Raw genomic sequence first — 288358 nt, 5'->3', positions numbered from 1 at the left:
CTCCCAAAGTCAGGGGCACTTTTTCCCAGTTCAGGTTTGTGGTGCAGGGAACTGTCCCGACTCTTCCCTCCCATTCTGGGAGCGCAAATCCCAGCCCTGGGTTTCCAAGGGAAATTACAGGTGGGCAATAAATGGTGGCCTAGCCAGCGACACCCACATCTCATAAATGAAGAATAAAAAACATGAGGTCCTATTAGTAGACAGTTAATGACTGGAAAAAATATACAAATCAAATTTAAAGTAACAAAGAACTTGGATTTATAAAGTAGCATCTTTCACAAAATCACACTGTCCTGAAGCACTTTACAACCAATGAACAACGTTTAAAGTGTAGTCACTGTTGTAATGTAGGGAAATGCAGAAGCTAGCAAACCATCATTAAACCATGATTAAATAATCTATTGTTTAATGATGTTGATTGAGGAATAAGTATTATCCCTCAATCAACTTCACCACCACCTGGAAGTCCCCCTCCAAGTCACTCACCACCCTGACTTGGAAATATATCATTCTTCCTTCACTGTCGTTGGGTGGAAATCCTGGAACTCCCTCCCTAACAGCACTGTGGGTGTACCTACACCACATGGACTGCAGCAGTTCAAGAAGGCAGCTCACACCACCTTCTCAAGGGCAACTAGAGATGGGCAATAAATGCTGGCCCAACCTGCGAAGCCCACATTCCATGAATGAATAAAAAAAAAGTCAGCATATCAGACAGAACTCCCCTGCTCGTCTTCAAAATAGTGCCAGCAAAAGAGGACATATAGGGTCTCGATGTTATCTCTCCCCTGAAAGACATTACTTCTGAGGCTGCAGCAGTCTTCCCTCAGTTATTGCACTGAAGTGCCAGGCTGGTCTCTGGAGTGGGACTTGAATCCACAACTTTCTGACTCAGAAGCTCTACCACTGAGCCAAGGCTGACATGACTGTGAAAGGCACAGAAATAATTTACACACAAGATATTAACTATTTTCCCTAGAAAAGAGAAAGCCAACAGGATATAATAATGTAGGGTTGCAATAAGCTTGATGTGAACAAATAGTTTCCATTTGTGGGTGAACCCAGAACAAGTGGACATAATTACAAGATAGGCACTAACATCAAATAAAAAAATTACAAGGATTTTTTAAAAAAAATTAGTGGTGAGAATGTGGAATTCGTACCTGTGTGGAGTGTTTGAAGTACATAGCATTGATGCACTTAATTTTTTTAATGGGCAGGCACGATGCTCACATGTGATAGAAGGAAATGATGCAGGGACAGAGCACAAAGAAATGATTAGAGTGGGAGGAATATCGGCTTAGAACAGTTGGGACAAATGGCCTGGTTGCGGATTCTATGGGCAGCATTTTATGTTGGGTGTGGAGGCGCGTGCCCGACATGCCTGAGCATAATACAACGCGCAGTGACATCAGGCATGCGTCCCAATGTCACCGCGCACCGTCATGATATTTCAGTAGGCAGGCGCACGATGAAGACAGATGCGCACCCGCTATTAATTAATGGGCCAGTTAAGGCCCGTAAGACACCAATTGTCTCAGAGTTTATGCAGCCCATGCGATTTTCAGGGCATCGCAGGGGCACAACGGGCAAGCAGACCTGCCACATTTTCAAAAACCCCATCCACGGGTGGGGTAAGAGAGGTGAGTGGGCTCACTAATGCGAGTTGTTTGCACTTTAGCTTATAACTTACTGCTTGCTTGTGTGAACAGGACAACTTCATTTCGCTTCAGAGCTGCTATGACAGAAGTAACAGGCTTTAGTCCAGGACTCTGGAGGATTCATACCACTTGGGTCCTTCCAGGTATCAGAGAGCCTTCCCTTACCCTGGGAATAGGGATTGTGGTCTCTGCTGGAGGCAGCTCCTTTAAGAAGAAACAGAGGGCTAGAAGGGGTGGAGGAGGTCCCTTTTCAGCCTCCAGGGGAGTGACTTGTGGGAGGAGAGGCGCAGGCACAAGGGGCTCAGGGCCAACAGGAAGTCCAAGGTGGAAGGGGCCGCAGAAGACACCACTATCCTGCTGCCGGGGTTTACAGGCGGTGATGCAGCTACTTCAATATGTCTGAGGTGCAGTGCCGAAGGAGGCTCCGTCTCCCAAGGGAGACAGTGACCTCCATCTGTCAGAGGATCGGCACTGAGATCAGCTCCAACTGTTTGGGTGGTCACCCCATGCCATTGGTGCTGAAGGTCACAGTGGCCCTCATACTTAAGCCTCCGGCTCTTTCCAGGGGTCGGTGAGTGAACTTTGTGGAGTCTCCCAATCAGCTGTCCACAGTTGTGTCAAGCTGGTGACAGAAGCTCTGTTCAGGTGTGCATTGATATCATTCACTACCACACGGATGAGGCCAGAGGCTTTGCAGCGATTGCTGGCTTCCCCCGCATCCAGGGTGCAATAGACTGCACACATGTGGCCATCAAGGTGCCAGCAGGTGAGCCCGGTGCCTTCGCCAACAGGAAGGGCTTCCACTCCATGAACATGCAGATAGTGTGTGATCACAGGATGCTGATTCTACAAGTCTGTGCAAGGTACCCAGGCATCTCCCATGACGCCTACATCCTCAGACACTCCCAGGTGCCGGGGTTCTTCAGTGCTCCAGCCCAGCTGGATGGATGGCTGCCGGGTGACAAAGGCTATCCCCTCAGAAGGTGGCTCATGACGCCTCTCTGCCATCCAAGAACAGAAGCTGAGCAGCGGTACAATAGGAGCCATGGCACCACTAGGTCGGTGGAAGAGAGAGCCTTAGGTTTGCTCAAGATGTGCTTCCGATGCCTGGACGGCTCAGGTCGGCCCACTCCAATACATTCCTGACCATGTGTCACTGATAGTGGTTGCATGCTGCGCTCTTCACAATCTGGCGCTGGAAAGGGGGTCGCAGTGGAGGGAGAAGATGTTGACGCAGATGCTCTGCAGCAGACGATGAGTCCTGTAGTCAGTCCGAGGACGAGCACGCTCAGGAGAACGCTGAGGGGGTAGATGCTGACCTGGGCAACCTCCAGGGAGGCAGGGACATCTGGGATGCTTTGATCCAATGCTCCTTCAGCTAGCCTACCAAAGATGAACCACCACCACATGCCAAACTCGATACCTGACAGGAAAATTTGCTTGGTGAACAACATGCACTATGCGCCATTTCAATAAAGTTCAATGACAAACAAGTCAGTCATAACATCACGGGTTACCCTGCACCTCCAGAACTAATGAAGCACCCAGAGGCTTGTTGAACAGAAACACATTTAATGATGTGGTGCCTGACATACATAATACAAATAAAATTGTTAGGTGTTATCCATCACACCAACGAACATTTAATGTTCAGAGATATTCAGGTTACGGTGAGAAGGAAAAGAGAGGCTTTTAGCAGGTACAAGGGGAGCAAATCAGCAGAGGCATTAGTGGAGTACAGACAGTGCAGGGTGGAGCTTAAGAAAGCAATTAGGAGAGCAAAGAGGGGATATGAGAAAGCTCTGGCTGGTAAAAGTAGGGAAAATCCCAAAATATTCTATAAGTATATCAATGGGAAGAGGATAACCAGGGAAAGAGTAGGGACCAAGGGGAAAATCTATGGTTGGAGCCAGAGGACATCACTAGAGTGTTGAATGAATATTTCACATCCATCTTCACTCAAGAGAATGAGGATGAAGGTATTGAACTCGGGGAGAGGGACTGCGAGGTTCTTAAGCAAATTGATATAGGGAGTGGCAAGGTTTTGGAGTTTCGGCAGGCTTAAAAGTGGACAAATCTCCAGGTCCGGATGATTTGTGTCCCAGACTGCTGAGGGAGGCAAGGGAGGAGATCACAGGGGCTCTGGCCCAAATTTTTAATTCCCCTCTGGCCATGGGGGAGGTGCCAGAGGACTGGAGAACAGCTAATGAGGTTCTGCTATTTAAAAAGGGTTATAGAGATAAGCCAGGGAACTACAGGCCAGTGAGTCTCACATCAGTGGTAGGGAAACTATTGGAGAAATTTCTGAAGGAGAGTATCTATCTCCACTTGGAGAGGCAAGGTTTGATCAGGGATAGTCAGCATGGCTTTGTCAGAGGGAGGTCATGCCTAACAAATTTGAATTTTTTGAGGAGGTGACCAGGTGTGTAGATGAGGATAGTGCAGTTAATGTAGTTTATATGGATTTCAGCAAAGCCTTTGACAAGGTCCCACATGGGAGACTTATAAAGAAGGCAAAGGCACATGGGATACAAGATAATTTGATAAGATGGATTCAAAATTGACTTAGTTGTAGGAGGCAGAGGGTGATGACAGAAGGAAGCTTTAGTGACTGGAAGCCAGTGTCCAGTGGCGTATCACAGGGATCTGTGCTGGATCCCCTATTATTTGTCATTTATATAAATGACTATGTGGGGGGTAGGATTAGTAAGATTGCGGATGACACAAAGATTGGCCGGGTGATTAACAGTGAGGTTGAGTGCCTTGGGCTACAGGAAGATATAGACAGGAAGGTCAAACAGGCAAATAAGTGACAGATGGAATTTAACCCTGAAAAGTGTGAGGTAATACACTTTGGAAAAAGTAATTTGACAAGGAAGTATTCAATGAACAGCATGACACTAGGAAGTTCTGAGGAACAAAGGGACCTTGGTGTGTGTGTCCATAGATCTCTGAAGGCGGAGGGGCATGTTAGTGGGTGGTGAAAAAGGCATATGGGACACCTGCCTTTATCAATCAAGGCATAGATTACAAAAGTAGGGAGGTCATGTTGGAGTTGTATAGAACCTTGGTGAGGCCACAGCTGGAGTACTGTGTGCAGTTCTGTTCGCCACATTATACGAAGGATGTGATTGCACTGGAGGGGGTGCAGAGGAGATTCATCAGGATGTTGCCTGGGATGAAACATTTAAGTTATGAAGAGAGGCTGGATAGACTTGGGTTGTTTTTGTTAGAGCAGAGAAGACTGAGGGGTGACCTGATTGAGGTGTACAAGATTATGAGGGGCACGGACAGGGTGGATAGAGAGCAGCTGTTCCCCTTAGTTGAAGGGTCAGTCACAAGGGGGCATAAGTTCAAGGTGAGGGGCAGGAGGTTTAGGGGGGATGTGAGGAAAAACTTTTTTTATCCAGAGGGTGGTGATGGTCTGGAATGCACTGCCTGGGAGGGTGGTGGAGGCGGGTTGCCTCACATCCTTTAAAAAGTACCTGGATGAACACTTGGCATGTCATAACATTCAAGGCTATGGGCCACGTGCTGGTAAATGGGATTAGGTAGGTAAGTCAGGTGTTTCTCATGTGTCGGTGCAGACTCGATGGGTCGAAGGGTCTCTTCTGCATTGTGATTCTGTGATTAGAAGTAAGGTAAAAAAAAATCACCAGTGGTAAGCCCGTGTTGTGCTTACAGTACTTTAAATTTTTGCTTGCGGTTGCTACGTCTAGGTGCTACCCCTCGCTGGCACCAGCATTGGAGACAGCCTGCTCACTCTGCTGTCCTCTTGGCCTTGATGACCTTGGCGGGTGTCCTCTGGCCCGTGGAGCCTGTGCTGACCCCGCCTGAGACGGAGCGGCCAGTGCCGTGGCTGGCATCACCCAGTCGCTGCATCCTCATCAGATGCCACGGTCATTGGCAGAGGGGCGGAAAAGTTGCTGCCCTCATCCAGAGCGCCCTGAGAGGAGCCCGTAGAGATGACAAGCAGTTTATGCGCCAACTTGAGGTTGCTTTGGATCTCTCTGCTCAGCATTGATGGACGGACACCTAGCTGAAATACTGGATGCCCAATCCATCTCCCACACTGACCACCTGAGGTCATTGCCAGTGTGAAGGCTGCAGGCCTGAGCACAACCCCAGGAATCCCTGATTGTTGTCCTGGAGCAGCCTCTCCATGAGAGTCGCCACTCTCTCCATGGAGGAGGCATTGCGCTCGGTCATGAGATCATTACATCATTCATGCTCCACATGGACTTCTCGACAATGGAGACCATGGCATGCATTCTCTCATGTATCTTCACCAGATCCTCCCGCACACCCTGCTGGGCTTTCAGCATCTGCTGCCTCAGGGACGACTCCAGAGGCTCATCAGCCACCAACTGAGCATGTTCCTGGTCCCCAGCCGTCCTCTGACTGCTGGCAGCCTGGGCACCCTCTGTCTCCACTGGCATCTCAAGCGAGTGTGAATTGCCCTCACCAATGTGCACCGAGATACTAGCCGCTGATCTTATGCCCACCGAGGTGCTGGTATCTGCGCTGGTGCCTGTTTGCCTGAGACGGTGTGATGCAGGTGCATTGTGATGGTTGCTGTTCTCTGGAGTCAGTAGCGGACCTTCAGGCTCCTCACTCCAATGGGCTGCTGGTAGGCCTGAAAGGAAGAACAAGGACATATCATTAGTTGAAGTCATTACACTGTTACTGTGCATGCCTGGCACCCGGATCAGGGTGCCCTCGTCTTTCCATTATCAATGGGGATTCCATGTTCGAGTCTCACGTCAATATAGAGACAACAGTGGAATGGTTGCTGTGACAGACATTCTGGCCTCAGTGCACTGCACACTTACCTCCATGTGGTTGACCTAGGCACATGGCACCTATCCAGCTCCAGGGCCTCCTGCTCATATCGAGTGAGGATGAGTAGGTGGGGTGGTCCTCCACCAGTCCACATCCTCTTGACATTATTGTGGGATGTCTTCTCCTGAAAGGAGAGAGGAGCATTGATGAGTCCACCCTGTACCTGCATTGCTATTGCAGCCTGGCCAACCCCACCTGAGGAACACCTCACAGGGCTCAGCCGATTTGTGACCCTGGAGCTGCAAGACACTCATTCCAAACAGCCAGGGCTCCCCCTCTTGCCTGGATGCTGCCTTCTTGACATTTGCCACTCACACTCTAAGAGCTCTGAGGCAGCTCCTAACTGCTGTGCTAAGTGATGCATGCCAACACGGTACTCACCCTTCCTGATCGCAGAAGGTTATTGAAGTGTTTAAGGCACTGCACCCATGTGCACCTCACCACATCATGGCAGCTGACCCTGGATGCCACCTCCTCCCAGGCAATTTTGCTGAGGCAGGTGGTGGGGGGGGGGGGTGCTCCTCCTCCTCCCGTCCCTGGGGATAAGTATATCCCGGCGTCCTGCCACCTCCTCCAGGAGGGCAGCGGGACACTCATCAGAGAAATGCGGAGCCATCTACCTCGCCGACCTGCCCTGCCGCCTGCCGTGTTCACCCGCTACGATCTCCATCACAAGGCCCAAGTGCTTCACTAGCAGCCTTCGAATGGCTGCCACGGCCGCTTCTGAATCGGCCGCCGGGTCGCCATTGGACCCGGCGGACATTAAGCATCGGCCCACGCCCTCTCCTTCACACTCATTCAGCAGCCATGTCTCACGCTGTCGGGCCTTAATTGGCCCGATCGCAGGTGGCGGTCGCTTTCCCAACCAGCCCCACCAGCTCTCGCCGATGAGGGAAAAATTCTGGCCTATCTAATTCCATGTCCTTAGCTTTACATTAATTATAAATTACAATAATGTCTATAATGAATATTTTTTAATAATATACTTCTGCCAATGGTGATTCTGCAGCTCCTTCTCTGGACAGGGGGTGTCATTAGAAGTTTGCATTGGCAATCTCTATTATAAATGTGGAATTTATAATGGTGAAAGATGACAGGAAGCATGGTCAAACTTAAGAGTTTTAATTGATTGCAATCTTTTCAAGACAGTGCTGGAAGGGTAAGTATTCCATTAGACAGCCTCATGGTGGAGTAATACTGCCTGAGGATACTGCTTAATGGTTGTTTTTGTGGTGCAGATTTGCTCCTGTTGGCTTTGATAGACTTAACCCCCAAACCTGCCAATTATTACCTCCATCCCTATGTCAATTTAGAGAGTCACAAAATACCACAAGCAATTCTCTTGCTTAATTAATTAGCTGGTCATGAAAATACAAGCACCAAAAATATGCATTAATCAATGAACACATTTCAAAGAATTTAAGTACTAATGAAAGGCCCTTCATTAAACAGCGAATGGGCAAGAAAGCAGCTCTGATACCAACTGAGAGCTCGCATGTGCCTCTTAAATATAAGTAACATGTAAAAATGGAAAACACTCAAGTCCCACCAATATTAAAGTGCCATCTTGGGGCCTTGTGTCTAATATTAGAAAACAGAAACACAGCTGTGATTTTCATTTCTGGTCAAACAGTCAACCCAAGTGGCTCAATGTTTCCTTTGCATGTTGACTTGAAAAACAGTTGTCTATAAATGTACAACAAAAGCAGCACAATGTGGATTTCTGAGTACATCAGCTAAAAGCCCATTTTCAAGAAGAAAAACCTACAGTATGTTTTTTAAAAGTCCCATTTCTGTTTAATTAGAAGATACATTTCTCACTAAACACTCTTTGTTCAGATATTTGCAAGTGAGTCCTGTGTGTTCTATGGAAATGACAGTGTGAAATCTTCCATTGTCCTTTCAAATAAGATGGTCACTAATAAATCCAATATGGAGTTCAGGGCAAACTTCTTTAGCCAGAGAGTAGTTAGAATGTAAAACTTGCAAAGACATGGAGTAGCTGCGGTGAATAACATTTAAAGGCAGCTAGATAAGCATATTAGGGAGAAAGGAATATAAGAGATGCTGATAGGGTTAGAGGAATTATGTTGTGAAGAGGTTGTGTGGACCATAAACACTGGCATAGAGCAGTTCGTCCAAATAACCCATTTTTGTGCTGTACATTCTATGCAATTCTATGTAATAATGTTCGACAACATCCTTCCACATTCCTAGAGTCATTAGAGAAAAGCTTTTCTGCTTCAATGCTCCTGGATTGAGAAATTGTGGACCTGAGAGCTCAGTGATTTTCATCCAATTATATGGCGACAGTCGAATGCCTTATCAGATGCTGTCACGTTTACAGGGCGGGTATAACAATACAGCCTTGCACAGTTGTTCCTGATATTCCAGGTATTGTTTGTGTGTTACTTTTAGTGCAACTCACTACTCAGGAACCACACAGAAGCCCTATCCCCAGATAGATTTTCCCCTGTTAGGTGCTTTTTTCCTGATCAGCATTGGCACAACCCAAAGTCAGTTTTTAAAGTTATTCCTTTCAATGTGCTGTGGACGTCATTCCCAACCCAGCAGCATAATTAACTGTGCTTGGTGTTGGCACAAACCTACAGCTAGAGGTCTACCACAGGGGCAGAAGTTCAAAATTAAGAAAGTTGGAGCCATTAGGTCTGCAGGAAAGCCTGAAATTTTGACCATAATTTCAATTTGGGCATTTATATGTGGGGTGGTTAAAACTTTAGCCAGGTCATACCATTTAAAAGAGCACTTAATGTGTAATTGCTAGGGTTAATTGTAGACTATCTCATGGTTTGGCTTGTGAAGTTTGTCCGTTCTGTTAACTTGCTGAAATTGGTGAGATTCCATGAGTTTGACTGAATAGCTATCCTGCTGATTATCTCCTTAACTTGTTGGATGGTTTTGCTGGGGATTAGTCTCTTAGCAATTAGTCCAAGAACATTGGGTTCCACAGTTAGTGATCAAACCCGAGCAGGAACAGGCAGGGAATAGGGGAAAAGAAATTAGGGGGGAAGAACTGAATCCAAAGGTTAAGTGGCTTTGGATGCAGAGGAAGACTGAAGCAAGACATAGAGTTTTGGAGGAAGAAGTTTTGAAAGGGGCAGCAACAACATGGCCGAAGGCTCTGTGACAGATGGTAGCCCGGGGGTGGAGATACCAGCATTCAGAAGGGCAGAAGAGGGACATAGGGCTAAAGGAAATAGCAAATTGGGGAAGAAGTGAGGTAGTTTAGAAATTATACATAATACAGGAATTTTGAAGTAATTGCAGGAATCAATGGGGAGCCAATGGAGAGTGTGACACAAATAGAGAAATGAAAGGCAGCAATAGTAGGGAACTTTGCAGAGAGTAGGAAGTGAGCAGTTCTGGGTGAGTTGAGCTGAATTTTACTTGGCAACATGTTCCCTGCCCTCCCCCCATCCCACCAGCTAAAAAGCCAGGGTGGGGGGAGTAGTCTGCCCACAACCTTGATGGCTACGCTGCAGCAATTTAACAATAGGATCTGCTTAATTGCTTTAAGGCGAGACTTCTGCCCCAATCTTAGAAGGGTGTTCCACCTCAGAGAGCTGCCAGCCCAGAGGCACCAGACAGGCACATTGACCACTGCTGGGACAACAGGCATTCCCACTGTGCTGGGGAGCCCAGGGGAGTTCAGGGTCAGGGGTCTCGGCGAGGGGTGGCAGGCCTGGTCCAAGAGGCTGGGGGGAAAGGTTTAAATGGGGGAAGACTTGAAGGGGTGTGCCTCTGATGGGCCTCAAGGCCTGCAAAGGAGGTTAAAGCTGCCAGGCTTCTCGCATGACATGGGCCTTATCTCTCCGTGGGTAAAATACTGGTGGATGCATGTTGAGGCCCTTAGGTGGCATTAATCAGGACTTAGAGGCCTTAATAGGCCCAAGAACAGGTAGGCTGGCCAACACCTCACACTTGCCCCATAAAATTTCAGACGTGTCGGGGCAAATAAGTAGGCAGCGAGAGGGCCAGCCTCTGGATTTTTCAAACTCCTGCCCCCATTCCCCTCCCTCCCACCCGCCTTCAAACCCACTGGCCTGGGAGGGTAAAATCCAGCCCTTGGAGTTTATGTTGGATGGAGCTTGGACAGCCAGTGATAAGAAAATTGGAAATGTCAAGTCTAGAGTTGACAAAGGAATGGACGAAATGAGAGGCTTTAGATGCAGAGGAAGATTGAAGCAAGACATAGAGGTTTGGAGGAAGAAGTTTTGAAAGGGGCTGCAGCAACATTGCTGAAGGCTCTGTGACAGATGGTAGCCCGGGGTGGAGATACCAGCATTCAGAAGGGCAGAAGAGGGACGTAGGGCTAAAGGAAATAGCAAAGTGGGGAAGAAGTGAGGTAGTTTAGAAATTATACATAATACAGGAATTTTGAAGTAATTGCAGGAATCAATGGGGAGCCAATGGAAAGTGTGACACAAATGGAGGAGAAATGAAAAGCAGCAATAGTAGCATCTGAGATAGTAATGGAGAGGAATGACATTTTGAAGGTGGATCTAAATTATCTTGGCATTAGACTAGACTCGAAATTTGAAGCTAAACTCATGGTTGAATACTGGAATATCAGCAGATTGCACTTCAGCTTGTACCATGGAAGGTGATGGAAATGGGGATTATGATCCAGAGTTTCTGGTGATGACCAAAAGGTGGCTTCAATCTTACTGATGCTGAATTGCAGAATATTGTAATTCATCTGTGACTTAACCTTCAACTCGCAAACGGATATCGCAGCTACAGACAAGAAATCAAAGGTGACTGTGAAAAGGCGAAGCTGATGAGTTTCAGTTTCCGTTTATCACTAAGGAGCGATGCACACATAAGAAGTGGAAAAAGGCAAAGACTAGGACTTTGAGAGGTGGATATGTGAGCACGGGAGGAGAAATAATTGCAGGTAACGCGCCAGCTCAAGTTGGACATTAGACCAAAGGAGGTAAATACCAGAGGAAAGATGCTGGAGGAGGATGATATGATCAATAGTGTCAAATGATGCAGAAATGTTGACAAGGATAAGGAAGGATAATGTGCCATGGTCACAGTCACCCAGAATGTTGTTGGTGTTGTTGGAGGTGCAGAAAGCAAACTGAAAAAATTGGGATAGACATATTCAGAACTTGAAGCAATTTATTAAAATGACAAATGTTACAGAGAGATGTACCCGGTAAGGACTGAGCAGTCAAATGGAAAGAAATAAATACATTCTGGCCAGGCATTCAATAGAAACAGGACGCAACTGAAGGCTAGTTTCAAAATTTGTCTGTTTAATTAGACATTTGACTTCGTAGAATCGCACAGCATAGAAGAATGGAATAGAATTACACAGTACAGAAGGGGAGTTCTTATGGTGCAGTGGGCCAGAAACTCCAGGTTCAAGTCCCACTTCAGGACTTGATGGTGGTAGAAAGTGCGTTCATAATGTGACCAAACAGGTTGATTATCAGCCTGTAAATCCTTCCAGTATGGCAGGTGGTAAGAGCGGGAGAGTTTCCTGGTCAGCCATACTGCAGAACGCTACGACAAACCACTGCAGTACTTTGCCAAGCATAATCATGGACCAATCCGATCGAGGTCTTTGATCACCAAAACCCCCTCTTTGGGCATGGTACCTGAAGGAGAAGGAGTACAAAAGGAGACTATTCAGCCCATCATGCCTTTGCCAGTTCTTCAAAAGAACTGTTCAATTATCCACTTCCCTACACTTTTCCTTAGTTGTATCCCATACCCTATGTTCATTCTCCAAGACCACCTTATCCCCATCTTTACTCTAATTCCTACACTTCTGTCCTCTCACACCACCTGTCTCCATCATAGAATGGGCACGCTGAAGAAGGCCATGCAGCCTATCATGCCTGTACTGCCTCCATTATGGCACATACAGTGCTATTCAGGAGTTTTTAAAAAACTATCTTGTCCATTAGTTTAGGCCTCTCTAATGACTTCACTCTGTCAAGCACAGTGGGTAGAATCATACAACACAGGCATCAATATGGAAGGTTCAAAAGAGATGAGTCAATATTACTCTAACAGTTTCACTTTTACTTCAGCCTTGAACTCTTGGTTACATATAATTAGAGATATTTAACTACCAGATAACAGGTAATCCAGATTAAATGTGTAACTAATTTACCAAGAAATGTCAAAGCTTTCTGAATAATAGTAGTAAATAGAAAAAAAATTGCTGAACAGCACTTTGATCAAATTCATCGACACTCCATCTGGTATCTGACTGACATCAATTATTAGTAGGTAGATTAAGGAAATAAATAGTCCATTGACCATAGAACTGGGAATGGATCCATTAAAGATCCCACACATTCTTAAATTTAGCAAAAAAGCTGAAAGGCCATTCTGCATGTGGTTTCATAAATTGTTCACTCATTTCCCATTTCAGAACTAATTTAAAAAATGGCCCTATCTACTAATGGTAATAATGAACATCTCAACAAACTTAATGTTGTGATAGAACAGAAAATGATCTGATTAAAGCACCAGACTACATGTCATGTTCTAATCAGCTCTCTGGCTCTTTCTGATTCAGAATAAAACATACTCAAGTGTTCATGAGAACCACTTTAGAAAAGCTGACACACCAATTACCCTCTGCTGAGTTCAGCTTTTGAAATATATCTATACATCTTTCCTTTCATCCAAAATCGTCAAAACAAGTAAGTCTGTAAATTTTCTGCAACCCTACATCTTGAGTCAGTCTAGGCAAAATGTCGCTTTTCCTGCCTGGTTACCTTATCTAATGCACAAGTTACGTGAGATGGACACCCCTCTGTCCATACCGCTTGTATGCCAATGACAGACAGCTCTACCTTTCCACCACATTTCTCAAACTCTTCACTGCCTCTATTTTCCCTGAAATCAAATCTGGATGAGCTGCAATTCCTTCCAGCCCATGCTATTGGTTTAGGCCCCTGCCACAAGCTCTGTACTCTCACCAGCAATTTCATTTCCCTCAGTATGTCAGGCTAAACCAGATATTTCACAACCTCAGTGTCAAGTCCTACTTGGCCCTGAATTGAGCTTACCTCCTTCACAAAAACCAATTACTTCCATTTCTGTAATATCATGGCCCGAATTTTCAGCTCGACAGGCAGACATGATCGGCGGGCCCGGAAGCCATTGGGAAATGGACCGCCTACTGCGATCGGCCTCTGGCCGCAATTTCATGCTGGCTGGCCAACTAACGGCCAAACAGCATGAAGCGCCTGCTAATACGATCAGCGCTGCCTGGGTTGGGGGAGGGAGGAATGCGAGTGCTGAAGTCAGCGCAGGGGCGGGGCGAGCGTGGAATGAACGCTCCCTGAAGGCAGAGAGCTGCCTCAGGGAGCTGAAGAATTTAAATTAAAAAAAGATTTTAAAAACCGGGAAAAGTGCCCACACATCAGAATCAGTCACCGGAACATGTGGACGATGAAAATTCTGCCCAAACATTTTAATTTTTTTAAATTAATATCGGTAACCTCATCCCGCCCTCGGATGAGGGTCCCTATAAAATACAAAGGCCGCCCGGCCGCATTGGTCACCCGCCAACCGTAATGTTGGACGGGCAGCAAAAAATCCGAGTTAATTGTGCCATTAATGGGCTTAACAGCCCTCTTAATTGTCAGCGGGTGCACTTCCGGGTTTAGCATGCACCGCTGACCAAAATAGCGCACAAGTGTGCAATGATGACGGGACACTCGCCCGACGTCATCAAGTACTATTTTACGCCCCATGTCTCCAGCCCCACCTCCAGCCCCCTTGTTGTGGAAACCCTCATCTCTGCTTTTGTGAGCTACACACTTGTCTTATTCCAATGCTTTCCTGGTTGACCTCCTTTCCACCACCTGCTTCCATAAGCTTCAGCCCATCTAAATCTTTGCTGCCTGCAACCTATTCCAAACCAAGTTCCGTTCACCCATCACCACAATGTGTGCTCCCAACCCCCCAAACCTTCAATTTAAAATTCTCATCTTTCTGTTTAAATCCATTTCATGGATGCACCACACAATATCTCCGTAACTTTCCCCAGCCCTACAACCCTCCAACAACTTGGTGTTCCTCCAATTCTGGCCTTTTATGCATTCCTTAATCTTTTCATTGCAACTATGCCTTCAGCTGCATAATCCCTAAACTCTGGAATTCCCTCCCTTAATCTCTCCACCTCCCTCTTCTCACCTCTTTCTGATCCTAATAGTTTCTCTTTTGCTTTGCATGGATTTTTATCTATCTAAATGTGCGATACAAACAGAAGTTAAATTACATAGACTCAACTTTTGTTGTCAGTGGCAAAGGAACAGTTACCTCACTGACAACAGAGTTTTTGCTGGCTTCTCAGCATAGATTTCCTCTAATCCAACATCTTTTCCAGCTGCTACAAGGAACCTGTGTCATCTGTGAGCAGGAGAAGAAACTGCAAGGCTCTTTAACCAACCAGTTTCAAGAATCCTCACTGAGCCATGCAGGATGCAAATCGGAAAGTATAAAGCTGGAAATATAAACTCAACTAAATTATGTACAGAAAGCGTAATCAAGATTGAGAAATACAGATGTCTTTTCAAGAGAAAAGATATAGGATACAGACAGAGAAAGCAAAACAATTATTTTAATTTCTTTTTTTTTAAAACCTCCAGCACCAATTTTCTTCTGAGGGAATGAGAATCCACATTTGTAAAATTATTTTTTCAGAGTCAGAGATTGTTTGACAGTAATTACTACTTATCATGACATTAAAAAATCACTGACTCATGAATTAACCAGCCTTAACCTTTCTCATCCATCTTTAGTGTGGATCCAGTAGATAAGTATGGCAAATTCACATCATTACAGTCATTTCAAAGCTGAGTCTATTAGCAAGGACTGCAACAGCACACTGTGTGGAAGAGCAGGATATCTTTTTTGTCTTTCATGGGATGTGGGCATCACTGGGAAGGCCAGAATTTACCAGCATTCCTAATTGATTTTGAACTGAGTGGCTTGCTAGGCCATGTCAGAGGGTAATGTAGGTCTGGAGTCACATGTAGGCCAGACCCAATAAAAACAGTGAATTTTCTTCCCTAAAAAACATTAGTGAACCAGATGGGTCTCTATGACAATCAATAATAGCTTCACAATTACTGAGATTGGTTAACATTCCAGATTTATTAATTAATTCATTAAATGAATTTAAATTCCACCAGCTGCTGTGGTGGAAATTAAACCTGTGCACCCAGAGCATTAGCCTGGGCCTCTGGATTACTACTCTAGTGATATTACCACTATACCACCACCTCCCCTTAATCACTAACAGCAACTTCCAGATTTCTGTGTTTAATTGCGCAGGTGAGAACATCAAAAATTGCTATCCATTGATAGCCTCATTTATTATTAGCCACAAAACTATAACATTGCATAATATTTGCAGCACAGAAACAGGCCTTATGGCACAACAGGTTCATACCACATAAGTCTCATCTCACCCTACTTCATTTTCCTCTTCCTAGCAGCAGTGACTGCCAAAGATCTTGCCCATACAACACCAATATTAATGTCAGTCAAGACCCAGATTCAGTTTGCGGTCTCCTGGCTGAGAGGCTCTAGTGTTGAAGCTGGCAAGCTATCTGCCCCTTAATGATAAACGTCTGGCATGGCCTAATTTTGCCTGGTGAACTGACATGCACATCCTGCCTGGATATTTAAATGACTGATTACTGCTCAGTTAATGACCAAGTTTCAAACTTAACAGATTCCAATGAGGTCAGGGAGGGCAAGAAAAATTGGGGCCTCTAATCAGACAATACAAGTGGGAACTGCAGAGAACCAAATTAATCTCAGTGTCTAATTAACGCATGGAGATTGGAACTCTTATCATTACAGGATTACCTCTTGGAAGTTTTGCTCACCGTACAAATAGGCATGGTATCATAAAGCTGAACAAATTCATCAACTATGACATTTCCTGTTGCTACCTCCTCCTAATGAAATTTCTTAAATGTTCCCGTAACTCCAGTATCACTCATTAAGTAGACAAGATTACCATACGATGAGACATGATTGCCGCTGGATAGGATAGTGATATGATTAACTGCTATTGCCATGAGACAATGATACTTTACTTGATATCACAAACAAAATACATTGAAAATGGTGAAATGGATCAAGGGCCAGGTAGCAATGGCAGACTTGTGAGAAGTTATCTTCTTTTCTTCACTGCCTTTCTGCCGTTAGCTTTTCTTTTGTGAAGTGACACAATGGTTCCACATTCTCAGACCTTCATGTAACAAACCAAAGGGCCGTTCCTCATGTGCCAACCTGCTGGTGAGCTTTAGTGGGCCAGTCTGCAGGTTCATCACAAACAGCAATGACTTAACAATCTGGCTTTTGAACAGGGTTTTAAAAGCTACGTCTATTTTGCCCACACAGTTTTATGAATTGGAGGCATTGGTTATTAAGGTTTTCAGTCAACTCTCTTCACCAACAAAGCATGTATCAGAACTCCAGCTTTGGTCCCACCCTCAACCTAGTCAGTTTCTTTCCCTGATGCAAACTTAATACAAGGTGACAACTGCCCCTCTGCCCACCCTCCCCCCCACATCCCTTACAGTAAAGAACAGAAGTGTTCCAAGAATCAGGAAGCATTTCTATTATAAAAATGTGGGTGCACTGAAGTTTACCTTCTCCCTAACAGTTAGGATTTAAAGCTTGAACTGACTCTGAAATGAAGTGAGACTCCCTCTACACCTGGGGCTCTCACACCATTTCATTCCAGTGTTTGATTGAGCCCTGATTCTAGATTCAGGCTGCATTTATGCTATCACCAAGAAGAAAGAGATTTTTTAAATTGCCATTAAAGAAACATCATCTCCAAGTTCCCTTCCAAGTCGCACACCATCCTGGATTGGACATGTATCTCCATTCCTCTGTCAATATCATACAATTTCCTACCTAACGTCATTGTGGGAGCACCAACACCACAAGGACTGCAGCAGTTCAAGGAGAAGTCCCATTAACCAGCACCACCATGGCCTACTCAGGGGAAACTAGGAATAGGCAATAAATGTGGCCTTGCCAGCAAAGCTCACACTGTGACAAGAAATGGAAAGAAAATTTATTAGCAATCTCCTTAAATGTAACAAAAAATAGAGAACGGCGAATGATGTATATTTTCAGGTGGGAGTCATGTGTTTTTTTCTGCCTTTTGAGGTTATATAAAGTAGACAAAAAGGCCTGTGGAAAATCTGGCAAAAGATTTGTGCTGAAACATTTGGCTGTCCAGGGCAAACCAGTGCAGATTTGAATTCATATCAGGCAAATTTACACTGAGTGATGTCGATTTTACAGCACAATTACAGGCCACTCGGCCCAATAGATTTTTCCAGCAGTTATGCTCCACATGAGTCTTCTCCAACCTCATTTCATCTAATCTGATCAGCATATACTTCTATCCCCTTCTCCCTACTGTGTTTATCTAGATTCCACTTAAATGCATCTTTGCTATTCACCTGAACTATTTCTTCTGGCAGCACATTCCTCATTTTTACCATTCTTTGGGGAAAAATATTTCTCCTGAATTTCCTATTGGAATTGTAAATGACTTTATTATATTTATGATCCCTAGTTCTGGTCTCACCCATTGATAGTTCACTCTACTTCTGCCCTATCACTGTCTTTCATTACCTTAAAGATTTCTGTCAGGTCACCACCTTAGGCCCAAAGCCTAACAAATTATTCCTATCAACTAGGGTTTTCAGGAGTTGATGAAGCAGAAAATCCCCATGCAGTTTCTATCTTTCAAAATGAATGGAGAATGAATTCAGACTGAGAAAGCATCCCTTTAATTGGCATTTGGAGTGTATTTGTAATTAAAAAGGGAATAACACATACTGCTTTCCTAGTCCTTAGCAGAAGGTTTGGGTACCAGAGAGACAATATTTCTACTGAATATATGCAAAGCAATTAGTTTTCCTCCACTAAAAGCAACACACTGAGACCAGGCTATGACCTTACTGATAAACAGTTACAAATGAAGATAGACAAGGATTCCTTCAGAATTTCATTAAATTATGGGATTAACTTTCATAAAGCATGATTTCTCTCAATACAGAGAAGAATGAAAGGAACTAACTTCTCCTTGTCTGCTTCATGCAAGAGCACCAATAATGATGAAACTGTCAGCTTTTCCTTCCACCCTTTTTCTATACAATTGCCAGAACAATGAGTGGAAGAAAGGGCAAATGGCTTGAATTTAATGAAAAGTGCCGTTTTCTAGGAAAGTACAAGATGACATTCTGCTTCAAGCATGTCTTCACAATCTTAATTTGATATAAAAACAAACAATAGCTTGCTTCAATACTTGAGGGCAGGAAAAAGGTCAAGGTTTACTTCAATAAAGCAGACAGCGGTTCCCCAACTCGCTATTTTGAAACCAGTCTGGCTGCTAACAACTCCTGATGCCTGTTTTCCAGATTCCATTTGGAGGCCTCAAGATCAAACAAATATCAGGATACAGAGAGAAAGCCAAGTGTTGTTTTATTCGCTTACACAAGAGTTTCAAAGTCAAATAACACCCTTAGTTAATGAGAAAGGGTCTACTTACAATTCTGTGTGTTTCGTAAAGAAAACCTATTTGACGAAATTCAATTTTCACAGCTCTACCTTTTCTGAAAAAACAATCCTTTTCTTTTAATTACAGCTGTATTGTACTAAGAAAACAAAGGAACAGACAAAAACTGTTTTCCACTGTTTTAGAAGTCTACGCACAACAGTATGAACATGTGTGTTACAGAATCAAAAAAGACACTGGAGACTTGATTTTTGTGCGGGGCTGGGGAACTTGGGCCACTTCCGAGTTTGGAAACCCAAACCTGTCACCTCTGCCCATACACATCCTATTTTCATCTCCTGCAGGGGAATCTTCGACTTGACAAATGGGCCCCGCCCTCGCTCGCCGGGCCGTAAAATGGCACGGGGTGACGTCTCGGCTGCGCGCCCGCCAAACTGTCAAAGGCCTATTAAAGCCATTTAACTAACAATTAAAATAATTAACAGAGCTGCCCATCCAACCTTAAGGTTGACGGGCAGGCGAAGAGCCCAGGCGGCCTTCACATTTTTCATGGAACCTCATCCACGGGTGAGATGAGGTTCCATGAATGATTTTCCATTTTCTCAAAAACTTTTATTGAAATTAATGCACATGTCCCAGCTCATGTGGCAGTTTCACATGAGGGGACATGCCATAAGAATTTTTTCAACACTTCATTGAATTGGTAAAACTTAAAACTAATCTCCCTGAGGCACCGAGATGCCTCAGGGAGATTTCTGCCTTCTTTCGCGTGCATGTGCGAAAGAGCGCACTCCCGACTCAGGGAAACCCCCCTGCCAGCCTGCACAGGGTGCGCACGGCACTTCTGGGTGCACGTCATGCTGGGTGGGCCTTAATTGGCCCATCCAAGTAAAATGGTGGCGCAGACCCAACCAGGGGCACCGATCAGGTCCGCGTCCACCTCCGCTCAACCCCTTCCCGACAGTGGGAAAATTCTACCCCTGACCATATGGGTGGGCATGGTATTTTTTCCTGATTCCTGAGGTGGCATTCGAAGAGTGCAGCTGGTGAGGTGGGCTGGGTGGAAAGCCCGCCTCAGTTCACTGGAACCTCAACCCGGCTCTCCAACATACCTCATATGCCCCCTAACCCTCACCTGTCGATCCCATATCCACTCCCAATGGCCCCTCCATGACCCCTCATATTCCCATACCACCCTATGCCCACTTGTATCCCCATGCCCACTCCATGCCCCCACATACGCCATGCCTCCTCCATGCCCCTCATATTCTCCGTGCCCTTCCATGGCCCCATGTATTCTCTTTATCTACTCATCCAGTATCCAGTATGGACAGACCTCAGGATACCTTTGAAATGGACATTAAAAAAAAAATCTAATAGAGCTGTCATATTCAAAGACTCTTCATACTGAAAAAACCCTCCATAAAACCAAACCAAAAAATTGTAAATCCATTCAAGTGGTCAATCTATTCTAAAAACCAACAAACACGTTTCCACTTAGAACATCAAAGACAAATAATCCTTTCATAACCACTTAAAATTATCAATCAAAATGTTAACATAGCCCCCTGCTAAAAAATAATTGCTCTGAACCTTTTGAAACTCATCCAAGCATTCATAATAGCCTCAGCTGCCAAAACAAGCCCTGGAAAATGTCAGCAATGTGGTCCATTGAAACGGAAACACCAGATGGCCTTTTCTTTAAGCTGTAGTTGCTATTTGATTTCTATTCCAAAGCAAATTGCCTATTAATCAATGGAGTGTAGCAGGTGCTTAGATTTGTTTTACTCTCAACAGTGGGACCATTTTTTTTTCAAAGCTAAAGATCATTGGACATTTAACTCTCAGTCCAAAATTTGACAGGAGAGTTTCCCAGCACATTTTTCTATGGTTTTGAATGCACTTTCTCCATTGAGAAGAGTACTGTAATGCATGTCAACACTTATATAACGGTGGTCAATGTAATGGTCAACTTACCTTTGTAGGACAGAGAGCTTCGATCAATCACTGCATTAAAAACACATCTACTTTACAGTACAGCATCTAAAAGTGGCACTTAAAGGTGTTAAAACATTTAACATTTATCTGTCAGAATATTCCAGACTCCTCAGCAGGTTTCCCTCAGTTGTCACGAACTCTCAAACATGGCGGTTTCTTCAGGGTTCCCAAAACCCATACCAGCACACAAAAATAGCATGGTGAAGGAAATTGAAATTTCCTATGATTCTCACAATGGTAGTCCTGATCTCAGAAAAGTTTCATGGGTTAGCATTCAAGGCCTTCCCAGCTCACGAAACAGCCACATTAATATATTGCAATGTCAAGAAGGAACTGCAAATTGTAATTTGTACTCAAAGATCCTAATTTTTTTGCTCTCCTGACCCCATTCACAAGAAGAACTTGCATCTATATAGTGCATTCCACAACCTCAGAACACCCCAACAAACTTTGCAGCTACTACTGATATAATGCTACCACCGAGAGTAACTGAGGTGAATAGCATAGATGCGTTTAAGGGGATGCTAGGTAAGCGTATGAGGGGGAAGAGAATAGAGGGTTATGCTGATGGTTAGCAGGTTGGGAGGAAGCTCGAATGGAGCATGAACACCTAGCATAGACTTGTCAGGCCAAATGACTTCTTTCTGTGCTGTATGTTCTATGTACTTCGATGTAATGTAGGAAATGTGCATTGTCTTATACATAGCAGTATGTGTGGAATAATCTGGAGGAGAAAGAAGTTCAATGGAAGAGCTCTCACATCAAACGCCACCAATGACAAAGCCAAATGCTATAAGAAGCACCACCTCTCATCCTCCATCTTGGTTCTGACCACCCGTGAGTGTAGGGTTCAGCCATGCCTGCATAGACTGGTAATACACCTCTATGATTATTGGTATGCACACATCTCTTCCTCCCATCAGACAGTGCCAGAGGAATGACAACAGTTGCATCTGAGCATATGTTTTAAGCTTAACACAATTATCATCAACAACAGGGATGGATATATTCACAGAATATCACTTCAGGAACATAAAAGGAGAATAAATCAGCTTGAATGTATTAAATATATTTCCCACACATCACTGCGTCGGCTGTAGTAAGTCCTTGCAGGCCATCATATCCCTTTTCTTCCCACTGCCTCTCTTCCTACCTACCAACCATATCACCCCACCCCCCAACCCCCCACCTCACCCCTCCACCTCCCCGAGTCCCTGCCCCTCCAAATGCAGACATGAGAAGGGAGTGTCTTCAATTAAAGGAAAATGATCAGGCATCGTTTACATCTGTGTGAACAGTGGCATTTGCAATTCTGAATCTGGCAAATGTCATTTCCATCTATTTACATGCAATCATTGCAAATACCTTGTTTGCATAAAGCATCTGCACTATGGAATACACTTCTGCTTGTATAGAAAGGCAATAAGCATAGGGCAAATGTAAATGAATAAAATTAATTTTTACATCTCCTTATGCATTTCTGTTTTTGTTTTTCCTTTTGAAACTATTTCTTTAGACAGTGAAAGCTGAACATGGAGAACAGTATACTGGGCAAAATTATTCAGATCTTGAACATCAGATTGGCAAGCTCTGATTGCAGATACACTACTATTGACTCAGTGTGTTTCAGTGATTTATTCAATGTTATTTCAGCTTCCTTTACTACAACCCCCTTGCACCCGCACCCTCCCCCACCCCTGCCGCACTGACCAAGTGCCTTCTACAATTACATTGCTTTCATTGCTTAAACAAAACCATTTAAAAAATTCACCAGGCTGTCAAAATGAATTGTAATGTTGCAAAGTGACTTCATTTATAAATAGGTACTAGGGCGCCAAGACTCTGCCTCTAAGTGGCACCAGCTTCATGAAAACATGTTTAACACACAGTTGTTCATTTAGCTACAAAGATTAAGATACAACACTTCAGAGGTCCTTTTGACACAAAAAAATGACTGCAGGCTCCCTTCTGGTTCAATTACCTTCCCAAATGCAGAAACCAGTTTACTAAGCAAACCTACCTGAAGACAGGGCCCCTTTAACAATGGACGTGACTTTATCTCAGTGGGGTGAGCCAATATCAGATTATTTTCTCTCCTGCTAGCCAAAATTTAACTGCACTTTTCAGATAAAGATCTAGTTTCACCCTGGTCTTGCCTGTGTGCTTACAGCCACATTAAGCTATTTATGGACAAATTTAAAGAGCTGGTACTTATCTGCATCAGCACAGGAATCCAGAAGGAAGCAGCGCCTCAGCACCAAAAAGCAGAAGTTTTGAAAATTTAATGAACAAAAGGAATGGCAGCCTTTAATATCAGTCACGGATCACAAAGCGGTCACTGTCCATTCACATGTATGCACTCAACCCACTTATATATTTTGACAATATGTCAATGTGTGCCAAATCACATTAAAACCCTTTAAAAGGCTTTAAAATCGCAATTAAATTCCCATTTAGCTTTTTCTACAGGAATGGGAAATTGGAATAGTCCCATTATTTTAGGTCTCTCCTCATAACTCAACAAGAGTTCAGACACAATGATTTCTGGACCCCACTGGGGCAGGTGTGGGGACAACAGGCACTAAAAATAGTGCTGCCCACCGGCATGCTGATTCCCCAGCCCCATTCCGCCCCTGGGCCATATTCCCAGAGGCAGAATTGGGGCGATGGCAGGAATACTCACCCAGGAGCAGCAGATAGCCAATCAAACTAATTAAGAACATACTGAGGCCCGTTGTCGGAGGCCTACTGGGGTTTTCCAGTGAGACTCCAGGTCCTCACAAGCAAATGGGGGACATTGCAATTGTCTTGAGGTGGCCTCCCTGAGGCAGGCTGCGGGGTCAGCATCCCAGGCAGGCTCAGAAGCCCTCCCTGCCTGATTGGATTCAGCTGCTGGTGCATGCTGCCCTGTGGGGGTGACTCTCCCCCACCCCCCCCCCCTTAACAGCCTCCCCACATCCCCTCCTCCCCCCAACACCTTTATTTGTGGCCAGCTGTAAAAGCCATTTTTTATTTGAAATTTGAAATGGTTGAAGAGGGAGGATGCCTCCATTTTTGGGCACCCTCTCCCACCTGGTAAGGCATCCTGCTGCTGCTTTCAAGCTGGAAGACCTCCTATTGGCCGTAGAGCTTCAAGAACCCATTTGCTCTCCTTAATTGAATGCCAAACACATCCTGTAGCCATTAATTGGCCAGTTCAGGCAAAATCACAGAGTGCAGGCTCCTGATCACCATTTGAGCCTGATGGCAGGGACCTGATGCTGGCAGGAAAATCCTGCCCTTGGAGATAGAAAGAGAGGAAAGAGATGAATGAGGTGACTCATACGTTATGGAAAAGCTAAGTTTAGACAGATAGAAGCAAAGGAAATCAAGACAGAGTCAAACAAACACAGAAACTATCTTCAAACAGGAGATACACATCTTCTTTAATGTTTATATGAATTTTAAATCTATAACTACTTTAGGATTGGGGAGCAGAAGTGTGTATCATTAAAAACAAAATACTGCAGAAGCTGGAAATCTGAAATAAAAACAGAAAGTACAGGAAAACCTCAGCGGGTCTGGCAGCACCTGCGGAGAAAGAATCCAAGGCCGGGATCATCCCAGAATTGCACAAAGTGTGGTAGCGGGCAGGTAAACGGACATTTTACCCGTCAGCCCCTATGGCATTTCGCGCCTTTTCATCCTAATCCCGTCCTGCCTCATTAATTATGCATTCACAGGGAACATGCCAGATTGCTGGCGGGCAGGCTCGGATTTGCCTGCCTTGCTGTGACCTCGGTACTTCCTCACTCCGATCACCATATTTAAAGCACAGCCTACTTCATGCTTCAGACCAGAACTGCTCCAGGTGACAGATGGTCCCGAAAGCAAAGAAGACGGCAGCCCCCAAATTTAGTGATGCCTCTCTGGGGCACTAGCTGGACACTGTGGAAGGGCAACGCAATGTCCTTTAGCCCCGCTCTGGCCGCAGAAGGTTCACCAGAGTCACCAATCCAGCCTGGGAGGCAGTGGCAGCAGCGGTCGGTGCCACTGGAGCACAGGGGAGGTCAGCCATCCAGTAGAGGAAGAGGGTGAATGCTCTCATCCGTTCCATCAGGGTAAGTTAACACCTCATCATGCTCAACTCTCACACTCACAAACCCATCACACAACACTGCTCTCTGATGAAGTGGTGTCCACATGTGCCCATATGGTGGTGTCCATGGGAAGGATGGCGGACGCCATGGAGACCCTGGTCCAGCAGAACACGGAGATGCGCGCACACCTGCACTCCATCGCGGTGGCTATGGGCGAGTTCCTGTCATGGCAATGTGAGAGGGAAATGGGGCACCTCGATGTCCCTCCAGGTACTCCTTCCCCTCAAGGAGTCAGGCCGGGGCCTTCAGGCACACGAAGGGAGGAGGAGCGGCAGCTGGACACACTCAGCAATCTGAGAGGCTGTCCTTTCCTACCAAGCCCCCTTTTCCTGTGACACCCTTAACCTTGTCCTCTGTCACCACAGAGGGAGCAGCCAGACCACAGGAGGACAGCCAGAGCAAGCTGGGGCCCTTACAGCCTCAGCTATCCAGAGGACGAAGACTGAAGTTATCAGAGGCCAACAATTGTACAGGCTGTCTCCACCCCTCCAGCCGATGTCAGGGCAGAACCTGGAAGATGTGGTGGGCCTAGAAAAGTTAAGAAATTCTGATCACAAGTGGTTGCATTTTGTCACCTCACATTCTGAAAATATATTAACTTTCACTGAATAATGTGTAATGATGTCTTTCACCTTCATTTACAGGCTTCGTGGGTCCTCCCACTGCATTCGACCCCTCCCACCACAACTAGCAGTTCAGCTACATGCAGCCGGGTCACGAGTGATTCTGGAGAGAGAAGTGTGCATGCGGCAGGGTCTTTCGGATCCTCATACATGCACCCTCCCACGCACAGAGGGCCTTCCTCCATCACACTCATCTCACTGTCCTGAGTATTTTCAGTGCTGCCTGCTGAGGTTCTCTTTCAGTTGTCCACGTGAGCTGACCTGCATCTCCGCCCACCCACTGATCACACTCACATGCAGCACCTGTGCCCGTCCAAGAGGCTCCGCTCACTTTTGATTTGAAAAACATGGTCATAGTCAAGTTTCTCATAAACTCCCCCATCCTTTCTCCTCCTCCGGTCATGCATGTCCTTTCCCCCATCACTGTTGAACCCCCCTGGCATCACCTTCTATCTCCCCACTGTCACCTACTAGCTAGAACTCTTTTCTTTCCAGACCTGCTGAGTTTTTCCAGGTATTTTTATTTTTGTTTTGGATTTCCAGCATCCGCAGTTTTTTGTTTTTATCTTTTCTTTCCAGGATGTCCAGGTGAATGTGCACATTCCCTATCTTCCCAAGAATCCTACCCCCATCCACATTGACCTCCCTGACCTCCCCCTTCCCACCTCCAGGGTCCGTGTCTGCCTCCAAGTCCCCACCAACCACCCTCGCCATCCTTTCTACTGCTACCATTGCACCATCACACTCCCATCCTTCTGACTCGCTCTGCCCCTCCTTATACTCATTCCTTGCTACCACGCCCACCCTCAATTCACTCCCCAGGAGGCAGTCATTGTCTCCACAGACCCCTCCCTTGCACATTCATTTGGACATCCCCTCCCTTACTCCCTCTCTACCCTTACTCCCTCCAACTTTATTCCCTCCTCCACTCTTACTCCTTGTCCCCTCCAAACTCCCACCACCTCCCACCCACCACCCCCCGCCGGACTCCTTCCACCTTCTGAACTCCTTCCTCCCCGGACTCCGTTACCCCATCCAAACACCATCCTCGGCCCGGACTCCTTCCTCACCCTTGACTCCTTCCCCCCATCCGAACTCCTTTCCCCCCTCAGTCTCCTTCCTCCCTCTAGACTCCTTCCCCCCTCCAAACTACTTCCTCTCCCAGGGCCCTATCTTCCCCCGCACCTCCTCCTCCCCCCTCCTAACCTCACCCCCATAACAACTTCGTCTCCCCTCTCCCAACCTCATCCCGTGACACCTTCGTCCCCCAACCCCACAACCTCACCAACCCTCCCCCTCCCCCCAGAGGTACACTTTCCTCTCCCAGTCAAATCTAGACTTTCCTTTCCTACCAAAACCCCCCTCTCCAGGTACACCTTCCTCTCCCACTCACAGCTGGATCTTCCCCTCCCCTCCTTCGCCGATCATCTGTAGCAGCCCATGGCCAAGACCTTGACATTCCAAGGCAGACCCGAAGCATCAACGGAGACCTCCCACCTTCCAAGAGCTGCTTTGCGATGGAGCCAGGTCCATGAGGATCCACCCAGCGTGGGATGCATGTGTTCCTCCAGGGTCCGGTAGCTGTAGGTCTCCATGTCAGTAATCTGCTCAAGTCTCTAACAGTAAGTCCCAAATTCTGCACATCACACTTCTCCAGACGTGTTTCAGGCCAGTGTGTTTCCTGATTCCGGTCAGGCCTTACTTTGCATTCCATTAGCAGAATGCAAAGCAGGTTCACACCGGCCTCCAGCAGGATTGGCGTTCTGCCATGGCGGACACCATCGGATGATCCTGCTGTGCTTTTACGCTGGCGTGAAACCGATTCTTGGCTTCTTGCCATATTGTGTCATCCCCCCCACCCCACCCCCCCCACCCCGCACTCCCCCAACCCCACCATGCTGCTTGACGCCAAAGCAGCCAGAAAATTCTGGCCAAAGTGCTTATTAGCTAGGGTTGCTCCCATCTTTTTCAAATCCCAAAAGTCAATGGCAGAATATCAGTACACCTCAAAATACTGGAGCCGATATCAAAAGTGTGTCAAAAATCAAGACTGCCTGTAAAGGGATGATGAGTCTGGCTTCAGGCCCTCATAAGAATAAATTTTGCATCATTGAAGCACACTTCTTCCTTCAAAAATTTATAAATTCACTACTACAAAAAATGCACTACCATTTTAACAAAAAGAGGATTACAAGGCATAAGTGACAAAGTACCTTTGAATTGGCATTACCTATCCAGTTATGTTAAGGTCTCATTAGACCACCAGATTTTAAAGTGCAGTCTGGAACAGTAAATTACAAGAGGCCCCAGACGGGCATTTGGTCATCATGTTTGCAGTCTGCTGTTCAATCGTTCTGTGAGAGAGACTTAATCAGTGTCAAAACAGGCTGCAGTGTTACAGCAATTTAACTCCAGATGACAGATGAATTGCCCTGGCTCTTTAGCGAAAAATACCTGTACACAGTTCTTTAAGATTGGACTAGCAAGTCTGCATTTACATTTCACTCAACAAACAGCAATTAAGGAGGACATTTTCATTAAGTGTCTGTTGTAAAGGAACCCAGGTAGAAGGATTTATGCTGCAGGGATACTATGGTCAATATGATAGCTTCATGATCAATTCATCGGCAAAATTTCTAATGCTATTAATACTCATTGTTTACTTACACACTCCCAGTTCCCATTTTCTCCCTTTCTCATCACTCCTTTTCCATCAGATGGTGATTTGTGTGACTTAACAGTCTCCCAAGGGTAGCAGTAGGCCAGGGATTTCATTCTCAATGATCAATGTCATCAGGCAGTTCGACCATGACAAGCATCATATTGAAGCCTGATTCTGTCTTCCCTCAACATCCACACGTCCACATTTTTGCAGTTTGGAGGGCTGGAGTGTCACTGAATTGCAAGGAGGACAGGGCTGCAGGATGGAATTTGCTTGTCCCAGTCCAGGGGCTTATGGTCAGTTACAGTGACCTCCTCTCTCCTCCCTGTCCTGGTTGAAGTCATCCACAAATATATTTGATTTACATTACTGAGCTAGACAGCTACCCTTAGCCCACTTGGTGCCATTTGAGTCTACTGACCTCCCTCCTGAAGCCAAATTAAATTAGTTTTGTGGAAGACTGATACAGACAGATCACACTCGTCCTTTGCTATTTCATTGCAGTGCTCATTCTTCATTGTGTCCACGTTATGATCAATACTGTGCCGAGTAATGGGATAGATTTGTTTTAAATGTTTCTTGGCTTCTAGCACTGTCTTGATCCCCTCCTCCAGTTTTGTCTATTGTAGTTCTGAATGAAGCAATTGAATCAACGTCCCACATTCTGCGGCCCCGCTTAACCCAAAATACCACTGGACCATACAGCTCATTCATTGCACCGAGCCTCATTAAAGGCACTTTTGACCTTTGACCAGTATTGAACCCTTGATTCGCTTGCAAGTAACTTCCTAATAGTTCACCCCTTTCATTGTAGCTAACAGAAACTCATTGTGGTAGCTTTACCCAGTAGATGTATCTCTCCACATGCTACTTTGTAAATGAAGCACGCTGGAAATATACCACCGATTACACATCCCATTGGTTCCAAAGCCTTTAAAGCCTATCATAATTCACCTTAAATTCGGTTGAGAAAGAGCCTCTAGTTTTCACAAGCCAGCTTTAGCATCCTGCACCATTTTAGTCACGCTGACGTCATGCATTTCAAGGGTGTCTGGACAGTATTGATTTCTGTTCTTTGTAATAAAATGACCTTGCAGTAACTCGTCATTAAATCTGCCCACCCATGCAATCAAGTACTTACTGTCTCTGAGCTCCTAATGAAATTTGTTTAGTACAAATAGCATGATCATAATTGGCGCAGTCTAGTGCTGCTATTTCTGCAATTTTTGACTGAAGATAGAGCTGTAGGGTGTAGATGTGGATCTCGGAAGTTTCCGATCTCAGTCAACCCTTCAGGTGGAAGTGCCAAACCAAGGCTGTGCATTTACCTAAAGGGCATGGGAGAGTAAAATAATACCCAAGCCTGCTCTCATTAATCATACACCTCCAGTTCAAGACCCAGTAGCATGCGTTCATAATTGATGCAAAGTGTGTGATGGGTTGGAGAGATAAAAAGGAGAAAAGGATGGATTTAAGGGGAAGCCAGAATACTAGAATACTAATCACGTGGAATAACAGTTGTTGGGAAGTGCAGGGTAAATGTAGGTTATAAAATTGCTGAAAAACAATTGTAACTGCCATTAATTAAACATTGAAACAAATGGGGAGGATTGTTCAGTTTATGAAAATGTTGCTTTAAGAATGGTCTGCACTTCTTCTGTAACTGCTGTGAGGGTAAACAACAGGAGCCATGATTAAAAGGTATGGGATAAAACTGGTTGCAGAGGCAATACCGGAAAGGAAGAATAAAAGGTCCAGCCTCTACTTCTTGCACCTCCGCTATGTTTTGCTAACTAAGACTCTGTAAATGTTACATCTGCACATGCATAACACATGGGGCCCAAACAGCTTTAAATCTAAGATTACACTTAATTGCATGATGCCGATGGTGTTAAACAGATAAAACCAGGGCAAGAAAATATTTTGGATGAAAGTCAAACTGATGTACGTCCAATTCATTCAGGAAAATGTGGTAGTTTGCCCAGTGCAGGTCAGGTCAGGTAAATGCTAAAGGCCAACCTATCTCTACAGCAAAAAATACCAGCTTGCATGTTCTGGCAAGCAATTTTTTTTGGTTCTTCCAGAGCATGCAAAAAGTTGTTTGCATGCCAAAATTTTTGTACCTCATTTGTGGCCACTGACAGTGCATTTTTCAATCTCTGTATTCCACTTGTGGCATCCACTGTTCAGGGTGGTCCTATTTTAATTTAGCATGCAGATTCAGTGGTAATCTGAATCTGATTCCATGGATCTGGTATTCAATTCCCTAGCTGGCTGGTTTCAAGGTGGACAGCAAGGAGGCATGACATCTCTCAAGCTGCTACTGGCACATTCAAAATATGAGCATCGGTGAGCTCTTGTTCATTGGAAGGGGCTGCACAGAGCTCCCTATCAGTCAAGTAAGACAGTGATGTGTCCACGTTTGCTACAATTTAGTGAAAAGAGGGTGTACTAAAAATTCGATAAGGCCCGATAACGAGTACAGGGCTCGCACTGCGCGATATTTGCACCTGTTGAAAAAACTGTAGCCAGCTTTCTAACTTTGTGCTGCCTGCTCATTTCCATAGAAACATGGAAACACTAAAAATTTATACACAGAAGACCATTCGGTCCATCATGCCTGTGATGGCCGAAAATGAGTTATCTAGCCTAATCCCACTTTCCAGCTCTTGTTCTGTAGGCCTGTAGATTATAGCACTTAATCATAAAATCACAAGCAATAGGAGCAGGGTTAAATCATTTGGCCCATTGAGCCTACTCCACTACTCATTAAGTTCATGGCTGATCCGCTTGTGGCCATAACTCCACTTTCCTGTCTGGCCGCCATAAACATTGGCCCTGTCTAACACTTCAGGTACACATCCAAGTGATTTTAAACACAATGAGAGTCCCTGCCTGGATTATCCTTTTGGTCAGTAAGTTCGAGATCCTCACCAACAACTGAGCGAAAGAAAATTACCTTGAAGGCCTTTGGGGGGGGGGAGGGGGGGTTGCATGAATAGGGGGGGTTTTGGGGTCACGGGGGAGAGGCCAGGGTGGAGGGAGGTCCGCAGGCTACCAGACCTTAAGGAGGGAGGGCCCAACTTCAGAAGGGACCTTCTGATGGTAGCGCACCCCGCCCCTCTCCCGCCACCCCCACCACCTGCACCCGCTTCCCACCTGAGATATAACTTTGATGTATTTCAGGCTTCCCATACCAAGATTCACTCTTCCCACTAGCTTAAAAATTGAGGCCGGATGGGAAATAGCCCTTAAGAGGCCATTAATTAAGGGCCTCAACTGGGGCAAAGGTGGGTTCTAGCTTCTTTAGCCAGAGAGTGGTGAATCTATGGAATTCATTGCCACAGAAGGCTGTGGAGGCCAGGTCATTGAGTGTATTTAAAACCGAGATAGATAGGTTCTTGATTGGTAAGGGGATCAAAGGTTGTGGGGAGAAGGCGGGAGAATGGGGTTGAGAAACTTATCAGCCATGATTGAATAGCGGAGCAGACTCGATGGGCCGAATGGCCTAATTTCTGCTCCTTTGTCTTATGGTCTTATGGTCTTACGGCTTCTCATCCAAGACCTTGACAATCCCAGCGTAAAATCGCTGTACAGTCAGGCAGGTGGGGAACCCAGAGGGAATCCCATCCCTTCAATTTCACGGTACCCCCTGCCTAAAAACCCGCCAGCGGGGGAATGTAAAATTCTGCTCCTGCGGGTTTGTTCAGAGGAACTGGAGTCTGATAACATGCTCACAGACAACCTGTCTGGTCTATTATTCATTTACAGGATGTGGGCATCACTGACTAGGCCAGCATTTATTAGCCATCCCTAAATGCCCCTTAAGAAGGTGGTGGTGAGCTGCCTTCTTGAACCACTGCAGTCTATATGGTGTAGATACACCCAAAGAGCATTTACGAAGGGAGTTCCAGGAATTGGACCCAGCGACACTGAAGGAATGGTGATATATTTCCAAGTTAGGATGATGAGTGGCTTGGAGGGGAACTTCCATGTGGTGGTGTTCCCACGCACCTGCTGACCTTGTCCTTCTAGATGGGAGCAGTCATGGGTTTGGAAGGTGCTGCCTAAGGAGCCTTGGTGAGTTCCTGCAGTGCATCTTGTAGATGGTACACACTGCTGCCACTGTTTGTCAGTGGTGGAGAGAGTGAATGTTTGTGGATGTGGTGCCAGCCAAGTGGCTGTTTTGCCCTGAGTGGTGTTAAGCTTCTTGAATGTTGTTGGAGCTGCACCCATCCAGACAAGTGGAGAGCATTCCATCACACTCCTGACTTGTGCCTTGTAGATGGTGGACAGGCTTTAGGGAGTGAGAGAGTTAGTTACTCACCACAGGATTCCTAGCCTCTGACCTGCTATTGTAGCCACAGTATTTATATGGCTAGTCCGGTTCAATTTCTGGTCAATGATAACCCAAGGATGTTGAAAGTAGGGGATTCAGTGATGTTAATGCCATTGAATGTCAAGGATTGATAGTTAGATTCTCTCTTGTTGGAGATGGTCATTATCTGGTACTTATGTGGGCATGAATGCTACTTGCCATTTGTCAGCCCAAGCCTGGATATTGTCCAGATCTTGCTGCATTTGGACATGGACTACTTCAGTATCTGAGGAGTCACGAATGATGCTGAACATTATGCAATCTTCAGCAAACAGCCCCATTTCTGACCTTATGATGGAAGGAAGGTCATTGATGAAGCAGCTGAAGGTGGTTGGGACTAGGACACTACCCTGAGGAACTCCCGCAGTGATATAGATGATTGAGCTCCAGCAACCACAGCCATCTTCCTTTGTGCTAGGTATGACTCCAACCAGTGGAGAGTTTTCCCCCTGATTCCCATTGACTCCAGTTTTGCTCGGGGTCCTTGATGCCACACTATAGACATGCTGGCTACCAGCTCCTTTTCTCCTCCTCTTCCTCCTCCCCCTGAGGTGGTTGTCAAAGATCTGGTGGCAAGGGTTATGGCCTCATGATTGCCAAGTTGTGGAGAACAGAGCAGTCCACCACAACTTTGGAGGCAGACTCCAGTGAGTACTGGAGTGCAGACATCCTCACCACCCTCCAACTCAACCCGTAAAACAGTCCAGGTAGCAGAACCATTCCTTCACCGCATCGATGATCTGCTCTACAGCAGTCCTAGTTGCAGCATAGGCCTTGTTGTATGAGTGCTGGCTATGTGTGCTCAGGTTACATAGGGGATTCAATAGCCACATTTCCAGTGTACAGCCCTTGTCAGTAGAGGGACCCATCCTCTGGTTCAACATAGTAAGTAAAGATGGCTGGTCACATGTTTGCAGTCAATGGTTTTCTGCACCATGGGGAAGCCCACCATCCTAGCAAAGCCACATATCTGCTCCTCCTGCTTCTCTCTGTTTAGAGAAATGATAATGAAGTCCGCTCCTCTAGCATCCAGAGCCTCTGTGACTTTCCTGGTGCAGCAGTAGTCAGCGAACTGTGGTATGCTTGTGATGTCACCTGTTCCACTCTGAAATCATCCACAGTAACATTGATGGCCACTGACAGCACTGTCCTGCCCCTGTTCAGAGGCTGCAGGTTCAGTGTAACAGGTGGCAGGGTTCCATGACTATAATATTCCTCATCTTGCTGTGCTAATACAGAATATTTACAGAGTCTGCTGAGGTAAGGAAAACATCAACTTTATTGGGACATCTCTTACTGTGGCTTCATCTTGCCATGAGGTCCACAAGAGACAGAAATTATTATATGATATGGCATCACTTCCTGTGATGATGTATAGTGCCTCATTAGCAAATTATACAGTTAGAATTAACCCCTTATACTACAATGACAGCTTCCTTGGAGAAGCGTAGTCACTAAACACACTGCTTCTGGCTGAGGTGTGTAAAGCCTCCTATTATCTCTCCTCCTCCTCCTCCCTCCAAGTAGCTTGTCTTCCCAGCCTCTGCTCCAGCTTCCTCTGATACTGCTGCCCAGGCGTAACTGCAACTATAGCCCCATGACTGGGGGTAAGTGGTATACTCAGAGACCTTCCAAAAGGGCATGACTTCTCCTAAGCATCCAGCATCACTCCCTTCAGATTTAAACTAGCTCTGCAGCCACAGCTGGATAGTTAAAGCACCTTATCTGCATGTTGAATGATGTTGCCTTCAAATAGTGGCAGTGAGGGTTTCCCTCATGCAAGCGAACGCACGTTCAGCTATGCATGTTTAATAGAAGGCATTGCAGAAGTGGCAAAGTCCAAAATGACAAGTTGGACATCAAATCAGCATTACACACTGACTAACACCACAAGCTGCCTACTCTGCATACTTCTGTTGCATGCATGGGACACATGCAATTGCCCTCCATGACTTGGCGACTAAGGCAGAACACATTGGAAGTGGTTGGAGCAGACAAGCACCACCCCCACCCCTCAGCCATTTTTTTCCTCGTCTGGTTCCTGTAGCATTGGATCTATCAATGCCACCGAGTGGAATTTTTACAGCTGATGTAGCCAAACTCCCTATTGGTTAAGTGGAAAAGAAAGAAATACTTGCATTTATATAGCATCTTTGATTAACTTAGGATGTCCCAAAGTGCTTTCCAACCAAATAAGCATTTACAAAGTGTAGTTACTGTTGTAATACTGGAAAAGCAGAGGTTAATTTCCATGCAGCAAGGTCCCACAAACAGCAATGTGATAATGACCAGATAATCTCTTTCTTAATGATGTTGGTTGAGGGATAAGTATAAGCCAGAACACAAAGAAGGACACCCCCACTCTTCTTTGGAATAGTGCCGTGGAATCTTTTATAAGCCCTTGAAAGAGCAGATAGTGCCTTGGTTTAACATCTCACATGAAACAGGCTGCAGTTCCTCAGTACTGCACTTGAGTGTTGGCCTAAATCACATCTTTGAGTCTCTGGAATGGGGCTTGAATCGACAACCTTCAGACTCAGAGGTGAGAGTGCTACCAATGAGCCAAGGCTGAAATCTTGGATGGGGCCATTGAGAAGATTTCAGTCAACATATTATAAGCAGTCAACTCTGATGAAAAGACTTTTGAATTCCCCAACAGCATTAGGGAGCCTGCATTCTTATACTTATGGACTAGTCTCAGCTTTTGGACCAGGACTTCAGAAAGCTTTAAATCCAGGCACTTATCCTTAATCCATCTTATTCAATGGAATTTCAGCCTAATATATAAATAAGTCAAGTTTCATGTTAGCTGGGCTTTGCTGTATGCATCGTTCATAGGTAGAGAAGGGCCTTTCCCCACGGGGGTGTCATAGTTAATTACCAATTACATACTACAATTAGGCAGTGGATTGAAATTTGCTTTTCTTCTGTAGCTCCACGCTATAATCTTACACAGCCAAATGACCAATTCGCTTCTGGAAAAACAAGCACAAGAGAAATCAGACATAAACAGGAAGTTACAAATGAAACCACAATTAGTACAAGATTGTCCTTAAAGGAAATCCAATCAGTGGACTTGAAAATGTCCAGATATGCAACAACCTATCTTGGACTTTGCATATCCTGTGGAGGCATAGAAACATTTTATGGTACTGGGGCTTCCAAGTCATTTTGTTCATTTTTGAATAGAATGGGAGCTAGGTGGCACCCATGGTCTGAAGCATAGCAGTGCACGTAAGAGTTGAAACTATTCACCCGAGAAGAGTTTGAGGTTACAAGTCTGTCCCCGTATCATACATCAATCCCACCTACTCACTACATTGTTTCAATCCTTCATTCTTCACAAAATCATTTAATCCTCCTAAGAATCCATTTAAACTGCTCAGCTCAAAGTTCTGTTGTGTCTACTGCTTATGTCAGCTGTGGCTAAGTTAGTAGCACTCTTGTTTCTGAGTCAGACGGTCCCTCTAGGGTCCTGAGCATAAAACCTAGACTGCCACAGCAGTGCTATTGGAGATGTCAACTTTCAATGAAACATTAAACTGAGGTCCCTTCTGCCCTTTCATGTCAATGTACAAGTTTCCATAGCACTCTTTGAAGAAGAGAAGCGGAGTTCTACCCAGTGTCCTGGCTAACACTTATCTGTCAACCAAGGCTGAAAATCAATTTATAGGGTCATTTATCACATTGCTGTTTGTGGGACCTTACTATGTAAAATTTGGCTGCTGTGTTTCTCACAATCGAAGGATGACTACACTTCAAAAGTACTTCATTAGCTATAAAGCACTTTAAGATGTCCTGAGGCCATGAAACCTTTTTTTCCAACGATATATTTTATTCACAAAATTTGTAAAAGTACATTCCAAAATATTTTGAATTGAATATTACAGGAAGTGCAATAGAATTCAACTTTCCTCCATGCAGCATGTTCCACTCTGAGGTCCCTGAATAAAATTTCAATACTTCCAATATTGTATTGAGTAATATACATTCCATGTCAGGCCGAGTGGTTCTACACAGTTTGCAGTCCCTCGGTGTACTATGGCTGAAAGGCCTTCGATGTTGGCCTTTTCCTATTGCACCTCTGTGGTGGCTGCCCCAAGCTTTAGTGCATCCCTCAGCACATACACTTGGAATATGCTAGTCAGCAACACTTGGACTTGTACAACTCTTTGCACTGGAAGACCAACAAATTTCAGACAGACCAAAGAGAGTCCTTCATCTGAGGTCATGGAACTGCTTTATAAATGCAAATATTAAACTTGTTTCATTCAAGAGACAGAGTATCTGATAGTGCAGGCCTCTGCCAGTGCTGCATTGTAATGTCAGCCTAGATTTTGTGCTCAAGTCCCTGGAGTGGGGCTATTTAGTTTCTTACAAGTCAGATTTGTTATTGAGCTGCTTATGATTCAGGCTTACCTATTTATAAATCAGGTTTATGGTGCTTTAGAATTATGTGATGTTATGCCATACATCAGTTTGTGACCCTTAGTGTATCCTCCTTGCACAGTGACAGATTGTTTCTTTTATTCATTGTTTTCAACCCTTGGCGCTTTGGGCTATGGTGAATGTTTTCCAGCCAGCAGTAAGACAGTCTGCACAAAAAGAGACAGCAAGCAACTCTGAATTACATTATTAGCAACAATATTTACAGATAATACCCTAAACTTAGCCTTGAAGAGACAACATTAAAATATCCAAATGCGACTCCAGGACCTCTCTGTAGTCAATTGGACTAATTCTACACAAATTCCTTTTAATCCAAAATATGTAAAGCTTTAAATACCAAATAATTACTATTAGTTTATTGTGAATAATCACATTATAGGTTTTATTAATTTTCCAAATTAAGATTGATGTTCAAAGGGAACAAAAGCAAGAAATGCATCAATTCTCATTTACCTCCCACCAGCTGCAGAACCAGCCCAGGAAGGGTTCTATCATTTCATGAACAAGCAGACTTAAGCAATGTTTGAGCAAGAAACCCTAACATTCTGGGGTGACTTATCTCACAACAGAGATATATTTTGGTGTGAAAATGAGACACACAAACATGCTGTTGAAGTGAAATTGGCTGTTCACGTGAACGGCAGACTGGTGCACCCATACAATCTCCGCATTCGACTGGCATCAGGTCATTGATGAGTTTAACAATGGAAGCTGTGATCTTAACATCATTGATCCAGGCTGACTAGTGATCGGACTAATCAACCTTTCAACATTCTTGCAACTACCGTAATGTTACCATATATATAGAAAATTAAAAAAAAGTCTTGCACCTCATGCACATTCACTTCCTGGGTCGTCAAAGTTATCGTGTGTATGTGTGTGTGTGTGGAGGCCAGGTCATTAAGTATATTTAAGACCGAGGTAGATAGGTTCTTGATTGGTAAGGGGAACAAAGGTTATGAGGAGAAGGCGGGAGAATGGGGTTGAGAAACTTATCAGCCATGATTGAATGGCGGAGCAGACTCAATGGGCCGAATAGCCTAATTTCTGCTCCTATGTCTTATGGTCTTATGCCTGTGTTATACCTAGGTCACATGTGGGTATCATTAGTATACTTATCATTATATCTACCTTTCAATCCTCCCAAAGCTAGGTAGTGCTACCCCTCCTACAAGCTTCATGATTCTAGATGGCATTTCAGGTGTGCAAGTTTGATTTGAATTTAGACTTAGTTGTGAAACAATTCTGTATAAAAATGATGTAAAAGGCTTGCACCTTGAGTAGATTGACTGCATTCCTGACATCACATTTTGTCACTAATGAAAGCCAATTTAAAAAAATAAAATTCCAGCAGAATTGCTGGGTTCTTCTGCCTGAAATTGACCAATAAAACCCAATTTTCAAAGAATCCCCCAGCAAAAAAATTAACTTTGATTGGCCGGAGGCCGTGTGCATTCAACAATTAGGCTCTGTGGACTTCGATGGCCAATGTTCCACCTTGGCAGCAAAATAATACAATGTGCATTACTAAGTACAGCATTCTTGTTGGATGTATCTGCTAAGTTATAGTAAGGAAAGCCATACATTCCCTTTGAGCTTCAAGAAACTATTGAAACATTCTTGTTCTAATAAAGACTGCTAAATGTTGTAACATAATCCTGTGGGTCCTGCCATACCATCCATACAATTACAGAACTCTGCTCAATTTTCACAAGTAACGGGATGGGGGAAGGGGTGAGCAGTGGCAGGGGGGGTGGTGGGCAGAGGTAGCACATGGACCAGAGTTAATGGAAATATTCCAATCTGCAATACAGCTATTAACCTATGGGTACTACACAGCCTTTGGACACCTCTGGTCCTGGATGACAAAACCACCTTTCCTGTAACAGCCACACTGAGGTCTTTAGGAAAGGCATTGGAACTCGTCATTAATTTACAGCTTCTCTGGTTTACCTCTTGGTGCAGCACATCTTTTTTAGCTTGCACAATGAAATGTTATTTTTGTCAGAGGATTACAGCAACTAATGTGTTTGGCCCACTCTCCCTCACTTTCAAATGGTTTTGAAGAGGGTAATGGCAGGGAAAGCAGTTGAGGTGAAGGGTCCAAATTCCTCACAAAATCACATATGATCACCACAACCACTGATAATGACCAATTATTAATGACAAGCACTGGAAGTGGAAGGCAATGTTAATTTGGCATGGTGGATTCATGTTTTGTTTCTGAAAATACTCATGCTCCATATGTGTTCAAGCACTTGAAAACAGATTTGATCTTGTTTCTGCATTCCATAGGATTTTGCCTTGGCAGTCACCAGCAACTAATTTGTAATACACGACTAGTTTCTCTGTTATACTATAGAATTGATACCACAGTGCTGGCTCCATATGAGCAGTTTGAGGAATTGGATGAGCAAGGCTTGCCTCAGTAACACCGGATGCTTTCAGCAGCCTCACACAACACCAAACTATTCACAACTCTCCCACACGTGGATAGCAAATGCCTTCATAGAGTTATGAAAGGATTAAAATAGAAATCAAATCGACAGGACATGGCAATCTTTGCCTGATTTTTAAGCAAGTGTAAATGGGCTGTTGCTTATTTGTCCTGCTGTCCTGCTAATCATTATTACCCCAACAACTTGCATTTATATAGTGCCTTGAATGTCACAAAGTGACCCAAGGCACATTACAATAGTCTCTAGTGGCGAGTGAACAGCATGTGGCAAATGGAACTTATCATACTGCCTTGTGCCTGAATTGGGATCACTGTGGAACTAATTCCATCCACAGCAGCACCACTCCAGGTGGGTCTGCTTTTCTCTGGCACTGCTTCACCATGTAGATCTGAGTTGGGACTGTGATTTGACTTCTAACTTCCATTATAATCGGGCATGAATGGCATCATCGCCAGACTTTTCCCCAAAACCATGAAATTAAGTTGCTAAACTTGAAACTTACCCAGATGTTTAACTAAGGGGCAGGAATGACTACGTCAGAGTACAAGAGGTTTCAGGTTTGAAAGAATAGGTAAGGATTAACCTACCATTGAACCTCATGTATTTCTAGGTTTTCCTCTCCGAAAAGACTATCTAAACATCAGTAGATTTTAAGGAATTATCTGCAGAGCCCTATTAAACTGACCAACTTCCTCAGTCAAACAGCAGAGTGGACATTAGCCAGAGGGATCCCCTTGGACTGTATCCACATCCCAAGATTTCTCTCAGTGTGTTTGGCCCCAGTACAGCTTGAATGTGAGAACATACTCAATCTCTGCCAAGTGCTTTCGCTGTTTTAGCAAAAGTTTTGCTCAGCCTTAGGCAAAATGATATGTGCAATGAATCCAGGAACATGTACATCTACAATATTTACTGTAAGGGTTACCATTTGTCTTTAACTAGAAATCTCTGTTTCTCCAGTTCCTTTCCTCCCAGAGTTTTCTCCTTCTTACGCCTGGGAGATGCTGGTTCTAGCTGGGATGTAGTTCCACCTAGTCCTCTAATACTAAGCCAACTGAGCCCCATCTTCAGACACAGTAAGTGTTGGCAAGCGTGTTGACAAATCTGTGGCATGGCAACTCAGGTCCAACCATCAGGCTAACCTCCCTCACATTCACCCATTTTCAGAAGCAGTCAATGAATTGCAATCAAGTAAGGAAGTCCTATCCAATTTTCCACTCTCCAATCCAGAGGTCTATTGCAGTCGTCACATTGCAATTAGGGTTTCCAACCCACCATGATTCTCCAGGAATTGAAGAGTAATCTCCAGGAGAAAAATCAGAGATACATTTTTTTTTAAATCTTTCAAAACTTTTCATTATTGATTGTAAAAAGGCTGTTTGGCTGACTGTCAAGAATCATCCAATCATGTAATGAAGAGCCTAATCGCTTTTCAATTGGGAAAGCATGTTGTATATTGGGGTGGCCAATAATGGGGATGTGGGGGTGGGACATTTGGAGGGAGATCATCATGTGGTGAAACCTCCTGGAATACATCCAAACAGAATCAGCAACCATACTAATTGCAATCCTGGCTGAGATTAGCAGCAATCAGGAATTGCAGTTAAGGCCTTCTTAATCTGAATTGTCCAATTCAAAATAGACAGTTACTAATCAAGTCATCATAGGATGCCCCATGCTCTCATTTAATTTCTGCTTCTATTAGGGCTCCACAGATCCATACATCTTTCTCCAATCTACTACTGAAATTCTGGCAATATTGTTCTTAATCTTAGCATCAAAAGGGGTAATGGATTAGTCCAGAGGCATTGATCAATTCATTGTGGCTCCATCCCCTCGGAAAAACACACTGTGCTCAACACTTTCCTTGATGGCATGGGTAACACTGCAGTGAACAAAAGATCAGGATCTGTGTTACATTACGCAGTGGAACAGGCTGAACCTTATCCATATGCACCAGATATCCATTGTTATTTACGTATTATCTGCACTTTCAGGCAGTATGCGCATTTGAAACTTTTAAACATATTTATAAATATTTGCAGTATGTCCCAATCACTCATCACCACGATAACCCTGACCTACATTTGCTCTCAGTCCAGTGCAGCTCAATTTTAAAATTCTCATCTTTATTTTCAAATCCCTCCATTGCCTCGCTCTTACTATCTAAGTAACACTTTTTGCCTTGCAATCCTCTTAGAACTCTGCATTCTCCCAATTCTGGCCTTGTGTGCATCCTAGATTTTAATCTATTGGTAGCCATTCCTTCGGCTGCCTAAGCCCTAAGCTCAGGTATTCCTTCCCTGAACCTCTACGCCTCTATCTCTATCTCTCTTTCTCCCACTCCTTGAACCCACTCCTTAAAACTTACTTCTTTGACCACCTTTTGGTCACATATCCCAATATTTCCTTATGTGGCTCAATGTCAAATTTTGTTTGATAAGCCTCCTGTGAAGCATCTTGGGACAATTTGCTATATACAAGTGCTATATAAATGCAAGTTGCTGCATTAATACTTGTTAAGGAATCTTTTCACCCAGTTTGAACAATACAATCTTAATAAGGAGAGAATACTTCATGGAGGTCTGTCGGATCTGATTCTTACTTCCACCACAGTGATGTGGCCAGCCCCATGAGTGGAAATAATTATGTCACACAGACCTCCATGAAGAATGTTGGAAATATTACCCATGCAATGTGTTTCATTAAATACATACACAAACACAGAGATACATGAAAAATCTTTTTATTTAGAACCTGGGCAACAGGAACATTTGTACCACTGCGTCACATTGCAAATGCTGAAACAGACCACACAAGTTCTTGACCTATCTCTGCAGTAATAACATTATCCATCATTCCATTTTCTAGATATCATGCTGTTGCAGTATTCCTTTTCTAAGACCAATTGTATTTTAAAGATGTTTACACTTAAAGATAAGCAAAAAATAAATATGTACAATGACTTTATTTTTCTTTCTCTCCCCTTCCCATTTTCGCAAAAGTCATTCAGCATTCTTGACTGGCAATGTAGATAATACTCCCAGATTTCTATCAGAGCCTTTCCTTCCCTTCACCAGCTGAATGAGGAGGTGTACGGGAAGGTCTAAAAAATGGGGAAGAGTTGGGTGGTGGACCACTTACTGGTTAGACTTCTTGCTGTGGGGTTGGTTCCCTTTTCTCCCCATTGTTTCTATCTGCTGTGGAGTAGGGAGTAGGTTACCAACCTGACACTCAGCCCCCTGCCTTCAACTACCCCACCCCTATGCCTCTGGCATTTGTCACCCAGCGGTCCACCCTCATAGTGCACTGCCTGCCCATGCTAACCTGAAAGCCAATTGGATAGTTCTCGACTGTCAAAAGAACCTTTTATCCACCTTCAATATTTTTGTAACTAATAAATCAATGTCTTCAAAGAAAATGAGAAATATATATTTTTTAATGCCTTTACGGTTATTTTTGCTTAGTTGCTCACAGCAGAGGTTTGTAGATTAATCTTCAATTCCTGGAGATTCCAGGACATTCTTGGAGGGTTGGCAACCTTACCTAGGAGTATGTTGAAGAGACAGGAAGAGGAGACAAGAGTCTTCAGGGACATTGTTCCAGAGAAAAGAGATTAACACATGGTTGGAGGTGCAGCGTCTGTGGAGGACTGAATCAAATAAATAAATACACACCATTACTATCCAGTACTGTGGAACAAATTAACTGCCTGGGTGAAGTCATTGATATGTTGAGAGCTGCAGACCTTTTTACTGCCTGTAGGCACTTGCAGCTGTCCGGGTGAAGTCATCCCTTCATCCCAGCAAAGGTTTGATTGTGATCTGCACCATTCCTGCAGTAGCAACTCTCCTACGAGGAACAGCTTTTGTTTCCCCACACCCCTGTCCTTGTGGGAAACTGTCAGATCTTTGCATGGCACCTCCCACTGAGAGCACACACAGGATCAGGACCTCACCACATGGGCACAGAACATTGGGCCAACAGCAGAAGTGCCTGTGCCAGCAGAGAAAATGCTAATATTCATAACACATGTTATCTTAAAGGTGAACAATATTCATGAGAAAGCATCTGGCAGACTTTTTATTTACTGGTTGATAAACATACAAGATTATAAAATAATCATATCAATATATGCCATCACAACACTTGTATTTGACACATAAATAGCCTTTACTGTATTTTTTCCCTCACTGAATGTAAATGCAAAGCACCTTTTCATGAGGTCAGTGCCCCTTACAGCTCAATGCTGATGTTACATGATAATATTGTAGAATGAAATGTGCTTAACAAACTATAAGTGCGAAATTAAGTCTCCTGCTGAGAAACCACTTTTGAGAATGAACGATCTCTCATCCCCATTCATTAGCTACCCTTCACCTTCTAAGTGATGGAGATCACAGATTTGGGAGGTGCTGCAGTGCATCCTGTAGAAAATATCCACTGCAGCTATGGTGTGCTGGAGGGAGTGAATGTTTAAACTGGTGGGTGAGCTGCCAATCAAATGGATTGCTTTGTCCTGGAATAGGTTGGTTCAAAATAAATAAATCGGAGCAGTTTATATTCATTAAGATTTTTCCAAATTGTTCCCATTGAGATTGTTCTGCAGGTACCACCGCCTTGGCCAGCATTTATTGCCCATCTCTAGTTGCACTTGAGAAGCTGGTGATAAGCCACCTTGTTGAACCACTTCAGTCCATGTGGTGTAGGTACATCTGCAGTGCTGTTAGGAAAGGAGTTCCAGGATTTTGACCCAGCCACAGTGAAGGAATATTTCCAAGTCAGGATGATGAGTGACTTGGAGGGGAACTCGAGGTGGTGATGTTCCCATGCATCTGCTGCCCTCGTCCTTCTTTAAACCCAATTTAAATGGACCACAAAATCATTTGAGGAAAGCTCAGTTCCACATTTCTGAACTACAGATTTGGCTTGGAGCGGTATCTCAGTCGGATCGGGGAGGTGCAGACAACAGACCATAATCCACGTGTAGCCTTCAAGCCAAGGCAACCTGTCATTCAAAACTCAGGTAACCCCGTTCTATTTCCACATAAGTTACTTGTTGATGTGACTGGTTTGGATTTCATAGGCCTCCAGGGTCACTAACATTCTTGATGGATAAATCCCAAATGAGAGCTCCAAAATTTTAGCAGCTGAAGCTTGAGAAAGAGAGAGTTTTAGTTTAGTGAGAATATTGATTTGAACTTTACATACAGCCCTCCAGGCTCCATCATAAGCAGGAAGCTTAGATACTCCTGCTCTCAGTTAAAAGCAGAACTAAGATCTCCAAGCATTCTGCAAATATATCAAAGTTGCTTTGGGATCAGTCAGGGAGTTTCTGAAAGATAATGCGATGCTCAGGCCACTGAGGGAACTGCATTTCAAGACACAGCTTGTGAGGTTTCTAAAAGCTTCACGTATCAGATTGGATTAAAGTCCATCGACATCTGGCAAAAGCGAGTTGAAGATTTGGATTTGGATTTGGATCCACATTTACAATGTAACCCTCAGATGTCCAAAGTTGAAAGAATCAGAGTATCAAATTGAAGTACTGAGATCTGAAAAATGGAGTTTGTTTCTCAGGATTGGTTTTCAATATCCTATTTCATTCAAACCCATTGAGCCTTGCTGGTTTAACCTTACTGGCTGAGGCATTTCCAGATTGTGTTGGCCTTTAGGAAGTGTAACAAGCAAGAGTTTGCTTCCTGGGATGATCACACTGAACCTGTGGTTAGTCACATTAAAGTAGCAGCCATGTTTGATTTTTTAAATCTCGAAGCTTTTCTCCACACTGATTCACAATTGAGGCAGCCTGTACAGGAGCCCATGTCATTTGCATAATCATTTGTTTAAATATATTCTTGTCTTCCAAGTAATATGAGCACCATTTAACACCTATACAATTCATTCATTACTACTCCATCCCATGGATATTGATGCCTTTGACTGTTTATATCTTGCTTAGTTAGTGACATACAGATGGAAAATGGGTGGCTGGGCAGTCACATAGCTTCTCTGACCCAGCTGCCTTCCTGCCATGTCCCGATGTTATCTGCTCTTTTGAGCAGGTGAGCAGGACATACAACCCAAGCTGAAACAGCAGGCAGGGCCCAATGATGGAACTCAATCTGCTATTTTCACTGGAGGCCTGAGCAGGTAGAGCACTGACAGCTTCCTGGTCTAGCCCTGAAGGCCTGTCAGGCTGGAGATCGTGGATCAGAAGCGGCTCAGGAGGTAAGTTCTGTTCAATTCATTTCAGGTGTCCTTGTGGGCCAGGAGGAGCTGAAACCTTGGGCCTTCTTGTCCCCACACCCACACCCTCCACCACCCGCCATCCTCCCTTCATACCCCAATCACATTCTGTGCCTGACCCGAATGCCAGGGACTGATCCTGCAAATGGCCTCCTGCCATCCAAATTCCCCTTCCTGCCCATCAGCCACCTCGTGAGGCTGGAGCCTGGCCTGGCTCAGGTAGGAGTCAGAAAACTTTGATGAAAATGATACTGACTGATCGTACAAGCCAGGCCTTCAAGTCCTCATAGTCCCAGGTGTGCTGCTCACTTTGGGGTTCATGTTCACCATAGCTATAAACCAAACCCCCATTTAAAATGCATATTAAAAATACAAGCTCTTGTCAGCCTTGCCTGTCTTGGACATGCATTCGTAGAGAAGTTAGGGTATTCCCATCAGGAGTGAGAAAGAACCATCACAGAATTTAGCCTAATCAGTCTCATCTACCTCCTCCAAACAGTGCTGACAGAGTCTGATCCAGTTGTCTGCTTCTAGTCTGGCTCAGGGGACAGTACAGGATATGTAAGGACCAAAATTCAGCAAGGGTTAAAATAACTTTAAAATAGTTTAAAGGAAATATTCAGTCTTTGCTGACAACCTTCCTCACCACTGTCAACAGATTGAGTTCCAGTTAGAAACTAAGAAATTTCCCCACTCACTAACATGAAGAGCAGCAGCAAGTGCATTGGCACGGAGTGGGAAATTGGGGGAATGCTAAGAACGATGACATTGGGCCTGGAGATTAATTTTGACTTTGGTTAATTGAATAAAATGGGTAATAATGGCCCAGATCTTCTGGTAAGTAGCAAATGTACGTGAATGCCACTGCCCTGTTTCAAACTGAGGCCTTCTCTTTTTACACTGGAGCCTGAGGAGTTTCCTGTCGCAGCTCCAACTTAGATCCAGCAATGAGGAGAGTCAAAAGGTCGTGTAGCAAAGTGCAATAGAAATGAGGCTGCACCCACTTTTTCCTCGGGATCTGAAGACACATTCAGTAAGGTCAGTCTTCAAATCATTGAATGTCAGTGTTTTTAAATGTTCCTGTCACCTGCTTTCAATTCTAGGATCTCCGCAAATCTAGACCCCTGACACCGCTCCCCACCACTCTCAATACTGCTCACCTACCCCCACACACTGCTCACCAACCCTCACACACTGCTCATCATTTCCATACACTGCTCAACCCCCAACACTGCTCAACCCCCCCAACACACTACCCACCCTCACTCCCCGACACTGCTCACCCACTCCACACACCATTCACCCCTCCCACACACACTGCTCACCACCCCCGACACTGCTCACCACCCCCGACACTGCTCACCCCCCAACACAGCTCACCCCCCCGACACTGCTCACCACCCCCGACACTGATCACCACCCCCGACACTGCTCACCCCTCAACACAGTTCACCCCCCCGACACTGCTCACCTCCCCCACACACTGCTCACCATCCCCCAAACACACTGCTCACTCCCCCGACACTGCTCACCACCCCCGACACGGCTCACCCCCCGACACTGCTCACCCCCCCGACACGGCTCACCCCCCCGACACTGCTCACCCCGCCGACACTGCTCACCCCCCCAACACTGCTCACCCCCCCCCGACACTGCTTACCCCCCGACACTACTCACCCCCCCGACACTGCTCACCCTCCCTGACACTACTCACCCCCCCCGACACTACTCACCCCCCGACACTGCTCACCCTCCCTGATACTACTCACCCCCCCCGACACTGCTCACCACCCCGACACTGATCACCACCCCTGACACTGCTCTCCACTCCGGCACTGCTCACCCCCTCCACACACCGTTCACCCCTCCCACACACACTGCTCACCAACCCCTACACTGATCACCACCCCTGACACTGCTCTCCACCCCGACACTGCTCACCCCCTCCACACACCGTTCACCCCTCCCACACACACTGCTCACCAACCCCAACACTGATCACCACCCCTGACACTACTCTCCACCCCGACACTGCTCACCCCCTCCACACACCGTTCACCCCTCCCACACACACAGCTCACTACCCCCGACACTGATCACCCCCCCCCGAACAGTGATCACCACCCCCGACACTGCTCACCCCACTGACACTGCTCGCCCCCCACACACCCACTGCTCACCGCCCCCCCACACTGCTCACCCCCTGACACTACTCACCCTCCCGACACTGATCACCCCCCCCGACACTGCTCACCCCCCCGACACTGCTCACCCTCCCCCCGACACTACTCACCCCCCGACACTGCTCACCACCCCGACACTGCTCACCCCCCCGACACTGCTCACCCCCCCCGACTCAGCTCACCCCCCCGACACTGCTCAGCCCCCGACACTACTCACCCCCCCGACACGGCTCACCCCCCCGACACTGCTCACCCCCCCGACACGGCTCAACCCCCCGACACTGCTCACCCCGCCAACACTGCTCACCCTCCCTGACACTACTCACCCCCCCCGACACAGCTCACCCCCCCGACACAGCTCACCACCCCAACACTGCTCACCTCCCCCCCGACACAGCTCACCCCCCTGACACTGCTCACCACCCCCAACACTGATCACCACCCCCGACACTGCTCACCCCCCCCCGACACTGATCACCACCCCGACACTGCTCACCACCCCCAACACTGATCACCACCCCCGACACTGCTCACCCACCTCCGACACAGCTCCACCCCAACACTACTCACCCCCCAACACTGCTCACCCCCCCGACACTGCTCACTCCCCCCAACACTACTCACCCCTCGACACTGCTCATCACCCCCGACACTGATCACCACCCCCGACACTGCTCACTCCCCCCGACACTGCTCACCCCCCCGACACTACTCACCTCCAGACACAGCTCACATCCCTACACTGCTCACCCCCTCAACACAGCTCACCACCCCCGACATTGCTCGCCGCCCCGACACAGCTTACCCCCCCGACACTGCTCACCCCCCCCAACACAGCTCACCCCCCCTACACTACTCACCCCGCCGACACTGCTCACCCCCCTGACACTACTCACCCCCCGACACAGCTCACTCCCCCGACATTACTCACCCCCCCGACACTGCTCACTCCCCCCGACACTGCTCACCACCTCCACACACCGTTCACCCCTCCCACACACACTGCTCACCAACCCCGACACTGATCACCACCCCTGACACTGCTCTCCACCCTGGCACTGCTCACCCCCTCCACACACCGTTCACCCCTCCCACACACACTGCTCACCAACCCCGACACTGATCACCACCCCTGACACTGCTCTCCACCCCGACACTGCTCACCCCCTCCACACACCGTTCACCCCTCCCACACACACTGCTCACCAACCCCAACACTGATCACCACCCCTGACACTGCTCTCCACCCCGACACTGCTCACCCCCTCCACACACCGTTCACCCCTCCCACACACACTGCTCACTACCCCCGACACTGATCACCCCCCCCGAACAGTGATCACCACCCCCGACACTGCTCACCCCACTGACACTGCTCGCCCCCTCCACACCCACTGCTCACTGCCCCCCCGACACTGCTCACATCCACCGAACACTGCTCACTCCCTCCACACACAGTTCACCGCCCCCCCATACAAACTGCTCACTGCCCACACACACACTGCTCACCGCCCCCCAACACTGCTCACCACACCGACACTGCTCACCACCCCGATACAGCTCACCACCCCCAACACTGCTCACCACCCCCCCCACACTGCTCACCCCCTGACACTACTCACCCCCCCGACACTGCTCACCCTCCCCCCGACACTACTCACCCCCCGACACTGCTCACCCCCCCGACACTGCTCACCCCCCCCCGACACAGCTCACCCCCCCAACGCTGCTCACCACCCCGACACAGCTCACCCCCCCCGACACTGCTCAGCCCCCGACACTACTCACCCCCCCAACACTGCTCACCCCCCCCGACACTGCTCACGCCCCGACACTGCTCACCCCCCCGACACGGCTCACCCCCCCGACACTGCTCACCCCGCCAACACTGCTCACCCCTCCAACACTGCTCACCCCCCCCGACACTGATCACCCCCCCGACACTGCTTACCCCCCGACACTACTCACCCCCCCGACACTGCTCACCCTCCCTGACACTACTCACCCCCCCCGACACAGCTCACCCCCCCGACACTGCTTACCCCCCGACACTACTCACCCCCCCGACACTGCTCACCTTCCCTGACACTACTCACCCCCCCGACTCAGCTCACCCCCCCGACACTGCTCACCACCCCGACACTGCTCACCTCCCCCCCCCCGACACAGCTCCCCCACCCGACACTGCTCACCACCCCCAACACTGATCACCACCCCCGACACTGCTCAACCCCCTCCGACACAGCTCCACCCCAACACTGCTCACCACCCCAACACTGATCACCACTCCGGACACTGATCACCACCCCCGACACTGCTCCCCCCACCACCACCCCCCCGACACTTCTCACCCCCCCCCCCCCGACACTGCTCACCCCCCCCGACACTGTTCACCCCCCCACACACTGCACACCCACTCTCCCACACACTGCTCACCCACTCTCCCACACACTGCTCACCCCACCCACACACACTGCACACCCACCCCCCCACACACTGCTCACCCCCCCCCACACCCTGCTCACCACCCCCCCACAAACTGCACACCCACTCTCCCACACACTGCTCACCACCCCCCCACACACTGCTCACCACCCCCCCACGCACTGCTCACCCACTCTCCCACACACTGCTCACCACCTCCCCCACAAACTGCTCACCCCACCCACACACACTGCACACCCACCCCCCCACACACTGCTCACCCCACCCACACACACTGCACACCCACCCCCCCACACACTGCTCACCACCCCCCCAAACACTGCTCACCCCACCCACACACACTGCACACCCAGCCCCCCACACACTGCACACCCACACCCCCACACACTGCTCACCACCCCCCCAAACACTGTTCACCCCACCCACATACACTGCTCACCACCTCCCCCACACACTGCATACCCACCCCCCCACACACTGCTCACCACCCCCCCCAAACACTGCTCACCCCACCCACACACACTGCACACACACCCCCCCACACACTGCACACCCACCCCCCCACACACTGCTCACCACCCCCCTAAACACTGCTCACCCCACCCACACACACTGCACACCCACCCCCCCACACACTGCTCACCCCCCACACACACAGAGTACCGCTCCACATAAACTGCTCACCCTCCCACACACACACACTGCTCACCCACCCCCCCACACTCTGCTCACCCCTCCCACACACACTGCTCACCCACCCCCCCACACTCTGCTCACCCTTCCCACACACACTGCACACCCATCCCCCACACACGCTGCTCACCCCCCACGTAAACTGCTCACCACCCCACACACACTGATCACCCCCTCGAAACTGCTCACCCCTCCCAACACTGCTTACTGCCTCCAACACTGCTCACACCCACCCCGACATGGCTCACCCACCCCCACACACACGGCTCACCCCCCAGACACACTGCTCACCCACCCAACACAGCCTTCTCACCCTCTCGACACTGCTCGCCCCCTCCACACACCGTTCATCCCCCACACACACACACACTGCTCACCACCCCCGACACTGCTCACCACACCCGACACTGCTCAACACCTCGACACTGCTCACCGCCCCCCCACAAACCGTTCAACACCCCCCCCCACACACCGTTCACCCCCCCGACACTGCTCACCCCCCCACACACTGCTTACCACCCCCCCGACACTGCTCACCCCCCCACACACTGCTTACCACCCCCTCGACACTGCTCACCCCCTCCACTCACTGTTCACAACCCCCCAAACACACTGCTCACCCCCCCGACACTGCTCACTCCCCCCACACATCGTTCACCCCCCCACTCACGCACTGCTCACCACCCCCGACACTGCTCACCCCCCGACACTGCTCACCCCCCCCACACACTGCTCACCACCCCCTCGACACTGCTCACCCCCCCACACACACTGCTCACCCCCCGACACACACTGCTCATCCCCCCGACACTGCTCACCCCCCACACATCGTTCATCCCCCCCCGGCACTGCTCACTACCCCCGACACTGCTCACCTTCCTGACACTGCTCACCACCCCCCACACACCTTTCCCCCACCAACACTGCTCACACCCCCAAACACACTGCTCATCACCCCAACATTGCTCACACCCCCCACACACCGTTCACCCCCCCCCGACACTGCTCACACCCACACACACTGCTCATCACCCTGACACTGCTCACCCCCCCCACACACCGTTCACCCACCCGACACTGTTCACCCCCCCAACACTGTTCACCCACCCCGACACTGATCACCCCCACACACACACTGCTCACCCCTCCCACACACACACTGATCACCCCACACACACACTGATCACCCCTCCCACACACAAACTGATCACCCCCACACACACACTGATCAGCCCCCACACACACTGCTCACCCCTCCCGACACTGCTCACCCCCCGACACTGCTCACCCCCCGACACTGCTCACCCCCCCCACACACCGTTCACCCCTCCCAACACTGCTCACCCCCCGACACTGCTCACCTCCCCACACACACACTGCTCACCCCCCCGACACTGTTCACTCCCCCCACACACCATTCACCCCCCCCCACACACACACTGCTCACCAGCCCCGACACTGCTCACTCCCCCAACACACCGTTCACCCCCCTACACACGCACTGCTCACCACCCCCGACACTGCTCACCCCCCCCAACACTGCTCACGCCCCCAACACTGCTCACCACCCCCGAAACTGCTCACCCCCCCGACATTGCTCACGCCCCCAACACTGCTCACCCCCCCGACACTGCTCACCCCGCAACATGCTAACCCCCCAACACACACACTGCTCACCCCCCCAACACTGCTCACCCCCCACACACACACTGCTCACCCCCCCAACACTGCTCACCCACCCGACACTGCTCACCACCCCCGACACTGCTCACCCCCCCGACACTGCTCAGCCCCCCACACACACACTGCTCACCCCCACCCCCGACATTGCTCAGCCCCCCCCCAATGCTGTAATATTCTGCATTGTTATATATGGTAATCTTCACTGAAGCACTTGCTTATTGTGAGTCAGGAGATGCTTTATTTTATAACAAGTGAGGTGATATCAACTAAGTGACAGTGAAGTGTTACTGCAAATAACTGTGGCACTTACAGGATTTGCACAGCACGTATAACACGCCATGGGAAATCATGAATAAGTTAACTCTGTTTCTCTCTCCACAGGTGCTGCCTGACGGGCTGAGTATTTCCAGCATTTTTTGAATGTATTTTAATAAATACTATCTTCACCTAAAGCGAAATTGGAGAGCAGCAGATAATTGGATCGGGCGCAATGGGTACAATTTTAAAGTCATGTATTGTGTCCTGATTTTTACATGATACTTCATTTGTAGATGATATTGCAATTAGGGAAGAAGTTCTAATTGGATGATCAGATTTCTAATTTCTTATAGGTAGAGGTTGTGAGTGTTTTTTTTTCACTTGTTAGTATCGCGACTTCGTACAGTGACATGAATTAAAAGAAAATCCTGTATAAAAATTACATTCACTGACTTGTATCACACAGAGAGTTCCTTTGATTAAAGAATGTAAAATCGCGAATTCCTGAAAAATTTACCCAAACTGTGCCTTGTCCTTGGCAGGAAGCTTTTGTTCTCCTGAGCTGCTTGTTTCCACTAAAACTATGCTATCTCCTTAGACAGAAACTGGGGAGTTTATTGCCTTATCACAGCCATTGTGCACAGCTGCATCAATGTTTTTACTAACAGAATTATAGCCCTGACTCTGGGCTACTCTTACGTTCGTTCTCTGCCTAGCTTTAGACGTCATTACTTCCCCATGCCAGGTTTCACCCTTTGTCTCACACTCCCAACCTTACATATGCTATAATGATTCTCACATCGACTGGCAGACATGGTCCAGTGGTAGTACTTTTGCCTCTGAGTCAGAAGGTTTTAGGACGAGCTCCGCTCCAAAGACATTTTGCTGAATTTTCATCTTCGAGGTGGAAAAGCAGAGGTTGGGAAATTTCCCAGCTCGTTGTGCCTGCCTCGGGGGAAAATGCCAGGAAAGACAGGATTTCATTCTAGCATTCTAGGGTTGAGAGTGGGGGGTGGTGTGGGGGGGGGGGGGGGGGGCGGCTAGAGTTTGGGGGGTGGGGGGGTGGAGTGGGTCAGGCCAGCCAACCTGGGTAAAAGTTCAGAGGCAGCCACAGGGGTTGTCGAGTGCCAATGTGGGCTTTTGAAAGGCCCACCTTGGTACTGTGGGACTTCATCCTAATGATAATAAAAACCCAGCAGCCCTCACTCCTGACATCCCCCTACCCACCACACACTCCCCATGTCCCATTCATGCCACTTCATGTCCCCCACCAAACTCTTATGGCCCCTTCATGTCCCCCTTGCCAAGGTATGCCTCCACTCACCCACCCACTATGGTTCCTCGTGCTCCCCATGTCAAGGTATTCCTCCACCCACCCACCCCCATTGGTCTCTCATGTCCCCATGCCAAGGTATTCTCCCCGCCAACCCCCTATGGCCCCTCATGCCTACCATGACAAGGTATGTCCCCCACTCACCATTGGGCTCCTCATACTCCCATGCCAAGATATGCACCCAACACCCCCCAATGGATCCTCATGCCCTCCCCCCATGACACGGTATGCCCCACTCACCTCCACCCTATGGCTAAGAATGCATATTGAGGCTTGGCTGAGATCCCAGAAATCTATTAGACTGTTGAAACAGCTGAGTGCCAGAGAAAACATTGTTTGACTGACAGCTCTGGCTCTCTGATCTCTTCTGTCAATTCCACAATGTTTGTTTACACAAGATAAAGAAATTTCAAGTACTTGCAGTCTCTGCTCATGGTACTTGAAAGGGCTGGATGTCTGACACTTTTATTTGGCCTGTGGTCAAAACAAGTTTTGTTTAAGAAAGTGGAAAATGATTAATATATGACTGCCTTTCCTTAAAGTTTTCTTTTAACTCATCCTATTGTCACTATCGGGTTCATTAGTTCTATACAGTGTCTTGTGGGTGAATGGGAATGAAAATACCATAGTTTGACATGGGGGCATGAGGAGGACCTTTAGAACTTACCTTTCAAAGGGTTCCCTCATGCAGATGATGGATCACAACACCTCTGACATGCAGTGAACCCTGACTGTTTGAAAAGCTGGTTCGACTCCATGAAAATTGCAGAGGACTAGGGCATGCCTATCCCTGCAATAGAGCTGGCCCGGTCAGGGGTGCAGGGTGTGTGCTTGCAACCTGAACCAGTCCGCACCCTTAAAAGGCACAAGTGAAAATCGAAATCCTGGAAATGTGGTCAAGAATCGCAGGATCAAGTCCTGACCACCATTTTCACTCCTCCACAGTCTTCCTTACTGCATGAAGATCTAGCCTATTAGCACAAAATCTAGGCAGATGCTCCAGTGTAATAGTAAGGGATGCATGGAATGGTTGAGGTGAATAGCATCGTTGTATTTAAGGGGAAGCTAGATAGTACATGAAAAAGACATAAAAGCATATGCTTGAGACAATGGGCTATGTAGACTTATACAACACAAAGATGGCCATTGGGCCCATTTTGCATGTGCTAGAACAATTAGACCCACTCTAATGCTCTTTCCCCAAAGTCCTGCAACTTTATTTTCTTCTTCAAATATATATCCAATTTCCTTTTGGAAGTTGCTATTGAATTTGCTTGATCCACCCTTTCAGGCATTACATTTCAGATCATAACAGCTCATGAGCAGGAAAAGGCTCGACTTACACAATATTTTAAACTGACTGAAAAATAGTGAAATGGCCAAAATCCTGGGGCCCATTTTAATTTTTTTTAATGGAGCCTGTCAGATTTAACTGAATCCGATGCAGAGACATTCTTCCCATAGAGTTCTGTCTCATTACCCTGACATGAAAATAATTGGAACAAGGGAACTACAAAATAGGGAGAGCCAGCATGAGTTATTCTAATCTGTCCAGGCTTTAACCACCCTGGTCTCCACAGGTATGTAACATTTTAATTCAGCTGACGTTTGCATGGATTTCATTGCCTTCTAACCCCTGACTTACACTTCAAACAGCTGGGCCTGAGAACCACTTTTAGAGACCATCAAATGTTCGTAAGCTTTCTAATGGTTTCAACGACGAGAGGATTTCTGATGCAATCATCTCTCTCTGACAGTCCAGCTGGCCAGATAGGCTCCAGAAAAATGTTTATATTTCTAGACAGCATTTATCTGCTTCAAGGACCTCCTTTATATGGACAGCAACATATCATTTAACATTCACAATATACCAACATATCCAAAATGTAATTTTTAAGAGATATATTGATAAATTTTATGACTTTAAACAATGTAGAAGTGGAATCAAGTTCCATCACAGTTATAATAATCAACCAAAAACTGCGCAGAAGAAGCAAACTACAGCATATGCAGCACGTCCTAGACAGCACCAACTTTCAGCCTCTCCTTTGCATGAGGCTGATTACTGGAATTGGCCCAGCAGATGTTCACCACCAGATGCACAACTCATCCCCAATGAGGGGGAGGAGGAGGAGGAGGAAGTGGATTGGGCAGTAATCCCATTTTGGGAGGATCTTTATCTAGGAACTGGAGTAAAGTGGCACAATATTGGCAGAAGCTGCTGCTTAGGTGGCACAGAAGCATAGATCAGGAGCTCGGCACACCACATACCTCAGCCCATGTTCAGTCAGACCACTGCTGGCTCCTGGGAATTGGAGTTCCATGGGAATTGTTCATCAGAGTGTAGAATTGAGAACTTGAGGAATCACTGAATGTGGGAATCAGCTAGGTGGGGATCATAAAAGATGGAGTGGTGCAAAGAATGTGTATTCAGAATCCAGAATGTGAAACATTCTGCTGCAATGTGTCATGCTGTCCATACATAGAGGTCAGGGGAGCAGTGATTGCAACAAAGTTTTAAAGAATGACAGTTCCTTTAGGGGCATGTGGGGAAGCGGGCAAGGAACTGTGATTCATTTCTATTAGAAATGATGGGGTTAAATATATTTTGTTAGGACATGACTGGCATTCAACAACTAGAAAAAAGAAAGCGAGATACTTAGCCATTTAATGGGTGACAACCATGACATTGATGGCAGATTCAACCTAAATGACAGGCAAAGGGGTCGATTATGAGCTGACTATTCCCACTGGGGAGAGAGAGATAAAGAGGCAGGGTAGTTTAGGGAGGAAATTCCAGGAGTTTAGGGCTCAGATAGCAAAAAGCATGGCTATCAATGGTGGACCTGAGGAAACTGAGGACGTGCAAGAGGCCAGAATTAGAGGAATGCAATCATTGGAATATCACTCTCACAGGGTTGGAGGTTGCAGAAATAGTAAAAGTATATAGAGAAAGGAAAGCTTGAATATGTAACTTCCCTACTCCCCAGGCTCTTTTCCTTGACCATTCTCTCTCTCTCCTGTTTTTATTGCAATTTAAATTTGACCTTTTTTCCATCTAATATAAACAGGCAATTCCTAAATCACTCCACTTTTTCTTTGCTTAAAAAAAATCAAAGTTTTTAATTTTGTATTACTTTCCAATCCCCACCATCTATTTTGCAGGTGAGAACTTCCACACAAAAAAACATAACTTTAATTGGTGAATAAAGCCACTCCAAATGCTGTCTGTTTCTTGACCAGTCAAGTGCCCAGATGAATAAAAGTAAAATACTGCAGCTGCTGGAAATCTGAAATAAAAACAGAAAATTCTGGAAAAACTCTGCAGGTCTGGCAGTATCTGTGTAAAGAGAAAGAGTTAATGCTTCGCATCCGTATAACTCTCTGAAGAAGGGTCATACGGACTTGAAACAAAGAGCAAAGAACAAAGAAAAGTACAGCACAGGAACAGGCCCTTCGGCCCTCCAAGCCTGCGCCGATCATATTGCCCGTCAACTAAAACATTTTACAATTCCAGGGTCCGTATCCCTCTATTCCCATCCTATTCATGTATTTGTCAAGCTGCCTCTTAAACACCACTAAAACGTTAACTGTTTTTCTTTTCTCCACAAATTCTGCCAGACCTGCTGAGTTTTTCCAGAATTTTCTGTTTTTAGCCCAGACAATGGAGATGAACACAGTTACATCATAAATATGTCAGGGCAAACTCTTGACGTAAAAATGCAACAGAAGCAGGGCAACAGTCTCCTAACAAGTGAGCACAGCGTTGAACCTGGATCTGTGAGCTTATTCAAGGCACACTAAGAATGAAATTATTAAAATCAATAACAACATCAGGCTGAGACCCAACTGGTAGCTGAGGGAGCCTTGAGGGAAGCAGTTAAATTAACATATTCTGGAATATCCTTCATGGAACAAAAAAGAAAAGAATCAGACAGAAATAGTTTTTTTTTCCCATCAGCGCTGCCTGTTTAACCTAACAGTAACAATATGCTTTTGGAATAGAACTGTTCAATCAATACATGTCTTGTCTGATACAATTAATTCATCCCCCAAAGTGCTTTCATCACTGCCATCAACAGCTTAAAAGGCTCTCTCTTCTGTCACACTGAAGTCTATATCTACAATCGTACAGCTGGATGTTTTTCATAGTTCAAGCGAACAAAGTGTAACTATTTCACACACCCACCATTACACTTTACTGAACTCTGAGCAAAGACACTGATGAATCCAGTTTGGATTCAGCAAAACTTCATGGGTGAATTCATTGTACATACAAGCATATATTACTGGACATATATTCCATTTTCAGAGTCAAGGGAATGCAGAGGAGGGACTTCATGGAAGGAAGCTTCCTGATTTGATGTTTCATAGATCAATTGATTTCATAAATCAACTTTCTCTCTCAGAAAGTGTGGCAGTGCTGATTGCACCTTGAAGTTTTTGAAATTCAAACAGAGGCTTCCTGTTGACATTACAGGCCTAAAAACACCATTATACAAATAATCTACCTGCACTAAAAGAATGTACCACAATAAAATATTGCAGTTATTGTGGTAATATGAGGTGCAGTACACCTTTAAGAGAACGTGAGCAGATTGACCACGTGACTGTATTACCCAATTGCTGTGTAGCACGGACTACAATGTAAATCAGTAGTAGGGTCTGGTTGGAGAAGCACACATTGTGTTAATAAACAGCATGTGCTTTATCTTACATTGATCTCTGTGCCTGCAGTATATTGTTTACCTACTCACTCACCAGTAAATAGGCATGAACTGTGTCTATTCAGCAAAATTACCCGCCAGAAGGAACTTAACAGTTATATAGCACCTTTATTTATCTTTAATTTTTTTCATGGTATGTGTACGTCACTGGCTAGGCCGATATATATTGCCCATGCCTAATTGCCCTTGAGAAGGTGGTGGTGAGTTGCCTTCTTAAACTGCCTCAGTCCGTGTGGTGTAGGTGTACCCACAGTGCTGTTAGGGAGGGAGTTCCAAGATTTGGACACAGTAACAATGAAGGAACAGCGATATATTTCCAAGTCAGGATGGTGTGTGGCTTGGGGGGGGAGCTTCCAGGTGGTGGTGTTCCCATTTATCTGCTGCCTTTGTCCTTCTAGATGGCAGTGGTCATGGGTTTGGAAGGTGCTGTTGGAGCTTTGGTGAGTTGCTATAGTGCATCGTGTAGATGGGACACACTGCTGCTACTGTGCTTGAGTGGTAAAAGGAGTGAATATTTTCAGATTTGTGGATATGGTGCCATTCAAGTGGGCTGCTTTGTCTGGGATGGTGTCAAGATTCTTGAGTGTTGTTGGAGCTGCACTCACCCAGGCAAGGAGAGAGTATTCCATCACACCTCTAACCTGTGCATTGTACTTGGTGGACAGGCATTGGGGAGTCAGGAGATGAGTTACTCGCTGCAGAACTCCCAGTTTCTGACCTGCTCTTGTAGCCACAGTATTTATATGGCTAGTCCAGTTCAGTTTCTGGTCAATGGTCATCCCCAGGATGTTAATAGTGGGGGATTCAGTAATGATAATGCCATTGAATGTCAAGGGGAGATGGTTGGATTCTCTCTTATTGGAGATGATCATTGCCTGGCACTTGTGTGGCACAAATGTTATTTGCCACTTATCAGCCCAAGCCTGAATGTTGCCCAGGTCTTGCTGCATATGGACACGGACTGCTACAGTTCCTGAGGAGCTGCAAATGGTGCTGAACATTGTGCAATCATCAGTGAACATCCCCACTTCTGACCTTATGATGGAGGGAAGGTCATTGATGAAGCAACTGAAGGTGGTTGAGCCTAGGACATTACTCTAAGGAACTCCTGCTGCAATTTCCAGGACTGAGATGAGACCTCCAACAGTGACAATCATCTTCCTTTGTGTTAGGTATGACTTCAACTAATGGAGAGTTTTTGCCCTGATTCCCATTGACTCCAGTTTTTCTAGGGTTCCCTTGATGCCACGTACAGTCAAATGCTGCCTTGAGGTCAAGAGCAGTCACTCTCTTAGCTCACCTCTGGAGTTCAACTCTTTTGTCCATGTTTGAACCAAGGCTCCACCTGAGCACCAGGAATGTTAGTTGGAAATGGGTGCTGCACGCTCAGAATTCAAGACCATTGGTTATGAGGAGCAGCAGCCTGCACAGGAAGGGCAGAGCACCGGGCATCAGGGGACCAGAGGAGAGGGACAAGGAGCACGAAGGGGAAGGAGACATGACACTGAACACAGGATCTTCAGGCAGAGGTAAAGATACCTGCGGATAACTGGAGAACCAATGCCGAAGGAAACTGTGACTCCCTAGGCAGATGATCACAGACAACTGTGCTCTCGTTAGTATGGACGTCTGCAGCATCTCAAAGGTGGCTGCACGTCGGTGTATCATCCAGGTGACTGATGCCCTCTTTATCGATGCTGGACAGTACATGAGGATGACAACTGATATGGCCATCGCGGGCTCAGAGGGCACTGGGCCGGGTGCCTAGTGCAGGTGGTACCCTGCAATAACCTCCTGTAAGGCTCTTGGTCCATTTTCCATAACATGGCCCTCTTGAGAGGTGTGGACTGTGAGGACAGTAAGGCCCTGGAAGGGAACAGCTAATCGAGTGAGGAGCAGGAGGTAAGAGGGGAGGAGGAAGAATTGCAGAGTCAGAGGGCGATGACACTGAACAGCGAGTTGTCCATGCTGCATAATGAGATGGCCTCCTCCTGCCAGCCTCTGGAAAAAGGACCTCCTTCCTCTCCCTCATGGATGCCAGGCCTTCAGCTCCGCTGTGCCCTCTCACTTCTCTGTTGTGCGGTGGCAGGCTTTGGCACAAACTCTCTCCCTCAGGGAAACCAGCAGCCTCAGTGATGGCAGCCTTGGCTTGAAACCCACTTCCACTTCAGCCTCTATTTGCCTTAATTGGAGAAGAAACCTGTTTCTATACCAATGAAGGGCTCACCCCCGAGAAAATCTGAGAAGCAGCCAGTTTCCCACCGGAGCTGGGTTTCTGACACAAAAACAGGCCCGGCCTCTGTTTCCAATCTCCAAGGGGAACATTCAGTCCATGGAGCCAAATAGAGAGAGACCTTAGGAGAGCTGATCAAAAGCTTGGCCAAAGGGGCAGTTTTAAGGAGTGACTGAAAATTGGAGATTTGATGATGGCCTGATGTTTGCTACACAATATAAACTAAATGGACATAGATTTCAGGTAATTTGCAGAAGAACTGGAGGTGAGATAAGAAGATTGTTTTTTTAAGCAGAGGCCTGGGATGCACCGCCTGAAGAGGTGGATGCAGATTTAGAAGTAACTTTCAAAAGGGAATCTGATAAATACTTTAGGGGATAAAAGTTACAGGGCTGCGGGGGAAAAAGCAGGGAAGTGAGACTAATTGGGTAGCTCTGCCAAAGAGCCAGGGTAGGCACATTAAGCCAAATGGCCTCCTTCTTCACAGTGTCATTCTCTGATTCAGTAAGAGAGCATAATAAAAACAATTAAGCGGTCAGAAAAGGGACTGAATTGCAACTCCAAAAAAATGCCGGGAAAGGTCTTGGAATCCTATGTGACAGAACGGTTGCTCTCATTCTGTCACCACGGGAGGCCCTAGTAATAGGCTTATATCCATAACTGTTTTTATTGCAAATTGTCAACTTTCTCTGAAGCTATTTCAACAGTCTCTGAAGCTGTTAGTCAGCTTTTGAATGTTTTCTTTAAGCTGGCTTGCATGTTACACTTGGAAGCTAACCTGCCAGTGTATGTCCAGCATCTTGCTTTTATGTCATATGTCCAGCAGTTGCAAGTTTTCCTCTTTGTTTAATAGTCTACTTGGCCGGCAGCCTTTTTTCAACATTGAAAACTTTCGTTCTCATTTCTCACAGGTGGAAGAGAAGCAAGGCAGTGCCTAACACATTTACAAAACCAACATTTCTGCACATGCAGTTCAATCCAGCGCAGATTGTCACTAGCCTCAATAAATAGCCAGGAACAATAAAATGGCTGAATGTGCTTGCTTGGGGAAGCTAGGCTATTCATTTATTGGTTGGTAACCAATTTATTAACCACCAGCAAATAATGGCTCATACTTAATCAGTTAGAATTAAGACAAATACACAAGCAATTCCTATCAAGAGCAAATTCAATTTCTTCTATAATTAAGCTGCCTAAATGGAAACACTTGACACAATCTTCAAAATGAACTACTTGCTATATTCCTTGTCATGCATCTGCCTTGAGAGCTCAAAAGAATTACACAAAAATTCCATCACTAAACCACTCATCACTTTTGACAGGGAAAAAACTCAGGGCAGGCAAGCCAGATGTGCAGTATGAATGAACAGAGGAGTTCATGTCGGTTTTAAAGTTCTACCTTCAGACCTCAACTGACCTCCCCTACACAATCTTTCTACTTCCTCTGTTGCCCAGTGCTCTGGCAAGAATCCATTCAGACACTTTTTCCCATCTTTGCTAAAGTAGAATTTATTCCCTCTCACTTTTAACTACTTCTGCATTTCTTTTTGTTGACTTGATGTATCAGCAATCTAGTCTATGACAATTATGACCAAAATTTAAGCTGGTTTTTGAAGCTAAACTATATGACCCAAATGGCCCTCACATTGAAATCAGATTCATCCATAGGAGTATATGTAAAGAACATTACAGACATACGCTATGAAATAGGACTTCGATCGCACACAGCTGGAACTGTACAAACACTGGTTAGGCCACAGCTACTGTGTTGCGTGCAGTTCTGGAATCCACATTATAGGAAGGATGTGATTGCACTAGAGAGAGTGCAGAGGAGATTTACCAGGATGTTGCTTGGGCTGGAGATTTTAGTTATGAGGAGAGATTGGATGACTGAGGTTATTTTCCCTTGGGCAGAGGAGGTTGAGGGGGGACATGATTGAAGTGTATAAAATTATGAGGGGCATAGATAGGGTAGACAGGAAGGAACTTTTCCCCTTGGTGGAGGGATCAATAACCAGGGGGCATAGATTTAAGGTAAGGGGCAGGAGGTTTAGAGGGGATGTGAGGAAGAATTTTTTCACCCAGAGGGTGGTGGGAATCTGGAACTCACTGCCTGAAAGGGTGGGAGAGGCAGAAACCCTCAAAACATTTAAGAAGTATTTGGATGTGCACTTGCGATGCCACAGCATACAAAGCTATGGGCCTAGAGCTGGAGAATGGGATTAGAAAAGTTAGGTACTTGTTTGACCGGTGCAGACTCAATGGACCAAAGGGCCTTTTTCTGTTCTGTAGACCTCTATGAATCTATTTGCCAAACTGATAAGCAGCAAAACCCAAAAGTAGGACATGTTCTCTTTCCCACTTGGACCCACCATACAGCTGTCCATACCATATCATAAACCACTCCATAAAATACTATACACCTGTCCAGGCCATATCATATACCTGTCCATACCATATAAACACCTGTCCATGCTATACAAATAGCTGTCCATACCGTATCATATATCTGTCCGCACAATACCATACGCCTGCCCATATCATATCATACACCTATCCATGCCATATCATACACCTGCCCATACCATATCATATGCTTGTACATACCATACCATACACCTATCCATGCTATACCATACAACTTTCCACCATACCATATACCTACCCCATACCACATCAGACATTCATCCATGTCATACTGTATACTTGAATGTGCCAAATTATATAATTGCCTATACCATACCATACCTCTGTCCATACCATATATCTGTCTGTACCATATCACACCTCTATCCATGCCATACACCTGTTCACACCATACCGTATATCTGCCCATACCATACAATACACCTGTCCATACCATATCATACACCTATCCATGCCATACCATACAATGATCCACACCATACAACACCATACACCTGTCCATGCTATATCATATACCTGCCAACACAATATCATACACCTGTCTATGCTATACTATACAATTGTCCATAGCATATATACACCTGTCAGTACCATATCATACACTTGTCCATGCTATGCCATATAGCTGTCCACACTATATCATATATCTGTCTATGCATTATCATATACCTGCGTATCATATACCTTGCCCTAACATGCAACTGCCCATATCATACCATATAGCTATCCATAACATATCATACACCTGCCCATGCCATGTCATACAGCTGTCCATACCATGCCATACCATGCTATATCATATACCTGTCCATGCCATACCTGCAACTGTTCATACCATACTATACAGCTGTCTATACCATACACTTATCAATACAATATCAAACACATGTCCATGCCACACCATGCAACTGTCCATACCATACCATATACCTGTCCATACCATACCACAGAACTGTCCATATCACAGCATACACCTGTCCAAACCATACCATACAGTGTCCATGCCATAGCATGCAACTGTCCATGCCATACTATACAGCTGTCCATACCATACCATACACCTGTCCATATCACTCCATACCATATAGCTGTCCATGCTATATCATACAAATGTCCATGCCATACCATGCAACTATCCATACCATGCCATACAGCTGTCCATACCATACCATACCATACACCTGTCCATATCGTACATTACAACTATCCATACTATACCATACACCTGTCCACACTGTAATATACCTCTGTCTATACCATACCATACACCTGTCCATACCATACAACTGCCAATACCATACAACTATCCATAGCATATCATGTACCTGTTCATACCATACCATACAAATGTCCATGCCATACCATACAGGTGTCCGTACCATACCATACACCTGTCCATGCCATATCATATACCTGTCCATACCAAACCATACAGCTGTTCATGCCATATTATGTACCTGTCCATATCATACCATACATTTCTCCATGTTATACATGAAATTATGAAAAGAACTGGGTAAGAATTGGGAACTAGGTCACTGTTGTAGACTATGGAAGGATTCTAGTCAACGCATTGGAGTGACATTCATCACGATTCAATTAATGCAAAATCATAGGTGAGTGAACAACACTGAGGAGTGAAACGGAATCAAGCACAGAGCAACATTTACTTGCCAGTGTGGGGAAAGGCAAACATAATTAATGTTTGGTGGATTGGGACGATGGGCCTCAAAATGTACTTTCTCCATTACAAGACTAAATTTGTTAGGCCAGCAATTATTGCCCATCTCTAATTGTCCTTGAACTGAGTGGCTCACTAAGCCATTTCAGAGGACAGTTAAAAGTCAAGCACAATGCTGTGCACTTGGAATCTCATGTAGGCCAGGCAGGGTAAGAATGGCAGTCTTCCTTCCCTGAAGGACATTAGTGAACCAACATTGGTTTTTACAACAATCAATGATAGTTGTTATGGTCACCATCACTGAGACTAGCTTTATATTCCACATTAATTGAATTTTAATTCCCAAAGCTGCTGTGGTGAAATTTGAACCCATGTCCCCAGAGCATTAGCCTGGGCTTCTGGATGATGTTTGTTTAGAAGATCTATATGGCAACATCAGGAATTAGGACAATGGATCTGAAGGCTTCATGCTTAAAAGTTTAAGACATGATGAGCATGAAAATATGAACACTGAACCTGGGCAATCATGAATGTCCTCATTTATTTTAATGGGAAAGAAGACTTCAGACTAGCCTGGGAGCCAATGCAATTTGGAGCTACTAAATGCTGGGAAAGCACACCAACAGGTGTGTACATTGGCATCCTTAGCCAAGTGGTGTACTTTGTCAGATTTGGTAGCTGCAGATCATCTCCCAGCTCATATTACCTGCTCGGCTGAAATGAACGTAGCCATACCAGGGAACAAACAGTTACTTCCCTGCAAAGAATATTACCACAACAACCAAGGAAGGACAAGCAACATCAAATGATTGGTCTTTATCAGACAGCAGACCCAATGGTATTTTCTGATAGATAGAAAATATATCTGTTGCCATATATCTCTTCTATAATTATGATTAATGGTAAATCATGGTAACAGTACCTTTTAAAAAGATTAAATGCAAATGAAGTTGTCAACTTTAGAACAATACTCAAAATCCTGGGGTACATTTTAAACTTGTTACTCTGGTATAAAACTGGAAAGGGTTTGTAAAAGGAGCGTGCAATGGGCTGCCCATTTGCACTACTGCCGAAGGCAGACTGACCCTGCGTTGGCCCTTACCCCCTGACTCTATATATAGTGCTAACTCAAAGCCTCACTACATGTATCATAAGCCAATAATTGGGTAAACTTTGCTGAATGCACAAACCATTTTTCTTGAACCATTTAATGTGAGTCATTATCCTTTAAAGCATTTTCCCTTTAAGGTTGAGAACCAGCAGCATACCATTTGATGACATCACCATTTTGCTGTGACCCCCATAAGCATGGAGTGGAAATTTCACTTGATTCCCACAGTCCTGGGACCACACAAGCATTACAATATGAGTTACATTACAAGTTTTTAATGTGTGTTGTATTATGAGTGACAGTAACTGGAGACTGGATTGGTACCATAAACAATAAATGTCTGATACATGAAAGAATTTTAAAATTTCACATATGACTATCAAAATGTCTTCCAAACCAAACACACTGGTCTTGAGTTCTGCACTGTCTGTGAATCAGGATTCCGGTTCTGGAAATAAAAAGGGAGTTTGGAATCTCTTGTTAATCATAATTACTTCTGTAAACAATTACTGCACAAGATTGTGACACTGTTCTTCTCTGGATCAGTCCCAAAACTGTAGCTATTGATCCCGAACCATTATAAGGTCTGAAAAAGTCATTGTTCAAGTTCCAGTAGCTCCTATTTAACACTCAGAATGCTAACCTTTCATGTCCTACCAACACTATTTCATTTTGGGTTCTCTTCCTCCACCTCCACCTTGCCTTTATCCAGTTGACCTCCCCCTCCTCTCCAGGAGCAGAATCATGCTGAGGCAAATTCCAGCAGTCCTCTGCTGTCTTCCTGACCGTCAGAACTTATTGGTGTCAGAGGGTGATCATGCCGTAAAGGAGCCTAATCCAATTTTCACCCAACAACCTCAGGCCAAACCTTTCCACAAGACCAGCAAAATATCAGAGTGAGAGCCCTGAATAAGCCTATCCTTCTGTAGCCCAGGCTTGGATGGCACTGAAGCCAGTTCTACCAAACCCCACCAGCAACTTGAAGTCAGCAACCTCAGCACGCTGCACCTTGGACCAATTCTATTTGCATGGCTGACTACGACATTTCAGAAAGTGTTTACAAACTGGGCCATTGGCGGAAACTATTAGTTTTGAACCATTTAATTTTCTACACAATAATAACTTCTAAAAAAAGACATTTCTCAATTGGACATTGCTTTCCCTAGAAGCAGTTGACAGAGTGTTGTCACCAGATGATGATGTCAGGGTGCCAACTACTCTTGGCTGAGACCAATGGAAAACCAGGCGGTCTGTGTATTTGAAATACTGATCCAGGGACTTTGGATCAGTCGAGTGCAGGGTAACCACCAACGTGCAGAAATAAGACTTCTTCTGTTTAATTGCCAATGCACATGCACACACACACAAACAAACAAAAGCATTCATCTGATGCATTTCATCAGTCATTGGCACACCGGCATCATCATCTGATGGCAGTTTGTTGTGAAGAGTCTTGCCAAGGCTCCAAAAGATGCAATTAGTGAAGTGCAAAATATTTATTTGGAAAGTTATTTTTTTGTCTGGGATGCCCCCATCAACAAACATTTCTCAAATAGTAACTGAGCTGTAGTTCCAAATAATTCACTGGGAGTCATTTTGGTTTTAGGTGACGGTATATAACGGACAATACAGATTCAGGTGCCCGTTAGACACCGCCTCCTGACTTTCATTTTCATTTCTGTTTGCATAGACCCCGGGCGGAATCATCCCAGATTTGCACTAAGTGCAGTAGTGGGTGTGAAAAAGACGGTTTGCCAGTCGGCTGCAATGGTGGGTTTTCGCAAAGGCCCCATCCCGGCGCATCCCCAAAAATACATTCATGGAAAACATGCCAGATCGCTGGTGGGCGATCTCCAATTTGCCTCCCACCATGCTACCTCGCCGCTTCTTCACGCTGGGCACCATATTTAAACTGCAGCCACGTGCACAGTTCTCAATGCTTAAGTGAAGACCCTCCTGGTCCCAAAAGTCAAGAAAGGTGCAGCCCCCCGATTCAATGACACATCCCTGGGGTGCTTCTCGATGCCGTGGGGGCCCACTGTGGTGTCTTCTAACCCACCACGGAAGCCCATCAGTCTTACCACTCTGGCTTGAGAGGCCGTCACAGAGGTGGTCAGTGCCAATGCTGCACACAAGAGGTCGGCCATCCAGTGCAGAAAATGGATGAATGATCTGTCGTGCCACCAGGATAAGTCAGCTATCTCATCAATCTCAACTCACAAGCCCATCACACGTTCACTGGCATCTCACTCACTGCCAGCTCAAGGGACATCATCACTCACTCTCTCACACACACCCTCACATCTCCATCTGGCCTCCATCTGGAGATCGCTTCCTCATCCTGTCTGTGGCTCCTCTCAGCACTCATGCACACTTGGCATCCTTCTCATCTGCCCTGGCATGCGCCTTGCTCATACTCTCTCCATCTGATATTATGCAGGGCAAGATTGCACACAACAAAAAAGGGGAGGTCCCAGACCAGGGGTGAAGTGCCGGACATCAAGGTCCTCACTCTGTTCGAGGGTCACAGTTTGGAGCTAACTGGAGAGGATGACTAACTGTTCCTATGGCGATGGTGAGGTCGGTGGCAAACACCCACAAATGGATCCTGCACCACAGCACCCTTCTCTCAAAGTTACTGTGTTCAAGGTGGCTACCAAGCACTAATAATCTCCACTTTCTGACCAAGGCACATCTGACACATTGCCCTCAGGCAACCTTAGCCGTGATCCCAGAGCTGAGAGCACCTCAGATGAGAACCCTGAGAGCAGCACCATTGAAGACCCATCACAGTGCTCATCCACACCCTCCACCAGCGCAGAGACACACACCTCAATGGGACCTAGATTTAGAGCAAGTTCAGGTTCACGATCTGGTGGTCACCACACAGACACATGTCTGCAGCAGGAAGAGGCAGGTTCAGCCGAACTTCCCAGCATTCAGAGGACTGCTGGGGAATAGGCATCTGTGAGGTTTGAGTCAGATGACGAGCCTCTGCATTTGGCCTTCCAACTCATCGTGGAGAGTCAGCAGAAGGTGCAGGAACATCATGCAGAGCTGTTGGAAGCCCCCAACAGAGTGGCACACGAGTCAGAGGATTGCATCCGCCCACTCTCTGATGAAGTGGTGCCTACATGTGCACCTATGGAAGTCTCCATGTGAAGGATGGTGGATGCCATGGAGACCATTGTCCAGCAGAACATGGAGATGTGTGCAGACCTGCATTCCATTGCAGTAGCCATGGGTGAGTTCCTGTAGTGGCTATGTGAGAGGGAAACAGGGCATCTTGACATCCTTCCAGGCGCTCCTTCCCCTCGATGAGTCAGTCCGGGGCCTACGGCCACCCAAAGGGAGGAGGAGCGGCAGCTTGACACTCCTGGATCATCCACTCAGGAATCTCAGTGGCTGTCTGCTCCCTCTGAGTCCCCTTTGCCTATGACCCCCTCAACGTCATCCTCTGTCACTGCACAGGGAGCAGCGGGCCCACAGGAGGACAGCCAAAACAAGCCAGGGCCCTCAAGGCCTTGGAACTTCAGAGACACACACCAAAGCCATCAGATACAACAAGGCCAACCATTACACTGGCTGTTCCCAACCCTGCTATGGATGTCAGGGCAGCACCTGGTAGAAGTAGTAGGCCTAGAAAAGTTAAGAATTTCTGATCACAGTGGTTGCACGGGTGACCACATTTTGTCACTTTATAATCTGAAAATATATTCACTTTCACTGAAGAGTGTGTTATGTTGTCTTTCAGCTTCATTGACAGGCTTCATGAGCCCTCCCATACATCTCCCTCCCCCTACCATTAGTTCAGTTGCGCACAGCTGGACCACGAGTGATTCTAGAGGGAGAAGTGTGTGAGTGGCAGGGCCTTTCGGAACCTCATGCAAGCACTCTCCATGCAGGCGGATCTTCACCCATCAGATTCCTCTCACTGTCCTGAGCATTTTCAATGCTGCCAGCAGGGGTTCTCTTTCAGTTGTCTATCTGAGCTGACCAGCATCTCCGCACCCACTGATCACACTCCCATGCAGCACCTGTGCCCGTCCAATATGAGGCTCCGCTTACTTTCGATTTGTGTGAATAGTAGTCATTAAGTTTCTAGTAAGCTCTCCCGTACTATCCCCTCTCCCAGTGACCCATGTCTTTTCCCCCATCACAGTCAAACACCTCGGCATCACCTTCCATCTCCTCAATGTCGCCTCCTACCCTGAACCCTTGGCATTCCAGGATGTCCAGGTGAATGAGCACATTCCCTCCCACCCATAGAACCCCACCCCCATCCACATTGACCTCCATGATCTCCTCCTTCCCATCCCCAGGTCCGTGTCTGCCACTGTGTCCGCACCAACCACCCTCACTGCCCCTTCGAATGTTACTGATTAGCACTCACGCTCCCACACTGCCGGCTCCCTCTGCTCTCTCTCAGACTCACCATTCCCTCCTACCATGCCCACCCTCAGTCCGTTCCCCAGGAGGCAGTCATTGACTCCACAGACCCCTGCCTTGTGTGTTCACCCGGACACCACCCTACTTATTCCCTTCTCCACCCTTATTCTCTCCTGCACCCTTACTCTGGCCTCCACCATCACTTCCTCCTCCCCGCGGACACATCGCTCTCTGAACTCCATACTCTTCTCAGACACCTTCCTCTCTCTGAATTCCCTCTTCCCCCCCCCCCCACCAGACACCTCCTTCCCTCTGAATACCCTCCTCCCCACCAGACACCTACCCCGTCTGAATTTCCTCCTTTTCCTGAACACTGTCCCCCTCTGAGCTCCCCCCTCCTCCTGAACACCTCACCCGCTCCAAACTACCCCCTCCCCACAGACACCTTTCACTCTCTGACCTCCCCCCTCCCCAACCCCAGACACCTTCCCCCCTCCAAACTTCCTCCTCCCCCCCAGATACTCCCCCCAACCCCCTGAATTCCCTCCCTTTACACCTACCTCCCCACTTGCAGCATTCAGCTCCAATACACCCTCCTCCCCAGTACTCCCTCCTCCCCCCGAACTCTGTCCTTCCCCTTCCCACCTCACCACCTCAACACTTTCGCCCTCTCCCTCCGACATCACCCCAGGCACCTCCGTTCCCCTCCTCCTAACCTCACACCCACCCCCTGCCCCCCAACCTCACATCCCCCAGTACATCTTCCTCCCCCACCCCCAGCTAGATCTTCCTCTCCCCCCACTTTGCTGATCATCCATAGTGGCCCGTTGTCAAGCCCGTGATGTTCCTAAGCATCAACGTAGACCCCTCACATTCCGAAAGCTGCTTCATGGTGGAGCCTCGTCCATGAGGATCCACCCAGCATGTGATGCATGTGTTCCCCCAGGGTCTGGTAGCTGTCAGGCTCCAGCAGCTTCTTATCCTCGGACGGCCGCGATCAGAGCAAGGCACTAAAGGTCAGTCCCAACCTCTGCACATCTCGCTTGTCCTGACGCGTTCTGGGTCGGCGTGTTTTTCCACCAGCTTAATGGTAAATCGGGCGCGGGGCGATGCTTCTGGTCGAACTTTTCTTTGCATCCCATAAGCGTGATGCAAATCGTGCTCACGCCAGCCTCCAGCAGGATTTGCACGGACACATCGGATGATCCCACTGTGATTTCACACTGGCATGAAACTGAAATCTGCCCCTTATGCTGAATTCTACTCCTTGCCCACCTCCAATGGGCCCAGATGATTCTGCCCCCCATTTCTCAAGAAAAATGTCTTAAGGAGATTTTTTATTTAATAATTCAGTAATAACATAAAGAATTTTGCATTCCCAACCTATAGGGTGGCTTCTAAGTGTCAGATATCATAAAAGCAGCCTATCAGAAAACAAAATCCCATTCTAGCATGTTGATTCTATTTTTACAACAAAATAAATCAAACTATTATTTTATTACATAAAATGGGGAAATACTTTGATCAAGAAATACTCTCATCAAACATGCCTTTGCCTTTAAAGGAGAGTTTAAGCATTATGGCTGAGAAATTGGTCATTTTTTTTCCTACAGCTGTTAAGTTGTTCAGACCTCATTTTTTGATGATATTATTTTTGAATTATGAACATGCACTGTAATTGGCTCTTTTTGGTTATTTTCCTGCTACTAACCTAGGTTTTCTTTAAGGCAAAATTTTAATTAATTTTTTTCATTGGTCATAGATGTCACTAGCAGGACCAGCAGTTGCTGCCCATCCCTAATTGTCCTTGAACTGAGTGGCTTGCTAGACCATTCCAGAGGGTGGTTCAGAGTCCACTACATTACTATAGGTCTATACTCACATGTAGGCCAGACGAGCTAAGGACAACAGTTTTCCTTCCCTAAAGGGCATTTACAACAATCAACAATAGCTCTCATGGTCACCATTACTGAGATGAGCATTCAATTCCAGATTTTATTAATTGAATTTAAATTCCACCATGTTGAGATTTTAATTTGTGCCCCCAAAGCATTAGCCTAGGCCTCTGGATTACTAGTCTGGTGACACTACCACTAGATCACCAACTCTCTTTGTCACATAACATCATGTGCTCTTTCATTTTCATTAACTGTTTTGGACTGTCAGAGGAACAAAAAAAGCCTACCCCATATATTTTTTTCCAGGAAAGGAAAGGTTCAGGGCCTGGCCATAAACTCAGCACATAAATGCTCCATGATGCTGAATCTCACAAACCTTGTAGGCCTCAGATTCTTTCCTTAGTCTATGTTGAATTAGCTGGGTCACAGTGTAGACACTCATTTTGCCTTCAGCTGTACTGGATTAGGAAAGAGGAAAAAACAATTTGTTAGAAAGTGGGTACGTTGGGTGCTTGCCAAGGGAAAGATCAAGCTTGGTGATAACAACTCCTCATGCACCTCCTCCTTCCCCCATGTCAATTAGCCATCTGTGAGTCATTGCCTTGGCTGCAAAATGAAAATAACACTTAGACACAGCAGGCAACATCTTGTTAAAGAGCCAGACACCCGTGTGAGTCATCTCTTTCCAGAACTTACTATCTAAAAGGACAGGAGCAGCAGATGCATGACAACACCATAGCCTCCAAGTTTCCTTTCAAGTCACACAACATCCTGACTTGAAAATATTTTGTCATTCCCTTATCATTGTTGGGTCAATAGCCTGGCATTCTGAATTGAATAGCACTATGGGAGTATCTTCACCACATGGATGAAGGATAGGCAGTAAATGCCTACCTGGAGTGACACCCATATCTCCCAAATGAATTTTTAAAAAATGCACCAGCTTTTTAATGCAAGCACTAAAAACATCAACACAAGCTTCAGGTAAGCTTTCTTGTGAAGGTATAGATGCATGGGTCAGCTCATGAGTGGAAAGACATTCCCGTCCTCCTCCTGGCTGGTCCCAGCACTCAGTGGGAATATACCATTTGGCTGAAGCTGAGCAAACACTGATGGAATTGCTATAGATGATGGACAACTGCATTGAGGACAACTCAAGATTGGCAACAGATGCTGGCATAAGGCCAGAATGATTTTTTTAAAAAGAAGAACAAGAAGTTGAAAATGATGCAGGAGCTCAGTCTTAAAGGCAATCATATTGATATAGAACTATTGATGTATACAGCACAGATGGAGGCCAACAGACTCTTCACTAAAGCAATCCATTAATAATCCAATGTGCTGCTCTCTTTCCATTGCCCTGTACCTGCATTAAATCAATGACACTGTACCACTGATAAAATGACAGTATTTTGGCTTTACTCTCTTCTGAATACAGGGACAGCCTCCTTCCACGCGTATACGCTGAAATCACATGGTATTTTCCTGTAAAATACCTATGTCAAATAGTATTGATATTGGCCAGCGACTTAAGAATCAGGATACCCTTGGGTACCAAAAATGATCAACACCAGCCAACCAGAAACAAACCCTGGCTCTCTTAAGTGAGAAGGATTTACAATGCTAACACCATTCGTGGCTCGATTCCTGCAGCATGCTAAATCTTCCAGATGTAACCGAAGCTGTACTCAGTGGTACAAGAGATGCCTCATGATAACAAATAAAGAGCAACTGTGTCCCAAGTGCATGTGAGCTCACCACACACACGCAGGCTCTGTGTCACAAGCAGAGCTTGCCAGCAAAACAAGAACATTCAATTTGCAAAATCAGGGGTTTTGAGGAACACTCTGCATTAAAGCCAGGCACTGGAGTCCCTTCATTTGAAATTGCATCTCCACATGGGTGGAATTTAAAAAGGAAGTTTGAAAGCATAGTTAATCTCACTAGGAGGTGGCTGGCCTTCCTCTGAAGAATGTCTTTAAACAAAATGCACTCCCCCCTCCCCTGCGCCCCCCAGCCACTTGCCCCTATGAAAGAACTGAACAGAAGGCTAGGGAGAAAAACAACATAAAAGTTAGTGGAAGAAGGTAATGTTCTTAGAGGCCCTGATTAGAAAACCAGCTAAGTCAAGGTGAGACTTTCAAAGAGAAAGAAACACATTTGCAGATGAACGCAGTAATGTGTGCGATTCCATAACCCAGAGTTCTTTTCAAAGCTTGAGTGGAAGAAATGTACTTTAACAGCAGTTAATCTTCGAGGTTTTTCTCTTTGAGCAAATTCAACATGTATCATTTTCCCAATTCTTATTTTTTTTAATTTATTTTGCTCTTTAAAATGAAGCGTCATGGATATATTAACCTCCTATCTTCCAACAGCTGTTTTCAAGAGATTTGTTGAAACGTTATGTGCTGATGATAATACCAACGAACATTCTTGTATCCATGTCATTGTTGCACAACTTTAGAAAATGGGACAAACATGTCTGTTGATAGGCTCACGTCATTAGTTCTGGTAATTCTGGCCTTTGACAAAGCTCCCACTAAAGGTAGGCAGGGACCTATTTAAGATACACAAGTCATGGCCTCATGACATCATTAGTATTGCAATGTAACATTAATCGAAAGCCAATGGGATTTCTGCGCTGTTTGCTGCCTGGCAACAAAACCATGGTGGGAGGAGCCCACAGGCCAGAAGATGCCCAGGTGCATTTCAAAAATGTCCTTCTCTTTGAATTTCTTGTTAACTGAGAGTGGTCTCCAAAGAAATCATTGGTCCTTCCCCATCACAGAAACCTGTCCACATCTGGCACTGCGATAGATTTCCTATCCCAGCCCGATTGTCCTCCACACCATTTCTCCTAATAACTGCTGAACACTGTTCCCACAGGTTTCCAGCTGTAGCTTCCTATGTCCAGATTTCTGGTCCCACTTACTGGCCAGGTAGTGAATCCAATCAGTTGTTGAGTCACACCACCCCTCCAGCCTTCTCTGCCATTCAATAAGATCATGGCTGATCTGATTGTAGCCTCAACTCCACTTTCCTGTCTACCCCTATACCCTTTGACTGCCTTGTCAATCAAGACTTTATCTAATTCAGCTTTAAAAATATTCAATGACACTGCCTCCACTGCTTTCAGGGGAAGAGAATTCCACAGGTCAACGACTCTCTGACAGAAAAAAATTCTCTGTCTTAAATGAGAGACCCCTTATTTTTAAACTGTGTCCCCTAGTTCTAATCTCTCCCACAAGGGGAAACAACCTCTCAGCATCCACCCTGTCAATTCCCCTCAGGATCTTAGATGTTTCAATAAGATCATCTCTCATTCTTCTGAACTCCAGAGGGTGTGGGTTCAACCCTCCCTCATAAGATAACCCCTGAACCCAGGAATCTGTCGAGTGAGCCTTCTTTGAACTGCTTCTAATGCTATTATATCTTTTCTCAAGTAACAAGACCAAAACTGTACAGAACACTCCAGATGTGATCTCACCAACAATACAAAATGGAAGGAAAACTTCCCTACTTTTATATTCCATTCCTTTTACAATAAACAACAACATTCTATTTGTCTTCCTAATCATTTGCTGTACCTGCTTACTAAATTCAAATTCATGTACCAAGACACCCAGATCCCTCTGTACCACAGAGTTGTGCAATCTCTCTCCATTTAAAAAGTACACTGCTTTTCTATTCTTCCTGTCAAAGTGGACAAGTTCACATTTTCCCATGTTATACTCCAACTGCCAATTTTTTGCCCATTTACTTAACCTAAATCCCCTTGTAAATACTAAGGGCAGAATTTTCCCCCGTTGGGTGGGAGGTTGAAGAGTGGACGCAAAGAGGCGCTCCTCTGATCGGCGCTCCCAATTGGGGGCGCACCACCATTTTATGTGGGCGGGCCAATTACGAAAGAGCGCATTCATCTCCTGACCAAGCCTCAGGTAAATCAGCTGTACATTGAAAATTATTAGAAATAGAAAAATAAAATTCCCTGATGTCTCCTCATGTGACACTGTCACATGAGTTGGGACATGTCCATAACTTTTAAAAACACTTTAATTACATTTTTTAAAACCGACATGAAACCTTATCCTGCTCTTGGATGAGGTTTCATGCTTTTTCCAATGCCCACCAGGGCTCCTGGCCTGCCTGCCAACCATAAGGTTGGACGGGCAGGTCCTTTAATTACTTAAATGACTCTGTCGATGGCCTCAATTGGCCATTGACAGGTTGGCGGGTGCACAGCTGATTTTGCTGAGCCCCCACCTACCTGAACATTTAAATGGGGCGCAGTGACATCAGGAGTTCCGCCCGACGTCACCGAGCATCATTTTATATGTCAGCAAGCAGGCCCCACCCCACTGCTTGCCGACGGGGAAATCCTGGCCCATATGTCTTCCTCACAATTAACATTCCTACCTATCTTTGTGTCATTCACAAATTTAACAATCATACATTTGGTCCATTCATCCAAGTCATGAATACAGATTGTAAATAGTTGAGGCCCTAGCACTGATACTTGTGGTACTCCACTGGTTAAAGCTTGCCAACCTGAAAATGGCTCATTTATCCTTACTCTCTGCTTCCTGTTAGCCAACCAATCCTCTATCCATGATAATATGTTACCCCCCCAACACCATGCGCTATTATTTTGCATAGTAACCTTTGATGCGGCACCTTATCAAATCGCTTTTGGAAATCCAAATACACCACATCTACAGGTTCCCTTTTATCTATGTTACCAGTTCCCACAAAAAGAACTCTAATTTCCCTTTACAAAACTGTGTTGACTCTTACAGATTGCACAAAGATTTCCCAACTACCCTGCTATAACTTCTTTAATAATAGATTCTAACATTTTCCCTATGACAGATGTTTGGCTAACTGGCCTGTGGTTTTCTGCTTTCTGTCTCCTTCTTTTCCTCGGCTGAGCAGTTACATTTGCTGTTTTCCAAATCTGATGGGAACTTTCCAGAATCAAGGGAATTTCGGAAAATTAAAACAAATGCATCAACTATCTCCTCTGCCACTTCTTTTAGGACCCTAGGATGAAGTCAACCATGTCCTGGTGACTTGTCAGTCTGTAGTTCTAATAGTTTTCTCCGTAGACTTTCCCTGATGATTGTAATTGTTTTACATTCAACACTCTCTTTGATCTGTTGATTTACATGTATTTCAGAGATGTTATTTGTGTCTTCTACAGTGAAGAAAGACACAAAGGCTCGGGTTTCCACGAAAATGGCAGATGAGCCTGAGAGACGCAAGTCCAGTCCCGAGACATGGCATTTCCCACTTTTGCTTGGTCAGGAATGGGAGCCGTTTGAGTTTCGCGTGCCTGGTTCATGGTGGCGTCTGGCCATTTAAGTCATCAGCTGCTCCCACTCAAGTTGGATTTTGGTAGCCCAGGAATGTGAAACCTGAAATATGCAGAGTTGGCCTGGTAAAAGCGGGTCTGAACTTTCTGCATTTCTTTGGACTGCCAGGGTATCCCTTTGGAGAGGTATGCTATCCCTTTGGTTCTGGTCCCGGACCTCTTTTGGAGAGGTCAGGTGCCCTTTGAATTGTTAAAAGGCATAAATGTGTGTAAAAAGTGTATAAACTCAATGGCCCAAACTTTCGGTGGAGTGGCAATCACCACCGATCCTGGCTCTGCTCCTTTTTACTTACACAGGTCAGGAGCTGCATAATTCTCACCCAATCATCCGTCCCAGGTTTGGTGAAAAATAAGCAGCACAGCTGCTCCAGGAAGCCTTCCAGTGTAGGGCAGCAGCATCAGGGGAAGTGAAGCCACACCCTCCTTTTATAGCACTTTAAATGTCCCAGCTAATTTGAGAAGCCAGGGAGAAGGTAAGCGGTTAAGGTAAGTGGGTGATGGGCTGGGTGGTCAGATGGGAGGGGTTAGGGTGGTTGGGAGAGGGTGTTTGGGTGGTCGGGTGGATGGTTGGGGTAGGGGACATCAGCTGGATGGGGGATCTCGGATGGATGCTGGAGTTTCAGACAGGGTGCTGGATGGCTGGAGGGGTCAAGCTGTAGTTGTGGGTTCAAGGTCAAGTGGTTAGGAGGTGGTGGGGTGGGAGTTGGATGGTTGGTGACGGGGAGGGCTAGGGAGGTGGTTGGGGAGGGTATTGGGTGCTCGGGGGGTCAGAGGGGTGAGCGAGGGTAGTCAAGAGGTTGGGACGGTCATCAAAGGTAGTCAAGGATGAGGGGATAGTCGGGAGGGTGGTATAGGAGGGTAGTCAGGGTGGTAGGGGGATAGTCAGGGGTTTGCAGTTTCAGGGTTGGGTGTTCGGGAGGTTCAGGGTCAGGTATTCAGGGGGGTTTGATCGGGGGGCTCGGGTGGTCAAAAAAGGTCAGGGTTGGGGGATTCTGGCAGTCAGGGGTGTAAGGGGGCAGTCCAGGGGTGGGATGTTAGGAAGGTGGTCAGGGGGAGTGGGAGGATAGTGAGGGGGGTCATGGGGTAGTTGGGTAGGCGGGAGGTAGTCGAGGTGTCAAGAGGGTAGATTGGGGTTGTCAGGGATGTGGGTGTTAGTCAGGATGGGGGAGGTGAATGGGTGGTCCAGTGGGGATTGGGAGGGATCAGCACCTTGGATTTGGAAGTGGTTCTAATCCTTTAAATTTTTCCTGGGTAACCATTTTGCTGAAAGAGTCAAAACCACCTGAAGCCTTTGATTTAAATTGGAATTTTGGAGGATTCCAGGTGCAAGGTAATTGTTGAACAGAAGTTTATACTTCCCAGGCAATTCCCATATAGTCCTTGCATGGGGATTTCCAGGGGGTCCCCCAGCACATCTTATGGGGTACTTCTGGGGAACAGCCTCCCCAAGGAATCGAAGTTCTGGGCCAAGGTCTTTGGAACTGTCAACAGACAAGTCAAAATCAACTGCCAAGGCCTGATTATTCCAGTTGGCAGGGGGGAGGAGCAGTAGCAGGTGTGGACGGGCGTGGACCCAATCGCTGCCCACGATTGGGTCCATGTCGCCATTTTAGGTGGGTGGGCCAATTAAGGCCCTCCCAGCGTATTTCTAGATTCCAGAGTGGGCGAACAGTGGCAGGCGTGCACAGACCGCTGGGCCCAATGGCAGCCCAGCAGCATGTTTAAATGAAGGCCTCGCAGCCTTTTTGTAGGCTGCTCACAATGGCAAGTGTAAGGCCACAACAGAGGGCTTCTGGTTAGCAAGCCAGTCCGGAGGGTAGGCCAGTGGACCAGGCCATGCTGGAGGGTAGGGCAGCGGAGCAGCCCAGGTTGGAGGGTAGGCCAGTGGAACAGGCCAGGCTGGAGGGTAGGCCAGCGGAACAGGCCAGGCTGGAGGGTAGGCCAGTGGAGCAAGCCAGGCTGGAGGGTAGGCCAGCGGAGCAGGCCAGGTTGGAGGGTAGGCCAGTGGAACAGGCCAGGCTGGAGGGTAGGCCAGTGGAGCAGGCCAGATTGGAGAGTAGGGCATCGGAGCAGGCCAGGTTGGAGGGTAGGGCAGCGGAGCAGGCCAGGTTGGAGGGCAGGGCAGCGGAGCAGGCCAGGTTGGAGGGCAGGGCAGCAGAGCAGGCCAGGCCAGAGGTTAGGATGGGGGGGTGGTGGGGGGGCAGTGTTTTTCAGATGACTGCCTTGCTGTCCTCCTCGAGGAGGTGGCAGCACGGTGGGAGGTGCTGGCTCCCCCAGGGCAGGAGGAGGAGGCCCCCCCGCATGACGAAATGTGCCTTGGAGGAGGTGGCGGAGGCGGTGAGCTCCCGTGACGTGGTGCTGAGCACCTGGATCCAGTGCCGCAAGCACTTCAATGGTTTGTTGTGCTCTGACACGATGGGTACCATGTTGGCATTGGACATTTAACCCAACAGGTCGGCTTACCCCCTGCAGCCCCTCAATCCCCCTCAAGTCTGAGTGTAGTGACTGCATTGAAGCATAGACAGCATTTGTCCTTTGCTGGGTGGGCCAGCAGATATTGCCCATGCTGAGGTCAGCCTGAGAGGGTGGTGAGGAGATGTGTTTTGCCCCCCCTCAGCATGTGTTACACTGAGTCCCACATGACTGGTGTGGGGGCAACCTGGAGGAGCTACACCTAGGCGCAGTGCATGAACTGCAGGACATGTCCAAGTCAGGGTGATGAGATGGTGTAAGGGGAGCTTCAAGGTGGCATGGCAACGAATTATCTGCTGCCCTCTGTGCTGCACGTACTTGTGCCTCCTTGCTATGGAAGGATATACCGTGTGATGTAGGCAGCATGTGGCCAAGCGGGCAGGTCAGGGTGGGGGGGGGGCGGTGGGGAGCAGGCCTAGCATCTTTGTGTGAGTGCTTGGCGGCATTGGGGTGAGGAGGCACTGAAAGCCTGATATGTCCCACGCTGGTTGGGGTGGGCCGTGTGCGAACAGAGTCCATGTGCAATTTGCACTAATCAATGGTCTTCTCTCTTTTTCAGGAGAAGAATGCTCATAACACAGCAGACCGTGTAAGGACTGATGGCGGCCAGGCGCAGATTGCCATTCTAAACCGTTTTGAGCAGGAGGCCCTGGATCTGGAGAGGCGCCATACACCCAGGTCCACTGGTGTCGGTGAGGCTGGGGTGCCACGGCCAGGTATGTATACCCAACAGTGAGTTCAGCATTGTTCTCCCAACAGCCATAGCAGTGCTGAATGTGAATTGATTTAATGTTGCAACATGGCTTGACCATTGCTTATGGAAGGATGAGCGCATAATGATCTGGGGGACAGGGATGCCCTTTGTCATTGTCTCCACGCTAGGTGATCCAATGTTCTTCTTCTTCCTTTCAGTATCATCGGAGCAGGGTCTCCTGGTCCCGTGGAAATTTGAGACCAACGATTTCTTTATTTCACAACCGTCACCCCACCCCTTACAAAACTGGCAAAAGACACTTCATGACTTACTTTCATGAGAGGAGTTGTCACCTCAGATTGTTCAATTAAAATTTAAATTGGGAAACCAAGGGGTCCATAAGAAGCATAAAGCCGGGCAAAATTCAAAAACCTCTCTGGGCCTCATCTGGTCAGTTGGCTCCTCCTGCCTTGTTGCTACTGCTGGTTAGTAGACAGCGCAGGACTCCCATTGATGAAGGTACAAATAAATTGCAGTGCCAATTATATCATCGGGCCACGAATTTTGCATGTTAAATTGGCCCACGCCAGCATTTAGCGTGAGCCTTGTCCAGGACCTGAAGTGTTATAGTGGCTGGAAATCGGGTTGAGTTGCTCGATTCTGATATTTTAACACCGTCTCCCATCTGACAGTGGTGGGTGGGGTGGGGTAAGGGGTGGTGGGTGGTGATGGGTAAAAAGGCAGAGCAGTTTCCATAGTTTTGAGGTGCTGGGAAGGAATGAGTTAAAGTTGTGTAATCAATGTGGATCTTAATACAGTGATAAAGCAGGAAGAAGGAAGAGTGCGGGGGACAGCAAAAAGGGAGCTTAATGACAACAAGGGCAACTTTTCTGTTTAAAAGGAAGAGGCCGATGAAGCACAAGGAGGTGGAAGCTCTGCTCAATTCCACCCTTGTCAAAGTGGATAACGTTGAGAGTGGGTGGATGGGAGCACTGTACTGTAGCCAGTGTACTTTTTCCAAGGTTATAGCAGCACATTTTTTCCCATTGTAAGGTTTCAGTACTCGGTAGCTCAAGAAAGGAGGAGTTGTACGCCTGTGTGTTCCCTCTGTGGTCTATCAGTGACAGCAATATGCTTACAATCTGCTACAGCTACATCCTGGGATTGCTGCAGGAGATTAGAACAAGCTGAAGCAAATTCAAAACAAGCATTAAAAAAGGAGGTCCTGTGGTATTGCATTGCGCAATCACTTCTGGATGACGAACTTAAATTGCTGAGTCTTTTCAAGGATCCTCTCCACCCATCCTTCTGCAAAATAAAGCTTGTGTTCTATCGCATGTATCTCCTGATTACCTGCATGTAAACATATCATGCAGCTGCCTCATCCAGACTAGCAAGGCGAGAGCTGCCCCAGGACAGTATTGCTCCTATTACTCCAACCATTCAGTCAGTATCACTGGCAACATATTGATAGCAATATCAAGGGCACAAGCAATATTTAGCACAAAAGTCAGAGCAAATAGATTTATTTAACACAGCCACATCATGCCACAAGATCTTCACTCCATGACAGCATTTATCATCTTTAAATTACAGCGGGAACACCATTGTGTAATTAAGCTAATCTGCATACCTAAATTACATCTAATTAAACAAATACATTAATATGTAATGGTATAATTATATCCTCAAGTTCTGTTGGATTTACAGTTTCAGTTATAAAGCTGATATATTCTAATTAACCTGATTTACATATGGAAAGTACATGCAATTAGCACAACCTATTAATGTAATACTCATTTCCTTACCTGATCTACAGTTTCAAATTCTAACATTTTCCCCAATCTAATTTGCATATGTAAATTGACTGTAAATAGCTTAATTTCAGTCGTGCCTCAGCTGGTTGCACTCTTGCCTCTTGAGTTACAAGGTTTTGGATTTAAGACCCACTCCAGACCTTGAGTACAAATATCAAAGATGACACTTGGATACTTCACTATCTTCTGGGTGAGGCATTAAACTGAGGCCCCTTGGATACAAAAGATCCATTGGCACTACAGGAAAGTTATCTCTGTTGTCCTGGCCAATACTTAGCCTTCAATCAACAACATAAAACAGATAACCTCATCATTATCACATTACTGTTTGAGGGAGCTTGCTATGTGAATTGGTTGCTGCATTTCTTACATTGCAATCGGGACTACACCTCAAAAGTAATTAACTAGCTGTAAAGCACCTTGAAACATTCAGTGGTCATGAAAAGTGCTTTATAAATGCAAGTTCTTCTTTATTCTAGTGCAACAAATGTGTCCTGCAAATTCAATAAAAAGTAATGAACAGAATAAGGCACCGCATTATGAATATGTTAAAAATACAAGCTGATCCATGTGGCATTGCACATGGCAAATCAAGCCAAGTGTCATGATCAGGGGAAACATGGTTAGACAGTAATTGGTCATACAAGTATAATTCAGGCCCCATTTCAAAGTGCTAGATTGTATCTTTATTCTTACTGTAGTGGGGAGGTGAGCGGGCCCTCGATGTGCCAACCTCTGAATTCAGGGTGGGGCCGGTGGCTAGGCCCTGCCTACTGTGGGGCATTCCTTGCAGGGCACAAGGTCGCCGCCAGTAGAGGTCATCAGCCTCGGAGCATGCCAGGCAGGGGATTTGGTTGGCCCTGGTGGCTCCCCTTGGAATAGAAGCTGAAGTCCTCGGCAAACTGGAGGGGAGCATGTCTGAGATGGAGCAGATGGCAGAGAAGGAGGGACCAGAAGCCTTATGGAGAGAAAGGAGAGCAGGACTGCAGCTAGGAACTGGAGCAGCTGTTCAAGCCTTGTTGAGGAGCTGAGGCCATGAATAGGGCAGAGATCTGGAGCATTGGCCATGAATATACTCCGTAAATAGCTTGTTTCTTGAAGTTAAGTTTTCCCTTGAGAGTTTAGACAACTTTGATGCCAGCAGAATAAAATAAAGTTTTTTTTTTAACCTTTGTGCAGTCCATGTGCTTGAATCCCACATTACACTATTACTATTCACAGTTAAACAGCAACATTCATGGCAATTTGAGGAACAAGGTACAGTTGGCTAAAGTACAAGGGTTTCTCAACAACACAGGAGGAGAAGCTTGAGGTTTAAACTGAGATACTGTAATTCCATCACGGAATTTATAATGGAATAGTTGATAGAGGTGTTTAATAGGTCAACAGGAAGTATGTTTTTGTAGACAGGTTGTACTCAGTTATGGACAGGAAGTTCTTAGATATGGACCATAAGTACTCAGCTTATAAACAGGAAATATGCAGATATACAATATATTTAAATCATACATATGTTTTCTTCTTCCAAACCCTCACTTACTTTTGTCATTCTCAGGTATCGATTAAAATGGTTATCATGTCCGAACAGGCTTATATAAAGAAGGGTCCCACAGCTTTTAGGCACCCTTGCCATCTGCTCAAGAAAGCAGGTTAAAATCTCAGACTAAAGGATCCTGGCAATTTACAGAGGATAAGCAACATGGAAGGTAAGGGCTGGCTAGCTCAGTCGGCTAGACGGCTAGCATATTATTCAGAATAACACCAACAGTCAAGGGTTCAATCCACAATTCTAGCTGAAGACTTGGGGCCTGCATCCTCACCCTGCTCCATAGTAAATAGCATAAGCCACAGTTCATCAATCCTCAAATAATCAAGGATGCTATCTGGAGCAGGAGTAACATGGATAATTGTAACCATCCACCTGCCTAGTTTCTATACACAAGCATGATTATAATAGCTTGAACAGCAAGTACAATCACTACTTGCTTTTATAAAATGTCATAATGTAGTAAAATACTTCAAGACACTTCACAGAAGTTTTATCAAACAAAATTTGACAGCAAACTATATAAGGAGATAGTCGGACAGTTAAAGAGGCAGATTTTCTTAAAGGAGAAGAGAGAGCTAGAGAAGTTTAGGAATGGAATTCTAGAGCTTGGCGCTTAAGCAGCTATAGAGATGGCCATCAATAATGGAGTGAAGAAAATCAGGGATGTAGAAGAGGCCAAAATTAGAGGAGTGCTGACAGCTCTGCGGTTGTAGGGCTGGAGGAGGTTACAAGGGTAGAGAGGAGAGTGGCCATGAACAGATTTGAAAACAAAGATGGGAAATTTTAAAACTGATTGTTGCCAGACCAGGAACCAATATAGGGCAGTAAGCACATGGATGATGGCTGAATGGGACTTGCTGTGAGTTAGGATATAGCATGCGGTTTTGAATGATTTCATGTTTGTGAAGGGTGAAAGATGGGAGATGCCCCCATCCCCATTATATTTTGTTCATACAGAACTTTGAGGTCAGATGAGAATCAATTTTTTACATCAAAGTACTTACAGATAAACTTTGAGATTCTGCACTCTATTTCCTTGCTTCTCAAAAGCTGGTTTCATGCTGAAGCAAATTTAGAGAGGGCACACTGTAAATAAGAACAACAACTTGCATTTTTATAGAACTTTCGATGTAGAAAAATATCCCAAGGCCCTTCACCAAAAATGGGCCAGATTCACTGTGGCATCTATTTGATTTCACCAAGCCCAGCTCTCTGTAAAATTCACTATATAGCAACTGGCACCTGCTCACCCTGTTGTACACTGATGCCTGTATCTATGCAGCATGCATGGACATTCATGAGAGAAGACAACTGACCTGCTTAGAGCCAGCAATTGAAGTAGGACGGCATCACTCAATCCTGATAATGACAGTGAGCCTTCCTCTCCAAAGATGACATGAAAAGAATGCGTCTATAGTCACACTATTGTGGAATTCACTTACAAAAGGCAAATAAGAGCAATTTAGTCCAGACAAAAGGGCACCATTCTCCAAAATTTGGCACCAATAAGTTATCCAGACTGGGATGGCACAATGCCATGAAATCATAACCTCACATGACCTGTTCTGACCTGCAGTTGGCTGAATTTTCTTGATTAACTCACAGGTCCCCATCAACCTCTTTCCTTCACTTTCAATTGACAGGTGAGTCATTTCTGTTTGCAGACTGGCAGGTTAGAATATCATCTGAAGTATCATTTTGCATGATTATATCTCGTGTAATCAAAATATATACGGTGCCAAGCTTACAATTAAATTATTGGCATCAATGATCTCAAATTGTCTTCATCTAAAGGGATTTTATTTGTATGACTATTGATGACAGAAATACGTAAATGATATTAGACACAGCAGTTGAAGAACCGCCATCTTTGATTTAATTATACAGTCCCTTTTCAAAAGACTAACGTGGTTATCCCTTAAAGGGATTGACCTAATTGACTTTTCTTTTTGACAGTCTGGATTGTGGATTAGTGGGAAGCCTGATTATTCATGGTGATGGCACAGGATGCCTTTAATCCCATAGATGACCCAATTTTAATCAATTGGGCCTTTAGCTACAGACAGCAGCTTAGCTGCTGATGTTTGAAGAGACCTGTCTGTTTCCGAGCAAGTAGGAACCCTGCCTCCAAATCATTCCCAGATGTAGAGCTGAGGAATTAGGATCGTTGATTCTAGTGGGGATTTCAATTGTGGTCTGTTTAGAGAAACAAGGCAAATTTAGAAAAGATACAAGCCTCAAATCTACACTGGCAAAAAATCAGTGCTAACGACTGAAAACAGACATGTCACTAGTGATCTCGTGCCAAATTCAGCATAAAAGGTCAGGAATATCCCTATGGCAATTCTAGCCCATGACCTATTTGATCAGTTAGGGATTAACTCTTGATGGACAGGGAATTGTGGGCTGGGTGTTCAATTTAAATGCCAAAATACAGCAGGAGACAGTGCATTAGAATTTTCACACCATAGTAACTACAAGATTGCACCTGAAATTTCCACAGATCCACAACAGGGTCTAATAGTCAATTGTCAATGCCACCAGGTTGGGTAACCCTGAAATCAAAGTTGCATAGGGGAGGTGGAGCTAGGGTAAGCAAGTTTAGTGGGCAATGTACAGATGGGAAACTCAGATGAGACAGCATGACCTAGTTTAATAAATTACAGGAGTAATGACATGACGGGCCAAAGGGTTGAACTGTGAGCATCCATTTACATAATGAAAGCAGACACAGTTCACAAGTTGACAGCTGCAGTTAGCTTCAGGCACTGGCTTTCTCCCATCACTGGACAATAGAATTTGACCCAGTTTGGTCAGGGCCCTTGTGATACAAATTTACAAATTACAAACAGCCTATGGATGGCTTCAGATACATATAGCTGTCCTTTGGAATGTCTCCATCTGTTAGTCTGGAATACTGGTGACAAGATAGAGATGCTCTGTATGCTTGTGGGGGAAGATTTCAATTGTTTGCTATTCACTGCAAAATCATAAACGTGACTGTCACCTATATCCATTATTTCAATATCAAAAGCAAACAGTGAAAATCATCCCCCTCAATACCACCCCCTGCCACCCCCCACCACTCCCTGGCCCCTCCCTTGTTGATCAGAGGCTCCAGGCTGACAATTAAGAGTAGTATTTTGGGAGTGCTCTGCTGTCGTCAGTGGTCTTTCAGATGAGATGTTAAACCGAGGCCCCAACTGCCCTCTCAGGCAGACTTGAAAGATCCCATGGCACTATTTTTGAAGAGAAGGGAAATTGAACTATTGTATTGACTAATATTTATCCCTCAACCACCCTCATGAAAGCAGATTATCTGGTCTTTATCCCATTGCTTTTTGTGGGACATTGCTGTAAGCAATTTTGCTGCAACATTCCCTATGTTACAACAGTGATGATGTTTCAAACGTATTTCATCCATTGCAACGCCCTTTGGGACATCCTGAAGTCATGAAATGCACTATATAAATGCAGGGTTTTTTCCCTTCTTTTCTCTATAATCAGTCTTTTACAAGACTGTTCCAAAACACAATGCCTCCACGGGAGTGCAACGTTATGAAAAATCAATCTAAATTCAGCTTGGTTGAGAAATGGCTAAAATATCAATAGGAGAAATTGCTGCAATTATTTAAGGCAACAGCATCACCATGGGAACGTTGCTGTACACCATAGATAGGGTAAGGTGATTTGGAACAACAAAATATCCTGGATTCTACATTCACCCCACATGCAATGCTGCATTGTACAAAATACTCCTTATGAGCCAGGGGCTACAGCAATAATTCATGCACCCTAACCTTGGTAAAACAGAAAATGATGTACTGATGTCAACTGGAGTGCAAATAGTTCCTAGAAAGACCACTGACACCGCTGTGTACCAGTCAATGCCACCTTGATTTGCCACTGTCACTTTTAATGCTTAAAGATAAACGTGGCAAACACACTACTTTCACAGTTTGGACTGCAGCAGGCACAGTTATGTCAATGGCTTTCAGCATGGTGGCTAAACATTAGTGATGGGCAGTTCTGTTGGCTAGCCCTTCCCTATAAGTATTCAGTTTTACAGGCAATAGTTAAATCAACATAAAGTGAGGGGGCAGGACTTTACGTCTTGCAGGTGGGCATGCGCTGTGCCCGACCAATCGGGCGTAAAATAGTGCGCGATGACTTCGGGCAAGCGTCCAGCCTTACATTTGGCAGGTGGGAAAATCAACCAGGTGGCCTTCTGATTTTTTAGCAAACCCCATCCAGGGGCGGGATAAGTTTCCCACAATTAAATAAAAAATAAATATAAATCTTTGGGCAGAATTTTTTTATTCTGTTAATGTTGTTGTGAGTGATTCCCATGCCGGGACATTTTTTTCAGATTTAAAAAATGTTTATTTTTGATTTAAAAATTCTTCAGCTCCCTGAGGCAGCTGCTTGCCTTCAGAGGGCTTTCAGTGTGTGCAGCCCCGCGCATGCGCAGGCGTTTGAGCTCACCCTCCTCCTGCACCCCTCCCCTGACAGCGCTGAGCTTCTCAGCGCGCCTTTCACTCAGGCTGGTCATTAATTGACCAGCCAACGCAAAATGGCAGTCATGGGCCGTCCATGGGCAGCAGGCTGTTTCCGGGCTACTCCCAGGCCGGCCCACCGCGCTCGCCCATCGACCCGAGAGGGGGAGATTTCATTAGATTTTCTAAGTGGAAATAGTGGGTAGCACATCAACATTCATAAGAAAAAACATATGCCTATCCAGTTCCAATTCAACCGATGACATCCGGAAAGGTGGCTGGAGTGCCAGCCTGTCTCGGACAATATGTCCTTTTATTATAAGCACAATAGGCCCTGCGGTGCACAAGAGGCCAGACTGCCATTTTGGGAGACCTGCAGCTAAGACCAAAAAAGGAGCAGAACCAGGGGGTTTAAATTTACTTTTGTGGGGTCCAGAGGAGCAGGAGTGCCCTTGCAGACACAGCAGGAATAACTTGGGCTGCCAGCCCCCACACCCCCTCCTGGACCTACTTTAGCTGTTGCTCAGCCAGTTTCTGGGTCGGTCAATTTTGCACAGGTCCAAAATTAGCCAGTTGTAGCTGGCAGCCACAACCTGCCAATGTCAAGGTAACAAGACAGGGCTACGGGGTGCAGGGGGGGAAGCAAAGTCAGCTCCACACCGACCCACTCCACAGCCATAACAAAAACCAAGTGGGACTTGCGCCTCACACTAGGGAGGAAGTCCCATCCTCTGGAGCTGCCAGACAATCCAATCGCCCAGCAGCTCCATCAGTCCCAGGAGCACCAAGAGCATGTTAGTGGCCACTGGCAGGAGTGGAGGAAGAGGGAACAGATCCCTGAAGACGGTAAATCCAGGATCTTGGGCAGGGAGGGTCTCGACAAGTCAGGGAGGAGGGCAGGGAGGTGGTAGGGGGAGATTGGGTTTAAGGCTGCAGGGGGTTAGGAAGAAAGGGGGGCTGCCCCCCTAATCCACAAAGGGCAGCTCCCATAGATTGAAATCCGCCCCCCTTCCTTCCCACCCTTTGATGAATGTAGCTAAAAGATTGGGCTGCCCAGTCCCGCCTGTGGGCAGCATATTATCAGGGTCACTTGGCTTGGTCGCAAGCCTAATTGACTTTTGATTACCTATTTAAATATGGTGGATGGGTTGCCGATTTGAGCACCAACATACCCCCACCCCACCCTACCCCCCAACAGTATTATGGGGGTGAGCTTGGGAGTGAGTTGGAAGGTGATGGAGTGGGCACACGCCCGGCAGGAGCATGGAAAATGCAGCCCTTAGCCTTCAAATGGACCCGGCCTCCCATTGACACCACTGGGCAGCCAGCTAGTGTGTTCTGAAAGATTGGTTGGGATGTTTAACAATCCACAAACACAAGTATTCCACACTAAAGCTAAAATCTACTCAATAGCTTTGCAAAGCACCTTAATACATAAAAGTTGCACTGCAACCATTCTTTAGTCCTTGCATTAATTAGCTCTGAGGAGTTGGCTGTCCTTCATTTTCACTTTATGGAGTCATCGCAAAGAGAACTTAGCAGCTTAATAGCCTGGGTCCAATCTGCTGCTGTTTTTACCTACTTATCAGAAGCCCTTGAATTTGAACTCTTCAGCTTCTGGGAACTGCATCAAAAATGTAAAATCTAGATTTACACAAATGCTCATCCCTAACAAGTTGCCATTATTTAGACTATTCAGCAACTGTTTGGGGATAACTATTACAGTTTCCTGGAATTGGTTCTTTGTATAATATTAATTGAGTATCATGGACTTGGTCTACTCAAAGTAGGTGGCAATTTTTTTTTTAAATGGCACTTTCAGCGCCTTGCTGAATCTGTATTTGATTTGTAATATGCAATATGAGAGCATGATTATTAAAAGAATAATTCTATACATTTTACTTGAAGGATGTTTTATTAAATTAAAGCCATGTTCTTTTTTGTTTAATTGGTCAGTAAACCTGAAGCAGATTTTTTTTTTAAAATGGAATCCTATCCACTTAGACAAATGCAGAGGAATTTGTTTTGTTTAAACCCGTAATCAACAAAGTATCATTTAACTCTGACTACAAAAAAAGCTACTGAATTCTCAGAGGAAGTACTACTAACTTTAATCTCATGCCAAACATATTGTACTTTATTCAAAGTTCATGCCTGCAGAGGCTGGCATGCCACATGATTGGCATGCTGCACTTCCATGGACTATTGCCAATAGATCTCTTTCATTTTTTTTAATGTATATGTATCTAAAATACATTTTAACTCATGATTGCTTGCCATTTAAATTTCTGGCTACAAGAACAAAATGACTCTATCAATTCTAAGCACTTGAGGCACCATTAACGTTTAGTGCTCAGGTTTTGTAACAGCAAATATGTCAAAGGCCCACAGAGCACTCAGAGAGTTTGTTGGTTAATTCATTCAATCCAAAAATTCTGTAAGTGTGATAAGATTTATTTCAAACCCGAGACTGAATATTTGATACAAACGTAAGTGCCTGAAAATGGCCGTCTTCAAGACATGTTCCACACGACAACTCCGAATTCTGTGCTCTTTCCTTTGTCCTTCCTCTGGACAATTGTAACATTCTCTGGAGTTGGTTTTGTACTGGAGTTAGTTTGGAAACAACTCAGTGTCTGGATTCCCACCTGCATCTACCCACTTCCACTTTACATCTTAGGCAAGACTAATAATATTGGATGAATCCCAGGGTGCAGTTTCCAGTCATTTGCTGCAATCCACGAGATGTATCCTCATGACGAAATACAAAGAGCAGAAAACACCAACAGCACCTGTCATACAAGTTGGATGGGAGAGCCTGTCTGTGCTTCAATTCAAATTCATTCTGCTATTTTGCTGATGTAGCTGCACAAGGTCATTAGTTTTCTTCAGTTTTGCTGGAGTGAATTAGGCACACCTAAGAAAAAAAAGAGAGACTTGCATTTATTTAGTGCCTTTCACAACATCAGAATGTCCCAAAGTGCTTTACAACCAATGAAGTACTTTTGAAGCATAGTCCCTGTTGTAATGTGGGAAAAGCAGCAGCCAATTTGCACACATCAAGCTTCCACAAACAGCGTTGAAATAGCTGCCCAGAGCAATGCTTTTGGTATTGGTTGAGGGATACATGTTGGCCACAGCCACCAGGTGAATTCCCTTCCCCTTCTTCAAAATAATGTCATGGGGTCTTCATGTCAACCTGAAAATGCAGATACTTCATCCCAAAGATGGCTCATCTGACAGTGCAGCACTCCCTCAGTACTGTACTGTGCTTCTGAGCCCAGATTCCAGCTCAAGATGCTGGACTGGCACTTGAATCCACAGCTTTCTGACGCAGAGGCAGGAATGCCACCACTGCAATTGATACCAATAGCAACTACATGTGATATATACACATGACATATTATATTTATATATATATATATATACACCTCTCAAAGAACAAGCACTAAAGGTAGTATTTCATTGGGTGTAGTATAAAACTTAGATTTCCCCATCCTTTCTCACCAAGCACATTCACTCAGTTCCCCTTTCCCTCTGTCTCCAAACATGTCCATGTGTATTCCCCCAATGCTATCTTTCAATGTGGAGAAATGTGCATCTAGTCTCATTCCCTAACAGACACACTCTGCCTGCTTTCAGGCTACAGGAAGATATTTGATGAGTGAAGCCCCTCTATCCCCTTACCAGACACAATACTATTTCATTATGATTCATTAATAAAGACAATGGATGAACTTCACTAATGTGTCACAGGACATGTCCCAAGAGCTGTAAAGTTTATTACAATTTTCACTTAAGCGGAAAAGTAATTTCCTCAACAGTTTGTTCTTGAAATTTTCTTTTCATCTTGAATGCAAACCCTTATACATATAAGTAATAATAGCTATCAACACCTGCTTTCGTGGTAGGTACACTGGAATTATCACTCAAACTGGCTGTGATTCTGAAAGCTGCTGACATGCCATTCTACCAAATGAATTCCTTACATTCTAACCACGTACTTGAGGGGACTGTGGAGAATAGGCGGTTAATTTGTTTCTCTTCCAATTTCTTCTTTGCTGCCCACGGTACCCAATAATATTGCATCCTTTCTAATTTTCCATATAGAAACATAGGGCTGAATTCTCCCCCCATCGGCTGGGGGTGGAGGGGGGGGGGTGCGCGGTGGGGGCGGGGAGTTGAAGGGTGGGCGCGTACAGGCATGCTTCTAATCGGCGCCCCCAATCGGAGGCGCGCCGCCATTTCATGTGGATGGGCCCAGCATGATGTCCACACAGAAGCCTCAGGGAGATCGGCAGTAAATGTCAGAAAGATAAAAATAGAAAAATAAAATTTTCCTAACAGGTCCCCTCGTGTGACAATGTTTTTGATTTTGATTTTGCTGCGCTCCTGCCTTCCTGAAAATTTAAATGGGGCATGGTGACGGCGGGAATTACCCCCGACATCACTACTCCTCATTTTACGCGTTGGCAAGCGGACCCTGCCCCCCCGCTCGCCAACGCATAAAATCCTGCCCATAGAAACATGGTAAATAGGAGGAGCAGTAGGTCATTTGGCCCTTCAAGCCTGCGCTGCCATTCAATTTGATCATGGTTGATCCTCTGTCTCAATGCCATACTTCTGCTCTCTCCCCATACCCCTTGACACCTTTAGGGTCTAGAAATCGATTTCCTTCTTAAATATATTCAGTGACTTGACCTCCACTGCTCTCTGTGGTAGAGAATTCCATATGTTCACCACCCTCTGAGTGAAGAGGTTTTCCCTCATCACAGTGCTAAATGGCCTACTCCATATCCTGAGACGGTGGCCACTTGGGCAGAATTTTCTGCTCGTCAGGCGGGCTCAATGGGGGCAGTTGGGAGCAGTCGGGAAACTGACTATCGCCCACGATTGGGGCCAGGCTGCGATTTCACGCTAGTGGGCCGATTAAGGCCCGCCCAGCATGGAATGTGTGCTTCAGCGCTCAGCGTTGCCTGTGTGGGGGTGGGAGGGAGGAGGGCAAGCAGGGAACTTCACGCGTGCATGCAAGTGAGCGCAGGAAAAGCTCCCTGAGACACAGAGCTGCCTCAGGGAGATTAACTTAAAAAAATTAAAAGTAAAGCACTTTAAGATGTTAAAAAACATGTCCCCTCACCTGACTCTGTCACATTAGCAGGGACATGTTAGAAATTAGCTGGAATTTTTTTTTTTTAAATGATGGATCGAAACCTCAACCCGCCCATGGATGAGGTTTCGCAAAAAATGCAGGGGCCTCTTGGTCTTTTCACCTGCCCGCCAAACATAAGGCCTTAATAACCGTTAATGGCCTTAATAGGCCTTTTAATCATTGGCGGGCGCGCACAGGAGTTGGCAGCGCGCCCACCCACCAATCGAAATATGGTGCAAGTGCACGATGACGTCGGGCATCATCACACATCATCTTACACTCGTTCGGGTTGGGCGTGCACCGACTCGACAAGCAGAAAATTCTGCTCTTGTTCTAGACCCCATAGACAGAGGAAATATCATCTCTGCATCCAGTCTGTCCAACCCTGTCAGAATTTTATATGTATCAATGAGATCCCCTTTCATTCTTCTGAACCCCAGTGCACTCAGGCCTGGTCAACCCAATCACTGCTCAAACACCAATTCTGCCATCTCAGGAATTAGTCTGGTGAACCTTCACTGTACCGTCTCTATGGCAATTATTTCCTTTCTTAGGTAAGGAGACCAAAACGGCACACAATACTCCAGGTGTGGTCTCACCAAGGTCCTGTCCAGCTGCAGTAAGACATCCTTGCTCCTGTATTCAAGACCTCTCGCAATGAAGGCCAACATATCATTTGCCTTCTTAACTGCTTGCTGCATCTACACGCTTGCTTTCAGTGGTTGGTGTACATGGGCACCCAGGTCCCTTTGTACATCAGCATTTACATCACCACTTAAATAATACCCTGCCATTCTGCTTTTCCTACTGAAGTGGATAACTTCACACTTATCCACATTACACTGCATTTGCCATATATTTGCCCACTCACTCAACCTCTCTAAATCGCCTTCAAGCCTCTTAACATCTCCCTCACCACTCACAATCCCACTTAGTTTTGTGACATCAGCAAACTTGGAAATATTATGTTTAGTTCCCTTATCCAAATCATTGATATATATTATGAATAGCAGGGCCTCATGAAACACATATTATACTTGGAGTAGTACAGGGGAAGAAATAAACATGGGACACTCCTAAGAGCTAAAATACAGACTCTAGACCACAAGGCATAATAAGTACCCCTTCTCCTTTAGTTTTACTACAGGCCTTGCACTTGAACAGTATATTTAAATAGCATTTTCTCTCACCCCAGTGAGCGATATACTAGGAGGCATGAGATCACAATCCTATGACAGAGGGCTAGGGGTTTGTGATTGTGGGAGTGTTCAGTATACCTCTTTATATAAAAGTGAAATATACCTTTCTGAGCTACAAATACTGCACAAAATATGAGATCCAATGCAAGTAAGGTACATCTAACTGAATTTGTTCCATTTGAAGCAGCTGACGTTGAGCCTGGCATATTTGCAGTGTAATGATGGTTGTAATAAATGCTTCAACTTGGAGAAGGACTAGCTACAACTAATATGCTAATTTCAAAGAGGGGAGGAATTAACTTACTCTAGATGGACTGCTTAGCAATATTAAGACACAAAGTTTACCCAAGTTTCATAAACTTTTTAATATTGATTCATGTTTTTCCAGGGCTTTTGTAATTTGTTATCTAGTGTTTGGCTATTTGTGTTTACTGTTCCGTATCTTTGAAAGCTATTGGTCATTGACAGGTTTTGTTCAATTGTGCAACAAACCCTTTTCCATCTTCCTTCGCCTCAGTTTAGGCTGAACAAGAAGAGCGAGTATTTGTTTTGGTTTGCCTCGAGGGGCAGAATTTTACGCCTTGCAGGCGGGCGCGCACCCAATCCAATCGGGCGTAAAATAGAGCGAGAAGCTGTCGGGTGAGCGTCCAGACATCATCCCACAGACGATCAATCTTCAGGTCGGCTGATGCACGTGGGTGTCAGAGCTGCGTCCACCATCAATTAAGAGGCCACTTAAGGCCATTAAAAACCCAATTGAACATGATTTTACGTTGCCCATGCGATTTTTCGCTCGACGCAGGGGCAAAACGGGCAGGCGGGCAATCCACATTTTGCAAAACCTCAACCAAGGGCAGGATAAAAGAGTCAGCAGCATTGCCAGTGTGAGTAGTGAGGAGTTTAGGAGATAGTTTGCTACTGGTTGTTTATTTGAATTTGACAAAAACAAAATTTATCTCATTTTGACAACCCAAAAAAATTAACATCACTTCTCTGGTCTTCATTCCCAGGCCAGTAAACATAAACAAAACATTACTCAACAGAAGATCAACCATAACCAGTCCCCCTTGTGCTCATGGTGACTTAAACTTACATTAGCGGGTGCCACGTCTTGGTGTTCTCCCTGACCCCACCATCTTGCTGGCACCAGCATTGGAGGCAGCCTGCTGCCTCTGCTGTCTTGTTGGCCTTGATGACCTTGGCGGTCGTCCTCTGGACAGTGGAGCCTGCAGTGGCCCCACCTGGGAGGGACGGCCAGTGTCATGGTTGGCATCTGCCCAGTTATCGCAGCTTCATTAGATGCCACAGTCACTGGCAGAGGAGCAGAGGAGCTGCTACCTTCATCCAGAGCACACTGAGAGGAGCCTGCAGAGAAGGCAAGCAGCTCGTGCACCAACGTAAGGTTGCTCTGGACCTCCCACCCTGCTCGCCATTGATGGACAGGCACCTAGCTGGGATATTGGGTACTTTGTCCATCTTCCACACTGACACTGACTCCCTGAGGTCATTGCCTGTCTGAAGGCTTGCAGGTGGAGCTCAACCCCAGGAACCCCTGACGAAGCTCCTGGAGCTGCCAGACCATGAGAGTCGCCACTCTCTCAATGGAGGAGGCAGTGCACTCAGCCATGAGGGTCAACACAGCGCTCATGCTCCACATGGACTCCTCCACAACAGAGACTATGGCACGCATACTCTTATGGATCTCTGTCAGATCATCCCACACATCCCGCTGGACATCCAGCATCTGATGCCTACTGAACAACTCCAGAGGCTCATCATCTGCCTTCGACTGAGCATCGTCCTGGTCTCCAGTAGTCCTCCGACTGCCAGCGCCCCGGATACTCTCTGCCTCCACCTGCTCCTCAAGTGAGTGTGGTGCCCTCACCGCTGTGCTCTGACATTCTAGCTGAGGATCTAACGCCCACCGAGGTGCTAGTATCTGTGCTAGTGCCTGGTTCAGAGAGCAGGTGCAGCTGAAGCCCAGTGATCCTCTGGCATCAGGGTGGCCCTTTGGGGTCCTGCGATTGGGTCAGTGCTAGCGAATCTAAGGGAGAACAACATGTCATTAGTTTAAGTCATCACACTGCCACTGCGCATACCACCCTGGTGAGACAATGGAGATCTGCATTATGGTGCCATTGTCTTTCAATGATCAATGGGGAATCCAGTTTTGAGGCTCTCATCAATGAAGAGACTACAGGAGAATGTTTGAACCATCCAAACTCTCACCTCTGTGCACTGCACTCTTAACTTCGTCTGACACCCCAGCCTCTCCACGGCCAGCTGACTGAGGTGTGTGGTGCCTCTCCAGCTCCAAGGGATCCTGCTCAAATCTTGTAAGGATTACTGGGTTTGGGGGGGCCTCTGCCTGTCCGCGACCTCTCAATATTGTTATAGGTCATCTTCTCCTGAAAGTACAGAGGAGCATGATTAGTCCACTCTCTACCTGCAGCGTCATTGCAGCCTGGCCAACCCCAGCTGAGGAGCACCTCGCAGGGCACATACGAGTCGTGGCCCTCGAGCTGCAAGGGACTTAGTCCAAGCAGCCAGGCTCACCCCCTTGGCCAGCTCCGGTATCATTGACCATTGGCACTCAGACTTTAACACCCCTGAGCTCCATGAGAGATAGCCAGACCTTAACACTTCACCACACTGATCCATGCCAACGTGGTGCACACCCTTCCCAAATGCAGCAGGTCGTTAAGCCTTTTGTGGCACTGCACCCATGTGCGCCACACAACATCATGGCTGCTGACTGGGCTGCTACCTCCTCACAAGTTCTTTTCATTTGTGCGGTGGCCTCCTCCTTCCATCTCTGCAGATAAAGGTGTCTCTCCTGGCAGCCATCTCCTCCAGGAGGACCACAAGGTACTCATCATAAATCCTGGTGGGGGGTTGGGGGGTGGTGGAGGGGGGGCTGAGTACACACCCAACCTGCCCTCCCGCCTGACTTGATGCCATAATTTTCAGTGTTCATAACACAGAAGATATGTTCTTCCCTGGCAGCCTTCAAGGAACGCCTGTGCCGCTTTTTAACCGACAGGTCCTTACCCACCCTTTCCCGACCATTGGGAGGGCGCGTTTCACGTTGGGTGGGCCTGAATTGGCCCGCCAGCATGAAATCACGGTCGGGGGCTGATCGCGGGCGGTGGCCCGTTTCCTGACTGGTCGTGGTCCCACCAATCGCGACCGCCCACCAAGGGTAAAATCCAGGCCAAGGTTTCTTTAGTGAATCACACTCTTCATCAGATGGTCAAATGAACAGAGGCTGCTGAAAACACTGCATCAGTATTCAATTTTATGGTTAAACTTTTTTTGTGTCTGCCAAATTTGAAGGATTATTGAAGTTTTTATATGTTTATTGTTTTGTTACAAGTCTCTACTTGTGAGACCTCAAAAATCCTTTTACTGTAATCCAGTGGCACCAGCTCTGTTTGCTCTTCTTTCTGTTTAATTTTACTTCTAAGGGAGAATTATTTGTAAGTTTGAGCCTAAAATATAGAGTCACTTCTTCATCGTTTGAACAGGATCAGTCCTGTATTTCTAGTATTCACCATAAGACAAAGTGGGCCTCTTGTTCTCCCAGGGCATGCCAACTTCTATAGTGCAGAAGAAGGCCATTCGGTCAGTGTGTCTGTGCTGGTTCTTTGCAGAACAATCCAAAACTAATTCCACAGCCCTGCTTTCTCCTCATGGCACAGTATCTTCATCGGCTCCAACTGTTTATCTCGTGCCCTACCCCCATCCCCAGCCATAAACCATAGAAATGATCTTGGCCTTAACTACACCCCCTAGTAAAGTAGTTTCAAATTGCACATAATGTCATGTTCTGTTGATGGGGGCTTAGCTATAGCTGTCCCCTTTGTGCTGGTCCCAAGAAAAATATTCTGCCACACAACTCGATAAGATCTGAAAATGGCATTGGGGTTGCAGTGTGTGATTAACCTGTGCAGTACACAAACTTCATGCTGCGTGCTCACAATAAATGATTGCAGCATGCAGCCATGTTAAATACTCTGTTGAGTGGCTGCATGTCTGAGCAATGGGTGAAAAATTGTGAGAGGCCAGCACGAGTTCAAGCTAGCTGTGAGTCTGAAAACCAGCCTGCACTTCTTAAAGGGAAGTGCATTCTACCTGAAATAGGCACTTGAACTTATGGCATAAGAGAGATTGAACAAGAAGAATTATGGTACAACATGGGAGGGAGCGGGATCTAAGATATTCCAACACTGCTCTGCAATGCAGTGGAAGCCTTGACGGGGAGAAAGAGTGAAGCTATTCATCTGCAGGGGGCAGGAGGCCTCCAAACAAAACTCTCATCAGGCAGTGGGATCAGATAGATGTGGTAGTCAATACAAGGAATCCAGACTTAAGGACCCAAATGCAGTGCCACAAGTGATCACACAAGTGATCAAGGGCAGTAAATGCATCTTCAAATACCATATCCCACCAACAACCCCACTAGCTTCAAAGCACCAAAACCCCATCACTACTAACATTAAATATCAATCACAACTCATATCTAAAATTCATAGCTTCACCTCACCTTTGTACGCTTAGAACTGCTGCAAGCCTCACTACCACATTACAGAGTTTACAGCAGAATATTTTTACTTGTGGCCATCACAAAGGAGGCAAGCTAACCTTGACAACCACATCTCCCAAACACATTGCACCACACTCACTAACACACTCCTGTCTCTCTTGCAGGAAAAGGTGGCACATAACTGCAGATTGTGAGCTTAACAGGCAGAGGGCAAGCACGGGGAGACTGTGCTGGCTACCATTATGGCGGCCATGATTGAGGCCTTGACCAGTGATAGGACTGAAGCCGTTGAAGATGACCTTATGCTCATGCCTAATCCTCCTTCTCACCTCCTATTTCCCTCATATCGCACAATCTCTTCTGATTTACAAACTGCAGATGGTGTAAGTTTGCACTTTTTGTCTTGTCATCCTACCCTCACAACTCTATCCTTGTGTCTTTCTCCTTTTAGATACCCAAGAAATATAACTTGTCTAAGTGGATTAAAGGAAGGATCTCCACTTAATGAGTGGCCTGCAGCCAGGACTGCACAACAAGGGTAGCACAGACACCAATTTGCCTTGTGGTGAGGTTGCACATGATTCCTGCTGCAGAGTACTCAGCTGAGGACTTAAATGGGATGGCTACAGAAAAAGGCTGAAGCTTACGCACATTGAGATGCTTAGTGCATTGGCTAACTCACCGGAAAGCATATAGTCAATGTCAAGGAGCATGGAGGAGTCTGGCACCAGCTTGGCTCAGGGCTTACTGCAAAGCTTAGAAGCCATCCTTTCCAGTCTTCAAACGGTAGCCAACTCCATGAAAACACTTGCACACTCAACCACAGCGCAGTGTCCGATGGGCAATGTGATGTCTCAGCCTACATTGCAAAACAAACAGAAGCCTCACAAAATCTGTGTGCTGTAATAGAAGCACCTCTTGTGCCACACAAGCTCAGACTGCTGCCATTATAGCTGTGGATGCCAATGCACAAAGGGGCTTGCAGTGTGTCATAGCAATGCAGGAATCTGTCCTCCAATACATTACTAGGGTTACTGAAAAAAGACCTACAATCAAAGCTATTCAGCTTGCATTCTGCATAGTTAGAGTACACATTCCCTGTACCCTGTTAATACATTCACCAAAATAATGTCCAGCATGGGCAGTGGCAGAAGTGTGCGCATGCACCGTGAATGCCATTTTCAACCCAAACAGGCACACATTTGTACCAAAATTATAGGTGCTATGCAACAAAATCTTGCTGTTTCTGAATGCATCTGAATCGTTACAAGTATCTTATAATTTCTAACTTGCAGCTGTTAAGGCTTAGCCTCTAAGGGTTCATGAATATTAAAGAAATCTCTCAAGCAACATCTGCCCAGCAAACATCACCTTCGTTGCACTATGACTGTCATACATGCTCTTAACAGGAAACACTGCAGCAGCACACCAAACACTCCACATGACTTGCCAACCACAGTATAAGCCATAACTCAGTTGGTATCACTCTCCGCTCTGAGTCAGAAGATTTTGTCACTCCAGAGGCTTGAGCGCAAAATCTAAGCTGACATTTGAAGGCTGTACCACACTGTTGGAGGTGCTGTCCTAAAGGTGAAACATTGAACCAAGGCCCTGCCTGCTCTCTCTCAGGTAGACAATTTTGAAGATGAACAGCAGTGTTCTCCCAGATATCCTGGTCAGTATGTATTCCTCAGCCATCATCAGAAAAACAGGTGATCTGATCATATCACATTGCTACTTGTGAAAGCTAAAAATTGGCTGCTATGTTTCCTACATTATGTGATCCTGTTGGTGGAAAGATCGAAAAGTAGAGAACACCAATTTAAGGTGATTGGCAAAAGAAGCAACAGTGACATGAAGAAAAACCTTTCATGCAGCAAGTGATTTGGATCTGGAGCTTGGTGGAGACACTGTCAGTTGTGGCTTTTAAAAGAGAATTCAACAATTATCTGAAGAGGTATAATTTGCAGGGCTATGGGGAAAAGGCGAGGAAGTGGGATTAGAAGACTTGTTCTTACAAAGAGTTGGCATGGACATGACAGGCCGAATGGCCTCCTTCTGTGCTGATTACAACATCAGTTGGATGCAATTGGCTATAAAGCGCTTTGGGATATCAAGATGTCATGAAGATGGCAAAATCAATGCAAGACAGTTCCCTCTATTTCCCACCATAAAAAGGACAGGGGTAACAGTGTTTTGGGAACATCATTCCCTCTGAGACACACACCATTCTGACTTGGATGTATATTAGTATTCCTTCATACTCACTAGTTCAGTATTCTGACATCATTGAAAGGGTAGCGTCACCAGAAACACTGCAACAGTTCAAAGAGCAATCCCACCATTGCAAGGATGAGCAATAAATGGAGCTTTGCCAACATATCCCCAAAACAAAATATTAAATAAAATTAACGGTACTATTCAGCCCAACAGGTTTATATATGCTCCAGTAAACCTCCTCCCACTCTGTGTCATCTAACCTTGCCAGTATAATCTTCTTTTCCTTTCCCCCACATATTCTTATCTAGCTTCTCCTTAAATAAGGGAATTAAAATTAAAATTAGGGGTTGCCTTTTTAGGACAGACACGAGGATAAATGTTTTCTCTCAGGGGGTTGTGCGATTCTGGAACTCTCTGCCTCAGAAAGTGGTTGAGGCGGGGTCATTGAATATTTTTAAGGCAGAGTTAGATAAATGCTTGGTAGGCAAGGGAATCAAAGGTTATCGGGGATAGATGGGAATGTGGAATTCGAAACACTAACAGATCAGCCATGGTCTTATTGAATGGTAGAGCAGGCTCGAGGGGCCTAATGGCCTACTTCTGCTCCTAGTTCGTGTGTTCATATGTTTGTATATTCATAAATACATCTATTCAATTCACCTCAACTGCTTGTCATAGCACATTCCACATTCTAACCATTTCCTGGGTAAAGAAGTTTCTCCCGAATTCCTTATTGGATTTAGCATTGAGTTTTTATGGCCCCTAGTATTTGAATCTCCTACATCTCTATGCCTACCCTATTGAACACATCACCATTGTAAAGACCTCTATCAGGTCATCTCTCAGCCTTCTCTTTTCTAGAGAAAAGAACCTCAGCCTGTTCAATCTTTCCCGATAGTCAAGCCCTTGCAGTTCTATTAACATCCTTGTAAATCTTTACTGCACCTTCACTAATGTCTCTATTTACATTTAATAATATGGAAACCAGTGTTCTAACAGTATCACATGGTCCACCTCTGACACTTCCCTTCCCTTCCTTGACCTCTCTGTCTCAATCTCTGGTGATAGACTGTCCACCAATATCCATTACAGGCCTACCGACTCCCACAGCTACCTCGACTACAACTCCTCACACACCGCTTCCTGTAAGGACTCCATCCCATTCTCTCAGTTCCTTCGCCTCCGTCGCATCTGTTCCGATGATGCTACCTTCAAAAACAGTTCCTCTGACATGTCCTCCTTCTTCCTTAACCGAGGTTTTCCACCCACGGTGGTTGACAGGGCCCTCAACTGTGTCCGGCCCATCTCCCGTGCATCCGCCCTCAGACCTTCTTCTCCCTCCCAGAAACATGATAGGGTCCCACTTGTCCTCACTTATCACCCCACCAGCCTTCACATTCAAAGGATCATCCTCTGCCATTTCCGCCAACTCCAGCACGATGCCACAACCAAACACATCTTCCCTTCACCCCCCGGCGGCATTCCACAGGGATTGTTCCCTCTGGGACACCCTGGTCCACTCCTCCATCACCTCCTACACCTCAACCCCCTCCCACGGCACCATCCCATGCAACCGCAGAAGGTGCAACACCTGTCCCTTTACTACCCCTCTCCTCACCATCCAAGGGCCCAAACACTCCTTTCAAGTGAAGCAGCATTTCACTTGCACTTCCCTCAATTTAGTCTACTGCATTCATTGCTCCCAATGCGGTTTCCTTTACACTGGAGAGACCAAACGCAGACTGGGTGACCGCTTTGTAGTACACCTTCAGTCTGTCTGCATGCATTACCCAGACCTCCCTGTCGCTGGCTATTTCAACACTCCACCCTGTTTCCATGCCCACATGTCCGTCCTTGGCTTGCTGCATTGTTCCAGTGAAGCTCACGCAAACTGGACGATCAGCACCTCATCTTCTGACTAGGCACTTTACAGCCTTCCGGACTGAATATTGAATTCAACAATTTTAGATCATGAACTCTCTCCTCCAGCCCCACCCCCTTTCCAATCCCCCCTCCTTTTTTTCCAAAAATTTATATAGATTTTTCTTTTCCCAACTATTTCCATTATTTTTAAATGTATTTCCATCCACTGTTTTATCTCTACCTTTTAGCCTTTTTCAATTCCTTCACGCCACCCCACCCCCACTAGGGCTATCTGTACCTTGCTTGTCCTGCTTTCTACCCTTAATTAGCACATTCTTGAGATAATATCACCACCTTAAACACCTCTTTGTCCTTTTGTCTGTGACATCTTTTGGTTATCTCCACCTATCACTGACCCTCCATCCAACTCTACTTGTCCCACCCTCCCCTTAAACCAGTTTATATTTCACCTCTCTTCTATTTTTACATATTTCTGTTGAAGGGTCATTCGGACTCGAAATATTAACTGTGCTCCTGTCCGCAGATGCTGCCAGACCTGCTGAGTTTTTCCAGGTATTTTTGTTTTTGTTTTGGATTTCCAGCATCTGCAGTTTTTTGCTTTAATTCTAACAGTATGGTTTATATACGTTAAATGTGATTTCCCTGCTTCCAGAAATAAATCCCAAAGTTTGCTTTGCTTTTTTAACAGTCTTAGTAGCCTCTATCACTACTTTTAGTGATCTGTATCCCTAGATCCCTTTGCTCTTCTCCACTTACCAGTTCTTTGAGGCAATGCTACAATTATGTCATTGGTTCAATTTGCTACTCTTCTATTTGTACTCTTGGCAGAAAACATTGTGGTTTACTTCGAAAAAACATTGTGGTATGTTACTTACCAATGGCTGTATACCAGAAATCAATAGTCCTGCATCTCCAAATAAATCATTCCTTATCAGCATGGCAGATGCAACCTGCATTTCCATGGTGACCCTGTTTGTGCAAATTTTAAAATTCATTGCTCTGTTGAATTTCCTCCAGTTTAGCCCTCTGGATTAATGACTTTGATCATTACTTGACAATTTCAGCAATGGTTTGCTCACTTGAAGAATGAAATGAGCAAGTAATCTCATAGTCGGCCAGCCTTCGGTCAAGAAGGCTAATGAGGTCTCATTGAATGAATATTGTGTCATCTGTAGGACAGCACCGCTGCCTGTGCGGCACTCACTCAGTGCTACGCTGAAGTCTCATCCTGTGTTAGATACTCAAATCTGTAGTGGAGTTTGACTTTTTCATTCCGAGGTAAGCATAGAGGAGTTCTCTTACTGTCCTGGTCAGTATTTAAGCAACATTGCTGAAACATTGTCTGGTCATTATCAGATTGTTGTTTGTGGGAAGTTGATGTGTGCGAATTGGCTGCTGCATTCAGAAATACTTCATTGGCTGTAAAGTGCTTTGGGACAGCCTCAGGTTCTGACAGCTGCTGTATGATACCATATAAAAGCAACTTCTTTCTTTGTTCTTTCATTCCCAAATGAACATATGCTAACATGTTAATGGGCTGAATTTTCCTGCTCTCACTGAGATGGATTTGGAGGCGGGACTGGGAGCAAAATTATAGGTTCTCACATTGAGACGATTCATTGACACGTTCCCACATCCAAGCAATTTTGCTGCAGGTGGTGTCTGACTGGCTGCAGCTACCTGTCTAGCAGAGGCATGTAACTAATTTGGCTCAATTAAGTGCCCCCTTGGGAGTAAAGCAGCAACATTGCCAGAATCTTTCCAACGACGGGGAGTGCTAGGAGTGGGTCCAGGATGTCACAGAGCAGCTGCAGGGCATTCTTCTGGGGGAGGGTGATCAGCCAGAGGTTGTGGTCCACATTGGTGGGTACCAATGACTTAGGTAGGAAAGGGGATGAGGTCCTGCAAGCAGGTTTCAGGGAGCCAGGAACGAGATTGAAATGCAGGACCGCTAAAGCAGTAATCTCAGGATTACTCCCAGTCCCATGGGCTAGTGAATATAGGAATAGAAGCATTGAGCGATTAAACATGTAGCTGGACAGCTGGTGCAGGAGGGAGGGTGTCAGATTTCTGAGGCATTGGGACTGGTTCTGGGGTAGATGGGACCTGTACAAGCAGGACCGTCTACACCTGAATAGGACTGGGACGGATATCCTCGCAGGGAAATTTGCTAGTGTTGTTGAGGGGGTTTAAACTAGGTTGGCAGGGGGTTGGGAACTTGAAGGCAAATTCAGAGCAGGGAACAGGAGATGGAGAATTAGTGAGTGACTCTGAAGCCAGAAGAAGCACAGGATAAAAAGTGTACAGCAGAGGAATTTGGCAGTGTTAAAACATATATATGTTAATGCAAGGAATATAACAAGTAAAGCCAATGAGCTGAGGGCACAGATAGGCACATGGCAGCACAATGTCATCACTGTAATGGAAATTTGGCTTAAAGAGGTGCAAAAATGGCAGCTCAACATCCCTGGATAAAAAGTTTTCAGACAGGATTGGGAGGGGGATTAAATGGTTGGAGGATAGCATTATTGGTTAAAAAATCTATACAGCTGTAAGGAGGGATGATATGCCAAATTAGGCCATATGGGTTGAACTCAGAAATAAAAAAGGGGTAGCCACACTGCTAGGAGTGTACTATAGACCCCAAATAATGTAAGGGAGTTAGAAGAGCAAATACAAATGCAAATTTCTGAGTGCAAAAACAGTAGGGCAGTAATCATTTGGGGCTTCAACTATACTAATATCAATTGGGATACAAACAGCATGAAGGGCACAGAGCGTGCAAAATTCTTGAACTGCATGCAAGAGAACTTTTTCACCCAGCACGTAACAAGCCGAATGAAAGGGGACGCAATTCTAGATTTAGTCTCAAGAAATGAAGCTGGGCAAGTGGATGAAGTATCAGTGGGGGATCATTTTGGAGATAGTGACCATAATATAGTTACATTTAGCATCATTATGGAAAAGGACAAAGGAGTAAAAGTTCAAAATTAGGGGAAGACAAATTTAACAAAGCTGATCATGTGAGCTGGCGAGAGTGTACTGGAATACAACTACAAGAAGGGAAAACGGTGTCAACTCAGTGGGAGGCATTTAAAAGCGAGATTCTAGGGTCACAGTGTAAACATGTACCCACAAAAAAATAGGGTAGTACTGCCAAATCTAGAGCCCCCTGGTTATCCAGGAGCATACAGGGTAAGATAAAGCAGAAGAAAGCTTATGACAGTCACAAAAAGCTTAATATTACAGAAAGTCCAAAGGAGTGTAGAAAGTGCAGGGTCATAGAGTCATAGATGTCTACAGCACAGAAAAAGGCCCTTTGGCCCATTGAGTCTGCGCCGGTCAAACAAGTACCTAACTATTCTACTTCCATTTTCCAGCACCAGGCCCTTAGCCTTGTATGCCATAGCATTACAAGTGCACATCCAAATACTTAAATGTTATGAGGGTTTCTGCCTCTATCACCCTTTCAGGAAGCAAGTTCCAGATTCCCACCACCCTCTGGGTGAAAAGATTCTTCCTCACATCCCCTCTAAACCTCCTGCCCCTTACCTTAAATCTATGCCCCCTGGTTATTGATCCCTCCACCAAGGGGAAATGTTCCTTCCTGTCTACCCTATCTATGCCCCTCATAATTTTATACACCTCAATCATGTCCCCCCTCACTCTCCTCTGCTCCAGGGAAAATAACCCCAGTCTATCCAACCTCTCCTCATAACTAAAGCTCACCAGCCCAGACAACATCCTGGTAAATCTCTGCACTCTCTCTAGGGGTGAAGTAAAAATGGAAATTAGGAAAGCAAAGAGAGGATATGAAAAATTATTGGCAGGTAAAATCAAAGAAAATCCAAAGATGTTTTACCAGTACATTAAGAGCAAGAGAATAACTAAGGAAAGGATAGGGCCTATTGGAGATGTGTCTGGGAATTTGTGCATTGATGCAGAAGGTGTGGGCAGGCTTCTCGATGAGTACTTTGTCTCTGTCTTCACTAAGGAGAGGGATGGTGCAGACATTCTAGTTAAAGAGGAGGAGTGTGAAATATTACATACAATAAGCATAATGAGAGAGGAAGTGCTGGAACAACTGCCATCCTTGGAGGTGGATAAATCACCAGGGCTGGATGGATTGTATTGGTTAAAGGAAGCCAGGAAGGAAATAGCGGATGCTCTAATGATCATTTTCTAATCCTCACTAGATACAGGCGAGGCACCAGAGGATTGGAGGTTTGCAAACGTTGTACCATTATTTAAAAAGGGTGCGAGGGGTAGGCCAGAAAATGATATGCCAGTCAGTCTGACTTCAGTGGTGGGCACATTATTGGAATCAATTCTGAGAGACAGGATAAACTGTCACTTAGAAAGGCACGGATTGATCAGGGATGGTCAGCATAGTGGAAGGTCATGTCTTACTAACCTACTCAAATTTTTTGAGGAAGTAACAAGGAGGATTGATGAAAGTAGTGTAGTGGATGCTGTCTAAATGGATTTAAGTAAGGTATTTAACAAGGTCCAACATGGCAGACTGGTCAGAAAAGTGAGATTCCATCGGATACAGGGAAAAGTGGTGAGTTGGATCCAGAATTGGCTCAGTGACAGGAAACAAAGGGTAATGGTCGATGGATGATTTTGTGAATGGAAAACGGTTTCCGGTGGCATTCCACAGGGCTCAGTGTTGGGGTCCTTGCTGTTTGTTGTATATATTAATGATTTGGACGTAAATGTGGGAGACATGATTGGGAAATTTACAGATGACACAAAAATAGGCTGTGTAGTTGACAGTGAAGAGGGTAGCTGCTGTCTCCAAAATGATATCAATGGTTTGGTTGAGTGAGCGGAAAAGTGGCAAATGGAATTCAATCCAGTAAAGTGTGAGATAATGCGTTTGTGGAGGACAAACAAAGCGAGGGAATACTCAATAAATGTCAGGATATTGAGAGGGGTTGAGGAAGTGAGAGACCATGGAGTGTATGTCCACTGGTCCCTGAAGGTGGCAGGATAGGTGGATAAGGTGGTAAAGAAAGCATATGGAATGCTTTCCTTTATTGGACGAGGTATTAAATACAAAAGCAGGATTGTAATGATGGAACTGTATAAAAGGCTGGTTGGGCCACAGATGGAATTTTGTGTGCAATTCTGGTCACGACATTACACAAAGAACATAATGGCTCTGGAGAGAGTACAGAGGAGATTTACAAGGAGGTTGCCAGGGCTTGAAAATGGTATCTATGAAGAAAGATTGGATAGGGTAGGGTTGTTTTCCTTAGGAGAGAGGAGGCTGAGGGGTGACCCAATTGAGGTGCACAAAATGATGAGGGGCCAAGATAGGGTAGACAGGAAAGATTTGTTTGCCCTAGCTGAGGGGGTGGCATAGATTAAGGTGATTGGTGGAAGAATTAGAGGGGACATGAGGAAAAACTTTTTCACGCAGAATTTGGTGGGCATCTGGAATTCATTGCCTAAGTTGATGATTGAGACTGGAATGCTCGACTCATTTAAAAGGTACCTGGATCTGCGCCTGAAATACTGTAACCTGCAAGGCTATGGACCAGGTGCTGGAAAGTGGGATTAAAACGAGCGGCTAGTTGCTTTTTTCTCTATTTTTTGAACAGTGCAGACATAATGGGTTGAATGGCCTCTTTCTGTGCCATAACTTTTCTATGTTTTTATGGACAAACCTTTGAGGCCTGAGCCCAGTCATTGCCTTGAGGCAGCCCCCCGGTGGTAGGCCAGTGAGCCATTGATGCCTCCATTAAATCCTCCCTTTCTGGAGCCATGGGGACTAGAGGGCCTCAGTCATAGTAACATCCAATGGAGGGGCTACCCCCACAACAACCCCCACCAACAATGATGGCCTGGCAGCTGTAGCCATGCTTATTTTTTACAATTTGATAATCCATCAGAGAGCACCTCCATGTTGAGGCAGCCTCACAGTTTCCCATGTGCCTCAAAAGTGCCAGCTCGTCTGGTGGAACTGCTGGTCAGACATCGCTGCAGAGCAGACCCTTCATTTGAGCCTCCTGCTTTCCTCCTCCTTTGCCATCCTTAATTTAACGGCATTGGCAATGGCAGCTTCTCATGTGGCCACCCCCGGGAAGATGGCCACTAACATCCTGCCATGGCCACTTCTGGGTTCCCAACCTGAAATTGAGCCTGACGTCAGGATTGCATCTCAACCTGGAAAATTCAGCCCATTGCATCCAGTCATATTAATTTCATATATGTTATACAAATGCTGTTTGGCATATATTACTAATAATATTGTTTAAATCAGGTTCCAGGTGAAAAATCAGATGAAGATTTTTAACAATGATTCTATTCTGATAACAGCAACGCTCAAGCATCACGTACAAGGCTAAAGCTCTTCACAACCATTAATGTAAAAACCACAGGATGTTACAAAAATAATAACAGGCTTTGAATAATAATAACAATTGATAATATTAGGTGGCTGGGAAAACATAATTGACTGTGTACACCAACCACTTCCTGCCTACTAAGCTCTCATTTCCTATCCACCCACAAGTGCATTCCCTACTGCCCCCAGGGAGATTTCTCCCTGCCACCCACCATCTTGTAGCATGATTCCTTTTAGACTCCTCCCCCATCCTGTTCACTTGCAAGCCCTAGCCTGAACACCAAACACTAATGTTTTCTATTCGTAGCACAAATTTCCCTGTCAGCAGTAATACCATCATGTAGAATTTTTTAATACACATCTTGCATCTAAAAATTGGAATCTGTGGCTGGCAAATCAAAAAGAAATATCCCACAATACAAAGGCTTCAAAGCACTGCATTTCTGGCAAAATGTGTATAAACATACCCTAAGCGATAATTTCTGTGGAATTCAGTTTGCCTCATTACCACAGCTTCATTCACAAACACCTGCATACCTGCATAAGGCTTCACCTTCACCCAGAACAGTCACACACGCTATTTTATCCCCTCCACCCTCTTCTTTGAAAGAAGCCTTCTTATCCGCGGCCACCCATGGAGCAAACTGAGCAAGAAGCCAGGTTCCCTGGGCCGCCAATAGATAATTGTCAATCACCTGCCAAAATTCTTCAGTCCTGTCGGAAGTCTATTTTTCTTAACCCTGAAGATGTCAGGATCCATAAGCACACAGGTATGCAAAGTGACTGATGTTAGAAGAGCGTTACTACAGCAAAAGTATTAGATGACAGGTTTTTAAATTAAATTAAAAATAAAGCAACCTTTTTGCAAATTTCATTCAGCTAAAATGTCAGGAAACACAAGCTAGTCTCCTACCTCTCCCATAACTTTATAGAAGCTTTTAACTTCATTTATTAGATTAGGTAGGTGTCAACCATGGCTCAGGCGATAGCGCTTGAGCCCCATGAGTTAGAAGGTGGGTTCAAACTGCCCTGGAGACTTCAGCGCAATATTTAGACCAGCATTTGAGTGCAGTACTGAGGGGTGCTGCCTTTTGGTTAAGACTTTATTTATTTATTATTGTAACTAGGCATCAGCCGTGGTTTAGTTGGCAGCATAGGCCGGAATTTTATGGCCCCGTCACAGCGGGGACAGGGCCATAAAATGCGGCGAGCCATTCTAAACTCCATCGACTTCGGCGGGACCTAAAATTCTGCTGCCTTAAAATTCCGCCCAGAAATTCTGAGTTCAAGTCCCACTCCAGGGCTTCGGCACACTCCAGTGCAGTACTGAGGGAGTGCTACATTGTCAAAGGCGCTGTCTTTCAGGTGGCACCTTAAACTGAGGTTTCATCTACCTGCTTGAATAGATGTAAAAGATCCCGTGGCACTATTTTGAAGACGAGCAGGGGAGCAAAATACTGTGGATGCTGGAAATCTGAAATAAAACAGCATTTTCTGAGTTATCCCTGGTGTCCTGGCCAATATTTATCCCTCAATTAACACAACAAAAACAAATTAGCCAGTCATAATCACATTACTGTTAGTGGGAGTTTACTGTGCACAAATTGGCTGCCACATTTCCTACGTTACAACATAGGCTACACTTCAAAAGGCACTTCATTGACAGTAAAGGGTTTTGTGATGTACAGTAATCATGAAATGCTTTATATAAATGCAAGTCTTTTTTTAGACATTTAACTGACATCTGACATCTCAGGCGAGCATAGAAATTCCCGTGGTGCTATTTCGAAAGACAGCAGGAGGGCTCTTCCCAGCATCCTGTCCAACAATTATCCTCAACCAACATCACTAAAAGAAAATTGATTCTCTTACCATTGATGTTTGTGTGGCCTTGCTGTCCACAAATTGACTGCCACTTATCCTACATTAAAACAGCGATTACATTTCAAAAATACATCACTGGCTGCAAAGCGTTTTGGGACGTCCTAAGGTTGTGAAAGGCAGTATATAAATGTAAGACTTGCTTTTTTTTTGTTCTCATTTCTCATCATTAAAAAAAAAAACACACCCTGGAAAATAGAGTTAAATTCACAGCCCACATGCCATTGTATATACAGGGCTGTACTGCTCAGTGACAACACAAGGTCAGGACAGTTAATTCTACTTAACAATTAGCCTATTCAACTGTAAGTGGCAGTATAGTGCTCTCAATTTATTATCTTGTTCTACAGTGAGGTTAAATGCGGGTTGTTTTGGAGTGAATATAGAAAAACAAGTTCCACAATAATTTCAATCAAGCTTTTGTAGGGTAGAGGCAGGATACATGGCATTTTCAGCACTCTCCCATGACTTTGTTACTGCAGTTAGTTCTGAGGACTTTAGAAATTTCCCTTCAGCCTGTACAGGTCACCTTCTGCATCTGCTTCTACACCCAGTCTACAGGAAAAGGGAATTTTTATATCCATGAGATTTTGTTTTCATCCTGTATTGATTTGCACAGTAAAATGTAGCAGCGTTTGTTTCACAGGAGCGCACTTGCTTCCCTGTCAGCTCCACCATGTATATAGGGACTCAGCCACGTCCCTGCCACTCCAACATGTATGCAGGGGTGTACCCACATCCCTGCACTCTTACAATATGTACAAGGTCATATCTGTGGGACCCTTCACCTAGGGATGATCTCCAGGACCCTTCCCATAGGGACAATCTCTACGTCACATACAGTCCACTAAAGCAAAACAAGATTAATTACTGATTGTGTAACTTGATTAATTTATTGTTCAGGGATCTTCAAAATCATGAGGGGCCTGGACAGTTTGGATAGGAGAAATTGTCCCCACTTATGAAAGGATCAAGAATGAGTGCACACTGATATAAAACAATTGACAAAAGAAGTAAAAGTGATATGAGAAAAAACTTTTTCACACAGTGAGTGGTTAGGGTCTGGAATGCATTGCCTGAGAGCGTGGTGGAGGCAGGGGAACAGCACAAGGTAAAATGCTCATTCGGACAGCCGGTGCAAACAGGATGGGCCCAATGGCCTCCTTCTGCACTATAACAATTCTGTGATTCTGAGTAGTACATTTCTCTATTTCCATGTTCCAGCATTGTCCCCATGCTGGCAGAATGAAGGACATCTGTGAGACAGTGGTTTTAATAATTCAGATGATGCCTGAACAACATAAGGCTGAGAATTTCAGAGAATGACAAAAGACTGACTGACAGAGAGTATGGCAGATAAAGAGAGATAAACAATGAGAGACAGAGAGCATGCTCATGGGAGGGAGATATAACGAGAAACTGTGTAGGCAGACAGCGAAAGAGTACGGCACATGGGAACAAAGACAGAGAAGAGTGCAACCAAAAACGAGGCAGAGTCAAGGGAAAAGGTGCAAAATAGAGATAGAGGCCCAGGTTTTTGTTCCCAGTGGGGTGCACAGAGGTGGGAGAATTCCTGACTCTGCGAATATGACTTGTTAAAAATGGCTGCCCACAGGTTGGATTTTCATTCCGGGGGTTGGGTTAGATTGGAAGTCAGGTCTGTCATCCCAAGAACGGATGCGGAAGCTACTGGATGCAGAGGTGGGCTAGGCGTAAGGGCTGTCTCTGTGATCCAGCACTGTGTTGAAATAAATTTTAAAGAACAAAACATAAACAGGCCTCACCCCTCACCCCCTCAATGCCCCCCCATCCATGCCAACCTATGCCAACCCATGCCCCCCATTAACCCCCCCATGGTCCCTCATAACCCCTATTTTAATCCATGTACTTCTTATCCCCCCAAGGGGACCTCATACCTCCTATGCCAGCTTATGTCCTTCTACCCACCCACAAGGCCCCTCAGACCTCTCATGCCATCTTAGTACCAACCCATTTCTCCCACCTACCACCCTTTGCCCTTGCTCCCTCCATGACAACTCACCTGGTATCTTTTAACAGTTCCTTGGCAACTTTGACAGCTTTGACAGTTCTTTGACAGCTGAACAGTTCTTTGACAGCTTGACAGTTCCAATGGGTTTGTGCATAAAAAGTGCATAATCTTGATCGCTTTTAACAATCTCAAAGTGTACCTTACCTCTCCCAAAGGATTCTCCACCTCTCCCAAGACACTATCCAAAGAGGTACCTTATCTGTCCCAAGGGGTACCCTCACTATCGAAATTAATCCTCCAAGTTCAGACCTCCTCTTACCTGGTCTAATCTGTACATGTTTCACACACCTGGCCTACCAAAAACCCAATTCAGTGGAGGCAGCTGGTGATTTAAACGGACAGCTGCCCTTGCAATTTGTGCATGTGCAAACCCTTGCCCGACTTCAGTTCCGTCCCTGCAAAGATAGGACATGCCTGGTTCAGGGGCTGAACAAAAAATTTTCACCCATTTCCAGGATTTTTGTCATGACAGAAAGGCTATCCGGCGAAAACCTGGGCTAGAGTGTAGGAGCAGAGATGGGGACTAAATCGGAGGGCCCCAAAAAACAGGTGCAGGCATTGCAATGTGCTTCATTATCCTGTGTCCATTGATGGTAATGCATGCCAACTTCATGGAGCATGCTCATTTGAATGATTTCCACATTCAGCCAACCCAAACCATGTTGTTGATTGGCTAGACACATCAACAGGGGACCAATATCATGAGTGGCAAGTATACCTTAAATCTAGCCTGCACTACCTAAGACTAACCAGCATCTCTTAAAGATGAGCTGCATTGTGGCTCGAGCATGCGCTGCAGTTGCACAAGAAGTGAACCTGAAGTCCTCTCTCATAATGGAAGTATTCATCCTCCCACCACAGCCACTCCGCAGTATCCTTGCTGTTGCCTGGCAGCCAGTCAGCCCAGACTGTGGCCACCCATGCCAAGACAGTGCAGACTCAGCCTCGCCTTCCAGGCCCAGAGCTTCTCAAGGTCATCCTTTTCCTTATTCATTCATGGGGTGTGGGCATTGCTGGCAAGGCTGGTTCTCTGTAGTCCATGTGGTGAAGGCACACCTGCAGTGCTTTTAGAGAAAGATGAAGGAACCGTGACGTATTCCAAGTCTGGATGACATAAGAATTGTTGGCGGTAGTGTTCCCATGGACCTGCTGCCCTTGTTCTCCTAGATCATAGAGGTTGCAGGTTTGGAAGATGCTGTTGAAAGAACATTGGTGAGATGCTGCAATACATCTTGAAGATGGTACACACTGTGGCCTCTGTGTGTTGGTGGTGAGGTCAGGTAGAGTTGGGTGTCGTCAACATGTGGAACCTGGGATTGTGTTTGCGGATGATGTTATCTGAGGACAGGACGCATACGAAAAATAAGAGGAAACTAAGGATAAATCCTTGAGGTACACCAGAGGTAACAGTGCAGGAACGGGAAGAGAAGCCACAGCTAGTGTTTGTCTCACCTTCTGGGAGCAGGAACAGCCAGACCTGAGAGGGGCACCTCTACTCAGGCAGCAGATAGAGGGTGAGGTTCGGGGCCTTCACTCACCTTCCAGGAGCAAAGACAGCCAGACCTGTGAGGGACACCTCTACTCGGGCTGCAGGCTGAGTTTGAAAAAAATCCAGGAGTGACATCACAGGAAAACTGTAAGTTCATTGGTTGCTGAGAAGCTTCTGTTAGGGAGTGTGTTTAAATAGCTTAAAACTAGAAAAAAGTATCATTTGTAAAGAAGTAGCTACTTGGATTTCAGTAAGGAACACTAGCTATAGGGAAGTAAAGTTAAATCAAGTCAAAGTGAAATAAAGTAATAAAGTAAACCAAAGTAAGATGAAGTCAACATGAGTATAGCAGAGTTGTTACTAGTAATTTATTTTACTCATTTTACTTACTCTAAATGTTACAAATAGTTTTCAGAGTTACAGGATGGCAGGTCAGCTCAGCCAAGTACAGCGTACATCCTGCGGAATGTGTAAAGTCGTGGATGCACCATGTGTCCCAGACAAACACATCTGTAGGAAGTGTCACCAGCTGCACAAGCTTGAGCTCCGGGTTTCGGAACTTGAGCGACGGCTGGAGTCACTATTGTGCATCTGTGAGGCAGAGGACTACGTGGATAGTACGTTTAGGGAGGTGGTCACACCACAGGTCAGAAGCGTACAGACAGAGAGGGAATGGGTGACCGCCAGGCAGTCTAAGAGAACCAGGCAGGTAGTGCAGGAGTCCCCTGAGTCCAGCCTGCTTGTTAATCGGTTTTCTATTTTGGATGCTGATGAGGGCAAAGGTTCCGCAGGGAAGTGCAGCCAGAACCAAGCCTATGGTACCACAGGTGGATCAGCTGTATGGGATGGGTAGGAAGAAGAATGAAAGGGCAATAGTGATAGGGGATTCGATAGAGGATCAGGCAGGCATTTCTGCGGCAGTAAGCGTGACTCCAGGACGGTATGTTGCCTCCCTGGTGCCAGGGTCAAGGATGTCATGGAGCGGCTGCAGGACATCCTTCAGGCGGAGAGGGATCAATCAGAAGTCGTAGTCCACATTGGTACCAACAGCATAGGTAGGAAGAGGGGTGAGGTCCTGAAAGCAAATTTCAGGGAGTTAGGAAGAAAATTAAAATGCAGGGCCTCTAGAGTAATCTCAGGATTACTCCCAGTGAGCATGGGAATAGGAGGATTGATTGATTAAATATATGGCTGGAGACCTGGTGTAGGAGGGAGGGCATCAGATTTCTGAGGCATTGGGACTGATTCTGGGGCAGATGGGACCTGTAAAGGCTGGACGGGTTACATCTTATATGGGCTGGGACTGATACACTCACAGGGAGATTTGCTCTTGCTGTTGGGGTGGGTTTAAACTAGCTTGTCAGGAGGGTGGGAACCTGAGGGGTGGCCCAAATTGAAAGGAAGTAAAGTTGGTAACAGGAAGTGGTTGTGTGACTAGAAGGGAGGAGGGGTAAAACAGAGCATTGAGTATGCTTCAAAAGAGGAATGATGTCAAAAAGACAAAGTTAAGGGCACTTTACCTGAATGCATGAAGCATTTGCAATAAGGTAAATGATCTAAAGGCACAAATAGGAGTAACTGGGTATGATATAATTGCCATTACGGAAACATGGTTGCATGATGACCAAGACAGTGAACTGAATATTCAAGGATATTCGACATTTAGGAAGGACAGACAAGAAGGGAAAGGAGGTGGAGTTGTGCTGATAAGAAGGAATGGGATCAGTGCAGTAGTAAGGGAGGATCTCAGATCAGAAGAACAATATGTGAAATCTGTTTGGGTGGAGCTAAGAAACAGCAAAGAGCAGCAGACATTGGTTGGAGCTGTTTATAGACAACCAAATAGCAATGGTAATGTGGGGCATGATATTAATCAGGAAATGAGGGAAGAATGTAGCATGGGCAGTACAGTAATCATTGGTGACTTCAATCTGCATATAGACTGGGCCGATTGAGCACTAATGCTGTGGAAGACGAGTTTCTGGAGGGGGTTAGGGATGGTTTTCTGGAGCAGTATGTTGAGGAACCGAGTACAGGACAAGCTATTTTAGATCTAGTATTACATAATGAGAAAGGACTAATTTTATAATCTTGTTGTAAAAGAACCTTTAGGGATGAGTGACCACAATATGATAGAATTTTACATTGAGTTTGAAAGTGAGGTAGTTCACTCTGAAGCAAGGCAGGTGAAGTTGAATAAAGGAAATTATTAAGGCATGATGGACAAATTGGCTGCGGTGGATTGGGAAAAAACATTAAAAGATATGACTGTACATAGGCAATGATAGTCTTCAAAGAACTATTACATAGCTTACAGCATCTATACATTCTTTTAAGGTGCAAAAACCCAAAGAATGTCAGTCAACCATGGCTGACAAAGGAAGTTAAGGATTGTATAAAATTAAAAGTTAAGGCTTATAAAGTTGCCAGAAGTAGTAGTAAACCTGAGGATTGGGAGGTTTTTAGAATACAGCAAAGGAAGACCATGAAGCTGGTAAATAAAAGGAGAATGGAATATGAATGCAATCTAGCAAAAAACATAAAAACAGTAAAAGCCTCTATAGGTATGTAAAAAGGAAGCATTTGGCTAAGACAAATGTGGGTCCATACCAGACAGAGTCAGGAGAATTCATAATGGGGAATAGAGAAATGGCAGAGAAGCTGAATGATTACTTTGTGTCTGTTTTCACTGAAGAAGATACAGGAAATCTCCCAGATTTAGAGATCCAAGGGAGAAGGAAGAATGAGGAGTTGAAGGAAATTAACATAAGTAGGTATTTTTATTCTTATTTTGGATTTCCAGCATCCACAGTTTTTTGCTTTTATCTTAGCATAAGTCAGATTGTATTGAAGAAATTAATGGGACTGAAAGTTGATACGTCCCCGGGACCTGATATTCTGCATCCCAGAGTGTTGAAAGCGGTTGCTATAGAGATAGTGGATGCATTGGTGATCATCCAAAATTCTATAGTTTCTGGAATGGTTCCTGAAGATTGGAAGGTAGCAAATGTCATCCCACTATTTAAGAAGGGATGGAGAGAGAAAACAGGGAACTACAGACCTGTTAGCCTTATATCAGTAGTAGGGAAAATGCTAGAATCTATTATAAAGGATGTGATAAAGATACTTGAATAATCATGATCTGATTGGGCAGTCAGCATGAATTTGCGAATGGGAAATCATATTTGATGAAGTTGTTGGGAGTTTATTGGGATGTTACAAAATTGATAGAGAGTTGATAGATGTAGTACATTTGGATTTTCGGAAGGCTTTTGATAACCTCCCACAGGAGGCTGATTAGCAAAATAAAAGCACATGGGACAGGAGGTGATATACTGGCATGGATTAAGGATTAGCTAACAGGCAGAAAACAGAGAGTAGGAATAAATGGGTCATTCTCACATTGACAGGCTGTGACTAGTGGGGTACCATAAGGATCAGTACTTGGGCCCCAGCTATTCACAATATATATCAATGATTTGGATGTGGGGACCAGATATAATATTTCTAAGTTCGTGGATGAGACAAAGCCAGGTGGGAATGTGTGCTGTGAGGAAGATGTGAAGGAGGATTTGGACAGACTTAGTGAGTGAGCAAGAACATGGCAGATGGAATATAATGTGGAAAAATGTGAAGTTATCCACTTTGGTAGAAGGAACAGATGTGAACACTATTTCCTAAATGGTAAGAGATTAGAAAGTGTAGGTCCCAAAGGGACGCGGGTGCCCTTGTCCATAAGTCACTGAAAGCTAGCATGTAGGTGCAGCAAGCTAACAGGAGGGCTAATGGAATGTTAGCCTTTATCGCAAGAGGATTTGAGTATGGGAGTAGTGAAGTCTGCTTCAATTGTATAGAAGTTTGGTTAGACCGCACCTGGAGTACTGTATGCAGTTTTGGTCCCCTTACCTTCAGAAAGGATGTTACTGTCATAGGGGAGCACAATGAAGGTTCACCAGATTTGTTCTGGGGATGGTGGAAAGAGAGAGAATGAAGAGAGATTAGGAAAACTGGGCCTGTATTTTCTAGAGTTTTGAAGAATGAGAGGCCATCTCATTGAAACCTACAAAATAGTTAAAGGAATACAGGGTAGATGCAGGTGAAATATTTCCCCTGGTTGCGGAGTCTAGAACCAGGGGATACAATTTCAAAATAAGGGGGAAGCCACTTAGGGCCAAGATGAGGAGAAATTTTTTACTCAGAGTGTTGTGAATCTTTGGAATTCTCTACCCCAGAGGGCTATGGAAGCTCAGTCATTGAGTATGTTTAAAGTAGAGATTGATAGATTTCTGATTAACAATAAGGTAAAGGGATATGGGGATAGTCTGGGTAAAAGACATTGAAGTGTTCGATCAGCCATGATCGTATTGAATGGTGGAGCAGGCTCGACGGCTGAATGGCCTTCTCCTGTTCCTATGTTCCTATGTCTGGCTACAACTAGAAGATAAGAGTGGAACCAGGCAAGTGCAGTTCCACCCAGCAGGACGACAGTGAAGCTGGAGGGTGGTGTGTCAAATGTTGCAGACAAGTTGAGAAGGATAAGGAGAAATAGTTTACCTTCATCGCAGTCACATAGGATGTCAACTGTGACTATGATAAGAGCTGTTTCAGTACAATGACAGAGGCAGAAACCTGATTGGAGGATTCAAACATGGAGCACAAATTTGGGAGGCATCAGCACGATCTAAGATTTTGGAGAGGAAAGGGAGGTTAGAAATGGGCCATAGCTTGTAAGGATGGAAGGCTCAAGGGTTGTTTTTTGAGAGGGATAATGATGGCAAATTTGAAGGGAACAGTAGCTCAGGAGAGAACGCCATTAAGAATATGAACGTACATGAGAGCCACACAAAATGTTTACAACCTCACAAATGTGCTCAAATGCAGCTACACAACACTGATAATCGTGGAATTCAACTAGTGGATTGGTAATGCTCCACTAAAATTTTCAAATTCCGCTCAAGAGCCGGCTATTTTTTATTTACAAGACAGTGGAGGCTGCACTTCCCATTCTTTCCCTGGGGAACTCCACCACAAAGTGAAAATCAAAAGAGATTTAAAGTAATTCAATTCCTCCAGCTTCATTCTTCTCTTAAAACACAACTTCATGCAATTTGTGGTTGCATTAATTGTTACCTCCCGATTCAATTATTCCAAAGCTCTGCTAACTGACCTCCCACTTTACACCTTCTCTAACCTTGAAGTATCCAAAACTCTACTGCGCATATCTGAAAGCACCAAGCCCCATTCAATCATCACCTATGTTCGTTGATCTACAATCACTCCTGGTCTTGCACCACCACAATTTTAAGTTCATATTCTTGTTTTTAAACCTCTCCATCTAATCACCACTGCCTAACTCTGTCATCTACAAGTCAGAGATCTCTGTGCTCCTCCAATTCTGGCCTCGTGCACATCACTTCTCCCTGGGCAACCCATGCTTTCAGCTGCTCGGTCCTACATGGAATTCCCTCTCTAAACCTCTCAGATTCTCTACCTCTCTCTCTTCCTCTAAGTGGTACCTTAAAAGTCCTCTGTGCCCCTGTGAAGCACCCTGTGACATATTACCATGTTAGAGGTGCTGTATAAATGCAAGTTGTTATTGTTGAATAATGCCATGGGATTCTTTACATCCACCTGAGAAGGCAAACCTATGGCTGGAGTAAATGGCAGAGAGGCGAGGCCATGGGTGGATTTGTAAACAAGAATGAGAATTTTAAAATCCAGCTCCAGTTTGGGTAGAATAGTGGTTAAAGTATACAGCAGAGAGGCCTATTGCACTTCCCCACCTTTATTGCCTACCCTCCCAATCACCTTCCCCTTTCCTGCTGATTGTATGCAAATACCAACGGGGGGCAGGGTCTAGTATATACTGACCTGTTTTCTTCCACTTGATACCAGGACCACCTAATGAAAAACACAGGAAGGCCAGGGTACTGGCAATAATAGGCCCAATCCCTCCTGATGAAAAGGAAGACCTTGGAGAGGCCTCCTCTCCCTCCAAATTAGTTCCACAATTACCTTTGGAGACCTCAATCTCGACCAAAATTTCAGCCATTCCCACTTTTAGGGTTCTTCTTTCCCTTTAAATGCAAAGTTGGCAGCCTCTTGATACTGGAGTTGTGTTTCCAATGCTACACCACCAATTTTCCACACTTGGAACCATGGAATCCCTCTTCGCATCTCCGAGCTGCCCTACAACCTAGCTAACCCCATCCAGGAAAATAGATCATTGGTTACAGCAGAGCCAGAGGGCCAGTCAATACTCCAAAGAGACAAACAGGACTTGTGCCCAGTGCAACAGCATAAGCACCATTGCTTTTTAATGTTTTAAATCCAGAGTGGTTGACACATGGGAACTATCACTAATATATTTGTTTCCTTACTTTTATTTTCTTCCTCCTCTCCTTTTTTAAATTCTTTCATGGGATGTGAGCATTGCTGACAAGGGCAGCATTTGCTGCTCATCCCTAATTGCCCTTGAGAAGGTGGTGGTGAGCTGCCTTCTTGAACCACCACTGTTCATGTGTTGTAGGTACACCCAAAGTGTATTGGATTTTGACCCAGTGACAGTACTGAATAGCGATATACTTCCAAATCAGGATGGAGTGTGGCATGGAGGGGAACTTACAGGTGGTGGCATTCCCATGCATCTGCTGCCTTTGTCCTTCTAAATGGTAGAGGTCATGGGTTTGGAAGGTACTGTTGCAGGATGCTGGGCGAGTTGCTGCAGTGCATCTTGTAGATGGTACACACTGCTGCCACTGTGCTTTGGTGGCAGAGGGAATGAATGTTTATGGTGGTGGATGGGGTGCCAATCAAGCAGGCTGCTGAAGACATTCATTCTTTCAGTGGTCTGCATTTCTAAGAACACCAGACACCATCTAGTGTCTCACCAAGTGACCATTATTTATATTTGAGCTTCATCAGCAAATGTTGCCTGGCTATTCAATCCATTGATAGAGTTAGGCTTGCTTATGATGCAAGGGAAAGCATGCCCCTACCTTCACGATATCCAGAAGTCAGCTACCTTAACATACACTAAGAGAGAGCCAGTGGGACTGGGGACTTTTCTGATCCATAAACCTCAGCTACCTATCAAGCCCTGATTTGGTGAAATAAAATATAAATATTTAAACAAAAACAATTTTTAAAAGTTTGAACTGCTACTCCCAATACCCCTTTCTGTATTCCTCTATTTCTAGCCTTGAGTTCATCATTGATTTCCTTCATTGCCTTGGCCTTCAAAGCCCTAACTGGAATTCCTTCCCTCAAGCTCTCCACCACTTTCTATCCTTTTAAATGCTTCTCAAAATCCACATCTTGACCAAGCTTTTGGTCACATGTCCTCTTATCCTCTTGTGAGGTTTGGTGTCACATTTTGTTTGACCCTCCAGTGAAGCACCTTGGGGTGCTTTTTACTACATAAAAAGGCAATATATGAGTGTAAGCTGTTGTTGATGAACCACAACACATGGGACTGTATCAGATGGACCAAGCAGGAAGGTGCCTTAACTTTACTGGGTTAACTGATCTCAATTAGCGTGACAGGAGATTTCCAGCAATTGGCCTCACTTTCCCCTGGGAGGTAACTGGGGGCAGGGGAAGGGTGAGGCAGCCTAGAAAAAGTCAGACAAGATGCCTACTCCTGATCCATAAATAGCTTCTTGGATAAAACAAACTATTGTGCTTCAGGTGCCCAAGAAACCAGGTGAAGATAAAAAGTAAGAAGATGTTGACATCAACATCTGGAGCATGGACAGACAGTATAGCTTGGCAAGGACTGGGCTCATAGGTGCATAAAACTTTATACGGGGTGATTTTTGGGCTGCAGGTGAAGCTTCTGGAACAATAGTAGGTAGGCCAGCAAGGAGCGCGTTCAAGAAATCGATGTGCAAGGTGACAAGCCAGTGAAAGAGAGGTTGGAGCCTAAAATCACAAAAGAATTAAAGATGAGCCAGGATGTTCAGTCCATCTTAATCCATCCATTCAGATAGTCCCCCTAATGGTGGCACCCAACACTTTCTTAAATATCTCCTGGGTTTCCATCATTATTGCTCAGTTTCAAAGTTTATTCAATCTCTTGTTGTGTGAAGAACTTTCTGACATCAGTCCTAAATTTGCCTTTATTGGTTTCAAGTTGTGTTCCCTTGTCCTGAGCAATGTTGCCAAGTTGGAAATATGTGGAGGTCTTGGCAAAGTTTGGAAGGTTCAAGTGAAACATAAACACCAACAAGGACCAGGTGGGCCAAATAGTTTGAATCTGTTCTGTACATTGAACATAAAATAATTCTAAAAGATGAGATGGAGAGAAAATGTTAAGTACAGGAATTAATGGAACCCAATTATCACACACTAACAATTCAGCTTGAGCAGGCACTGGGAGATGGTGATGCAGTCAGAAAGAAAAGGTATTTAGGTGTGATGGGAGCAGGAGGTGGCAGCTTTTGCTTTTTTATCGATATTGAGCTGGATGAGCTTGCAACTTAATCAGATGATTAGATAATACAACAACACTCTTGCTCTCCAGCAAAATAAGACAATGGAATTATATTAGAAAACAGGATTATCCCGGCTTCCTTTTAGTAATTGAAGTAGTCCTATTAAAACAGGAATACTTAGTAGAGCACTGGGCCTCAAAAGTGTTTTCTTACTCTGCAAAAATTCCTGCCATCTATTTGAAATCAGTGTGTGTGTGTGTGTGTGTGTGTGTGTGTGTGGAGAATTACAGGCGCAGAACTCTACTCTCTACAGTACAGCATACAGCTGGGTAGTCCAACACGCAGCCCATGTGCCAGATTATGGCCCCGAAGCCATTCAGTGAGGCCCCAGTTCCACTGTTCAAAACATCGGGGAGACAGGTAAGTGAAGTTGAAGGTTCTGCAAAGGTCTGCTCCTCCATTCACAGGCTGTTCCTCTCTTGGATTTTGAGCCTATCAGCAACAAATGTTGGAGAAGAAACAAGTTGTGATTGGAGGAGCAGCGAACACTAGCGGCAGTGAGTATGTTGGGGAAAAAGAGAGGATTTTGGGGGTTTGGGGGAGGAGGGGCTGCCTGGGCCATTGTGGGAGGAGAGACTGCGAGGCCAACGGGGGAAGGACAGGCTAGGGGCTACAGGGGAAGGAGAGACTGCAGGGCCTTGGGGGAAGGAGAGACTGTGGAGCCTTGGGGGAAGGAGAGGCTGTGGGGCCTTGGGGGAAGGAGAGACTGTGGGGCCTTGGGGGAAGGAGAGACTGTGGGGCCTTGGGGGAAGGAGAGACTACGGGGCTATAGGGGAAGGAGAGACTGCAGGGCCTTGGGGGAAGGAGAGACTGCAGGGCCATGGGGGAAGGAGAGACTGCAGGGCCATGGGGGAAGGTGAGACTGTGGAGCCTTGGGGGAAGGAGAGACTGTGGGGCCTTGGGGGAAGGAGAGACTGCAGGGCCATGGGGGAAGGAGAGACTGCAGGGCCTTGGGGGAAGGAGAGACTACGGGGCCTTGGGGGAAGGAGAGACTACGGGGCTATAGGGGAAGGAGAGACTGTGGAGCCTTGGGGGAAGGAGAGACTACGGGGCTATAGGAGAAGGAGAGACTGCAGGGCCATGGGGGAAGGAGAGACTGCAGGGCCATGGGGGAAGGAGAGACTGCAGGGCCATGGGGGAAGGAAAGACTGCAGGGCCTTGGGGGAAGGAGAGACTGCGGGGCCTTGGGGGAAGGAGAGACTGCGGGGCCATGGGGGAAGGAGAGACTGCGGGGCCATGGGGGAAGGAGAGACTGCGGGGCCATGGGGGAAGGAGAGACTGCGGGACCCTGGGGGAAGGAGAGACTGCGGGACCCTGGGGGAAGGAGAGACTACAGGGCCTTGAGGGTTGTTGGATCCGTGGACAGTAGTTTAGTTGGACTAATGGATCCGGGTTGCATGCGTGTTCCAGGATGACCGAGCTGGTACAATAGACAGAGTAGATCAGCAGACAGTTCTTATGTAGAACACATTCTATTTATATACAAAGGCGGTCAGCAGCTACACTTGTGTACTTACAACTAAAACCCTGTCTCTACGTTACAGATTCTTACTCTGGCAACTAACTACTGACTACAGACTACTAAGGTAGCCCGCACTACCCTGTCATTGGATAATAAGATCATGTGAATTTTTTACAACATTCTTCTTAAAGCTATATTACACATCAGATTACCACATTCCTCCTCCTTTACTCAGGAATACATTTCACAGTTACAATTAGTTTTTCTCAAAATATCAAATTATTTACACAGAAAAGTAATTTACAAATTCAGTCTTTCTGGGGGTTTCCTTATGCGTGTTGAACGTCTCAGCTCCACAGCTTCAGATGCTTTGTCAGGACCTTCCTTTTCTGGTGTTGTCCGACCATCAGGCTCTTCAGTGGGCACCTGCAAATCTGTTTCCTCAACTCTTGCAGGGACAGCCGATCCTTCAGACACATCTGTACTCAGTTGATTCTTTCAACAGGAGATGTTGACGTAGTTGTGAACACTGGAGGAATCATTTCTGGATACTCTGTTCCTCTCCTCCTTATATGATCTATATGTCTCTGTATGACTTGGTCTTCTACTTTCACATGGTAAAAAAGAGGCCCAGTGACTTCACTTATTTCACCCGATAACCACTTACGTCCTTCACCAAAATTATTCACATATACCATCTCTCCTATGGTAAACTTTCATGGCTATGCCAATCATGTGCAATTTTCTGACTTCCCTGACTGCTTTCCACCTTCCCTTCTAAATTTGGCATTACTAAGCTCAATCTCATTCTGAGACGATGATTCGTCAACAATTCCACAGGTGTGACACCTGTTGTCGTCGAGGGGCAGTTCTATAATGGAAAAGAAAACGGGGTAACTTGGTCACGATGGAGTCTCCAGTTAATTTCTTTATTCCATTTTTGATGTTTGAACTGCTTGCTTGGCCAATCCATCCAAAGAAGGGTGATACGGTGAAGTTTTTATATGAGTAATACTGTTGAGGCTGAAAAAACCGTTGAAACTCAGCACCCAGAAATGTCTTGCAGTAGTCCTTTAGTGGCGAAACTTTGATGTAGCTTGTCAATTGTAGCAGAAGATGTTGGTGACTGCCTCATATATGTCCATCCATTTTCAGTGAGCATCAACAAGGATAAACAATTTTCCCATAATAGGTCCCACATAGTCAATATGCAATCAAACCCATGGCCTTCCTGGCCATTCCCACCAGTGTAACGGAGCTGCTGGAGGTAACTCAGTGGTTCTCACTGGAAGATCTCAGCCCAACCCAATTTAGTTTCCTGCAGCCAGTTTTGTCCAAGGAAATTTTGCTCCTCACCTGCTACTGTCATCAAGGGTAATTCACTGATTGACTTCTGTATTGTACAGTAACCCTGCTTATGCCTTTGATTTTGATGTCTTCTCCTATGTAAGTTTCAATTTGGCATCAGTTTCTTCCAAATTTAATTTACATTCCCCATAATTCAGGTTTTTAAAAGTATGCTCACCTATCACCCTAGAGGAAGCTCCATTCTGATAGGTCTATTATTCACCCTCACAGTTGCACAGATTGGTTCTGTTCTTCCTACCTTTAAATTATACAATGAATAAATATCTGAATCTGTTGCTTCAGTCTCTTCTATTTTATGAATCTCACGGGATTTTTTTAATTTGATTGAAAGTCTGCCTGATTCTATCCTTGCAAGGTCTCATGAGGTGTCCGCTTCAATGACAGTAAAAACATTCAATTTTAAACTTCGATTCATTGCAAGGTTGTCTGCTTCCACCTCTGTTATCATCATTCCATGTTTTCATTGCTAAGTTATTTCTTTTTATTTGTCTGAAAGCTGTGGCTGCTTCCTGCTTCCCATCAGAGCTGTACATTTCCGCATCCTTTTGGCTGGGGGTCCCCGTCCAATGAAGAGGCCAGCGCCATTTTGCACTCCCCCTATGGTCTTCGAGTCCCTCACTGTGCCTTCCATGGCCAGAGCTATTTCCAGCGCCTTCTGAAAATCCAAATTTGTTTCTGACAGTAATCTCTTCTAAATCAAATCCTCATTTATACCGCACACCAAATGATTTCTAAGCATTTCATTTATAGAAGTACCAAACTCGCAATATTCTGTTAACTGTTTTAGAATTGCCACATAACAAGCAACTGTCTCCCCTGGAGCTCTATTTCTTGAATTAGATTTGAACTATTGCATCGTTACTGAGGGCTTTGACTGGTAATGATTCTTCACAAGGTTCACTAAATCAACAATTTTTTTCATATCCGGGGCACTGGGTGCCATTAAACTTTGAATCAATCCATAAGTCTTACTCCCACAGCTGGATAAAAGAATCACACACCTCTTCTCCTCCCCCCCATTGTCATCAGCTTGGGAAAAAAACGCAAAGCATTCAGCATAATGAGACCAATCATGTACCATTGGGTCAAAAGGATCAACTCTTCCAAACTGCGGCATGCTTCGAGGGGACTGCTTCAATGATTAGGATGGAAATTCTACTTACAATTACCGTGCGAGGTACAGCCCGATTTCGGTTCACTTGATTTCTCTACTCATTTTTTTGCTTATTTTTCACCTTTCCTTGCTTTTTCTTGCTTTTTTTATCAACTCGTCGTCTGTTTGTTGGATCCTTGGTCACCATTTAGTTGGACTAACGGATACGTGTTGCATGCTTGTTCCGGGATAACCAAGTTTGTGCCATAGACACAGGAGATCAGTAGACAGTTCTTATGTAGAACACATACTATTTATTTACAAAGGAGCTCAGCAATGTACTTACAACTAAAGTCCTGTCTCTACGTTACAGACTCTTACTCTAGGCTACTGATTACTGACATTTTTTTCCAGATTTTAAAATCGTTATTGATTGCTTTTAAATTCTTCAGCTCCTTGAGACAGCCCTCTGCCCACAGGGAGCTTACATTGCACGCTCCCTGTACCCGCCCTTCTCCCGCCCTCACCACAGCAGCACTGAGCATTTCAGCACGTCTTATGCTGGCTGGCCATTAATTGGCCAGACAGCGGGAAATCGCTGTTGGGGGCCGATCTTGGTCAGCAGTCTGTTTCCCAGCCTGCTGATTGTGTGCACCCACCGAACCATAAACCCTGCCCTATGATTGTGAGGGAGAGAGTGTGTGTTTGAGAGAGTGTGAGTGTGAGAGAGAGAGGGGGAGGGAGTGTGTGTGTGTGTTTGTGTGTGTATGAGTGTGTGTGCATGTGAGTATGTGCATGTGAGTATGTTCTTGTAAGTGTGAGTGTGTGCGTGTGTGTGTGAGAGGGTGAGAGGATGTGATTGTGAGAGTAGTGCATATGGGTGTGAGAATGGTGTGTGTGTGTATGTGTGTGTGTGTGGGTTTGAGAGTGGTACGTGTGTATGTGAGATTAGTGCATGTGTGTGTGTGTGTGTGTGTGAGTGTGTGTTTGAGAGTGTGTGAGAGAGAGTGTATGTGCGTGTGTGTGTGAGAGAGATCGAGCGCACATGTGTGTGTGAGAGGGTGAGAGGACATGGGCGTGAGAGTGGTGTGTGTGTGTGTGTACGTGTGTGTGTGAGAGTGGTGCGTGTGTGTGTGAGAGTGGTGCATTTGGGTGTAAGCATGGTGCGTGTGGGTGTGAGAATGGTGCGTGTGGGTGTGAGTGGTGCATGTATGTGTGAGTGTATGTGTGTGTGTGAGAGTATTTGTGAGAGAGAGTGTGTATGCATGCGTGCGTATGAGACAGAAAGTGCACGTGTGTGCATGAGAGGGTGAGAGAACATGGGTGTGAGGGTGGTGAGTGTGGGTGTGAGAGTGTGTGCGTGTTTGTGTGAGTGGTGCGTGTGTGTGAGGGTGATGCGTCTGTGTCTGACAGTGGTGCATGTGGGTTTGAGAGTGGTGAGTGTGTGTGAGTGGCGCATGTTTGTTTGAGAGGTGTGACTGTGTATGGGTGTGTGTCTGTGAGGAAGAATGCAAAATCACAGAAGGAAGCCATTCAGCCCATTGTGTCTGCACCAGCTCTCCAAATGAGTATTATGACCTAATGCCATTGCCCTGCCTTTCCCTCATACCCTTGCACACTGTTTCTATTCAAATAACCATCTGATGCCCTCTTGAATACCTCCACTGAACCTGCCTCCACCACACTTCCAGGCAGTGCATTCCAGATCCAAAACACTCATTGTGTGAAAAAGTTCTTTCTCACGTCACATTTGCTTCTTTTGCAAATCACTTTAAATCTGTGCCCCCTCATTCTTGATCCTTTTATGAGCAGGAACAGCTTCTCCATATCTACTCTATCGAGCAGCCTCATGATTTTGAACATCTCTATCAAATCTCCTCTTAGCCTATCCTCTCCAAGGAGAACAGTCCCAACTTCTCCAGTCTATTCTCATAGCTGAAGTCTCATCCCAGGAACCATTCTGGTAAACCTCTTCTGCACTTTCTCCAATGTGTTCACATCCTTCCTACAGTGTGGCACCCAGAACTGTGCACAATACTCCAGCTGAGCTCTAACGAGTGTCTTATATAAATTCAGCATAACCTTCTTGCTCTTGGACTCTATGCCTCTATTAATAAAGCCCAGGATACTATATGCTTTGTTAACTGCCCTCTCCACCTGTCCTGCCACCTTCAACGATCTATGCATATACACACCCAAGTCTTTCTGCTCCTGCACCCCCTTCAAAATTTCACCCCTTATTTTATATTGTCTGTCCATGTTCTTCCTAACAAAATGCATCACCTCACACTTCTCCGTATTGAACTTCATCTGCCACCTATTTGCCCACTCCACCAACTTGTATATGTCCTCTTAAAGTTCCACACTGTCCTCCTTGTGGTTCACAACACTCTCAAGCTCTGTATCATTCACAAACTTTGAAATTGTCCTCTGCACACCAAGATCTAGATCATTAATATATATCAGGAAAAGCAAGAGTCCCAATATCAACCCCTGGGGAACTTCACGACAAACTTTCCTCCAGCCCAAAAAATATGCATTGACCATTACTCACTGCTTCCTATTTTTCAGCCAATTTTGTATCCACATTGCTACCGTCCCTTTTATTCCATGAGCAGTAACTTTTCTCACAAGTCTGTTGTGTGGCACTGTGTCTAATGCCTTTTGATAGTCCATGTACACCACATCAACAGCATTACCCTCATCGACCTTTTCTGCTTAACTCTTCAAAAAACTCCAGCAAGTTAGTAAAACACGATTTTCCCTTTAGAAATCCATGTTGGGTCTTCCTTATCAACCCATATTTTTCCATGTGACTACTAATTCTACCCCAAATAATTGTTTCTAGAATCTTGCCCACCACTGAAGTTAAACTGACTGCTCTGTAATTGCTGGGCTTATTCTTACAACCTTTTTTGAACAAGGGCGTAATGTTTGCAACTCTCCAGTCCTCTGGGACCTCCACTGAGTCTAGGGAAGACTGAAAGATTATGGCCAGTTCCCCGCAATTGAAACTCTCACTTCCTTCAATATCCTTGTATGCATTTCATCCGGTCCCAGTGCCTTGTCAACTTTAAGTACTGACGTCTATTCAACACTTCCTCCTTATCAATTTTGAACCCTTCTAGTGATAGAGTTTCTTCACCTGTCACTATGGCCTGGGTAGCATCCACCTCCTTGGTAAAGATAGATGTAAAGTATTCATTTAATACTTCAGCCATCGCCCTTCATCCATATGTAAATTCCCTTTTAAGTCCCTAATTGGCCCTACTCCTCCTTTTACTATTTATATGTCTATAGAAGACTGGGATTCCCCTTTATGTCAGCTGCCAGTCTTTTCTCATAATCCTTTATCGCTTATCCAAAATGCTTTTTCGCCTCCCCTCTGAGCCTTCTGCATTCCTCTTGGTTCTCAATTATATTTTCTACCTGAAACCTGTCATAAGTGCACCCTCAGAAGCATGACAGAGTGTGTGCATGTCGTTGTGAGAGTGGTGTGTGTGTGTGCATGTGTGTGTGAGAGAGTGGTGCGTGTATTTGTGCAAGAGAGAGTGTGTATATATGAGAGTTTGTATGGGTGAGAGTATGCATGAGAGAGTATGCATGAGAGTGTGAATGTGGGTGTGAGAGTGGTGCGCGTGTGTGTGTGTGCGTGTGTGGGAGAGAGTGTGAGTGTGTGCAAGAGAGAATGTGTGCCTGTGAGAGTGTGTGAGACACAGTGTGTGTTTGTGAGAGTGTGCGTGTGTGTGACAGGATGTGTGAGAGTATGTGAGAGAGAGAGTGAGTGTGTGAGAGAGTGAGTGTGTGAGAGAGTGAGTGTGTGAGAGTGTGAATGTGTGAGAGTGTGAATGTGTGAGAGACAGAGTGAGTGAGAGAGAGTGTGTGTGAGCGTAAGGGAAAGTGTGTGTGATGGTGAGAGACTGTGTGTGCGAGAGAGTGTGTGTGTTTGAGAGAGAGTGTGTTTGAGAAAGACAGAGAGTGGAGAGAATGTGTCTGTGAGAATGTGTGAAAGTGACAGTGTGTTTGTGAGAGAGTATGTGTGTGAGAGAGTGTGAATGTGTGAGAGAGAGTGTGTGAGTGTGAGTGTGTGAGAGTATGAGAGAGTGTGTGACAGTGAGAAACTGTGTGTGAGAGAGAGTGTGCATTTGAGAGAGAGAGAGAGTGGAGAGAATGTGTGTGTGTGTGTGTGTGTGTGTGAGCGAGGGAGAGAGTGTGTGTGAGTGTGTGTGTCTGACTCACTCCCAGTCTCAGAATTTTCACTCACCCTTATGTGCACACGCCAACAGATATTCACACCCACTCACACAATGGGTGAGGGTAAGTCAGTGAGCAGCCTGAGGCTGGGAGTGACCGGGACACTCTATTGGTCATCTCTATTAATTACTCTTTTTTAAATGATTAATTCATTGCTTTGACATAGCTTTATTTTTGCTCAGCAATTCGTTTCTTTTATTCATACTCAACTTTTTTTTTTAATTCATGTATCTTTCTGAAATTTGCTCATTGGTCCCTTGCATTATGGTCTTTGAATAATAAGATTACTGCAAAACACTGCTTTAAATTAAGCTTCTGAGTTGGTGGAGTTATAATCCCACTAATATGATGAGGGGGTACTGAAATTCTTTTCTAAAAGTAAATGTGAATTTGGGGCCTGACTGACACATGAAGACATTTCACACACACCAAACATTCCCAGCATGGACTAAGGATCTGTACATGGTGTACCTAAGAATTTACGTAAGGATTACAAGATGTACTTTGTCAAATGGTGCCAAACTTTGTTTTAAAAAAAAACACAGAAGTTTTTAATTATTGGATTTTACAAAGTTAATGAACAACTCTTGGAAAATGATCAATAAATGACTCAAAGTTGGAGATGATGATTTCTTCCTTCTTTGCTTATAACATATCTTTTTAAAATTTCAGCCCACACAAACCAACCACATTGCATGTCGATGAATCGACTGATTCTACCCAATCATTTTTAGCACTATTTGCAAACCACATGTCATGCTATGGAAAAGACAGAAGGACAGATCCTGGAAGGAGAAGAAAGAATTATACCACATTAACAATGTATTGACTGCACATTTATTCAAACATCACTTCAGAAACTTGATCTAAAGTGAGACAAAGTCAGCAGCACAAGAGCAAACAGGAGGAAACACAATTCCTCCATCCTAGGTTTATCATCATTTCAGGATCACCAATCAACCAGCTTCACAGGCCACTTTTGGGTTGCAAGATGGGATGTCAGCTGGTGGCAAAATATTTTGAGAAGGAACGATAAAAAGAAGAAGAGGAGGTGGAGGAAGAAAGGAAGGGAAGAACTGGGAGCAAAGGAAAGAAGAGAAAGGAAAGGAAATGAAGGAGGGAAAGAGGGGGAGGAGACAAACAGATAGAAGAGGAAGTAAGGGAAGAACTAAAGGAAGGAGTGAAAAGTAGGGAGGAGAAACAGAAATCCCACTAGTCTGCTATAAGTACACTTTTTCAGCTGAATTACGCTGGGTAGTTTATAGGAGCTGCACTCACTACAGGGTATGCAAGCAGGAGGGAAGGGAGAGATTCATGGCCATGGCCCCAAATTCTTTCAATGTTTGGACAGTAGTGCTGTCACTTTGGTTAGAAACCTTCAAATTGAATGTGATACATCTTTCTGAAAAGAATATACTGTTGTTTTAAATTGATCCTTTTAAAAGTATATACATCTGTTACCGGAAGTAGATCAGGCAAATGTAATAATTATGGTTTTATTTAGTGTGTAATATACCTTTAAGAATAACACTTGTTAAGGAAGGTCACATGATCTTTAGTACCCAATAGTGGTGTAATGTGGGCTACCTCAGTAGTCAGTAGTGCAGAGATAGAGTTTGAGTTGAAAGCACACATGCAGAGATAGAGTTTGAGTTGAAAGCATACATGCAGTAGCTGCTGAGTACCTTGTAAATAAGTTCCACCCAAGAAATGTCTGCAAATCAATTCTATCTATAGTACCAACTCGGCCACCACTCCCAACAGCAAAATACTGGTAGAATGCAAGTCAGACGGCAAGTTCAGAACAGGTGCCAGGAAGCAGTTATTCACACAAAGAATGATAAACACTAGAAAGGGCCTTCTGTGTAAGGCAGTGAAGGGAAAATCTTTGGAGACATTTGTAGGGGATGATCATCATGTTGGGGAGCTGTAGGTTTCTATGCAAGGATGGCCTATATTTGCTGAGTGATCTTCATTTGCAGTCATCTTTGCAATCTTAAATGTGGCTGCAGTTACCATTAGCAGGTTTTTAAAATGGAAAATAAGAGTCAAAGCATTTGCTGAGTGCTGCATATCTCAAGCAAGGTAAAATAGGGTCTGATGATAACTGTCACACCATTTTATTGACATCCTCTAGCAGTGATGAGATGTGGACAACATCATTATCATCCAAATCTTTGGCTAGTGCACCCATTTTGAGGAAAGTCACAAGGCCATGAAGTCCTGCAGACTGGTACGTGAGCAGTTTTTTTCCACTGTTTTCCACTTTCCAAAGTTATTTATGCCGCCCCTCCTTATTGGTTCCCTACTGCGATCTCAAAGATAAAAATTCTATTAACATTCCCTTGAAGAAAAGTGATATTTTCTAACTTGTTTCACCAATAACAATAACTTCTGAAGGCACTTCAGTTACGCTGTGCCAGCATCTTTGCTTCACTCTAATATATGTTTCGACTGCATGCCTTCATTGCCCTGTAGCCTTAGAATTTATTGTCCATTAAAGGCATCAGGCTGTCATGTTTACTGTGATCTCTTCAAGAAAAATTACGCACAAATAATTGCCTGACATATTTATTTTCCTTCAAAGGCATCTGGATCAATAGAATTTCATTGGAAGTTCACTGGGTTTCATCTCTCTTTAATCACAAATGTATAATGATGCTGTCAGGTGAAAGCACTGCAAAATGGATGACTGCAAAGCCTATGTTTGGAATGTTTAAACTTCCAGCTTCTAAATATTCCCTAATTTGTCCCCCCACTGCCGCCCCTGTTTACACCAAACAGCGCCATAAAATGCTTTATTCCTGGATGCCCCTCATGTGTTAAAGTGTGATCTAGGCCTTGCAAGCAGGTTCTCAGATTTAGCTCTGATCTGTGCTAAGTTTGTGAGTCTCAGCTAGGGTGCTACAATTGGCAGCTGCGCGATTAGGTCACGGAGTTGTCGGGGGTGGTGGGAGGGAGAAAGGAAGGAAGACTTACATTTCTAAAGTGCGTTTCGCAGCCTCAGAATATCCCAATTGCTTTACAACCAATTAAGTGGTCATTGCTGTAATGTAGAGAAATGTGACAGCCAATGTGTACACAGAAAGATCCCACAAATGGTGAAGCAATAATGACCAGATAATCTGTTCTTGATGATGTTGTTTGAGGGATAAATGTTGGCCAGGACAGCAGTGGGAACTCCCCTACTCTTCTTCAAAACAGTGTCATGGGATCTTCTGCACACACCTAAAAGCTTTACTATCTCATCTTAAAGATAAAGCAAGTCAAGCCAGGAAGTCAATTTTAATATGAATAAGCAATAAGTTATGAATATCTATAGGAACCATTACTGAAATGTGTTGTGCATCGTTTGTAGGTGGTCTGAGTGCATTTGCAGTGATTGCAATCTTTTATCTAATATGGCTAATAAGACTCAGCTGAATAAAGTGAATTCAAATTAGAGCAATGAAGTACAGTATCTCAGTATTAAATGCAACATACCAGGTTTAAGGCAGGAAAAGTAGTGATTAAACCCTCAGACCAGATTCCCATAAATCTCCTGTCCCAGCACAATTTCTAAACTCTACATATTTCCCAGTTCCAACCGCCGCCCTCACTCCAATCCAGATTGCCAATCACCACCATTCCCCCAGATTCCAAACAGCTCCCTTTCCCAACCCACATTCTCAACCATTATCCTTATCCCTGTCCATATTCCTAAACATCACTGTTACCTGAGCTTTGATAAGAATCTTTCAACCAACCAAACCGTTGCATGATTTGTCCAAAAGGTATCACTGTGCAGAGTTTCACAAACATTAACAGAGTGCACATCCCACCCCATGGCCATTCACACCTACACACACCCCCACATCCGTTCACACCTACACACCCCCCACGCCCATTCACTCCTGCACATCCCACCCACGCCCGTTCACACCTACACACCCCCCCACGCCCATTCACACCTGCACATCCCACCCACGCCCATTCACACCTACACACACCCCCACACCCATTCACACCTACACACACTCCCATGCCTGTTCACACCTGCATACCCCTCATCCGTTCACACCTACACACCCTCCCACCCCCATTCACACCTACACACATCCCAACGCCCATTCACACCTACACACACCCCCACACCCATTCACACCTACACACACTCCCATGCCTGTTCACACCTGCATACCCCTCATCCGTTCACACCTACACACCCTCCCACCCCCATTCACACCTACACACACCCCACGCCCATTCACATCTACACACACCCCCACGCCCATTCACACCTACACACACCCCCACGCCCGTTCACACCTACACACACTCCATGGCCATTCACACCTGCTCACACCCTGATGCCCATTCACACCTACACACACTCCCATGCCTGTTCACACCTGCATACCCCTCATCCGTTCACACCTACACACCCTCCCACCCCCATTCACACCTACACACATCCCAACGCCCATTCACACCTACACACACCCCCACACCCATTCACACCTACACACACTCCCATGCCTGTTCACACCTGCATACCCCTCATCCGTTCACACCTACACACCCTCCCACCCCCATTCACACCTACACACACCCCACGCCCATTCACATCTACACACACCCCCACGCCCATTCACACCTACACACACCCCCACGCCCGTTCACACCTACACACACTCCATGGCCATTCACACCTGCTCACACCCTGATGCCCATTCACACCTACACACACCCCCACACCCATTGACACCTACACACACCCCCACGCCTGTTCACACCCACACAGCTCCCACACCCGTTCACAACTACACACCCCCCCATGCCCGTTCACACCTACACACACCCCCACACCCGTTCATACAGCTGCACAAGCCATCCCTGCCTATTCACACCTGCACACTATGCCCACCCCCCACTCCCTCAATGCCCACACTCAGGCCAGGCCCTCCCCACCCTCCCACTCCATACCACCTCACCCATGCTATGGCCCCTGCAGCATTTATCTCTTTCCCTCGCCATCCCAAATCTCCATTGCCCACATCCAGTCCTCCACACCCACCCCACGTCTTCATTCCTCTGCTCCCCATCTAATTCCAAATCCCCCTCCACCCCCTATCAGCACAGACCATCGCCACCCAACAGTAGCTCCCACAGCCGTCCACCTGCAGCTTGAAGATCCACCTCCTGGAAACCACTGCAGCTGGAAGATACACACGGCTGATGTTCCACCACCCACCACTGCTGCACACGGTGTTCTGGGGTCCGGTCGCTGGGGGCCTCCAGCTTCCCTTTGGATCTCCGTAAGCTGCCCTAGGCCTTCTTCAGGTAACATGTACACACCACGTTGGTCCAGACATGTTCTCAACTGGCATAATTTCCGCTGGCACTGCGGACAATTGGGCATTGGGGCAGGGGCTTTTTAGTCAGGCCTTCATCTGTATCCCATTTGCAGGATGCAAATCAGCCTCATGCCGGCCTCTGGTGGGAATCGCGACCCGCTATAACTTTTTATTGATCAAGCACGGATTCTCCCAGCCTTGAAACAAATCCACACAGAAATGTTGGTGTACAATCCTGATAACGTGTAGCGGCTGAATGTTACATCCCATGGGCAGGCGCGCACCTGAACCGATCTGGCGTAAAATCATGCGAGAAGACGTCTGGCGAGCGTCCCAACATCATCTTGTGTTCGTGCAATATTTCACTTGGCAGGTGCACGCAAAAGCGTGAATCGCGTCCACCAACAGTTAAGAGGGCAATTAAGCCCATTAATAGCTCAATTGTCTCCGATTTTTCAGTGGTCCATCCAACCTTACGGTTGGCGAACGGGTGAATCGGCCAGGCGGCCTTTGCATTTTTCATCAAACCTCATCCAAGGGCGGGATGAGGTTTCTGTTATTAAATAAAATAAAAATAGAAATCTGTAGGCAGCATTTTTGTCATCTATATGTTCAGCTGCCTGATTGTGATGCTTGGACAATATTTTCCTGATTTTCTAAACTTTATTTCATGGTTTTCGGGTCTGCAGCTCCCTGAGGCAGCTCACTGCCTTCAGGGAGTTTCTCTCAGCGCTTGCCTGCGCCCGAAGGAATGTCATCCCCCGCCCTCCTCCCACCACCCCCCACCCCGCTCCTGCCCCCAGCAGCGCTGAGCTTTTAAGCGCACACTTCATGCTGGCTGGTCACTAATTGGCCAGCCAGCGTGAAATCACAGTCAGCGGCCGATTGTGGTCAGCAGTCCGTTTCCTCACCGCTCCTGGGCCTGCCGATCGTGCCCACCTGCCAAGCTGAAAATTCAGGCCCTAAACTCAAGTGTCATTGAGGGAGGATTATATACCACCTTTTTTGGATTTCTGCATGCATGCTGTTTTGCATCTCTCTCCTTATCACTGCTTATAGTTTTCATCTCCCTTTGTCACTTCTATTTGCCCCTGCTCAGTCTTATTTATGCTACTCTCTTCTACCTCAGTTTATACCACACTTCTCTGTACCACCTGGTGCGTTCCTCTGTACTTTTTGGATGGAATTGGAATCTTGCAGGTGTACGAGGAATCGGGGCAGGTTCACAGGCCAGTTTTCAGGTCACGAGCAGAGGAGGGGTTTGCAGCCAGAGCTGTAGGCTGGTCATTGAGAAGCAAGGGGATTCAGGCCATGACCAAAACAAGGTCTGAGAGATAAGTATGTATAGTAAACAGACTAAATATGACAGCCCAAGCATGACTAGAAAGCATCATATCGCATGTATAAAGTACAGAATGTCCACTATACTCTTTTAATATATTATCAGCCAATTGCCTATGTCGTTGTACATGGGGAATCAAGACCATGTGTAATATTCAGGTGAAGTGAGGTTAAATGACCAGAGATAATTAGACCAAGCCATGCAGATCTAATTCAGTCCCAATGTTAAAGTTACACATTAGTTTCATTTTGAATGGTACTTTGACTTTATAGTTATTATTTACAATTATTTACAACCCCACAACAATTTGAAAAATAGAGAAATAAAGTTGGTCAAAATATGGAAAGCAAAACAGAGAGCGACAAAATTAGGTGTCATACGACCACCACTGGTGGGAAAGCGTAATTATAATGTGATATGTTTACATAGGTAGTTTCCATTCTAAATGTAGACACAGGCATTTAAAATTCGAAAGTTGACAGAAAAGTGTGAGGAAAGGTTGGGGGTGGAGGCATGCCATAGCAGACCTTGCTAATACGAAAAAGAGACAGCTGCTCAGCTGCCTGAAGAAAATGATTTGGCTTAGTTATATATTGTTTCTGATGCTATACATACTCCTCTCTGACCATTTTCACAGGTCTGCCTTCCTTGAAGGCATATTTAAAAAAAAAACATAGGTCAATAAAGCAAAAACAAATGATCAATGTTTATCAGAATAGCAAACACAAAGCTTGCCCATTGATAACCTTAAAATGCCAGGCATCATTTCTGGCACAACAAAAACAGAATTACCTGGAAAAACTCAGCAGGTCTGGCAGCATCGGCGGAGAAGAAAAGAGTTGACGTTTCGAGTCCTCATGACCTTTCGACAGAACAAAAAATGGACGTCCCACTCCAGCCTGACTGCCCACGTCACCCATATAATGGCATGGGCAGTGTATTATCAAGGTCAATTGGTTAGTTAACAAGCTTAACTGACCCTTAGTTCTGTCGAAGGGTCATGAGGACTCAAAACGTCAACTCTTTTCTTCTCCGCCGATGCTGCCAGACCTGCTGAGTTTTTCCAGGTAATTCTGTTTTTGTTTTGGATTTCCAGCATCCACAGTTTTTTGTTTTTATCATTTCTGGCAGTTAGTTCCCATGTCCAGCATTCAATCAGGCCAAATTGCAAGAAACAAAGCCAAGACTGAGTTTACCCTATTTGCATGTAATTTGAACAGGCCCATCCTAGATCTGCCCTAGGGCAGGGCCAGAAATCCTAAACCAATGTGTCATTAAAATGCATATACATGGCACAAACTGAAAGCAAGATATTCAGTACCCAGGGGATAGTTATTTCTTCCACTGGAGTCACCAGTAATAAAAATATGCATTCCCACTGTGTTGACATATGGACAGTGTGGGACATTTTGCAGTTTGAACAACACAAAGACTGCATCTGAAGTTGTGAAACACCAAGTCTTCCTTCCTGGTAATCCACTAACTCCAACATGTCTGGGAGTTTATCCCCCCCCCCCCCCCGGGGGGTGACCTGCTCAACTTGAGATGAAGGGGAAATGGTAACATCACTACTGCTTAACAATGAGCACCACACTACGTCCTCATCACATGACAATCTATAAAGCTACAGCTCTCTCTGCAACCTAATTCTTACCTCACCCTCATCGTCTAATGGATAGCCTTCATAAAATATAAAGTAACTCAGTCTATATCTATATTCTTACAAACAACTGTTCAAAAGCAATGCATCAGGATTGAGTCTCCAGTGCCAAATGCATGCTGACTTCCCCTGATGGTAGAGTAAATCCACTCAGTAGGTGCAATATTGAATAATGGACGAGAAAGTCCCATCTTCAACCTTCCTTCTGTTCCATGTTCACTGATCTTAACAGGAGTAGTGATAGTGACAATACAATTAATTTCTGGAGCATCGAGGGAAAGGAAGGGAAGAACAAATCTGCCAAGGCTCTTCCTCCTGATCCTTGCTCAGTGTTCCTGATAAAAGTACAGATTTGTACATCAATTGGGCTAGGATTCCAAACAGTGGGCTGGATTTTATGTGTTTCTGCCACTCACCCACCACACCCCCCCCCCCCCCCCCCCCCCCCCCCCCCCCCCCCCGCCCCCACCCCCACCCCGCCGCCCCCCCCCCAGACGTGTATCTAGTGGGGGCAGTGGGTGGTGGTGGCGGGCATGTAAAATAAGGCAGGTGCCCAGCCCAACACCTTCATGTCCACCCCTGAGCTCACCCCAATGACACAGTGGATGGGTGGGTTTCTGAAATTGGCAGACCACCTGCCATATGTAAATAAACAATTAAGGGTCAATTAAGCTTGCTAACTAACCAATTGACCTCGATAATACACCCATGCCATTATATGGGTGACGTGGGCAGTCAGGCTGGAGTGGGACGTCCATTTTTGTAAAGAAGTTTTTAACAGGCTGGGAAGGAAGGGGTATTAGTTTTGGGTCGTGCTTTTTGCACATTGGGGTGCAGCAACCCCTAAGGAAATATCCCTTCTTTCTTCCTACCCACCTGGTCTCCAAATCCCACCATCCCCACCCTCCGAACACCCCCCCTAAACCGGCCAAACCCTTCCTGCCCAATAACCCAGACTTACCTCGCTCCAGAAGTCATTGGGCCTTTTTCTTGGGACTGGTTGCATTCCCAGCAGCACCCGCTACTGAGCCCTTGGTGCTGTTGGGACTGCTGGACCTGCCAGTCAATCTGATTGGCTGGCAGCTCCTGAGGGTGGGACGTCCTCCCCAGTGAGGGGCGGAAGTCCCACTGCCTGCCATTTTAGTCAGCTCAGCAGCATGTTTTGCAGAGGTTTTTCCCTCGTCAGGCGGGCTCAGTTGGGGTGGGCAGGGGGCAGGGGGTGGTCGGGAAGCCGACTGCTGCTCACGATCTGGGCCTGACTGCGATTTCACGCTGGCAGGCTAATTAAGGCCCGCCCAGTGTGAAACGCAAGCAGCAGTGCTCAGCGCTGCCTGCGTGTGGGGGGGAGGGGGGAGAGGAGAGCCAGCGCAAACTACGCGCATGCACGTGTGTGCACACTTGCAAATCGCCCTGAGACACAGAGCTGCCTCAGGGAAATGAACTTTTTTCAAAATAAAAAATAAAGATGTTAAAAACTTTACGAAAAATGAGGAGGCGAAAGCCTTCTCAGCACTCAATATGAGTCATGAGGAGTTGCAGTGCTTCCCCTGCCCCCACCTGCTTGCCCACCAACCCCCAGAACACCTTCACAGGGAGATGAACTTTTTTCAAAATAAAAAAAATAAAGATTTTTAAAATGTTACAAAACATGAGGAAGCGAATGCCTCCTCCCCAAAGCTGTCCTCCACCTCACTTCAGGTGTCGGGTTCCCCAATGCCTAAGAAGCTAACCACTGCAGAGACTATCAGTTTCATTAGTATATTTAAAATACTAACCTGCCTCCTGGGAGTGAGTTGTCTGACCGCCCCTTGTCCAGCCATAAAACCCACAAGTCAGCGGTTGGGGCTGGTTTTGTGATGTGCTCAGAATTTTTCCCAATTTCACCCCCGCCCCTGCTGCACCCAATCTCAAATGCTCATCCATGTTAAAACCTTGCTCCCCGCCGCACAACACCACAACCCCCTCCCCAACCCACCACCCACTTTTAGAGTCTAGATACAAATCTGAAGAATGGTCATTTAGCAAGGTTATGGAAACTGGTACTTATGGATCCATTAGCACCTGCAGAAAAGGAGACAATAGAAAACTCAGAAAAACTGTGATGTATGGAACTTCAGAAAGACAATGTGCTTTGAAAAGGTTAATTCTTCACTCATCGATCACAGGCACACAATATTTTTGATACTCATTTTACATTGGAATAGACATTATATTTTCAAGCTTTAATTTACAAATCACTTTTAATTCCACCAATTATCAGGAAATTTCAAATAGTGCCACGGATCTTTTAAATCCATCTGAGATGGTACTTAATATCCCATCTGAAAGACAGCACCTCTGACAGTTTAACATTCCCACAGTACTGTACTAGAGTGTCAGCCTGAATGTTGCATTCAAATCTCTGGAGTAGGATTTGAACCCACAATTTTCTGGCACAGGATTGAGAGTGCTAGCACTAAGCTATGTCTGACACCACAGTGAACGTGACTCAATCGCAGAGAACTGCTAACTGTATGTAATGTGCCAAAAGTTCAATTTTGCAGGGTTGTTTGGATGTGACCAATTTAATATAATGAGTTTGTTTTCCATTCACCATGAAGACGACGGAAAAATTATGTAGATTAAACTTGTTAACAGGCTGCTGTTGCGATCAAATTAGCCTGGGACTGCTTTCCATTCCAGTTACTCTGAGCTTTCATGCCTCTATACAGCTGGTAATAATAAATGAGAGAAGAAAAAATGTGCTATAAACATTACTAGCCAAAGCAGTCGCTTACTCGTCACTGCAAAGCTAAGAAAATTTGGCATGATTACGTTTGTTACAGAATTAATGAACTTGTTGGGTGTTGATCATTTAATTTTGCCATTAAGGGCTTCCACTCTGAATGACTTGTAGGATGGGTCATTGAACCTGTGATGGATGGAAAAGATACTCATGAAGTGATTCAAATGTAATGCTTCTAGTTTCAAATGGAGCAATTCCCACCTTGCACATTAGCAATTGCCTTTATCATTTTGATCAGCTGATTCATATCTCCAGTCAATTTTCTTTTGTCTTACATCAGAAGGAGTTAAATTCTTTGATCCTTTACTCACTGCTCGACAAGCCAAGCCACAGGCCCATCCCTGTTATTTTTAATGTTCTTCTTATTTGCAGGTACAGAGATCCTAGATACAATTATCCAACTCTGATCATACTACTGTTCATGCCTTTAGCTGCCTAAGCCCTTAGCCCTGGAACTCCCCTCCTGCACCCTCTCCCCAAAATTCTTTGTCACGTTTTCTTTTAAGTCACTCCTTAAGACCTTCCTAATTAACCAAGCTTTTTGTCACATGTCCTAAAACCTTCTTATTTGGCTCTGTGTCAAATTTTGTTTGATAATGCTCCTGTGAAGCAACTTGGGAAGTTTTACTTCATTAAATGTGCTATATAGATGCAAGTTGTTGTTGTAGTATTTTAAAATTCAATCAATGAATGAATTTCACAAAATTCTGCATATCTCTATGCAACCTATTTGCTTTGACAATTCCTACATTGCACTGTGAAGATACAACTCTGAAGAGTCAGGAGTCAGTTCCTTTTTAATATCGTTTAATGGCTTGATTCAAGTGAACCAGCCAACTCTGAAATTCTTTTCATCCAATAGTAAGTTTTTCCCACGATCATGGGAAATCTGAACAGTGGCCAGGATGAGAGTGAGAAAAAGGGATTACCTGGGTGTCCAGCAGATTGAAGTAATAATACGGAGATTTGTCATCATTCTTGGCTGTACCTCTATTCAAGGATGACGTCTACTCAGGCAAACCAATTTCTGCCATGGGTCTTTATGTGATTGAACAGGCTGATTCTCGACCCACAGATCTTTGGGCAATTGGGGCAGGATATCCCATGAGTTAGTGGGATCCAGAGTGCAGTCTTTGCTTCTTTTTCTTTTCTGCTCTACCGCAGTTCTGTCTCATCATTATTATATTGTGACTCAAAGCACAATGCAGATTGATGGACAAGTCGCTGTTTTGAATGATTGGTAACAAGCTCCTCCCAGTCATTAGTGTCAATGCTGCCATGCTTCAAGGAGAGCTTCAGAATGTCTTTGAGGCATTTTCTATGCCCTCCCCTGGAACATTGGTCATTTGAGAACTGAGAAAACAGGACCTGGCAGGAGAGATGCTTTTCGGCCATCTGGACACAGTGCCCAGTACTTTGACATTGATTTTGTGGGAGTTTTGCCTGAATCTTTGTGGAGCTGGTTTCAAGAGACCACTAGGGTTTGTTTGACAGAAATTCAACCACTGCTAGTGATGACAGGACTTTAGCTTGAACTTGTTGTGCATTCATGAAACTAAGCCTAAAGTCAAGGTCAAATCCGGTTCCTATACCACCAAACATTGTACATACTCTCCCACTTCATTAGTGCACACAAAAACACCTATTAGCAATTTCCTTGTTATACCAGGGTTTGACAAGTTTTGCATTGCCCTCCGCTATTAACATTTGCTGCTGAATTAATAGAGAGCTTTGATTACCAAGATCCACCCACAGAAATAGCTGAGAGGTATGATATAACCAATTCATTTCCCAATGCTAGTCACGAGACTTTGTTGTGAATGTGATCATCTCATAGAACTAATTTACCAACAAATCACCTGCTTACATTATTTTACTATAGAAAGCACCAAATAGGCCCTCCATCCGTACAGGGCCCTGATCACCATCAGCTGGAGAAACCTGTGCAACCAACTGTCTACACATTTTGCAGTAATTCTTGCTACAGCTGCCTCTGGCTGTACTCTGTCATGCTGTCATCCAATGTATTAAGGAGGAGTCCCAATACCACCTCTCTACAACATCCCACACCAGAGATCAAGGGCATTAAAGAAATTGAGACAGTTCACTGAAGCTCTGCCATGAACTTCTGCAATGGACTTGTTAGGACGTGCTGAATGAAGGCCAATGAAAGGGCTGTTTCCAGAATCATGCCAGACCATTTTCATACATCTGTTATTAACAATCCGCATGTTTATTTTGGACAGTTTGAATGGCACCATCCCAACAAGAAAATAAAAATTACAAATGTACCAACATAAGTTGCGAATATATTGTTTGTCTGTCATTAAGAAACATAAAGTGTGTGACAAGAGACAGAGCCAACTGTTGTTTGTTGTTTGCTCCTTCTATTTTAACATGCAAATTTCTAACTCTAATTTTTTCCCTTCATGTTACATTAGTAAATGAATGAATTCTTTCCTTTCTCCTAACTAAAGAGGCAAATTGATCATTTATTTTGCCAATGTCTGCTATATAAATCAACTAAACAAGCTTAACGTATTATGGACAGGAAGAAGAATGGAATAAATAGCTGAGTAAGGATGAACATTGTAAATGGATATCTCTATGTTAAAAGTAAAACAGAAAATCAATTCTGCAACAGTTGCTTTTTTCCATCTTTGTTGTACATGATTTCCAAAACACATCTGACCAGAACAGAATACTTGCTGGATGTTTTCATTTTAGAATTTTCTAGAAAAAAGATCAACAGTGATTTATTTTGCTATATCACATTCTTTTTGATACCATATTAGTGATTAGCAAGTTTCAAATAGTTCAGAATGTACTAGTTCTTCCAAAACACACAGAACATTTTCGCTCTTCCTTTGAAACTCTTGAGTTGACCTTTATCCTTGTAAAGAGTTGTCAACAGGTCCCGGTATTTTAAACAGGGCCATGTTGTCATAAGTCACAAAGCTTTAAGTAGGCCACAATTCTTTTAACTGCAGAAAATACCATTTGTTGAATTGTTTTAGAAACCCAAGATAACAGATTAAGGCTCTTTGGTACAAGATACCTCCAAGGTTAGAAATAAGTAAAAGACAATTATGTTAACCAAGAAATGGCAGTGAAATGACATTGAGTTAGGTTTTAAAAGTCCAAAGCTGCAAGATAAAGGCCAAGGTAAAGGAGCCCCTCAATACAGGGTCTTGGGAAAGCATGAGTTCAAGTAGGCTATAGTGTAATGGGTCTTGTTTTGGATACAGTAAGGGTGCAGGGAGAAAAAAAGCATATAGGTTGGCATACCTGGAATTTAGGAGAAGTGAGGAAAGTAGAGAAAAGTAATGACTATAGTACAATCATTAAAATAAAGAGAAGTAAGAAAAGTTTCAGTGGAAATGGAGGTTTGAAGCTGAAGATGAGGGAAGGATTCCAAATGCACAATGGAAAATAATGAGACCCCTTACCTACACATCCTAAGTTATGGTAGATTTGCAAACTTATTAGACATTCAATATTGGATCAGACGAACACCCAGATCAAACTTTTCTCTTAAAAGATTATGACGCCATTTGAATTCTTCTTAATTAGATTACAGTCTGCAGGAGCTGTCCAATGTTCTATTGGTAAACTTGAACTTTTTCACTGGACTGCAGCTTTTGTAGAGTTATCTGTACAACAGGCATGTCTCCTCCTGAGCCTTTTTTAAAACAAAACTGAGCTCACTCGAAAACAGAAATGAACCATCACTTTTTTAAAAACTTTTCTTTTTTTTTGCACCTTTTATATTCATCACAAAGGGTGGAGCTGGTTGGCATAGAGGCCCTCACTGGACATAAGGAAGGTTAAATCCTACAAAAAGAGGTGTATGCCCCCAGCCTGACTGGTCCATTTCCATTGAGCTTTTAGGATGATCAATTGCAGCCACTCTTGATTGATGGTCTCCCTGACCTAAAGCCCTACCTGTAGCCTACCTTGCAATTGCCAACACCCGCAACTGTTCCTGACGCATGATTGCCCCAAGTTGATGCCTGACCTGCCAACACAATTGCCAGGGACTGTGCCCAAGAATCCCTGGCTACAGCCTCCTGCCTTTTCCTGCCTGAGAGCCAGCCTGAGGTTGAACAAGTGAGTCACAACAAAAGACAACATCAGTACAAATGAGCAACTTCACTCAAAGGTGGAATGTAGAGAAAATAGGAACCTAACATTTGTACAATGTGGGACTGGGCCATGAGGCATGGCAGTCCAAACTGGAGATTAAGAATTATTGTTGGATGAAAATAGAAGGAGCTTTATTCTACATTTGGCCTTGTTGAACCTGACGTAGAGTGTTTCGCATTAGCTCTAAGGCTGGGAACCTTCTTGGAGCTGCTCTTGCTCCACCATCATAACTTTGTTGCACTTCCAGTGGCGAAGTGGGAGCAGTTCCAAGGAAATTCTGGGGCCATGTGTCAAGAATGGAAATGTGTTGCAATTTTCCTGCACTAAAATCATTCCTCATGTAAAGTTTCTACAACAAAACATATTTAACCCTTCCATTGTATGTAGAAAAATCTGCATTTCGGGAAGAAGCACTGAGAGTTAATCCAGATAAACTCAAAAGTCACTCTTAAACTAATCCCCATGTATATAGAATTACAGATTTAAAATGATAAACCCACAGCTCAGAGCACTCTACAGCAGGGATTAGTTCTGTATTTAGGCCAATCACATATTACAGTTATGGAAAGGATAGTCTAGGCCAATGAGAAATGAGTGAATTGGGATTTTTTTGCATCCATACTAATTACATTGAATTAGGTAGAGTCTAGAGCACAGAAACAGACCTCTGGAATCCTGTATGATACCTAACTCAGCATGGAGTCAGCAAGCTGCACCATTTACCTATCCTGCAGATACACAGAATTAGCAAAAGCAACACAAATCTTCACCAGGAACCTCTCAGTGGTTGAAAACCAAGTTTGCACCCTCTCTCCATGTTCACTCATGAACTCAACATTAACTATTCTGCACCCTTGTCCTTCAAGAGTGGTCAAGTTGTACATAGTTTACTAGAAGCTTTAGAAGAATGAGAAGGCCATTCAGTCCTTCTGGACAGTTCCACTGCTTTTTTTTAGCTCATTGCTAATCTGGACCTCAACTTCGTTTATGCCTGAGCACCATATCCATTGGTACCTTTAACTGACAAATGTCTATCAATCTCAGTCTTGAAAGTTCCAGTTGTCTTGACCCTATGTGAAAAAGCACTTCCTGATTTTCCTCCTAAATGACTTAGATATAATTTTATATAATTATGATTTTAATTTTATATTATTATAATTTTAAGATGATTCTCGATTCCCCATCAAAAAGAATAATTTCTCTGCATCAAACCCTTTTATCAATTTAAGCACCTCAATCAGGTGACCCTTCATTCTCCTATACTCAAGGGGATACAAGACACATTTATACAACCTGTCTTCATAATTTAATCCTCTAAACCCTAATATTTATCAAAGAGCTGACAAAGCATGAATGGCCTCCTTCTGTGTTCTATGATTCTAAGAATAACTGAAGTATATTTAATAGCTCCTCTGGGCACCACAAGAATAATTTGAGCTGCTGCCAACATGGGCTCCCCACTCCGTGATCACCACTCACCACCAGCATACCTTGCTGGCAGCTATACTTTAATCTAGCAAACTACATGGAACCCCATTTTGAGATGGGCAAATCTCAAGTTTAATTAGATGCCTCATAATGGCACCGATCCCTTCACTGCCAGACCAGGCAATTTTCCATTCGAAAGATTAAAATTGACCTGAATGAGTGTACAGCAGTGCCCAATTTCACATTTTTCTAAAAGAGTTCCAGGGACCAAATGAACACATGGTCCCTCTTAGTCATTGTCTGTGATGTATCTAGTCTTAGGAGTTCAGTCTGCTTCACTTATAGGGGCATTTGTGCCAATAAAACGTACCCGCCAAACAAAAGCGAACACACCGACAATGGAGAGCCTGAATGGAGCTGAAGATTACAGTAGCCTAGTAATTTTTATCACTGGTTTAAAATTGAAATGATAGGAGATCTAGAGAACCACTGGAGGGGGCTGGTGGTGAGTAATGGCGGCTAGGCTGTTTGAAATGAATTATTGAATGATAATTGCACTTTAATGAGGTGCAAACAGATGCTTGGGCTGCCAGAAATAGTTGTGTAAATAATAAAGTTAAAACAGCACTTTGTAGTTAATGCCTCTGGTAACAGTAAATGATTACTGCCATTTGCCATTTGGCAGAGGTTGGTGACCAGGATAAGTGGGGGCAGACCGTTTCCACTCATGAAAGGAAAACTGTTCCCACTCATGAATGGGTTGAGGATGAGAGGGCACTGATTTAAAGTAATTAGCAAAAGAAGCAAAAGCAAGATGAGAAACAACTTTTTCATGCAGTGAATGGTTATTCTGGAAAGTACGGCCTGAGACTGTGATGGAGGCAGGTTCAATTGAGGCATTCAAAAGGGAATTAGACCGTTATCTGAAAAGGAAGAATGTGCAGGGTTACGGGGAGAAGGTGGGGGGAGTGGCATCATTGAATCACTCATTCAGAGAGCTGGTGCAGACATGATGGGCTGAATGACCTCCTTCTGCACTGTACCAATGCTGTGATTCTGTTTAAGTGGTAGGAACTGTACCAGTTGGCAATATTTGAATGTTAGGGCTTCATTCATTGGGAGTGAATTGGTTGTGTAATTTTAACATCAGTAATTTCCCTCCTATTCATTTCATGCTTCCGACCCTTGCATCTAGGAGCTTCTCAATCTGATCTCACCAACTTCTACCATCTTACCTGAACTTATACCAGTCAAAACTTTATCAAACTTAATTGCTCCCAAGTGTCGGGATCATGGAAATGTTATTCCTGTATTTTTATGTTTTACTCAACCTGTTGTTGAGTAAAGTCCAATTCCTCCCCATAAACTGACCAGTGACCTGACAAAAACACCTTCCATTTATCTAGCACCTTCAACATAGTAAAATGTCCCAAGGTGTTTCACAGGAAACAAACAAACAAAATTTGACATAAGCCACATAAGGGCAGGTGGCGAAAAACACGTGCAAAAAGATAGGGCGGAATCATCCCAGATTTGTACTAAGTGCCATAAGACCATAAGGCCATAAGATGTAGGAGCAGAAGTTGGCCATTCGGCCCATCGAGTCTGGTCTGCTCCCCCATTCAATGAGATCATGGCTGATCTGATAATCCTCAACTCCACTTTCCTGCCTAATCCCCATATCCTTTGATTCACTTACTGATTAAAAATCTATCTCAGTCTTGAATATATTTAATGACCCAAACTCTACAGCCCTCTACGGTAAAGAATTCCACAGATTATCTATCCCCTGAGAGAAGAAATTCCTACTCATCTCTGTTTTAAATGGGCGCCCCCTTACTCTGAGATTATGCCCTCTGGTCCTAGACTCTCCCACAAGGAGAAACAACCTCTCAGTATCTACCCTGTCAAGCCCCCTAAGAATCTTATATGTTTCAATAAGGTCACCTCTCATTCTTCTAAACTCCAATGAATACAGGCCCCACCTACTCAACCTCTCCTCATAAGAAAATCCCTCCATACTCCAGATCAACCTCGTGAACCTTCTCTGGACTGCCTCCAAAGCCATTATATATTTCCTTAGATAAGGGGACCAAAATTGTTCATAGTATTCTAGGTGTGGTCTAACTTGTGCCTTGTATAGTTTTAGCAAGACTTCCCTATTTTTATACTCCATTCCCTTTGCCTTCCCTATTACCTGTTGAACTTGTATGCTAGCTTTTTGGGATTCATGCACAAGGACTCCCAAATCCCTCTGTGCTGCAGCCTTCTGCAGTTTTTCTCCATTTAAATAATATATATTCAGCTCCTCTATTCTTCCTGCCAAAGTGTATAACTTCACATTTTCCCACATTATATTCCATCTGCCAAGTTTTTGCCCACTCACTTAACCTGTCTATATCCCTCTGTAAACTGCTTGTGTCATCCTCACCACTTGCCTTCTTACCTATTTTTGTATCATTCGCAAACTTGGCAATAGCACTTCCCTCATCTAAGCCATTAATATATATTGTAAATAATTGAGGCCCTAGCACTGATCCCTGTGGCACTCCACTAGTTACAGGTTGCCATCCTGAAAAAGCCCCCCTGATCCCAACTCCCTATCTTCTATTAGTCAATCCTCTATCCATGCTAATATACTACCCCTAACACCATGGACTCATCTTTAAATAGACTTACGTGCGGTACCTTATCGGACACCTTTTGGAAATCCAAATATATTACATCTACTGGTTCCCCTTTATCTATCCTGCTTGTTACCTCCTCAAAGAATTCTAATAAATTTGTTGGGTATGATTTCCCCTTCATGAAGCCATGCTGACTCTGCTTGATTAGATTATGTATTTCTAAATGCTCTGCTATTACATCCTTTATAATAGACACCAGCATTTTCCCAATGACAGGTGTTAAGCCAACTGGCCTATAGTTACCTGTTTTTTGTGTCCCTCCCTTTTTGACTAAGGGTGTTACATTAGCCTTTCTCCAATCCTCTGTGACTTTTCCAGAATCAAAGGATTCTTGGAAGATTACTACCAGTGCATCCACTATCTGTGTAGCTACTTCCTTTAATATCCTAGGATGCAACCCATCAGGCCCAGGGGACTTATCGGCCTTTTGCCGCATTAGTTTCCCTAGTACTTTTTCTCCAGTGATAGTTATTGTATTTATTCCCTGCCCATATTTTGCCCCTTGATTATTTAGTATTTTTGGAATGCTATTAGTATCTTCTACCATGAAGAGTGAAGCAAAGTATTTATTCAACTCCTCTGTCATTTCCTGGTTCCCCAGAATTATTTCCCCAGCCTCATTCTCTAAGAGGCCTATGTTCACTTCGGCCTCTTTCTTCCTTATTATATATTTTAAAAAGCTCTTACAGTCTGTTTTTATATTACTTGCTAATTTACTATCAAAGTTTATTTTCTCCATCTTTATTATTTTTTGGTCACCTTTTGTTGATTTTTAACTTTCCCAATCCTCTAGTTTACCACTAATCTTTGCCACATTGTATGTTTTTTCTTTCAATTTGATACTGTCCTTAACTTCCTTGGTTAACCATAGTTGGTTTATCCCCTTCCTTGAATCCTTATTCCTCACTGGGATATATCTTTGTTGAGAGTCATGAACCATTTTCTTAAATGTCTGCCATTGTTCATCAACTGTCTTTTCGTTAAACTGCTTTCCCAATGCACTCCAGCCAACTCTACCCTCATTCCATTGTAATTACCCTTACTTAAGTTTAGCACAGTTGTTTCTGACTCAAGCTTTTCACTCTCAAACTGAATGCTAAATTCTACCATGTTATGGTCAGTGTTTCCTAGGGGATCCTTTACTCTGAGATCATTTATTAAACCTGCCTCATTACACATTACCAGATCTGAAATAGCCTGATCCCTGGTTTGATCCATAACATATTGTTCTAGGAAACTGTCCCGAATATACTCTATGAATTCTTGCTCGTGTCTCCCTCTGCCAATTTGATTTTCCCAGTCTACATGAAGATTAAAGTCACCCATGATTAATGTACGGCCTTTTTACATGCCCTCATTATCTCCTGATTTATTCTCTGTCCTACAGTATGGCTACTCTCAGGGGGGCTATAAACTACTCCCACCAGTGTCTTCTTCCCCTTCTTATTTCTTATCTCTACCCATATAGATTCTACATCTTCCAATCCAAGATCCTTTCTTGTTATTGTACTTATTCCATCTTGTACTAACAAAGCTACCCCACTGCCCTTTCATTCCTGTCTGTCCTTTCGAAAGGTCACATACCCCTGAATATTTAGTTCCCAGCTTTAATCTTCTTGTAACCACGACTCCGTGATGGCTATAAAATCATACCCATTATCCTCTTTTTGCGCTGTTAATTCATTTATTTTGTTCCGAATACTATGTAAAGGGCCATTAATTTTGCCTTTTTGGCATTTTTCCCCCTTTGACCCTATTTGTTGCTGTTTTTTATATTTATACACTCTGTCCCTTCCTGTCACACACTGGGTATCATTACCTAAATAGCTGATCTGAAAGACTGCCATGTCCTTTCGCTTTGTAAGCCTAAGTATCCCCCTCTTTGTTTAGTTTAAAGCCCAAAAAGTGCGGTAGCAGGCAGGAAAAAAGTCATTTTACCTGGCGACCGCAATGGTGGGTTTTCATGCCGTATCATCCCATTCCTGACGCATCCTGCCTCATTACTAATGCATTCCCGGGAAATATGCTGGATCGCTGGTGGGGTGGCCTCTGATTCACCTGCCCCACTGTCACCTCAGGCCTTCAGTAATCTGGGCACCAAATTTAAAGGCCGCCCCTGGACAGAGCTAGAAATTGCCAAGGGATCAGAAGCTGCTGTAAAGTGATAGTTGCCAAAGGGAGGAAACGTGCTGCCCCCAAATTTAGCGACGTCTCCCTCATGCACTTACTGGATGCAGTGGAGGCCCACCTTCAAGTCCTCTACTCCCACTCTGGCCGAACACCAGCAAGCAAGGTCACCAATCCAGCATGGGAGACAGTGGCAGCAGTGGTCATTGCCAATGCCATGTGAAAGAGGACAGCCACTCAGTGCCAAAAGAGGATGAATGATCTCCTCCATTCTGCCAGGGTAAGTCTTTCTTCTCATCACTCTCAACTCACATGCCCACAAATCCATCACACATCCACAGGGATCTCATTCACTTCCAGTTCAAGAGACATCGCCTTTCACTCTCTCACCCACACCTTCATTTGCCCTGCGGATCACGTCCTCATCCTGTCCATGGCACCACTCACCACCCACACATGCCAGGGTTACTTATCATCTGGCCTGGCAAGCACCCTGCTTACACTCTGTCCATCTGTATTCATGCAGGACAAGCTGGCACACAACAGAAGAAGGGAGAGGTCACAGACTGGTGGAGAAATGCCTGAAATAAAGATCCTCACAGATTTTGAGAAGAGTCACCCAGCTGACCGGCGAGGATTTGAACCATTCCTGTGCTGATGCTGAGGTCGGCAGTGCTCTTCCAAGTGAGCATCAAGCAGGGCAACATCCATCAGACAACCATGCTGTGAGTCAGTTCTCCTATTCCGTAGTCTCCTGCCATGCACTAATTATCTCTCTTTGCTTTCGCAGGCACATCTGGGAAACAGCTGAGGGGGTCCAGGACCCAAGCCCTCAACTCAAGTCCCAACAACACCTCGGAAGAGGAATCTGATGATGCCCGAATTGAAGACTCATCACAGTGCTCACCCACACCCTCTACCGGCGCAGAGACGCACACCTTGGCAACCTAGTTCTAGAGTAGCTTCAGGATCACAATCTGGTGAGCACATCACACTGCCTGATCTACAGCAGGCAGATGCAGGGACTTCCAAGATTTCCAGCACTCAAAAGCCAGAAATATGTTGAGTCCGAGTCAGATGATAAGTCTCTGGACTCGGCCATACCTCAGTTGCTGGAGCTGCAAAGGCAAGCTCGGGAACATCAGAAAGGGATGTCCACTGCACTCCTCAGATTGCAAGGCATGATGGAGGAGTCTGCCACCCTCAATCTGTGGTGATAGCACTGGCATGTCAATGCACCACATCAAAACTGGTATGATAACGTGCGCCATGGAAACCTTGGTCCAGGACATTAGTCCTGCACTGCAGTATGGGATGAACTCCATCACTGACACCATAGTTGGCCTCCAACAGTATCAACGAGAGAGAGGTGTGAGCCAGCTCAATCTCACTCCAGCTATCCCTTCTACCCAAGTATTCAGCCAGGGACCCTCGGGCAACCACAAGGAGGAGGATCAGCAAGTGCACACCCTGGGGCCATCCACCAGGTGATTACAGGAGTGTCTGGCTGCTCCAAATCCCCATGTCCTGTGACCCCAGCAGCTCCAGCTCTACAGGCTGAGGAGAGTGCCACTGCCACACAGCAAGACTCCAAAAGCAGGCCTGGGGCCTCCAGGTCTCAGCCCTCCAGAAGACACCCACCATGGTCATCACACACAAGGCATTGCAGTCAGCAGGCTGCCTCCACCTCCACTGTGGATATCCGGGGAGCACCAAGGCATAGCAGCAGGGTTAGGGAGGATAAAAAGATGTAGTTGTACAGCCTGGGCATCGGTGTTAATCACTTGTACTTAATCACTATTGTCAATAAACTCCCAAGAATATCTCCTTGCCAATGGCTCCTTGTTCTGATGAGCAGTGTTCATGTTACTCAGATGGGAAACTTTCTGCACAAGATAAAGGCAGGTGTCTCAGCCCAGGGCCTCATCCCTGTGCTCTGTGCAGCCATCAGACCAAAGTGATGGCCCGGCCTCACACTCCCTGGACACATTACTGATACCTGCACCTCGATGGTGCGCATCATTGCTGCCAGAATATGGTGGGCAGGCTTCACAGAGTTCCGTTATTCTTTCTGTGTGCTCTCAGCACCTTTGAGGTGGGGCTGGCCCCCATCTCTTCAGCACCTGTGTCCAGTGATGCTGTGCTCCGGAAGGGGTCAGTTGCTGAAGGAGGACAAAGGATCGGGTGCATTTAAAGTTTCACAGTTGCAGCTCCATGATATGACCCTAAACACAGAGAGCAAGCGAGTTGCCCTCAGCCAGACAGGAGTCAGGCATTCTCAGAGGCTATGTGAAGATCTATGGAGTGACTTCACTGCATGTCATCATCACCCTCCTGGAATTGAGTGACTATTAGGGCTTCCACTAAGTCTCCATGACATGAGCCTGAGCACTGAGGGCATGTGCACTGCCATCAACCCCATAGGATCCAAACGTTCACAGATGCAAGGTGAGGATGTCAGTGGCTTTTCAGCTGTGTGCGCAGCAGCCCTGCCGCCCCTTTAACCTGAGGGTGGTACTCTTCCCTTTGCTGAGCCAGGTGCCTCTGCCGCTCTCTTCTTCTTCTTCTCTGGTCTCTGTAAGCCATGAGGCATACTGCTAAATCACCAGGCTTCATGATCCTGATGTTCTCCTCCTGCAGGATCAAAGAGAGAGATGCGTGGGTTAGCATAGGTGTCCTAAGACCCTCTCTTGGTTAAGTCTGAAGGTCCCTTCACGTGTGCAGGAGAGTGCTGACCACCACTTGGATGACCAGTGTGCAGTGCGCTCATTGGCTGTCTGAAACCCCGCCCATCTCTGTCCCACTCCACCTGACAGATTGGTGGCAGCTTCAGCCATTGGACTGCAGACTGTGCTCTCAGCTCAGGTGGAGGCATTCTCCTAACCCGCACTGAAAGGCTGCACTATTAGCTTGAACCATGATGGATACTGGTCCAAACATTAATAAAGACATTGCAAGAGGCTGTGAACACCTCCACCAGGGACAGCAGCCTGGCCACCTTTCTCAAGGGGATTCTACAACTTGCCCAGTCGGTCAATTGCTCTGCTGCCCCTTAAAATGCACATTAGTTTGCAGCCTGCACCTGAGAGGTAAAAAGTTCTGGAGCATTTGGTGGCACTTTCATGCTTTTGTGTCACTTGAGTGGGCAGAAAAGCTTCAGAGGCCCAACTCCAAGCATGGCAAGGGAGCTGCTGCTGAACGGTCTCAGCTGTGAAAGAATGCTCACTTTCGACTAGCTTTTCCAAATGCCTAGCCACTTCCATCACCACCACCCCCACCACAACACCCCGGCATGTGGCTGTGTACTTCCTTCAGTCTGTGCTACCTTGCCCTCACCTCCATCCCCTCCCCCACCACTGCCGGCCTCACCCACACTGGAGGCCTTGCCCCAGCGCCACACTGAAAGCCAGTCGGGAATAAGCGACTTGCCTATGCTCCCTCCAAATGCTCCCTCCTTGATGTCCTACAGGCGATGCTTGCAAGCACTGTGCAGGGTTGTTTGTACTCAACTCTGAGTTCCCCTCGAAGTTCAGGTCGCTAAGTGCACGCCTTTTAAAGGCAGTCATGAAGCTTGCCATTCTGGAGACACATGGGCAGTAAATTTGACGTGGAGGGGACGATTCCTGAGAGCAGGGCTTATAATGAGATGCTAGAGTATTGAAATTAGGTTCCTAACGTGCGGCAGTGGAAAATGAAGCCCACCATTGACAGGTGGAGCGGACAATTATAAACTGGTTTCATGACGGCGGGAAACCGATTTTTGGCCTTCTCGCCATATTGCCCCCCATGCCTGCCATGATGCCCGTCTCCAACGGTGCCAGAAAATACAGGCCGTAGTTTTTGAAGTGTCCCTTAAAGAGGAAGAGAAAGGTGTAGGGAGAGAATTCCAAACCTTAGGACCATGACAGCTGAAAGGATGGCTGCCAGTGGAGGAATGATGAAACTTGAGAGTACACAGGACAATTATGCATATAGTGGCCAGGTTTCCCATCTCTGCAGTCACCAGCTTGTAATTTTCCTCCCATTCAAGTACAGGAGGAAATCTTCCCATTGGCCTGTGCAGAAGTGGAAAACTCCTGCCAAAATGTGGTTTGGCCAAGGATCAAAAAGAACACCTTGTCGTTTGTATTTAGCTTACTGGATGTGGCAGGACATTTTTCCAGATAATGGACGAATAAGTTCTATCTGATCAAGGTTCAGGCTACAACCTACAGATCAGGTTTATTATAAGTAACAGACAAGAAGTAGTGGCATACCAGCTTGCACCTTTTCAAATTTAATACAGAAGTTTTAAATAACACCATCTGCTCAAGTACAAAAAGGACAAAAGAACCAACAGTATTGATATTACTAATTTTGGATCAGAGCCTGCTCTGTAACTCTTGTGCACTAACATTTATAATGATCCAACAAGATCCACAAAACTATGGGCAGAATTTTCTGGTAGGTGGGGTATCGATCGGGTCTGCGCTGCCATTTTACATGGGCCAGCCAATTAAGGCCCGTCCAGCGTACTTCACGACTGCCGTGCATAGCGGGAGTGGGCGGGCAGCGGCGGGCACACTCAGCCCACCGGGTCCAATGGTGACCCGGAAGCCTATATAAAGGAAGGCCTAACAGCCTTCTAAAGGCTGCTCACAATTGCTGGGTGAAGGGCTCTACACAGGGTCATTGGAGGTGACACAAGTCTGGAGCGTAGGCCGTCTGGGCAGGTCAGTCTGGAGGGTAGTCTATCGGGGCAGGCCAGTCCGGAGGTTAGGCCATCGGGGCAGGCCAGTCCGGAGGGTAAGACACCGGGGCAGGCCAGTCCGGAGGGTAGGCCATTGGGGCAGGTCAGTCCGGAGGGTAGGGTAGGGGGGCAGTGTGCCCCTGGTTTTTCCGATCACTGCCTTGCTGCCCTCCTCGAGGAGGTGGCAGCACAGAGGGAGGGGCTGGTTCCCAGGATGGGAGGAGGAAGACCCCCAAATGATGAAACGTGCCTGGGAGGAGATAGTAGAGGTGGTGAGCTCCCGCGACGTGGTGCGGCGCACCTGGATCCAGTGTCGCAAGTGCTTCAATGACTCATTGCGCTCTGGAAGGGTGAGTACCATGTTGGCATTGGGCATTTAATCCAGCAAGTCGGCTTTCCCCCCTGCTGCAACCCCCCCCCACCCGCCCGCCCGCTCAAGTCTGAGTGTAGTGACTGCATTGACAACATGTGTCCTTCACTGGGTGGGCCAACAGATATTGCCCATACCGAGGTCACCCTGAGAGGGTATGAAGAGATGGGTTCTGCCCCCGCAGCATATGGTACGCTGAGTCCCACATGACTGCTCTGGGGGCAACCTGGAGGAGCTGCACTTAGGCGCTGTGCTGGAACTCCAGGACATGTCCAAGTCAGGGAGATGACCTGGAGAAGAGCTTCAAGGTGATGTGGCAATGAACCATCTGATGCCTTCTGCACTCCACGCCACCTTGCTATGGAAGGACATACTGTGTGGTGCCTAGTGTGATGTGGGCGCATATGGCTGGGTGGGTGGGGGGGGGCGGTTGGACAGGCCTAGTATCTTTGTGTGAGTGTTCAGCAGCAGCTGGGTGAGGAGGCACTGGAGCCTTGATATGTCCCATATGGTGCGGAGTGTCCATGTACAATTTGCATTAATCAATGCTCTGCTCTCATTTTCAAGAGAAGAATGCTCATAATGCTGCAGAGCGCGTGAGGGCTGGCGGCGGCCAGGCACAGTTAGCCATTCTCAGCCAGTTTGAGCAGGAGGCCCTGGGTTTGGAGAGGCACCATGCGCCCAGGTCCACTGGTGTCGGTGAGGCTGGGGTGCCACGGCCAGGTATGTATACCCAACAGTGAGGTCAGCATTGTTCTCCCAACAGCCATAGCAGTGCTGAATGTTAATTGACTTAACTTTGCAACATGGCTTGACCATTGTTTATGGAAGGCTGAGCGCGTAATGATCTGGGGGGACAGGGATGCACATTGACATTGTCTCCACTTTAACTGATCCACTGTTCTTGATCTTCCTTTCAGCGGTGCGTGCGAAAGCATCTGGCGGAGATAAATGAGGCTATGCTTGATGTGGTGGAGGTGTCTATGCAGACGATCACCGAAGCAATGAGCCACATGTCTGAGTGCCATGCGTCCTCAATGGAGAGAGTGGCGACTCTCACGGAGGCTCCTCCAGGAGACCCATCAGGGCTTCCTGGGGATGCAATCGGACCAGCAAGCCCTCACATCGGCATTGACCTCAGCTGGTCAGTGGCAGTCTGGGAGATGGTCTGGGCACCAAGTTTCCCAGCTCGGTGCCCATCCATCCACGGTGAGTGGGGAGATCCGAAGTGACCTCACTTTGGCACAGCAGCTGCCTGTCATCTCTGCGGGCACCTCTCAGGGTGCTCCGGATGAGGGCAGCAGTTCCTCCGCCCCTCTGCTAGTGACCATAGCATCCAGTGAGGCTGCGATGACTGGGGGAGATGGCAGCTGTGGAACTGGCAGATCCCTCCCAGGCGGGGCCAGCACAGGCTCCACTTACCAGAGGACGACTGCCAAGGTCACCGAGGCCAACAGGACAGCAGAGTCAGCAGGCTGTCTCAGATGCCACTCCCAGCGATGAGATGTAGCATCCGGAAACGTAAATATAAGGCACCTTAAGCACATCACGGGTTTATCATCGGTGCTTTTGTGTTGGCCTGAGATGTGGTCTTTAAGATTTGCTTTGAATTGGAACACATTTATCATTTTGTTTCATTAAGTTTCTTTGCCTGTGATATTAAATTCAGACATGTTATCATGGCTGAGATGCCTCTTTTCTTCTGCATGTGGATGGTTTCCACAACTGTTAGGAATGCTTTGTGGAACATTCAACTTTATTAACAAGGCCCTTAGTTACTGTTCCTAACCTGGCAGATTTTGCACTTAGGTATCGAATATGGAGCCTACAACTCAGGCTTATCCTGGAGGTCCATCTGTGGTGTGCTAGCTGACAGTTCATTGGATTAAAGCCTCCTGGATGTCCGTCTCTCCCTGGAGTATGCCTGGGTCAGTGTCTACCCCCTCAGCATTTCCCTGTGCATGCTCATTCTCGGACTCACTGCTGGACTCATCATGTGCAGCTGCAGTCACTGCATCGATGTCTTCATCATCCACTGTGTCCCCCCTTTCCAGAGCAAGATTGTGGAGAGCGCAGCGTGCAACCACTATCAGCCACAAACAATCTAGGGGGTTCTGGAGTGCGGCCCCGAGTGGTCCAGGCATTGGAATCACATCTTGAGAAGACCAATGGTTCTCTCCACCACAGCCCTTGTTGAGGCGTGGCTCCTATTGTACCGCTGCTCAGCTTCTGTTCTTGGATGGCGGAGAGGCATCATGAGCCACCTTCTGAGGGGATAGCCCTTGTCACCCAGCAGCCATCCATCAAGCCGGGCTGGAGCACTGAAGAGCCCCGGCACCTGGGGGTGTCTGAGGCTGTAGGCGTTGTGGAAGCTGCTTGGGTACCTTACACAGACTTGCAGAATGAGCATCCTGTGATCACACACTATCTGCACATTCATGGAGTGGAAGCCCTTCCTGTTGATGAAGGCACCGGGCTCACCTGCTGGCGCCTTGATGGCCACATGTGTACAGTCTATTGCACCCTGTACGCAGGGGAAGCCAGCAATGGCCACGAAGCCTCTGGCCTGCTGTGTCTGGCATGCCTGGTCCCAACGGAAGTGGGTGAAGGTCAATGCACGCCTAAACAGAACATCTATGATCTGCTTGATACAAGCGAGGACAGTTGATTGGGAGACATTGCAAAGATCATCCTCCGACCCCTGGAAGGAACCAGAAGCATAGAAGTTGAGGGCAGCTGTGACCTTTAAAGCCACTGGCATTGGAAGTCCACCCACACAGTTAGTGAGGTCTCAGGCGCTATCATCTGACAGATATAGTTGACTTTCTCCCTTGAGAGGTGGAGGCTCCTTTGGCACTGCACCTCAGACATATTGAGGTAGCTGCTTCACCGCCTGCATACCCTGACAGCAGGATAGTGGCATCTTCTGTGGCTCCTTCTGCCTTGAACTATAGCTTGGCGCTGCGCCCCTTGTGCCTGCACCTGTCTTCCCAAAGGTGGCTCCCCTGGAGGCTGAATGTGCACTCCTGGCTACCTCCCCCTTCTAGCCCTCCCTTCCACCTCAGTGGAGGTGCCTCCAGTGGAGAGCTCAGCTCTCATTCCCAGACTATGGAAAGGCTTCCAGAAACCTGCAGGCCCAAAAAAGATTCTTCACTGCAGATTGATGACCTGAGGGTTAGAAGTCCAGACAAAGCAATTGGTGTGCATCTTGAAGTGTTGCAGATCACACAGGCAAGTTTCAATAACTTTGAAAAATCAATACTTGAGAGAGCGCACTCATGACCCCAGTGAGTCCTCTTATGCCACCTGTGGATGAGGTTTTTACAAACCTGTCCTACCCGCCTGCCCTTTGCACCTGTGCACCGACCTGAAGATTGCATGGGTGCTGAAAAATTGGCATTGATTGGCGCCTCAAGGGCCTTAAGTGGCCCGTTAATTGATGGTGGGCATGCAGCAGATATCATCGCACACCCGCCCAACAAAATATTGCGCGCCGTGACGTCAGGACACTCGCCCAATGTCACCGTGCGTCGTTTTACACACGGACATGCGAGGCCCAGCCTCACATGCCAACGGGAAACTTCTGCCCTATGTCACATGCCTTGTGGCACAGTGATACAAGAAAAACTGCAGTTAGAACAGCTTGTCCTTTTGATCTTAAAAAACAAGAGGGTCATTGATAGATTTAATTCACATATCCATTGGGAAGAAAAGTTTCTTCCAAGTACGTACCCATAGACTGATAGCTAAGTGAAAGTTATCAGGAAGCACTTGCATCAATGCTGATGACTTTGTAATTTAAATGTATTAAAAGCCAAGACTCAATTGACCATTCACATGGTAAACAACTAAAGAAGGTTACAATTAGCACATCAACAAGCAAAGAGCTTCATCTAATCACAGCTGGGTTCTGAGTGTCCTGGTGAATTTGCGTTTTCAGTTAGACTAGATAAAAGAAAGACTTTCATCTTATATAATGTATTTCACAAGCCCTGGATAAGTCAAAGCACTTTACAGCCTATAAAGTGCTTTTGAAGTGTAGTCGCTGTTGAAATATAGGAAACGCGGTAGCTAATTTGCGCACAGCAAGCACCTATAGCAGCATATATTAATGACCAGATAATCTGATTTTGTGATGTGGATAAGGGATAACTATTGACCGAAACACCAGTCCTCTGCTCTTCTGTGTAATCTTTTACATCCACCTAAAAGGGCTGACTGGGCTTCAATTTAACACCTGACCTGAAAGACAGTACCTCTGACAGTGCAGCACTGTCTAAGATATCTAAGAGTGGGAATTGAACTTACAACTTTCTAACTCATTGACGAAAGTGCTGACAACTGAGCCAGAGCTAACAGCAAATTGAAGCTCCGTCACAAATGGATACACAGGCCTAAATTTTCCCATCTCATCTGCCGCAGGAATTGTCATGTTTGGAACCAGAGAATCCCACTGATAGTGATTCAAAATGTGCTTTCTATTCATCATAACCACGTCACAGAAGACAACTGGTCAAAGATGGATGATGTAGTATCAAAGGATAAAGAAAAGTGCTGGAGACAAAACAAAAATAAAAATACCTGGAAAAACTCAGCAGGTCTGTTAACATTTAACAGTTAACACTTCAAGTCCATATGACTCTTCAACAGAACTAAGGAAAAATAGGTGAAATATAAGCTGATTTAAGTGGGGGGGGGGCAGGTAGAGCTGGATAGAAGGCCAGTGAAAGGTGGAGATTGCCAAAAGATGTCATAGACTAAAGGACAAAGAGGTGTTGACAGTGGTGATATTAGCTAAGAAATGTGCTAATAGAAAGCAGGACGAGCAAGGTACAGATAGCCCTAGTGGGGGTGGGGTGGGGGGAAGGGATCAAAATAGGTTAAAAGGTCGAGATAAAACATTGGAAATACATTTAAAAATAATGGAAATAGGTGGGAAAAGAAAAATATATATAAATTATTGGAAAAAAGGGGGACCGGAAAGAGGGTGGGGATGGAGGAGAGACTTCATGATCTAAAATTATTGAACTCAGTATTTAGTCCGGAAGGCTGTAAAGTGCCTAGTCGGAGATTTTGATCAATCACCCATGAGAAACTTCTCCCCCAGAGATAAGGAGGTTTGTTAAATCCAGAAATGAGTAAGTGATACACAATCTGTGGCAGCAATAAACAGGACTTTTATAAACAGATGCTTTTTTAAATTTATTCTTTCATGGGAAGTGGGCATCACCATTGTACCACCATCTCCTCTTATGTCTCCACTGGCTGTTCCTACCACAACCTTCATGTTTTTAAGACTAGTCGCACCTCTGCTTTCATATCTTTTTCCCCTTTAGAATTTCATAGCACAGAAAGAAACCTTTGGCCCATCGCTCCTGCAGTGGCTGTCTGAAAGAACTATCCATTTAGTTCCTTTTAAAACCTCTCATTAGCTTCTTGCCAATAAGTGATAGTAACCTGCCACTATTTACCCTTAACTTATCCCTTCACAATCTTGAATCAGAATCAAGTTTTCCACCTCCAGCCCCGGTCTTCAGCCAACATGGTTATGCTTTCCATTTTTAACCTTGCTGCTTCCTCACTCTTTTCCTTGTAAATGGTCACAGAATGGTATTGGTTGGATCAACTACACATTGAAATACTTTGGCTTTGTATCTAGAGACATACAAAAGTATTACTACAACAACCTGCATTTATATAGCAGCTTTAATGTAGTAAAATATTCAAAGGTGCTTTAGAGGAATGTTATCAAAAAATATTTGACAACGAGCCACATAACAAGATATTAAGTCAGGTGACCTGAAGCTTGGTCAAAGAGGTAAGTTTTAAGGAGCTTCTTAAAGTAGAGGTAGAAAAATGGAGAGGTTTATGGAGGGAATTCCAGAGCTTAGGACCTAGACAGGTGAAGGCATGCCGGCCAATGGTAGTCTGATCAAAATCAGGCAGCATAGAAGGATAGAATTGGAGGAGCACAGAAATTTTGGAGGGTTGTTGGACTGGAGGAGCTTATTGAGATAGAGAGGTAGAGACCATGGAGTGATCTGAAAACAAGGATGAGAATTTTAAAGTCAATGCAAAAGGAAAGAGATATAGTTCAGCTTGTGTGAGACTTTAGTTAAACTGCAACTGGAGTAAAGCAGACAATTTGGGACACACAATTATATAAATGCAATAAAAAAGATGGACCATAGATTCATTAGGTTGTTACCAGGAATTAGGAATTACAATTATGAAGAGATGACTTGAGACATTCGGGAAATCTTTTCACAATAACTGAGAAGTTAAAGGGGTAAATCTAATAGAAGTTCTTCAAGATTATGAAGAGGTAGGCTAGTTCAAATAGTAAAAGATTTCTTCTATTTGTTGGCAAATTGATAATAAGGTGATATAAATTTATGATTAATCACAAACAGAATTTCTATTGAAGTCAATGGAAATGAAAATGGGGAGAAACGTATAACAAGCAGCTGATCTGTTATCTCCCTGTTCCACATTATTGCTAAAAGTTAGAAATGCCCCCATTTTTCAGTTCATGTAGAGCTTGGACCTCAGTGCCCCATGTGTTCAATGCGGGTAAGTGTAAGGTCTGAGCTCTGAGAAAGACAATCAGAATATTTTCTTAATGGTGGGAGACTAGAAGCTGTGGAGAAGCAAAGAGGTTTAGACATCCATGTATATAAATTAATGAAAGCTAGTGCATAGACTTAAAAAGTACCATAGGTTGTGGCATATAAATCAACCTGGTGTAGAAGATGATCCCATTTTTCCAGTCCCAAAAATTGTGTTTTTGCATATGCTCAATGTATAAGTCGACACCACCAGCAACGCACCGCACCGCACCCCACCCCCCTGCCCCCCCGCCATCCCCCACCCCCCCAACCCCGCACCCAGGCCAACCTTTTCAGACACACCATGAGTAAACTCGCATTGGTGGTCAGGCTCAATTTTTTGCTGTACAAATGCACATTTTACTTACCTTATAACAGGGCACAAGTGATCGAACAGGTGATACAGGCTGCATTGAGAAGATGTGGGTAAGTTTAAGACATGGCCACACAGACCAGACCCCGCCTGATGAACGATGAAGAGAAATGAGTCTTCCAACAAATCAAACGGAGCATGAGGCTGGTTCAAGCTAAAAGTTGTAACATTTGCTAACTCATCAAATATTTGTGCTGCAGCGAGGGAATTTGGCGTTAGTAAATAGGCTGCGTTAATTTGTAGCACTGCAACACTAGTGCACTGCCTACGCATGCAGCGATGCAGTGTCAGAGCCTGTGATGTCATGAACAGCGACGTCCCGGGCAGTTGCTTACATCAAATAGCCTAACTCTAATGTTAACTTGGCTAATCCTAGTGAGTTTCCCAGGCACGCATTGTTCCAGCTCAATGCTGCCTTAAGAACTGGTAATTGGCACACAATTGGAACCATAACAGTTTTATTAGCTTTTAAAAGTGGTTTACTGACAACCCCTTGCCGCTTCCCTTACTTCCCTTGCCACTTGCATCACTTCCCCACCAGTCTCCTCACTTTAACTGCCTCTTCTTACTGCTCTCCCCACTCCCTTCAATGCTTTCCTGTTCCCCTCGCCAGTCTCCTCACATATCACTGCTCCCTTCTACTTCCCCCATGGCCCCTAGCTGCTGGTCCACTCCCACAACAGAGGGCCGTGAGGGAAGTGGTTGGTGAAGTGAGGAGAACAGCAAGGGGATTAGAGTGTTCAATTGTTCCGTGTTTGATTATGTGAGTCTATTTACTATTGATGCTCACTGTGCTTGATTAGTTAAGCCTGAGTGTGGATTCAGAGAAAAGTAAACAAGTGGTAGAAGTTGCTGGAAGCAAAGAACTAGAAGCATGATCTAAAAGAGCCAGAATTGCTGTGAATAAATTGCTGTTACACACATAAAAGCTGGTATGTCACCTTTGCATAGCTATGAGGTATAAACTATACAACAGGCAGTGGGGAGGGTGGTGGGAAAGTGAGGAGAACAGCAAGGGGAGTGGGGAGAGCAGGAGGGCAATGAGGACAGTGGCGAGGGAGATGGGGAGAAAAGCAGAAGTGAGCAGAATGGCAAAGGGAATGAGGAGACTGGCAAGGGAAGTGAAGAAATCTACGAGAGGAACAGGGAGAGTGGCGGTGGAAGTGAGCAGAATGACGAGGGGAAAGGGAGGATGTGGCATCTGAGGTTTTGGGACATACAATGATGATGGAAGCAGTTGGTGAAACTGTGAATGCACTGGCAACCAGAGTGGGAGCTGACTTCCTGATTCCCATTTCCTGTTTGTCAGTGGCAGGAGGTATAGTGTTAGTGAAAACCTGGTGTGAGAATGGATGAAGCAGGAATCCAACCTGAAGATGATGCCCAAGACCAAATGCACCATGAGAACATGGACCAGCCACTGGCCTGATCTTGAGAAGCATGTATCAAAAATCGTCAGAATGGTTTAATCATTATCAGAAATGTGATGTTATACACGTATTTAAGTAGGAGAAATCAAACCCTGAGTTCAGCAAAGAACAGCAAGTTAGCATAGCCCCTATATGGAACAAAAATGCCTAGTCTTGCAGCAGAAGACCAAGATCGCTCAGAGACTAGCAAAAGACCTCAATGCTAAAATTACCTGTTTCCAACGATTCATCATCAGACAGAGGCAAAAACATGAGTACTCATTGTGCCACATCAGCAACATGGATAAAACAGCCATGAGTTTCAATATGCACAGCAAATGAACTGTGGAATGGGAAGGTTCAAAAACAGTTCTAGTACGTGAGAAGACAAGATTCGTGGTGCTACTGGCCTGCATGGCTAACGGAACAAAATTAACACCTCTGGTGATTTTCAATCGCAAAACCATGCCGAAAATCAAGTTCCCCGAGAAATTTTTGTGCGCGCCCATGACAACAGCTGAATGGATGAGGATGAAGTTTTGTATCACTCTGTGGAATAAACATCCTGGTGGCTTACACAAAGAACACAGCTTATTATTACAGGACATGTCTAGATCCCATATAAATGATGAGATCAAGGGACGCCTGCAAAGAAATAACACCCACGTTGTTAGTTATACCTACGGTCTAATGTCTGTAGTTCAACCTTTGGAAAGCCATCCAAAAAGCCATTCAAGGATCAAGTTTTCACTGAATGGAATATGAAGGTGGTTGGTGGAGAAGAAATCTTCACAAAGAGTGAATAAGTGTGCTGTCCCACTTGATGTTTTGTGTGGCTTTGTCATCAAACTGTGGGCTCTTGGTGCGCAAACTGTTATCAGATTGTTCAAAAGATGTGGAATATCCAATTCAATGAACAGAGTGGAAGATAATTTGTTGTGGAGGGATGATTCTGAAATCAAAAAGGCCAAATCTGATCCTTATGATGATGTCATAGCCAAAGTGACTCAGATAGACTCTTTGCATCGGACGGAGAAGGCAATGGCCGGAATTTCCAACCTCATCATGCTGGGACCCGCTGCAGGAGATTTGGCGCCTAGCCAAAAGTCCATTCGCTTTCGGTGGGACCTGGTGATTCTGGGACTGGAAAATCCCACCCAATGAAGTTGACGGGTTTGAAAACACTTTCATTGTGGTTAAAGGTATCTTTGCACAATTAATTTATCCAGTAAACCGTGCCACAATAATTTCACACAAATTACTGCTGTTATTGTTTTTACACATTTCAAAATGTAGACCATCCACACCCACACTGGCAGTTCAGATTTTGCACTCAGAAAATAAGTCAACCCCCTGGTTTTGGAACAATTTTTGGAGACTTTAAAGGATGACTTATACACCAAGATCTCCGGCATTTGTGTTTATTGGTCTTTAGGCTTGGAGGTTGGAATCTTGTTTGGGTTGTAAATGGTTAAACACACTCCAAGTCTTTCCAAATTCTGAAGGGGAGAGAGATTAGTCTTTCTCTGGTGTCTACAATGTTTGAGAAGCAAATTCCAGAAATATATTCCAGATGAGCTGTAGCTTGTAGTGATGAACAGCTGTCGCTATTGCCACTCAATGTGTGATCTAGCTAACAATGCTGTTTTTTATGCTACTTCAGTGAAACCAAGACTAAGGGAGCTGCTGCTGTTTACTTTGAAGATAGACTTCCTTCACCAGCACTACCTCACCACCACCCCCAACCCCAACCCCCACAACTGCCCCAGATCCACTAAAAAAAAATCAAATGGTTTTGCAACCACTGCCAGAGAACCCAAAAGAAAGGAGACAAACAAAAAGTATGCATGTGTGCCAACTTGCTATGGAGGTGTGGAGATTTTAGCACACCCGGACTTTATCATTCCATTTGAAATCTACTTTTACATGATGGATAGGCTTGCCAACTGTGGTTCAATGCATTCCTAGAAGTTTCAACAAATGACCTCCCACCTCTTACCCCATCCCCATAGGACTGTCATTGGTTGCCTGACACACCCACCTTTGTGGCAATCTACTTTTCCACACTGATTGGAAAGTGAACAGGCTGTCTGTTAGCCAAGGTCAAGGTTTTTCACCATCTCCAAGATTTCCTTTATGAATAAACAAAAATAATCAAAGAAAATTAAAATTACAGTCAAAAATAATCATTTTTAATGCCCCAATGACATTATAGGGAGGAAGACCCTATTTGCTTGCAGCTGTGTGCAGCAAATCTAACCTTTAACTCCTGGAGACTCCTAGAAGGTTCCCAACTCTAATGATGGAATGAAAGTGCTAAGTGGATTAGGCACTATAGTGGAAGGTTTAGGGGTGGGGCCAATTTTATGCCATAGCAGTCACAGCTTTTTAAAATAGTGTCCATAAAACTAGTCTACACTACAAATAGTTGATCTCAGAATTCTTAGATTTGATATGTCTTTAACTTCATAGATAACAAATGATGAGAGGTTGGGAAGTGTTGATGTTAAAGGGACCTGGGTGACCTTGTTCATGGGTCACTGAAAGCTAGCAGGCAGGTGCAACAAGCAAATAGGAAGGCACATGGTATGTTGGCCTTTGTCACAAGGAGATTTGAGTACAGGAGTAAAGATGTCTTGCAGCAATCGTATACAGCCTTCTGATACCATACCTAGAGTATTGTGTACAATTTTGGCCTCCTTATCTAAGGAGGGATATACTTGCCATAGAGGGAATACAGGGTTCACCTGGGATGATGGGATTGTCTTATGAGGAGAGATTGAGGAAAATGGGCCTGTATTCTCTAGAGTTTTGAAGAACGAAAGATGATCTCATTAAAACTTACAAAATTCTTACAGGGTGTTACAGAATAGATGTAGATAGGATGATTTCTCCCCTGGCTGGTGAGTCTACTATCAGGAGACGCCATCTCAGAATAAAGGGCAAATCATTTATGACTGAGATGAGGAGGAATTTCTTCATTGTGTTCAAGAAAGAAATCAATAGATTTCTGGATACTAATGACATCAAGAGATATGGGGATAGTGGGAAAAAATGGCATAAGGTAGTTGATTAGCCATGATCTGTTTGAATGGTGAAGCAGGTTCAATGGGCCTACTCCTGTTCCTCTCTTCCTATGACAGATTGCATAGACTAGGCTTGCATTCCCTTGGGTATAGAATTATAGAAAATGATAGAGTGATCTAATTGAGGTGCCTGAGATAATGAAAGGATTTGATAATGTAGGTACAGAGAAAATATTTCTTGTGTGAAGGGGGCATAATCTTAAAATTAGAACTAGGCTGTTCAGGAATGATGGCAGAGAAAAAGGTAGTTGAAATCCTGAACTCTGTCCTTCAGAAAGCTCTTGAGGTCAGTTAAAAATTTCAAAACTGAGGTGAATAAATTTTTATTAGGCAAGGGATATGGAACTAAGGCAACTTGATGGTTTGAGATATAGATCAGCCATGATCTAACCTATAATAGTGGAACAGGCTCGACTGGCTGAATGGCCAACTCCAGCTCTTATTTTCCAATGATGGGGAGAAAGACAAGTCCATTCAAGTTTAAATGCATAAAACAAAATTGTTATTGCCTTCTACCCATGACTTGCCGATTTCCAGCTTGTAACAGGCCTGCGGATAAGAATGAAAATTCAATAGATGATAGCAGCACAATGAAGTCTATGAGTTTCTGTTTGAGAGCTATTACCTGGGATGCCTAGCTTGAATTGTAAAAGTGCTGTATAACTATCTATAAAAGATGACTGCAGGCTCTGAACCAACTTGTACCTAATACAAAAAACACATTCAGAAAACATTCCCTCAACGTCTGTTTTCCCAACACTAATTAATTTTATAACATTGCAAACACAATAAAAACGTTTCAAAGTGGATGTTTTCCATTTACCTAATTGCAGCTATTAACTGCTTTAGACAGATTGCTATTAGCCGTTTGCTGCCAAATGGAGGTGTGAGGTGACTACCTGCTGTGAATCAAACATGGAAAAAACGAGGCAGTGTTCAATTTGTTGTTTCTTTTGAAGATAGTGAGGAGTGGATCTTAATGAGCAGATCTGTTAGCTCCCTTTTAAATGTTAGCTGAAGCCTATTCTTCCGGATACCAACAAAGAAACCCTTCCTTTAGTACTTACAGTCGCTAGCCACAGAGAACGTCTGATAGCAACAAATGGCAAAAGGCTGGTCATTTTGATACAAGATCAAAATACTGTGGATGCTGGAAATCTAATCATTTTGATGTGTAATAGTGCAAAATGAAAGTTAGCACATTAGCAACCCATTTTACATATCTCTCAATTTCTACTGCAGTCAATGGAAATAAAACTGTTCAGAATAGACAAGGTGATCTTCTCAATAAAATATACAGGGCAGGATGCACAAATCAAGATCTGTAGTGCATTTTATTTGCACCACCAACATAGCTGGAAGCTTTTGATGTCTTATTGTTGTATTTGCTTTATCCTTGAAACAAGGAAACATCACAATTAGTTTCTTAAAAAATAACATGCTGTGCTGTGTTGCAGAAAGTTGTTATAACCCATACCAGAACTTAGTGAAACTGAACTGGACTCTCATAGATCATCTTTTAAATGGCTTTTGTTTTAAGTCTGAGCTGAGAGTTTGGCATTCATGAGCAACTTTACACAATTATAAGTTGGTTCCACAGGCTTGTGCCAGAATTCAAAACATGAATATCCAAGGTTGCATCAGTTTATGGAAAGTAGAGTTAACAGTGTGGACTTTCTGAATCCAAACAGCAATCGAAAAGTTCTTTTCAACAGTTGAGTTTTTAAACTCTTCTCTAGGGGATCTCCCAACATACTGTCCCAATTTCCAAGCTTTGTGACAGCGATCCAAAGAGACCAGGAATATTTCAGGAAGACATTTTTCATCAGTATGCAGCAACAAAAATACAATCCCAGCTGGTGCCAGACAGAAATCCAAGGTTCTTACAAAGCTCTGTGGGTAAATTGGGTTCAGAACACCCTTATGGCAAGGTTACAGCAGAGTGGGTGCTGTTCTAAGGATTTCCTAGCCTATCTCTCACACTGTGACAGTGTCTATTGCACCACCACAGTGCACAGAAACACAGAGGGGAGAATTTTCTCTGTCAGGCGGGCCGGTCAGGAGCAGGCATGGGCGGGCGCGGAGCCTTAAGGTTGGATGGGCAGCACTGAGAATTAGTTTAATTGGTCTATTAATGGCCTTAACAGGCCTTTGACAGTTCAGCGGGCTGCACCAGAGGCGGCTATGCACCTGCCGAATGGAAGACCTGAATGATGCGCGGTGAGGTCGGGACGCATGCCCCGATGTCACTGTGCATCCCCGCACGCCGAAGAGAAAATTCTGCCCAGGGCATCAGGAAAAATTTCCTGTCATGGTAACAGAATTTGACTCATGTAGTCTCCCTAAAACAATGGCCCTGTTAGCAACTGACATTCAATCTGTGAGAGCAAATATTATTTTATGCCTTGCTTCAATATCAATCTTCTTTCAAGTAAATATATTCCACATTTACGTTCTCAAATCATCTCATTACTCATTTCCCTCTTTTTTTATTGAGCTTTTCACTTTTCCTGGCAATGCTGAGGAATATTGAGGGATGCCTTTCTCCCTCTACTCCTGAAGGGAATGACTTGTGCTGTGGTATGTCTTCCACAAGCACTGAAATTCCCTATTCCTTCACCCCAATGATGACTCCTCATGAGTGGGATGAGACATGAGCACCAGCAGATTGTTCAACAAATGGATCCAAATTGCCTTTCCTCAAACATGTGACCACATGTATTTCCCAGTGGGAATCCCTGATAACACCAGGCCTGCTTTAACATGCACGCCAAGAAAGAGTGTGCCAGCCACAGATACAGAAGCTGCTTCTAGTGTGCGTGGGGGTAGTTTTACCTTTTAGTGATAGTGTCACATGTATGATGTCGGATTTATGGCTCTCTCCTGCTTTTAATTTCCATTGACTTCTATATATGTCTGTATGCATGTGTATATGCATGATGCATAATAATAGGTCCTTCTGTAATTCGAATAGGCGACTGACATACAGTAAACTGCGCACTTGGCTAGGAAATGGAGCACTCCATTTAACCCCTTAATAATTCTTAAGTATTACAGCTCGTGATTAAAGGACGAGTTGTGCTGGTGACTGTTCATAATAGTACAGTGGATATATATGAGCAGCACTCCTACCTTTGATGCAGAAGGGCTGGAGTACTGCAGCTGGAGAGGAAGCAAAGGAAAGCAGCGCTATTTGGATCTAAAGGCCACTCATCAACATGAGTGGAAGCTATATGGTTGACTGAGTCAAAGGAGTCAACTTGAGTCTCTTGTACCTCAAAGAAGTTTGCAGATATCAGGAAGAAGGTGGAAGCCATATATTCCTTAATCGTGGTTAGATTTCTTTCAGGACCCGACAACTGTGAAGCAAACTTGTACAAGGCCAAAGCACCATTTGAAATATCAGACACAATCATTACCCTTTTGCACACGCTGTTTAATTGTGCTAAAACATAGTTTTCACTAGTGATATAAATGTAGGGCATTGTAGGTGGGATACAGGGCAGGAGCAGTCCATTCTGCCATTCGATTAGATCATGGCTGATCTATTTCTCAATTCTATTTACCACCTTTGATCCACGTCCATTGACACTAATTGTCCCAGGCATCCACTGCATTTGGGGAAGACAATATGACCCTTTGTGTGAAAATGTATTTCCTGATTTCCCTCTTGAATGACCTGATTCTAATTTTAAAATGATGCTATCTAGTTCTCACTTCCCACACCAGAAGAAATGTTTCTACCTATAAAATTCCTACCTCCCACTTGAACATGACCCCACCACTGAACATCAGGCCATTGTTTCCAGGACTGTTACTGACCCCATCTCCTCTGGAGATCTTCCTTCTACAGCTTACAACCTGATAGTCTCCCAACCTCGGACGGCCCGCTTCTACCTCCTACCCAAAATCCACCAACAGGACTATCCCGGCAGACCGATCGTGTCAACCTGTTCCTGCCCCACGGAACTCATTTCTTGCTATCTTGACTCCATTCTCTCTCCCCTTGTCCAGTCCCTTCCCACTTACATCCGTGATTCCTCTGACACCCTACATCATATCAACAGTTTCCAGTTCCCTGGCCTCAACCACCTCCTCTTCACCATGGACGTCTACACCTCCATCCCCCACCAGGATGGTCTGATGGCTCTCCGCTTCTTCCTCGAACAGAGGCCCGAACAATCCCCATCCACCACTACTCTCCTCCATCTGGCTGAACTTGTTCTCACACTGAACAATTTCTCCTTCAACTCCTCTCACTTCCTCCAAATAAAAGGTGTGGCTATGGGTACCCGCATGGGCTCCAGCTATGCCTGTCTCTTTATGGGGTATGTGGAACATTCCTTGTTCCAGTCCTAATCCGGCCCCCTCCTACAACTCTTTCTCCGGTGCATCGATGATTACTTCGGTGCTGCTTCATGCTCTCGTCTGGACCTGGAAAAATTTATAAATTTTGCTTTCAATTTCCATCCATCTATCATTTTCACATGGTCTATCTAAGACACTTCCCTTCCCTTCCTTGACCTCTCTGTCTCAATTTCTGGTGATAGACTGTCCACCGATATCCATTACAAGCCTACCGACTCCCACAGCTACCTCGACTACAGCTCTTCAAACCCTGCTTCCTGTAAGGACTCCATCCCATTCTCTCAGTTCCTTCACCTCCGTCGCATCTGTTCTGATGATGCCACTTTCAAAAACAGTTCCTCTTACATGTCCTCCTTCTTCCTTAACCGAGGTTTTCCACTCACGGTGGTTGACAGGGCCCTTAACCATGTCCAGCCCATCTCCCGTGCATCCGCCCTCACACCTTCCTCTCTTTCCCAGAACCACGATAGGGTCCCCCTTAACCTCACTTATCACCCCAGCAGCCTCCGCATTCAAAGGATCATCCTCCGCCATTTCCGCCAACTCCAGCATGATGCCACCACCAAACACATCTTCCCTTCACCCCCCGGCAGCATTCCGCAGGGATCGTTCCCTCCGGGACACCCTGGTCCACTCCTCCATCACCCCCTACACCTCAACCCCCTCCCATGGCACCTTCCCATGCAACTGCAGAATGTGCAACGCCTGCCCCTTTACTTCCCCTCTCTTCACCATCCAAGGGCCCAAAAACTCCTTTCAAGTGAAGCAGCGTTTCACTTGCACTTCCCTCAATTTAGTCATCTGCATTTGTTGCTCCCTATGCGGTTTCTTCTACATTGGAGAAACCAAACGCAGACTGGGTGACTGCTTTGCAGAACACCTTCAGTCTGTCCGCAAGCATGACCCAGACCTCCCTGTCGCTTGCCATTTCAACACTCCACCCTGCTCTCATGCCCGCATGTCTGTCCTTGGCCTGCTGCATTGTTCCAGTGAAGCTCAACACAAACTGGAGGAACAGCACCTCATCTTCCGACTAGGCACTTTACAGCCTCCTGGTCTGAATATTAAGTTCAACAATTTTAGATGATGAACTCTCTCCACCATCCCCACCCCCTTTCCGATTCCCCCTTTTTTTTCCAATAATTTATATAGATTTTTCTTTTCCCATCTATTTCCATTATTTTTAAATGTATTTCCATCCATTGTTTTATCTCTACCTTTTAGCCTTTTTCGATTCCTTCACCCCACCCCACCCCCACTAGGGTTATCTGTACCTTGCTTGTCCTGCTTTGTACCCTTAATTAGCACATTCCTTAGATAATATCACCACCTTCAACACTTGTTTGTCCTTTGGTCTGTGACATCTTTTGGTTACCTCCACCTATCACTGGCCCTTTATTCAGCTCTACATGTCCCCCCACCCCCCCCCCCCCCCCCCCCCCCCCCCCCCCCCCCCGCTTAAACCAGCTTCACCTCGCTTCTATTTTTACTTAGTTCTGTTGAAGGGTCATTTGGACTCGAAACGTTAACTGTTTTCCTCTCCGCAGATGCTGCCAGACCTGCTGAGTTTTTCCAGGTATTTTTGTTTTTGTATAAAATATCTTTATCATTTTAACCACCTTGCTTAGATTACCCCTGACCCTTATAAATATGAATTTTATAAAACCTGTCCTCATAACTTATCCCTTTAAGCCTTGATTTCCTTCTGGTGAATCTGCCAACAGATCTTTCCTGTTCTGATGAAAGGTCACAGACCCCTGAAACCTTGGACAGTATTTAATGGATGTGATGGGGATCTCACCCTATTATTCTTCTCCTTCAACATCAGTTTTTCACAAAGGCCAAATTCGCTCGCTGCAGCACAATTATTTGATGAGTCAGCAAATGTTACAGCATTTAGCCTAAAACCAGCTTCATATTTCATTTGTTTTGTTGGAAGGCACATTTCTTTTCATCGTTCACCATGCAGGGTCTACTCTATATGATCGTACCTTAAACACCTGCGCACCTTCACACACAGCGTGTATTGCCTGCTTGATCCCTTGCGTCCAGTTATAAGATAAGTGAAACTTGCATTTGTAAGGTGAAAAATTGAGGCTGACTACTAATGCAACTATAGATTTTTTTAATTCGTTCACGGGATGTGGGCATCACTGGCTAGGCCAGTGACAATAATTGTCCATCCCTAATTGCCCTTGTTCAGAGGGCATGTAAGAATCAACCACATTTGTATGGGCCTGGAGTCACATGTAGGCCAGACCAGGTAAGGACAGCAGATTTCCTTCCCTAAAGGACATTAGTGAAACAGATAGGTATTTACAACAATCTACAATGGTTTCATGGTCAGCATCAGTCTTTTAACTCCAGATTTGTATTGAATTCAAATTTCACCATCTGCTGTAGTGGGATTTGAACCCAGGTCCCCAGAGCATTACCCTGGGTCTCCAGAATACTAGTCTAGTGACAATACCACTATGAAGCTGAAAAGGGGGGTCGACTTAAACATTGAGTGCTTGCAAAAACATGATTTCTGAGTCATCTTATATGCCAGATCAACTTATACACCTGCCCCTTCACTTCCTCTCTCCTCACCGTCCAAGGGCCCAAACACTCCTTTTAAGTGAAGCAGCATTTCATTTGCATTTCCCCCAACTTAGTCTACTGCATTCGTTGCTCCCAATGTGGTCTCCTCTACATTGGAGTGACCAAACGTAAACTGGGCGACCATTTTGCAGAACACCTGTGGTCTGTCCGCAAGAATGACCCAAACCTCCATGTCACTTGCCATTTTAACACTCCACCCTGCTCTCTTGTCCACATGTCTGTCCTTGGCTTGCTGCATTGTTCCAGTGAAGCCCAACGTAAACTGGAGGAACAGCACCTCATCTTCCGATTAGGAACTTTACAGCCTTCCGGACTGAATATTGAATTCAACAACTTTAGGTCTTGAGCTCCCTCCCCCATCCCCACCCCCTTTCTGTTTTCCCCTTCCTTTTTTTTCCAATAAATTATATAGATTTTTCTTTTCCCTCCTATTTCCATTATTTTTAAATATTTTACAATCCTTTATGCTCTCCCCACCCCTACTAGAGCTATACCTTGAGTGCCCTACCATCCATTCTTAATTAGCACATTCGTTTAGATAATATCACCAACTTTAACACCTATGTGTTCTTTTGTTCTATTGTTGTTGACATCTTTTGATGATCTGCTTCTATCACTGCTTGTTTGTCCCTACAACCAAACCAACCCCCTCCACCTCTCTCTCTCTCTCTCTCTCTCTCCGCCCCCCCCTCCCCACACACCTTAAACCAGCTTATATTTCAACTCTTTCTTGGACTCGAACTCAAGTTCTGTCGAAGGGTCATGAGGACTCGAAACGTCAACTCTTTTCTTCTCCGCCGATGCTGCCAGACCTGCTGAGTTTTTCCAGGTAATTCTGTTTTTGTTTTGGATTTCCAGCATCCACAGTTTTTTTGTTTTTATCAACTTATATGACCTGATCTATGGTAACATACTGGTCAAAAATTGACCACAAACAGAATGTGCTGCACCATCAGTCATTGTGGCCTCATGGAAGTTAATGTCACTTTGGGGAAACATAGGAGCATAGGACTTAGGAGCAGGAGCAGGTCATTTGGCCCTTCGAATTTGCTGCCCCATTCAATAAGATCATGGCAGATCTGGATGTGGACTCAACTCCACCTTCCTGTCTGCACCCCATAACCTTTGGCTGTCTTGTCTATCAAAACTCTATTTAACTCAGCCTTGAATAAATTCAATGACCCAGTCTCCACTGCTTTCTGGGGAAAACAATCCCAAATACTAATGAACCCCTGAGAGGAAAAAAATTCTCATCTCCATCTTAAAATGGAGGCCTCTTATTCGTAAACTGTGTCCCCTAATTCTAGTCTCCCCTCAAGAGGAAAAGTCCTCCAGTGTCCACCCTATCAAGTTCCATCAGGACCTAATATGTTTTAATAAAATCGCCTCTCATTCTTCTAAACTCTAAAAGTGCTACATAAAGCTCATGCAAACCTATCCCAACACATTAAGGCAAAATGTTATTCCCAAGTTCTCAGCACAACTTCAGGAATCCAATTTAAGATGTGAAAGCTGCCAATGATTGCACCCACCAGCATTAGACATGGTATCCAAATGATGTAATCTGTGTGTGAGAAATGCAAACATTGACCGCCATCACCTCCTTTCCTGGTTTGTTTACAAGGGAAGGCTTGTATGTGTGTATGTAATCTGTGAGTTTGTTAATACACTTATACTGCATGGCCACTGATGGTGCAATATTTGCCTTGAAAAGATGTGATATTGGTAATAAACACATTAATGTATTTGTATAACATTTCTTTCTAGACTATTTCCGAAGGAGTGAGCCCAGGATAGAAGATTACATTAAAATAACAGACACATTTCACACACACACACTTGTTAATGTGTTTGCAACTCCTATTGCACAGCATGATTTCAAGGGAACTATCCCTTCCACTACACTGCCGGGTGCAAACAATGGCACTATAAAAATCACTACTTCCTCATCAGGTGGCGCAATTGTCACAATAAGCTCGTTCAACAAGTTGAAATGAAACCCCTTCCTCTGCTATTTTACCACTGGGGTCAATATTGGATAAGCTTCATTAAAATAGCAGCAAAGAAATTTCTTAAAAAGCATGTTAAGATGTTTAATAATAACAGAAAATGTTGCAAATACTCAGCAGGCCTGGCAGCATCTGTGGAGAGAGAAACAGAGTTAACATTTTGATTCGAATATGACTCTTCTACAGCTCTGAATTATATTCAGCTCGAAATGTTAATGCTCTTTCTTCTCCACAGAAGCTGCCAGACCTGCTGGATATTTCCAGCACTTCTGCTTTTATTTCAAATGTGCAGCATCCACAGCATTTTGCTTTAACATTAGAAAGTTTGTGTGTAAATAAAACTCATGGTACTATTGACGATCAGAGGGATTCTCCTGATGAAAATGTATTCATCAACTAACACCAGAACAGGTTATCTGGCTGTTACCTTGTTACTGTTTGTGAAACCTTTCTGTGTGCACATTGCTGCATTTTCTACATTACAACAGTGATTGGGTTTCAAAATGAAATTCATCGCTGTAAAGGACTTGGAGACATCCTGAGATCATGAAAGGTGTTGCATAAATTTTTCTTTCTTTTTAATATCACACGGAATTCATTTCAAGGCAATTGTTGTTCTGACAGCAACCCTGCAGTGTAACTTGCACTACCACTGCCAGTTTCACATTAAACTTGAGAATTTAAAAATGAGTGTCAATCAAATGGACTGACACCTAGCCCAACAGTTTGTTAGGTTATTTGAAATGTCATTGACAGAGACAGCAAGCAATGCTCCATGCCTGATCCTAAGCACATACAATTGAGCTACCAGAGTAGCAAATGCCAGCCATTCACAACACCATTCAAGTATGTGCAGCATTCAGTGCAGCACAAGTGGAATGAGTGGCTCTGCTCCAGTGTCGCACAGAGCACAGAACAAAGACAGGTCAAACAGCCCAACAAGACTATAAGGTGTTTATGTTCCACTTGTTTCTTCCCATTATCTAAACTTATTAGCATATTCTTCGATTCCTTTCTCCCTCACTTATTTTGTTTCCCCTTAAATGCATCACTTCCTTCCCCCAGCTATTCCTTGTGGCATCAAGTTCCACATCCTCACCACTTCCTGAGTAAAGAAGTTTCTCTTGAATTCTTGAATGGATTTATTAATGACTCTCCTATGTTTATGGCTCCTAGTTTTCCCACAAGTGAAAACACCTTTTATACATTTACTCTAACAAACCCCTTCAGAATCTTAAAGATCTCTATCAGGTCATCCCTCAGCCTTCTCCTTTCTATGGAAAAGGGCTTCAGCCTGTTCAATCTTTTCTGATAGTTATAACCTGTCAATTCTGATATCATTCTCAAATCTGCACCTCTTCAAACCATTGTGAGCTTCTTGAAGAGTGGCTGAATGTGTGATAAAGAGATTATGGTAGTACTGGTGCTCTGCATTATAATTCCAGGCTTCTCAAAGGTCAGGAGCTCACATATTAACTGCTTTACAATCAAGGATTGACAGCAGTGCTGTGCCTAGAAATATCACTCAAAAGGCTAGGTACATTAATGGGCAAGAATAATCCAGTCTTCGTTCAATGCACTGAAAAGAATACCTTCAACAAGTTCACCCATCAAGAAAATAAGAAAGCCATTATGCAGGGCCAAGTGTTCCATTGCCCAATCTTCCTTAGCAATAATTATTTGCATTTTTATAGTGATTCTCACCCAGAAGAAAACAATTCACTTTACATTGAGGTATGAAACAGTGGATCCTGAGCAGGAGGGAAAAGGGAAAATGGGTTGGGTTATAGTTGGGAAGCCTCGGGAAACTCAAGAGAAAGATTTGGAGTAGGGTTTTAAAAGCAGGAAGGGGCCTGATGAAATGGGTATAGTTGTGAGGCAGAGGGGTTCAGTGTGTAGAGGGAGTTGGTAAGGTAGAGTGAGCTGGTGAACCAAGGGAGCTGGCGAGTGGAAAAAGCTAGCAACATATAGAGGCTAGGCATAAAGGTCCAGAGGGCAGTATGAGGATCAGCAACCATGGGCCAAGCCAAGTAAACACAAACTCGGTCCCCTAGCCACTGACTCCATCTCTCTCTCTGACAACTGTCTGAGGATAAACCAGATTGATCGGAACCATGGTGTCATATTTGACTCGAAATGATCTCCCAACCACATATCCACGGCATAACTAAGACAAACTATTTCCACCTTTGTAGCATTGCCTGGCTCAGGCACTTGCCTCAACTCATCTGCTGCAGAAACCCTTATTCATGCTTATTTTTTCTTCTTTTCTTCCTTTTTTCCTCCTTTTTTCTTCCTTTTAGTCATAATGGGTAACCGTACAAAAAAAAAGCTTACAGTACAGCAATAAGTTATTACGCTTACATTTGGTAGAGAAAGAGAAAGAAAGGAAAAGAGTAGGAGGAAAAGAAGAAAATGGAAAGAAAAAAGGGCTCCCAGTGCCCCCAACCTTCCAAAAAAATAAGAAAATCAACAACAATCATAGGTCAGATATAGTTTCACCTGATATAATACATACAACCTAATTAGGGTCAGTTATATGAAAGTAGAGAGCTGTAGTTTCTCAAAGTAACCTAAGAATGGCTGCCAAGCTACATGAAATCCATCAGTGGAGCCTCTTATACTGTAGTTAATTTTCTCAAGTTTAAGATTCAGCATAAGATTACATATCCAATTAGTAAAAGAGGGCAGGGCAGACTGTTTCCAATTTAATAGAATAATACGTCCAGCCAATAATGTTGAAAAGGCGAGTATATCAGTCTGAATTTTTCTAAGAGGGATGCCATTTGGTTCAGCTCCAAAGAGTGTTGTAATAGGAGAAGGTTCAATGTTGCTGCTGAAAATATGTGAGAGTGATCTAAAAATTTGTCCTAAACAAAGCCAATTTAGGACACAACCAGTACATGTGAATGAGAGACTGGGACAGTATGACATTTATCACAAGTTGGATCAAAATTTGGATAAATCTTAGATAATTTCACCTTGGATAGGTAGATACAATGTAAGATTTTAAACTGTAACAACCCATGTCTTGCACATACAGATGAGGAATGTACACGAGAGAGAATAGACTTCCAGTTATTTTCTGATAAGTCTGAATCAAAATCTTGCTCCCAAAGATTTTTTAAGGTAGAAAGTAAAGGGCAGTGTCATGAAAAAAATAGAGAAAACAATTTGGAAATGAACCCCTAACAAAAGGCTTTAATTCCAACATAATATCTATCGGTGATTTAGGGGGCAATAAAGGAAACTGGGCGATTCTTCTGTGCGCAAAATCTCTGATTTGTAAATGACAAAGGAAGTGCCAGTGGGGCAGATCATATTTCCAAGAGATAGAGTCAAAAGAAGCAAAAAATATTATCAATGTAAAGGTTGGCAAGGGTTTTGATGCCTCTCACATGCTAGACTTGAAAGGCAGAATCTCCTAATGAAGGTGGAAATAAATGGTTTGCTTTAATAGGACTATATAAAGAGAGAGATTGAAGCCCAAAGTGTGATTCATGCTTTTGTTACCTCCAGACTTCACTATTCCAATGGACTCCTGGCTGATCCCCCATGTTCTACCTTCCATAAACTTGTGGTCATCCAAAGCTCTGTTGTCCGTGTCCTAACTCGCAACAAGCCCCAGTCACTCATCACCCCTGTGTTCACTGATCACCATTGGCTCCCAGTTAAGCAATGCCTCAATTTTAAATGTCTTATTCTTGTTTTCAGTTTTCTCCAATGCCTCACTATTCCCTAGCTCTGTAATCACCTTCAACCCTATAACCCTGAGATATCTGCCCTCCTCCAATTCTGCTCTTTTGAACTTCCCCAATTTAAACAGGTGCCAAGGCCGTAAACTCCGGAATTCTCTCACTAAACCTCTCCCCCTCTCTTCCTCTCATTCCTTCTTTAAGACATTAATTAAAAGCTACTGTTTTCACCAAGCTTTTGGTAATCTTCCCTAATATCTCCTTATGTAGTTTGATATTGTTTGAAGTACTTTGGGAGGTTTTATTATGTTAAAGGTGCCATATTAATCCAAGTTGTTGTTGACATTTAATATTACAACTGTTTTGCTGTAGGTTTCTGCTTTAGAACAATAATTGTCCTCTCTTCACATATAATATTAATAGCACCCTCACCTCTGAATGCTATAGTTAGGCTGACACTCCAGTACAGTACTGAAGGACTGCTGCACTAATGGAGGCCCTAGCTATTGGATGGGAAATTAAACCTAGGCATCATCAGCTTTCTCAGTTGGACACAAAAGAACCCATGGCACTATTCCAAAGAAGAGCAGGGGAGTTCTCCCCCACGTACTCACCAGTATTTATCCCTCAGTCAACACCTAAAATATATATTATCTGATCATTATCGCATTGTTATCTGTGGGGCTTCACTAAGTGTGAATTGGCTTCCACATTTTCCTAAATTACAACAGTGCCTACACTTTAAAAGTTCATTAGCTAAAACCTTAGGATGTTGTGAGAGGTGCTACTTAAATGTAAGTCTATCTTTTCACAGAATCACAGAATTGGTACAGCGCAGACGGAGGCCATTTGGCCCATCATGTCTGCACTGACTCTCTGATTGAGCAACTCACTGAGTGCCATTCCCCCTGTAACCCTACACATTCTTCCTTTTCAGATAACAATATAATTTCCTTTTGAAAGCCTCGATTGAACCTGCCTCCACCACAATGTCAGGCAGTGCATTCCAGACCCTAACCACTCACTGTGGGAAAAAGGTTTTCCTCTTGTGGCCTTTGCTTTTTTTGCCAATTACTTTAAATCTGGAGCCTTGCATTGCTATAGACAACAGTAATGTCTGTGGAGGACCGAGAGGTCATGAAGGAGAGGGAAATTCTGCAGACAGTTGCTGAAAATAAAGACAGCTTCTAGTCAACCTCATCTTTACTGACGTTAGAAAAGATTTAAAATTCTGGTAAGGCAGCTCCTTTCCTTTTAGACTCAAGGTGTTGCCTTAAAATTTCCCCTCAAAGCATCCTTTCACAAGTGAGAACAGTTGCTCCCTATCTGCTCTGTCCAGACCCCGCATGATTTTGAATACCTCCGTCAAATCTCCTATCAGCCTTCTCTTCTCCAAGGAAAACAGTCCCAGTGATGTGTTGATGTGTTGAACCCTGTTACTGAGTTAAACATTAACTTTATCTCATTTTCAAATGATTCACTCAATTCTGTCTGTCGTGAAAAGTACATAAAAGATTAGCTTTAATCACGAGGCCTGGATATTGCTGCAGGCAGATGTTAGCTAGCAAACTTTCATCTCTGTCATGGTGCAGTAATGGTAGTAACAGCCATGCATGGAACGAGTGCTTGACTGTGATTCTGCAGCACTGCAATAGCCATTTGTCACACCCTATGTTGTCGTTAGAAAGCATAGGAAAACAAATCCCACCCAATGGTAACTGAGGAAACAGTTTGGTGACTTGAAACTTTAAATCTGTTTCTCGCTCCAGAGATGTTGCTTGACCTGCTGAGTATTTCCAGCATTTTTCTGCCATATTCCAATTGTCACATTACCCCACTCCAATGCTGTTTGACACCCTGGCTGGAGCCTTGCACTGCTATAGACAACAGTAATGTCTGTGGAGGATCGAGAGGTCATCAAGAAGAGGGAAAGTCTGCAGACAGTTGCTGAAAATAAAGACAACTTCTAGTCAACCTCATCTTTACTGAAGTTAGTAAACATTTAAAATTCTGATAAGGCAGCTCCTTTCCTTTTAGGCTGAAGACGTTGGGCAGAGTTTTCCCTCCGTCAGAGGGGGGGGTTAGTTTAAGAGCAGGCGCACAGAGGCACGCCTCCAATTGGCACCCCCGATCAGGGGCGCACCACCAATTAAGGCCTGCCCAGCGTGACGTCCGCACAGAAGTGCTGTGCACTCCCTGTGCCCGGGGGAGGGGAATTCCCTGAGCCAGGAGTGCGCTCTTTCGCACATGTGCACGAAAACGCAGACTCATCTCCCTGAGGCTAAGTGCTGCCTCAGGGAGATTGGCACCAAGTTCAAAATGTTAAATATTGAAAAATAAAACTTCCCTGACGTGTCCCCTCATGTGACACTGTCACATGAATTGGGACATGCCTATAACTTTTAAATACACTTTAATTACATTTTTTAAAACCTACATGAAACCTCATCCTGCCCATGGATGAGGTTTCATGTTTTTCTAATGCCTGCCAGGTTGGACGGGCTGGTCCATTCATTGTTTTAATGACTCTGTCAATGGCCTCAATAGACCACTGTCAGGTCAACGGGTGCACAGCTGATCCTGCTGAGCCTCCGCCTCTACCTGAAAATTGAAATGGGACGCAGTGACGTCGGGAGTCCCGCCCAACATCATCCTGCGTCATTTTGCGCGTCAGCAAGCAGGCCCCATCCCCCGCTTGCTGACCGGGAAACCCTGGCCGTTGTCTCAAAATTCTCCCCTCAAAGCATTTTGCAATGGTGTTTCCCTAATAATGGTGTTTCCTGCAGTGTCTTTTGCTATATCTTAAGTCTTCACATCCCACCCAGCATTACTCCAATTCCTGTTTAGTGTCTGAATCTGAAACTTGTGAAGTACCTTAAGACAATCTTTTACATATAAAACTTAACAAATCCTATATGAAGTAGTTTTGTTATGGACTACGTATTGTTTATAAACTCATTTTTGAGATTTGGACGCCACCAGCAAGGCTGACATTTACTGCCCATTTCTAGTTGTGGTGATAGGCCTTCTATTCACCGATGCGTAAAGTGACGCACGGTGACATAAGGCAGAACTCCCGACATCACTGCGCCCCATTTAAATTTTCAGGTAGGCGGGGGCGCAGCAAAATCAGCTGCACGTCCACCGACCTGTCAATGGCCACTTGAGGCCATTGACACATCAATTAAAGTAATTAGCGGACCTGCCCATCCAACCTTAAAGTTGGCGGGCAGGCCAGGAGCCCCGGCGGGAACTGGAAAAAACATGAAACCTCGTCCATGGACAGGATGGGGTTTCATGTAGGGTTTTAAAAATTTTAATACAGTTGTTATGGAAATTATGAACATGTCCCAACTCATGTGACATTGTCACATGAGGGGACATGTAAGGGCATTTTATTTTTTCTATTTTTAATATTGTTGACAGGAAAGGCAATCTCCCTGAGGTAGCACTTAGCCTCAGGGAGATGAGTGCACTCTTTCGTGCGCATGTGCGAAAGAGCGCACTCTCGATTTTAGGGATCTCCCCCCCTGCCCGCACAGGGAAGCACCCCCCTGTGGACGTCACGCTGGACAGGCCTTAATTGGCCCACCCACATAAAATGGCACCGCACCTCCAATCCGGGGGGGCTGATCGGAAGCACGCCTGTACGCACCTGCCCATCAACTTCCCCCACAACGGGGGGGAAAATTCTGGCCTATGATTCAAATTCACATTCCCTGGATTTTTAGAACAGCACTCTGGATTATTGGCCCAGAAACATGATCTCTATATTATTGTATCCTGGTTGATGATAAAGGCAAAAGAAAGTCATAATCCTGCTTGTGACAGTTCCTAATGTTTTTTCACATTTGTTCTCCTGCAAGCACCAACTCTTATTTGGCCACATAAACACTAACACCCTTCTAAGTACCTCGACCAAGAGGTATTCTTCACAGCATGAGCTGAGACAGTAACAGTCAGCAGTCTATTTAACTACGGAGGGCATCACAGCCTGGCCCAATCCTGTTTCTGCCCAATGTTCAAATCCATGCCCTATCCAGCAGGGGTCAGTGTATAGCATAAAGGAATAAGAATCCTGGTGGACTTTTTTTCCCACTCCCCATTTGGGAAACATTGAGGTTTAAGCCCCTGCTGCCTCAGCCAAGATCAACTAACTGAATACAAACTAGGGATTGAAGCAAGAACCATCTGGCATAAACGTGCCGCACTATGTGATGACATATTTGTATGTAAAAGTGTCTTCCACACCTGTAGATATCACACTTTAGCAATCATCCTTCATTTGCCTACCTCTTTGTATTTAAATTTCTCCATGTCCTTGGCCCTTCCTACTTCTGTAACCACCTCCAGTTCTACAAGCGCTCCGAGATCCCCGTACTTCTCCAGTTCTGGAGTTTTGCACATCCCGATTTCTATCACTCCACCAGTGGCCTTCAGCTGCCTTGGAACGAAATTCTGGAATTCCCTTTCGAAACCTCGGTGCCTCTTTCTCCTGCTTTAAACTTACCTGTCTCACCAAGATTTTGCTCACCTGTACTAATATCTTCTTATGTAGCTTGGTATCAAGTTTTGTTCAATAATGGTCCTGTGAAGAGCCTTGGGAGACTTTAGTAAAGGTGCTATACAAACACAAGTTGCTGTTGTTGCTGACTCTGCATACAGCACCATGGGAGTTCTGCTAGTTTGTTCAAATAAAAAAGGTAAAAATCTACACAATTTTCGCCAGTGCTGTCAGCGAAACATGTGGGCCATTGCACTGAAGCGGTTAAATGATTTGAAGTTTGCAAGTGGCTGGCTGTGTTGGGCAACAGACTTGCTGCTTCTAGGAAAAACCACATTTAGTAACACAGTAACTATAAACGTGGTAAAGTAACATGATCAGCACTGTCTCTCCACCAAAGAAAAAGAGTCAGGAAACTTTACGTCTATCACTCTGGTATTTCCAAAGCGAGGTTGAAATTTATGTATTCAGTTAATGGAAAACCTGCCAATCCTAAGAATTACAAGAGCGCACTGTCTGCAACCTGGGAAAGTATTGACATGGTGCACTGCCAGCATATTTTTAAACCAAACTGCCCACACTGTAGATAAACTACAGTTGGCTTATTTGAAGGATGACATTGTGGAATGCACACAAGATAACAACTAGAGACAGAAACTGGTCAGTTGGAAAGTGTAAACAAAGTGCAGTGGCCTGACTGAAACCATTTCTCACAACTCCACAGCTATCTCTTGTGCTGTCAGACTGCTTGTCCCACATCAGTTAGATTAAGCCAAACAAGGCTGTGATTAAACTAAAACCTGGTTGTGCTCAATGCCTCCGTGGCCTTGCTCCTCCCTACTACTGTAAGGTCTTCCAGCCCTACAGCCCTCCAAGAACTCTACCAATCCCAGAAAAGTATGCATCCCCAATTATCATTGTTTCATCACTGGGGAGGTGGTGGTGTTGTGGTATTGTCACTGGGCTGTTAATTCAGAGATTCAGCGTAATCCTTTGAAGTCCTGGGTTTGAATCCCACCATGGTAGATGGTGGAATTTGAATGACCATGAAGCTGTTGTTGTAAAAACCCATCTGGTTCACTAATGCCCTTTTAGGGAAGGAAATCTGCCATCTTTACCTGATCTGGCCTACATGTGACTCCAGACCCACAGCAATGTGGTTGACTCTTTAAAAAAATGCACTCTCAACAAGGGCAATTAGGGATGGGCAATAAATGCTGGCTTTGCCAGTGATGCCCACATCCCATGAATGAATAAAAAATGCCTTCAGCTTCCTAGGTTTTAAAGTCTGGGATTCCACTCCTATTCATACCCCATATCTTTTCCATTGCAACGACCACTAATTTAGACATTCACAACATTTCTAGCATCTACCAGAGTTCAGTTTCTCCATTTCCAATTCACTTATCCACAGTTTTATCACCTCAATTTTCAGGTATTCTCCTCTTTGGAGTGCCATCAACCACCCTCTGTCAATTCCAACACATCCAAATCTCCACCACTTGTGTTGAGCCCTGCATCAAGTCCTGTCCTGCTTGCCCATCACTGTTGATCTGCACTTGCTCCATCCTCCAAGATAAAATCCAAAATCTTCATCCATATCTTCCGATCCCTGCATGACCTTGTCCCCCTCAACTCGTGCAACATCCTTCAGATCCTTGTATCCTGCCCTTCATTACTTCATTTCTGGCCTTTGCCCCAATGCTTTTGGAAAGTCTTCAGTTGCCAGAGGCCTGACCACCATCCCTAAACCCTTCTTCCTCTTCTCCCCCAACCTATGAAAACCTCCTCAACACTTTTCATATTGACTGGCTTGTCAGTCACCCCTCCCTATCTCTCCTGTGCCAGTTGGCCTCGCTACCTTCATCCATTTTATTTATTTCCTGCCTTTTGTGATGCCCTTGGAACTTTCTCTATGGGCTATATGATTGGAGGTTGTATCAAGCTATGTTAAATTATGTAGAACCTTGCTTAGGCCATACTGCTGTCTTCAGCTCTGTGCTCCAAATTACAAAAAGGATAGAGGAACAGCAGAGAGAGTGGAAAAAAGAGTTACAAGGATGATGTTAGACCTGAGTGGTTACAGCTAATAGGAAAGTCGGAACAAGCAGGAGTTCTCTTCTCTAGAAAACAGAAGACTAAGAGGTAACCTGTTCGCACTATTATGAAGGGATTCTTTGGGGGGGACGTATAAGTGATGTTTCTACTTGTGGGGAAGACCAAGACTTAGATGATCACAAATAAATCCAACAAAGAATTCAGGAGAAACTTTTTTAAACAAGGAGTGGTGAGAATGTGTGACATGTTACTACATGGAGCATTTGAGGCAATTAGCAGAAACACTTTTAAGGAGAAGCTATATAAGGGTGTGAGGGAGTAAAGGAGAATATGTTGATACATTGAGATGGCATAAGGTAGGATTAAGCTTGTGAGGAGTATAAGCACCAGCATAGACCTTTTGGGCTGAATGGCCTGTTTCTGTACCGTAAAAAAATTCTACCTAATTCCATGAAAAAGTGCAGCGTTTGAAAAATTTGGAAATGTTCCCAAAGTTGAGCAAACTCATTTGCTTTATATTCACTGCATGTACATTATTCAGAGATATAAAAAAAATTTCTTCAGCTTTTCTACCCATTCTTCGTTGCAGCATTAAATTCTTAGCAAGTAAAATTATCATAACTGTGCCCCAGACAACACCACATGGAAGATCAGTTAATATATATATATATATATATATGTCTGAAGCTGATCTCCCAAAGTGTTGCTCTGAAATTGGATGAAGAATGTACAGAAAGAGCTTGCATTTCTATAACACATGGGGCGGAATCTTGTTGAGTTGTCGGGGGTCTCGCCTGCCGGTTGGAGAGCTGGCGAAAGGCCCCCGCTGCCTCTTTTCAGGAAGGCCCACCAAGCCACAAGCCGATCAGGCAGAGGTGAGGCCAGCTGCATCCCTTTCCTTCCCCTGGAACCAAGACCCCATGGTGGAAGTCTCGCCTATTGGGAGCTGCCAGCCAATCAGAGGCTAGCAGCTCTGGTGCTCAGTTGCACCAGTGGAGAGGCAGTGGCTGCTGCCAGAAGGACAGGTACTGGAGTCCCATGATTGCAGAGTGACCCAGACCACAGGTAAGTAATGCTGCGAGGTGAGTTGTTTTCATGGGGATTGGGGGGTCACAAGGAGAGGGGTGCAGGAGTCTCAGCAGCAAGGGCAGGTGGGTGGTTCTCAGGGGCCTACCCTTCCCGAAGTCCAGTCCCTCGATCAGGCACCAACTGACTTTAATCAAGGGATTCCACCCGCCCCGGCAGCTGACAAGTGGGGTGCACAGTTTCACCTGTCATGCATGCCACATGTCGACAGGCCCACCGCTGTTGGGTTAATATCAGCAGCAAAGGGATGAAGCCCTTAAGCTGTCAATAGTTAGCCACTTAAGAAGCTCAGTTGGCAATGGGGGAGGAAGGTCAACCGTGGGCCTTCCCGCAAGAAATTAATTCTGGTGGAGACAGGAAGGTGGCGGGGTTCAGGCACACCACCCTGCCTAATAAAAATGCCCTTCCTGCCCCCAAGCTCATCACCCAGGGAGCATAAGATTCCATCCTGTGAACTCAGAACATCCTAAAGGCCTTCCCAGTCAATGAAATACTTTTGAATTGTAGTCATTGTTGCAGAGAAATACAGCAGATAATCTGCACAGGTCCCACAAATGGAAAAGAGATAAAAGACTTAAATGGGGGTGAAATTGGTCTTCAGCAGTAGCATGAAATGGATGATGGAGAATCAGCAGCCTATTTTACATCGCACCCCTAATTCTTTTTCATTAACTTAATGGAAAAGCAAAATTAGATGGTGTGCAAGGTTTACAATACTCAGGGTCAGCCAGCGACTTCACCATCGAAATGTCATGTGTAGCCTGCGATAACTCAATGATGGGGGTGAAAAAGTCAAGGAAGATCACCCCCATAGAATACTGGCCTAGATCTTCTGGTCTTTGGATCATCAGAGACCGGACGTATGATGCAAGATGCACGTCAGAATCCCATGGAAGACCTGGTGTCCAACTCCATGGGAATTGCCCAGGTGTTTAAACTTCCAATGGGTCATCCCGCTGATCTCTGGGACCCTCCGAGAAAGCCTCCAACTCTGAAGTACTGTCGGAGATTTCAGACAATGCTGGTGTGCTTACTCTGGATAGTTACCCAGGAAATCTTAGACAGAACTCTTGAGTAACTATACAACTGACTCCCCAATCACTCACATTGACATCGCCTGACTCCCCCCTCAACCTCCCAATTACCCCCCTTACCGCCCTGACTACCACCCCCGACATCCTCTGACCCGACCTGACTACCCCTTCAACCCAACCTGTCCAGCCCCCACCACCCATCTAACCCCCAACCCAACCTGACAGCCCCTCCCGAGCTGGCCCAACTACTCCCTCACCCACCTACCCACCTCATTCACCTCACCCACCTGCTACCCTAACCACCTGCCATCCTACCACCCTACCAGTCTGCCACCCAACCCCCCTACTCATTCACTCATGCATCCACTCACCCGCTCATAACATTCATGCTGACTTATCTTACGACAGATGGTGCCGTAAAAAGAGTCTTTGTCTCCTGTACTGATTCTCTTCGCTGCTCTCTGCATGGATTTCTGCACTGAGGCAGGTCTTCTGCATCGTGGATCAGAAGTCTGGCCTTTTTAAACATACCCAGGAAATTGGGAGTTTTTGGTCTGACCAGCATCGGACGAAGCGGTGCTGACTGGAAGATTTGGCATTTCAGCTCACATGACATGGCTCCTCCAGGATCTGGGGCTGAACAATTTGCAGGCACAGGTGTCTCAGTGAGAGCAGGAAAACATGCAGAGTTTGTTTGGAAGAGCAGCGAGCATGGGAGACAGAACCTGTGAGGAGCTACATCTCCAAACACAGATTCTGTCTCTCCCATGCTGGCTGTTCCAGCTCCTCCAATCACAAGTTCCTTCTCCTGATCTTGCTCCTCCTCCAGCAACAGAATCTACATTTGGAAGAGCAGCGAGGGCAGGAGGGAATCTGTGATTGGAGGAACTGGAGCAGCAGCTTTGGAGAGGCAGGAGAGAGGGATGTTCTCAGATCCAGTGCAGGTAAAGCTGTGTCTGTAAGAATGTGATGAATAGTTGAGTGAGTACATTAAGGAAGGAGAGCGGGGACTGGGGGAAGAAGAAGGCTTTCAGAGAATGAGAGAGAGGGAGAGAGATAGTGGGCAACAGGCATCATTGCTCACTTTCACACTTACAGCTTATTTTCCTATTTACGTACATACGATTTCCCAACTCTTTAAAAAAAATCTTTATTTTTCCTTCTAAAACACTCTTCCTGGGCCTGGCTTTCAAGGTTAACAACAATAACAAAGCAAAATAAAAGTTCAATCCTTTTCAATAGCTTCCTTCCTCTTTTATATTTGTCGAATAAATAATTTTGTGAGTACAGTTTAAACTAGGGCAATCTGTGGTAGAGGGGGAAAATATTTTGTGGGGGAAATGTTGGAGTAGTGGTAATGTCACTGGACTAGTAATCCAGAGACCCAGGTGAATTCCCTGGGGACAGGGGTTAAGATCCTATCATGGCAGCTGGTGGAATTAATAAATCTGGAGTATAAAGCTAGTAATGGTGGTTGTGTAGCCACCATCAATTGTTGTAAAACCCATGTGATTTGCTGATACCCTTTAGGGAAGGAAACCTGCCATCCTTACCCAGTCTGGTCTACATGTATATGATTCCAGATCCACAGCAATGTGGTTGATTCTGAAATGGCCCAGCAATCCACTCAGCTCAAGAGTAATTAGGTATGGGCAACAAATGCTGGCCTTGCCAGCAACACTAACACCCTATGATAGATCAAAATCAAGTAGTTTCTGTTCCTCTTTGTTTCCTGAAATGCTTCTGCTCCAGAAGTGTCTGTCTGCATACATCTTTTTTTGGTTGTCACTGTGAGTGTGTTTTTTTTTAAAAAAAGTTTTGATGTGTAGAAAAAGTTGGGAGTCCAGTTGATCCAGAAGAGTCTTGAGCTTGCTTTAATATCAGCCACAGGGGGTGGACGATGGGGTGGGGGTGATTGAAGAAAAACTGATTAATTGTTGTTGGATTCTAGGCTGCCTGCCCAGCACTGAGACTCTTGTTTCTTTAATATCCTTTAATGGAAGCGTAGAGCAAGATTACTAATTCCTGCTTTGAGAACAGTTTGGTTTCTAACTTAAATCTTTAGATCTAAGGAGCCCCTGGAAACCAAAAGGTAGCCCCTGAAAATCAAAAAGTAGCCCTTAAACAAATCTCAGAAAGATAATATTTTGGCCCCTGGTAAGGTGTGAATCAATCTGTGACTCATCATCGCCCATTTTGCACAAATCAATTTCATCCCTAATTTAATGTTTTAAGTACATTGTCCTGGGTACTAAGAGAATGTTTCTGCTCTCCTTCAAATAATGCTATGCAATATTTTACATTTACCTGAAGGAGCAGACTGAGTTTCAGTTTAACATTTCATTTAAAAGGCAGAAAGTCTGACAGAGCAGCATTCCCTCAGTACTATAAGACAGTGTAAGCCTAGATTATATCCTCAAGTGCCTGGAATTGGGTCCGTGAACCCACCCTTCATAGGAATATAAGAACATAAGAAATAGCAGCAGGAGAAGGCCATAAGGTGTGTTGAACCTACTGACCAATTCAATGTGATCATGGCTGACCTTTAGCTTCAACTTCACTTTTATGTCCTCTCCCCATATCCCTTGATTCCCTAAGAGCGCAAAAATCTGTCTATTTCACCCTTAAATATGTATCCAATGATGGTGCAAACACAACCCTCTGGGGTAGAGAATTTGAAGGATTCACAACCCTCTGAATGAAGAAATTTCTCCTCATCTTAGTCTTAAATGATTGATTAAATGATAAATTAAATTAAATGATAAATGATTTAAAAAAATAAGTTTCTTCTGAATTCCCTTCCTCCCTCCCACCAACCACACCCCCTCCAAACCAATATCCCACACTCACCCAGGTGTTAACTGTAGCTCAGCAATAGCCCCCTTGTATCTGAGTAAGGAGGCTGTGGGACGCACTGCAAGTGCAATAAGATAAGTTTGTACTGTTGGGGCAGCTAGTTCAGAGTAAGGCAAAATTTTGTCTAAAACTGGTCTTGCCTTGCAATGTCCAGCAAGCCAGATTCCAATGTCAAATTATTCTGCCACAGAACTTCGCTGTTGCCAGTAATGTAACATTTTTACTGGTAAGTGAAATGTTAGCTTTGGTGAATCTTAAAAAGTTTCACTGCCAAATAGTTTTGTAAGGAAAGTTGCAACACAGTGTGTTGTTTCAGCACATAAATCCAAGATGTGGCATCAGGTTCCAGTATATATACCACCCAGCAATATTCCCGGAAAGCTGCACGGCCACACAGCCACACAGCAACGCAAAGGTTTCGGTGCAGACCATGGTCAAGTCGGCTCCTTTAAGATACAGATGCCATCACGCAAAAAGATTTCAAGGTAAACTACCAAAAAACAGAGGGAATGTTGCAGCTAAAGGTGTTGTTTGCCAGTATTTCAACAGAGGATGAGGCGTCATATTCCAGTACATCAATTTAAGATGAGATATTCTTCAGATTGGTGAAGCAACAGCCTGACATAATCATTCTCACGGAATCATACCTTACAGATAATGTCCCAGACTTCACCATCAGCTTCCCTGGGTATGTTGAACATCACTTGGAGGAAGCACTGAGGGTGGAATGTTCTCTGGGTGGGGGACTTCAACATCTTTCATCAAGAGTGGCTCGGTAGCACCAAGCTGGCCGAGTCCTAAATAACATAGCTGCCAGACTGCATCTGCGGCAAGTGGTGAGCGAACCAACAAGAGGGAAAAACATACTTGACCTCAACCTCACCAACCTGCCTGCCGCAGATGCATCTGTCCATGACAGTATCGGTAGGAGTGACCACCGTACAGTCATTGTGGAGACGAAGTCCCACCTTCACATTGAGGATACCCTCCGTGTTGTGTGACACTACCACTGTGCTAAATAGGATAGCGTTTGAACAGATCTAGCAACTCAAGGCTGGGCATCCCTGAGGTGCTGTAGGCCATTAGCAGCAACAAAGTTGTACTCGAACATAACCTGTAACCTCATGGCCCGGCATATTCCCCGCTCTAGCATTGCCATCAAGCCAGGGGATCAACCCTGGTTCAATGAAGAGTGCAGGGGGGCATGCCAGGAGCAGCACCAGGCATACCTAAAAATGAGGTATCAACCTGGTGAAGCTAGAAAACAGGACTATTTGCATGCCAAATAGCATAAGCAGCAATGGATCAGATCTAAGCTCTGCAGTCTGCAATAAATGATGGTGGACAATTAAACAACTCACTGGAGGAGGTGGCTCCAAAAATATCCCCATCCTCAGTGATGGAAGAGCCCAGCATATCAGTACAAAAGATAAGACTGAAGCATTCGCAACAATCTTCAGCCAGAAGTGCCGAGTGGATGATCCATCTCGGCCTCCTCCAGAGGTCCCCAGCATCACAGATGCCTGTCTTAAGCCAATTTGATTCACTCCACATGATATCAAGAAACGGCTGAAGGCAGTGGATACTGCAAAGGCTATGGGCCCTGACAACATTCTGGCAATAGTACTGAAGATTTGTGCTCCAGAACTTGCCACGCCCCTAGACAAGCTGTTCCAGTACAGCTACAACAATGGCATCTATCCGGCTACATGGAAAATTGCCCAGGTATGTTTGTGCACAAAAAGCAGGGCAAATCCAACCTGGCCAATTACCGCCCCATCAGTCTACTCTCCATCATCAGTAAAGTAACGGAAGATGTCATCAACAGTGCTATCACGGAGCACTTGCTTAGCAATAACCTGCTCACTGATGCCCAGTTTGGGTTCCGCCAGGGCCACTCAGCTCCTGACCTTGTTACAGCCTTGGTTCAAACATGGACAAAAGAGCTGAACTCCCGAGGTGAGGTGAGAGTGACTGCCCTTGGCCCTTGACATCAAGGCAGCATTTGACTGAGTGTGGCATCAAGGAACCCTAGCAAAACTGGAGTCAATGGGAATCAGGGGGAAAACTCTCCGCTGGTTGGAGTCATACCTAGCGCAAAGAAAGATGGTTGTGGTTGTTGGAGGTTAGTCATCTCAGCTCCAGGGCATCACTGCAGGAGTTCCTCAGGGTAGTGTCCTAAACCCAACCATCTTCAGCTGCTTCATCAATGACCTTCTTTCCATTGTAAAGTCAGAAGTGGGGATGTTCACTGATGACTGCACAATGTTCAGAACCATTCGCAACTCCTCAGATACTGAAACAGTCCATGTCCAAATGCAGCAAGACCTGGACAATATCCAGTCTTGGGCTGACAAGTGGCAAGTAACATTCACGCCACACAAGTATCAGGCAATGACCATCTCCAACAATCGAGAATCCAACCGTCACCCGTTGATGTTCAATGGCATTACCGACACTGAATCTCCCACTATCAACATCCTGGGGATTACCATTGACCAGAAACTGAACTGGACTAGCCATATAAATACTGTGGCTACAAGAGCAGGTCAGAGGCTAGGAATCATGCAACGAGTAACTCACCTCCTGTTTCCCCAAAGCCTGTCCATCATTTACAAGGTACAAGTCAGGAGTGTGATGGAATACTCTCCACTTGCCTGGATGAGTGCAGCTTCCACAACACTGAAGAAGGTGGATGCCATCCAGGACAAAGGAGCCTACTTGATTGACACCACATCCACAAACACTCACTCCCTCCACCACCAATGCACAGTAGCAGCAGTGTGTACCATCTACAAGATGCACTGCAGGAATTCACCATGGCTCCTTAGACAGCACCTTCCAAACCCACGACCACTACCATCTAGAAGGACAAGAGCAGCAGATAAATGGGAACACCACCACCTGCAAGTTCCCCTCCAAGTCACTCACCAGTGACTTGGAAATATATCGCCGTTCCTTCAGTGTCACTGGGTCAAAATCCTGAAACTCCCTTCCTAACAGCACTGTGGATGTACCTACACCACATGGACTGCAGTGGTTCAGGAAGGCAGCTCACCACCACCTTCTCAGGGACAAATAGGGATGGGCAATAAATGCTGGCCCAGCCAGCGAAGCCCACATCCCGTGAATGAATAAAAATTAAATTTAAGTTCCCATTTTTGGATTTAACTAAATCACTTTCAACTCAATATAAATTTATATCATGTTATGGTCATCTTTCCTGAAGGCTCTTTTACTAAAATGTTATAAATTAACACTTCCTCATAGCTCAATACTAGATCCAAACTATCCCCTTGCTAGTTCTTCGATATTCATGCATTTGTCGTCCACACTATTACCGCAAATTTGGTTTGCCCTGTTGTATTCGAATACATTATTCCACTATGCAATGTTGCAGTCCAGTACACTATTCCAACGTGAGGTGATGTGTTCAACTACATTATTCCAACATTGGGAATTGTGCCCCAATACATTATCGGAACACGAGGAGCTGTGTTCCCCTACATTATTCCAACATGAGGCAATGTTCTCTGGTACATTATCCCAACATGAGTAATTGTTTTCCAGTACATTATTCCAAAATGCTGAATTGTGTTCCAGTACATTGTTGCAACATGAGGAATTGTGTTCAAGTTCAATATTCCAATATGAGATGATGTGTTCCAGTACATTATTCCAACATGAGGAATTAGGTTCCAGTTCAAAATTCCAGAATGAGGAAATGTGTTCCAGGATATTATTCCAACATGAGATGATGTGTTCCAGTACATTATTCCAACATGAGGTTATGTATTACAGCACATTATTCCAAAATGAGGAATTATATTCAGTACATTATTCGCACATGACGAATTGCATTACAGAACATTAATCCCACATGTGGAGTTGTGTTCCAGTACACTATTCTGACATGAGGTGTTCTGTTCAAGTGTATTATTCCAACATGATGATGTTGTGTTTTGGTATGTCATTTCATAATGGGATGTTGTGTTTCAGGGTATTACTGTAAATGATTAGAGGCAGCAAGACCACTATCTTTTTCATATTGATGTCTCTCTATACTAGTCTGCATCAACAAGCGTATAAGGCGCCCCAAGTGGTATAATACTGAACTCTCCCTTCAAGCAGAATTGTTTATAAAGACAATGGCTGGGACTTTACATGCCCGTCGGTGTAGGGTGTGTTCGGTGGCATGAGTGGACAATATGGCATGACTGGTTTCACTTTGGCATGAAACCAGCTAGCAATCATCTGCTCAGCCTGCTGCTGACGGGTCACATTTCCCAACATCAGACATCGGGAACCTCATTGTAATACATCAGCATATCATTATAAGGCCAGCCTGCCGGACTTATCACCCCCCCCACCCAAACCCCCTCCACCCCCCCTCCACCCCTCCCCCGCCAGCTGGATCGTCTGCCCACGTTGGCGGGAAAACACACCACTTATTTCACAACAGCACATAAGTGACTTGCATCTGGCGGGCTGCCCTTTTCTTGGGACTGTTTGCCTACTTTGCTTCAGTCAACACTCACAGTCATCAGCGCCAGGCTTCACAGAAAGCACCACATCACTTTTAGGGGAGTCATGGGCAGGTCTCTACCTACCAGATCAGTCATATGTGGGTGACATTTCAATGGCTGCAGGGCTGGAGCTTGCTTGGGGGAGGGGAAGAAGTGGCCTCAGGCAAAGGAAGAGGCTGCAGGACGAGAGCTGTACCGCAGAAGGCTGGTATCCCAGGGTATGTGTGGGGCACATGTTTATCTGTGCAAGTGGCCTCAAAATGGTGAGGGCTGAGGAGGCAGTCTCCAGAGGAGATGAGGCCAGATGGACATGTGAGGGTATGTGTGAGAGAATGGGTGATGATGTCCCTTGAGTTGGCAAAGAGTGAAATGCCAGTGAATGTGTAATGGGCTTGAATGTGTGAGTTTAGAGTGATGAGATGGTTGCCATACCCTGGCTGCATGGATGAGATCATTCATCATCCATCTTCATTGTATAGCCAACCTCTTCTGTGCAGCATTGGCACTGATCACCACCCAAGCCGGAGTGGTAATGTAGAGCGAGGCTACAGGACATCATTGCCGGCCTCCACGACATCCAAAAAGCACTCGAGGGCTGCAGCCTTCTTGCCTTTCGGGGTCATGTCCTCTTTGCTGCAGTCCTGGGCTGGAAGCACCAATCGTGGCTATACTTTAAATGTGGTGCCTGGCATGATGAAGCAGCGAGTTGATGGCATGGCGGGTGAATGAGAGCCCACCCTACATGGAACCAGCATGTTTTCCAGGAATGTATAAGTAATACAGTGGGCTTGGGATGATATGATGTGAAAACTCGCCATCGCAGCTGTCGTTTTACCTGCCCGCTACCGCACTTAGTTCAAATCTGGGACAATTCTGCCCAATATCTTGCCCAATACATACTTTCTCTAATATGACTACTGCTATGATTGTCAAAGTGTAATTCATAATATTTTAATTGTGGCTGATAACCACAGCGCTGCTCCAAGCTGCTCCAAGCAATGACAGACCAATGGTCACCTGCAAAGCTGTCCAAATAACAGCATCTAACATATTTAATGGAGGATAAGAGGCTGCAAGGAATGTATAACAGCATTGCTTGTGGTGTAGTCAAGGAAGCATGGGAGGCACAGCTAGAATTATTCCAATTTTACAAATTACCTGAAGACCAACAGTGCATTACACCCTTGAACACAAGATACAAATCATTTTCTCATCCATCGTACACAGAGAGAATCATTTATGTAACCCACAGACAGCAGTTATCCAAGAGTAGGGTCCAGAAAATCTCCGAAGAGACCATGCTGTGCAGGCTTTTCACAGGGATAATAAATTCCACATTCAATTTACCTTCAAATGTTTTCCTTAAAATACAAGAAAATGTATTCAGTATGCTTTCATTCTGACCATTATCAGCTTGCAAGGTGTATTGATGGTGAGGATTAAAGTTAAAAATTACAGGCAGCTCCAACAGTGCTGTATTCTGATAACTTGCTGTGAAGCAATTTTAAATTTCTAGCTTGCTGATTTTTTGACATCTTCTATAGTGCAAGTATATAAAAAAGTGTTATTGCTGCCAGCAGGGACAGTTTTAGCCTCCTGCAAATCCTGTGATAACTGAGCTGACAAATTGATGACATTTTCTCAGTTACAATTGTTATACTGGTATATTTGTTTGTTCTTTTTTGGAATCTGAGAGTAGGATATGATCTGTATTAGCAGAAAGTGCAATAGCAACAAGTATGATTCTAAAAGAGTGTTTGCTCTGTTTGGTATTTTACACCAACTTTCATCATTTACAATAGATACAAACTCTTCATTTCATGGTCTTCGCTTCTGCTACCATTTCTAGGTAATGTATCTAATATCCAATCTGAACAAGCTTACATTCATTCCAATAGCCAGATTTTGTGCCAATTCATTCTATATCTGCTGATCTTAGAGGTGACAAGTTATTACCTGTGCAATGTCTTCCTTTCCTTTCTCACCATGTTGCATTGCATTTCATTGTTTATTTCCTCTGTTTATATTCTGATAGCTCTTATTTATTTAAAAATAAATAACTAAGCATACTAGAGGGAGGACGAGGCAACCATGGCTGACAAGGGAAGTCAGGGACAGCATAAAAGCTAAAGAGAAAGCATACAATGTGGCGAAGAGCAGAGGGAAACCAGGGGATTGGGAAGCCTACAAAGACCAACAGAGGACAACTAAAGAAGAAATAAGGAGGGAGAAGATTAAATATGAGGTTAAACTAGCCAGTAATATAAAAGAAGATTGCAATAGTTTTTTTAGATATATAAAGGGTAAGTGAGAGGCAAAAGTGGACATTGGGCTGCTGGAAAATTACGCTGGAGAAGTAGTAGTGGGGAGCAAAGAAATAGTGGAGGAACTGAATAGGTACTTTGGATCAATCTTCACAGTGGAAGACACAAGTGACATCCTCAAAGTTCAAGAGAGTTGGGGGACAGAGGTGAGTATGGTGGCCATTACCAAGGAGAAGGTGCTAGGAAAACTGAAAGGTCTGAAGGTAGATAAATCACCTGGACCAGATGGATTACACCCCAGAGTTCTAAAGGAGATAGCTGAAGAGATAGTTAGTGGTGATCTTTCAGGAATCACTGGAGTCAGGGAGGGTCCAAGAGGACTGGAAAATCACTAATGTAACCCCCCTGTTTAAGAAGGGAGTGAGGCAAAGGACGGGAAATTACAGGCCAATTAGCCTGACCTCGGTTGTTGGTAAGATTTTGGAGTCCATTATTAAGGATGAGATTTCAGAATACTAGAAAGTGCATGGTAAAATAGGGCAAAGTCAGCATGGTTTCATCAAGGGGAGGTCATGCCTGACAAATCTGTTAGAATTCTTTGTGGAGGTAACGAGTAGGTTAGACAAAGGAGAGCCAATGGATGTTATCTTCCTGGACTTCCAGAAGGCCTTTGACAAGGTGCCACACGGGAGGCTGCTCAGTAAGATAAGAGCCCATGGTGTTAGAGGCAAGGTACTAGCTTGGATAGAAGATTGGCTGTCTGGCAGGAGGCAGAGAGTGGGGATAAGGGGGTCCTTCACAGGATGGCGGCCGTTGACTAGTGGAGTTCTGCAGGGGTCAATGTTGGGACCACAACTTTTCACTTTATACATTAATGATCTAGATGAAGGAACTGAGGGTATCCTGGCTAAGTTTGCAGATGATACAAAGATAGGTGGAGGGACAGGTAGTATTGAGGAGGCAGGGAGGCTGCAGAAGGATTTGGACAGGTTAGGAGAATGGGCAAAGAAGTGGCAGATGGAATACAACATGGGGAAGTGTGAGGTCATGCACTTTGGTAGGAAGAATGGAGGCTTAGACTATTTTCTAAATGGGGAGAGAATTCAGAAGTCTGGAGTGCAAAGGGACTTGGGAGTCTTACTCCAGGATTCTCTTAAGGTTAACTTGCAGGTTGAGTCAGTAGTTAGGAAGACAAATGCAATGTTGGCATTTATTTTGAGAGGACTAGAATATAAAAGCAGGGATGTGCTGCTGAGGCTTTATAAGGCTCTGGTCAGACCACATTTAGAATATTGTGAGCAATTTTGGGCCCCGTATCTCAGGAAGGATGTGCTGGCCCTGGAGAGGGTCCAGAGGAGGTTCACGAGAATGATCCCAGGAATGAAAGGCTTAACATATGAGGAACGTTTGAGGACTCTGGGTCTATACTCGATGGAGTTTAGAAGGATGAGGGGGGATCTGATTGAAACTTACAGAATACTGAAAGGCTTTGATAGAGAGGACGTGGGGAAGATGCTTCCATTAGTAGGAGAGACTAGGACCCGAGGGCACAACTTCAGAGTAAAGGGAAGACCTTTTGGAACAGAGATGAGGAGAAACTTCTTTAGCCAGAGAGTGGTGAATCTATGGAATTCATTGCCACAGAAGGCTGTGGAGGCCAGGTCATTGAGTATATTTAAGACTGAGATAGATATGTTCTTGATTGGTAAGGGGATCAAAGGTTATGGGGAGAAGGCAGGAGAATGGGGTTGAGAAACTTATCAGCCTTGATTGAATGACGGAGCAGACTCGATGGGCTGAATGGCCTAATTTCTGTCCCTATGTCTTATGGTCTTATGGTTCTTATGGTTAAACAAATGAGCTGAAACATCTTTGGTGTGACTCAATTACTGCTGTTTAATGCCCTGAGAACAGCAAAGAACCCCCCAAACTCCCTACAAACCCCATCCTCTCCCCCCACCTTCCACCCCAGATCTGTGTAGTGAGTAAAGAGACCAAAACTGAACAATGAGGGAATAATGGCAGGAACCAATCAACAATAATCAACTTTCCTCTGTTCTCATAGTTTATACACCTGTTCAAATACATCAATATTTAATCTTAACAATGTAAGTTTTGTGGTATTATAAATTCAAACAATTCACAGTTTGTTTAAAGTTGAAATATAATGTATTGCTTTCGAAATACAGGGTTTTTTTTCTTGAGAGAGTACGTTAGCATGAGAAAATGGTATTTGGTTTTAACCGGGAGATCAGTAAATAATTTTACCACAGAGGGAGCTACAACTCTTCACAGTTAAACTGAAACATCAGGAGATCCATGTACAAACCAATTAGAATACTTTGTGCATTAAAAGATTTAACAATAGATAGATGTCTGTTACTCAAGTAATAAAATTAAAAAGGACTAAAGTGTAAATGTGATGGCCCAGCTATCACAGGTCTGAACAAAGGAGGTGAACAGACAAAATAAGTGCCAATGACCTGTCTCGAGCTGACAGTCAACAAGAAAACATTTGAGAACTATCCCTAGATAGCCTCAAATTTGTAAGTGTAGAGAACCAGGCAAGAAAAATGTCAACAATTATTTGTGAAGCTGCCTAAACCTAGTGAACACAGCTAGGATTTCTTAACATTTGGCTATCCATTATCCAAATCTTAATTCCAGACCTTCTGGCAACGTACCTGTTCTGTTTAGAATTAACGTTGCTGCAGCATTTCATAAAACGATTGTTTTGACATGGGATAAAATCATGATAGAAGACAACTGCCACACTAATTTGTATATTAGGTCAAAACATTGCTTTACAGGATGGAGAGCTGGGCACCCAGAAGAAAAAAATGGGTGCAAGGGTAAAAGAAACTAAAGACACAGATAAAGACATGAAATTTGAAGGAGGCAAAAGTGATTTGGAAAGAGAATTCGAGAGAAGTAGGGATTCAGGGATTCCGTTAAATATCAACATCTGGAGATGATGCAGAGGAAGGTGAAAGCAGGGAGCAGAAAATTTGAAAATTTGCAGAGAACACCAAATTGAGGGGATATTGTTATTACTAAGGAAGATTGTGACAAAATACAAGAATACTTTAATAAATTTGCTAAATGGTTATGTAAGTTGCAAATAAATTTCAATATAGATAAATGTGAGCTGGTACCTCTTCGTAGGAAGAATAAAGCAGCCATATACTCCTTGGAAAATAAGTGTGTACATGGGAAAGTGAAGTCACATGGAGCTAACACAACCACTATAAGTAGTAATGCACATTAATAAGGCTAGAAAAAATTGTAAACCAGGCTCTGGGATTCTTTATTAGACAGAAAGAGTTGAAAAGCAGAGATGTTATGTTATGAGAGGGAGGGGGTCAAACAAATCAGTGGGGCAGTAGGGTGGGGGCAGTTGTTTACAGGTTGACTTGTTGGGCCTGGAAGACACACTCCTGCTCTTCCTGGCCCACAAACAGTGCTGTAAAGGCACCTGGAACCAGCCTGTCTCGCCTCCTTATGGCTGCGAGGCTTTTCAAAGCCTGGGAAACCTAGCCAACATACACTAATAATAGAAATCTTGTTAAAATGGTGACACACAGCCTCCTGAAGAGGTTCTCCCACCAACCTCCTGAGAGCAGTTTAATCATCTGCCACTTATCTCACCTCCATTAAAAGTGGAAGTGGGTGGATTTGAGGCAGCTTGACTTTGGATTTGAAAATTCTAACATTTTAACTTCTTACACAACCTAAACCCATCTTTTTCTAGGGTTAAAATTATCTAAGTATCTTTCCTCAGTAATTTCATCATTTTTATACCCAGATTAGGAAAAGTACATCTTATTTTCTTGTGTGTCGATGTCTGACCTTTCCTGTGGAATAATCTACAAGAGCATTCCTGAAATGTAGCCCGCATCTTTGGTGCTTGACTTTGGACATATAATGAATGGACAAGAAAAAACAAACCTGTCTATTCAGCTTGTATCATATAGACTTGGTGGAACCTACATTGATCATCAAACCCAGTGATGCAATATCCTAGGAGAGGCGGAAAGACTATTAGGCCATGTTGGTGAAAAAAAATGCCAAATTCTTCTCCAATCCCATAAAGAAACCAAGCAAGTTCCAAGAGACTACAGCAACTGATTACACTTGGGATTTTGGTTCAATTCAATCAATTCAAGATGGATCCACATCAATGTTCCCTCTAAATAAAGTTCCCACAAAGATCAAATCAAGTTGGCCCCTTTAAATTACCACATGTGCGCAGCCTTGCAAGAAGATTTAAAGGGTTCTGCACTTAAATAAATTGGCCTTCCACTGCACAGAAAAAAATTCAAGGGATGTTGCTCCACATCCAAGAGCTCATCCAACTGCTTCCTGAAAGTCCGTAGCAAATTTATTTCCACACATATCCTGGATGTGTCCTCTTGAACCAAAGCCCAGCTGCCTGGGCACATCTCAACAGTGAGAATGCCAGGAACCAATATGAGAATTCCACTTAGTGCAAAGTTCGAATCAATGCGCAGCTGCTTACTTGAACTGTTCTCACACTTCACTGCATTTTTCACTGCAATTAAGGGCTGAATTTTACAGGCCATCCATGGGTGGGAAACTGGCAGGTGCCATCGGCGGCAGAACCACCTGCACCCATCGCGATTTTATGCCCCCAAGGTAGGCGCATGTGGGCAATTGTGGCCCTAATTGTAGCCCTAAAGTGGGCAATAAATGGCTCATCAAGGGCCTGATCCCACCACTGCTCTGATTTAAAGGGCAACAGGATAGGCCTGGGCCCAACGTGTAGCCCAGCAGGTTTAAACCTGCTGGCTGCTGGTCAGTGAAGTGGCGGTACCTCCTTCCCAGATCCCCTGACCAATTGAAGGCCCCCCCCCCCCCCCACAACAGTTTTGTCTCCCCGTGTCCAACATGCTTCCCCCAGCCCCCTCACAAGGGCCTGCCAACCCTGCCCCAGTGAGATCCTGGATTTACCTGGGTTTGGGGGGGATCTATAGCTCCTCTTTCTCCTGGGTTTCCTGCAATACCAGCAATGGTCAGCAATCCTGGTGTGGCACAGGGCTTCTGGCCTCCAATTGGCTGACAGGTCTATGAGGCAGGACTTCATCCTGGAGATGGACCTCATGCTATTTAAAGGGCCATTTCCCAGAAAATTAAAGCGGTCTGAGCCAACCAACTGGAGAGAGGCTCATGCCCAAAATTTATGCTTGGGTGAGGGGAGCCTGCCTTCAGTGCATAATCCACTCTAAGGACCAGATTACCTTCAGGTTCCCATGATGCACTGGTCATTTTGCATTGATATGCATCAGATCCCAGCAAGTTCTTTCACATCCTGCCACCATTATAATGAACCATTGGTTCCTGGTGAGCAACTCATTTTGGATAAGGTGGAGGGTAGATTACACTACTTTCAGAATAAAAGATCAGTGTCAAGGCTAAATGATTTTGCTTTCACCCAAAATGCCAAACTTCTGGAGTATAAATTAAGTGTCAAGGTCAAAATCAACCCTAAAGTGAAGTGAGGTGAGAGAGTAACTCCCAAAGAGCATCACTCTTCTTCGCTCCAATATCTAGTTAGCTCCTCACTACAGATTCAGGCTGCTTTTGCACTCTAACTTCAGTGTCAGCAAAGCCACTTCTCATGGGCGCTACCATTAGGATGTGTGCATAAACCCTGCATGGAAAAAAATTAAATGAATGATCATTTCAGAAAGAGTGAAAAATCATGCACATTGGGTGTGTTGTAACTAAGAGAGGCTAGAGTACAATATAAGGCAGATGCTGTTCAAGTTGTCACTAAAAGCCCTAAAAATAAAGCTTAAGCGGTTTACCAGCATCATGTCCCCTATAAAATGCATTACATTCTTGAACTATGCAGCAGCCTGTGGCAACTCTACCACTACGCAATGTTTACAGGCAAAACTTCCAAACTAGGTTTCATCCTTCTGTGGACTCTGATGCCAGATTGTGACAGTCCTTAGGGATTTGAGCTGCAGTAATATTGAGTTTTAGGGAATCCCACAATGGAAGAATGTGAATGCTCGCATCTACAAAACTTTTCCAATACTGTTACGGACTGAATTTGTGTGGTCCGTTCCAGCCACACTTCCTTATGATATCCTGGGGGTACCACAGTTTAGTGGAGCACCATCCATTCCTCATCTGCTGGCCTCCCAGGGGATCTCCACTTCCACATTACTACCTCATCTCGCAAGTGATCACATTCGGGAGGCCTTGGCAGCTCCCTCCTCAGAGCAGGCAGTCTGTGCTATGCGCTTTAGTTCTGGAACTGCCTGTTGTGATTTAATTAGGGAGGTTCAACTGAGCATCTCCTCTCCTTCAGACAGATTTCCAAAGAAAGTTTCAACTAATCAGGCCTTCGGCTCATCCAGCTGGGGTGCTGGTCCTTCTTGTTTAAATGTGCCTGCTTGGCCTGGGACTGGGTCACTACACAGTCAGAAAAAAAACCTTGGGACTTCCTCTTGTAGCTGCTTGGTTTCCTTTCTCTCACTTGTTTACTCTAGGGTATTGAGGACCCTACCACCTTACTGCCAGCCAAATCGCCCAAGCAAGAAATCTAGCCCTGCATTCAACAGCTCAGGGGCAATTCCTATGGTGACCTGGCCAGATCACTCTGTAAGTGGACTCGATGGAGAGAAACGGACAAGTACCCTCCTCCATAATTAACACCTTTGCATTCAAGTAAGTTTCTGGGAAGAGTCAAGTCTTCCTCTGGCATCAAGGATTGAGTGGCCCCAGTATCTCCGAGCAATACAATGGACTTGCTGTCTTCTTTAGAGGGGTAAAGGGACATCATTCCTCGAAGGACAAAACTCCAGTAACTCTCTGGGATTTTGTCAGGCTCCACGATGCTCAAAGAGGCAGTACTGGAGGGGCTAATTTCTGCAGCTAGAGTAACTGCCTGACCTGCTACTTTACTTACAGGGGCATCCCTCTCAGGACTAACCTTGGGGATTCCTATAAGATTCATGAGCTTCCCCTTCAGCTTCCAAGGCTCAGGTTTAGTGTTTCTTATTTTATTGCAGTGAGAATATCTGGCCTGTCTTTCCAGGTCCCTTTGCCTTCTCTTTGGGCAAGGGGAGGGCTTCTCACACCCTCATTCTTATGTTCTTTATCATGTCTACCCCACTTTCTATTGCAGTCCCCCTTCTTAGTTTTCCCAAATATCTGGGGGTTATTAGGGAAGTGTCTGCACAAATACTCAGGCCTGTGGGTTAACTCATAGTCATCAGCAAGGGCTGCAGCCTTTCTGACTGTTAAACCTGTTCCTCCACATGAGTCTTGAGGCTAGAAGAGAGGCAGTTTTTAAACTCCTCCAACAATATTATTTGTCTTAATCCTTCATAGGTATGGTCAATTTTTAAAGCTCCTACTCACTGGTCAAATGCTAATTATTTAATTCTCTCGAATTCAAGAAAAGTTTGAGGGGGCTTCTTACGAGAGTTTCGGAATTGCTGGCTACACTTCCGAAACGTGTTCATCGGCACTTAGGATAGCGACTTTTGCCTGTTCAGAATTTTCAGAACTATCGGCACGCAACAGAGAATAACCCTCACGGGCTTTTCCCTTTAAGTGACCTTGAGGAAGAAGAGTCCGGGCTTCGTCCAGCAACTTTAATCTGGCAACAAGCTTTTCAAATGAGATGACGAATGCCTGTAGAGCATCCTCATCAAACATTAATATTAACCTAGGGTATTTTTTTAAAAATCAAAGTTTGTCTCCAACTAGGGTCACTCAAATCACCAGAGGCTTCCCCACTAGGTAAAGACAATATCTCCCTAGCCAATTTAATTTGCTCTAAGTTTCTTTCCTTTTGGGCCTGAAATTCCAAATATATTTTCTCCATCTGGAAGATGTGTTCCAACTCTTTTTCTTGTTCCTCCCTCATCTCTCTCTTTCTCCCTTTCTCTCCTTCCTGTATCTCTCTCTGTCTCTCTCTCTCCCTTTCCTGGAATTCTAATTATAGCTTCCCTCTTCTAGGTGAAGTTGCATCAGCATAACCTGGTCCAGTGCAGGTTCTGGATCCTCTATCTGTTTTGCTTCTGAGGTGCTGGAGGAGTGCAAAGCCAGCACTTTCAATACCTCATACTTATGTGCCTTCTGATGTATTTTAAGTTTCACATGCTTAGCTTTGGCTCTTAGCTGTTCTATCATTAGGGATGCTAAGTTAGCCCAAATTAAGTCCTTCTGTTGCATTAATGCTCTCAAAGTCATCAATCATGCTACCTATTGTTAGTATTACAAAGCTTATTGCTGTAATCCCCTTTCTTGTCTCAATTTTGGCTATATTACTTTCCCCTTCTACTTCCAATTTTCTTTTAAAGTCAGATTTGGCTTGTTTGCAATAGACCTAAATCCTAGACGAGTCCTCAATTCTGTTACAGACAGAATTTGTGTGGCCCCTTCCTTAATCAGGATGTTTGTATGTAAGGGGTGTGTATATCCTTTCCCTCAGTGATTTTTCCTAATTTAAAATAAATTCCAGCAGCAAGCTTTTTTGTTATCTTAAAAATAAAGAAGGTTATTTATTATCACACACTTGCCCCAGGTGTTTAAAACGCAATGCCTCAATCATTCATTTCACTCACACTATCACAGATGCAAAGATTAAATACAGATGAAGTTAAAGCCGTAATTATAAAAAATGGAATATAGCTCAGTCTCTATGACGTTGCAGGCCTGATGTCTTCTTTAAGTTACTCCTTAAGTTGGAGTAAAAATCTTTTAGAAATAAAGGATCTTCATGAAGCTACAAAGCCCCTTGTAGATGAATAGCCAGGAGCTCAGTTCTCAAGTGAACTTGGAAGCTGGAACAAGTGCAGTACTTTTACTGCATTAGAAGACTTTCAGCAATGATAGTTCATGAGTTTCAGATGTTTTTGGTGTTTCAGATGTTTCTCTTCTGGATTTGTTTTGTCAGGATATTTTAAACTGAGGCCCCTGAAAGTTAGTTTCAGTCACATGACTGCAGGGTTAATACTTCTGTGGTCCAAACCACCATGATACAATGGCAGTTGATAATGGTCATTCACTGTTGTTTCTGCCTTACTTGGGCTCAAATATTTTCCTTTGTTCAATATGGCACTTGGAGACCAACAGTCTAGAGATCCACTCAAATGCTGGTTAATCCTTAAACAATGAGGTATGCAAATTTCACAGGTGGCTGCAAATTACCCTTATTCAGGTCCATGCTTAACTAAATTTTGGCCACAGAATCAAATATGTCCACAGTTTAAATGTTCACGGTTACATGATAAGTTGCAGCCATCTTAACAGGTTTTGTGACCACTTTCACAAAGTGCGATCTTGCAATCCATAGGGATGAATTTTCCACTCGGTGTGCGGGCACGCGCCTGACACACTCGAGCATGAAATAGCGGGCAGCAATGACATCAGGTGAGCGCCCCAATGCCATTGCACACTCACGCGATATTTCGGTCAGCGAGCCGCGTGAGAATTGGCAGCATGACTGCTGACAATTAAGAGGCCTATTAAGGCCATTAAAGTATCAATTAACAGGGATTTTTTCGCAGCTCTTTTCCTTCAGGGAGCTTTCCTTCCCCGCATGGAACCTCATCAACAGGCGGGATGTGGTTTCCTGAATGTTAATGAAATCTTGGAAAAAATTTTAATAAAATGAATACACATGTCCCAGCTCATGTGACAGTTTCACATAAGGGCACATGGTCTGAAGATTTTTTTCTCCTTGATCAAACTTTAGAAACTTTAAACTAATCTCCTTGAGGCACCTCTGTGCCTCAGGGAGATTTCTGCTCTCTTTCATGTGCTTGCGTGAAAGGGTGCACTCCTGTCTCAGGGAACCCCACCCTCCGCCCGCACAGGGAGCACACAGTGCTTCCAGGTACACGTCACGCTGGGTGGGCCGTAACTGGCACGCCGATGTAAAATGGCGACGCAGACCCAATCGGGGGTGCCGATCGGGTCCGCGCCCACCCCCGCACAACCCCCCCAACGGGGGGGAAACATTCTATCCTATATATATTTTACACCACTGAAGCAATTTTACATGAAACCATTCTGCGCTGATTCAGCCAATGATTCTGCACTAAACTGTTCAAAATGTTAACATCTATAGCAGTCACCATGTTTGACAACTCATTTACAACCCATCTTCTCTTCCTCGGTAATACAAATGTGGTGTTTGCTCTGCTGAGTGTCTATATGGTAACACATGCTTCAAAAGCCCAAGAATTTCACCCTAGTTAAGTAGTCATAATAAATAAATAATGAGTAAATGAGCAAAATTCAAATGTCTGTCTATACTGAACCTAGTCCTGTAAAGGAAATAGTTTAAAGCCATTTGAACAGAATGCAAGTATGTAGAAATAGTGTCAAAACTAATTGCTTTCAAACATTTTGCAAACTAAAGCAGAATTGATCTAGGTTCAATATCTGATGAGTTCCTGTGCATCTATATCTGATAATACTACACAATCGACTTAAATCACATTTATTCAATTCTGACAAATTTTGTTCAGCCACTTTTAAATGCTTACTTGAAAGTAATATCCCCATACGTTTCACACATTTTAAACACAACAGGCAGATTGCTTAATCCTCACATGGTAAAGCAGGAAAATGTCAAGTAGTCTTTCAACTGCTGCATTATATAGGAATACAACTTTGGTGAATTTAATATGGAGCTATTGACTTTGTTTCTAGCAAATATTTGAACAGGTTGGATCACTTTAACAGGCTGCAAAATATTTCACTAAAAATACCTCACTGAAGCTGAACTCACTCAATGGCTCAGTGAGTTTATCCAGTTGCGTATCTGAATCAAGGGTTGAAATATGATACTGTTCTATGGCAATTAGCAGATCTCTGCAAACATGGTGGTAAATTGAGTCCAGTGTCCTTGGTGGCATGAGAGGAAAGTTGGCCAGGGTTCAAGTTCTCATCACTATCTGGCAATCCCTGTTCGAAATGTGTGTGTGGGCACTGTCAGCAGCGTTACCTTGAATAACCTCATGGCATTCACTCTAATCCTACACAGATGATTGAATGCCATTTGGGCAAAGCACCAGAGGACAAGGCCATGTGTAAATCTATATCCCAGCAAGGAGTCAATGACTCCAGGAGAGGGAGAGAGAAATCTCGCACAGTAAACTTCTGTTCAAAAAGTTGTTAAGTGGACGGGGTAATGCAGTTCATCAGCCTTTCTGGCTCTAGCTTTGAATCTAGATAAAACTTACTGTGGATAATTTTGACTTTGGGCAATAACTATCAAGCATCAAACTCTGTACAAACATAAATAAGCAGCCTATGGCTACATGGTAAATTTATGTATGGACAACCAATGGCAGGAGACATCATGAAGAAATGACACTTACAGGAGCCACCCTGTCAGGGCTTAACAGGGTCCTTAACCATTCCAGTTCATTCACTGTCAAGTTAGATTCAATCGCCACTTTCAAACTGCAGTAATTCACCCAGTTGCTAAGTCACTATTTCCATTGCAGTGATTGGAGACAACAATAAGGGAGTTGATAAAACAGAGCTCAATTTATAAATTGTTACAGTGGGCATGGAGGTATGGAAAAGTCAATCAGCTTTTGCTAGAAGGTTCATCTCCCATAATTTTTATATAAAATATATTGTATGTGAAATGTAGCTCTTCGTTGCATAAACTGAAGCAGGAACAAAATACTCCATTAATTTTAACAATTTCAGTGACCCACAAGTGAAATGTTTGACTTCATTTTTATTAAGATCAGTTTAAGGCCCAAATGTTCCAGAATCCTAACCCAACTCAGAAAGTCATTTTTTAAAAATATTCTACCACCAAGGGTAGAAATTGATGGTAATTTGGCTTCAGGTAAATGTCCCTTTTACAACCTGACATCAATGAACTTCGAAGTAAAACACCTTTTACAATTGCCTCATAAACCAGCACAGAGAATCTTTTTACAGAAAAAGTCTATTTGTCTCCCGTTGTTCATATTTTATGTTAAGAAGCTTTCTTTGTCTTGGAGGTACGTGGGAGTGTGTATGGGTGTGGGGGCGGTGGGAGAGGGGTGCAGGAAAATCAAGATTATTTTGAGTACAGTAACTGGATTGAATTCAAATTAATTACAGTGATATCACTACCTTCCCAAAGAAATATTTGGCATATCATTTTATTTGGGGAAGAGAAGTCATATCATTTTCATTATGGTCATATCATAGTCATTACTCTCTCTGCTCAAGCCTGGTCATTGGGTTATTTAACCACAAAAGCATCACAGCAGGGCTCCAATTGTGTCGCCATATGCCATTTACAGACACATGCTCACTTCAATCAGGAGGTTCACTAGATAGCAATCAGGAGAAGGAATGCTGGTTGATTTTCCCTATCCTAATCCAGGAAGTAGAAAGCAGCTGTAAATTATGTGTCTGCCATTATCCTTGCTGAGATCAACTCACTCACCACAGAGAAGCTGTCAAATCTGACGAACGGTCCTGCTAGGCATTGCAAAAAATCACTGAGCTTTCAAAAGGAGTCTAATTTCCTCTTCTTTTACCATGTTTTATTTAAATAGTACAAATCATTTTCATGTCGCGCTTCCAACGTTATAAAACAACCCAAGGCACTTCACAGGAACATTATAAAGCGAAATATGGAACTGAGCACATAAGGAGATATTAGGTCAGATGACCAAACCATGTATGTGTTAAGGAGTATCTTAAAGGAGGACAGCAAGGTAGAGAGGCAGAGACATGGGGAGATAATTCCATTTGTGGCATCAATAACATCTATTTCAGTACTATGGCAAAGGCAGAAACCTAATTAGAGGGGTTCGAGCATGGAGCTCCAGGAAAGATGGGCATGGATTTGGTGGGATTTTCTTTGAGAATCCAAAAGTGCCATGTAAAAATTATGGCCTGCTTATTTCATTGCTAAATAATCAACTTCTTCCATTGCACCAGTAAGTTCATTCCGGGAGCAGTGAATAATCTTAGAAGTTTGTGATCAGTAACCAGTAATGGAGAAAACAAGACTCTGGATTAAAAAAAACTGTCTCTGAAAGAGCCCTGGGTGAACATTGCTACAAGAAACATTCCATTATTTTGTTTATTTTAAAGAAATGCTGTCATCACGAAAACCTCTTCCTATTGTTTCTGACCAGGTTCTATTGATGTAAATCACATAGAAACATATCACTATGTAATTTGTGTGTGATGTCATAAGCTGTCTGTATGCCTTGCTCCTCTAACACAAATAGATTTAGGATGTTTAGTTTCTCCATGATGACTGTGCATCCATTTTGCTGCTATGCATGGTCTGGAAAGAAATAGGGACACAGTGGTATAAATGTTTTTAAATGAGTAAATTATATTCCTAAAGGATTACTCATGGGTATTTTCAATAGCTGAAAATAATATTGAAATAATACATATGAATCATTTACTATGGTGGGAAATTAGGACCTGAATTTTACCTTTGGTGAGCGCACCCGATCAGTTGGCCTGGCAGTGGTCGGGAAACAGACCACCAACCACGATTGGCCCCCGACCATGATTTCATGCTGGCTGGCCAATTAATGGCCGGCCAGCGTGAAATACGTGCTGAAATGCTCAGCGCTGGGGTGGGGGCCGAAAGAGGACAGGCGGTGACGTTTCTGCGGACACAGACAAGCGCTGCGAGAAAGCTCCCTGAAGGCAGACAGCTGCCTCAGGGAGCTGGAGACCTGAAAACGTGGAAATTAATGTTTTAAAAGCTGAAAAAACTGTCCCTGTATCATAAGCAATCAGCTGAAAATATAGCTGATAAAAATGCGGTCCACAGAAATTTATTTTCATTTTATTCCGTCACAGGAATTTCATCCTGCCCTTGGATGAGGTTTGATGAAGAATACAAAGGCCGCCTGGCCGATTCGCCCATCCGAACTGTAAGGTTGGACAGGCAATGACAAATCGGAGTCAATTGCACCATTAATGGGCTTAATTGCCCTCTTAATTGTCGGTGTGCGCGCTTCTGACTTTTGCACGTGCCTGCCAATCAAAATATTGCATGAGTGTGCGATGACATTGGAACTCTCGCACGAGGTCTTCTTGTGCGATTTTACGCCTGATCAGGTCAGGTGCATGCCCGCCCGCAGGTCGTAACTTTCTGCTCCTAAGTCTTTTAAAAAAGAAGTTACATCTTATGAACTTGAGGATCAAATTTTAAAGACATAATGAAAAGATGCTTTGTTACTGTTTCATGTCAGCTTATATGAAAACTGTATTGCCAATATATTTCCAAAATTGTATTAGATTTGCAGCGAAACCTTACTGAGTTTACAATGTGCCCCCATGCAAGCTTTTCAACTAAATCTATCAAACCAGAAGTTTAGCATCTAGTCTGCATCTTTAATGCTTTAATATATTCAAAATCCAATATGTCATGTTATCTTGATTGGCTCAAGTATGAATCTTAAGTAAGCAACAAATCACAACTGCTGTACCTGGAAAGTACAACTTCCCATAATCTTACCGTTTAGGTAAAAGATTTAATAATGTACAAGCAAACTGTTACCAATCAATACCAATCAACTAGCAAAGGTCGTGCAAAACCTTTTGAAAATGCTTTCAGCTGCCATCTTGCTGTCTCAATAACACATATAACTACATTGCAACTTATTCCTTTATGATATTTAAGCCAATCAAATGTCGGATAGATTTGCGTGTGTAATATATATACATGAGACACAAGACCCCTGACTAGACAGATTCACTAACCCCAGGATATAATAATCAATTCTAAGTTTATAATGTAAAAATAAAAACTTAAAATGCACAGAAAACACTTCTAAATTTCACCTGACACTGGAAATCTAAGCAAGTTAATCAATTAAATTGTGGGCACAGAAGCCTACCCTTTCTCAGCAACCTTGGATTTTTCCTCTTTCTTGCTTTCCTTGCCTTGGGTTTTCTCTCTAATCTTGAGGGTATAGTAAAGGATGCCAAGCTGCATGATGTCTTCAATAACCCTGCAGATGGAGCGCAACGTAGATACATCTGGTCACGGCCAGACAGGTCCATCCGTTCCAGGATAGACTTCCTGCTTGTGTCCCGCGTGTTGACAGTCAGATCCACCGACATCAAGCCGGTGTTCTCTGACCACTGCCTGCTGCTGGCTGACTGTCACTTACAGGAAGACTAGGGGGTTGGCAGGGGAGCATGGAAGCTTAACGTGCAACTGCTGACCCCAGGGAACATTGAGGAGCTCAAGAGGGATTACAAAGGTTGAAGAACCATGAAACCCCTCTTTGAGTCCCTGACACACTGGTGGGAAGCGATCAAGGAAAATATCAAGAGGCTTTTCATCCTCAAAGGTGTCCAGAAAGCTAGAAAGGAACAGAGGGAAATGTCCTGACTCCAGAAAAACATGCAAAACCTGCTCTGCCTGCAGTTGATGGGGTTCGAGGTCAAGGAGGAACTCCAAGAGGTGAAGAGCCAGCAAGCCCCGCTCTTTGCCTCGGAGGCCTCCAAGATCATCTTCCGTTCCAGAGTCCGCTCCATGGAGCAGGATGAGACATGCTCACTTTTCTTCTTCCAAAAGTTACACAGAGAGAGCTCTGTGATCAGCAGCCTGCAGGAAGAAGACGGCTCAGTAAAGTCATCACAGTCTGACATTTTGAGGATCAGCAAATCCTTTTATGCCGGATTATATGGCGTGAAGCCCACAGACAGCACGGCCTCCCAGTCCTTCCTGTCCTCTAGCATGGAGGTCTTAGACCACAGTACATGGGAGAGCCTGGACAAACCGCTAACTCCTGATGAACTGACTAAGGCCCTTGAGTCCTTCGAAAAGAGTAAAACTCCAGGAAGCAATGGCTTGCCGGTGGAGTTGTATTCGGCTCTGTGGGACTGGATCAGCCCAGACCTGCTAGAAGTGTACAAGAGTATGCTTCTGGCCAGCAGCATGTCAGAATCCATGAGGAAAGGCATCATCACCCTCATCTACAAGCACAAGGGGGAAAGGGAGGAAATTAGAAATTAGCAACCCATTTCACTGTTGAACGTAGTCTATAAGATTCTTTTCAAGGTCATCACCAATCGGGTCAAATCTGCTCTGGAATTGGTGATCCACCCTTACCAGACCTGCGCTGTGCCCAGCAGGAAGATTCCTGACAGCCTTGCGCTGTTCTGGGATACAATTGCCTCAGGGGTGTGGGCACCTGCCTGGATCAGGAGAAGGCCTTTGACAGAATATCGCACACCTGCATGGTGGATGTGCTCTCCAAAATGGGGTTTGGGGAGGGAACTCGCAACTGGATCCAACTGCTGTACACTACCATCAGTAGCACAGTCTCAATGGGTGGGAATCAGATAGCTTTCCTATTAAATCTGGAGTCAGGAAGGGTTGCCCTCTCTCCCCTGTCCTGTTTGTGTGTTGCAGAGAACCTTTTACTGAGTCCATCAGGAAGGATCTGGGCATAAGAGGAGCAATGATCCCAGGCAGTGGAGGCACTCAGGTCAAAGTCTCCCTGTACATGGAGGATGTCGCTGTCTTCTGCTCGGATCCACATCTGCAACCAGTTCGAACTGTTCTTTGGGAACTGGGCTGACCGATCCTTTGATGGCCTGAAGGTGCTGGGGATATGGTTCGGAGGGAGCGGGGCATGTATTAGAAACTGGAAGGACCGAGTGTCTATGGTGCAAAGAAAACTGGGCATGTGGGAGCTATGCTCCCTCGCCACTGCGGAAGAACCTGGTTGTCAGGTGTGAGGCACTTTTGCTCTTGCTGTACATGGTGCAGGTCTGGCCCATTCCACACTCCTGCGCGATGGCGATCACCCAAGACATCTTTCGCTTTATCTGGAGGTCGAAAATGGATCGTGTCCGCAGGGACACAATGTATAAACCTCCAGATAAGGGGGGAAGAAACGTGCCCAACATCGCCCTCATACTGATGGCAACCTTTGTGTGCAGCTGCATCAAGCTGTGTGTAGACCCTTGGTATGCAAACACCAAGTGTCACTACATGCTGAGGTTCTACCTGTCCCCGGTGTTGCAAAAGATGGGTCTGGCCACACTGCCGCAGAACACTCCAAGTAGTTGGACCGTGCCGTACCACCTGTCCCTCGTGGAAATACTTCCACAGTGAAACATCTTTGACCACAAGTCCATCAGGCAGTGGTCGGCACGTAATGACCTAGAGGCCCTATGGGAAAAGGAGATGGTGGATCGTGTCAGATGGTTCCCCGAGCAAGCTGTCAAAGTCATTTGGCAGAATGCCTCATCGCCAGAATCTTCCAACAAGAACCAAGATGTAGCTTGGCTGGTGGTGAGAAAGGCCCTCCCCATCAGATCCTTCCAACATGCCAGGAGTCTCATCCCTTCTGCACATTGCCTTCAAGGTGGCTGTGGTGGGGACGAGACCGTTGTTCACCTCCTTGTGGATTATGCCTTTGCAAGGAAGGTCTGGAGAGAGATGCAGTGGTTTCTGTCGAGGTTCATCCCGAGCAGTTCTGTGACATAGGGCTCTGTGCTCTACAGGCTGTTCCCAGGGACACAAACCGAGACAAACATCAACTGTAGCTGGAGGATCATCAACTCGGTGAAAGACGCTCTTTGGTCTGCCCGAAATTTGTTGGTCTTCCAGTGCAAAGAGTTGTCCCCGACCGAATGTTGCAGACTGGCACATTGCAAGGTCCAGGACTACGTGCTGAGGGATGCACTAAAGCTTGGGGCAGCTGCCGCAAAGGCACAATGGAGAAAGGTCGCTGTCTAAGACCTTTCTGCCATAGAGCACCGAGGGGCTGGGAATTATGTTAGACCCCTCGGGCTGTACGGCACACAATGAATGTATGCATTGAATACTAAGTGTGTTATAAATGTATTGAAGCACCTCAGAGTGCAACATGATGCATGTTGATAACTCCAATACCATTGTCTGATTGTCTGTAGTGACCATATTGAAATGATTATAATATTCATTGATTGTATTGAAGCACCTCGTGATCCATGTGTAAAAGTTGAATCTGATTGTACATTTTGTGATGGTGATTTAGAAATGTTTTGTAATGTTCTTCCAGATATTTTATGAATAAAGTATATTTTCAAAAAAAAATCTTGAGGGTATTATTCTTTCACAACCATTCAGATCTCTTCAGAACTGTGCCTGCGGTGTTCAGCAATGGAGGAGGAGTGATAGGTGTTTCTAACACATTGTTAAAAGCAGATACAAATGTCTGCTTGAAACTTGGATTTTTTGGGATTTGCTTCAGCAGATGTTAGTGGCAATCTATATTTTATTTTCATAAACTGGTCCATTCTGTCAGGGCTCTTAAACTTGATAAAAGATCTATGGCCATTTAACAAAAAAGGCAATTTCTTCTTTGCAAAACAACAACAGTTTGGCTAGAGAAAACAAATCTGGTGCCGATGAACAGTATATAGTTTTAGAACTTTAGAAATGTTGGTATTGCATGATGTTACAATTGCATGTCAAACCTACTAACCACCATATAAATTGTGTTATCTTGAGGCAAGTACATCCACTTCCGCTTTGCCAAGGACACACTGGACAATGGAGCACAGCCCACTGCTGATTCATCCAACCATATCATTAAACACAGGTTACTTTGAACAATCAAATAATTTTGTACTGAACTGGATAAATCCTTTCAGTGATAAACTTACACACTTAAGAGTGAGATATATGAGGCTTTCGCAATAAATAGATATGAGCTTCACGAGTGAGAGGCAGACTATTGCATTATCTGATTCATCATAAACGCCATTCGTTCTTACAAGTAATATATATCACCTAGCAATGCTATGCTCTCAGTATAAAATAGATTTTTCTCATGTTGCTGTTGTTTCTTTTACCAACCACCTTAAGTTGTTGTTTTCTGCTTCCCAATCTCTCTGCCGATGGAAACAGTTTCTCCCTGTCTACACCCCGCATGATTGTGAATACCTCTATCAAATCTCCTCTTAATGTTCTCTCAGGAGAACAGTTCCAATTTCTCCAAACAATCCATGTATCTGAAGTTCCTCATCCCTGGAATCAGTCTCGTGATTTTTTTCTGCACCTTCTCTAATGCCTTCCTTCACATCTTCACTAAAGTGCGGAGCCCAGAACTGGGGGCAATTCTCCATTTGAGGCCAAACCAGTGTTTTATACAGGTTTATCATAACATCCTTACTTCTGTACTCTGTGCCCCTATTTATAAAGTGCATATGAGATATTAACCATGTTCTCAACCTGTCCTGTCACCTCAATGATCTGTGCACATATACCCCAGGTCCCTCTGTACCTGAACTGTCTTTAGAATTCTACCCATTAGTTTGTATTGCATCTCCTTATTCTTCCTATCAAAATAAATCACTTCACACTCCTCTGCATTAAATTTCATCTGCCACTTGTCTATTCATTCCACTAGCCTGAATATATCCTTTTGAAGTTTAACATAATCCTCCTCACAGTTCACAATACTTCCAAGTTTTGTGTCATCTGAAAATCTTCTGCACTATACACCCAAATCTAGGTCATTAATATATTTCAAGAAAAGCAGAGGTCTTAACACCAATCATCCAGTCAAAAAAATATTTATTCGCCATTATTCTCTGTTTCATGTCAATCAACCAAATTTACTGTCCCTTTTATTGCATGAGTTCTTACTTTGCTTATAAAGCTGTTATATGATACTTTATCAAACGTGTTTTGGAAGTCCACGTACATCAATTGCATTTCTCTCAACCACCAGCCAATAGTTAGTGGAGGAGACGGGAGTCTCATCCACCAGCTGGAAAGCCAGCAAGAGCCTCACATCATCTCTTTTATGGAAGGTGCTGTATGGCACGCACCCAAGACCTAGTATCATCGCTGGATCCCAGACCACAGGGGGAGGGGATGTCATGAGAGAGGGGGCAGTGGGGATCGGCAGCAAAGATAGGGAGTTGGCTTTCAGTGGGCCCCTGTCGCCAATGCTGAGTCCCTCAATCAGGCACAGATTGCCTTTAAACAAGGGACCCCTCCCCAGGAGCCTGCCAGTAACACCACACAGGTTTGTTTAGCATGCTACCCACGTGGCAAGCCTCCCACCCACTACTGCATTAATATCAGTGGCAGCAAATGAGGCCATTAAGTGGGCATTAATCGCCCACTTAAGGGCCTCAAATAGCAGGAGAGCAGGAATGCCATCTACAGGTCTTCCCACCACAGACTTAATCAGGGTGGAGGCAGGATCCTCGGTCACCATCCCATCTGCCACCAAACTCATCAAGGGGGACAGCACTAAATTCCACTCACCTCTATTACTGCATCAAGGAAATTAGTGGGAAGGTAATTAGTATTGCATGCAGCAAGGATGGTCCTGTACTCCACTGAATGAAAGCTGATAACTTGATGTTTCCTAGTGAACTTGCATAGTCAGCCAATGCAATTGACCTAAAATATTTTAATTCACTTTAACCTCCTCCTCCCACTGCCTTTACACTCCAAATATTGGGCCAATATATAGATCAATGTCAAGTTACTTTTTATCAAAATTTTGCCCAAGTGTCATATAAAGAACAGACATTATAGCCATTATCATTGATCTACAGACATACTTAGCAGCCAGTGTTGTAATTGAATCCATTTATAGATAATTGAAGAAAAGCCTGAACAAAAATGAAAAAATATAGCTGCTGATGGTTTTCAGTACCAAGCAACATAAATTCCTGAAGGAAAGACAAAACATTATTATTTGTTACCTGTGTAGTCTCATTCTACATCTAAATTCTGATTAAATTCTCTTCTCATCATGGTTCACCACTGGACAGTGAAAATCTTTATATAGGAAAACATTTTTAAAAGAAAATAAATTTTTAGTTGACTTCAGTGCGCAGACATTGAGAGAAGCAAAGCAAAAACTTGACATACCTGAAATTCCTCCCAAATCCTGCTCAATAAATTTATCCAAATGCCACTATCTTCATAAAAAATAGTTCCCAGATCCAATTTGTAAAAATAATTGCCAGAGAAATCAAGTTTGATTATATCCTACATTTGATGTTTCATGATTTTCTCTTGATTCAGCCATTGTTCCCAAGATTTAAATGATGAACCCTTCAAAAAATGTCATGCAGCTTGCGGGCCTACAAATGCACATAAATCCACTATTATTAGGCTCTTCGAAGTTGTAAAGATCCATATCGGTTCTTCATCCAGGCATGTTCTGGTGAGGGCTTCCCTAGCAGAAGAAAACAATTTGTTAGCCAGTTGACAATTCGTTTCTACAACAGTTTGACTAATTTAATTTTTATTTTGCATGAAGTGGAACAGCCCCAATGAAGTAAACACTCAGGTGCCCTGTAAAATCATTCATGGCTAACTTTCTGTTGAACAAGCATCATAATGCCTAGTAGGCAACCAATATACATCTAAAAAGTGGAAGTGAATTCTCAAATGGGCATAAGAAAGCAAAGGGTGTACCAAGACTTCTAGAAAGCTGCTAAGACAAAGTTTTATTTAAAAGTTTGTTACCTAAGCTTAGTTATGAAAATTTAACTTATGATTCAGAAACAGATAGGAAACAGATACTGTGAACAGGAGATTAATGGGTTTTCTTCTTGGGGGATGAATTAGGATATGTCAAAAGAATGCTGCACAGATTGTTACGAGGATGCTTTTTTAAAGAAAAAGATACAAATTCTAATGCCTTTTTTCCTGGCTGTATTTTAATAAACTAATCTTATTAGACAACGGGTTACTACTAGCCAGCTATAATACTCGCCAGGGAACAAACAGTTAACCCCTCCTCGTACCCTGAGGATGTGAAAGACCCCATCTTCCTGTTGGCTTTCACACTATCTTGAAACTCATCAAACATTTCTGAGATGAGACATCAAGAACCAGCACAATGATTACAGCAGCAAGGGTAATCAAATTCCTCTTGAATATACAGCCAACAAGGTTTCTTAAGAACTGTTTACCAAGCCAGAGAGCAGAGATCAGAAGAATATACTGAAAAGCTACAAACAGCTCTGCCTCTCTCTTTCTCTCTCTCTTGGAAGTATTGTGCATTGATATTGCAGAGTAACCAACTCAAGAAGAGAAGATCTACTGCAAACCAAGACTTTTGGGGGGATCAAATATAGAAATCCATTCCATACAGTTATACCCAGGAAGAAACTGAACAAAACTGCAATGTGGAATCACCACATTGAGGCCAGCCAAAGGGCAGTCGACCAGATATTTGTTTGATTGTTTATTTTCTTCACGAACAGTAAAAAAATCTTTAAGTCAATCCCTGTATTCTACCAACTGTACTAGTGTGTTGCGGGGGTGGGGGGGTGCAAGGAATGTGTGTGATGTATTAATGAGGGTAACGATTTACTTTTTTTAAAATTTGGATCAAAGGGTCAATAAACTTGCCTCATCCTTTGATTTAAGTTCAAAAAACTGTCTGATTAATTCTTTATAATCTGAAGGTGTACATAGTGGGAATCCTGCAGTATTGGCAAAGCACATCCTCGCTAAATTCATAAATAAACCCTGTTACAGCCAGACCTGGAGTGGTAGGTTAGGGGAGTCAATCTTTAGCCCTCCTCAGATAGTCATAACAAGATAATTCAATATTGATATGACACTCATGAGCTAGATGAGAAAGCAATACATGACTGTTGTCCGATTGCAGCTTATCTTACTGATAGTTTCTGCAATAAATAGAGCAATTTTAATCAAGGCTAAGCAATCTTTTCAAATGACCCTCTCAAAGAATTACTTCAGTAAGTTAATTTTAGATTTGAGAAATGGCTTTTACTTGGTGCTGAGATGGAGTCTCTTTGGGAATAGTTCTGTTAATACTGTGACTTTAAATAGGTTTTTTAAAGAATGTCTTTATTTGAATAGTCATATCTATCCTGATTCTATTTTTTAAAAGTTAGCATTAAATTGGCAATCTCATTTCGTCTCAAGAGTTAAACTGCACCATACAGAACTTGCAAGAATTCTATAGTGTCCCAAGAAATAATTAACTCATCCTCTCTTTTCAATATATGAGAAGTTACATGTCATACATGATGGATTTCCTGAACTCCTGAGTCTTCCAAGGCGTTGATTCCATTTATATCCCACATCTGCTCCAAACCTCAACAATGTACTATGTCCTCCATTATAGTCAGCCTCTTAAGATTCCTTCAGTAGACTGGTAGCATTAAGTTGAATTATGGCTGAAAGCAACATAGGTTAAGAAAGAGAGGGAGAAAAGTAGGAGAAAAGAGAATAGAAAAGAGGAGAAAAATTGGGGAACAAAAGAGAAAATGTAAGGAAAGAAAGAAACTTGCCTGTATATATGATCTCTGTTTTGACCTTACTGCACCAAGATACTTAAAGATAAATGTAATTTTTAGCTGTGCAGCAGTGAGTCATTTTAAACAAAGGGATGGAATCTCAACTCACTTTGCTTCACAACTTTTTAAATCAATTTACTTCCAGTCAGCAGGTGCAATGTGGGTACAGAAATAATGTGATCACATATACTTTTTAGGTCATGATTTTATTTGTTGCCAATGGGCTCAAAGGAACCAGATCTGGACTATCTTTCATTCCAAAACATTTCTTTACGCCGAATACTGAAATGTCACAAGGTTTTTTTTAAAAAACGGATGGGTGGAAAAGTGCTGTAGTAACATCTAAAAATGTGACCAATCTTTGACCGTAAAGCAGACACTGAAGAAAATCAATGAAATTGTAGTTTGATGGGAGTTATGAACATGATGATCTGCGCAAACATGAAATCTGTCTCGTTCTATTTGGAATAGCCTAAATAAATTCCATAATTAAATATCTTAGTTATACCTGTCTTTAGTTAATAGTACAAAAATATATTGAGTATTTATTCAAATAAACATTCGACATATTGCAGAGGAAATCGTTTTTGTTGAACTTTTGCTGAGGTTAGTTTCAAACAACCTATCCTTAAAAATTCATTCTGGGGGGAATAGGTTTTACAAGAGCTATACAGGAAACAAATAGAAATCCGTTTAAAAAATGAAATGTTTCAATTAGGCAGACTATAAAAAACGAAATCTACGAATTATTAACTGGAGAAACGCGGTGCCAAACAATGGTCCTCTCTCACGAGGAGTCCCTGGGTAACAAAAGAACAGGGAGTGGCTGAACTCTGTTTAAAAACCGAGGAAAGTAAAGAAGCTCCAAATCTTGGTCAGAAAATGATAGTTGATTTACCCCAATCCCAATTCACTTTCATTTGCACCTAGTTAAGAATATGCTGTGAAATTCTGGTTGGACAATACAATGTATCTGGCCGGAGTCAGTACAATGACCTATAATCTATTGTCTTAACTCCGGCTTTGTAAACTACACCCGAGATCTAAAGTACAGTTAACCATTTGGCTATTTTTTTTAATGTTCCATATTACAACTGGGCTTTGATAATTAGCAGAAAAATTAAATATCTCTGGACGAAAATCTGAGGAAAGCAGCAGTTATTTATACTGTCTCCGCTGATTTAACGGCAGTGCAAAGATCGCAAACGATTGTGTTAATTCAGGGACGCTCACCAACATGTTGCGGTACCTTGTCGTGTTTAGGTTGTGCCAGATATATTTCAGGCAGGTTCAAACTTCTGTTCGCAGTCCATACGAAAAGCTGAATATTCTTCTCAAGCAAATAGTAAAACTATTCAGATTGCTCTTTGTCCAAAAAAAGAGAACCAGACACGGGGGGGACAAAGAGAAAGAGGAAGCGAATAACAGACAAAGACTGACAGTGATATGAGTTCAAGGAACAGTTCGCTCCTGCAACGTTAAACAAAGAACTTGCAATTTTTAAGTTGAGCCTGGACAATCTCTACGCTTAAAATATCCAACACTGGGCTTTGAGCACAGACAAAAGAGATGTCCACATATTTTTCCCTCTTAGTGATAGCTGTTACACATAACATTTCCTTACCTCGACTTGTGGTCCACCGCCGATATGAATGGTGTGGAATTCTCTTCATCCTAGATATTAACTCAACATTTTAAGCCCCCTCCCCTTTTTTTTGGAGTGGAGAAGCTATATTTAGAAGCGAACCCTTATTGCCAATCTGGCGCATTAACTGTTGCTCGAAGGAACACGATGCAACTTTTGCAGCCCCAAGTTTCAAACCTGCGCAAACGTACATTATTCTCAAAACGAACAGCAGAAATGCTGACGTTCTGCTTATTAACTGGGGAGAAGGGGAATGAAGCCCGGAGTGTTGTGATATTTATCCTGACTCCAGATTGATAAACGGCGGCAGTTAACTACTGTAAAACGGGGTACAAGATCCCAAGTGCTCCTGATCAAATACTTGTTTTCACTAGTTCAATTTGATTGTCAGTTTTCCTTCCCTTGTCTTTTAAATTCTTCCGACTGTGCGATATTTTCAACCTAAAAAAGATACAAAACTGTCAATAACTTCTTATTAAAGCGCCAAGCAAGGAGCAGCAATGAAAATCGAGACATGATATTTCCGCCAGTTTCATCTTTGTTTCATAACATGACCACCCCACCCCAAAAAAAATCACCAACTAATCACCTTGCATTCTGGCTGAAGAGCAATGCAATGCCAGCTCATGTTCGATGTAGTCACTGTGAGGAGTTATTGAGACCCTTCGCTCTATTCAGACGAACTGAGAGCTTGTTTCATTGTGATGAATCCAAACTGGGAACAAAGACTTGCTCAGGGCCTTCCGAGTTCAATATCAGCCGCTACAAGGAGGCTGCAGTTCGCCACTCACTTCCTACCTGTTGCTCGCCGACTGTATATATTTTTAAAACAATATGCCCGGCATTTCCACTCTCATTTTGCAACGCCTAGCGTGGCAGGAAAACGAAGCAAGAAAATGAAACTTTATCACGGGCTGCTTGACATTAAACTGAACATGCCCCTGCAATCAAAAAGAGGCCATTCCATCAACTTTCGCTCTCTCCAGCGCGGTTTTTAAACCTTCCTTTTATTCCGTCACGTACAGCTGTCAAGACATGGGGGAGAGAGGTGGGGGGAATCTTCCTTAAAAAAAACTTACCCCAGAGGCATGGAAATGGTCATCACCTGCAGCCCCAGACCGCAAGTCCTCCAATAATATCGAGAGTGAGTGCGTGTCTGCGGGTTAATTCTCTCTGATCTCTTTCAAGCCTCTCTGAGTAGAACAAAGGAAACTCCTCTCTCCACTGCGTAAAAGGCTTTTGTATTTAACTTTGGTGCTGACGCGCTCACGCACTCTTTCCTCTCACGGGCGCTCAGAGCCTTAACTTCTCATCATCCGAGAGCAGGAACATTCATTCCCCAGCCGAACACACACACACGCCCCAGGACAACTCACATCTCGCTCGAGTTTGCTGTGTTTTGGTTTTGAGTGCTGTTTTTTTTAAGTGGATCTTGGATTTTTCTTTAATATAAAGTTTGGAAGCCTTGACAGCAGTTTGCCTTTGTCCTCACCAGGGAGGACATTCTGACCGCGCCTTTTGCTGGCTTTGCAGCCCCTTTGAATCCGCCCTAGGAGGGGCAAGATGCAGGAGCTGGCAGATCACCCAGGGGAAGGGAGGCAGTTTTTTTTAAAGAAAAGATAAAGTTCAGATCAGAAACCGGTAGCCTGGGGGATATGGTCGCGGAGGCTACAGCGAGGATCTTCAGAAAGAAAAGGGAGGGAGGGAGGGGGGGTGCGGTTGTATAACAAGCAACAAAGATCTACCGAGAGCGACGGCAAGGGACATCTGGGCATCATCTCGAGTCAATGAGGCAAGAGCTCAGAATGCCAGCCGTGTACTCCGGCACTGACAAAGGAGCAGAACTGAAATTAGCCCCAATGCAGATTACGATATTTCGTCAAAGAGAACCAGTCTGGACCACAGGCAGCCCAGATACGCCAGCCTGTACTTTTCGAGTGATTGCAGGATTCGATATCAGCCTAAAAGACCCACAGAAAGAGAGTTCCCTCAAACGGACAGAAACAGGAACCCGACTAGAAAGTCTCTCGTTTCTCTTCAGGATTTATGGCACCGTCACGTTAGCTGATTCCTGCCTGTCTTTTTTTTCCCCCATATGAATTTAACAAGAGATAATGATATTGAAGGTTTGGTGAACATTGCATTCCGGACTAATTGAGACAGGTCGACTAATAGACCTTTGCTTGACAATCACAGTGAGAATGCCAGACGATGACCTGCAAGCTCCAACCTTATGAATACTTTTCCAATCGGAATTGTGCCCGACTTGTTGGAATGTTACATTGGGCGGAGGGAAGAATCACTTAGCAGTAGCGATGTCGACCTTTGATGTTAGTAAACCAGATCTGGCATTAACAACAACTTCCATTTATATAGCGGCTTTTACGTAGTTAAAAAGTCCCAAGGCGCTTCAGAGGAGTGTTATTCAACAAAATTTGAGATGGAGCTAGGTAAGGAGTTACTAGGACAGGTGTCCAAACTCTTCAGACAGTTGTCAGGGAGACGGGTGGAGTCCATAGTCCCCGAACAGAGTTTTTGGCAGGAACCCAAAGAAATAGGTTTGAAGGAGCCTATTAAAGGAGGAGAGGTGAAGAGATTTAGGGAAGGAATTCCTGCACTTTAGTGTTTAGGCAACTGAAAGCACAGAGCCAATAGTGAAGAAATGAAAATTCGGAGTGGCACTGACAGAATGAATGGAATAGAAAAAAATAATGAAAATTTTAAAATCCTCGGTGCTGTGGAACTGGGACCCAATAGTGGCCAGCAAGCTCAAGGATGATATGTGAGTGGGACATGGTTCCAATTATGTCATGAGCAACAGTGTTTTGGATCTCAAGTTTGATGGGGTGGAGGGACGCCAGCCAGGGGAGCACTGGAATAGTTAAGTCTAGAGGTCACAATGGCATAGATGAAGGTTTCAGCAGCAGTTGATCTGAGGCAGAGGCAGATGTGGGTGATGTTACATGGGTAAAAGTAAACAATCTTTGGAGGAAATATGGGGTCAGAAGCTCAGCTCAGGATCAGATAGGATGCCAAGATTGTGAATGGTCTGAATCAGCATCAGAGAGTTGCCAGGGAGGGGGGTAGGGAAGGGAGTTTTCCCAATATTTAATTGAGGCAGGAGAAATTAATTAATAACACATACTGACTTAATCAGATAACAAAAAGGCAGAAATAAAATATTTGGTATTAACAGTCACATTACAATTGCTAATCTCATAAAATCAGTTCTCAAGTGGTTTACTGATTTTGTAAATTCACATCACAGGAGATTCTTATTCTGCTGTTTGACCAAAATGACCTTAAGACATAGGAGCAGAAATTAGGCCATTCAGCCCATCGAATCTGCTCCGCCATTCAATCAGGGCTAAGTTTCTCAAATTTGGTCGTGGATCAGAGCTGTATTCATGTAACAATTGTCAAAGGTCAACTACCTCTCAGACTAATTGTTGTCAAGATAACAGAGTTCATAAATAACCAGTTATTTATACCACTTACTGATGTCACCCATGAACTCTGATTGATTAAGTTAATTTATTTTTAGTACTTCACTAATAACAGCATGTGCTTCTTGTACAAAGTAATTGACCATGAGATTCCCACTGCCACCCACCATTTGTACTCAGAATAATACCCCCATGAGCAATTCTCCAAAGCAACTGTGACTGCAGAGCAAACAGCCCTATAAATCTTTGGTACTACTGGCAATGTTTCACAAGCCTGAAAGATGAGCATAAATGATGATAGAAGCACAGGTATAAGTCAAGGGAAACAGAGGAATAAATAATTCTCCATACAGAGGTATAAACAGCAAACACAAGTACAGATAATCAATGTAACCCAAACATCAATAATCACAATAAGGAGAATAATGGGACCATATCAACAAAATGCAATAACTCAAGCTGGAACACTAGTTTAATTAAGCATATAAACTGAGTATAAATATACAAATAAGTGTAAGTACCTGTATAACCTGTAATGGCATTCTATCTGACCCTGAGCTGAGCTTCCAACCCCATGTCCTCTGTATAAATACTGCGTTGTACATAAACATAAGTGTAAACAATTAAATAAACATGGATTTAGCATTGGTATTGCTTCCAGATGTCAATATAACAATGCATGGATGTCCAAGTTTACATTTGAGCTATAAATAGTTCCTGTATCAGTGGAGACTTGTATAAAAACTTGCCCTCTGATGTAATGTTGGCTCAGAACCCAAAGCAATATGACTTATCTCAATAAGTTAGTGCAGGATGTGTACCTATTGGGGTAAAGCAAGTTTTCTGACAACTGAGATCACTATCACCTCTAGAATAGAAGATTTTGTCCAAGGGACATTATGAATTAAGCACATAATCTTGGCCTCTCACTGACACTGTTGGAAATACCATCACTTGATTCATCATTAAAGACACCCCTGCCTGTTTGGTCTTATAGCTCTGGTAGATATTGAAAATCGCTGTAGGACTATTTGAAGATGGTCTTTCTCAGTTTTCCTGCCAATATTTCTCCTTTACTAACTTGGGAAATAAGTACATTAATGAATATGAAGAAGAATAGGGAACTGGGATTAAAATGGCAAAGACCTGTCATTGCTAACACCTGCTGGTTGGGCTGAATTTATTCCTTTTGAAGAAGTAATACAAAAAACAGAATAATTGATAGATTATTTCATTGATATTTGTGGGATCACGTTTTCATAAAATGGCCACCCATGTTTGCCTACATAACAATGGTAACTTCATTTCAATGTATTCCGTTGTATGTGAAACTATTTGAGGTACTTCTGAGGCCTATAAAATGCTATATAAATGCAATCTTTCCTTTTTCCTTGCCCCAAAGTGAATGATTAATAATTAGGAATTGGAGATAAGGTACCCCAAGATTGTATACACCCTCCCCCACCCCACATACACACACTAACATGGCTATATATTCCTACTTCTGCTGACTTTGCATTCTTCCACTGCCCCGTAACGGCCCCCATCCCATTCCCCCCATTTTCTGATGGTGACTCATGTTGGGGCATGATTCCAAGGGCACTAAAACTGTCTGGTACTTTACCAAGTGGCCACACTTGATGTGTGAGCTTAAACTTTGAATGTCATCGGACATTTCAAATCTAATCTCTCAAATTTACAGGTTCCCAGCAAGGGATCCTGGGCTGAAAAGACCACTGGAAATCTACCCACACAACAAGAATGCTGTGACTGATTGTACAATGTGCAGAACATCCTCCTATGATCAGTTAGTTCAGCACAGATCAGAAACATAACCCGGAATCCTCCTTGTCTATACAGCTCAGTATCACACCAGGAATTGCCTATAAGTTATTAGAGAAGCCTGAATCTTAACCCTGAATGTGTAAAGTTTTTCATCTATCTCTTACAAAGGAGCTGCTTATTGAAGCTGCTGTGAAAATTATGTTTGATTGTAATGATAGAATAGCTGTGAGTTATTTCACTAAATCCCTTTGAAGCTGTAATGGGTTGAAGACCTGTAATAGATTCACCCACCATGGAAGATTGGGTTCAAGAATATAAACTGAAATAGCCCCATTGTTTTTGAAGCTTATGATTTGAAAACCCTATTACACTACAAAATATACATCTTTCAGGGCAATTACAGAAGATCTGTAATTTTTTCAAAGTTTCATTTTTATTACAATTTTGCTATTGGATTGAAATGATGCAGTGTTACCTGGTTTTAAAAATACATATTTTGTGCCTCTACAAATGCTATAATTATATGTCGACTCCTGTGGTGTTTGCAGAATTACCAAGAAATGGGATCCACATCGTTATGTCTACAGAACATCATCACTAGCTTCACTGTCACCCCCAATGATCAAATCAATTCTACTGCTTTCTATCCGTAGGACAGAATGTTGTGCTGAATTTAGAGATTAAATATGATTAAAAAGTAAAGTAACATGTACCTTTGCATTTAGCCATTGGACTCCATATATATTATTTATTCAAGGTTCTGTAGAAAAAAGACTTGTATTTACCTCATCACATATCTCAAATTGTTTTTGCATCCTGTGAATTACTTTGATGTACACTGAACATTATAATAGAGACCTATATGCTCCACATCTTGGACACAAGAATATCCCACAAACAACAATGAGATGAATGTGCTTTTTGTGGTTTGACTGGGGGAGGTTAGGACACTAGCAGAACTCCCTGCTGCTTTTTCAAACAAAGAGTTTAATCATGGGGTTGTTAACATCCAACTGAATTGCACACCAAAGAAATGGGTGGACGGGATCTCAGTTTATCATTTCATCTGAATGACTAAACTCCAGAAATGCAGGCTCTCTTAACTCCACATTAGAATACAAAGTGATGTGCCCAGGCTCTGGATGGGGCTTAAATCCACAATCTTCTGATTTGGAGGCAAAACTAGCTGAGCCAAGCATCATGGTACAGCCTAGCTTAATGTGTGTGCCTGCATTTCTCTATCAAACCATAAGGAATTAGAAGGCTTTCTGATTGTGCAGTGGTGAGGATCATAAACGTGACACTGAGCCCCACCAACCATAAAGGCCTCAAGTTCCATTTCCAGTCTACTCCAAGTTACTGCAGCATGGGCAGCAGTTGAAACACCACAAATGTATTTCATATCTTCATATAGAAAGAGAAAAAAGCCATCCAGAATTTGCCCACTGGTTGTAATGCATTGAGACCTACTGGAAAGATGGCAAAGGGTGTCAGGTGAAAGTTTGTTTGAGATCAGCTGTGATTTTCCCTCAATAACCTTCCAACACTCATCTGTGCTCATATATGACAATGAAGGGCTGCTGACTCCAATGGAATAGTACCCCAACATGAAACATCACCTTCAAATTAGGATGGGAGAAAATGGGGGCCAGAATTGAAGGGAAAGAACATTTGAAATCATGGAAAAGAAAAAGATCATCTAACCTATTAAATCTGCTTCGTCGATATCCAGATATTATCCCATGCATTCTAAGTAAGCTATTCCATGTCCCAATCATGCAAATTAAACCAGAAAAAAATTCCTGATTACCTATCCAAACTTATGTTCTACATTCTTGATTAATAGGGTATTTCAGAGCTATCCAGCAGTTCTTGAATTTCTGCATTCTATCATCCCTCTATTATATCTCCATCATGCTCAATGTACCAGTGCTTTGTTGCTATGAGGCTTATGAAATTACAGCCACTTCCAGCAAATGCAGTACAAGGCTGCTAACATTGTGAGATCTGCCCCATGTAAGCTGCAGGGTTGATTCTACAGCATCTGTGATAATAGAGAAACAATTGTACTGATACAGAAAAGCACTTTAATAATCTCATAAGAAGTCCTGGGTACAGTGCTCAAAATAGAGGTCCTTGATTCTTTTGTTCCTCAACCCTGTCACTTTAGCTGATACTCCTAATCAAGTGCTCTTTGCAAGTCTGGGACTATTAATGCCTCAGCTGAAAGTGGAAGAACCCAGATTCAAGGGTTTAATAGAGATCCAATAGCAACTCATGTGAACCATGAAAACAAAGTGTTCAATCTGTGGAGATTGCACAGTATGTTGACAGTGGCAGTATCATGCAAGTGGCTTTGAAGTTGTGATTTCAGATCTGGCAGTGCACATTGAGAGACTAATGGTTTATACAATTGGTTTATAGCCCATACTAATCTGGATTATGAACTTTATGAGATTATTAAAATGCTTTTATGTATGTCCAATCTTAACTGAACAGGCAGCAAGAAGTTTACCAGTACTCCTTATTGGTAAGTCGCATCATTTTTGTTGGCTAAACTCCACCAGCATGGTGGTAAATGCTGAAGGGACACAAAGTGGTTGCTAACCTCCACCCAAGGTTCCTCTTTTTATATCCATTGATGTGCCCTACTATGTAAAAGGTCCTCTTCCGATCAGCTCCCACAGCAGAACACCTTGCCTCACTGATTCAAATCAAGTGAGATCCTGAAAAATGTGGACCATTTTCCATATATTGGGAGCCTCCTCTCAATGAAGGCAGACATTGAAGATGAAATTCATCATTGTCTCCAATGTGACTGAAGAAAAGAGTATTTGAGGACCTGAATCTCAAACCCAAGATTAAGGTTGTTATTAATGGGGCAGCAGTGTTCCCTCTCTCCTTTATGCTTTAGGGGCTTCGGCAACCTACAGAGGCACTTCAAAGCACTGGACTTTGCCAGATCCTCCAAATCCAGTGGCAATAAAGGTGGTCCAAAATCAGCATCTTCTCCCAAGCCAACATGCCCAGCATCAAGTGCTACATGTATGCTGAGGGTATATAGTATTTTAGAAGATTTCCTTTTAGGGAGAAAGCATACCATTCAAATGTATACTGAGGTATGCTTTCTTGGGTTGGGTGTGATGGGGTTGGATTGCATATGTTACTTCAATGATGTGGTTCCATTTCAAATAGGTTTTGCACCACCAAATGCACTAGGTAACCAACTTCTTTGAAGAACTGAATTAGTGAATTAGGCAAATAAGTATTTGGCAGAATAGTGCTATTCGTACAAAACCAGTTCCATTGGGCAGGGCATGTCATTATATAAAAGCAAAATACTGCAGATGCTGGAATTCTGAAATAAAAACAGAAAATGCTGGAAAAACTCAGCAGATCTGGCAGCATCCATGGAGAGAGAAACAGAGTTAATGATTTAAGACCGTATGACTTCTTCAGCCAAGCCAACAGAAATGCTTTAGGAATGTCCTCAAAGTATCCCAGAAGAGTTCAAACATCCCCATTTACTCATGCATGTCCCTGGCCTGTGAACAACCAAAATAGAGAAGTTTCATTCAGGAAGACGCTGAACACATCGAGAGACTTCATCAAGAACAAGCAGAGGCGAAGTCAAGGCATCAGAGACAACGCACAAAGCTCCCAAGAGCTCATCTATTCGATCTTCCAAGCACTATCTAACCCATTTGTGGCAGAGTCTGCAGAGAGTACATTGCCTTATCAACCATCTCAGAACCCATCGAGCCAGAGGGTAAGCAAATCATCCTTGATCCCAAGGGACTGCTTAAGAAGAAGAGACTTTTCCTATGGTTTTCTCAACAGTTGGGCCCTAGCACAGTGAGGTTATCAAAAAAAAAACCTGCCCATAATTAGATGCTACCTCTGTATAAAAACACACATTGGGAGACAAGTGGTTTACAAAATTGAAACCATTATGTTGTCTTGGCCAGATAAATCAAATCCAGCAACATTGTGAGCATGACACTGTGACCTTAACAAGAATGATCTGTTGGCTAAAAAAGATCAGTCTCCGATCTGTGGTCTATTTATTCAGCAAAGCATGTTACATGTATGCTGAGGGTACATAGTATTTTAGAAGATTTCCTTTTAGGGAGAAAGCATACCATTCGGATGTATACTGAGGTATGCTTTCTTGGGTTGGGTGTGATGGGGTTGGATTGCATATGTTACTTCAGTGATGTGGTTCCGTTTCAAATGGGTTTTGCACCACCAAATGCACTAGGTAACTAACTTCTTTGAAGAACTGAATTAGTGACTTAGGCAAATAAGTATTTGGCAGAATACAAAATCGCCACATATCTCTAAATGGCTAAGGACCCACTTCTGCAATCAAGAAACCATGCTCAAGGATGCAAAAAGGATTAAGAGGTGTAGAAAGGGCATATGAAAACATATTAAATCTAACAAAATATACTTCACAAATATATTAAGTTATAAAGAGTGGTAGAAGGAAATGTGGACCCATTAAAAATGGAGGTGAGACTATAGTGAACAATAAGAAAAAGACAGATTTGTTAATAGAACAATTCGCACCTGTTTTCACAGCAGAAGAAGAGGAAAAAATATTTGCAGTGCAAAAGAACCTAATTTATTGGATTTAATATAACTTAAAAAATAGTCATGGAGAAAATAATGTGTCTTAAGATAAATAAATCTCCAAGGCCTGATGGTTTCCACCTCAGGGCATGAAAATAAATAGGTGAGGAAATTGCAAGTATATTCATCATAATTTTCAAAGCTCCCTAGATTCAAGAATTTTTCACCAGAATCAAACCAGGAATGAAAGGGTTAAATGATGAGGACAAGAGGCTTGAATCCAATGAGCATAGAAGAAGTGGTCTGATTGAGGTATTTGAAACATCAGAAGGGTTTGCTAGGGTAGATATAGATCAATTATTTCCTCTGGTAGAGGAAATCAAGAACGAGCGGAAATATAAAATTAGAGCTAATCTATTCAGGAGGTAAATCAAAAAGGACTTTTGTCTACAAAGAATAGTGGAAATCTGGAATTCACTCACACAAGAGACTGTGAATACTGAGGCGTTTGGAGCTTCTGTTTCTGTTCACTCTAACCCTAAAACAAACCTAATGTTTCTGTTCACTCTAACCCTAAAACAAACCTAATGTTTCTGTTCACTCTAACCCTAAAACAAACCTAATGTTTCTGTTCACTCTAACCCTAAACAAACCTAATGTTTCTGTTCACTCTAACCCTAAACAAACCTAATGTTTCTGTTCACTCTAACCCTAAAACAAACCTAATGTTTCTGTTCACTCTGACCCTAAAACAAACCTAATGTTTCTGTTCACTCTGACCCTAAAGCAAACCTAATGTTTCTGTTCACTCTAACCCTAAAACAAACCTAATGTTTCTGTTCACTCTAACCCTAAAACAAACCTAATGTTTCTGTTCACTCTAACCCTATTCTAAAACAAACCTAATGTTTCTGTTCACTCTGACCCTAAAACAAACCTAATGTTTCTGTTCACTCTAACCCTAAAACAAACCTAATGTTTCTGTTCACTCTAACCCTAAAACAAACCTAATGTTTCTGTTCACTCTGACCCTAAAACAAACCTAATGTTTCTGTTCACTCTGACCCTAAAACAAACCTAATGTTTCTGTTCACTCTAACCCTAAAACAAACCTAATGTTTCTGTTCACTCTAACCCTAAAACAAACCTAATGTTTCTGTTCACTCTAACCCTAAAACAAACCTAATGTTTCTGTTCACTCTAACCCTAAAACAAACCTAATGTTTCTGTTCACTCTGACCCTAAAACAAACCTAATGTTTCTGTTCACTCTAACCCTAAAACAAACCTAATGTTTCTGTTCACTCTGACCCTAAAACAAACCTAATGTTTCTGTTCACTCTAACCCTAAAACAAACCTAATGTTTCTGTTCACTCTAACCCTAAAACAAACCTAATGTTTCTGTTCACTCTAACCCTAAAACAAACCTAATGTTTCTGTTCACTCTGACCCTAAAGCAAACCTAATGTTTCTGTTCACTCTAACCCTAAAACAAACCTAATGTTTCTGTTCACTCTAACCCTAAACAAACCTAATGTTTCTGTTCACTCTGACCCTAAAACAAACCTAATGTTTCTGTTCACTCTAACCCTAAAACAAACCTAATGTTTCTGTTCACTCTAACCCTAAAACAAACCTAATGTTTCTGTTCACTCTAACCCTAAAACAAACCTAATGTTTCTGTTCACTCTGACCCTAAAACAAACCTAATGTTTCTGTTCACTCTAACCCTAAAACAAACCTAATGTTTCTGTTCACTCTAACCCTAAAACAAACCTAATGTTTCTGTTCACTCTAACCCTAAAACAAACCTAATGTTTCTGTTCACTCTAACCCTAAAACAAACCTAATGTTTCTGTTCACTCTAACCCTAAAACAAACCTAATGTTTCTGTTCACTCTAACCCTAAAACAAACCTAATGTTTCTGTTCACTCTAACCTAAACAAACTAATGTTCCTGTTCTCTCTAACCCTAAACAAACCTAATGTTTCTGTTCACTCTAACCCTAAAACAAACCTAATGTTTCTGTTCACTCTAACCCTAAAACAAACCTAATGTTTCTGTTCACTCTAACCCTAAAACAAACCTAATGTTTCTGTTCACTCTAACCCCTAAAACAAACCTAATGTTTCTGTTCACTCTAACCCTAAAACAAACCTAATGTTTCTGTTCACTCTAACCCTAAAACAAACCTAATGTTTCTGTTCACTCTAACCCTAAAACAAACCTAATGTTTCTGTTCACTCTAACCCTAAAACAAACCTAATGTTTCTGTTCACTGCTAACCCTAAAACAAACCTAATGTTTCTGTTCACTCTAACCCTAAAACAAACCTAATGTTTCTGTTTCACTCTAACCCTAAAACAAACCTAATGTTTCTGTTCACATCTAGACCCTAAAACAAACCTAATGTTTTCTGTTCACTCTAACCCTAAAACAAACCTAATGTTTCTGTTCACTCTAACCCTAAAACAAACCTAATGTTTCGTGTTCACTCTAACCCTAAAACAAACCTAATGTTTCTGTTCACTCTAACCCTAAAACAAACCTAATGTTTCTGTTCACTCTTGAACCCTAAAACAAACCTAATGGTTCTGTTCACTCTAACCCTAAAACAAACCTAATGTTTCTGGTTCACTCTAACCCTAAAACAAACCTAATGTTTCTGTTCACTCTAACCCTAAAACAAACCTAATGTTTCTGTTCACCTCTAACCCTAAAACAAACCTAATGTTGCTGTCACTCTAACCCTAAAACAAACCTATGTTTCTGTTCACTCTAACCCTAAAACAAACCAATGTTTCTGTTCACTCTAACCCTAAAACAAACCTAATGTTTCTGTTCACTCTAACCCTAAAACAAACCTAATGTTTCTGTTCACTCTAACCCTAAAACAAACCTAATGTTTCTGTTCACTCTAACCCTAAAACAAACCTAATGTTTCTGTTCACTCTAACCCTAAAACAAACCTAATGTTTCTGTTCACTCTAACCCTAAAACAAACCTAATGTTTCTGTTCACTCTAACCCTAAAACAAACCTAATGTTTCTGTTCACTCTAACCCTAAAACAAACCTAATGTTTCTGTTCACTCTAACCCTAAAACAAACCTAATGTTTCTGTTCACTCTGACCCTAAAACAAACCTAATGTTTCTGTTCACTCTAACCCTAAAACAAACCTAATGTTTCTGTTCACTCTAACCCTAAAACAAACCTAATGTTTCTGTTCACTCTAACCCTAAAACAAACCTAATGTTTCTGTTCACTCTAACCCTAAAACAAACCTAATGTTTCTGTTCACTCTAACCCTAAAACAAACCTAATGTTTCTGTTCACTCTAACCCTAAAACAAACCTAATGTTTCTGTTCACTCTAACCCTAAAACAAACCTAATGTTTCTGTTCACTCTAACCCTAAAACAAACCTAATGTTTCTGTTCACTCTAACCCTAAAACAAACCTAATGTTTCTGTTCACTCTAACCCTAAAACAAACCTAATGTTTCTGTTCACTCTAACCCTAAAACAAACCTAATGTTTCTGTTCACTCTAACCCTAAAACAAACCTAATGTTCTGTTCACTCTGACCCTAAACAAACCTAATGTTTCTGTTCACTCTAACTAAAACAAACCTAATGTTTCTGTTCACTCTAACCCTAAAACAAACCTAATGTTTCTGTTCACTCTAACCCTAAAACAAACCTAATGTTTCTGTTCACTCTAACCCTAAAACAAACCTAATGTTTCTGTTCACTCTACCCTAAAACAAACCTAATGTTTCTGTTCACTCTAACCCTAAACAAACCTAATGTTTCTGTTCACTCTAACCCTAACGGTTCTGTTCACTCTAACCCTAAAACAAACCTAATGTTTCTGTTCACTCTAACCCTAAAACAAACCTAATGTTTCTGTTCACTCTAACCCTAAAACAAACCTAATGTTTCTGTTCACTCTAACCCTAAAACAAACCTAATGTTTCTGTTCACTCTAACCCTAAAACAAACCTAATGTTTCTGTTCACTCTACCCTAAAACAAACCTAATGTTTCTGTTCACTCTAACCCTAAAACAAACCTAATGTTTCTGTTCACTCTAACCCTAACAAACCTAATGTTTCTGTTCACTCTAACCCTAAACAAACCTAATGTTTCTGTTCACTCTGACCCTAAAACAAACCTAATGTTTCTGTTCATCTAACCCTAAAAACAAACCTAATGTTTCTGTTCACTCTACCCTAAAACAAACCTAATGTATTCTGTTCACTCTAACCCTAAAACAAACTAATGTTTCTGTTCACTTCTGACCCTAAAACAAACCTAATGTTTCTGTTCACTCTAACCCTAAAACAAACCTAATGTTTCTGTTCACTCTAACCCTAAAACAAACCTAATGTTTCTGTTCACTCATACCCTAAAACAAAACCTAATGTTTCTGTTCACTCTAACCCTAAAACAAACCTAATGTTTCTGTTCACTCAGACCCTAAAACAAACCTAATGTTTCTGTTCACTCTACCCTAAAACAAACCTAATGTTTCTGTTCACTCTAACCCTAAAACAAACCTAATGTTTCTGTTCACTCTAACCCTAAAACAAAACCTAATGTTTCTGTTCACTCTAACCCTAAAACAAACCTAATGTTTCTGTCACTCTAAACCCTAAAACAAACCTAAATGTTTCTGTCACTCCTAACCATAAAACAAACTAATGTTTCTGTTCACTCTGACCCTAAAAACAAACCTAATGTTTCTGTCACTCTAACCCTTAAACAAAACCTAATGTTTCTGTTCCTCTGACCCCTAAAAAGCATACCCTAATGTTTCTGTTCACTCTACCCTAAAACAAACCTAATGTTTTCTGTTTCACTCTGACCCTAAAACAAACCTAATAGTTTCTGTTCACTCTGACCCTAAAACAAACCTATGTTTCTGTTCATACTAACCCTAAAACAAACCTAATGTTTCTGTTCAGCTCTAACCCTAAAACAAACCTAATGTTTCTGTTCACTCTAACCTAAAACAAATCCTAATGTTTGCTGTTCTCTGTCTAACCCTAAAACTAAACAACTATGTTTCTGTTCATTCTAACCCTAATGTATGACAAAGACCTAATGTTTCTGTTCAACTCTAACCCTAAAACAAACCTAATGTTTCTGTTCACTCTAACCCTAAAACAAACCTAATGTTTCTGTTCACTCTAACCCTAAAACAAACCTAATGTTTCTGTTCACTCTGACCCTAAAACAAACCTAATGTTTCTGTTCACTCTGACCCTAAAACAAACCTAATGTTTCTGTTCACTCTGACCCTAAAACAAACCTAATGTTTCTGTTCACTCTAACCCTAAAACAAACCTAATGTTTCTGTTCACTCTGACCCTAAAACAAACCTAATGTTTCTGTTCACTCTAACCCTAAAACAAACCTAATGTTTCTGTTCACTCTAACCCTAAAACAAACCTAATGTTTCTGTTCACTCTAACCCTAAAACAAACCTAATGTTTCTGTTCACTCTAACCCTAAAACAAACCTAATGTTTCTGTTCACTCTAACCCTAAAACAAACCTAATGTTTCTGTTCACTCTAACCCTAAAACAAACCTAATGTTTCTGTTCACTCTAACCCTAAAACAAACCTAATGTTTCTGTTCACTCTGACCCTAAAACAAACCTAATGTTTCTGTTCACTCTGACCCCTAAATGTCTGTACCCTAAAACAACCCTAATGTTTCTGTTCAACTTAACCCTAAAACAAACTAATGTTCTGTCCTGACCCTAAAACAAACCTAATGTTTCTGTTCACTCTGACCCCTAAAACAAACCTAATGTTTCTGTTCACTCTAACCCTAAAACAAAACCTAATGTTTCTGTTTCACTCTACCCTCTAAAACAAATCCTAAATGTTTCCTGTTCACTCTGACCCTAAAACCAACCTAATTGTTTCTGTTCACTCTAACCCTAAAACAAACCTAATGTTTCTGTTCACTCTGACCCTAAAAGCAAAAACCCTAATGTTTTCGGTTCACTCGAACCCTAAAACAAAACTAAATGTTTCTGTTCACGTCTGGACCCTTAAACAAACCTAATGTTGCTAGTTCACTCTGACCCTAAAACAAACCTAATGTTTCTGTTCACTTCTAACCCTAAAAAACAAACCTACTTTTTCTGTTCACTCTAACCCTAAAACAACCTATGGTTTCTGTTCAACTCTAACCCTAAACAAAACCTAATGTTGCTGTTCACTCTGACCTAAAACAAACCTAATGTTTCTGTTCACTCTGACCCTAAAACAAACCTAATGTTTCTGTTCACTCTAACCCTAAAACAAACCTAATGTTTCTGTTCACTCTAACCCTAAAACAAACCTAATGTTTCTGTTCACTCTAACCCTAAAACAAACCTAATGTTTCTGTTCACTCTAACCCTAAAACAAACCTAATGTTTCTGTTCACTCTGACCCTAAAGCAAACCTAATGTTTCTGTTCACTCTAACCCTAAAACAAACCTAATGTTTCTGTTCACTCTGACCCTAAAACAAACCTAATGTTTCTGTTCACTCTGACCCTAAAACAAACCTAATGTTTCTGTTCACTCTAACCCTAAAACAAACCTAATGTTTCTGTCACTCTGACCCTAAAACAAACCTAATGTTTCTGTTCACTCTAACCCTAAAACAAACCTAATGTTTCTGTTCACTCTGACCCTAAAACAAACCTAATGTTTCTGTTCACTCTAACCCTAAAACAAACCTAATGTTTCTGTTCACTCTAACCCTAAAACAAACCTAATGTTTCTGTTCACTCTAACCCTAAAACAAACCTAATGTTTCTGTTCACTCTGACCCTAAAACAAACCTAATGTTTCTGTTCACTCTAACCCTAAAACAAACCTAATGTTTCTGTTCACTCTGACCCTAAAACAAACCTAATGTTTCTGTTCACTCTGACCCTAAAACAAACCTAATGTTTCTGTTCACTCTACCCTAAAACAAACCTAATGTTTCTGTTCACTCTAACCCTAAAACAAACCTAATGTTTCTGTTCACTCTGACCCTAAAACAAACCTAATGTTTCTGTTCACTCTACCCTAAAACAAACCTAATGTTTCTGTTCACTCTAACCCTAAAACAAACCTAATGTTTCTGTTCACTCTAACCCTAAAACAAACCTAATGTTTCTGTTCACTCTAACCCTAAAACAAACCTAATGTTTCTGTTCACTCTAACCCTAAAACAAACCTAATGTTTCTGTTCACTCTAACCCTAAAACAAACCTAATGTTTCTGTTCACTCTAACCCTAAAACAAACCTAATGTTTCTGTTCACTCTAACCCTAAAACAAACCTAATGTTTCTGTTCACTCTAACCCTAAAACAAACCTAATGTTTCTGTTCACTCTAACCCTAAAACAAACCTAATGTTTCTGTTCACTCTAACCCTAAAACAAACCTAATGTTTCTGTTCACTCTAACCCTAAAACAAACCTAATGTTTCTGTTCACTCTAACCCTAAAACAAACCTAATGTTTCTGTTCACTCTAACCCTAAAACAAACCTAATGTTTCTGTTCACTCTAACCCTAAAACAAACCTAATGTTTCTGTTCACTCTAACCCTAAAACAAACCTAATGTTTCTGTTCACTCTAACCCTAAAACAAACCTAATGTTTCTGTTCACTCTGACCCTAAAACAAACCTAATGTTTCTGTTCACTCTAACCCTAAAACAAACCTAATGTTTCTGTTCACTCTAACCCTAAAACAAACCTAATGTTTCTGTTCACTCTGACCCTAAAACAAACCTAATGTTTCTGTTCACTCTGACCCTAAAACAAACCTAATGTTTCTGTTCACTCTAACCCTAAAACAAACCTAATGTTTCTGTTCACTCTAACCCTAAAACAAACCTAATGTTTCTGTTCACTCTGACCCTAAAACAAACCTAATGTTTCTGTTCACTCTGACCCTAAAACAAACCTAATGTTTCTGTTCACTCTAACCCTAAAACAAACCTAATGTTTCTGTTCACTCTGACCCTAAAACAAACCTAATGTTTCTGTTCACTCTGACCCTAAAACAAACCTAATGTTTCTGTTCACTCTAACCCTAAAACAAACCTAATGTTTCTGTTCACTCTAACCCTAAAACAAACCTAATGTTTCTGTTCACTCTAACCCTAAAACAAACCTAATGTTTCTGTTCACTCTAACCCTAAAACAAACCTAATGTTTCTGTTCACTCTGACCCTAAAACAAACCTAATGTTTCTGTTCACTCTACCCTAAAACAAACCTAATGTTTCTGTTCACTCTGACCCTAAAACAAACCTAATGTTTCTGTTCACTCTAACCCTAAAACAAACCTAATGTTTCTGTTCACTCTAACCCTAAAACAAACCTAATGTTTCTGTTCACTCTAACCCTAAAACAAACCTAATGTTTCTGTTCACTCTAACCCTAAAACAAACCTAATGTTTCTGTTCACTCTGACCCTAAACAACCTAATGTTTCTGTTCACTCTAACCCTAAAACAAACCTAATGTTTCTGTTCACTCTAACCCTAAAACAACCTAATGTTTCTGTTCACTCTAACCCTAAAACAACCTAATGTTTCTGTTCACTCTAACCCTAAAACAAACCTAATGTTTCTGTTCACCTCTAACCCTAAAACAACCTAATGTTTTCTGTTCATTCTACCCTAAAACAAACCTAATGTTTCTGTTCACTCTAACCCTAAAACAAACCTAATGTTTCTGTTCACTCTGACCCTAAAACAAACTAATGTTTCTGTTCACTCTAACCCTACAAACAAACCTACTGTTTCTGTTCACTCTACCCTAAAACAAACCTAATGTTTCTGTTCACTCTAACCCTAAAACAAACCTAATGTTTCTGTTCACTCTAACCCTAAAACAAACCTAATGTTTCTGTTCACTCTAACCCTAAAACAAACCTAATGTTTCTGTTCACTCTAACCCTAAAACAAACCTAATGTTTCTGTTCACTTCTAACCCTAAAACAAACCTAATGTTTCTGTTCACTCTAACCCTAAAACAAACCTAATGTTTCTGTTCACTCTAACCCTAAAACAAACCTAATGTTTCTGTTCACTCTAACCCTAAAACAAACCTAATGTTTCTGTTCACTCTAACCCTAAAACAAACCTAATGTTTCTGTTCACTCTAACCCTAAAACAAACCTAATGTTTCTGTTCACTCTAACCCTAAAACAAACCTAATGTTTCTGTTCACTCTGACCCTAAAACAAACCTAATGTTTCTGTTCACTCTGACCCTAAAACAAACCTAATGTTTCTGTTCACTCTAACCCTAAAACAAACCTAATGTTTCTGTTCACTCTAACCCTAAAACAAACCTAATGTTTCTGTTCACTCTAACCCTAAAACAAACCTAATGTTTCTGTTCACTCTAACCCTAAAACAAACCTAATGTTTCTGTTCACTCTGACCCTAAAACAAACCTAATGTTTCTGTTCACTCTGACCCTAAAACAAACCTAATGTTTCTGTTCACTCTAACCCCTAAAACAAACCTAATGTTTCTGTTCACTCTGACCCTAAAACAAACCTAATGTTTCTGTTCACTCTAACCCTAAAACAAACCTAATGTTTCTGTTCACTCTGACCCTAAAACAAACCTAATGTTTCTGTTCACTCTGACCCTAAAACAAACCTAATGTTTCTGTTCACTCTAACCCTAAAACAAACCTAATGTTTCTGTTCACTCTAACCCTAAAACAAACCTAATGTTTCTGTTCACTCTGACCCTAAAACAAACCTAATGTTTCTGTTCACTCTGACCCTAAAACAAACCTAATGTTTCTGTTCACTCTGACCCTAAAACAAACCTAATGTTTCTGTTCACTCTAACCCTAAAACAAACCTAATGTTTCTGTTCACTCTGACCCTAAAACAAACCTAATGTTTCTGTTCACTCTGAACCCTAAAACAAACCTAATGTTTCTGTTCACTCTGACCCTAAAACAAACCTAATGTTTCTGTTCACTCTGACCCTAAAACAAACCTAATGTTTCTGTTCACTCTGACCCTAAAACAAACCTAATGTTTCTGTTCACTCTAACCCTAAAACAAACCCTAATGTTTCTGTTCACTCTGACCCTAAAACAAACCTAATGTTTCTGTTCACTCTGACCCTAAAACAAACCTAATGTTTCTGTTCACTCTGACCCTAAAACAAACCTAATGTTTCTGTTCACTCTGACCCTAAAACAAACCTAATGTTTCTGTTCACTCTAACCCTAAAACAAACCTAATGTTTCTGTTCACTCTGACCCTAAAACAAACCTAATGTTTCTGTTCACTCTAACCCTAAAACAAACCTAATGTTTCTGTTCACTCTAACCCTAAAACAAACCTAATGTTTCTGTTCACTCTAACCCTAAAACAAACCTAATGTTTCTGTTCACTCTAACCCTAAAACAAACCTAATGTTTCTGTTCACTCTGACCCTAAACAAACCTAATGTTTCTGTTCACTCTGACCCTAAAACAAACCTAATGTTTCTGTTCACTCTGACCCTAAAACAAACCTAATGTTTCTGTTCACTCTAACCCTAAAACAAACCTAATGTTTCTGTTCACTCTAACCCTAAAACAAACCTAATGTTTCTGTTCACTCTGACCCTAAAACAAACCTAATGTTTCTGTTCACTCTGACCCTAAAACAAACCTAATGTTTCTGTTCACTCTGACCCTAAACAAACCTAATGTTTCTGTTCACTCTAACCCTAAAACAAACCTAATGTTTCTGTTCACTCTGACCCTAAAACAAACCTAATGTTTCTGTTCACTCTAACCCTAAAACAAACCTAATGTTTCTGTTCACTCTAACCCTAAAACAAACCTAATGTTTCTGTTCACTCTGACCCTAAAACAAACCTAATGTTTCTGTTCACTCTAACCCTAAAACAAACCTAATGTTTCTGTTCACTCTGACCCTAAAACAAACCTAATGTTTCTGTTCACTCTGACCCTAAAACAAACCTAATGTTTCTGTTCACTCTGACCCTAAAACAAACCTAATGTTTCTGTTCACTCTAACCCTAAAACAAACCTAATGTTTCTGTTCACTCTAACCCTAAAACAAACCTAATGTTTCTGTTCACTCTAACCCTAAAACAAACCTAATGTTTCTGTTCACTCTAACCCTAAAACAAACCTAATGTTTCTGTTCACTCTAACCCTAAAACAAACCTAATGTTTCTGTTCACTCTAACCCTAAAACAAACCTAATGTTTCTGTTCACTCTAACCCTAAAACAAACCTAATGTTTCTGTTCACTCTAACCCTAAAACAAACCTAATGTTTCTGTTCACTCTAACCCTAAAACAAACCTAATGTTTCTGTTCACTCTAACCCTAAAACAAACCTAATGTTTCTGTTCACTCTAACCCTAAAACAAACCTAATGTTTCTGTTCACTCTAACCCTAAAACAAAACCTAATGTTTCTGTTCACTCTAACCCTAAAACAAACCTAATGTTTCTGTTCACTCTAACCCTAAAACAAACCTAATGTTTCTGTTCACTCTAACCCTAAACAAACCTAATGTTTCTGTTCACTCTGACCCTAAAACAAACCTAATGTTTCTGTTCACTCTAACCCTAAAACAAACCTAATGTTTCTGTTCACTCTAACCCTAAAACAAACCTAATGTTTCTGTTCACTCTGACCCTAAAACAAACCTAATGTTTCTGTTCACTCTGAACCCTAAAACAACCTAATGTTTCTGTTCACTCTGACCCTAAAACAAACCTAATGTTTCTGTTCACTTCTAACCCTAAAACAAACCTAATGTTTCTGTTCACTCTAACCCAAAAACAAACCTAATGTTTCTGTTCACTCTGACCCTAAAACAAACCTAATGTTTCTGTTCACTCTTACCCTAAAACAAACCTAAGTTTCTGTTCACTCTAACCCAAAACAAACCTAATGTTTCTGTTCACTCTGACCCTTAAAACAAACCTAATGTTTCTGTTCACTCTAACCCTAAAACAAACCTAATGTTTCTGTTCACTCTAACCCTAAAACAAACCTAATGTTTCTGTTCACTCTAACCCTAAAACAAACCTAATGTTTCTGTTCACTCTAACCCTAAAACAAACCTAATGTTTCTGTTCACTCTAACCCTAAAACAAACCTAATGTTTCTGTTCACTCTAACCCTAAAACAAACCTAATGTTTCTGTTCACTCTAACCCTAAAACAAACCTAATGTTTCTGTTCACTCTAACCCTAAAACAAACCTAATGTTTCTGTTCACTCTAACCCTAAAACAAACCTAATGTTTCTGTTCACTCTAACCCTAAAACAAACCTAATGTTTCTGTTCACTCTAACCCTAAAACAAACCTAATGTTTCTGTTCACTCTGACCCTAAAACAAACCTAATGTTTCTGTTCACTCTAACCCTAAAACAAACCTAATGTTTCTGTTCACTCTAACCCTAAAACAAACCTAATGTTTCTGTTCACTCTAACCCTAAAACAAACCTAATGTTTCTGTTCACTCTGACCCTAAAACAAACCTAATGTTTCTGTTCACTCTGACCCTAAAACAAACCTAATGTTTCTGTTCACTCTAACCCTAAAACAAACCTAATGTTTCTGTTCACTCTAACCCTAAAACAAACCTAATGTTTCTGTTCACTCTAACCCTAAAACAAACCTAATGTTCTGTTCACTCTGACCCTAAAACAAACCTAATGTTTCTGTTCACTCTAACCCTAAAACAAACCTAATGTTTCTGTTCACTCTGACCCTAAAACAAACCTAATGTTTCTGTTCACTCTGACCCTAAAACAAACCTAATGTTTCTGTTCACTCTAACCCTAAAACAAACCTAATGTTTCTGTTCACTCTGAACCCTAAAACAAACCTAATGTTTCTGTTCACTCTGACCCTAAAACAAACCTAATGTTTCTGTTCACTCTGACCCTAAAACAAACCTAATGTTTCTGTTCACTCTGACCCTAAAACAAACCTAATGTTTCTGTTCACTCTAACCCTAAAACAAACCTAATGTTTCTGTTCACTCTGACCCTAAAACAAACCTAATGTTTCTGTTCACTCTAACCCTAAAACAAACCTAATGTTTCTGTTCACTCTAACCCTAAAACAAACCTAATGTTTCTGTTCACTCTACCCTAAAACAAACCTAATGTTTTCTGTTCACTCTAACCCTAAAACAAACCTAATGTTTCTGTTCACTCTACCCTAAAACAAACCTAATGTTTCTGTTCACTCTAACCCTAAAACAAACCTAATGTTTCTGTTCACTCTAACCCTAAAACAAACCTAATGTTTCTGTTCACTCTAACCCTAAAACAAACCTAATGTTTCTGTTCACTCTAACCCTAAAACAAACCTAATGTTTCTGTTCACTCTAACCCTAAAACAAACCTAATGTTTCTGTTCACTCTAACCCTAAAACAAACCTAATGTTTCTGTTCACTCTAACCCTAAAACAAACCTAATGTTTCTGTTCACTCTAACCCTAAAACAAACCTAATGTTTCTGTTCACTCTAACCCTAAAACAAACCTAATGTTTCTGTTCACTCTAACCCTAAAACAAACCTAATGTTTCTGTTCACTCTAACCCTAAAACAAACCTAATGTTTCTGTTCACTCCTAACCCTAAAACAAACCTAATGTTTCTGTTCACTCTAACCCTAAAACAAACCTAATGTTTCTGTTCACTCTGACCCTAAAACAAACCTAATGTTTCTGTTCACTCTAGACCCTAAAACAAACCTAATGTTTCTGTTCACTCTACCCTAAAACAAACCTAATGTTTCTGTTCACTCTGACCCTAAAACAAACCTAATGTTTCTGTTCACTCTAACCCTAAAACAAACCTAATGTTTCTGTTCACTCTGACCCTAAAACAAACCTAATGTTTCTGTTCACTCTAACCCTAAAACAAACCTAATGTTTCTGTTCACTCTAACCCTAAAACAAACCTAATGTTTCTGTTCACTCTACCCTAAAACAAACCTAATGTTTCTGTTCACTCTAACCCTAAAACAAACCTAATGTTTCTGTTCACTCTACCCTAAAACAAACTAATGTTTCTGTTCACTCTGATCCCTAAAACAAACCTAATGTTTCTGTTCACTTCTGACCCTAAAACAAACCTAATGTTTCTGTTCACTCTACCCTAAAACAAACCTAATGTTTCTTTCACTCTAACCCTAAAACAAACCTAATGTTTCTGTTCACTCTGACCCTAAAACAAACCTAATGTTTCTGTTCACTCTAACCCTAAAACAAACCTAATGTTTCTGTTCACTCTAACCCTAAAACAAACCTAATGTTTCTGTTCACTCTGACCCTAAAACAAACCTAATGTTTCTGTTCACTCTGACCCTAAAACAAACCTAATGTTCTGTTCACTCTGACCCTAAAACAAACCTAATGTTTCTGTTCACTCTAGACCCTAAAACAAACCTAATGTTTCTGTTCACTCTGAACCCTAAAACAAACCTAATGTTTCTGTTCACTCTGACCCTAAAACAAACCTAATGTTTCTGTTCACTTCTAACCCTAAAACAAACCTAATGTTTCTGTTCACTCTGACCCTAAAACAAACCTAATGTTTCTGTTCACTCTGACCCTAAAACAAACCTAATGTTTCTGTTCACTCTAACCCTAAAACAAACCTAATGTTTCTGTTCACTCTAACCCTAAAACAAACCTAATGTTTCTGTTCACTCTAACCCTAAAACAAACCTAATGTTTCTGTTCACTCTAACCCTAAAACAAACCTAATGTTTCTGTTCACTCTAACCCTAAAACAAACCTAATGTTTCTGTTCACTCTAACCCTAAAACAAACCTAATGTTTCTGTTCACTCTAACCCTAAAACAAACCTAATGTTTCTGTTCACTCTGACCCTAAAACAAACCTAATGTTTCTGTCACTCTAACCCTAAAACAAACCTAATGTTTCTGTTCACTCTGACCCTAAAACAAACCTAATGTTTCTGTTCACTCTGACCCTAAAACAAACCTAATGTTTCTGTTCACTCTAACCCTAAAACAAACCTAATGTTTCTGTTCACTCTAACCCTAAAACAAACCTAATGTTTCTGTTCACTCTAACCCTAAAACAAACCTAATGTTTCTGTTCACTCTAACCCTAAAAACAAACCTAATGTTTCTGTTCACTCTAACCCTAAAACAAACCTAATGTTTCTGTTCACTCTAACCCTAAAACAAACCTAATGTTTCTGTTCACTCTAACCCTAAAACAAACCTAATGTTTCTGTTCACTCTGACCCTAAAACAAACCTAATGTTTCTGTTCACTCTAACCCTAAAACAAACCTAATGTTTCTGTTCACTCTGACCCTAAAACAAACCTAATGTTTCTGTTCACTCTAACCCTAAAACAAACCTAATGTTTCTGTTCACTCTAACCCTAAAACAAACCTAATGTTTCTGTTCACTCTGACCCTAAAACAACCTAATGTTTCTGTTCACTCTAACCCTAAAACAAACCTAATGTTTCTGTTCACTCTAACCCTAAAACAAACCTAATGTTTCTGTTCACTCTAACCCTAAAACAAACCTAATGTTTCTGTTCATTCTAACCCTAAAACAAACCTAATGTTTCTGTCACTCTAACCCTAAAACAAACCTAATGTTTCTGTTCACTCTAACCCTAAAACAAACCTAATGTTTCTGTTCACTCTGACCCTAAAACAAACCTAATGTTTCTGTTCACTCTAACCCTAAAACAAACCTAATGTTTCTGTTCACTCTAACCCTAAAACAAACCTAATGTTTCTGTTCACTCTAACCCTAAAACAAACCTAATGTTTCTGTTCACTCTAACCCTAAAACAAACCTAATGTTTCTGTTCACTCTAACCCTAAAACAAACCTAATGTTTCTGTTCACTCTAACCCTAAAACAAACCTAATGTTTCTGTTCACTCTGACCCTAAAACAAACCTAATGTTTCTGTTCACTCTGACCCTAAAACAAACCTAATGTTTCTGTTCACTCTAACCCTAAAACAAACCTAATGTTTCTGTTCACTCTAACCCTAAAACAAACCTAATGTTTCTGTTCACTCTGACCCTAAAACAAACCTAATGTTTCTGTTCACTCTAACCCTAAAACAAACCTAATGTTTCTGTTCACTCTGACCCTAAACAAACCTAATGTTTCTGTTCACTCTAACCCTAAAACAAACCTAATGTTTCTGTTCACTCTGACCCTAAAACAAACCTAATGTTTCTGTTCACTCTACCCTAAAACAAACCTAATGTTTCTGTTCACTCTAACCCTAAAACAAACCTAATGTTTCTGTTCACTCTGACCCTAAAACAAACCTAATGTTTCTGTTCACTCTAGACCCTAAAACAAACCTAATGTTCTGTTCACTCTAACCCTAAAACAAACCTAATGTTTCTGTTCACTCTAACCCTAAAACAAACCTATGTTTCTGTTCACTCTAACCCTAAAACAAACCTAATGTTTCTGTTCACTCTAACCCTAAAACAAACCTAATGTTTCTGTTCACTCTAACCCTAAAACAAACCTAATTTTTCTGTTCACTCCTAACCCTAAAACAAACCTAATGTTTCTGTTCACTCTAACCCTAAAACAAACCTAATGTTTCTGTTCACTCTGAACCCTAAAACAAACCTAATGTTTCTGTTCACTCTAACCCCTAAAACAAACCTAATGTTTCTGTTCACTCTGACCCTAAAACAAACCTAATGTTCTGTTCACTCTGACCCTAAAACAAACCTAATGTTTCTGTTCACTCTGACCCTAAAACAAACCTAATGTTTCTGTTCACTCTAACCCTAAAGCAAACCTAATGTTTCTGTTCACACTTACCCTAAAACAAACCTAATGTTTCTGTTCACTCTGAACCCTAAAACAAACCTATGTTTCGTTCACTCTAACCCTAAAACAAACCTAATGTTTCTGGTTCACTCTGACCCTAAAACAAACCTAATGTTTCTGTGCACTCTGACCCTAAAACAAACTAATGTTTCTGTTCACTCTAACCCTAAAACAAACCTAATGTTTCTGTTCACTCTACCCTAAACAAACCTAATGTTTCTGTTCACTCTGACCCTAAAACATAACCTAATGTTGCTGTTCACCTTCTGACCCTAAAAACAATACCTAATGGTTTCTGTTCACCTCTAACCCGAAAACAAACCTAGGTTCTGTTCACTCTGACCCTAATACAAACCTAATGTTTCTGGTTCACTCTGACCCTAAAACAAACCTAATGTTTCTGTTCACTCTAACCCTAAAACAAACCTAATGTTTCTGTTCACTCTGACCCTAAAACAAACCTAATGTTTCTGTTCACTCTAACCCTAAAACAAACCTAATGTTTCTGTTCACTCTGACCCTAAAACAAACCTAATGTTTCTGTTCACTCTAACCCTAAAACAAACCTAATGTTTCTGTTCACTCTACCCCTAAAACAAACCTAATGTTTCTGTTCACTCTAACCTAAAACAAACCTAATGTTTCTGTTCACTCTGACCCTAAAACAAACCTAATGTTTCTGTTCACTCTGACCCTAAAACAAACTAATGTTTCTGTTCACTCTAACCTAAAACAAACCTAAGTTTCTGTTCACTCTAACCTAAAACAAACCTAATGTTTCTGTTCACTCTAACCCTAAAACAAACCTAATGTTTCTGTTCACTCTAACCCTAAAACAAACCTAATGTTTCTGTTCACTCTAACCCTAAAACAAACCTAATGTTTCTGTTCACTCTAACCCTAAAACAAACCTAATGTTTCTGTTCACTCTAACCCTAAAACAAACCTAATGTTTCTGTTCACTCTAACCCTAAAACAAACCTAATGTTTCTGTTCACTCTAACCCTAAAACAAACCTAATGTTTCTGTTCACTCTAACCCTAAAACAAACCTAATGTTTCTGTTCACTCTAACCCTAAAACAAACCTAATGTTTCTGTTCACTCTGACCCTAAAACAAACCTAATGTTTCTGTTCACTCTAACCCTAAAACAAACCTAATGTTTCTGTTCACTCTAACCCTAAAACAAACCTAATGTTTCTGTTCACTCTGACCCTAAAACAAACCTAATGTTTCTGTTCACTTCTAACCCTAAAACAAACCTAATGTTTCTGTTCACGCTAACCCTAAAACAAAACCTAATTGTTTCTGTTCACTCTGACCCTAAAACAAACCTAATGTTCTGTTCACTCTGACCCTAAAACAAACCTAATGTTTCTGTTCACTCTGACCCTAAAACAAACCTAATGTTTTCTGTTCACTCTACCCTAAAACAAACCTAATGTTTCTGTTCACTCTGACCCTAAAACAAACCTAATGTTTCTGTTCACGTCTGACCCTAAAACAAACCTAATGTTTCTGTTTCACAGCTTACCCTAAAACAAACCTAATGTTTCTGTTCACTCTAACCCTAAAACAAACCTAATGTTTCTGTTCACTCTAACCCTAAAACAAACCTAATGTTTCTGTTCACTCTGACCCTAAAACAAACCTAATGTTTCTGTTCACTCTGACCCTAAAACAAACCTAATGTTTCTGTCACTCTGACCCTAAAACAAACCTAATGTTTCTGTTCACTCTGACCCTAAAACAAACCTAATGTTTCTGTCACTCTAACCCTAAAACAAACCTAATGTTTCTGTTCACTCTAACCCTAAAACAAACCTAATGTTTCTGTTCACTCTAACCCTAAAACAAACCTAATGTTTCTGTTCACTCTAACCCTAAAACAAACCTAATGTTTCTGTTCACTCTAACCCTAAAACAAACCTAATGTTTCTGTTCACTCTAACCCTAAAACAAACCTAATGTTTCTGTTCACTCTAACCCTAAAACAAACCTAAATGTTTCTGTTCACTCTAACCCTAAAACAAACCTAATGTTTCTGTTCACTCTGACCCTAAAACAAACCTAATGTTTCTGTTCACTCTAACCCTAAAACAAACCTAATGTTTCTGTTCACTCTACCCTAAAAACAAACCTAATGTTTCTGTTCACTCTAACCCTAAAACAAACCTAATGTTTCTGTTCACTCTAACCCTAAAACAAACCTAATGTTTCTGTTCACTCTAACCCTAAAACAAACCTATGTTTCTGTTCACTCTAACCCTAAAACAAACCTTAATGTTTCTGTTCACTCTAACCCCTAAAACAAACCTAATGTTTCTGTTCACTCTAACCCTAAAACAAACCTAATGTTTCTGTTCACTCTAACCCTAAAACAAACCTTATGTTTCTGTCACTCTGAACCTAAAACAAACCTAATGTTCTGTTCCACTCTGACCCTAAAACAAACCTATGTTTCTGTTCACTCATAACCGCTAAAAAACAAACCTAATGTTTCTGTGCCTCTAACTCTATTCGTCTCTAACCGAAAACAAACCTAAGTTTTCTGTTCACTCTAATTCTGACCCTAAAGACAAACCTAACTGCTTTCTGTTCACTCTAACCCTAAAACAAACCTAATGTTTCTGTTTCACTCTGACCCTAAAACAAACTATGTTTCTGTTCACTCTAACCCTAAAACAAAACCTAATGTTTCTGTTCACTCTAACCCTAATACAAACCTAATGTTTCTGTTCACTCTGACCCTAAAACAAACCTATGTTTCTGTTCACTCTGACCCTAAAACAAACCTAATGTTTCTGTTCACTCTAACCCTAAAACAAACCTAATGTTTCTGTTCACTCTAACCCTAAAACAAACCTAAATGTTTCGTTCACTCTGATCCCTAAAACAAACCTAATGTTTCTGTTCACTCTAACCCTAAAACAAACCTAATGTTTCTGTTCACTCTGACCCTAAAACAAACCTAATGTTTCTGTTCACTCTAACCCTAAAACAAACCTAATGTTTCTGTTCACTCTAACCCTAAAACAAACCTAATGTTTCTGTTCACTCTAACCCTAAAACAAACCTAATGTTTCTGTTCACTCTAACCCTAAAACAAACCTAATGTTTCTGTTCACTCTAACCCTAAAACAAACCTAATGTTTCTGTTCACTCTAACCCTAAAACAAACCTAATGTTTCTGTTCACTCTAACCCTAAAACAAACCTAATGTTTCTGTTCACTCTAACCCTAAAACAAACCTAATGTTTCTGACCCTTATGTTTCCCTAAAACCTAAAACCTAATGTTTCTGTTCACTCTAACCCTAAAACAAACCTAATGTTTCTGTTCACTCTAACCCTAAAACAAACCTAATGTTTCTGTTCACTCTAACCCTAAAACAAACCTAATGTTTCTGTTCACTCTAACCCTAAAACAAACCTAATGTTTCTGTTCACTCTAACCCTAAAACAAACCTAATGTTTCTGTTCACTCTAACCCTAAAACAAACCTAATGTTTCTGTTCACTCTAACCCTAAAACAAACCTAATGTTTCTGTTCACTCTAACCCTAAAACAAACCTAATGTTTCTGTTCACTCTAACCCTAAAACAAACCTAATGTTTCTGTTCACTCTAACCCTAAAACAAACCTAATGTTTCTGTTCACTCTAACCCTAAAACAAACCTAATGTTTCTGTTCACTCTAACCCTAAAACAAACCTAATGTTTCTGTTCACTCTAACCCTAAAACAAACCTAATGTTTCTGTTCACTCTAACCCTAAAACAAACCTAATGTTTCTGTTCACTCTAACCCTAAAACAAACCTAATGTTTCTGTTCACTCTGACCCTAAAACAAACCTAATGTTTCTGTTCACTCTGACCCTAAAACAAACCTAATGTTTCTGTTCACTCTGACCCTAAAACAAACCTAATGTTTCTGTTCACTCTAACCCTAAAACAAACCTAATGTTTCTGTTCACTCTAACCCTAAAACAAACCTAATGTTTCTGTTCACTCTGACCCTAAAACAAACCTAATGTTTCTGTTCACTCTGACCCTAAAACAAACCTAATGTTTCTGTTCACTCTAACCCTAAAACAAACCTAATGTTTCTGTTCACTCTAACCCTAAAACAAACCTAATGTTTCTGTTCACTCTAACCCTAAAACAAACCTAATGTTTCTGTTCACTCTAACCCTAAAACAAACCTAATGTTTCTGTTCACTCTGACCCTAAAACAAACCTAATGTTTCTGTTCACTCTAACCCTAAAACAAACCTAATGTTTCTGTTCACTCTAACCCTAAAACAAACCTAATGTTTCTGTTCACTCTAACCCTAAAACAAACCTAATGTTTCTGTTCACTCTAACCCTAAAACAAACCTAATGTTTCTGTTCACTCTGACCCTAAAACAAACCTAATGTTTCTGTTCACTCTAACCCTAAAACAAACCTAATGTTTCTGTTCACTCTGACCCTAAAACAAACCTAATGTTTCTGTTCACTCTGACCCTAAAACAAACCTAATGTTTCTGTTCACTCTGACCCTAAAACAAACCTAATGTTTCTGTTCACTCTGACCCTAAAACAAACCTAATGTTTCTGTTCACTCTAACCCTAAAACAAACCTAATGTTTCTGTTCACTCTGACCCTAAAACAAACCTAATGTTTCTGTTCACTCTGACCCTAAAACAAACCTAATGTTTCTGTTCACTCTAACCCTAAAACAAACCTAATGTTTCTGTTCACTCTGACCCTAAAACAAACCTAATGTTTCTGTTCACTCTAACCCTAAAACAAACCTAATGTTTCTGTTCACTCTAACCCTAAAACAAACCTAATGTTTCTGTTCACTCTAACCCTAAAACAAACCTAATGTTTCTGTTCACTCTAACCCTAAAACAAACCTAATGTTTCTGTTCACTCTAACCCTAAAACAAACCTAATGTTTCTGTTCACTCTGACCCTAAAACAAACCTAATGTTTCTGTTCACTCTGACCCTAAAACAAACCTAATGTTTCTGTCACTCTGACCCTAAAACAAACCTAATGTTTCTGTTCACTCTAACCCTAAAACAAACCTAATGTTTCTGTTCACTCTGACCCTAAAACAAACCTAATGTTTCTGTTCACTCTAACCCTAAAACAAACCTAATGTTTCTGTTCACTCTGACCCTAAAACAAACCTAATGTTTCTGTTCACTCTGACCCTAAAACAAACCTAATGTTTCTGTTCACTCTGACCCTAAAACAAACCTAATGTTTCTGTTCACTCTAACCCTAAAACAAACCTAATGTTTCTGTTCACTCTAACCCTAAAACAAACCTAATGTTTCTGTTCACTCTGACCCTAAAACAAACCTAATGTTTCTGTTCACTCTGACCCTAAAACAAACCTAATGTTTCTGTTCACTCTACCCTAAACAAACCTAATGTTTCTGTTCACTCTAACCCTAAAACAAACCTAATGTTTCTGTTCACTCTAACCCTAAAACAAACCTAATGTTTCTGTTCACTCTAACCCTAAAACAAACCTAATGTTTCTGTTCACTCTAACCCTAAAACAAACCTAATGTTTCTGTTCACTCTAGACCCTAAAACAAACCTAATGTTTCTGTTCACTCTGACCCTAAAACAAACCTAATGTTTCTGTTCACTCTAACCCTAAAACAAACCTAATGTTTCTGTTTCACTCTAACCCTAAAACAAACCTAATGTTTCTGTTCACTCTGACCCTAAAACAAACCTAATGTTTCTGTTCACTCTAACCCTAAAACAAACCTAATGTTTCTGTTCACTCTGAACCCTAAAACAAACCTAATGTTTCTGTTCACTCTAACCCTAAAACAAACCTAATGTTTCTGTTCACTCTAACCCTAAAACAAACCTAATGTTTCTGTTCACTCTAACCCTAAAACAAACCTAATGTTTCTGTTCACTCTAACCCTAAAACAAACCTAATGTTTCTGTTCACTCTAACCCTAAAACAAACCTAATGTTTCTGTTCACTCTGACCCTAAAACAAACCTAATGTTTCTGTTCACTCTAACCCTAAAACAAACCTAATGTTTCTGTTCACTCTAACCCTAAAACAAACCTAATGTTTCTGTTCACTCTAACCCTAAAACAAACCTAATGTTTCTGTTCACTCTAACCCTAAAACAAACCTAATGTTTCTGTTCACTCTAACCCTAAAACAAACCTAATGTTTCTGTTCACTCTAACCCTAAAACAAACCTAATGTTTCTGTTCACTCTAACCCTAAAACAAACCTAATGTTTCTGTTCACTCTACCCTAAAACAAACCTAATGTTTCTGTTCACTCTGACCCTAAAACAAACCTAATGTTTCTGTTCACTCTCTAACCCTAAAACAAACCTAATGTTTCTGTTCACTCTGACCCTAAAACAAACCTAATGTTTCTGTTCACTCTAACCCTAAAACAAACCTAATGTTTCTGTTCACTCTAACCCTAAAACAAACCTAATGTTTCTGTTCACTCTGACCCTAAAACAAACCTAATGTTTCTGTTCACTCTAACCCTAAAACAAACCTAATGTTTCTGTTCACTCTGACCCTAAAACAAACCTAATGTTTCTGTTCACTCTAACCCTAAAACAAACCTAATGTTTCTGTTCACTCTAACCCTAAAACAAACCTAATGTTTCTGTTCACTCTAACCCTAAAACAAACCTAATGTTTCTGTTCACTCTGACCCTAAAACAAACCTAATGTTTCTGTTCACTCTGAACCCTAAAACAAACCTAATGTTTCTGTTCACTCTAACCCTAAAACAAACCTAATGTTTCTGTTCACTCTAACCCTAAAACAAACCTAATGTTTCTGTTCACTCTGACCCTAAAACAAACCTAATGTTTCTGTTCACTCTAACCCTAAAACAAACCTAATGTTTCTGTTCACTCTGAACCCTAAAACAAACCTAATGTTTCTGTTCACTCTAACCCTAAAACAAACCTAATGTTTCTGTTCACTCTAACCCTAAAACAACCTAATGTTTCTGTTCACTCTGACCCTAAAACAAACCTAATGTTTCTGTTCACTCTGAACCCTAAAACAAACCTAATGTTTCTGGTCACTCTAACCCTAAACAAACCTAATGTTTCTGTTCACTCTGAACCCTAAAACAAACCTAATGTTTCTGTTCACTCTGACCCTATAACAAACCTAATGTTTCTGTTCACTCTAACCCTAAAACAAACCTAATGTTTCTGTTCACTCTAACCCTAAAACAAACCTAATGTTTCTGTTCATCTCTAACCCTAAAACAAACCTAATGTTTCTGTTCACTCTAACCCTAAAACAAACCTAATGTTTCTGTTCACTCTGACCCTAAAACAAACCTAATGTTTCTGTTCACTCTGACCCTAAAACAAACCTAATGTTTCTGTTCACTCTAGACCCTAAAACAAACCTAATGTTTCTGTTCACTCTAACCCTAAAACAAACCTAATGTTTCTGTTCACTCTGACCCTAAAACAAACCTAATGTTTCTGTTCACTCTACCCTAAAACAAACCTAATGTTTCTGTTCACTCTGAACCCTAAAACAAAACCTAATGTTTCTGTCACTCTAACCCTAAAACAAACCTAATGTTTCTGTTCACTTCTAACCCTAAAACAAACCTAATGTTTCTGTCACTCTAACCCTAAAACAAACCTAATGTTTCTGTTCACTCTGACCCTAAAACAAACCTAATGTTTCTGTTCACTCTGACCCTAAAACAAACCTAATGTTTCTGTTCACTCTGACCCTAAAACAAACCTAATGTTTCTGTTCACTCTGACCCTAAAACAAACCTAATGTTTCTGTTCACTCTAACCCTAAAACAAAACTAATGTTTCTGTTCACTCTAACCCTAAAACAAACCTAATGTTTCTGTTCACTCTGACCCTAAACAAACCTAATGTTTCTGTTCACTCTAACCCTAAAACAAACCTAATGTTTCTGTTCACTCTGACCCTAAAACAAACCTAATGTTTCTGTTCACTCTGACCCTAAAACAAACCTAATGTTTCTGTTCACTCTAACCCTAAAACAAACCTAATGTTTCTGTCACTCTGACCCTAAAACAAACCTAATGTTTCTGTTCACTCTGACCCTAAAACAAACCTAATGTTTCTGTTCACTCTAACCCTAAAACAAACCTAATGTTTCTGTTCACTCGAACCCTAAAACAAAACCTAATGTTTCTGTTCACTCTGACCCTAAAACAAACCTAATGTTTCTGTTCACTCTGACCCTAAAACAAACCTAATGTTTCTGTTCACTCTGACCCTAAAACAAAACCTAATGTTTCTGTTCACTCTAACCCTAAAACAAACCTAATGTTTCTGTTCACTCCTGACCCTAAACAAACCTAATGTTTCTGTTCACTCTGACCCTAAAACAAACCTAATGTTTCTGTTCACTCTAACCCTAAAACAAACTAATGTTTCTGTTCACTCTGACCCTAAACAAACCTAATGTTTCTGTCACTCTAACCCCTAAAACAAACCTAATGTTTCTGTTCACTCTGACCCTAAAACAAACCTAATGTTTCTGTTCACTCTAACCCTAAAACAAACCTAATGTTTCTGTTCACTCTAACCCTAAAACAAACCTAATGTTTCTGTTCACTCTAACCCTAAAACAAACCTAATGTTTCTGTTCACTCTAACCCTAAAACAAACCTAATGTTTCTGTTCACTCTAACCCTAAAACAAACCTAATGTTTCTGTTCACTCTAACCCTAAAACAAACCTAATGTTTCTGTTCACTCTAACCCTAAAACAAACCTAATGTTTCTGTTCACTCTGACCCTAAAACAAACCTAATGTTTCTGTTCACTCTAACCCTAAAACAAAACCTAATGTTTCTGTTCACTCTGACCCTAAAACAAACCTAATGTTTCTGTTCACTCTAGACCCTAAAACAAACCTAATGTTTCTGTTCACTCTAACCCTAAAACAAACCTAATGTTTCTGTTCACTCTACCCTAAAACAAACCTAATGTTTCTGTTCACTCTAACCCTAAAACAAACCTAATGTTTCTGTCACTCTAACCCTAAAACAAACCTAATGTTTCTGTTCACTCTAACCCTAAAACAAACCTAATGTTTCGGTTCACTCTAACCCTAAAACAAACCTAATGTTTCTGTTCACTCTGACCCTAAAACAAACCTAATGTTTCTGTTCACTCTAACCCTAAAACAAACCTAATGTTTCTGTTCACTCTAACCCTAAAACAAACCTAATGTTTTCTGTTCACTCTAACCCTAAAACAAACCTAATGTTTCTGTTCACTCTGACCCTAAAACAAACCTAATGTTTCTGTTCACTCTAACCCTAAAACAAACCTAATGTTTCTGTTCACTCTAACCCTAAAACAAACCTAATGTTTCTGTTCACTCTGACCCTAAAACAAACCTAATGTTTCTGTTCACTCTAACCCTAAAACAAACCTAATGTTTCTGTTCACTCTAACCCTAAAACAAACCTAATGTTTCTGTTCACTCTGACCCTAAAACAAACCTAATGTTTCTGTTCACTCTAACCCTAAAACAAACCTAATGTTTCTGTTCACTCTAACCCTAAAACAAACCTAATGTTTCTGTTCACTCTAACCCTAAAACAAACCTAATGTTTCTGTTCACTCTAACCCTAAAACAAACCTAATGTTTCTGTTCACTCTAACCCTAAAACAAACCTAATGTTTCTGTTCACTCTAACCCTAAAACAAACCTAATGTTTCTGTTCACTCTGACCCTAAAACAAACCTAATGTTTCTGTTCACTCTAACCCTAAAACAAACCTAATGTTTCTGTTCACTCTACCCTAAAACAAACCTAATGTTTCTGTTCACTCTGACCCTAAAACAAACCTAATGTTTCTGTTCACTCTAACCCTAAAACAAACCTAATGTTTCTGTTCACTCTACCCTAAAACAAACCTAATGTTTCTGTTCACTCTGACCCTAAAACAAACCTAATGTTTCTGTTCACTCTAACCCTAAAACAAACCTAATGTTTCTGTTCACTCTAACCCTAAACAAACCTAATGTTTCTGTTCACTCTAACCCTAAAACAAACCTAATGTTTCTGTTCACTCTAACCCTAAAACAAACCTAATGTTTCTGTTCACTCTGACCCTAAAACAAACCTAATGTTTCTGTTCACTCTAACCCTAAAACAAACCTAATGTTTCTGTTCACTCTAACCCTAAAACAAACCTAATGTTTCTGTTCACTCTAACCCTAAAACAAACCTAATGTTTCTGTTCACTCTGACCCTAAAACAAACCTAATGTTTCTGTTCACTCTGACCCTAAAACAAACCTAATGTTTCTGTTCACTCTAACCCTAAAACAAACCTAATGTTTCTGTTCACTCTGACCCTAAAACAAACCTAATGTTTCTGTTCACTCTGACCCTAAAACAAACCTAATGTTTCTGTTCACTCTAACCCTAAAACAAACCTAATGTTTCTGTTCACTCTAGACCCTAAAACAAACCTAATGTTTCTGTTCACTCTAACCCTAAAACAAACCTAATGTTTCTGTTCACTCTACCCTAAACAAACCTAATGTTTCTGTTCACTCTAACCCTAAAACAAACCTAGTGTTCTGTTCTCTCTAACCCTAAAACAAACCTAATGTTTCTGTTCACTCTGACCCTAAAACAAACCTAATGTTTCTGTTCACTCTAACCCTAAAACAAACCTAATGTTTCTGTTCACTCTAACCCTAAAACAAACCTAATGTTTCTGTTCACTCTAACCCTAAAACAAACCTAATGTTTCTGTTCACTCTAACCCTAAAACAAACCTAATGTTTCTGTTCACTCTAACCCTAAAACAAACCTAATGTTTCTGTTCACTCTAACCCTAAAACAAACCTAATGTTTCTGTTCACTCTGACCCTAAAACAAACCTAATGTTTCTGTTCACTCTAACCCTAAAACAAACCTAATGTTTCTGTTCACTCTAACCCTAAAACAAACCTAATGTTTCTGTTCACTCTAACCCTAAAACAAACCTAATGTTTCTGTTCACTCTGACCCTAAAACAAACCTAATGTTTCTGTTCACTCTAACCCTAAAACAAACCTAATGTTTCTGTTCACTCTAACCCTAAAACAAACCTAATGTTTCTGTTCACTTCTAACCCTAAAACAAACCTAATGTTTCTGTTCACTTCTAACCCTAAAAACAAACCTAATGTTTCTGTTCACTCTAACCCTAAAACAAACCTAATGTTTCTGTTCACTCTACCCTAAACAAACCTAATGTTTCTGTTCACTCTAACCCTAAAACAAACCTAATGTTTCTGTTCACTCTAACCCTAAAACAAACCTAATGTTTCTGTTCACTCTACCCTAAAACAAACCTAATGTTTCTGTTCACTCTAACCCTAAAACAAACCTAATGTTTCTGTTCACTCTGACCCTAAAACAAACCTAATGTTTCTGTTCACTCTAACCCTAAAACAAACCTAATGTTTCTGTTCACTCTGACCCTAAAACAAACCTAATGTTTCTGTTCACTCTACCCTAAAACAAACCTAATGTTTCTGTTCACTCTAACCCTAAAACAAACCTAATGTTTCTGTTCACTCTAACCCTAAAACAAACCTAATGTTTCTGTTCACTCTAACCCTAAAACAAACCTAATGTTTCTGTTCACTCTAACCCTAAAACAAACCTAATGTTTCTGTTCACTCTAACCCTAAAACAAACCTAATGTTTCTGTTCACTCTAACCCTAAAACAAACCTAATGTTTCTGTTCACTCTGACCCTAAAACAAACCTAATGTTTCTGTTCACTCTAACCCTAAAACAAACCTAATGTTTCTGTTCACTCTAACCCTAAAACAAACCTAATGTTTCTGTTCACTCTAACCCTAAAACAAACCTAATGTTTCTGTTCACTCTAACCCTAAAACAAACCTAATGTTTCTGTTCACTCTAACCCTAAAACAAACCTAATGTTTCTGTTCACTCTAACCCTAAAACAAACCTAATGTTTCTGTTCACTCTAACCCTAAAACAAACCTAATGTTTCTGTTCACTCTGACCCTAAAACAACCTAATGTTTCTGTTCACTCTGACCCTAAAACAAACCTAATGTTTCTGTTCACTCTAACCCTAAAACAAACCTAATGTTTCTGTTCACTCTAACCCTAAAACAAACCTAATGTTTCTGTTCACTCTAACCCTAAAACAAACCTAATGTTTCTGTTCACTCTAACCCTAAAACAAACCTAATGTTTCTGTTCACTCTAACCCTAAAACAAACCTAATGTTTCTGTTCACTCTAACCCTAAAACAAACCTAATGTTTCTGTTCACTCTGACCCTAAAACAAACCTAATGTTTCTGTTCACTCTGACCCTAAAACAAACCTAATGTTTCTGTTCACTCTAACCCTAAAACAAACCTAATGTTTCTGTTCACTCTAACCCTAAAACAAACCTAATGTTTCTGTTCACTCTGACCCTAAAACAAACCTGCTGTTTCTGTTCACTCTAACCCTAAAACAAACCTAATGTTTCTGTTCACTCTGACCCTAAAACAAACCTAATGTTTCTGTTCACTCTGACCCTAAAACAAACCTAATGTTTCTGTTCACTCTGACCCTAAAACAAACCTAATGTTTCTGTTCACTCTAACCCTAAAACAAACCTAATGTTTCTGTTCACTCTGACCCTAAAACAAACCTAATGTTTCTGTTCACTCTGACCCTAAAACAAACCTAATGTTTCTGTTCACTCTGACCCTAAAACAAACCTAATGTTTCTGTTCACTCTAACCCTAAAACAAACCTAATGTTTCTGTTCACTCTGACCCTAAAACAAACCTAATGTTTCTGTTCACTCTAACCCTAAAACAAACCTAATGTTTCTGTTCACTCTAACCCTAAAACAAACCTAATGTTTCTGTTCACTCTAACCCTAAAACAAACCTAATGTTTCTGTTCACTCTGACCCTAAAACAAACCTAATGTTTCTGTTCACTCTAACCCTAAAACAAACCTAATGTTTCTGTTCACTCTGACCCTAAAACAAACCTAATGTTTCTGTTCACTCTAACCCTAAAACAAACCTAATGTTTCTGTTCACTCTAACCCTAAAACAAACCTAATGTTTCTGTTCACTCTGACCCTAAAACAAACCTAATGTTTCTGTTCACTCTAACCCTAAAACAAACCTAATGTTTCTGTTCACTCTAACCCTAAAACAAACCTAATGTTTCTGTTCACTCTAACCCTAAAACAAACCTAATGTTTCTGTTCATTCTAACCCTAAAACAAACCTAATGTTTCTGTTCACTCTAACCCTAAAACAAACCTAATGTTTCTGTTCATTCTGACCCTAAAACAAACCTAATGTTTCTGTTCACTCTAACCCTAAAACAAACCTAATGTTTCTGTCACTCTAACCCTAAAACAAACCTAATGTTTCTGTTCACTCTAACCCTAAAACAAACCTAATGTTTCTGTTCACTCTAACCCTAAAACAAACCTAATGTTTCTGTTCACTCTAACCCTAAAACAAACCTAATGTTTCTGTTCACTCTAACCCTAAAACAAACCTAATGTTTCTGTTCACTCTAACCCTAAAACAAACCTAATGTTTCTGTTCACTCTGACCCTAAAACAAACCTAATGTTTCTGTTCACTCTAACCCTAAAACAAACCTAATGTTTCTGTTCACTCTAACCCTAAAACAAACCTAATGTTTCTGTTCACTCTAACCCTAAAACAAACCTAATGTTTCTGTTCACTCTAACCCTAAAACAAACCTAATGTTTCTGTTCACTCTAACCCTAAAGCAAACCTAATGTTTCTGTTCACTCTGACCCCAAAACAAACCTAAAGTTTCTGTTCACTCTGACCCTAAAACAAACCTAATGTTTCTGTTCGCTCTGACCCTAAAACAAACCTAATGTTTCTGTTCACTCTGACCCTAAAACAACCCTAATGTTTCTGTTCACTCTGACCCCAAAACAAACCTAATGTTTCTGTTCACTCTAACCCTAAAACAAACCTAATGTTTCTGTTCACTCTAACCCTAAAACAAACCTAATGTTTCTGTTCACTCTAACCCTAAAACAAACCTAATGTTTCTGTTCACTCTGACCCTAAAACAACCCTAATGTTTCTGTTCACTCTGACCCCAAAACAAACCTAATGTTTCTGTTCACTCTAACCTAAAACTAACCTAATGTTTCTGTTCACTCTGACCCTAAAACAAACCTAATGTTTCTGTTCACTCTGACCCTAAAACAACCCTAATGTTTCTGTTCACTCTGACCCCAAAACAAACCTAATGTTTCTGTTCACTCTAACCTAAAACTAACCTAATGTTTCTGTTCACTCTAACCCTAAAACAAACCTAATGTTTCTGTTCACTCTAACCCTAAAGCAAACCTAATGTTTCTGTTCACTCTGACCCCAAAACAAACCTAATGTTTCTGTTCACTCTAACCTAAAACTAACCTAATGTTTCTGTTCACTCTAACCCTAAAACAAACCTAATGTTTCTGTTCACTCTAACCCTAAAGCAAACTTAATGTTTCTGTTCACTCTGACCCCAAAACAAACCTAAAGTTTATGTTCACTCTGACCCTAAAACAAACCTAATGTTTCTGTTCACTCTAACCCTAAAACTAACCTAATGTTTCTGTTCACTCTAACCCTAAAGCAAACCTAATGTTTCTGTTCACTCTAACCTAAAACTAACCTAATGTTTCTGTTCACTCTGACCCCTAAACAAACCTAATATTTCTGTTCACTCTAACCCTAAAACTAACCTAATGTTTCTGTTCACTCTGACCCCAAAGCAAACCTAATATTTCTGTTCACTCTAACCCTAAAATTAACCTAATGTTTCTGTTCACTCTGACCCCAAAACAAACCTAATATTTCTGTTCACTCTAACCCTAAAATTAACCTAATGATTCTGTTCACTCTGACCCTAAAACAAACCTAATGTTTCTGTTCATTCTGTCCCCAAAACAAACCTAATATTTCTGTTCACTCTAACCCTAAAACTAACCTAATGTTTCTGTTCAATCTAACCCTAAAAAAAACCTAATGTTTCTGTTCACTCTGACCCCAAAACAAACCTAATGGGCTGAATTTTCTGGTCGGCGGGGGGTGGATTTGGGGCGGGCATGGGCGTGGGCACGGACCCGATCGCTGCTCGTGTCCGCGCTGCCTTTTTATGCAGGCGGGTTATTTAAAGCCGGCCCAGCATTTTTCCTGACTCCCAAGTGTAGCGGGAGTGGGAGGGTGGAGGTGGGCGTGCTCAGGCCACCGGGTCCAATGGCGACCAAGCAGCCTGTAAAAAGGAAGGCCCTGGTAACCTTGGCAAGGCTGCTGACAATGGCTGGACAAAAGGCTCTGCACAGAGGCAATGAAGTTCATGCAAGTCCGGAGGGTAGGCCATCGGAGCAGGCCGGGTCGGAGTGTAGGCCGTCAGGCAGGCCGGGTCGGAGGGTAGGCCATTGGGGCAGGCCAGGTTGGAGTGTAGGCTATCAGGCAGGCCGGGTCGGAGGGTAGGCCATTGGGGCAGGCCAGGCTGGAGAGTAGGCCATCAGGGCAGGCCAGGTCGGAGGGTAGGCCATTGGGGCAGGCCAGGCTGGAGGGTAGGCCATCGGAGCAGGCCAGGTCGGAGTGTAGGCCATCGGGCAGGCCAGGCCAGAGGGTAGGCCATCAGGGCAGGCCAGGCCGGAGGGTAGGCCATCGGGCAGGCCAGGTCGGAGTGTAGGCCATCGGGCAGGCCGGGTCGGAGGGTAGGCCATCGGGGCAGGCCAGGCTGGAGGGTAGGCCATCGGGCAGGCCAGGTCGGAGGGTAGGCCATCGGGGCAGGCCAGGTCGGAGGGTAGGCCATTGGGCAGGCCAGGTCGGAGGGTAGGCCATCGGGGCAGGCCAGATCAGAGGGCAGGCCATCGGGGCAGGCCAGGCCGGAGGGTAGGCCATCGGGGCAGGCCAGGCCAGAGGTAGGGTGGGGGGGCCAGTGTGCCCCTTGTTTTTCTGATCACTGCCATGCTGCCCTTCTCGAGGAGGTGGCAGCATGGCAGGAGGTGCTGGTTCCCCAGGATGGGAGGAGGAGGCCCCCCACATGACGAAATGTGCCTGGGAGGAGGCGGCAGAGGTGGTGAGCTCCCGTGACGTGGTGCGACGCACCTGGATCCAGCGCTGTAAGCACTTCAATGACTTGTTGCACTCTGGAAGGGTGAGTACCATGTTGGCATTGGTCATTTAACACAGCAGGTGGGCTTACTCCCTGCTGCACCTTCCCACCCCCCCAAGTCTGAGTGTAATGACTGCATTGAATCATTGATGGCATGTGTCCTTTGCTGGATGGGCCAGCAGATATTGCCCATGCTGAGGTCACCCTGAGAGGGTGGTGAAGAGATGGGTTCTGCCCCCGCAGCATGTGGTACACTGAGTCCCACATGACTGGTTTAAGGGCAACCTGGAGGAGCTGCACTTAGGCACAGTGCTGGAAATTGAGGACATGTCCAAGTCAGGGTGATGACATGCTGGGAGGGGAGCTTCAAGGTGACGTGGCAATGAACCATCTGCTGCCCTCTGCACTGCACATGCTTGTGCCTCCTTGCTATGGAAGGATATACCGTGTGGTACCTAATGTGATGCAGGCAGCATGTGTCCAAGGTGAGGGTGGGGGGTGGAGAACAGGCCTAGCATCTTTGTGTGAGTGTCCAGCAGCAGCGGGGTGAGGAGGCACTGAAGGCCTGATATGTCCCACCCTGGTTGGGGTGGGCCATGCGCGAACAGAATTCACGCGCAATTTGCACTAATCAATGCTCTTCTCTCATTTTCAGGAGATGAATGCTCATAACACGGCAGACCGTACAAGGACTGGCAGTGGCCAGGCGCAGTTAGCCATTCTCAGCCGGTTTGAGCAGGAGGCCCTGGATTCGGGAAGGCGCCATGCACCCAGGTTCACTGGTGTCAGTGAGGCTGAGATGCCATGGCTAGATATGTTTGCCCAGCAGCGAGGACAGCATTGTTCTCCCAATAGCCATAGCAGTGCTGAATGTTAACTGATTTAATTTTGCTACATGGCTTGACCATTGCTTATGGAAGGATGAGGGCAAAATGATCCGGGGGACAGGGATGAACTTTGTCATTCTCTCCACGTTAACTGATGCACTATCCTTGTTCTTCCTTTCAACATCATTGGAACAGGGCCAGGAGGAGGAGCAACAGAGGCCTCCTCTCACACCTGAGGGCCCTGAAGTCTCACCAGCATCACACCATCTCTGCCAGGCAGGCACCAGCGCAGATACTAGCAGCTCGGTGGGAATTAGATCATCGGCTAGTGTCCCAGGACACAGCGGTGAGGACACTTCATAGTCACAGGAGGAGCTGACAGAGACAGAGAGTGCCCATGGTGCCAGCAGTTGGAGGATTTCAGGGGGCCAGGCACATGCTCAGTTGGTGCCTGATGATGTGTCTCTGGAGACGTCTGTGACGCAGCAGAGGCAGGAAATGTGGCCAGGTGTGCAGGAGCATCTGGGGGTGATACATGAAGCTATGCTGGGCTTGGTCTCTGTGGTGGAGGAGTCTACATGGACAATCGCCATAGCAATGAGCCATATGTTGGAGCGCCATGCATCCTCAATGGAGAGAGTGGCGACTCTCATGGAAAGGCTCCTCCAGGAGACCCATCAGGGCTTCCTGGGGATGCGCTCTGACCAACAAGCCCTCACATCGGCTTTGGCCACAGCTGGTCATTGTCAGAGTGGGAGATGGTCTGGACATCAAGTTTCCCAGCTCAGTGCCCATCCATCAATAGTGAGCAGGGAGGTCCGAAGCAACATCATGTCGGCGCAGCAGCTGCCTGTCGTCTCTGTGGGCACCTCTCAGGGCACTCCGGATGAGGGCGGCAGCTCCTTCGTTCCTCTTCCAGTGACCGTAGCATCCGGTGAGGCTGCGACGACTGGGGAAGATGGCAGCTGTGGAGCTGGCAGAACCCTCCCAAGCAGGTCCAGCACAGACTCCATGGGCCAGAGGACGACCACCAAGGTCATCGAAGGCAACAGGACAGCAGAGTCAGCAGGCTGCCTCAGATGCCACTCCCAGCGAGGGGTCAGCACCAAGACGCAGCACCCAGAAATGAAAACATGAGGCACCTTAGGCACATCACGGGTTTACCACTGGTGCTTTTGCATTGGCCCGAGATGAGGTTCTTATGATTTGTTCTGATTTGTAACACTATTGTCTTTCTTTGCATAACTTTGCTTGAAATATTTATTCAGATATGCCACCATGGCTGAGGGTGCCTCTTTTCTTCTGCATGTGGATGGTTCCCAAAAATGTAATGAGTGCTTTGTTGGACATTCAGCTTTATTAACAAGGCCCTTAGATACTGTTGCTAACCTGGCAAATTTTGCACTCCAGTGTCAAGTAAGGAGGATTGCCCTGGAGATCCATCTGTGCTGTGCTAGCTGAAAGTTCATTGGACTAAAGCCTCCCAGGAGTCCTTGCCTCCCTGCAGTTTGCCCGGGTCAGCGTCTAACCCCTCAGCATTTCCCTACACATTCTCATCCTGACTCATCATGTGCAGCCACAGCCACTGCGTCGACGTCTTCATCGTCCACTGCGTTCCTCCTTTCCAGCGCAAGCTTGTGGCGAGCACAGCATGCAACCACTATCACCAACACACGATCTGGGGGTTACTGGAGTACGCCTCCTGAGCGGTCCACACATCGGATGCGCATCTTGAGAAGTCCGATGGTTCTCTCCACCACAGCCCTTGTGGAGCCGTGGCTCCCATTGTACCGTTGCTCAGCACTTGTTCTTGGATGTCGGAGAGGCATCATGAGCCACCTTCTGAGGGGATAGCCCTTGTCACCCAGCAGCCATCCATCTAGTCGGGCTGGAGCACTGAAGAGCACTGGCACCTGGGAGTATCTGAGGATGTAAGCATCGTAGGAGCTGCCTGTGTACCTTGCACAGACTTGGAGAATCAGCATCCTGTGATCACACACTATCTGCACATTCATGGAGTGGAATCTCTCCATGTTGACAAAGGCACCAGGCTCACCTGCTGGCACCTTGATGGCCACATGTGTACAGGCTATTGCACCCTGGACGCAGGGGAAGCCAGCAATGGCTGCGAAGCCTGTTTCTGACTTGCCTGGTCCCAGTGGAAAGTGGATGAAGGTCAATGCCTGTCTGAACAGAATATCTGTAACCTGCTTGACACAAGTGTAGACAGCTGATTGGGAGACACCGCAAAGATCACCCACCGAGCCCTGGAAGGAGCCAGAGGCATAGAGGTTGAGGGCTGCTGTGAACTTCAGAGCCACTGGCATGGGGTGTCCACCCACACAGATAGCGGAGATCTCAGGCCCAATCATCTGACATATATAGTTAACTGTCTCCCTTGAGAGACTGAACCTCCTTCGGCACTGCACCTCAGTCATATTGAGGTAGCTGCTTCGCCACCTGTATACCCTCACAGCAGGATAGTGGCATCTTTTGTGGCCTCTTCTGCCTTGGTCTACCTCTTGGCACTGTGCCCCATGTGCCTGCGCCTGTCCTCCCAATAGTGGCTTCCCTGGAGCCAAAATGTGCATTCCTGGCCTCCTCCCTCATCTAGCCCTCCCTTTCTCCTCAGAGGAGCTGCCTCCAGTGGACAATTCAGCTCCCATTCCCAGGCTAAGGGAAGGCTTCCTGAAACTCGCAGGCCCAGAAATGATTACTCACTGCAGTATGCTGACCTGAAGGTTAAGAGTACAGACAAAGCAGTTGGTATGCGTTTTGAAGTACTGCAGATCAAAAAGGCAAGTTTCAATAACTTTGAAAAATAAATACTTGACAGAGCACACTCATGACCGCAGTAAGCCATCGTATTTCGCCTGTGGATGGGGTTTATACAAATCACTCCTACCCGCCTGCCTGTCACGCCCGTTCATCAACCGAAGATTGCATGGGCGCCAAAGAAACGGCGTCGATTGGTGAGTCAAGGGCCTTAATTGGCCCATTAATTAATGGCAGGTGTGCACCAGATATCATTACTCACCCACCCAAAAAAATATCGTGATGGCGCGCGCTGACGTCAGGACGCATGCTCGACATCACTATGCGTTATTTTACGCGTCAGCATGTGGGTCCCGCCTCCCAACGCCAAAGGGAAAATTCTGCCCAATATTTCTGTCCGCTCTGACTCTATAACAAACCTAATAATCCTGTTCACTCTGACCCTAAAAAACCCTTATGTCTGGTCACTCTGACCCTAAAACAAACCTAATGTTTCTGTTCACTCTAACCCTAAAACAAACCTAATGTTTCTGTTCACTCTAACCCTAAAACAAACCTAATGTTTCTGTTCACTCTGACCCTAAAGCAAACCTAATGTTTCTGTTCACTCTGACCCTAAAACAAACCTAATGTTTCTGTTCACTCTGACCCTAAAACAAACCTAATGTTTCTGTTCACTCTGACCCTAAAACAAACCTAATGTTTCTGTTCACTCTGACTCTAAAACAAACCTAATGTTTCTGTTCACCCTGACCCTAAAAAAACCCTTATGTGTTCTTCTGACCCCAAATAACCTGCTGTTTCTATTCACTCTGACCCTAAAACAAACCTAATGTTTCTGTTCACTCTGACCCTGAAACAAACCTAATGTTTCTGTTCACTCTGACCCTAAAACAAACCTAATGTTTCTGTTCACCCTGACCCTAAAAAAACCCTTATGTGTGTTCTTCTTATGTGTGTTCGCTCTGACCCTAAAACAAACCTAATGTTTCTGTTCACTCTGACCCTAAAACAAACCTAATGTTTCTGTTCACTCTAACCCCAAATAACCTGCTGTTTCTGTTCACTCTGACCCTAAAACAACCTAATGTTTCTGTTCACTCTAACCCTAAAACAATCCTAATGTTTCTGTTCACTCTGACCCTAAAACAATCCTAATGTTTCTGTTCACTCTGACCCTAAAACAATCCTAATGTTTCTGTTCACTCTGACCCTAAAACAATCCTAATGTTTCTGTTCACTCTGACCCTAAAACAACCTGCTGTTTCTGTTCACTCTGACCCTAAAACAATCCTAATGTTTCTGTTCACTCTGACCCTAAAACAAACCTGCTGTTTCTGTTCACACTGACCCTAAAACAACCCTAATGTTTCTGTTCACTCTGACCCTAAAACAAACCTAATGTTTCTGTTTACTCTGACCCTAAAACAAACCTAATGTTTCTGTTCACTCTGACCCTAAAACAAACCTAATGTTTCTGTTCTCTTTGACCCCAAATAACCTGCTGTTTCTGTTCGCTCTGACCCTAAAACAATCCTAATGTTTCTGTTCACTCTGACCCTAAAACAATCCTGCTGTTTCTGTTAGCCCTCCTGTCCCTCAGAAATATTGCCATTGTTCTTGCTTACCTAAACGGATCTGCTTTTGCTGTTTCTAACGCAGAAATATGTCCACTTCTTCTGATTGGTTCTAACCCCGCAGTGATATACCAGTCTAAACATTCATGTCTTTGAGTAGTATGTGTATGTTACCTGTCAGATTTGTTACTGGCATTGATTTTAAACCTTGTGTGACACCCTTCTCCCAGCGATTATGCCGCAGTCTGCTTGAAGATTGTCAACAATTTGGTTGATTTCTTCTTTGGACCTCATTGCTATTGGCCATATATGTTTGTCTTGGTTTAACTGCATTGATCCAGCTGCCCTCTGGCTCCCGAAAAGTGATGAGTGGGTTTTTATTAGAGGCCCAAACAGTGTGGCTCAAACCATATTTCATTTGATTTATGAGGAATGTGCAGCATGAGCTCAAACAAATAATTTGGTCGCTCGAAGCCATCTTCTTTTTAGTATTCCCAGTTTCTAAACTTGGTGCTGGGGATTTATCTCAGATGTCTCTCGCCCAAAACTGTTACTTTATCTAGTGACCTGATAAAGGACACTGGTCAAAAATGATAACACAATTTCAGTTTGATTGGGTGCTAAATCTGCAAGCAGCCAGAAGGATGCAGACTCTTATTCACCTTGCGGAATGAATCCCAATGTTTTGATGTGTCACTTCTTCACATTATGCACCATTAAATCATAAGGTGTCACTAAGATGTGAAGTTCTACCATTCAGGTCATTTTCCGAGACCTGGTAGGGTTGGTTGGCACATTCAATCTCCAAAATCACAGGAATTGTTGCTTTCACACGTGCTTTGGGGTATTCCACCTCCATGTGAAACCTGGAGCTGAAATCTTAATCAGGAGTTATTTTCTTCACTGTTTCATGGGATGTGAATGTCGCTGGCAAGGCCAGCATTTGTTGCCCATCCCTAATTGCCCTTGAACTGAGTGGCTTGCTGGGCCATTTCAGAGGGCAGCTAACCACATTGTTGTGGGTCTGGAGTCAGATGTAGGCCAGACCAGGTAAGGATGGCAGTTTCCTCCCCTAAAGGGCATTAAAGAACCAGATGGGTTTTTACAACAATCGCCATTCCTGAGACTAGCTTTAAATTCCGGATTTGTTCATTTGAATTTAAATTCCACCAGCTGCCGTGGTGGAATTTAAATTGCACCAGGAATAGCCTGGGCATCTGAATTCAGATATAGTCCAGCAACAGTACCACAGCACCACCCCGCCGCCCCCCCGCCCCCCCCCCCCCCCCCCCCCAAAACCCGTCCCCGCTCAGGATGACCTGTATGTTAACTTTAACTGAAACACTGCCTTCAAACACCTACTTGACATTGGTCTGGACATCAGGACATGTGTGTCACGGTTACAATCGGAGTATCTAAACTGGTGGCTATAAGAGACTCTGAGTTTTATTGGCTATGGAATGTGAAAGCGATGGAAGGGATGAACGGCAAGTGTCTCAATAATGCTGCTCGTGTATTCTGACTATCTGACACCCAATGGACAATCCATAACCATCAAATGAAGATTTTGCTTTCTACCTTGGAGTTGGCACGTATTGATTTGAAAGAAAATCAATATTTTGCGACTGTTTTGCTATTGGAGGCACTAAATTGTGTTTAGTTATGAGGGTTCAGCATTTATTTTCATAACAGGATTTACAACACAATAATAGACCATTCAGCTCAGGCAGTATTTATCCTCCACGCGAGTCTCATCCCACTCTATTTACTTCATCTCACCCTATCAATATCTCCTTCCATTCCTTGCTCCCTCGTGTACTATCTAGCGTTCCTTTAAATCTTGTAATAATTCAAAATTGACATTTTAAGTGGATACGGTTCGATATGACGTGAACATTCTGAGTTATGTGATTAGTCTGATGGGCTCCACGGACCTTGCACTCTTATTAGAGCAGAGAAACCTTCAGTTTTAGTATTAGAAACTGTGGCTCCCGGACAGGAGTAGCCGTTTCTGCAGCTAAGGGTTTTTCATTCATCACGATGTACTGCCTTGCTGGGGTATTTGTGGGCCATCGCTCACTCTCCGGAGCTGAGAATCTTTCTTTTCCACGCTTGCCAGTTGCGAACTCCAAATCAGGGCGTGCAGGTCTTTGCGCTTTGGGAAATCTTTTATAAGTTATGAAAACGGCAAGGGAGAGAAGCAAGCCGGCGGTAGTATTTAGCGAAAGGAGCGGGGCTGGGGGTGTGAGAGGGCACTCCAGGCAGGGACAGCCCCATTATACATCCCTGCAGCTACTGCAGAGTGAGGCTGCCAATTGGCGCAGTCGGGTTTAGATACCCTTGTGGCTGTTTTAATTAGTGGAGCTTCTAATCAAGCTTCTAATTGTTTTCAAATGAGTATCTCGCAGCAATCGTCGATACATGTTTGTTTTGGCTGCGCTGTTTATTTAGATGATTGCCATTATTGTCTAATAGTCCTTAACATGCCAAGTAGAGTACATGCTAAACAAAAACAGAATTACCTGGAAAAACTCAGCAGGTCTGGCAGCATCGGCGGAGAAGAAAAGAGTTAAAGCTAGTTGACTAGCTAGTTCTGTTGAAGGGTCATGAGGACTCGAAACGTCAACTCTTTTCTTCTCCGCCGATGCTGCCAGACCTGCTGAGTTTTTCCAGGTAATTCTGTTTTAGTTTTGGATTTCCAGAATCCGCAGTTTTTTGTTTTTATCATAGAATACCTGCTATCTCAGTATGATTCTCAAGATCCCCGGTTTCAGATTGAACCCTGTGTTATCTTTAATTTCCCAACCCCTTTACAATATGAAAAAGGAAAGTAGATTGGCCCCGCCTGAATTTGTGCGTTCAGCTTCACGCGCCTCTCGCCTTTAAAGAAAGGGTTTGTACGGTTTTTTGCTCAGATGTATTAACGAGATAATCCGAGGAAGTGAATGGTGATTTGCCACGTGTTCTGATGACACTGGAGGTTGTTAACTGTTTCTCTCCCTTATTGTATTCTGATCTCTCTTGCACATTCCCGAATTCCTTCGCTCCACCTTTGACGGCAGTTCCTAGACTCTGGAATTCCTTTCCTAAACCCTTACTCCCGAGCTCTCTCCCCTCCTGTATGGTAGCTCCTGAGATCTTTGACCAAGCTTTTGGTCGCCTGCCCGGATGTGACTACGGTGATGCTCCAGGCGCAGATTACAGTAAAGGCGCTATATAAATGAAAGTGGATGTTGATGTTGGAGTGTATTCTTTTCCACACAGGATGGAGATGCCCATCTTGTATTGGAAACTTGTATTGCTGTCGCACCTTTCACATTCTCGGTATGTCCCAAGGCGCTTCGCAAAGACACTTGTTTTGCAGCCGGTTTATGAACGGCAAGGTCCAGCAGGCAGTGATGAGTTAATTGACACATTCATCTGTTTTGGAGGGGAGAGTTAACTGTTGACCAGGATACCTTGAGGACTGTCTTGCTCTTTTTCACACAGTGCCGTGGGATTTTCTGCTTCCCTCTGAACTGAGGGAAACTGGCTTTGGTTTAACAATGCTGTGGTGGAATGAAGGGACAGACCAGACTGTGTAACCGAGTCCTGCGTGGAGTTTGGAAGCAGAGGCCTGAGTGCTACCAGTGAGCTAAGCTCACCGACCAAGGACAGCATACTTTGCCCCAATAAAAACAGAAAATGTTGGAAAAACTCAGCAACACTGGCAGCCTTTGCTGAGAGAGAAACAGAGTCAACAGGTGGAATTTTCCCAGAATTGCACTAATTACGGTAGCGGGTGGGTAAAATGGAGTCCTACCCGCCGATGAAAATGACGGGTTTTCGTGCCATATCTTTCCAAGCCCGCCTCATTATTTATTCACTCCAGCAAAACACGCCGTCTCCATGGCGGGCAGGGTCTCATTCGCCTGCTCACCATCACACTGCTGTTGCATCACACCGGCCGCCATCTTTAAAAGGCAGCCGCCAGCAAAGCGCTCATCGCCACCAGCTCACCACTGTTGCCGGGGAGGCATGACCAGCAAAGGAAAAAAGACTGCAGCTGCCTGCTTCAATGACGGGTCCCTCAAACGACCGCTGGATGCCATGGGGGCCTGCCCGGATGTGCTCTACCCCAACTCTAGCCTCAGGATGGGCAGCAATATCACCAACCTGGCTTGGGAGGCGGTGGCAGTGGTGGTCAGTGCCAACGCACTGCAGAGGAGGACAGCCACCCAGTGCTGCAAAAGGATGAATGATCTCCTCTGTTCCACCAGGGTAATTTACTCTTTTCACCACTCCCAACTCACACACTCACAGACCCATCACACACCCACAGGGCCCTCACACACTGCCAGTGCAAGTGACATAACCATTCACTCTCACACACACCCATTGTCCTCATCCCATCCATTGGATCACTTGCCACCCACAGAGGCCAAGCATACTTATCAGCTGGCCTGGCAGGCATCCTGATACACTCTCTCCATTCTCTATCCATGCAGGACAAACCAGCTCACAACAGGAGGGAAAGGTTGCAGACAGATGGAAGGATGCCAGAGATCAAAGTTCTGACAGAATTGAAAAACAGCCATCCAACTGGCCAGTGATGACTGGGACTGTTCCTGTGCTGAAGGTGAGGTCAGCACTACACTACCAAGTGAGGATCCAGCAGTGCAACATCCATTCGACAACCATGCCATGAGTGATGTGTCCTGTTTCACAGGCCACTGCCATGCTCTAATTATTTCTCCTTGCCTCTGCTAGCACATCTGTCAAATAGCCGACAGAGTCCATGACCCAGGGCCTCCAATCAAGCCCCGAAGAAACCCCTGAAGAGAAATCTGAAGGCACCCTCCTTGAAGTCCCATCACAGCGCTCACCCACACCCTCCACCAATGCAGAGACACACCTCGGTAGGACCTAGCTTTAGAGTAGCCTCAGGATCACAATATGATGAGCACATCACACTTTCTGATCCATAGTGGGCGGAGGTAGAAACTTCCGAGGTGTCTGGCACTTGGAGGACTGCTGGAGGCCAGAACATTGCTGAGTCCAAGTCAGGTGACGAGCCTCTGGAATTGGTTAAGTCACAGTTGCTGGAGCTTCAAGGGCAAGCTCGGGAACATCAGGAAGGGAAGTCTGCTGCACTCCTTAGATTGCAAGGCACGATGGAGGAGTCCATCCGTCTTCAAGCTGAGGTGATAGCGCCAGCATTGCAATGCACCAAGGTCAACACTGGCAGGATGATGGCCGCCATGAAGACCTTGGTCCAGGATGGCACTCCTGTATAGCCGCGTGGGCTGAACTCCATCACTGATGCCATAGTTGCCCTCCAGTAGCGTGTACATGAATTGCTGGTCAGCTTGATCTCACTCCAGCTATCCCTTCCACTCATGGAGTCAGCCAGGTGCCTTGGGCACCCATAGGGAGGAGGATCAGCGGGTGCCAGGCAACTCCGAGAGTGACTGGCCTGTCTGAATTCTCTCTTTCTGTGATCTCTGCAGCTCCAGCTTCACAGGCCAAGGAGGGTGCCACTGCACACAGCAAGACTCTGAAGGCAGGCCGGGGCCCACCAAGTCTTGGCCCTCCAGAGGACACCTGCCAAAGGCATCACAGATAGGGCATCACAGTCAGCAGGCTGCCTCCATCTCCGCTGTGGATGTCCGGGGAGCACCAAGACATGGCAGCAGGGTTAGGACAGTTAAGTAAAAGTAGTTGCACAATCTGGGCATGAGTGTTGATCACTTGTACATACTGTTCACATTGTCAATGTCTCTCTGTCTGTGGCTCCTTGTTCTGATAGGCTGTGTTCTTGTCACTCAGATGTGAAACCTTTCTGCACAAGATAAAAGGCAGGTGTCTCAGTCCAGGGCCTCTTCCCTGTGCTTTGTGCAGCCTTCAGACCACAGCAATGGTCTAGCCTCACATGCCCTGAAAACATTACTAATGCCTGCACCTCGGCGGTGCTGGTCATTGCTGCCAGAATGTACTGGGCAGGCACCACAGAGTTCTCTGATAGTCTCTGTGCTCTCAGCACCTTTTAAGGTGTGGCTGGCCCCCATCACACCAGCATCTGTGACCAATGATGCTGTGCACCAGCTCCTGAAGGGCTGAGGTGGACACAGCATCAGATGCATCTAAAGTTTCATGGCTGCATTTCTGGGATGGCCCTGATCATGGAGCATAAGCAAGCTGCCCTCAACCAGACAGGAGTCAGACATTCTCAGAGACTATGTGAAGATCCATTGAGTGTCCTTACTGCAAGTCGTCATCATCCTCCTGCAATTGAGTGACTATTAGGGCCTCCACTGCATCTCCATGACAGGAGCATTCTCACAGAGGGTCTTGGTGCTGCGATAAGCCAGACGTCCACAACTATGATGTGAAGATCTATGGAGACACCTCATTGTATGTCGTCATCATCCTCCACAAATCTGGCAGCTGTGAGGGCCTCTCAAGTGCGCCTGCCTCATCTAGCCAGTGTGAGAGCCTCATCCCCGTCATCTTCACCACTGAGGACCCCCTCACCCTCACGCTTATCAGTCTCCTCCTCATCCAAGGAGACTTCCAGCTCCTCCATCCCCTCCTCAGCCAACTCGTGTCCCCATTGGAGTGTCAGGTTGTAAAGGGTGCAATAGAAGACAATGATGCGTGCCACCCTCTGCGGCTTGTATTGCAGGGCCATCTCCACCAGACCAGTCCAGGCACTGGAACCATATCTTCAGCATCCCAATGGTCTACTTCACCAAGTTGAGAGCTGCTGCATGAGCCACATTATAGCGTTGCTCTGCTGCAGTCTGAGGCCGCTGCACAGGTGTCATCAGCCACAGCCTCTGCAGGTAGCCCTTGTTCCAAGGAGCCAATCCTGCAGCCTCTGTAAGACTGCAGGGATCTGCAAACGATTCAGGATGTAGATGTCGTGCACAATCCCTGGAACCTGCAGGGTGCATTTCTGGTGGTCGCATACCAGCTGAACGTTCAGTGAGTGGGAGCCTTTGTGGTTGATGAAATCCACTGAGCATAGCGATGGAGACCTGAGCATCACGTGAGTGCAGGCAATCGTGCCCTGCACCTGTGGGAATCCTAAAATTAGGCCGAATCCAATGGCCCTTGCATCCTGGCTGTCCCGGTCCTAGGCGAAATGCACAAAGTTGTGTGTCATGGAGAAGACAGCATCCGTGACCTCATGGAGACATTTGTAGGTGGCGGATTGCGAAATCCCTCAGACGTCACCTGTGGAGCCCTGAAAGGAGTCACTGGCATAGAAATTGAGCACTGTGGTCACTTTCACAGCCACTGGCAGTGGATGCCCTCCATGTCTTCTTGGCACCAAGTCCTGCAGTAAATGGCAGATGTGAGCCACCAGGTCCCTAGACATGAACAGTTGTCAGTGACACTGGTTCTCAGTCATCTGCAGGAATGACAGAAGGCGTCTTTGGACCATGGGTGTCACTAGGCACCGATCAGCCATGGCTTGCTGTCACTCCTGGGCAGTGTGTGCATGAGCCCCCTCATCATGAAGTTGCTGCTCCTGCCTTTGCACAGCCAGGAGCTTCAGTCATTCTCTCCTCTGTCTTCTACAGTCTCTGTTGGCCATCAGGCATACAGCTAGGTCACCAGGATCCATGATCCTGACGTGGTCCTCCTGCAGCAGAAAGAGAGAGAGACATGGTTATCATAGCTGTACTTAGCACCTTTTCTGGCCCTGTGTGACCGCCCCTTAATGCTTCCCGCAGTGTGCTGGTCATCCCTGGGATGGCCAGAGATGAGTGTGCTGCTTGGCTGCTCTGTCAACCTGTGACATGGGGACACTGGTCCAAACCAGGATGCTGAGTTGCAAGGGACTGTGAGCACCTCCAGCAGTGACTGCTACATAGCCAGCATTGGCGAGGAGATTGTACAACATGTGCAGTCCAACTGCTCCACGGCCAATAAAGTGGTGGCGGACTCAAAGTCTGTGCCTTGGGGGTTGGGGGTGGGGCTGAAAGGAGTGGGGGTGGGTAAGGTATGGAGCGCTTGGTGGCTCTTTGGTGCCTCCGCGTTGCTTGCATGGCCGGGCAGGCTGGGACCTCAATCATATCACTGTGGCTGTGCCAGGTCTGTCTCAGTTGCTGAGGCATAATCAGGTTATACAGGTGTCCCTAATGTGTGGCCACTTCCCTCGCTTACCCTGCCCCCCACCTCAATTGCCTGTGCGCAGGATGCAGCCCCAGGGCAGCACATGATCCCCATCGACAACAGTTGCCTCCGAGACTGGCCAGCATTTGCCACCAAACACCACACCCCAACCCCCAAACCCCCACCCGCACAGAAGTCACCTCCGGGGCCAGGCATCAGTTTCCCCCAGCCCCCGGCATCCCTGAGGCCTGTAAACAACAGGTGAGCTGTGGAGAACACTGCTGCTCACTCACCTCAGTTCCCCCAAAGTGAAGGCTGCCAAGTGCACGTCACCTGCGTGCTGTTGTGAAACATGTCTGTGTGCTTTCCCGTCAACATGGACAGATGATACAGCGGGGTTCCAAGAGCCTGGCAGGATGGCCTTTTAATTATATGCTAATGTATTACAATTGGCTCCCTGCTGACCAATGGCGGGAAATACAGTCCATGTTGGCAGGGCAATACAGTTAGCAGGCCGAACAGACAATCGCAACCTGCCTTCACACCATCATGAAGCAGGTCACGCTATATTTTCCACGCATGCCACCTATCACATCCGCCGCAGTCGGCTTGGAAATTCCATCCCACGTCTCAAGTCTATATGATTCTTCAGAGTTGAAGAGAGGTTGAAATGTGATGGATTTTTTACTGTTGAGAGGGGGAGGTGAAGCATGTGGAGCAAAATAGAACATGCTTTACCTTACCCACACCACCCCCCCCCCCACCCCCCAACAGTATAAAATCCAGCACATTTCTACCTCTCTTCAACTCTGAAGAAGAGTCATACAGACTCAAAATGTTAACTCTGGTTCTCTCGCCACAGATCTTGCCAGACCTGCAGAGCTTTTCTAGCATTTTCTGTTTTTAGTTCAGATTTCCACTATCCGCAGTATTATGCTTTTATTATATTTTGCCTAAGACTGGCCACTTCCACCTGCATAGCTTCACATGTCTTTGTACCTGCCTCAGCCAATCACTGTTGAAACCTTCATCCATGCCTCTGTCACATTTGTGCTGGACAACTCCATTGCTCTGCTGGTTGGCCTCTCACCTAGCACCCTCTATAAAATTGCGGTCATCCAATACCCTGCTGAGCATAGCTCACCTCACCTTTTACCAATTGCCCCTGTGCTTGTCCAACATCATTGGCTCTCAGTCCAGCAGCTCCTTCATTTTAAAATTCACATTCTTGTTTGCAAACCCCTCAATGGCTTTGCCCCTTGCTATTTTTGTGACTTCCCCCAGCCCTCGAACCCTTTGAGATTTCAATGCCCCCCCCCAATTCCAGCTTATTGCCCATCCCCATTTTACTTTGCCCACCCCTCCCCCCCTGCCCCCACACCCCCCCCCCCCCCCCCCCCCCCCCCCCCCCCCCCCACCACCACCCCATTGGTGGCAGTACCTTCAGTTGCATAGGCCTTTACAATCTGGAATCTCTGGCTAGATCTCGCTGTGTCTCTCCACTCCTTTAGGTCACTCCTTAAAACCTCCCTCTTTGTCCAAGCTTTTGGTCTCTGTTGTGTTATCTCTTCCGGTGTCAAATTTTGTCTGATGATGTTCCTGTGAAATTTCTGTTACATTCAAGGCACTATATGAATGCAAGTTATTGCTGTAGACTTTCTGTGAAGGCATTGAGCTAAATATTCCAAATCGCTCCAGAATGCAGAAGCAGAATAATAAGTTTTGGATCTGAGACATATTAATGATTTTCACAACTCCCCGCTGCATATGGCTGGGAGTGAACGGCAAACAGAAGGGCTTAGAAGGTGACCAATCATGTCATCAGAAGAGGGCGGGCAGGTTCTATGTTTCAAATCCATTCAAAAAATTGACCACTTACATTTTTATGAAAATTATCTCAGTATTTGTAGGAGACAATGTGGAACTTAGGTCTGCCTCATTGGTGAGATAAATGATGTTCCTAAACTATACATTATTGCATGCACAATGCAGAATTCACCACTCCATTTCTTAAGAGCTGTTCTAAAATAAACCTTGAGTCCCCTGCCCAAAGGCAGGTCCAGCCTACGGCACCACAATCTCCACATGGGTAGGACATGGAGATGGGCCCTGAATCCACCTCAGCCTGAACAGTGATTGAACCCTGTGCTGTTGGTACCTATCTGATCCACACTGGCTGTCCAGCCCACTGAGTAACTTGCACCCCAAGTTGCTGTAGCAACAGATACTTTTACATGCATGTATAGCCTGGAACTATGGATAATGGTGGTAGGAACTCCAGTTTCTTTCACATGGCTGACCAGGCATCTCTCCTGCTCTCACCACCTGCCATTGATGTAGGATGGAAGAAATTACAAGTTAATACTCAACCTGTTTGGCTGTGTTATGAATGCACCTTCCTTGGCCATCAAGTCCTGGAGTTGGACTTGAACCTGGAGCTTCTGGCTGAGTGGCAGGGACACTACCATTGTGCCATAAGGCTTCTAAAATAAATCCATTTCACAAACTATTAATCTGAAAGCAGGCATCGTTAGTTTTGTCATCTGATTTTTTTGTGTGTGGTACACGACAACAGTCACTACAATTCCAAAAGTAATTCATTAACTGTAAAATGTTTTGGAATGTCCTGAGGTTGTGACAGGCACTGTATAAATGCAAGTCTTTACCTTTTTATTCGCACCCAGATAAACAAACCCCATATTACAATCTTGGAGCCTTTTCTCTCTCTCTCCCAAATCCCTGCATACACAAGAAATAAAACAACCCTGCCTATAATGTGCTTTATTAGGTAATTTGCAAAGCTCCATAATTTCTTGTCTCATTTTTATTCTTCAAAGGATGTGAGCATCGCTGACATCACTAAAATCTATTGCCCATCCCTAATTGCCATTTAGAAGGTCATGGTGAGCTGCATTCTTGACCCACTGCAGTTGGTGTGGTGTAAATTCACCCACAATGCTTTTCGGGAGGGAGTTCCAGGATTTTGACTCAGCAACAGTGAAGGGGCCATGATATAGTTTCATTTCAGGATGGTGTACCACTTCAAAGGGAACTTGCTGGTGGTGGTGTTCCCAAGCATCTGCTGCCCTCATACTTCTAGGTGGTAGAGATCACGGGTTTGAAAGGTCCTGTCGAAGGAGGCTTAGCAAGTTGCTGCAGTGCATCTTGTAGATGGTGCACACTGCTGCCACTGTCTGTCACTGGTGGAGGGAGGGAATGTTTAAGTTGGTGGATGGGGCACTGGTTAAACACAATGTTTTGCCCTTGATTGTGCCCAGCTTCTTGAATATCATGGGAGCTGCATTCATCCAATCAAGTGGAGACTCCTGCTGTGTGCTTTGTAGATGGTGGATAGGCTTTGGGAAGTCAGGAGGTGAACTATTCACCATAGAATTCCCATTCTTGTAGCCATTGTATTTATATGGTTGGTCCAGTAAATTTTCTGGTCAATGGTAACGCCCAGGATGCTGATGGTGTGGGATTCAGTAATGACAATACAGTTGAACGTCAAGGGGAAATGGTCAGATTCTCTCCTGTTGAACATGGCACTTGTTACTTGCCACTAATCAGCCCAAGCCTTATTTGGAAGATTTAAATGAGAGCGTCCAATCCCAATCAGAGTAACTCTTTCGAGTACAAACCTGTTTCTATCTGTTTCAGATGAAGTTACATTGTTTGCCATTGTGAGATGAACTCTTGATCTTGGGGTTACAAACCCAGTACCATAACCACTTGGCTATTTAGGCCAAGCTTCCCAAGCAGCGTAGTTGTACATAGAATTTACAGCACCGAAACATTCGGCCTAAATGATTATGTCAGTGTTCATGCTTCACACGCGCCTCCTCCAAATCCATTTCATCTAACTCTAATATGCTCTCTGTTTTTCTCCCTTGTTACGCACCTATCTTAAATTAGTTTGAAGCGTTAAATTTTAAAAATACTGTAATCATTATTCAATTAAGGTTTTAGACCTGGGATTATTTTCGGTTGTACCTTTTTTTTTGAGACCCTACCAGGTGGGGCCTACAATTCCGCTTCATTCATGTCCAATTATCCCATTCCTCACACTCCATGTCTCCCTATCACGATGTAAATTGGCGGTGTGCACTCATTTCTGGTCTCAATAAAGCCCTTAAGTCTTTTTGAGCCGTTATCGAAGGAAAGGGACTATTTGTTCGTGTCATGTTGGAGCGCTCGGTTTCAGCTCGCAGACGCGCGTACAACTTTACGGCGCGTTGAACGAGACTGGCAACACCAGCTCTCGACCTGTTCGTTTTCAATCCGCCAGATATATCTGCCAAATCAAAAACAGAATTACCTGGAAAAACTCAGCAGATCTGGCAGCATCGGCGGAGAAGAAAAGAGTTGACTTTTCGAGTCCTCATGGTCTGCCAAATTGACGTTCTTGCCCGTCACAGGTTTGAACCCATCCAAACCAGAGACCATTTCTGAGTTCTGCTGATCGCCGTTGAGCCTGGCAGGGCCGGGCCGGGGGAAGGGGAGTGGGTGGGTGGGTGTGCGGAGAGGAGGCGGAGTCATTCGCCGGTGCATTTTGAGTTGACGAGTGTAATGACAAAAGGTCAGTTTTAAACAGGCTAATTGCACAATATAAGTTCAGATTATTTTACTCAGAAAGTGGCCCATGGATGAACAAAAGACTCGTGACAATTCGTGTTATGGTAGATTTATTAACAATCTATGGTGAAAGTATTCATTTCCGTATCATTAATTTAAGCAATCGGCTTTTAAAGCGCACTCTGCAGCTCCTCAAAGCGACGCGCGCATTTTCCAATTAACAAGCAAATGTGCAGAAATGTAACTGGTTAAGGCAATCCTGCAATAAACCTCCACACAAAGATCAAAGGCAGGATTACACAAGACAGAAGTGCGATGCGACCCTCGAAAGGTTCAAAACTATATATTCTGCAAATTATATTTGATAGTTATTAATCTTCCTCATCTATGTGATTCCATTTTTGTTAACCAGAAAACGTGCTGGCGTCGATTTCTGCTCTGTGTTCGTTCTGCGGCTACTGTAGCATTTCTCTGGTACCAGTGGGACTATTCGTTCCTTACATTAGGTTTTAAGTGCATCAGTCTGTCGGAGTTCCTCTGCAGAAACAAGTATCTGGGTTCACGATAGGGGTGAACAGAACCTTGTAAAAATGCGGACTAAATTGCTTTATCGCTGGGAGCGAGGACCAGAGTTAGCAAAACAGCATCTGTGCGCTATCGCCCTTGGAGTGTTTAAAAACTTTATGGG

The 288358-nt window shown here is 43.9% G+C and overlaps 1 long non-coding RNA gene across 1 annotated transcript; it reads right to left on the bottom strand.

Annotated features, from left to right (window-relative positions):
- Window positions 1-91911: 91911 nt before the first annotated feature.
- LOC121276272 lies at window positions 91912-228182 on the bottom strand. Its single transcript, XR_005942636.1, has 4 exons — window positions 228025-228182; window positions 226925-227386; window positions 222890-223199; window positions 91912-92390 (listed from the first exon to the last, which is right to left on the bottom strand). It is a non-coding gene; the product is annotated as an uncharacterized LOC121276272 (long non-coding RNA).
- Window positions 228183-288358: the final 60176 nt, after the last annotated feature.

This window comes from Carcharodon carcharias, chromosome 3, assembly GCF_017639515.1.
Source record: "Carcharodon carcharias isolate sCarCar2 chromosome 3, sCarCar2.pri, whole genome shotgun sequence".
Lineage (NCBI taxonomy): Eukaryota > Metazoa > Chordata > Chondrichthyes > Lamniformes > Lamnidae > Carcharodon > Carcharodon carcharias.
Note: the sequence above shows the minus strand (reverse complement) of the source record. Positions and strands in the feature narration are given on the sequence as shown.